This window comes from Chaetodon trifascialis, chromosome 1 (assembly GCF_039877785.1).
Source record: "Chaetodon trifascialis isolate fChaTrf1 chromosome 1, fChaTrf1.hap1, whole genome shotgun sequence".
Lineage (NCBI taxonomy): Eukaryota > Metazoa > Chordata > Actinopteri > Chaetodontiformes > Chaetodontidae > Chaetodon > Chaetodon trifascialis.
The window spans coordinates 7,178,072-7,405,968 of record NC_092056.1 but is presented as its reverse complement, the minus strand read 5'-3'; the positions used below and the strand labels follow the sequence as shown (position 1 = coordinate 7,405,968).

General features: G+C 41.5%; 5 protein-coding genes across 8 annotated transcripts; all 5 read left to right on the top strand.

Moving 5' to 3' along the window:
• The first annotated feature begins 7,392 nt into the window (after nt 1-7,392).
• Nucleotides 7,393-16,576, top strand: LOC139331463 (SKI family transcriptional corepressor 1 homolog-B-like). 3 transcript variants are annotated; one of them, XM_070962935.1, is made up of 9 exons: nt 7,393-7,550; nt 8,721-10,497; nt 11,136-11,199; nt 11,297-11,368; nt 11,546-11,608; nt 12,640-12,714; nt 12,920-12,994; nt 13,606-13,671; nt 15,349-16,576. In XM_070962935.1, exons 2-9 carry the CDS (start codon nt 8,731-8,733, stop codon nt 15,444-15,446), a joined length of 2,280 nt encoding a protein of 759 aa, XP_070819036.1. In that variant the 5' UTR covers nt 7,393-7,550; nt 8,721-8,730; the 3' UTR covers nt 15,447-16,576. The 3 variants fall into 3 exon arrangements, with proteins under 3 accessions (XP_070819036.1, XP_070819052.1, XP_070819044.1); XM_070962951.1 differs by lacking the exon at nt 13,606-13,671 and having other exon boundaries at nt 15,352-16,576; XM_070962943.1 differs by lacking the exon at nt 13,606-13,671.
• Nucleotides 16,577-23,042: 6,466 nt separating this feature from the next.
• Nucleotides 23,043-71,859, top strand: LOC139336560 (E3 SUMO-protein ligase PIAS1-like). Its single transcript, XM_070970735.1, has 13 exons — nt 23,043-23,080; nt 48,306-48,801; nt 63,218-63,302; nt 63,416-63,554; nt 63,635-63,769; nt 64,480-64,585; nt 65,446-65,519; nt 65,797-65,957; nt 67,081-67,217; nt 67,608-67,833; nt 68,790-68,929; nt 69,640-69,680; nt 71,407-71,859. The coding sequence occupies exons 1-13, from the start codon at nt 23,057-23,059 to the stop codon at nt 71,770-71,772; spliced, it is 2,130 nt and encodes a 709-aa protein (XP_070826836.1). The 5' UTR covers nt 23,043-23,056; the 3' UTR covers nt 71,773-71,859.
• A 5,200-nt stretch (nt 71,860-77,059) lies between these two features.
• rxfp3.3a1 (relaxin family peptide receptor 3.3a1) lies at nt 77,060-78,843 on the top strand. The gene has a single exon (XM_070965313.1). The coding sequence runs from the start codon at nt 77,191-77,193 to the stop codon at nt 78,175-78,177; it is 987 nt and encodes a 328-aa protein (XP_070821414.1). The 5' UTR covers nt 77,060-77,190; the 3' UTR covers nt 78,178-78,843.
• A 4,225-nt stretch (nt 78,844-83,068) lies between these two features.
• On the top strand, nt 83,069-90,653 carry LOC139334092 (mortality factor 4-like protein 1). The gene is made up of 12 exons (XM_070966847.1): nt 83,069-83,283; nt 83,749-83,795; nt 84,201-84,268; nt 84,434-84,520; nt 84,668-84,748; nt 84,849-84,874; nt 85,592-85,683; nt 86,451-86,552; nt 86,660-86,748; nt 87,324-87,496; nt 88,580-88,664; nt 90,091-90,653. The coding sequence occupies exons 1-12, from the start codon at nt 83,244-83,246 to the stop codon at nt 90,173-90,175; spliced, it is 975 nt and encodes a 324-aa protein (XP_070822948.1). The 5' UTR covers nt 83,069-83,243; the 3' UTR covers nt 90,176-90,653.
• Nucleotides 90,654-94,424: 3,771 nt separating this feature from the next.
• uacab (uveal autoantigen with coiled-coil domains and ankyrin repeats b) lies at nt 94,425-135,001 on the top strand. Of its 2 annotated transcripts, none has more exons than XM_070964469.1 (19): nt 94,425-94,649; nt 117,220-117,350; nt 121,212-121,300; nt 122,269-122,333; nt 123,879-123,936; nt 124,075-124,145; nt 124,578-124,684; nt 125,548-125,729; nt 126,421-126,458; nt 126,953-127,009; nt 127,215-127,322; nt 127,689-127,721; nt 128,599-128,691; nt 129,519-129,549; nt 129,662-129,711; nt 130,014-132,728; nt 133,112-133,264; nt 133,704-133,769; nt 134,783-135,001. In XM_070964469.1, the coding sequence occupies exons 1-19, from the start codon at nt 94,602-94,604 to the stop codon at nt 134,852-134,854; spliced, it is 4,167 nt and encodes a 1,388-aa protein (XP_070820570.1). In that variant the 5' UTR covers nt 94,425-94,601; the 3' UTR covers nt 134,855-135,001. The 2 variants fall into 2 exon arrangements, with proteins under 2 accessions (XP_070820570.1, XP_070820579.1); XM_070964478.1 differs by lacking the exon at nt 94,425-94,649 and adding an exon at nt 116,460-116,582.
• The last annotated feature ends 92,896 nt before the right edge of the window (nt 135,002-227,897 follow it).

Below are 227,897 nucleotides of genomic sequence, written 5' to 3'. Positions count from 1 at the left end.
CTGGTGGCGCCATCCGTCACTTTTTAAGTAAAAGTGAGCTGCTTAGAAGAAGACCCAGCAGGACTCCACTTTTTAAAAAACATAAAAAGGCCTGACTGAAATTTGTTAAAATGCATATTGACAGGCCGCAATCCTTCAGGGAGAATGTGTTTAGGGTAGAGAATGAAACTGGAGCTTTTTGGCAAGTCACATCAGCTCCGTGTTCACAGACAGAACCTGAGACAGCTGGAGCAGTTTGCTGAGGAAGAGGGGACCAAATTACCTGTTGACAGGTGCAGAAGTCTCACTGAGAGCTCCAGAAATCATCTGATTGCATTGAATAATGGGTTAAGGGTCCCTTCATTTTTGTCCAAATCATTTTTATTTATTATTTTCGTTGACTTTTGTTTGGCAAATTGCAGGACGGGTTCAGGTTAGACCCTGAAACTTGAGCGCTGAGAAGACTTTGCATTCACCAAAATCATTGAATTTAAATGTGCATTAATGCCGTCATGCTGCTAATAACAGATTTTTACTGTGATCATGGGGGTCCGTCAGCCATTGCTGGGTTTGTTAAACAGTAGTGGAATTGGTAGTGGTACTGCATTTTTCTCAAACAACCTCAAATTTCTTTTTTTGTCTTGCACATCAAATAGTCTCAAGAAAAGAAGCTAATGTCAGGATCCCAAAATAATTGTCTTGTCGCCATATAAACAAATCTCATATTTACCCATGTCCTCTCTGGGCTTCCGTACAGACTTGTGGCCTTGACAGCTTTGTTGTGTTACTTACTGTTTGCCATGCTTTGTTCTTCAGTCTGAGACCTTGTACAATGCTGTTTATAGGCCTTTCAGTCTGAATGCAGCTACGCATGTATTAACAGGCAGTCATGAAGACATTTCGGGACCCTGACACACACCTAAACAGCATGTATCAGTCAGTGCTGTGTTGTATTGTATGCATTTTCAACCATTCAAAAGGAGCCCCAGAAAGCAGAAGGACAAACGGTGTGATTTCCAAAGCTCGTTTATTGTTAATATATGAGCATGCAGAAATTCATTCCTGCCTTTGTTTGGTCTTTAAATGAAAGCCAGGTTAAGCAAAATGATTTTGTGACTGAGGTTACCTGCACTGATCCCCGTGCTGTGACAGATACAGAGATCTGACCCCTTTTACAGTGCAATGTGAGCACCAATTATTCTTCTGAGGGACACTGATGGTGGTAATACAACAAATACCCATGATGAGCCAGAATACTGCTCGTCCTTGTATTTCTTTCTTTTTTCTTTTTTTTTTAAATGACAAGAATCTCCAGTGGGAAAGATATATGCCTGGATTCCGTATGAACCTCGTGCCACCAACATCCCACAAAAGTTTTTCATGTTGGAGAAAGTTGATTTTGAGGTTGAAAAGTGCAGGGTCGACGCTATAGTGTGCACCACAGCATCCGTCCAAAGCCTTCGCTGAGACTCCAACCAACCAACCAACCAACTCCATTGTATTGTTCTGCTTTAGTCAAATGTACTGTTGCATCCTGTAAACGTTGTGCTAAAGTATGGACCTACAGGCTGCTGCATGCCACCGATGAAAGGCTCCTCAGACCTTTGAATAACACTGCAAAACTCCATAAGATGGTTCCTTCAAAGGGAACATCTGGACATTTTTGTACCTGCCTGCTTTCCACAGCTGGCCAGATGTACTTATTCTAAAATGTGCAGCATTGTTGTCGGTTAACTGTTCAACTTCTACCACCATGCATCACTTTAAAAAACCTCACTTTACGGTAAAAGCTGCTGTCTGAGTTTTCCCACAGTCCTGATTCTTTCTTGCACTTTGATACAAAAAATCACAACTCGTCTTTGCCTGCAAACAAGTGGCACACTTTTAAAAAGGGTACGATCAGTTAATTCGCAACAGAAACCTTTTAACTTGCTTTACTGCTTTACCAGGGAAGGAATGCTATTGATCCCAATGGAAACAGAATCCAATAAAATGCTAACAGGTATCTGTCTAATGGGTATAATGCTTACCATCATAATTTAGCGTGTTAGCATGTTAACATTTACTAAATAGCACTCAACACAAAGTACAACTGAGGTTGATGGGAATGTCATTATATGTATGTATAAAGGCATAATAGTGAAGCTAAAACATCTTCATCGCCCCCTGGTGGCAGGCTATATGTCATAAGCCCCGCCCCCTCCATGGAGATGGGACATGAGCCAAACTAAAAAAATCACATCAAATACATTTTTCCCAAAGATGGTTCCTGTCATTTTATGTAGTTCTTATCCTGTTGATGTGTGTTCAAGTGTTTGTTTTCTCAAACGTTTGGTTTTATTTAGTTATTTGATGGTATAAGGAGGAGGAGTGACATCATGATTGACAGCTCAGGTGTGCTCCTGATTGAGTGCACAGACTCTGGCTCCAAAGTCCCTATCAAGTGCCACTATAATCCATCCACTGGTGGTTGAGACATGTCAGTCAAAGCCTCAAATGTGAACCTCACGGTGGCGCTAGAGGAAAAGTCAGGGAAGGCATCAGGATTCATCCTCTGGGCAGCATGAATATCAATGCAAAAATGTGTGCAATCCGTCCAACAGCTGAGATATTTCAGAGGTGGACAGACAGGTCGACGCTGCCTTGGATCCTTGCAGCTAACATGGCTGAAAACGTACTTGTTGCTCAGCTGAAGTTTGTTTCAGTATCTGTCAGCAGATCATTTGAATCATTGTGATTAAGGAGTTACAGTGACCAAGACTCTCCATATACAGAGAGGCATTGTTTTAAGACAGGTTTGAAAAATGGGGCCCTACAGCCTTTAATAGGGGCCCACACCTCATGCCCGGTGTGCAGTTTGCAAAGGCTCATAACCAACATCTTTATACACATTGTCTTTTTAGGCCACAAAAACATGATTTTTTGCGTGTATTTTCTCTACTGTGAGGCCCTTTGGATCAAAACGTTGAGTTAACTCGCAGGATCCAGTATTTCTCTGCCACATTTGTGTGCATTACAGTGTGCAAAAGGCTGAATTAGACCACAAGTCAGAGAAAATAACTGAACACTGATTTAATAGTAAAACACATTTTTCCTGCAGGTGGAGGTTTGGGAGCCTCATTTGTGAAATCCATCCATGAGGCACTGATGGGATTCTCACGCAGCTCGTGCCGGTGAGTCGTTGTGTTCAGATAAAACTGCCGTGATGACCTGACTGTCATCACACCTGCCGGTCAGATCGGTGGATTTAACTAAACTGCAGCCTGCAGGATGATCACTCAGCGCTCTGACAGCTCTGCCTGCCACAACTGTTTTCTGTGGCGTGCAAACTGTGGCATCGGATGATCTATGGCGGTGCCTCGTGCGACCTATAGTGATAATATGTCTGGAATGAAAATCTGGATGCTGCATGATCTCATCTGGCGGGCCCCTCTCCGGGATATTGACCGCGCTTTGTTTGGAGATGCGTCTTCATTTGTGGCAGTCCGGGACCCTCATATTCCCAAATTCCCACCGAGCTGCGTCTCTGCTTTGTATCGGCCCATGACCTTTTTCCAGAGCAGTCCGACTTGATTAGCACATCAGGCGGGACAATGAGCGGTCGCCCTGTACACAGCCATTACCCAGATCCCTTTATCAATGTCCTGTAATTAAAATGTCACCGTTTAATTTTCGAGCCATCGCTTTCCTCTCGGCGGAATCTCTCCTCCAATAAAAAGTGCAATCGAAATGCTCTTTTCACTGGAAACAAAAAAAAGGATACGGAGAAAGCGTTTAGGTGAGCCGAGCAGAGAGGGGATCAATAGGCCCTTTAGTCCAAGAGGAGGATTGATTGGTCTCTAAAATGGGATTTATAGGGGTCATGGTTTTATAGGGTGCTGATACAACTGTTAATTATAAAACATTTGGCCTCGATTGCTGCTGTTATTAAACCTGTCCTGATTAAGGCGGCCTTGATTTATCTTTTTACATCATATGCAAGTGTTTTGGAGATGGAGAAATGCTGTGATCACGCTGCAGCTGCAGTCGTCAAATCTCTGACAGACACAGATCGGTGCATTAAAACACACATTCCTGCTGGCTGCTTCACGGTTAGAGGTGCTGTTTTGCGTCTTCAAGCCTTTTTTCCAGTTTTTAGACGCCTCGGTTGATGCAGCGCACAAAAGCTTGCAGGCACTTTTTTTTACAGGCTGCGTGTTTGTATTGGACAGCAACAGTCAGCGATGTGACAGGCGATCAGATAAGAGGTTTGAACTTGAGCTCAAGTTGCTGATCGGGCGATCGATCAATCGATAAATCAACATGCGAAGGAAAAGCAGGCAAGAATTCTCCCTTGAAGCAACTACATCACTGTCACGTTTGCTGGCGCAGTAATTTGCGGAAATGCAAAAAAAAAAAAGGTCGGAATATTTGTGCAACACCTTTAGAGGCAACTTAAAGGGCTGTAAGGCGAAGAGATCAAGAACAACAAGCAATGAAAAGGATCAATAAAGCTTGTTGAAATAAGAAAATAATATAAAACGTTTCAAGTATCATTAGAGCGTGAGGTGTTCTGTACACGTTTCTATCAAACTTCATAAATATGTTTTAAGTAAAAAGTCTCATAAATCGAACACTGAAATAAAAATAAATAAAAAATCAACTGTCGCCATCCAGTGCCGTGTTAAATAATCCATCAAGTCTGGGTTCACCCGGTGAGTTGGGACTCCTAATGACTTAAGACCCGGAGCGCATTAATGTTTCAGGTTAAAGGTTTGTTTAAACAATTGAGCGCATATCAATGAGGCCCGGGTAATTTGTATCCAACAGTAATAATAAAGAGCTCGCCTAAAATTACCGCTGAAATGTCTAATTAAAAACTCCTCGCTGCTGATCCAGCCACGTCAGCTCACGTTTCCCCCGGAATAAGCAGCGACAATGGCGGCATTCAAGTCGGCGGTCTAAATAATTAAAAAGAGAGGAATAATTACAGTATAAAATTGTAATTATTGGCGGGGGCTGCAGGGGAAGCCTCTTGATGGTGAAAGAGGAGAGGATGCGCTCCGGATCAGGTTCAGCATCAATATTGCAGGGAGGTGAAATTGGCGAGCTCAGGCTGCACGCGGGCTGATGATGCTTCATACACACTTCATACACTGGCTTGATTCACACTCATTTCAGCTCTTCATGCACACTTTATACACTCTCCTCACACACTCTCACGTCAGGTATGAAGGGTGTTCTGCTCGGTTTGTCTGCTGTGTGTCTCTTTATTGACGAGAAACTGTTCAGCACCGAGTTGACCAAATGTTTGGTTTCTCTCAGCCGCCCAAAAATATTGTTTTGTTTAGTAGAACTTACGATTAACAGCAAAAAGAAACTCCTTTGTTTTTCTACAGATTTTGTAAAATATGCACACCAACTCAGTGTCAGTATCAGGGCCGGTCAGAGACTTTCTGGGGTTCAGTGTGAAATTTTGCTCACTGCCCCCCCTAAACCCCCTGCCCCACTCAAAAACACTTCCTGTAACCACCCAGTTATTTTCTCTTTGTGAGGTTTCCATTCACGTTATTTGTAAATGTCAACAAATCCCATTAAAGACCAAAAACCAACAGTCATTCTGTCTCAGTATCCTGCTGCCTTACTCTGTCTGTGGCTCTCAGCTCCAAGCCCATTGGCTCCTAAATACTGGTTCATAATCACAAATATACAGTCTCATGTTTTAAAAAGGGTTAATATATCCAGAAACAGCTGGGCACTAGGGCACTGTTTTTAGCAAATGTTACCCAAACACGAGGAAACGGTGCATTTATTTGGGACTATTTTCAGCAGTGGATTAATACAGGAGCATTTCTGGGAGGAGTGAATGAACCACAGTGCTCATGTTCAGTAAAGGAGCATGTCACTTCTTTTCCGTCATCTGAGAGTTAAAGTCTGATAATGACATATGGGCTGATCTTTCAATATATCACCATTAACACACACACATACAATGTTGATGAGCATCCCTTAAAAAAAAAAAAAATGTGACCAACGTATGTATTTAATGGGCAGATTTATTGCTGAAAAATAAACTTTAATTTTTCATCAGTTGACACAAAGCTCATACTGGCCTGACCTGGCCAGTGGAGGAGGTTTATTTTAGGGTCTGTTTCATGACGAATCTTGTCTGATGTAGAACTTGCATTTACATTTATTATCATTTTCAACTTCAGCTGAAATACAAAACTCAGGGAGGGGCTGCAAGTAGAAACCCCCCCAGAAAGGGTGGAGGTCCTGGCATGGAGTTCATCAGAGTCTTTGCTAGAAGAAAAAAAAATCTCTCTCTACACACACATCATACATACATGAACATATGTATCTGTGTACAGATCATTGAACATTCTTCCTCTGTGTGTGTGTTTGTGTGTCTGAGAGAAAGAGAGAGAGAGTCTGGCCTGAGGCATCATCATCATCATCATCATCATCATCATCATCATCATCATCATCATCTCATCCCACATTCACTCCATTTTCATCACAAAGATCGTAAAAAGCCTCCAAAAGATTTGACGCACGAACAAAAATCCTCCAAATCCCATCCAGACCTCTCCTCTCTTCTTCGTCAGTTTCTTGTCCTTCATCTCCTCCTTTCTTATTTCTCTTTTATCGCGCAGGCCTCGGATTGATCTGCGCGGCCGGTGTGGAAGCCTAACAGATGGTGGTGTAACTTGATAAATGAGCCCGGGCCTTTTGTCATTCTTGCTGCCCTCCAAAGTGCCACTCGCGCTGCCTCTGTTTGTCAGCTCGCTCCGGCTGCGGTGGAAATAATACAGGATGTGAATGATTACAACTGAACTGATGCTTAAAACACACCGTGCAAGATCAGCTAGGACAACGCGGTTTCCAGTGTGGGGTCCGGGGGCCCCCTAGAGGGTCCTTGACGGGGTCCATGGGGGTCACAATTATCACTGTTATAATTATGCTCAATTTTGGAGTCTTTTTCCATATATTTCAAAGGCTATGTTATGTTTCTTTTTGATTATATGAAATAACAAATATATGCATAAACATGGGTCTTATAGGGCCAAAACGTTTCTCCATTTGGGGTCTAATTGCGCGTGATATTTTTCTGTTTCTGATCGTGTTTATGCGTCAGAGCTGCGAAACTGTGAATTATTAAAACGTGTGTGTGTGTGTGTGTGTGTGTGTGTGTGTGTGTGTGTGTGTGTGTGTGTGTGTGTGTGTGTGTGTGTGTGTGTGAGAGAGAGAGAGAGAGAGAGAGAGAGAGAGAGAGAGAGAGAGAGAGAGAGAGAGAGAGAGAGAGAGAGAGAGAGAGAGAGAGAGAGAGAGAGAGAGCCATGTGCTTCCTGTCTGCTCGCCATTCACCTCCCCGGGATCCGACGGGATGGAGGTTCTGTCTGCTGCTGCCTGCGCTGAAATAAACTGAAATAAAGACTCCAGCTCAGAGTCTTAGCTGTCAGACCGTCCTGTCTGTGGCATCGCCCCTCTCTGGACTCACCGGGCCTGCATTTCCATCTATTTATTCATATTAATTATCATCTTTCCACCCCAAACCCTGTTGGAGTGTGTCGTCTTTTAAGGGGAGGAAGGTATGTTTTCTTTAATTAACAATCGATCCAGACATGCTGATAATTTTGCAGTCGCTCTTTAAATGACTTTTGCCTTTTATTTAGCACGAACATCTGTGTTATAGGTCGTCAAATGCTGGTTAGTCAGTCACTCTAAAATAGTTTTATTTATGTCCGTGGTTTAAAACTCGCCGCGGGTTGTTGTTGTTGTTGTTTTCCGTGTATTTCAGGCCTGCGTAAAGACAATGACGAGATGCGAAAAGTAAGTATGCGCAGGTGAACGTGAGATAGGCCTGCTTCAACCTAATTTCGAGCAACTGGCTGAGGCTAATCTGCGCAGAAGCTTTAATTATATATAGGGCTAGTCTTTTATTAACAATGCGAAGACGCGCTCCTGGATCTGTGTAATTACCAGGAAAGCAGCTTATAGATGTTGTTTTCCTCTCTGTTAAGCGCATTGGCGCAGCTCAGGCTGCATTTTCCTTCTGTCCTTATCCGCGTATAAGAACCTTATGTGACTCGTAAGTAGTTGGCCCGTAAGTGCTGAGCCGATTTGAAGATAAGAGGAGCAGCGGATCCACCACCGCGCAGGAAGCCGGATAACCTGAGAGAGGAGGCCGAATACACGGAGGAATGAACCGATGCGAGAAATAATTAACAAGACGTCTGATTGATTTCACTTTTCAGTGTAACCTCCTGCAAACGCCTGGTGTTCGTCATAATTGGTCACTTTCTTTATTATTATTATTATTATTATTATTATTATTATTATTATTATTATTATTATTATTATTATTATTATTATTATTATTATTTCCCATAAATATCTGCATTAAAAGGTCTACAGCTACATCTGCTCAATAGGCACAAGACTACTAATACTAATAGTAATAAGCATAATGATGATGGTAAAAATAAGAATAATAATGATAATAATGATGATAATAGTTATCAATTCTAGTGGCCCGATTTCATGTGTGTGGAAATATGACACTTTCTTTAAATCGTGTCAATTGGAATTACATTATTTTTATTCTCATTTAACTTATTTCGGGTTTTTGTTTGTTTGTCTGTCTTTTAGCACCTTTTTTGTCACAAGCTAAATATCATGGACATATCTGGACATGCTGTGTTTTTGCATACTGTCAAGCAGCCCCCCCGAGTCACTCCAGGTTTCTCTTTGATTGACAGGCTTCCAGGGATGGAGTCGATGCCCGGACAGCTTCGAGACGCGGGACGAGACGCCAGCTCTTCCCCCAGTTCAAAGCAGGACGCACAGAGCTTCTCCAGCCCCAACTCCCTCAAACCAAACCAAGTGAGTGAGACCTCGCTGTATGGGGTTCCCATCGTGAGTCTGGTCATAGACGGCAGGGAGAGACTCTGCCTGGCGCAGATCTCTAACACCCTGCTGAAAAACTACAGCTACAACGAGATACATAACCGCCGGGTCGCTTTGGGCATCACTTGCGTGCAGTGCACCCCTGTCCAGCTGGAGCTCCTGCGGCGCGCCGGGGCCATGCCCATCTCCTCCAGGCGCTGTGGCATGATAACCAAAAGGGAGGCCGAGAGGCTCTGCAAGTCCTTCCTGGGAGCGCACAGCCCCCCAAAGCTGCCAGAAAATTTCGCATTTGATGTGTCTCATGAATGCGCCTGGGGCTGCAGGGGCAGCTTTATACCCGCCAGATACAACAGCTCCAGAGCAAAGTGCATCAAGTGCAGCTTCTGCAACATGTATTTCTCCCCAAATAAATTCATTTTCCACTCCCATCGCACCACAGACTCCAAGTATCTGCAGCCGGACGCGGCCAACTTCAATTCGTGGAGACGCCACCTGAAACTGACGGACACAAAATCTGAGGACATTAACCACGCGTGGGAGGATGTAAAGGCCATGTTCAACGGGGGGAGCAGAAAGAGGACCCTGCCCATGAACGGGTCGGGAATGTCCTCTTCGATGAAGTCGCCGGCCTCGTCCAGCCTGACCCAGACCAGTTCCCCTGAGATCCCTCACAAATCTTTGAGGTGCGACGAGGATCAAGGGAATAATAACCTGAGTTTGGCGAGCGGCGCTCGGACCTACCCAGTCATCCCAGTGCCTAGCAAGAGCTTTGGCATGCTTCAGAAAATCCCCCCACCTCTCTTCCCCCACCACCCCTATGGCTTCCCCAGCTATGGGCTGTGTCCGAAAAAGAGCGACGGTGTGCCAGATGCGAACAAAACCAGTGTCCCCGGTGTGTTTTGGCCTGGCGCAAAGGACAACCTCTACCCTGCTTTCCCTATGTTTTGGCCTACTGCTGGAGGCCTACCCATGCCCCCCTACCCGGGGTCTCCACCCAAACCTCCCCCAGAGCTGCCAGGCGTCCGGCAGGGCGAGCTTGACTTATCGGACCAAAGTGACCGGGGCGCAAACACACCCAAAGACAGCAACCACCATCCTCATCACCAGCAGGACGCCGGAGAGCGCTGCTCCAGCTCCCAGTCCTCCTCCACCAGGAACGACGAGGACAAGTCTGGGGACGAGACGTCTCAGAGGAAAATCAGCTACATTTCGGCCTTCAGACCTGTAGTTAAAGACGCGGAGACCATCGCCAAACTCTACGGCAACCGGGACGGCTACAGCGTGCGCGCTGGCTACCTGTCCCCGGATTTTATCAGCGAGAGCTCCAGTTACAGATCGATATCACCGGACAGGGACAGCGTGGTGGACGACGACGACGACGACCCAGACGTGGATGTGGAGTCCAACCGTGGGCAAGAAGAGGATGAGCCGATCCAGATCTCAATGGAAGGAGACCGCCACGACTCCCCCGTTCAGGACCGGGTCTCCTCTGGTGCTGAGGAGAGCCAGGAGCAGCCTGATGCCTCCAGCCCCGGAGCAGCAGCAGCAGCAGCTTCGCCGGATGACTCCGCGCACACTGGGTCATCAGATGAGGACAGACGGATGCGTAATGGCTCTCCTCTTCATGAAGTAAGATTAGATTAAATGAAACTTTAATGATCCCCGTGGGGGAAGTTGAATTGTCGCAGTAGTGGAGAATATGATAAGAGTTTATAGAGGAGAGAGAGGAGGCCGATAAAAATGTAATCAAGATCAATTTGCCTGAAATTAAAAAAAAAAAAAAAAAAAAATCCAGACGGAGATGTTTGCTTGTCGTATTTTCTAAATATTAGTAAGAATAAACGTTAATGGGGGGCTGGTGTTTGGAGAAAATGTCATTCAACTGCTCTGCCCTGGTGCCTTTGAGCAAGGCAACAACATTTAGTGAGAGAGAATCCGCCCTCAAAAAAGAACAATAAGGAGCCACCTTCATTTGTAGCTTCTATCTGCCGTTTTCAAACAGGATAATTAAAGTATAAAACCTTAATTTGTTCGAATTGTTTTTTTTTTATTTATTCCTATTTAAATTCTGTTCAGTTATGAAACAGTTTTACCACCAAATCAGCGCTTTTGAACGTAAAAAATGCTTTCTTTTAGCAATCAGCTCAGCATGTCCATGACAAATTGCAGGACTTTGAAGAAAAAGGCCTCAATTACGTGAAGAATTGCAGTAAATGACATGTAATTGGTCGGCGTTATTAAACACGAGTGTCTGCCTCATTTTATAGGTGTACGCCCATGAAAAGGACGAGCCCTCGACGTTTGGGTCGAAACAAACGAGCAGATCCAACGGTAATTATTTAACCAATTTATTATTTAGGCCATGGTTATTATATAATTGTGCCCTTTTTTAACTTAACATGTGTCTCGGTTTGTTGTTATTGTTCAGGTGTTCATCACGTTTCTGAAATACAGAACCAGCGCAGTGCAACATGCCAGCAGGAGCAGAAGGACAGACAAGGTTTTTAATTATTCTCCTTCTGCATTTTAGTATTTTTAAAATCAAAACCTGCCCATTCTGTCTGAATTAGCTGCTGCACCGTATTTCCTCAGAAGCCTTTTATAAAATCCCAGTTAGGCCTACACGGAGGACTTCGCTTGTTTGGGTTAAATAATGTGTTTTATTGTTTTTGTGCAGCCGATGGAGCTTTACGCATCGACATCAGCGTGCATGAAAGAAATCTGGAGAACATGGCCAAAGGTAAGAGGCTGCTTTCAGGATCAAACGGAAACAAAGGAGAGGAAAAAGTGTAGCAGGTGATATTAATTATCATCAGAGATTATTCCTGTTTTGATTGTAATTTGGGTCCATGTATCGTCAGCCAGCAAATGCATATTCATACTGCAGCTAGACGGCTGACAGGCCCTGGTCAGCACATCTAATGAATGTGGGTATTTATCTGCTATTTCTAAATGTAAGAAATTAAAATGAAGCAAATAGGGGCACTTATTTGCTAATTAGGTTGAACTTCTGCATTTATAAACTCGGATTTAACTCGAGCATTTGTCAAGTGTTTGATTATGAAAATAAAAAACGTGTATTCTATTAATATTAAACACTGAATTCCGCCTCATTTAAAATGCAGCTAAATGCCCACGGCCTGCTAAAGATGACGTGCCAAAATCCAAATGTGAATTTACATTTTTGTAGGCCTAAAGTGTTCCCATAGTAGTTGTTAACCACTTAATCACGAGATGTGGGAGTTATTATTGTAAGAGGAAATCGTTTAGAGGCTATTAATATTTTAACGAATAGAACCATAACCCCGAGGCACGACAGCTAATTATTTTACAACGCTTGGAAAAACCCTGGGACTCCATTATTATCGTCTCAACCTCCAGGCAATGCATGGCAATTACTGTGGCAGCAGCGAGAGGAAAGCGCTGAAAACGGTTGTTATGAAGGATGTGAACGCACCTGAATTCGGTTTACTGAGCTGACATAAATCTTCACGTGTAGAAATTCCAAACATATCACATTAAGTGGAATCGAATTGATGCGAGGTGGATGTGGATAGAGGGATTGTTTTGTTTTTTTCAGATTTTTGAAGATATTGGTGGTTATTTGCATTATGGCGCATGCCTTCTGCTTGCCCCACACGTTAATCAGAAGTACTGCAGACGTCAGATGGGGCATGTCTCAGTGTTTTAAGGTCAATAATGACACTTCCTTGCTGCAGATGAAAATAATTTGGTGGTGGGACTGACACATTTTGGCTGTTGGCTTTGCAGAAGAATTGCAGAAGCAGCTTGTGGAGCAAGTTGAGCTGAGGAAAAAACTGGAGAGAGAATTTCAGCATTTAAAAGGTAGGACGAAAGTGAGTCTGGCTGTGTTTTGTGGGTCAAAGCCACAGAGGGGGGGATGATTTTGCTTCTTTGTTTGGATCTTACACCCCCTGCTTGCAGCCTGGATGTCAGAACATTTTGTCCTTAAAGTCCAGGAATGTGTCTTTAAATTTATCTCCACAATGTCAGAGAGTTTCCATCTGATGTGGCCTTCGGTACTCTTCAGATAATTTTCAGGATCAAATGAAGCGTGAGCTGTCCTACAGAGAGGAAATGGTCCAGCAGCTGCAGATTGTTCGAGGTTGGTCTCCCTCTGTACTTTGTGCCTCCATAGATTATGACTGTAAAGCGGATGTAGATCAATGCTCTTTAAGTTTATGGGAAAAAAAATTTGAGCCACAAAAAACATTATAGTAACACAGGCCATATCAATCAATGTGAACCAACCAGCCTCCAAACCAAAGAAAGGAAAAGTGACACTTGCATATTGAAATATTGGCCGTTTGTGTCCAGCCTTTTTCCTGTAAACTGCGTATTATTACTCCTGCAGTTGAGTAAATTATAAGATATCAAAAGGTGAACCTGAAACCGCATTGTTTTGTTTGTAAAGGTTATTTTCTCCTAAATCATGCTCTGGAAAATTGAATAGACAGACCATTATGTAGTGCTGTATCGGTTACATGCAGTAGACAGCAACTAATGCCACCCGTTAAAGGATTGGTTTAATGTTACAGTAGTTTAAATACAGGGTTCAAGTACACAGAAGGATCACTCTAAATACCATAGGGGCAAATAGCATACATTACACTCCTCCACTTCAGATGCTACACAGCAACTCACATATTTTTTTTCCTTTTTAAATTCCTTTTTTGACCTTTTTTTTTTTTTTTTATTCATTTTATTTTTGGATAGACACTTTGTGCAGCGAGTTGGACCAAGAGAGAAAGGCTCGTTATGCAATACAGCAGAAGCTGAAAGGTAATTTTATCTGGTCCAAAAAAGGAACATGAATACATGCCATTTTTTGCCTATAAACATAAATATGCAAGTGCTACTTTTTTGTGAACCATCTCTTGTGATCACTGTGGTTGATATTGATAGTAAGACACCATTAAAGGATGTGTTTGCATTTTTTCAAGGCTGTCTTAAAACAACACATTTACGTGCCCATATGTACAGTTAAAGTACTGTTAAACACTTCAACTGCTGCTTCTGTGTAATTGATGAGAAAGTCCACACTCCTTATATTAAAAAAAAACAAAAAACAACAACTTATTTGGGGCTTCACAGTCAGAATTAGTCAAATGTCGTTCTTCCAAAGTTACAGTCTTTTTAGTACAAAATTTCCTCTTTTTGTTTCAAACCATACCACCACAGCTCAGCAATGGAAACACTTAGTGAATAAATCATGATTTGCATGAAGCATGTGACTCAAACATCCACAGAAGATGAGGGGGCTGTAACCTTCATCTGATTGACACATGAACCTAACATAAATGCCATGTTTCCATCATGTTTTCCTTGTGGTTCTCCATCGTTTGCCGCTCTTTTAATTACGTCATCTCATTGCGCCCTCCTCCTCTGCAGTGGTTTAATTGCATCTGACTGAAGAGTTAGCATCGCCAGCCATTTATGTCGATGAACCAAATCCTAACATTCAGCCATGGATGTAAACGCACATTGATTCTCATTGTCTTGCCACAATTTTCTGAAAATTCTGCCAAGATTTACACTGTTTTTGGATGGAAACCAGTCTACACCTTCACCAGAAAAACATCCCTATTGGTTACTTGTGCAAGTACATCACTACAATCCATATTCATGTTTAGTATTAAGTGGCGACCTCTAGTGGCTGCAGTAATTATGACGGGAGCAAAGGAGGAGGATGTAGCATTAAGAGCAAACAGAGGACTTTCATCATGTCCCTCGTGAAGTCATTGTTGACTTATTTTAACTTACATAACGTACTTCAGTTACGTCACGTAAATAGCAGTAACATACGTAGCACTAACATACATGGCAGTAGTGTACATAGTACTGATGTACATAGCACTGATGTAGGTAGCAGTACCGTATGTAGCAGTATTGTACTTATTTTAAAACAAATCATGATCTTTTTCTAAATCTAACCAAGCAGTTTTGTTGGTTAAATCTTACTAACTAGTTTTGGTTGCTAAACCTAAACAGATGTTAACCACATGACAACAAAGGACCGGTACAACAAAAGACCGGTATGCCCGTCACTGACACTCTCCAACAATCTGACAGACGATCTTTAGGTATGAGGACATGTTGGGAAACACAGATGGTATAAAAAAGACTTTGGAAGAGACCCTCTTGATAAGTGTGAGTTTGAAGTGTTTGCTTCGGCTGAACTTCAGAAATCCAGGACTGTGCTTTTTGTCCACCATCACCTGCATCGAAACCACGTTAAGAGCACGTCTCTTCATGGACGCTACGAACAATTAGGACAGAAAACTGTTTCGGTGTACGTATGGGCACAAAAGTATTGTTTCAAAATAGGCTTGAAAAAATGTGAACGTATCCTTTAACGACAAAATGACCCAGCCCACAGCTGCAGAGCGACCAGTCATTTGTGAGAGTGTGGTGTGTGTTTGTCTGCATGTTCTCACTGATGGACTCGTTCCTCCCCAGAAGCTCATGACGCCCTTCACCATTTCTCCTGCAAGATGCTCACCCCCCGTCAGTGTACCGGAGCCTGCACCTTCAAACCCCCGCTGCTGCCTCCCTAGTGACCGACACGACCCCGCACCTGACCCCAGCACAGCCAAAAAAATAAAACAAAAAAACCCCCCCACACACAGGTCCGCCTCAAGAGCTCTCATGTGTTCACCTCCCACCTGTAACCCAAGGATTACCAACCTGTTGTATAGATACACTCCTGATTTTAGCACTTGAGACTACATCCAGAGTTGGAGAAGGTTTTGGCAGCAAGCCCTCCACCCAAAACCTGAACTCTTGAGTAAAAGAGATCAGGATTAACTTAAATACAGAGTTCTTTTTATGTTGTGAATCAAAGGATTGTCGATCTGAAGCTGCAAAGCTCAAACCAAGGAGTCTCTCTGAATCAGTCGTCTGCTCTTTAGCTACTCTGAAAAGAAAAAAAACGACGCTATATAGGCCTACATATACATATATATCATGTGACGATGTGCAATGGCTTGTATAATTGTGATATTAAGTTCAAAATGTATCTCATTATTTAGCTTCTGTTGCTTGTTTGAATATCTTGCGTTTTTACATATATTTGTTATTTATCTGTCTTTGGTTTAATTTATTGTTTAGATTATTTGTATCACTGTATTTGTTGTTAAGCACTTTAAATGGGCAACATTTCTGAATTTGACCATGCCGTCCTATACCAAATTCCTTTATCATAAATATGAGGATCTTTATGTCGAAAATAGAGCACATTATTAAGAGCACTTACTTCAACAGCCGTTCAGGTTTGGCATCAAACAGCAAACCATTTTCTTTCACTGGGTTTGAAGTGAAAATTAAAAAACAGCCATTTATAGATGTACAGTTTAGACTATTTTAACACAAATCCAATCCCATAATTTTGTCTGTCAGGGTTTTTTCTATCATTACATGCGTCTGCAAGTCACAACAGACAAAACCAAAACTTTTTCACATCGTCTGATGGTCTGATTTTCTAAGAAGACACTGTATGAAGTATGTGTAATCTGACATTCATGCAGCTGCATTTCATTTTCTCTCATTGGTTGAATTTGGTTTGTAAAAAAAAAAAAAACACACACACACAAAGAGCAGAGAGAAATCCTGATTTCTGACACAATCTACCCATAAGTTTCCCGTTTATGTATGTACCCATGTCAATATTAATAAAATGTGAAAGCCACTCTCTGCTTTATGTCCTTACTTTGTGCATCTTTCACCGGTGTGAGCCTGACACCTACTGGCCTCTGCACAGAACAGCTCCTCTCGAGATGGATCATATTTCCTCTTATTGTATTTGAGTTCAATATGATCTCTTTCATTAGCCGGCTACATCGGTGCATGACATGTCCAGTGGACTTATAATGTTTGACGTCGAGCCGGGGGAGCAGGCTGATCTAATAGTGAAATCTAATTCTTCTGATGGGAGGACTAATAGATATTGATTACATGGCTCTCGGTCCCTGGATGCCTCATACTGAGACAGATACTCACATAATGTCACTGACACACAATGAATGTTAATTTTCTGTGAACGTAATTGCCCTCCATGGCAAAGCCGGTTCCCTTTGAATACTAACTAGGCCTGCGAAGCTGAGGAGAGCTGAACTACCGTGGGAATGATTGGCTGCTTTACTGTATTTTTATTTAGCTGTTGAACGTTGAGAAAACCCTGATTAAGGTTGATGTGTAGTGACGAGCGTGGATGGATTATGTGACAATGGGGCCCTGGGCACAGCTACAGAAAAGCCCCCCCTCTGCTCCTCATATGTAACAGGAAGACCCACAGAGTTAAATTCATTCATTCATTTTGTGCCTATTTTGTGCCTCTCTGTAGATGTTTTGTGTCTCTTTGTAGTCATTTTGTGTCTCTTTGTAATCATTTTGTGTCTCTTTGTAGTCATTTTGTGTCTCTTTGTGGTCATTTTGTTACTCTTTGTAATCATTTTGTGTCTCTTTGTGGTAATTTTGTGTCTCTTTGTAGTCATTTTGTGTCTCTTTGTGGTCATTTTCCTTCTTTTTGTGGTCGTTTTGACGCTTTTTGTGGCAGTTTGGCATTTCTTTGTGGTCGTTTTGTGCCTCTTTTTAGTCATTTGCATCTCTTTTGTGCTCCCTCAGGCCCCCGTGCCTGTACCCAGTAGGCCCGTTCAGTAATGAATCTGTGGAAGCAAGTGAGAAAATAACTCCTTAACAAGGTGATTTCAGATTTTTCACAAGCCCTCCAAAGTTAAACTGTAAGCTGAGTCTGTTATTTTAAAGAAGGCCTGAAAGCTTCTGACTACTGGCATGATAAATTATTAAATGATAATTTCATAATTATGCAGCATTCAAATTTAAAGCAGGACTTAAGGCACTCATTCAAAATGAGCCTTGACTTCCCACATTGCTCCGTGGTGCATGTATGAGACCAAGTAAAATGCACAATTTCAACTCAGTGATACAATGTTATATTACATACATATAAGAAATTTAAAAAAAGAGTAAAAAGTAAAAGTAATCTTTAAATTATTATTGATGCACTAACGTGTAAGCAGTATTTTTAATGTAATGGCTGGTCAAGGTGGAGTTATTTTTTTAACTATTTTATCATTTTTGTATAATCTATGACAGCACATCCTATTTTATAAACTGATCACATGTTTTTGATGTTGAACCATCATCTGAAAAGTAATTTTCACAGTAATAAAAGCAAAAAAGTGCATCATTTCTATGGAAATATAAGTAGCAGAAAAGGGAAATACACATGTAAAGTACTGTGAATCCGTTTCTCAGTTGATTTTACATCATGATATATGTATACTTCTATATATTGTAGACTGATAGATTACTGTCAAATATAAAATTACATACACGGTACTGTAACGGAGGATTTTATCAATATCACTCACTCCTAGTATTGTTTTACATGTTCTAAGCAGTTCAGTTACAGCTGTTCCTTTTCCTGCTGCTCTTTGGAAAAAAAAGCCACATTGTCCACACTGAGTGCATTTACACAAGCCAACATTAAATCCATACACTGTAATATCAAACATTTTAAAAGAAGAACTTAGTGTCTCACGGTATTTGCTGTCTGTACTTATGATCCTTTATTTGCTCGTATAAACGTGTGGTCAGCGAACACCTGTCCCATCACTGGCCATCAACAATACAACAGATGGCAGCGATACATAATGATATAATAAAACCTCTGTGATTCTCTCTGCATGAAACGAGCGGCACAACTAGTTTGTCAATAGATTCTTTGTCTGCATCTCGAGGGAACGAGCATTTTCTGATAATGGATTTGAGCCTGAGGCCTAATGTGTTTGGTTCAGTATGGAAGTATAAAACCATTATACTAAGCAAAGATGTCATTGCTTAGGAACAAATAGGCTTTACAGGCTGAGGAGGATCTAGACCTGAGAATTACCTTCATGGTATTTTAGATTCCTACTCATTTGAAATGATAGGGCGCCACCTACTGGCTTCATCAGCGCTAAATCCTTCACCTGGCTTTGAGCTTCTCCTGACCTGCTCAGCCCTCTTGTGTCTGTTTTAGACCCTTTTTCTGACCGTACTTTAAACTCACTGCATAGAAAAGACAAATAAATTAATGTAAACTGAATACACTATAAAGTGACCAGTGTCCTTTTTTAAGGGTTTTGTTGCCAAACTTTAAGAAATACTAGTCCACATTCCCCCAACACATCCCACCACTAATGCCTTCACATTTTCATAATGATTTCATGTATTCACTTAAAGGCTCATAAATATTTACTGTATATTTCACTTCCCAATTTGAATGTCTCAAATTATTCTCCATAATCCTGGAACAAGTATTCTGGTAAAGAAATACTGAATCCATTATTTTTTTGTTTGCCAAAAAGAAGTCAGATTTAAATAAATTGAAGGTAAAAGTGTTGGACTTATGCCCACCGTGCTAGTTTTCTAATTACAAAAGGTATTGCTCAAATTTCCAGAAACAATGTGCCAAGGACATGACCTCAGTATCCTCACTCTTCTCTCACTTCTGTTATTTTTCAGCTCAAAAAACGTTCTGCAACAAATAAAGAAATAAAAAGTATTAATGTGACAAAAAGGACACAATACCAAAGAACGTGGATAGCACTTAATTTTGTCATCCAAGTCATCCATCAGAGGCCGAGATATCCTGACTTTGAGTCCCTAATAATATGTGTCACGCTCCAGAAACGCTGAATCCTACACTTCCCACGATGCAACTTAGAAGCATCTTTATGTTCGACCCTCCTGGAAGCCTCTGGTTTGTAGCACATGCTTTCTGTCAAAACAAATGTAGTCTCCATTCTCAACCCGAGGGTTATTTTTTCAGACTTTAACAAGCTCCCTCCAGAGCCAGAGCTGTTTTCACAGCCTGAGTCGGCTGCTCCCTGTCATAAGCAAACTGACCTTGATGTTTAAAATATAAGTTACCATAGAAAAAGAAAGAAAAACCTCAGAAGAGCCAATCAAAACGTACTCAGTGCCCCTCAGAGTACAGGCCCATTGTGTGTATGCTGATGCGATGCTTTTGATCTTCTTGCTCATAAGTTTTCATAAGAAACACGTTAATTTTTGGCATCAGAATCCTTCTGAACTCACCGTGGACGTGCAGCTCGTAGACAACTTTTTTGTCAGGACCACAGGTGAGTGCAGCTCACCACAAACATTTCGGAAATCACAGCTTTTGATATAATTATTGTGATGGTGATACCACAACTAACATGTACAACTGTGTCTGCTTTACTGCCAATTTGTTTATGACATTAATGCAAAAAGAGCAAGTTTTGATCAAAGTTATGATCCACTTTGAAACATGAGAATCTGCTTTGCTTCCTCAGCTTTTGTGTTTGTAAGATTGCAAAGATTAAGCGAATAAAAGTGCTTGAAATTCAAGTTAAGAGCACAATAGGGTCAGCTGCTGTCCACTCACTGCAATAAAACATGCTGCATGTGTGACACTTCTGGGAAGTTGTCTTTGACCTCTCGGGGGTTGGGGGGGACAGTGGTTTTGAAGCCAGTGGTGAGTCTCATCTTTCTGGCACTGAGCAGATCTGACATTTCGTGACTCTTAAGCTTGAAGCTTTTTCTTTTCATAAATGTCAGGTTAATTACTTTGTACACCACCCGTCTGCTCAAGCCACAACATATTTTTCAGTTTAGATAACAGGCACTGCATTAATCATAACCTCCACACCCCTGACAAGAGCAGATGGAGGGTATGCATGAGTGATACCAGCAATTCTATACTATGAGTTTGTCAAAGAAATGTTCTCAAAATCAGAAGTTTTTGCCTCTAGATGCATTTATCCTTTGAAATATGGAGTTTTCATAAGTGTTTAAGATTTAAAGAGACACTCATTATGAATATCTGAGATTAAATGTGGTAATAGTATTTTGAAAACCATGAAAATGTTGATTCATTCTCACATTGCTCTTTATGCTGCTCAGAATCTGTGCACACTTATTTAGGTTTCAGACCACTTGAATACATGCAGAGAATTTAAAACTCTATTAACAGAGAGCAAACAGAAAGGGAGGCATTTAATCCTCCTCAAACACAACCCTGATTCCAAAAAAGTCGAGACGCTGTGTAAAACGAACATAAAAAGGATTACAATGGTTTTCAAACAAACTCTGTTTACCGACAACAGTTTTATGAAGTATTCCTGAGCTCATGTAGAAATATGCTTTATACAAGCATGTGTTCACATGTGTTCCATCCTCGCTTGTGAACGACTGAGCCTTTCCAGGATGCCCCTTTCATACCCAATCATGATCCTATCACCTGTTACCAATGAACCTGTTTACCTGTGGAATGATCCAAACAGGTGTTTTTGGAGCATCCCACATCTTTCCCAGTCTTTAGCTGCTCCTGTCCCAACTTGTTCGATACGTGTTGCTGCAAATTCAGAAAAAGCAGATATTCAATGAAACTGATAAGGAAAAACATTGAATATATTGTCTCTGTGCTGTTGAGTGTATATCAGAAAGGATTAGCAAGTTATCACATTCTGTTACATTTATGTTTTACTCAACTTTTTGGAATCAGGGTTGTAAATGATGCTGTAATACTCACCTGGATTCAGTACTCATTTTTGAGACTTGTCTCACTCAGCTATCACATTACCAATAACATAACCGGTTCTGGTCTTCTTTCGTGTTTTACATCATGAGAAATATAAGAGTCTCAGATAGCATCAAACTTGCTTAAATACATGTACATTACGTCTTTTACCTGTGTTTGAAAACTGTGGGAGCATGTTGGTTTCCGTGTTCTAGGATTTGCTCTCTGGTTACCAAGACCTGAGAAGGCCTTACTATGTAGCCTTACTATGTATGCTGCCTTGAAACAGGGCTGCATTCTTAATAGAAAAGAAACACATACAAGAATGTGGTACAACAGGTCTATTTAAGGTCACCTCACCTAAATTACAAGAAATGGGATGAAGCCATGCAGGCAGTTTTGAGATGTTGCACTGTGAGATTTCTGCCTCCACCCAGTACAGCAACTTCTCATTCCCTGAACATCCCTGTTTTAGGACACGCTGTTAATAATCCAAAGACAGGTAGTGTCAGAAGCCGTCATGCAGACTATTTCTTTCTATACTTTGAGCAACAGGAGCCAAAGTTCTGTACCAGTAATCCAGGTACAACGTAGGTTAAAGCTGCAGACTAGTGTTTAAATCTGATACAAGAAAAGTGTACAACAGAGTATACTTTTAATACAATCGCTAAACAAATGCATTATTTATGTGCCTTATCAATATAGGGCTTTGCATTGCAATGTGTCAGACCCTTTCTAATCATTCAGACAGTAATGATTTTAGATTAGCATCGCTTAGGTTACAAGATGGATGGATGAGCAGATATAAATTGTTGGTGAAGAATAATTTAACCCACACAGCAGACCAGATGCATCTTCAGCTTGGTACTGCTGGCCTTTCGTCAGCACTGGCATACCAAATATGAGCCAAACACGTTGAGGTGTGGCACTGATGGCACCGTTTTTCATATGGCAAACAAGAATTGTTTTCTGAAATTTGAGACAGGGAAGGGATTAGGCTGTTTGGTCCACATTGTTACAGCCAGAGATGACATGCATTTCTGATGAATAATGTTGAGGTTTTACATCAAAACCCCAGTGGAAGAAGATCTCTTCAAAGCAAATGAAAAAGTGTTAAAATAATTTCAGCAGCTAATGTTTGAAAAGCTGCAGCAAGAGCAAATTCACAGGTAATTACATATATGTCTAGTTAAACAGGTAAAAGGATAATGACATGGAGAATCTGTTTAAGACACTGAACTAAGCTGTGTGGAGTGTTTTTCCCCAGAGAAAACAAATGTTTAACAAATCTTAATGCAAAGTTCACTTATTTTCTGGAGCTTTCAGTTGCATCTCACAATCTTCATCAGTGGATCGAATCAGCTCAGCAGTAGTAGTATATTGACTGAAATCCGTAAAAAGTGAGTTAAGATTAAGATTTTGTTGTTTTTCTTTTCTATTCCTTAATTCTGTAACATTCTACAATATTCCATGGCTGTTTTTCCTCTCATCACAAGTGTTCCTGAACGCACCCCTGTCGCTGTGTGCGCGTTCGCGCAGCGCTCTGCGCGTCCCAGTCATGTGACAACACCTCACCACGCCTGCGCAAACAAATACAAGATGGCGGAGAGTGCGGAACTGAAGGTAAGGCGCAGCCTGAAATCATTTTAAATTTACTGGGTTACCGAGCGTTTGATTGACAAGTGACACAGTGCGTCAGTGATTTAAGCCTTTGGGGGCTGAGTTGTTGTCAGATTTGATGTTTATTGCTCAAACACAGCAGGAACTTTATTGAATCCGTGAGCGCCACAGCTTGCGCGAGCATGTTTATGTTGATATTGAGACGCGCTGGTTTGGCTGAACGGACCGTTTTCCTCAGTACACCAGCTCCTGGCAGGGCGGCATTGACTTTTTAACCATCCTCTGTGTGCTGTTTTAACACGAAGGCAGCCGTTCACGACACGATAACTGTCTCCGCGCGGTTTGTCGGAAGGTTTGAAAAATAACGTTAGCTCGCGAGCATTTGTGGCGCCGACAGCTTCCAGACTGTCAGACGGTTTGAATGTGACAGCGGCGGCATCACGCGTGTTTCAAAACTCGCCACACGGACGCATTATTCTGCCAATATGGATGATTATAAAGTTGACATCGATGCCTGACATCATGTCCGAGCGGAGACTGAGTCCGTCCGCAGCTTAAGTAACGTTACGTGGCCTGTTCATTAACACCTGTGACTCACTTTACCTGTTGATACACGCATAATATACACGCACCACCGGCGGCTGACTGCGTCCAGGTGGTCAGCTCTCAGACATTCCTCGCCGTACCTGTCCATCACCGCTTTCCTCGGCAGCTGCACTGAAACACTGCTTTCATTTAACTTTATGGAGCAGCGTTGGGGCATATGTAGCAGGTATTGATTGATGAGTCTTGGGCTATTTTTAGACTTTCCCCCAGTGTGCGTCCACTGCCTTCCTGGGGTCTGTGGATCCATACATGCTCCTCTGAGCCAGCTGCTGCTCACCACACTTTAATGAACAGGTTTTGAGCTGCACCCTCTGCTTCTTTTGAAAAGGCAGATGTGGTCTCGTTATATAGCCCACCAATGCCTGTATATTACAGGCTTTCCCTGGTTAATGTTGATTATAATAATGAACCGGTTACAGCTTCTCCAGCTTCAACCTTTACTCCCTTTTTTCTCATTTTCATAATGGAAGTTGAAGACTTGGGGGTCGAGCTCCAGCTGGTGATTATTTTCATCGTCCGTTAATCAGCAAATTACTTTCTGTATCTATAAAATATCATAAAATAACAAGTGTCTGCAAAGTGTTTCGATCAACAGTCAGAAACCTGAAGAGATATTTCATTTACAATCACATGAGATTAAGAAAAGCAGCAAATCCTTCCAGCTGAGGAGCTGGAACTCTTTCACTTGTGTTTTTGCTTGATTTAAGCAATAGATTGATTATCGAAATAGCTGCCAATTGATTTTCTGTCAGATGATTAATCAGTAGTTTCATCCCTACTTGTTTCTTTATGGACTGCAAATTGGATTAAATGAAAGTATTCTTTAGAGCTCCGGAAAGGTGTGACAAGCTTGTTTCTTTGGTTCGTTTTCTGTAGGTTAATTGAATGAGAAATAATCATCAGTAGCTTAATCAACAGCTGAGTGATGAAGATGTGTTTTTTGTGGGATGCTGCTCTCGTTAAAATGAAGGAACAGTGGGTTTTTCTTGTCGGCACAAACATAAAGGAAGTCATTAAGCTGGTCTGCTTTCAGGCTGCGTGCATCAGTGTTAACCTCCCTCCCTGCTGTTGACTCTACAGAAACAATGAACCACTGATGATACTTCACATGCTCCCACTTTGAGGAAGCTTTTACACACGCATAGTTTATTTGAAAATTATACTGAGAGCTTCATCCAAATGCTGCAGAAGATACTGGGACAGGATCTGACAAACTGGCCCAAGGACGTCGTTTAGAATCCAAATAAGTGAGGTTTGGTTTGCCGGTGATGGACTGGTGATTGATTTGGCTCCTGGGAACCTGAGTTGAATCGCTTATGAATTCCCGATTCTTATATAACTCTTTGGATGTCGGTTCGTGAAATGTGCTCTTGCTTTCTGTCCCAAACGAGCGTTTTTTGTTAACCTCTGCTGTGAGAGCTACATGAAGGAAGACAGCAGACCTTTTCTTCTCCACTTTTCTTCTCATAGGAATTTAATGAAGTCAGCAGCGATGTCTCTGAAACGACCTTATTCTAAGCTGTAGGTGGAAATATCTCCAGCCTGAGCTCAGCACATCTCCTCAGGACTTCAGGAGAGATATGCTTTGAAAACAAGCGGATCTGTGCACGTTAACAGTCGAATAAGTCAAGTCGCTGAAACTTGTCGTTAAAATACGACAAGCCAACCAAAAATATTCAACCAAAATGCAGAGATGGGACCCCTAAACAAGTCCTTCAACCTGAGCAATTACCATACTTAATAGTTTATCTCTAAAGAAACATAAGCCCGTGAACATGGATTGAAACAGTCTCGTTTGTTTTTCCCACCGTGTTTTTGATTAAATGACTCGGAAAATGATTCGGTCAGTCAGTTGTGACCAGACAAGAGGTGGCGGCCACTTCTGTGAGTGTCATTAGTTTGTTTATGCCACCACTGGGCTGGTAGTTTGTCTCATTATTATTTTTGATTTATATTTGCCATATATGCCACTTTTTGCTGAACACTGACTCTGGAGTGTTGGTATTTTCCTGCTGTCCAGAGCCTCAATCAAATAATGCAGCAGTATTATTCCTCAAACCACTCGAGTAACTCCTCAGTGTCCCTCCTGGCTATGAGCACATTTAACGATGTTTTAAGTATTAATGTTGTAGATCATCTCACACTGGCTGAGCATGGCGGCCGTACTGCTGATGAAACGGCGCACACACTGAAAGACATGAAACAGACGTGACAACGCAGTAAAAGATACTTTATTTTTCCCCTTTTAGGTGTAAAGCTGCAAAAACTTTGTATTCAAGGTCACGCTTTTAAAATAGTCTGAGTGAAATGTGGCAAAACTCAGTTGTTTTAAAAGAAAAAAGCTTTTTTTAAATGAAGATCTTTAAGTACGTGAAACTAAATTGAAGGGTAGTTAACGTCTAACTGGGAATTTTCTCAGTGAAAGTGCAAATGATCTGGACGTTAGCTTGAATTCAGGTTGCCACAAACCCTAATTTAAACCTTCACACAAGCTATTTTTAGATTTTTACAGTAGGGCAAGGACATTTTTTAAGACAATGAGCTTGTCACCTTTTTTCAGGCAGCACTTCAGACCTCTGACAGTGGACAGTGTTGATGGATCGTGTGTTTAAGTACTTTTTTCTTTTGTATTTAACGTATGCAAGCAAGAATGTTTGCAGCCTTAACTGATCAGGTTTAGTTAATTTTTCACCTCCACGACTCACACTGTCGGATTTTTGTACTGCAATCCATTGTGCCATGACTCACAGGAACAGCAGTAATACTGATGCAACAAGAGGAACTGCTGCTCATAAAACAGCCATGCTCATGTTGTAATGTTACGGTAATCTTAATGATCTATTCCCCGTCCTGTCTCCGCTGTCATGTGAATATGCTAATTAGGATGTGAAAATATTAAATAATTAAAGATGAGCCCCTCTAACTCTGGCACATCATGGCATTTTACAACTGTTTCGCACCTGAGTTGAAAAACGTGAGTTATTTTAATGACTGCAGCATGTGGTGTTTTTGTCAGCCGCCATCGGAGCAGAGGGATCTAAAGTGGCTGTGATGTTGTGCTCTGGCCTCATCGTATGTGTGGCAGGACTCATCAGACCTCCAGAAAGAGAAAGCTCAGAGGCTCTTTGCTCTCTAACATACGGGGATAGATTATTACGAATCTGCTGTTTATGCTCTATCTTAATAGATAAATCTGTTTTTCTAGAATTTGTCCAGATATGGTGTAACATGTCTCTGACATGTTTCCTTAGCTTGTAATGTGGGACCACAACATCACAAATGTACATGAAAAGCAAAGAAAAGCAGCGAGTTCTCACATATGGGAGTCAGAAGCCAGAAAAAGATTGGTACTTTTGTGTGAAATATTATTGAATAGTTGTAAATTAATTTTCTGTTAAGCAACTAATCAGTTCAGTTCTGGTGATATGATAGTTTTCCCAATCTGCTTTATTGTTTTGATTTCAGTAAAAAATGTTCAGAATGGCTGTTTTAGGGGAAAAATGATCTAATTTAACATTCACTCCAAAAGCATCTGTGACTTTGCTGTAGAGTTTCAGCTCTGCAGAGCTAATGATTATTTTTTCTTTGTAAAATTGTTAATTTCGCGATGATTATTTGGTCTATAAAATTTCAGGAAATAGTGAGAAATACCCATCACGGTTTGCCAAAGTCTTCAAAATGTCAATTCAAATTCAAAGATAGTCAGTTTACTAAAGAGAAGCAGCAGATCTTCACAATGAGAAGCTGGAATGTGGGAACATTTGGGAATTTTGCTTGAAGACTTAAAGCGATTCATTGATTATCAAAATAGCTGAACTGAGTGTTCAGCTAAATGGTTCAGCTTTGATTTATACTGCTTTGCACCGCTGCACGTTTTGTTCACGGTTGCCTTCAGGCTGTGTATTATTATATCTCACACAGTGAATTGGTGCATAAATCTGTGGTGCATCTTAGACAAAACCTGTGCTTGTGAAAGCCTCTGATGTTGCCAGGCCCCCAAATGTGTCCTGTTGCATCGCATTTTGTTTCACAGGAGTCCCGAGCTGCCTCAGCTTCTTTGAACTGTCTTCTCTCTTTTCTGGAGCTGCTGCAGCAGCAACCTGGCAATACAAATAACGGTCTGTGCGCTGGCGGCTTATAGGTGGAGACAGTCTATTTGTAGAGCCTGTGGCTAGGTTAATCCCTAATGATACAGGTCCTCTTCTCTGCTCCCCTACATCCTTTCAACACCTGCCTATTTCTCTTATTGTCAGTGTCATTATCGCTGCAGTTAATTATCAGTTTAAAGAGAATTAGACGTTCACATGGAAACCACCAGAGCGAATGATAACTGCTCTCATCTGTTGGTGTATTTAAAGCTTACATGTGCAGATGCTGGTGTGTACTTCAAGCTCACATCAGGTGATGAGTTAGATTTTGTGGCAGTTCATTTCAGCCCTTTTCATCTCAGACACAAAAGAAAACTGAAAATTGTGATTGGTGATCGGTGGATTTAAGCTGTACAGCAGTGAGCAGCAGAATGTGCATAAAGCTCAGCGGGTGAAACGCCAAACAGATGCTGCATGTCTCATCTGTAGCAGAAACGTCAGAGGTGTTTAGTGTTGAACCAGCTGGAACAAACTGTTGTGGAGAGTTTATTGCCTTTTTCCTTCTTCTCTGCATTAAGTCAAATCTATCAGATCGGCTGCCAGATAAAGATAACAAACACGCTTCCTTGCTTGAGACTGCGTGACACATGTTCTGTACGTTCAGCCCAGTCAAACCAGCATCTAAGCTCTGTCACTGGCCAAGACTCTGTCCCATGAGAGCAGCCATTGACTTCTGTTTGGCTTCGGCGAGATGGCGTCTTTCTTAACTCCTGTGGTGATTTTGTTACTCAGTCTTGTTGCCGTGGAAACATGTCACATTTGAGATGAGTTGGTAGCAGTTTGGAGCTAAATCATGAGTTTCCAACTGGAAGACAGGCGTCTCACTGGCCACCCCTCCTGGCAGACTTGTTTTCGTTTTTTAAGCACTTGGAATATCAGAGAGTTTTTGGTGTGATGCAAAAAGAGATAAATTGATAAAAGAAAAATGTCTTGAAAAGCCTGTCATCATGGAGTATTTCTTTATCCTTCTGGAGGCTTTAGCAGTCTGCTGTGTTTTGTCAGACCCTCGCCTGGTCGTTCATAAATCTCTCCACGAGCAGTTTTGTGCAACTTGCACACAGACTTTAGTTTTGCTGTTGCTTTTGTAATTTGTGACTCATAATTCACTTGTGATTTGCAGCAATGTGTCATAAGTTTTTTTTGCGCAACACATGCAGCACGATAAGCTGCCGTTCTCCAATAAATCTCCAGTTTCATGTCCCGCTAGCTTTGCTGCTAAGACACCACACAGGTTACCTAAACAGCAGCAACCTGAAAGAATTTAGGACGCCTTGCTTCATAAATTTACAAGTTCATGAGGAAGGAAAAGTTTTTGTTTAAACACCTGCTTTGACATGTTTTTAGTAGCTGTGTGAAGTATGGAGACATGACACATTTTCGAATTAACAGATGAAATAATTTAATTAACACCTGACTTTCCTGACTGCTAATGGTTAATAGTGTCACGGCTGATGTGACTGGACTTGGATTGCACTGTGTATCGTAAGTCAGTCCATATCAAGTTGGCATTTGTTCAACTAAAAAAACTCTTCTGTTTGCATTCCTTTGAAAGGCATTGTCACTGCTAATAATGATAATCATACTGTGAAAATCTCAAACTGTTGCAACCCTGGACTGGACATTAGTCTACTCAAGTGCAAAAAACGTTCATGTACCACCTGTAGATGTAGAGGTTTTATTTCCTGCATTTAAATGAAACTTAAATTTCCTATCAGGCTGAGAGAGACACTTACTCTCAGGTGTGTCCTCTGTTACAGCTGTTTAACATCGTATCATGACGCCTGCAGCCCCACTGCTTTTTGTCTCAAGTCATGAAATGCTTGTGAATCTTTGGGCGAATGAAGCCGACTGGTAAAGATGTTTCTTTTGAGTCCTGAATAGTCAGCTTGAAGGGTTAATGGCTAATAATAGAAGAGAGCACATGCTGTAGCCTCTCCAGTGACCTGTGACCTAAGGGACTGCTGCTTAAGACACTGATTCTGCAAACACTCTTCATTCTTCAGGAAGCTGCCCGTTGTGAGCACAAGATCCCTCTGCATTTCAAAGAAAACTGTTATGTTTACTTGGCTCGAAGGATAAAATTAATTGAAAATGATTATCCAGTTACCTGTGAAATAATGGCCTTGGTGGTTGATTATGCATTCAGTACATTTTGAGTGTTTATTATGCAATAAACACATTTCTGGGAAGTAATCAGCTCTGTGTGATACCAGCAGGTTTCTGAAGGCCACCAAAGTGAAGATGCTGTCATAATGAATGTGGTCATCTCTGAGAGCCAGTGCTTCTTTTTCCCACAGTGGTGCCTGACATTTTAATTAACTGAATTCCTAAGATTGTCATTTTATTTATTGATCTTTGGTTGATGTAGCTCAGCTTGTGCAGTGAAATTAGTGCAGTGCGATAGCTGTAATAGCCAGCTCTAAACTGACCAGCAGCATTACTAGTGATGCCATAATACACGATACCCTTTTCAGTGGATTCTACCATGCTTTTCAGTCGTCATTAGAGCTGTACCAAATGTCATTTTCTTTACATTTGAAGCATTTATTCCAGGTTTTTGAATGAAGCTGTCTTCATGATTTTATGACATCGTCGCTCAGGAAAAAACAAAATGCTCAATTTGATTAAATGAGTAAGTCTTTTTTTTCTTAAATGACTATAACTAGGGATGCACCAATCCGATACTGGTACCGGTCCCGATATTGAAGAAAATTCTAGATCGGGTATCGGTGACAATGGGCCCGATACATATGGGCTGATCTATTCAGTCTAACGCTATGCTGTAGGTGCTGTGAGGGGCGTCATGCGCAAGCGACACGCAGTGCTGAAGCACACATAATGTGAACCGCATTGTTTTCAAAATAGAGCGAGCAAAAGGATCGGCTATCTGGAACTTTTTCACACTACCTCAGCCTACAAACTCAACGGCTACCTGCTATACCTGTAGTAAATGTTCCGAGGGGCGGTGGTAAAACGTCAAGTTATAACACGACCGACTTAATCAAGCACCTACAAAGATTTCACGCCGGGGAGCACACTGAGTTCATTGAACTGAATAAACGAAAAGGAGGCGGTATGACGCAGCTAACTTTGAAGGAGATTGAAGAAAGAGGTGAAGAATTTAAACCTGTGTCACTTTTAAGTTTAACTGCACGCTGGCTGGATGAGAGTTACGTGCCACACAGTGCAATGCTCAATGCTGCAAACTTCCGTGGGTCACACATCAGCGACGCGATCGCAGCTACCCTGAAGGAAGTGTTTGACATACGTTGAGTAAAGTCCACGTGATTCTCAAAGACAATGGCAGCAAGATGCGAAAGGCGATGGACAGCATGAGAGTGCGTTTCGGCTGCGTTGCACATTTTGTATGTGCAACGCAGCTGGTTGTCAACGAGGGACTTCTATCACAGCACTCCCAGTCTTTTCCACACAATGAAACATACCATTTGTTAGGTAATTCAGCGCTGTTTTTCTGTATCGGTATCGAATCGGTATCAGCCAATTACTAAACCTCAGATATCGGTATCGGAGGTGAAAAAAGCGGATCAGTGCATCCCTAACTATAACGTGTTAGTTTCATCAACATAAACACAAATAAGTATACCTTTCTGTATGTATGTATTTACTCTCTGATACAGCCGCCTTGTTCAGTGTCTCTGTCCAATGCTGATTTAGAATTCAAACATCAATGCTAAGAATGAACTTTTGAACTTTTCAGTGCAGCCCTACACATTATCTTTAAAAACATGCATGACACACACGGCATCGCTTGTGGAGCTACTTACTGTGCAGTGCCTCTTTATGTAAGGGTGGGTTCAGATGGCCGCTTCTCAGGTGGTAAAATACTCAAATTCGTTAAGGTCAGCCGCCAAGGAGTCCCTTCTTTAATGTTTCAGTAATAATCTTTTGCTGCCTCATTTGCCTTTTACAACGTACAGACTGATGATGTACACAAACAAGTGATAAATCACATTCTTAACAAACACAGCGAACCGGCTTAAACATCACAAACATGGACACACTACACCAAAATCAACAAAACAAAATGCAGTATTTGTGGGAAGGTACTAATGGCAAAGTAATTTGCTGAAGTATTTATCCACCCACCCCCCCACCCATCAGGTTGAAGTAGGAACTTGTGCCATTTATGGGAACTGTTGCAACCAGTACATCGAGGATGCCTTGAGGTAACTTTAAGTGAATGCAAACCATCAGCGATTTATTTAGATGCTCTTCCCTGAATGATGAAGTAGAATTAATCTTGTTTTCACTGTGTTGTTTTTACTTAAACCAACGGATGAGGAACAATCACCGCTGTCCCTCACAGCAAGAGGAACAATGAGTCAGGACACGGTTAATGAGTGTCACAGAGATGTCACCCTTTCAGCACAGTAGAATCTCTGTAGGTATGGTGGTTAATTAGTTTCAGTGTCAGGCTTGTGTGGTTGATTGGTCCCTAAATGAACTACAATAACGGACTCTGTTACTGTTGAAGGAGCTAGATTCTTTACTATTAAATCTTTTGTCACAGTTAAGATTTGTTCTGTTTCTGCTCAGAGTGAAATTGAAGCAGTACATTTTTTTAACTAAAAGATTTCTCCATCCCCTCTGAACGAACCCAATAAGATTCAGTAAGGGATTCAAAAGCAGTCTGATTCGATAAAATGCCATCAAACCCCATCCCTTGGCCCTCTTTGCATTCTTCGCATTATCCAAAATGTACCATCGTGATGAAAGACTATTCCTGTCAGTCTGTGTTGCCTCAGAGGCGAAGCATTTCCAGAAATGACTTTTGCAGTTTTCAACAGAGCTGGAAAACCATAGCAGGCTCTATAGCAGCCTGTCATCTGCCACACAGTTTGTTACCAAGAAAATCAGTGTCATAAGGTAAAGATTTTACTTAGATATTGGATTTTTCCCAGGAACACTTTGTAAAACTGTTGTCAGTAAACACGGTTTGTTTGCAAATGACTGAATTCTGTTTTTAGTTTACACAGCATCACAACTGTTTTGCAGTCAAGGTTTCACATGCCTAAAAAACAAGTATCAATAAGTGGATTCAATTGAATAGAAATGAATAATCATTGAAAACATGTGGTTGTTAAGATGACAGTAATGAATACCCAATTTAACAAAATTGCTGTTTCAAGAATACAAGACCTACAAGTAAATGAAAATGGGTTTTGATAATTTGATATTTTCAAACGTGACTGAAATGATGAAACTTTAGGTCATCAGGCATTAAAATGTCTTAAATGTAGCTCAGATTTGGGCCTAACCAGGTATCACATTTGATGTGTTTTTACTGATCTTCAGCAAACTGACAATAGACATCATAAGAAAAAAAGTCAGGTTCTTTGCCAGAGGTTTCAGTTTTAATTTAATATCATGGGAAAAGCTGCTGAACAAAGTATCGTGCTGTTATGTATTATGAGCATCTTTTTCCCCGTTTTTTATATTCAAACTTAGAAAAAAATGAATAATATTGATCTCAGCAAAACAAAGTGCAGTACGTTTTTTCCCATCACGAAGGTGTAGTGAGACTTGAGGCAGAGCAGAAATTCAATTGAGAGAATTCATTGAGCGCAGACCAGCCTGGTATCCCCATCTCGGTTCCCTCCTTTCCCTGAATGAAGCACAGGACGAGACCCCAATAATGCAATTGCAATTCCCAGGAGGCCCGGAGCCCAACATCAGATAGGACACTAATGATAAAAAGGCATCTGTGCTCTCCTCTCTACCAGCAGCATGTTTGTTGCACAGCTTGCAGTCTCAGGCTTCTGTTTGTACGATTCCCCTTCATCTCCGTGTCTGCGGACCTCCACCAACTCTGCAGGATTAAAAGGGTGCAGAGGGCGAGTGCAACTCATTGGTCTTCCAACTCTTCCTCGCCAAACCAGTGCAATGGGATTTTGGTGTCTGCTGTTTTTGTTTATTAGCCTTTCAGCTTCCTTCTTTCTTTCTTTCTTTCTTTCTTTCTTTCTTTCTTTCTTTCTTTCTTTCTTTCTTTCTTTCTTTCTTTCTTTAACACAGGGATCATCAAACAGGTGTTTTGCCCCTGCTCACTTCGCCATCATGCTTTTCCATCCTAGTTTTTCCTTCCAGCCCTCTTTGTCCACATACACGGCAGCAAAACTGTGTTGTTGCTACCAGCAGCATGTACCTGTGCTGTTTTGGCACTGAATTTCAAACCCTCTTGTCATCACAGCCTTGTTTGGTTCAGCATTGAAGGGGACGGGTTTCAGATTCACTATCTGCCTTTGGCAAGCTGGGACTAGACCTCTATAGCCTCAGGTGTAGTGGCACAGCATTTAACGTACTAATGATTAAAAGAGAAATCAGTCTGCACTCAGTCCAGCTGGGCTGCATGAGCAGATTCTGCTTGGGGAAGGAATGGCGTCCCAAACTCCGTCTTCTGTTTGATCCACAATGTGCACTGTGATTTTGATACAGACGCAGGAGGGAGAGAAAACAACAGGCGGAGAGTTAAGCCTGAGTCAGAGTAGCTGGAAGGCTAAGAGGTGGGGGGATGGGAGGACAGAGAGGGGAGGAGGATCGGGAGGGAGCTGGCACTCAGTACAGAGACCTCTAGCCGAGAGTGGGAGCTTTATATAATGGCCAGGTAGTGTGCAAGCTCCCCCTCCATCCGCCTACACAACCTCCACACACCCACACACAAACACACACATCCTGCAGAACCTTTGCAGAAACTGCTTGGCACAACATTATTAGCCTCACCATCTCCCAGTCTCCCGGGACTCCGAAGAACTGCATTACTGTTCACCTCCTCAAAACCAAGTAAAGTGCACCAGATTTTTTTTTAGCTCTGCTAACAAACACGGGACTCAAAGGGAAACGATGTCGGGTTGCTTAAAGCCGATACTTTGGTCTGCTTAGGTGTAACAGCCATCACTGCCTCTAGGGGACACCAGCAGAGATTTTAGACTTTTACTGGACCCCATTCAGAGGTAAAACCCACTTTGACAGTTTATCTGAATGGGTCAGACCTTCTGCTCTTCTGTTGGGGATATAGTAATGCTGATGCTCAAATGTCATTTCACCTAATGCATACAGAGGAGAGATCAAGACAGAAACGGGACATATGGGAGCACCACAGCTTGCGCTTCATGGTTGACATTGTTTCTCACACACATCCATGGCAAAGTTATCTGTTTTTATTAGGGTTTTTCATGGGTTTGGTCCAGTCTCCTTCATGCCATGGTCGCACTGCATGACTTCCTGCCTTCTGTCATGTGGGGAATCGTGAAGTCATTTTGGTTTGCACAGCACGTGGCTGATCTGTGATGGGGTCACACATTACAAGATCTTTCACCTGGAGGAATATTTGATGAGTCTGTCATGTCTCTATGTTCAAGTGGATGTCTGCAAGAAAGGGTTTTTATATAAGCACATTTCGCATCCACAAATTAAGGTGCTACACACTGCTTTGGTATTGGTTCCTTAACTCAGGTATCACATCTGCAATAGTATCATACCATTTTACTTAATATCCATTCCCACCTATGAACCTACACCCTATAGATACTACATTATCTTGTGCATTGAAACATGCTTCATGATTCAACAACATACTGCTTTCTTGGATGATGCTGATTGTGCGTCCATTGAGTTCCACTTGCATTCTTACAGTAGGAACATGTGCTCACACTGTCAGCAGAAGTTGTGTTTTGTCATACAGTTGCATTAGCCGGTAGTTCTTAATCCCACAGATTATCTCATGGAGTTATTGCTGCTTCGTTTATAATAGGTGACAGATTGCAATTTGAGTCCTAAAAGGCATCAGCATCCTAAATCAGTGAGTACATGCAACACTGTGACAGAAATATGGAGTTTCTGTGCACCTTAAGATGACTGCCAATGTTTTCTGACTACTTGCAGGTTTTAAGCATAAAATCATGATATTGCTTAAGGTTGCAAGCGACAGTCAGAATCAAGGTGTGGTCTAGAGGCTCCTGTTTCACTGCATTACTTCTCAGTGTCGTCATGAGGGGAGATAATATTTATGTTGCACTGTGTTGCTTCAGGCGATGAGGGGGAAAAAAAAGCCTAAATGTGTCTTCCTATGCAGGCTAAGTTTGAACCAGGGCATTTCAATCATGCAACCAAAGATTATTCGCTGAGCAGGTGGAGTTCATTGTCATCGTCCAAAATCTTTTTGTTTTTTGTCTGTGTCAGTGCTGTGGAAGGGAAGTGTCATTGTGTGCGTCTCATATGGTGCTCATGTGACTGAGCGTGCATTTGAGGTTTTGCACGCACATCAGCCATTTGGCCGACACATATGATCACTGCGAGCCTAATGATCTCTGGTGTGGTGAGGGGTCCTGATGCTTTGTGTGTGCGTGTGTGTACATATTCCCCCTCGCATGCTAAGCCTGTGTGTGTGTCAGATCTGTGGCATGCATGCACAGTGTTTCTGACCGCACTGTACGTGTGAGTTCAGTTGAGCTGAAGCTCCTCGCATGATAACCGTGAAATATTTAGCGTGCTTGTGTGTGTGCACATTGTATTTGTGAATATTCTGCTTGCACTTGTTTGTGGTCATTTCCGCCTTTAAAGTTTGTTTGTGTGTTTGCTCATTGTGTGTTTTCAGATCAGAAAAATCTAAATTGAATTATAATAAACTATCCTGAGCTGATACTTGTTGTATGTCAATGGATCTAATCTCTAATGATGGTGCCTTTTCAATACATGTCTTCAGCATGTCTGCACTGTTGTTTTTATCGGTGGCAATGGTTAACCAATTAATCAATTTGATGAGCTTCTCAAATGTTAATATACGATCAAGATTTCTTAGAGTTGTGTGATAGTAAACTTAATATCTTTGAGTTCTGAACAATTTGTTGCACAAAATGAGACATTTGAATACATCATTTTTGGATGATGATGGACATTTTTCATTATTTTGTGACTTCTTTTTTTTTTAAATAATCGTCCGGTTACTTGATCATGAAATAACTGATTGTTGTAGCCCTAGTAGATGCATCTATGTTAAGCTAAAATTAGCACATTATACTTGCTGAGCCAGTGTATCGTTTGGTCTCCATCCAGTAATTAACAACAAGATGACGAGCAAAGACACACCTGCAGCAAAAAACAGAAAGTAGATAACAGCAGAAACATAGTGGAACATCGTGACTGTCCCTAAGATAGCAAGGGAAGTAAAAGATGAGTACTGATCAGAACTTTCTCAGAAACTAGAGCTCATAACCAGCCAGGCTGCCGTTTTGGGCTCCTGACAGATAAAACAGCCCATTCAGGGTGACTCGGCCACTGGCCAGCTCCAACCTGTCTTCATCAAACGGGCCTTTGCGCTGCCTGTTTCCCTTCATTAAATCTGACTTGAATCTCACAGCACGGCTGCTGTCGTTAACCTATATTTTTGTTCATTTTGTCAGACAATGTAGTGACGAAACAGTGATTGTATCTACAGCACAATAGCTTGGTAAGGTAGTATTTATGAGCGGTGATCAAATTTCACTTCTTCCGACAACAGAAACAGGAAAGTTGTGACTGTCTGCTTTAAGACACAGTACATGTGATCACAGAGAGAAGGGGGGCACTGAACAGAGATTTGAACGAGACCTTACCCCCCTTCCTCCTCCTCTTTGTCTCTTTAATGACGCGAAACACAACGAAAACTAGTTATATGTGTTCAGACAAATGCATAATAATGAAAATGGACATTGGTGCACAGAGCAAAGCTTTGGTGAGCGGGTGTTTGGAGGATGGAGATGCAGGCTTTTGTTAGATTGCACAGCACACTTGTTCACAGATGGAAAATGATTGGTTGCTTTAAATTTCGGAGCGGAGTCCCTTGTGCTGATTAACGGTCTCATCACTGCGCCTGACGTGCCACTCCAGCAGAAACATATATGCGCAGGAGTGAGCAGACTTTAGATTTCTTATTCTCTGTAACAGTTTAGCTCCTCAGCATCGGCAGGGATCAAAACAATCAGCAGTCTTTTCTCCAGACGTCACAGCTGACAGTTGATCTGATCGGCAGGCGGCACAAGCTGAATGTTGGAGTTGGTGTGCATGTTTCACTAAGCTGTGTGTATACGTGTGTTTTAATAACGTCTAAGCCTCTGGCAGATGCAACAGTGTCACCCTGAACTTCTCTCTATCTCCATCTCCCTGATATCACATGGAAAAAAGCTATCATCAGTTTAGTACGCTGTGTTTGACAATGTTAGTGTAATAGAGTTGAGAAGTAGGAGGCTTTATTTCAGACATCACCGCAGTATAAATCCATTTAATTTCTGTGAAGACAGTGTTAGATGACTGACTTTTGGTGCACTTCCAAGCCTTGGATGCGCATGAAACTCTCCCAGTTGGATCATCAGTACAAAAAAAGTAAAAGCTACAAGCCTGTGTTCATAGGAGCTGAAGGAGAGGAGTTAACTGCTGCTCCCAAAGTGCATTTTGGGTAGAAAAATGTAACTACCAAGCTTAAAAATGTTGCTGTGAGCACTGCTGACAGCAATTGGAAGCTAAAGGTTACACTTTGTAGAAAGTAGAACTGCAACACTTAGTCGATTAATTAAGATCAACAGAAAAATAAAAGCAGTGTCTGGTTCCAGATCCACCTCTGAGGATTTGCTGCTTTTTCTGTTTTGGATCATTTTAAACCAAAAATCTATGTGTTTTGATCTTACAAAACAACACATTTGAAAATCTCTCTCTTTTCCACTATTTTCCTAAATTTAAGTTCAGTCAGTTTCTGGTTCTGGATCAGTTTTGGATTATTTAGGCCAGCATTGTGTGCTGTTTTAGTTGCTGCAGCTTCGGTCTTTGCCCCTGACTGCTTCATGGCTATTTTATTTCCAATAATGCATTTCTTGATGGACTTAAAACAGATGCCCATAACTTAAACACATAAGGGATCTAAATAAACCAGGATGTCTCAGTTTAGATGAGCATTATATTAGATTATTAAGAGAAAACTGTAATGGGAATTTAAAGTGCTAAAAACAATTACTACCCCTCCCTCCTGTGTTTTCACTGTGAGCTGTGGAGAATTTCATTTGGTTTGGAGGCTCAGCTGCTCTCACTCTCTCTCTCCCATCCCCCTTCCCTTTATCCCTCCATCAGTCATTCTCACCAGCTCTGGACACAGCAAATTATTACCCCACACCCCACTCTCCAGTCTGACAAGAATCTGCCAAACATACTGAGCGAGATGAGACTGTAGTTACCATCATTTATGTCAAGCTCAGAGTGAGCACGAAGACAATGTCACTGTAAATCAGCTAATTTTTAAAAAAGCTGTTCAGTAGTGCCTCAACACAACAATTTTCATGTCATTTTTTGTCTTTGGCTTTGCTGAAATACAGCTAAATATCTCCACCCTCCTCCTCTGTTGGTCAGCAAACAGCCAAACTGTGCGTCTGATGAGGAGAGGGATGGACAGCCTGGTTAGTCTGCCGAGTCTCAGCTTATTAAAACCTCCATTCTCTCCCCTCCTACTCACTGGGATCACCTGTACAGCTTTTCAATACAGCTGAACCCAGTTTTGTTGATCTTATTTCGTGTTTTTGGTTCTGTAAGAGAATAAAACAGTGATTTGATCACAGTGCGTGTATTGACATTTAAAATCGAGAGGCTTTCCTGCTTTAGCGCCACACAGGCTTGACCCCATCCGAACAGGCTTACAGCAGATCGTGTTTTTAGGAAAGCACTGTTTCTTTGTTGACACTGAAACAAGTCTCATTTGGCTTTAATCATTCTGGAAAGGGATTTCAGGGTGTCAAAACGCAGGCTAAGTATGGGACAGACAGCAACAACCGTGAGGAGAAAAAGTGCATCTTAGGATGGGTGTAGTCTTGAAAAGATGGATATCAAATTTTCCAGAAACAATTAGATTGGACCAGTCAGAAAACTGATATCCTGGTGTTTCTTGCTCAATCCCGGAGGAGACACTAGCTGTTTCTTATAAAGCGTTATAGTTGTAATGAAGAACTTTCTTCGAAGGATCAACAAAGATGAAAATCTATCTGTTTTCTCCAAATTTTGGGCCAGAGTCAGCTACAGATGTTTTGGAAAAATGAGGCAGCGTGTCTCAGCAAGCACAAGAGAGAAACAGCATGAGACAGAAGCATCACTGCATCTGAAAAGCAGCTATATTAGAGCGGACATAGGAGTTTTATGAATGACTGCTCTGGCAGCTATAGGTCAACACAGGGTTGAGACAGAAAGGTACAAAGTTTATGTTCAGTCAGTTTCTTTTTAAAGTGTGTCTTTTGTCTTTGTGAGAGATGATGCTTGGCAAAGACCACCGCATGTTTTTCTGTTTACTGCTCTGCCAGTGGAGTTGAACGGGGGTTTACTTCCATCCCGTTCCATCTGTTCATCCCTCTGCCTGTTAACAGGATTTGCTCAGAACTTTTTGGAAAGGTTAGTTTGTGTTGACTTCTGGTGAAAATCCAACACTTGGAGCTGTCATACCTTCACAGCTGCATAACGTTGGTGGAGGCGCCTGTATCACTGAATGCCGTGTCATTTATTCTGCATGGTTGGTAAAATTAATAACACCTTTGTTGTTCGTACACACGGCAAGATAGTTTGAGAAATTCAGTGAAAGATAGAAAATGCAACATAGAAAAATGCCAGATTGATCATACGAAGAAACCACAAAGAGCTTTTATAGAGTACCAAAAGTTGTTGTTCATAAGGATGAAAAATGCAAGAAATTAACCAAAAAAAGACGGAAAAAATGACTTGTTACCCATCTGCTGAGTCAGAGAATGGTGGAAATGGTGTAATATTAGCTATTGTTTTAAATCTGTGGTGATGGATTTAAAGTAATAGCGACGAGCAACACAACTAACACTTATTAAATCGGCATTAATAGTTTCTCATAAGACAGCTAAATAACGTACTCTGTCTTGTTTCACAACGATCCACGTCTTTAGTGGCGTTTCAGCAGACCTTTGTGAGCGGTTAACCTAGCAAAACAACCGTAACGGAAATATCAGCATTGAGTACCGCAGCTCTGAACATTTGCTGCTAGGTTAATCCACAGGACAATAAAAGCTACGCACCGTAGCCAAAACAAAACGACAGTCATCCCAGATCACTTTGGTACCGAGGCCATGACAACCGCTATCAAGTTGTTTGCCTCCACACTTTTGTCTGCTTTCATTTGGTTTCTCGAGGAGAGTGACGTCCAAATGACCAGGTAGTTGGTTATATCTACTGCCTCAATAGCAGCAAAACTTTCAGTTCAGTTGAATAATCACACCTCTTTATAACGTAAGGGTCACATCCAACATATGTTCTGATATTCTAAATACTGCTATCATAGTTTCAGCTCTCCTAACCCAGTAAGAACTTTCCTCCCTCTCGTCCATTACAGATTTCACTTCCTGCCCTCCGTCTGAATTTGACTTCATGTGACTGCAAATATCCTATTATGGGGCGTCTTTGTGACTAACCATGAACCCCAACATCCTCTGTTTGAATCCAACCGGGGGACCTTTAATGCAGTCGTAATATTCATAATAGTGCTCGCTTGCAGTCTGTACAACTGCTGCGCAGAGCTTATAGCAGTCATGAGGCTTGTAATATACCTGTCAGCAACTGGTCAAGCACCTGGATGCTGCCTGAGCCAACAGAAAGTACAACCTCAGGAGGGACTTTTTCAGGGGACAGGTGATACCGTGCAGAAACCAAAGCTGAAACTTGGTTCCTGCGGTGCACAAGCAGATAAAATTCCTGAGTTCCTTAAAAGGTTACTGGAAAAGTTCCTGCATTGAAAGAGGCCAGCACTGAACGTTGAAGAGGTGACATGAGTTACAATAGTTTCTCTCTCTATGACAACAGTCTGTAACTCTGCAGTGAAATTGTATTTCTTTGCACTCTTCTGATAGTGTTTTTTTTTTTTTTTTCCTAAATGAATTTTGGTGCAGTTGTTTACTTGCCTGAGGAAATTTCATCATTCTGGGTTTTTGTGGGTTTTAGTTTGAGTGTAACGTGTTGGGCAGAGTGTTGTTTTAGGAGCCTCTCCGCTCTGATGAGAATCACTCTGGTGGACACAGTGAATCTCTTCTTTTGCACCAAAATTGTCACATTTAAATATAATGTTTATAGGCACAAAATGTGACCGGCTGGTAAATTTAAGTCCAAACGCTCCTCTTTAAAACAACCACACTGGTCTGCATGCTGTGCGTGTTTGTGTGTGACGACTCCCTTGTTACCACCGGCTATTCTCTTTGTGTTGTATCCTCTCAGCCTCTTTCACCCTCCTTCCTTTGTTGCAGCTTCCCTTTGCACCTATATGTCAAGTTGTTTCAGTAAAACAATACAGCAGAGCACATTCTCACACAAACGGGCCTCGTTCGAAACTCGCTTTGCACTGCAGTCCAATCAGTGATGGTGCGATGTCGATTTTGGTGTTTCAGGATGAAGCAAAAGGGAAACTTTTAAGTAATTAAATTAAAGTGATTTTCACTTTAATGTCCTCAGGAGATCAGTAAGCAGCATCTGCCTCATTGGCTATTAATATTGTGACACTATGATGTAAAAATGCCTCTTTGAAATAAAGTATGGAAATTAAAGCATCTCATTGTTTTTCGATGTCTTTGATCAGTGTCGCGACTAAATCAGCCATTGATTCAGGAACAGGTTAGCTGTTTCATCAGGCCACTGCCTCTGTCTGAAGTGCACAGGGATCAAGCAGCTCAACTACAGATTTTACCCAAATTTATAAGCAAATAGTGCCTTTTTTCAAGTCGTGATTAATCCTTTGAGTCATTTTCCAACAGAAGTGTCAAACATTTGCTGATCCCGTCTTTTTAAACGTGAGGATTTGCAGCTTTTCTTCGTCTTAAATGATAGTAAACTGAGCATCTGTCGGTTTTGAACTGTTAAGCTGCGAGCGTACTCGCATCAGAAACCTCCTCCCCTGTGTTGACTCGGAAGATGGAGGAGTTTAGGGACCACCTGTCCTGGGAAGGAGAATGATTGACTGATGGAGGGGAGGACAGGAAAGAAAGCAGAGGAGAGCTGCATCCATCTCTCCTCCAACACCACCCACTCCACTGTTTTCTCTCCTCTATTTGTTTTCCCTCTTTTTTGTTTTTGGAAGCCAGAGGAATGTTACACATCCGCAGTGTGGTGGAAGAGTGTGTGTGTGTGTGTGTGTGTGTGTGTGTGTGTGTGTGTGTGTGTGTGTGTGTGTGTGTGTGTGTGTGTGTTGTGTAGTGTGTGTTTTGTATGTGTTTTATGTGAGCCAGTGCGCTTGTGTGTATCTGTCTCTCTTTTGTGTGTGTTTGCTTTGTAGAAAGAGTGGGTGGGGGGGCCTTGGTGTGTGTGTGTGTGTGTGTGTGTTTGTGTTAAGGTGTGTGTGTGTGTGTGTGAGAGAGAGAGAGAGAGAGAGAGAGAGAGAGAGAGAGAGAGAGAAATGGTGGGCAGCCAGTGTCTTCATTTTTTCACACAGCCCTCCTCTCTACCACATGCATATTTCATAGAACTGGTCATTTATGTCGCCAGCAGGAGAGTTTCTTGGCCGAACCAATATGCTGTGTGTGTGTGTGTGTGTGTGTGTGTGTGTGTGTGTGTGTGTGTGTGTGTGTGTGTGTGTGTGTGTGTGTGTGTGTGTGTGTGTGCGTGTGTGTGTGTGTGCATCTCTGTCTCTGTGTGCTGTCCAAGTTTGGGGATTCTGAACAGAATATCACTGAATTATTAAAATTATTGTTCTGTCAAAAAATATCTCTAAATGTGGAAAATTCAGAGACGAGACAGCTGCTGCCTGCAATGCCGCACCTGCGATCGAGCTTCCTCATCCTGTAAGAGGCGTCTGCGTTTGTGTTTTTAGAACTGCAGTGTGGTTCACACCAAAGGCATCAGAATTACATTCACAAACTGCCACCTCGTTTTTTCTTTGCCTTTGCTGTATGTCTGTAGCGTCAAAGGACAAGGACTGGTCTATGTCCTGACTGGTAATTGTGTCTGGATGTTGTATACATCGGGCACTTGGCTTCTGTCTGTGTATGTGTGCCTGGCTCTGTATATGTGGCAGCAGTACACAAGATGCTGTGTTTGGTCTGTAAACAGCAGCCTGGTCTGTTACTAGGAGCAGTGTGGAGCTCTATTATGGCCCACGTTGTCTGAAGTGGTCCTCTCCATGCAGGAAATTAACACCCACATAACCTGAGTCTTCCTTGTGAGTAGAGCTGAAACTAGATGTTGACCAATTGGTTTGGCTGATTAATTGGTGCTCACGGGACATTCTACAAATCATTATGGGTAGAAGTTGGCTCAGACAGTGGCCGATGGCTGTGCAGTATATCTCCATTTTGCATGGACGCTCCATGAATTCAAGGTAATGTCACTGTGTACCTGTGGTAATTTGTTTTGAAATGAAAGTTGGCTTTATGTTAGACAGCTTTATTCATAAATTGTGAGCATGATAAGGTTTTTGGTTACAGTGCGGCATTATGAATGCATTAGACTGAAGATGCTCTGCTGAAAGCATACTGTCTCTGTTCTGCTAATGTTAACTTCATTTGATTGTTACAGTGACCACCTTTGTAAACTGGCAGGGGCACGACTCTTAGGAGTGCATCGGAAGTTCAGAATTGACATAAGCAATTTAACAGTCGCAGCGCTGGTGAGCTCGGCAAGTCCACTTTGAGGTCGTAGCATCCAGAGTTACACTTAAACAACTTTACCAACATGAAGCAGAAAAAAACTCTGTCCGCTGTTCCACATGTGGCATTGGATTAATGAAAAATAATCAACAATGCTTTTCCACTGTATTTCATGTGTTTTCTATAAAAAATGGCGGAAGCGGCACCATACTCATTATTTTAATGTGACGTTTAGTGAAGTAAGTGGTTGTGGAGCAGAACGAGAATCTGGTTTTCGTTACTGGTCGTAGTTGTCCTTGTTGTGATCTGATGTCACATCTGCGTAAACAATCTTGACACCACCAGCCTCTGAAAGTACCTGGAGCTTGCATTTAGCGTGACCTCCCGAGCTTAGTTACTGGAACTCGTCCCCAAAGTAGGTGGAGGACAGCGGACACAAAAGCGCAGTTTGCGACATTACATCTTGTTAAGGTCCTGCAGTGGAAAATGTTTTTTTCTGGGTTTTTCCACCTGAGCAGCATCTTCCTGCTTAAATAATGCTTTTGTTATTTTCGGAAGCTTGAGACATTTGTCTGATTAAATGTCAGTAATAGTTTCTCACTAGACATGATTTATTTTTATCTTATTATGTCTATTGTAAATTCATCCCTCCTGTCATTCAGAAACTATTTATAGACCTCTGATTCACGAAAAATACTAAATATTTCCAAATCATTCCACCAGAAAATGTTTTGGATGGCCTCAGATGTTCAAGTGTTTTTATTGAAAAAAGCAGTACTGACATGGAAAAGTGGAACAGGTTTTACAGTAAACTGCAGCACTTTAGGGGTTTCAGTTCCTTTCAAAACTACCAGTAATACATGAGTATTAATGACACAGTGCACTTTTGTGGTTGGACCGAGAGTGAGAGGTCTTCCTCACAGCTGGGGAGCTCATGGTGAAAATAAAAGCAGTTTTGGTACTGTGAGATGTTTTGGGTATTTGGTACATTTTATATTATAGTGAAGTAGGACGGCAGTAGAATAATCTTCAGTTCTGTCCTCTAAGTAAATAAGGAGTAGGCTGACGTGGCTGCATTCATGTAATAAAAGGACTATAAAAGAGTGTTTGGCGAAAGTCAAACAAAAGCTAATGAGTGCAGTAAGTCTTATTTCCTTTCAAACTGAGCTATGCTAAAGTTGATATGCATTTTCTTATTAACTTTATTGTTTAAATGCATTCCTACAGATCCACTATTATAAACAGTTGAGCTGCTCTTAAAAGAGACAGATTAGCCTGCGTGGGATCACTGTTGAACATCATATAGCAGTTTTCATTAAATCTGTTCCAGCAGTGAGAAAGCGTTACTGGTGCAGTTTAGTGTTTTTGTTTTTCAAGCCTAAAATGTCGCCGCTATGGTTAGGTCACAAAACACAGCCCACAGCAGTCATATATGTCATTTTAAATGTCAATTGAATGCAAAACCTCGGTGTTACCCAAGAGGAATGTGCCTCATTAGAAGAAACAGAAATAAATTCTTGAAGGCTTAAAGGTTTAATCCTGTGTACGGACACTGCAGCACAGACATCGTATACACACAACAATAATAACTCTGTGTATGTAATTGATTAGAAAGCTGGCACAATGGGACTAACAGCCCTGTGCGTTTTGTCATTTCAACCACAATTCTTTGTGTGCATGTGTGTTTTTTATTCCTGCTCTGTCCTGAAAGGAGATGAAGGGAGGAGGTTGTCCCAGTGCCTCTTTCACACATGCAGTTCCTGCATGGGCTCATGTGTGAATGGGACCAGGGATTGATATTCAGGGTAATCAGTACCACCGGTTTTCCACCTCAACACCTTCCTACATTTCATTGTGGCTGTGCTGTGGATGAAAGCAGAAATCATTGCAGGGACATGCACGTTACATCAGTCTGGCAAAGAAACACTTTCACGTGGAACGAGTGAACCAGTCACAAGACACCGCTGATGAGGTGTTTGTATCTGCGACTCTCCAGTGCTCTTTTAATCTTCCTTCTAATGTATCAGATGCGTGTTTCTGGTTCAGATTATGCTTTTTGTGTACTCTGCATTTAACTTTATTTTTTCATTATTATTCAGTAGGTTTTATTTTCCTTCTTATGTTATACATCATCTTTATTATGTTGTCATCCTCATTTTTACTATTATTGTTAACAACTGAGTTTTATTCTCCATCTTATCTCACATTAATTTTCTGTCCCTGTTTTCATGTTCATTCAAGGCCTTTTGTTATGTGAGGCACTTGGTGCATGTCATTTCTGTGTTGTAAAGCACTTTGAGCTGCGTTTCTTGTATGAAAGGTGTCATACAAATTAAGTTTATTGTTGTATTTTTATTATTTTTATTATTATGAGAACATTGGCACCGTAACATTGGCAAATTTTTTTTGCCGGGATGGTGAAGGCACGAACTGCTCTCCTCTGCCACTGATTGGCTTACCCTCATGCTCTTACCCTAACCAATCTCATTCATGTGTAAACCTTACCAACCCAACCAATGGAGGCAACCAGCGGCTGCAGCCTGTAGCACCTCACGCCGCTCCTTCCACACACTCTCTAATACTGAGGCTTTTATGGTATGCACTGTAGTGCTTTTCTGCCAGGAAGAAAAAACACACTGGAGAGTGTGTCCGTGTGTGTGTGTGCTGGTGTGTTTTTAAAAGCATCTGTGAGGCCAGATGTGCCAAACTAAGGTATCTCAATGTGGGAAGAGACTCAGCACATCCTTAAGTTTTGCTGAGAGGCAACATATCAGCATCAAGCCAAATAAAGGCACAGAATATTGATGCTTGTCATCCAGTTATGCATTTGAAACTCAGTTTATTTTCACATCTGGTGGCAGAAGGTTTGGCAGAGCTGACAAAAGCCTACTTCCAGATTAATGTGTTGCTTTAAGTGTTTACATGGACAGTTGGTTTCTGACGTAGCCGGCGTACTACGCACAAGGAAGTTGTTAATTTCCTGTCGCACACTTTTTTTCCCCAGTACAGAGTAGCTGTTTTTTTTTTTTTTTTAATTTGGTGGATGAGTCTTTTTTTACCGCAGTTTGCCAAACGTTGCAGTCCTGTATCTGCACTGGAAGCGATCCTCCAGCGAGCCTTTCACAGCTTTCACCTGTGGTGCCTCTGGGGCGCCCTCAAAAGCTCAGCGGGTGGCGCAATGCCGCAACGCCAGGTCCCATTCAAATCCCAGCTTCTGGGTCCGTATGTCCCGAGTGGTAAACCTGCCTTTGTGTCCTGGCTCTGCCCCGTGGTCTCTACACAATCCACCTCACCTGGAACAACACCTCCACAACCCATCTGTGCTAGTTCATCGACTGACCAAGACTTGATTCAGATATTCTCCTGAATTGCTGTGCTCTCCATTTTATCTCAGAGTTACATCTTTTTACAACTTTCATACAGTCTCACTCTTTTAGTAACTGTCCAAAGTGAAGTGAAGACTGACTGTTAAGCTGAAAACTCTATTTCACCACTGAAAGATTAGAGCACTGCATTGAAACATATAAAGGGCTGTGCTGAAGGATGTGTGTTGCTCAGGTATTGGTGAGACAGAGAAATTCAATCCACAAAGTCCAGTTTGAGTAACAGATTCAGGCGTTTGAAGGCTTTTCAGATGCCAAAACACAGTGGTTTGATATTATTAGGGATTTTTGACCCCGAAACACCAGAACTCCACTTTGGGCAGCTGCTTCCATCTCATTACATCATTACTGTCATAAATTAACTATGCTGTAACCAATTATTTGCTTCACTGACGCTCAGGTTGCCACTTCAGTACAGTCATGAGAATTTGGTATTGCAGCTGATTTCTCATCCTCTCTCTCATCCCCTCCCCCATCACAGCAAATGGTGATGAGCCTGCGGGTGTCAGAGCTGCAGGTGCTGCTGGGCTACGCTGGGCGCAACAAGCACGGACGCAAGCACGAGCTGCTGACCAAGGCGCTGCATCTGCTGAAGGTCGGCTGCAGCCCCGCTGTGCACATGAAGATCAAAGAGCTCTACCGACGACGCTTCCCTGCCAAAATGGTCTCCCACTCAGAGCTGGCCATGCCTGGACCACACCACCCAGCCACAGCGGGAATGGTCGGAGGAGGGGGCGCCGCACTGCCTGCTGGTCTGACACAGCTGGCGTATGAAGGTCACGCTGGACACGGTGGAGCCCCATCGCCCGCTGCCTTACTGCCCCTCTCACTGCTCGGCCCTGGGAAACACGAGTTGACCGGGCTGACGCACCACTTGTCCACCTCGACCACGCTGCACCCGGTCCACCCAGATGTCAAGCTCCAGAGGCTGCCCTTCTACGACATGCTGGACGAGCTCATCAAGCCAACCAGTCTAGGTGAGAGCAGGTGTGAGTGTGCTTTGTGTGAGAGTTGGATTTAAAAGTAATGATGCAAGATGGATACATGTAATCAAGCCTGGTTTCAGTTTTCAGCAGAATTGCACCATTTTTTTAAATTTAAGGTTATGTGGTTAAAAGAAAAGTATGTGCCTAAGATATGTTTGTTTTCTGTATCTTTACAAAACCAGAATTCACATGGCTGCTTTATATATAAAATTCAATTTCCAGAAATGTAAGAATACAAATAAAAGGAGGGTTATGGAGCATCCTGCAGGCCTAGTGGTTAAAACACGTACCAAGTACCACAGTAACTGCAACTGACCAGGGAACCAGTGCACACCATCACCCGTCTGTCTCTACATTTGTTTCCTGCTGTATCTCCACCGTCAAACCATCCTGTGAATGTAAAAATGCAGAAAAAATAATCTGCAAGGTTGTGGATATTTATATCAGCATATCATTCCTGTAATAATCATGGCAGCAGTCACAGAAAACATTGACATTTGTGTTTCTCTCTTTTGTGGAGAGGCTCCCTGCCAGTGCTGGTGTTGTGCTGCCTGCTAATGTTGACAGTGCACAGCAATGGTGCTGCAGAAATATCATTTTCAGATTTCCCACCAGAGTTCAGAGTAGACAGAGGCCACAGGTGATTCCCAAGAGGTGTAAGTGAAAATATTAATTGGGTGCCTCATCCATCATTCATCCAAAAAAATCTCAGATTCTTTTGTGCTCCTTCAAAGACCTTACCTAATGGTGGCAGTGCTTGCTCAGGTGTTTACTTCCATTAATGAGCAAGAGAGCCTGCATTTAGTTAACATTATAAAGATGAATCATATGAATAATCACCCTTTTTTTTGTTGGTCTGAAGGTAATTTTGAGACATTCAGCCACTGGATACATTTCCAAATGTATTATAGGTGAATAATGGCTCTTATTTGGATATTAATGTCGTTGCATATGGGCTGCCGTGCTGGAATTTGTTTTGGATGGGCCGAGCAACACTGCAACATGGTGAACTGTCATTATATTGTCATTGTACCAATGAATTTCTAGCTGTGACACCAATTTTACATGAGTGTGGCAGCACTGAAAATAAATAGGTCGCTGCATGTAGACCATCATAAACGTATGTATGTTGACGGAAGTGCATTTATCTACACAAAGTCATGTGTGTCCTTGGATACGACAGTAAGTTAACAATGAGAGCCAAGGCATTCACGAGCACCACAGTTGAGCCGTCACTCTGCAGCACTGCTGAGAGAACAGTTCTGCTCTGGCTCTGCGTAACTCCATCATGTCTTAACAACACGACACACACAGCAGCTGTAGTGAGTCCAAATGAGAGAAGATCCTTAATCTGTAAGTAAGCTTCAAATTGAGTTTTTATCTCTCTCATTTCACACATTATTACTAAAAAGTTAGTAATGGTGAATGGTGTCAGTTTTATACATAAAAGCTAAACTATGTTTATTTTGTACTGGCCATTTACCACAAACCGTGTTTTCTCTATGCCATTAAATATCCCTTGGTGTTACTTTTTCAGAGTTTCACAGTCAAAAACTCTGCTAATCTGCTCCATCAGCGTGGGTGTGGTTTGATCAGACTTAAAAAATGGTGGCACCATAATTGCACGCCCCGACAACTGTCATCAAATTTTCAATCAGATATCGCAAAATTTGGTGCACAAATGTACTTTCAGCTGTGCCCCACCTGCTGCAAACCAGGGAGTAAAACAAAACATACACAAATGCACAAATCTCCCCCAGGAAATAACTTCAAGAAGCTGACTGGGGAAATAGTTTTTCAGGGGCGTTTAATAAGTTCAAATATCCAGAATGTTCTCCTGTCCAATTTCACGAAGGTCCAGCATTTAAGCTCCATGTCTTTACACCCTTTAATTCCCAATTTAAGAGACTTTTAATCTTGCCTTTATCTTGGTCAAATTTGTCATTACATGAGGTGTGCATCCAAAAGCCAGCCTGCATTTAGCGTAATAACACTCTTGGGCTCTGGGATATATTGCAAATATATGGAAATGTCTAGATTTTCCTACATTAGCATTTTAATGGAGTAAGGGACCATCTCGTGATTAATTTGCCTGCAGATGCATGTACAAACACAGTGCCTGCAGCTCTGTCATCACACCATCTTTCTCCTCTTCCCTCTCCCTTTCTCACTCTATCCATTTCCTGCACATGTTCCATCCCTCCCTGCCTCCTCTGCCCCCCCCCCACCCCCCGTCCTCCATCCTCACTCTGTCTCCGTGGCCATCCTCGGCTAAAATTTGCATGCAAAGTGATGAAATCACACAGGCATACACCTGTGCCCGCAGAACACGCTCTCCCCTCATTTGAATCTGAATCGCACATTCACATCATTCTCAAACCCACACAGCGATGCATGGACACACACGCACACACATCTGCGCATGCAGTACTTTCAAAACACAAACGTACTTTCCAATAAATAATGCATGTTGATCGTATTGTTCTCAGAGAAGCAGAGAGAAGAATGAAAGGATGACTGAGAGGAGGAAAAGCCCAGAGGAAGATGGTGCGCATCGTCTCACAAAGCTGAAAATTCGAGTTAGCTTCAAAAATCAAACTCTGCTTCTGCTTGGATGTGATGACCCTCTTTATCGTAATAATAATAGAGGGCAGTAATGAAACCACTTGATTAATTTTAATTCCCCTCTCTTGGGCAGACTGGAAGATTTTTTTTTTCTTGTTTTAAAACAGCTGTAGTCTCCTCACTCCCTGATCTCACTCTTTCACATATTCTCTTTTCTCTTTTTGTTTACTTTCTCTGATCTTCTGACTACCCCTCAATCCCTCTCTCTCCCCATTGTTGTTGCCTCTTCTGCCTTGCCTCCCATTTCTCTCTCCCTCACTCTCATTTTTCCTGACTCCCTTCCCCCACTTGCTTGCTTGCTCTCCAGTTTTGCTCAATTTTTTTCTCTTTCTTTTTCTGGCTGGAGAATACTGATTTGTCGCCCATGTCTGTGCTTAACCAGGACTCTAACGGTGTTGAGCACATGTGCATGACAGACTTAAAACAGTGCAACGAAAGGAAAGATTATTACTTGTTTGGGGCATCCTTGCATCTAAGATTGGAATAAAAAAGTCTGAGTAAGTCTGTTTCCAAAGCTGAACTGCAGGTTATTTCTAAAATTCAGACATATGTGAAATTTGTCTTGGTCTATAATTATTTACCCAAATAATTCGGAATAAAAAAAGACAAATAAAGGAAGGAAATGTTGAAGCATACTGGCAGCTTAAAGATATTCTATAGATCGAAAAGGTGTGGGCTGAAGCTACAGCTTATTGCACCATTTTTAGAATACAAAACCTTGGGGCGCCCCAGTAGCTCACCTCCTTACCTTCTCTGCATGTCTCACTTCCCATTTCCTGTCTCTCTCCAGCTCCTGCTTTCCAAAAAAACATCATGAGTTTTTGTGTGTGTTCATTAAGTTATTTTTAAAGGTTGTTTCTACATTTTCAGTTCCTCACTAAGTTCACCCTGATAACTGAAGCACAGAGATGTTTCCTCATGCATAATCCTCTGTTGTTGGTTTCATTTTAATAATCTTTCGGTTGCTTTCAGAAAGTCATTTATTTTTGACTTTATATATGATCTTTGCTATATTAAGACGCAACAAATCCCTGAATTTTAGAGCATTTAATTAAATAAGCAGTGGGTTTGTTGGTTCTTGTTGGTTTTTAGTTATGTTTGCACTTCTCTTGGCTCTCTTTAAGTCATGTCTGGAAGTATGCTGTAAGAGAACAATGTAAGGTGTATAATGTAGCTTGATTTAAGAGAGCCCTGTATAGTATTGCACATATGCACAGTGAGAAGAAAACTGTGCTCTCTCACTCCAGAGCCAGTCCTCCCACTGCGACATCAGCCCAAATGCTAAGCACCCTTCAAGCCGCAGTAGCATATACAAATCACCATCATGCACTTAAAATATGACAGCTTTGGTTCACAAATATGGTAGAGGGGTTGAAAAGCAGTGTGGCTTTTTCTGGCCAGCTGCATTTAGCTGCAGTCCAGATGTACACGGGTGTTTCTTCAGATGGGGTTTTTCCTTCTTTATTCTTAAAAAAATATCCTGCACACACAAGCACGGTTTTAAAAAAAAATCTGTGTCCATATGAAAACGTAAAAACACATATGAAGCTCTGTCTAGAGCATGCCAAACCAACAGAGACCTAACCTTAAGAAGCCATGCTGGCCAATCAGAAGCCTGATAGAATCTATTTCCAGTAGAGCAGTAGAGGTCCTGGGGGGCGTCTGTGTTGGATTATTTAGCAGTGACCTCTGTTGCACCTCTCAATTTAAATAAAACTGTATATTTACGTGCACATCTACATTAATGTGTCAGCATGCAAAAAGCCCTGTTAGCAAGGTTAACACCAGCACCAGTTAACAACTAGCACCCTGTCTACACATCAACACTGCAAACAGAGCTTCTGAATATATTCACCCTGAAAGGAGTTTTCCAAAAGCTTCGTTTTCAGTGAGTGGAAACGGCGTTCGTGTGGACGAAAGGCCAAAATGCAGAGAAAATGCTACATTTTGACAAAAGCCCGCGTACGTAGGGAGTGCATTACGCTCAGGTTTTCAGTAACTAAGGAATTGCAATGCATGTAAACGTGTTTCAGGCTTCCTGTCTTAACCTGATTTCTCACCCTAACCTGGTTTCTTGTGTGCACGTAAACGTAGTTATTATCTCTCCCCCCTCCCCTCTCTCTGTCATTATCTCACCCTCCCTCCCTCCCATGCTGCCTCGTGCTCTCTGCTGAGCCTTATCAGTGTGTAGGATAAAGGTTAGTCAGCCCACTGTTTAGCCCTGCCAGTCCAGACTGGTCAACAGTCTGGGCTGCTCCAGCTACTCCATTATTACCATGGCGACCTGACTGGTTGAACTCCGGTCTCATCTCCATCATTATCCGTCCTCCACAGAGAACTATGCCTCTGTACTCATTATGGATATCATTGTGGTGCACATGCATTATACATGATTTAATCACCATATCTTCTGGAAAAGGATGCAAGCCCATTTCGCGTTTGATGAGTATTTCGTGCATAATGGCTTGTTACATGGAAAGATTGCTGTGATATTCATACAATGGAGGAGAATCATGTGGTAAAAAATGTCAGTCTAATCAAGCTTTTTGAAAGCTCGCTTCCTTCACAGATGAGTCAGTCCATTGTTTTATTTTTGTATACTGAATCTTGGGAACCTCTTTGAAAACTAGACGTCTGGGTTTGATTGTTATTAATTTTTGCTGCCTATTTAGGCCAGTAGGGCATGTTCATATTTTTAAAGGCCAAGGGAAAAAAAAATCTGTCTTCAGCTCTACAATACAGTTTGCTTTGGTGTCAGGACATGAATCATGTCAGCGCGTCTGCCTGTCAGTTGCACTGTGAACATCATCGCTTATTAAATAAAGACAAGCTCATACAAACTTTAGACTGCCTCTCCACAGTTGATGATTTGATTATATTAACAAGTATCTTCATTATCGATTTACCTGCAGATTATTTTCTTGATGAATTGATTGCTCGTTTTGCTTTCACTTTGCAAAATAATAGTTTAAAACAAAAAGATACTCAGTTTACTACCATATATGACAAAGAAAAGCATCAAATCCTCAAATGTTTAGAGGCTGAAATCTAGAATATTTAACATTTTTACTCCATTATTAAAATTACTGCAGATTTTCTGTCCATCCAGTAATCGATCAGTGGACATGTTGTTGAGTCCCTCATTCATGGAATTTTTATTTTACAAGTGAAAGTTTCTTCCAAAGATTGTGCAACTCAATTCTCAGATATATAGTTCACATTAATACCACCTATGTGTTATGCAAATGTAAAATACTGATTGTTTCCAGTAGAATATTTGTAATGATAGAAAATTATACAAAATTAATGGTATGATTTGCATAACTAGTGATGTTGCATATACCATGTTGATTATAGTTGGACATTAGGCACCTCAGGTGACTCTTCAGCAGCCACAAAATGATTGAAGGAAATGATTATGAATTAATTGGGTATTAAGTGTTTTTAGCAACTCCAAAAGCTGAAGTCATCCTTGTTGCTGTGTTCGTGACATGAAACACAAACAAAGATCATCAAGCTACTTTTTTAACGTACAGGCTGGACACTGTTAGCTATTTTTGTGAGTGTTTGGTTTGTGATCTGCACTAATTGTGAGTGAGAGAGATGTGTTTAAATCATATGAGCTTATAGTAACACTTAATATGAAAGTAGACATATTACGAGCCTGTATTAGTCATTATAAAGCACTTATTAATACCTTGCTCTGCCTGACTATATTCTGTAACTACGAGGCCATTAACTAAGTCTGTTCCCTCAATAACATTCGAATTATTACTTATTGGTAGTAAGTAAGGATATTGTACATGAATTACAGTCTTAATAACCTAACCTTTAATACCCCTAACCCCCAGAATAAAGTACTGATAAATGCTTTATAATGACTAATTAAGAGCCATATAGATATTCCTCTAATATGCATGCTAATAAGCAACTAGTTAATGGTGAATATATGTACGTCAGTGTTAAGTTTGACCAAGCATCTATTCACATAAATGAGATGTCACCACATTTTTCTAACCCCATTTGCAGTACCAAAGTTCACAAACATCTAGTTTGGAAATGAAATCAGATTTACCGCTGTATATGTTCTGGCAATCACACCAGCAACACACGGCACACAAAGTTCACAAAGCACCTGTTTCAGGACAAACAAGCAGCTTATGGTACAGTGGAAATGTATGTTGACTTTGACTGTTTCCAATACAGTTTAGCACGTGTCCTCCTCCGCCCTCCTAAATAACTGTCATGTGTAGTGTGGCACTCACCGCAAAAGCAAACTGTGTTGGCAGGTACCCTTAAAATCTCATTTTGTGGCTGGAGCTTTCTATGAACCTTTTCTAATATTTCTTAATGTCAGACATTGAATGCCTGGCTCTGTCTCTCGGTAGCAGTTGCTGGTCTGGACAAACACCAGACCAAAATGAAAATAATCATCTGTCCCTCACAACAAATGATATGTTGTATAAAGATACATTAGTATAATATTGTCAATAAACTGGACAAAATAAGGTGAAGAGACCATCGTCATTTAAGATGGGCCATCATTAGAGACAGGCCTTTGTTTCCAACTAAATAAATGTATCATATGTTATTTACAACCCTTTCTGTTTCCTGATCTTGATCATGCTCTGTCACATTTAAACACTTTCAGTGTCTCAAATATAATCAATCTAGAATCAGTGAATCACTGAGATTCAGCTGTTCTGTGAGATTTTAGTATACGTTCAAAAAGTAGATCTAATCAGCTGTGACATTCCTCCCACATTTAAGAGTTATTAGGCAGCAGTACTGATGAAGCAAAGTAACACCAGCAGGATGACAGAAATTGCACATCAGGGTGGGGTTTTTTTGTTTTGTGTCTTTTGATGCGTCACATCATTCAGAAGTCCCGGGTTCAAGTCCTCGTGGCGGCAGTCATCCACCCTGCTGGAATGTCCTTGAGCTAGCACATTTAATCAGTACAAACACAATGTTCTGTTCGCCTGATTTTGCCCTTGGATTGGCAAGCAGATACATGTCTCCTCAAGGAATCAGTAAATATAGTAAATCACATACATTATTTACTATATACAACAGGTCATGGTGGAAATGTTCCCAAGCATCCACAGCACAGAAACCTATAAAGCGCCTCTTCACTCAACATCAAAACAAGACCTGAGATTTACCCGCTCATACTCCCCTGCACGATCCCAAGCAAAATTCTTTATCTCGCTGTAAACAGCTCAGCCTTCTCACAACAAATGAACATCAACAAAGGAGCCCGGGCTGCTCTGAACTATAAACATGCTGCACGAAATGGCTCCTCTCTCCCAGAGCCTATAAAACCAGCATTATTTCTTTCAAAGCCTGACTTGGTGCATCATCATCCCCAAGAGTTGATTGAGTCTGATTAGACAGACTCGAACCCTGATTGTAATCCTAACAGGTCGTTCTTTTAGCTGACCTCAAACATAAGCAACGCTGTTCTTTCCACTGCTGCTCTTTGGTGTGTTTCATGCTATACTGGCTTAGACATGGCGTATATGAAGCCAAGCTTTAAAGACATTGTGAATTGCATGCAACAGCATATACATTGATGGGGAGAGCAGGGCCAGCTGCCAGACTGAGAAAATGTAATGCCAGCCTTAGCAGCCCTGTAAGCACACTGGAATGCCTTAATGAGCCCTGTCAATATATAACTGTGCAACACCCTTATGCAGATAATAAAAGATAATCACTGTTGTTAGGGGGAGAGGAGGCAACTCTTCTGGAAAGTTTTCAGTTGTCGGCGTGTGTGCATGTGTGAGTGTGGGTGTAACATCCAGATCTGACCTTTTCCTGCGGATCCTTCTGGCACTTTAGGTTTGAATTTGAGTGACGCTGAAAGGATTTTTGTCTTTGTTCTGCCTGTGAATGTTGCTGTACGTTGTGTTTGTGCATGTATGTGTGGCTGGCTTTGTGTGTGTGTGTGTGTGTGTGTGTGTGTGTGTGTGTGTGTGTGTGTGTGTGTGTGTGTGTGTGTGTGTGTGTGTGTGTGTGTGTGTGTGTGTGTGTGTGTGTGTGTGTGTGCGTGCGTGCGCGCGCGCGCGCGCGCGCGTGCGCGCGTCTGCAGTGTACCAAACATAGAAAAAGTAGCAAAGCCACTAACAAGTTAATAAACTCCAGCTGGGCTTTGTTGTGCTGAAGACAGGCTATAGAGTCGAGCACATTCTCTGAAGCTTAGCTCACACATATTCTGCTCAAACCAGAGAAACTAGACCAGAACCAGGACTTTTCAAGGTTTTTTTTCAGACTGTATGGTCAGAATCAGCATTGTAAGAATATTCTGACAGAGAATATTGATAGAGTCCCCCATATGTTCATTATGAACGACTATAATACAATTTGTACAGCTGAGTTTCAGTTTAGCTTGAGGACAAAATGTAGAAATATTATACTGGAAGGTAACAAGTGCCAGATGTGACCAAACTGGAACGTAAATCTGGTTCAAACGTAAATGTGCCAGGTACAAAGGCTCTGTTTAATATCACAGGGTTTTTACTCTGTAGAGAATTTTTTTAGACTTCAACAGTGTAAATGACGAGGAGTTAGTCACCTTCCTCCCATTCTGACCAGTAATGCTCATTTATTGCGTGACTGTCGTAGTTATTCCCGTGTTTTCCCTTGTGCCCACTGAGATTGGTTAAGTTACACAAAACAGTATGCTGCCAGTGTTCAGGCCTTGTCTAAAGTTTGGGAAATGTTCAAAGGTGCGCAGCCTCAGTTTCACTTTGTCAAATGCACACTCAGCTGCCAGTTTAGCTGAAACTAATGCGGTCTAATGCAATAACTCTCACCTTCACGAAGGTTGTAATGTCAAGTCTTTGTCAGAGTCATTTTAGATGCTATTAAATTGTGTTATACTGACAGTAGTTGTTATTATTTTGTCTACCCCATTTTTTTTTCAAAATACACATTAGAAATAGCTCTCAGTACAGTTTCATATACCATACATCATAAAATGGCAATTGGCTGTATGCTTCAAGTTCTTCTTGGTGTATTTCCTCTTCACTGTAAACAGCGACCCACTGGAGGTCATTTTCCCATCTGTCACTCCTCCACCATCTGTCTTTGCAACACATACATTTAACATTATAAAACAATGTCAAATGTGTCATGACAGCTGGTGCGGCAGGGGTCTCAAAACATGTTCAAGGGCCGGGAGTCTGCAGGTTTTCATGCCATACACTCACTGCACCCGGGCTCTCTCTCAGTATGCAAATTCCCGACAGTTAAAGCTCGGTTTCAAAACAGTTGGCTCGGGTTTAAAGCTTGTCATCATTCACGCGGTCCAACACAAACTGCAGAGAAGAAGAAACTCTGCTCTGCTGAAGACAACTTGGAAAGAAGTTTTTCCATTATCTCTGTGGTATCCTCGTTCCTCTGTCACAAAAAGTGACCTGAACTTTCCTCCTCTGCTCTGATGACTGCACCTTAAACCAGAGAGCCAGGTCTTATCAGCAGTGCTGTTTGTTCTGAACAAACTCTTGATGCTCCGTGACGCATGGTTGGAGATTTCCACTGATAGATGCTCTTATTTGTTTATTCTAATTACGCTAGAGTCTTAAAATGAATGTCCCATTGGTTTCTCAATGTTCATATTCTAATAAGCACCACTAAGCAGAAGTAAGATTACTTGCAGTGGCAGAAATGTGCTTAATAACAGTAATTACAGTTCTGCTCATAGCATCATTAATTTTCCGTCGTCTTTCAGTGAAGTTAAAGAGAGACTTCATTCGTTGAAATTACATTTGGTATGTGATGTAGTTATCTTCATTCTTCATAATAACTTAATTCCTCTAGTGAGGTTCTGTCTCAGTCGCATGTGATAAAATCAAGCATCCTGCATGTCAGTCTGGTGCTCTGTATGTCAAAAGATCCAACGTCATACATGCAGTTCACACATATAGTCGCCGACACCTGGTTTGTATTTTCACCAATATACATGTTTGATATTTGTTAAGCCGCACTTTCTGTCAAATCAAGGCTGTGATTTAGAAAATCATAAAAATTGCACTAATATGATGATGAAAACTGTGTAACCCCTGAAAACATATTGATCTGTACTCTGCTTTTCTTGATCTCTCAGCTCTGCGGAGCTCATCACTCAGATTAGACAGAGATGGTTTTTTCTGGTTTAAAATGTTTCACGACTGATATTGTTTTTTTCACCAATACCATAATTATACTGTTGAAGGTACTTTAGATGGAGGAATGCAAACATGTGTTTCTACAAGAAACCAAAATAATAGTTTGACATTTCGGGAGATATCTGTGTTGGCTTTCTTGCTACAAGTTAGATGATGATGTTGATGCTGTTCTTATGTCTCTGTGCTAAATACAAGCCTGAATCCAGCAGCTGGTTATCTTAGCTTAGCTTAGCATGAAGAAACAGCTCCCCAAGACATATTGTGACATAAGGACCCCTGTAAATTAGCAGCTTGATGTTTTCAAACTTCAGTTTTTATGTGGATCTAATGTATTAATTAGTGAGCTTTAGAGGAGCTGGTGTGCAGATTTTGTCACCCTTGGACGAAGGCCAGGCGGGCTGTTTCCACACGGTCCAGACTGTCCTGCACAAGATCAGTTTGATAAACAAAAAATTTGACTTTGTGTTGCTTCAAATTCAATTTTGAATATTTTCTTACTGAGTTGTTGAAAGTGTATTCATCCACCACATGATGAGACACTTCCTGATGATAAAGTGTGCTTAGGTCGCAAAAGACAGACTTTGGGAATAAATACGACAGAATGTGTCAGACAAATGAAAACATCGTAAAGTTGAGGTCCAACACTGGATGCATCGAAAACCATCAGAGCTACAGAAGCCTCTCTGGGAGCTGTGTGTGCGTTGGGGTAAAAGTAAGTCTGTGTGCATGTGTGCGTGTGTGTGTGTGTGTGTGTGTGTGTGTGTGTGTGTGTGTGTGTGTGTGTGTGTGTGTGTGTGTGTGTGTGTGTGTGTGTGTGTGTGTGTGTGTGTGTGTGTGTGTGTGTGTGTGTGTGTGAGAGAGAGAGAGGAAGACATCAATCAAAGCTCATTTCAACCCTTCTCATATCTCTCCTAACCACACACATTGAAACACCAGAAACAAATCCACTGCCAGAGAGAGAGTGAGTTATAGAGCGATGGAGAGATGGGGGGGGGGAGTGAGAGAGGACAGAGTGAGAGAGCACTTTCTATTTATAGCCCGTGTGCCCAGAGAGGAGGAAGACTGTTGTTCGAAAGCACACTTTGTCGGTATGATTTTGTTCTGCAGTGCACAGGCTGCCGCTCAAAAGATGCAAGAACGGAAACATGCGATAAATATGTGGCCATATACATTAAATACCATGTGGGCGACGAGATGGTTCATTAGCGGGAAAATTAATGGCTGTTTGAAAGGCTGGTGAGAGGAGGAACATGATTGGTCCAGTAATGATCGCAGGAGCTGTAGACTTCTTCCCCCTCAACGCCCTACATGGAAGGAAATTACCTTTTTCTGCTTCATCCCGCTGTGTGTGTTTGTGTGTGCGTGCGTGTGTGTGTGTACATGTGTGTTTAAGTGCACGGTCATTCACACACACGTGCATTGTGTCCATGTGTTTGGAGCTGTCACCGGCTGACAGTTCAATGTTATTTTAAGTAATTAAAGCAACAGTCAGGATTGGTGATAGGTGATTCTGTAACTGGTCTTCCCCCTCAGTTACACGGCCCTCAGGCCTGAAGATTCCCACTGAGAATCAGCAATTATGTTTCACAAAATACAGCCTGCACACGTGAAGAGAATACTCCAGGATTATAACAATGGTTGCACTGGTCTGTAACGCTCACTCACTGGTGTATGGAGCACTCTTGTGATGAAAATTTTCATCACACTTCTGAAACTGTTTCTTGTTCCAGAGACTGAGTTTAGTGAAAGCTAAGAATAGAAACAGCTGTATATTTGGTAATTAAGTGATGTGGCATGAATGAATATGGTGTGTGTGAGTGTGCTTTCAACATTTCTCTTTGTTATATGAAACAGTTTTTACATCTGGATCGTCTTTAGGTCTGCAGCAGATTCCAGACTGTCACCATGCTTTGCTTTCATCTGCTGTTTGGCTCATTGGTAGCAGGCTGGCACACACACAACTTATGGATGCTCAAATCTTTCTTTTTGTATTTTAAAACATTAAAATTGCAATATTCAACTTTATTTTCATTAGACTTCCATGTACAAAGTTAACACATGCTGTTATCTCCGGCAGGCTGGACTGCTGTAACGCTCGTCTGCCTGGTGTGTCGAACAAAGCTGTGGTCAGTCACAGCGTGCACAGAACGCAGCAGCACGAGTTGTGGCAAAAACCAGACAGCGAGCCCACATTACTCCAATCTTAAAATCTTTATGCTGGTTTTTATGTCACTGGATGGTTTTGCCTCGTCTTATCTGTCTGACATGATTAAGATACATGTGCCTGCTCAGATTCTTAGACTCAATCTTCTTTACTGTTCCTGAGGCCAGAGCTGAAAGAACTGAAGAACTGAAAAGCCCAGACAGGCAGCCTTTGTTAAAACGCCTCAAAACTCTGAACTGAAGTCTGCCTGAAGGTCTCAGGGTTTCTAAATCTGTAGACGCCTTTAAATGAAATCTTAAGACTTATCTTTTTAACATTGCTTTCTCCTGAAGTGTCTTTTTACCTAACAGCTGTGATTTGGATTCTTGTTTTTATCAGTCATGTTTTTATTTATGTGAAGCACTTTCTGTGGCATCTTATGCATGAATTGTGCTTTATAGATAAAGTTTAGAATTATTATTATTATTATGGGGGCGTAGTCTTTTCACTCCTCCTTAACTTATCCTGCTAAAATGTGGAAAAACTCAAAGGTCTCAGAACTCAACTAAAAAAGGTCAAAGGAGGGACAAATGCTGTAGTAAAGAGTACTGAATGAGCTGATAAAGACCTGATAAACAAAAAATAGTTCCAGCATGTAACTCACCCTAAAACAACAAACTGTCATTTTTCCCTTACTGTCTGTGTGACATGACATACAACATGTTGATAAGTGACTTATCGCTGTGCTGGTATGTGCATTTTCTTACCTTTGGACCCAGCCAGGCTAACTGTTTCCACGTAATATCAGTCTTAATGCTAAGCTAACCACCTCCCACCCCGAGCTTCACACTGAACACAAAGAGTGGCATCGATCTGTTCATGTAACCGCCAGAAAGAAAGTGAATAAGCATATTTCCCAAAATGTTGAGCTTTTCCTGAGTGTGAAACAAAACACAGTTCAGTCGGAGCCCTCGTGGCTCTTTCTTCCAGCCTCCTTCTAACACGTACACACCAACTTTTCTCTCCTTTGCAAACTGCTGTCTCTTTAATGAAGGCTGGGTTAGTGGCACCAGTTATTTCCAGCACCTCTCGATGGGCCTATAAATAGAGCACACACACACATTTTCTTCTTCTTCACCTCTGTGTGAGGTGATCTGGTTTTGACGTCCAGGTGTTCTTTAGCTTTAGCTAATTTCATGCCTACATGGTTACCCAATAATGCTCTTCATGCAGGAGACACCCACTGATACATTGCTGTGCATACACTTCATCAGCTCTCTCTCTATTTTACCTTCATCTGCAGATGAAAACAGAGGTTTACTGTCTTATTTGCACAAGTTTGGTCTTGCTTATCTCACACTTAATAATTGGCCAACACTCTTTTCACTGTTAAAAACTTGGTGCATGTTTCTACCTTCCGTGATTATTAAAAATGCCTCTCCCTCTCCCTCCTCTGTCCCTCTCTCTGCAGCATCAGACAACAGCCAGCGATTTCAGGAGACGTGTTTTGCCTTTGCATTAACGCCACAGCAAGTCCAGCAGATCAGCAGCTCAATGTAAGATGAGCACCGCTCTGTCAGTGCAGGACGCTCAGTCGTTAATGAATAATTCATACGTGTACATGCTTCCCTACACATGTGTGCTGATAAATTTATTTCTGTGCTCAAAGGGACATCTCGGGGACCAAATGTGACTTCTCAGTTCAAGTTCAGTTGCGGTTTTGCCTGTCGGAGACCAGCTGTCCTCAGGAAGACCATTTTCCACCCAATCTGTGTGTGAAAGTCAACGGGAAGCCATGCAACCTGCCGGTGAGGAGCTCTGCCTGAGCCGCATGAACAACCAGCCATTTTTCTCTTTGTCCTTCTAATATTCTTGCCTCATCATCCAGGGTTATCTTCCTCCAACCAAAAACGGTGTCGAGCCCAAGCGGCCCAGCCGGCCCATCAACATTACCTCACTGGTCAGATTGTCCACCACAGTCCCCAATACCATTGTGGTGTCGTGGACCGCAGAGATCGGAAGGGTAAGGACTGTCCCAGTTTGTAACATTCATGATATTCAGTTGTTTATCAAGTAAAATGACTAAACATTTGCTGATAAAAGCTTCTCAAATCTAAAGATTTTTTAGCTTTTTACTGTTTCACACTTCCATTATCTCCAGTAGTTTTAAATTCGACCTTGAGACATCTTGCCTGCCCTACTTGTGTGATTGAATAGAATTGAAAGAATTTCTGGCCACCGCAGTTCTTCCAGCCACAAATCTTAAATGGTGAAGCAGTAAGACCGGATAAACTTGAGGGAAAGCCCACCCGCCTGACCGTGTGTGCTCAAAATGCACAGAGAATGAAGGCTAATGGCTCAGTTATTGACAAAATCACCTTTAATGAAACTTTTTAGACCAAATTAATCTGTTTATTTGTTTATCTCATATGCTGATTTACATTGAGTGCGTTGGAGCTTGACATTCTGCAGACGGGTGATAAAGGACAGTAAAGGAACAACACTCACAACAGGACATACCTGCCCTCAAATGTCAGCATGCAGCAGTTCTTACCGGCTGAACTTTCATTTGTCTCAGAGCAGCAGGATCGACCTTGAGTTTAACCAGTCAAGGACATTTTCTGTAACTGGCCCAGAACTCTGATTCTGACTAGCAAAGATGTGTCTCTTTGAGGCCTTTAAAGTATCGCTTTGCACATCATTACATCATTTTATGCCTTCATGTGTCCACAGAGTTACTCCATGGCCGTGTACTTGGTGAAGCAGCAGTCATCCACAGTGCTGTTACAGAGACTACGGGCAAAGGGCATCAGAAACCCAGACCACTCCAGAGCACTCAGTAAGGGCTGTCAGGCTGTTCTTTGATCAGCTTATTAAGCTGATGATTGATCCACATTCAATACAATGTCATTACAAATTTCAGTGTTTCCACTTTGACTTCACTTGACTTTTGTTTTTAAGCACCACAAACAATCTCTGGCTTCATGTTATCCTGCAAAAAAATAATCCAGTCAATGTTTTTCACACACTGAGAGAGCACTCAAAGGGAATTAGTATCGGTAGACGCCCTGAGTTGAGGTATCTTTACAGCTCTGAAGATAACTTATCTGTATGTTTATGTCCTCATAAATCCAACTCCGATATGAGCTGTCCAAAATACAGTTTTATAAGGACAGTGTTGCACAATGTGCGTGTTGTTGAATGTGATTTGTTGGCTGCAAAATTAAAGAAGCTTGTGGTGAAAAGAGGTTAGAGGAGTTTTTTTCCTGCAAAGTTTCTTATCGTAGAAATAACTAAAACTTTCTGGTCATCTTGTGTGCAGCACAGACACTCTGTTATAAGCTCTGCAGCCCTGCTTTAGTTGCTCGACACACATCCATTGTTCTTTCTGGATACAAATTTTCACCCAGTCAGAGCGGCAAAATGTTCCCCATTCCAGATGAGGAGGCTGTTTTGTGAGTCACAAAACGTTATGTATCTGTCTGTATATATGTATTTGTACTGTACGGGAAGTGATATAAGAAGAGACACTCGATCGGCCCCACGCAGCTTGAGGAGCTCTTGAATACTTTTAGACAATGCTGCTTCATTTGTGACAATAACACCAGTTTTAGTCTGAAATGAGAAACTGATTTGCATGAAGTCCCTCTCAGTGGTCCTAACTCACTCGTCTGTTTGTGTTTCACTTGTCATCTGCAGTCAAAGAGAAGCTAACAGCAGACCCGGACAGTGAAATCGCCACGACCAGCCTTCGAGTGTCGCTGCTCTGCCCGGTAAACACACTCCCTACTCCTCGTGAAGTTTAGAGATTCAGTCATGCAAAGACGTGTCCTTTCTGTTCTTTCTGTCTTGTCTTTGTATGTGTCTCAACACGCCTCGATGCCTTTAACTTGGAGTTGTGTTCATAATCCACCTTTCAAATTGTCTTCTCAACCCTTATCTTGCACTTTTTCCATGTGGGTGTTGGCATATTTGTGATATTTATGCATCCCGTATACCCTCCGTCCCTGCTGTGTGTGTCCTCTTCATGCCCTGACTACGTCTGTGCAGCTGGGGAAGATGCGGCTGATGATCCCATGCCGGGCGCTGACATGCTCCCACCTGCAGTGCTTTGACGCCACACTCTACATCCAGATGAACGAGAAGAAGCCCACCTGGGTGTGTCCTGTCTGCGACAAGAAGGCCCCCTATGAACACCTCATCATCGACGGGTAAGTCATCCGTCCCCCGATCGCCCCGTCCTGTCAGGAAGTAGTGCAAAGGATGTTCAAACCAATCAGCACAACTTTTTGCCTGAGAACAACTTGTCATTTTTAGATTTTAACAAACATGAATAATGTGTAAATTAGCTTTGAAGCTGCTGGTGGGTGCATTTTGAGCAGAGCCAGGCAAGCTGTTTCCTCTCTTTATGCTAAGCTAAGCTAACCAGCTGCAGGCTGTGGCTTCATATTCACAGACATGACAGTGGTTTCAGTCTTATCATCGAATTCTTGGCAAGAAAGAAAATTAACTTATTTCCCAAAATATCAAACTGTTCCTTTAAACTTTGTTGAGCCGGGTTGTTCAACCAGAAAAGAAGGATTGAATCAGAGAAATTAACCGTTCAGTGCAATAGTTTAGTTTTGATCTTGAAAGTCACAGTTTGACAGAAGAATTCTCAACTCAAGGTCCACTCGCTATCTTTTTTCTGGAGCTTTCTGTTGCACTTTGCCATCTTCAAACACTCTTTCATCTGTGTGGTCTCAGTAAGTAGATCTCGACTTGAGTTTTTTTTGTTGTTTTTTGGTCAAACTCAGCTGTTAAACAGATGTCTGTCTTTCACTTTTAACGCTGATTAAGAAAATCTTTTAAAAGTGTTTTTCACATAATGGCACACCATTATGTGTCTCCACAGAGTTCAGATTGTCTTCTGAAAGGAAATACTGCACCTGTCTGTAACCGATACACTGTGACTCATCTGCACTCATCTGAAAATCAAGACCTTCACAGAAGCGCTGACACAACCTGTTTAAATCTCATCATGTGTAGCCTTTTGAAGGATTGAAAATCTATGTTGAAGGTGTTTCTGAAAAGTTCGCAGCCTGCTGAGGGAGGAAAGCAGAAACTGTGGGTCACTCAAAATGTGTCAGACCAGCCAGTATTCCTTTAAGTCTCCGAAGCGTTTCATGTAGAGAGACCTTTGCAGCCCAGTGTTGATGTTGGCCTGTTTAGACTTTAGATTTTTTGTGGAGGATCTTCTGCACGCAGCCTTCGTTTAGAAAATACCAATTTCTCTATGTGTTTGTGTACATTTTCTTGGACGGGTTTGTGTATGACGTGTATGTTTGTTCTCAGGCTTTTCGTGGAGATCCTCAACAGCTGCATGGACTGTGATGAGATCCAGTTCAAGGAGGATGGCAGCTGGGCCCCGATGAGGTCTAAGAAGGAAGTGCAAGAGGTCTCCTCTGCTTCCTATAACAACGGGCTGGATGGTGAGACATATCATGAGGGCTGAACGGGGGATGGGTGGGGTAAGAAACAGAAAGGTTGCTTCTACATGAAGGCAGTATGGGAAGACTGGAAGTAATTAAATTAGGATTAAAGAGACGTGGTAAGAAGAGCGAGTGCATGCATCCTCTCCCCTCTTTGTTTATGCATTGTCAGTTCTAATTTGGAAAGGCATCAATCACAGTGGCACTAAGTAAACTGCCTGTCTCCATAGTAACAAACATAGTGTATCTCACACGGGCAGAGGAAATGTGCATGTGTGCATTTCAGCATGCTCACAGCATTCTGCAGTGCTTGTTTTTTTTTTTTGCTTTGCAGCCTCAGAAAATGATAAACATGAGCGCACGGAATAATATGTCACTGCTGCTGTCCAGGTTCGTGTCGGACATCTGCGGGCACAGACCAGCGGAGCTCCTCGTCATCCAGCCACAGCGACAGCAGCAACAGCAAGAAGGTGGAGGTGATCGACTTGACACTGGACAGCTCCTCAGACGACGAAGGACAGGACTCGCCGCCTCCGCCGCCTCCCCCGCTGCCTCCTCCACCCAAAAGAGCGTGTCCCTCCATGTCCCCGACCTCGCCGCCCGTCATCAACAAAGGGTCAGACACACGCTCGACACTGTGAATTCATCTCCGCACGCAGTTTGTATTTCAATAAATGTGGGAATGAGGCTCGTTTCAGCTGCTCACATGGGTAGTTGATGTTGAATAATTCAGCAGTTTTTTCACATGAACTCACAAGTGTAGAAATCTCCACGGATCAGGACGGATTGTTTAACTTTCAGCTAACAAACACACCTTATAGAGGACAAGTAGATGTCCCATTCATTTGTCCTTTATTTTTCCAATGTTGCGGCTCATGCTCTTCTGTATGTTTGATCGGCACGAAACTGTCCAGGTTTCATCATCAGTCCAAAATATTAACAGCTACATTAGAAAATATCTAGTTCATAGATCTGAGAAAAGCAGAAAGTTCAGGCTGGTGCACATGAAAAGTTCAGTACGACTCCCAAAGTGCAGAAACATCCGATCACCTGTGACATGCACCGCTGTCGGCTGTCAGGAGCTAAAGATGCTGTGGAGACGCTGATGTTATAATCTGCATCTTAAATGAGTTTTCTTAAAATTTTCAGTCAGGGACCATGGTGCCACATTTTATTAACAACAGACGTGTTCTGTGTTTGTGCTTTAAACAGCACTGTGGATACTGTCCAAATAAAATCTGAAACGGGAACGCAGAGTGCAGAGAAACAGTTCTGGAACCGGCAGCCTCGCCCACTTGGAAGATTTACGCAAGATCTGAATCCAGGCGCTCTGAAACTTTAGCAGCTTCATTTTCTGTCAAATTAAAATTTGAAACTGCTGCTGCGTTATTTGACTGTAATGAATCCTGTGACTGTTATCGTTGAAAGGTTTGTGTTTCAAGGTCAGCGGAGGAGACGGCACACCCTGTGACTTACCCGATGAATATGACATGAAATCAGAGCCTAATTATAAATTAACTGGCCTCTTTTACTTCTCCGTCTCTCAACCTCCTCCTCTGTTTCTGCCTTCAGAGTGTTGAACCTGCACCACCAGGCCTCTCCTGTGAGTCGCACTCCTAGCATGCCAGCCGTGGACACCAGCTACATCCCTCCTGTCCCCCCACTCATCCAGGACTATAGACCCTACTACCACACCCCCAACGACTTGTCAGGTAATGACACACACACTAAACAACAAATGAGAAGTGACATGACATTCAAACTCGTAATATGTGTATTTAAGCATAGTTGCATTTACTCTAAATTCCATCTTTTATACTCTGTCCCAGTGTTATTCAAACTGTCCTATCTTTATTTTAAATCCTACTGAAGATATAAAATACTGTGTGTCAGGCAGAATTTCTTTCTTTAGAAAAGATATTTATAAAACAATGACATTTTTATTCATTGTAATTATGTAGCCATAAAAAAAAAACATTACAGTGGCGCCATAAAGCAGATAAATAAAATGTGATATGGTCCTACAGTGTGGAAAAGGCCTCCAGGGGAAGTTTAAAGATGCAGGAAGCGATTCTGGACAAAGACAGTTGATTTCTGAGTCTCATTCCAGGTCATTAAATACCGATGTTTGACCTGAACGGCGACCCGAAGCGTCGCTATGTGACAACCTGGAATACGACTTACTGCACCTTTAATGTGAAAACAGAAAGTTTAAGAGGTCTTACATTGGCAATTCATTTTTATTCTCATTTAGTTTTTTTTTTTTTTTCTTAAAGCTCTAATTCTGTTTTTTATTCTAAAATGCATCTGGTTGAGAATCCCATTAGGCTTTTCCAGCAGTATAACATACATATGTGTTTGTGTCTGGGATGCAGATTTTTGCTGATGTTCACCACTGACTCTGCCTGTACTTCATTTCCAGAGTTGAACTTCTTCTCTTTGTTTCAAGGCGACAATCATCAGGTATGTACGCAGCGCGTCGCGTTGTTTAGATGCTGAATTCATCAGCTCTAGCACTTTTCTTTTCAGAGCCGTGGTCCATTTTAAGACAGTATGAGGGCTCTGTCTACAAAACTGCTTGTGCTTCCCAAAAAACAAAGCAGAATCCCTGCACTGACTGTTCCTCCACAACAAGCGTCCCCTCTGCAGTAACCAGAACGGAGATGAAAGCTCCGTCAAACACTTTAAAAAACACATTTGAAACATGATAACTGGTGGAATTGCCTGTAAAATGTCACAAAGGCTGCTTGTACACGGTGTACCTGTTTCAGTGTCTGCTGGTGAGCACTAAAGGTCATCCTTCCTGTCTGTTTCTGTCTTAACGAGCTATTTAAAGGAGACGTGAGCGCGAGACATTTGTCATATGGCGGTTGTCACCCCACAGTTTTGTGGTGGTTTGAATTCTCTGAGGCAGTCAAACATGAATACAGACATGTCTTTACTTCTGATATCCTCATTTTCCGCTCTGCTCTGTTTGAGTTCTTTTATTTCAAGATAACATTTTAAATGTTTGGTTCTCCCAAATGACAATAGGAAAATTCGCACTGACCTTGAATGTTGCAGAACTGCATTTTCTAGCTGTTAGATACTTTTGGTTTGGAGATTTCTGCTGAGGCTGAGTGGAATTTCATGTGCGGTTCACACAGTATTGAAAAATTGCATTTAAAAAATTCAACAGCGACTGCATTTCCAGAATCAACACCCCCGGTGCTCATTAAGTCCACAGACCTCACCGTGGACGGTTTTCATTGGAACTGCTTTCTCCTGAAGAAGGAGCCTCTGTGAAGACTGAAGGCGGCGTGTTCTCGGCGTTGACTTCTGCAGAGATGCCGCTGTTGAATTTTTTAAATGTCATTTTCTAATGCCGTAAGCAGAGCACTGCAAGAGTGGAGGCAGAAATCAAAGCAAATGAAACAAAAACTGATTGCACAGCTGGAAACCACTGGAGATTAGTAAGTGTGTATTTCTGGGTTTGATCCCATTGATATGGAGTCAGTGTGGTCACAGTGATTGGTCAGCAGACCTGTCTGCGTCAGTGAGCGTAAAATACAATATTCATCAATACACATGAGCATGAAGAGCAAGTTCAGTTAGATTGTCTTGGTGTGACTTCTGGAGATATCTGCTGTAGAGATGTCTGCCTTCTCTCAAATATAATGCAGCTAGATGCTGCTCAGCTTGTGTCGCTCACTTTGCAAAAATAAATCAAATTCTACACATAGCCTCAGTTTTATCCAGTAACTCAGCCATGAGGGCAGATTTATTTATTCGTTCAGTCATAGCGCTTGGTTTGATGTGATGAATAATTCTGACACTTTTCATGTCTGGCCATCGTGTTTGGCGACAGTAGATTTTTAGTTTTCAGTAGTTTATTGGTGAGCTGAGGAGATTCTTATTAACTCTGCCACGATCAGAGTAAGCTTTTAAAACGTCATTAATGTTGTATTGTTTAGAAAACAGTGAGTGATGTCAGAGTCCCGCCTCTTCTCCCACACTCAGGAGCTACTGTCAATGCTTAAAGTCTCTGTGAGCTGCGCTTAGAACTCCTGATGTCAGGAGTTTCTCCCAACTCGCCCAGTCATGAGCGTCTTCTGCTGTGAGGATGTTTAGTGAAATCGACCACAGGTGACTTAAACAACCTCACACCTGCTAACGCTTCCTGTTGTCTTGTGCTTCTCCCACGGTTCAGCATTACAACATGGTAATGGCAGCAGCGGCCGCCGCCTCCGCCTCAGACGACCACGAGCTGCTCCTCAACCGCTTCCTGCCCTACAGCACCACCTCCTCCTCTTCGTCCCAGCTGTTCCTCGACCAATCGGGAGCCTCCTCGGCCAGTTCGCTGACCGTGCCAACCAACGGGGCGAGCAACTCGGGCAGCACCAGCAGCCTGGTCTCGTCCAGCAGCCTCCGTGACACTCACTCCACGCACTCGTCCTCGCACTCGGGCTCACACTCCTCTCTCACACACCCCGGGGTGGTGGCCAGCCGGAGCAGCACTGAAGCAGCGGTGGCAGCTATTTACGGCGGGATACCTGACGTTATATCGTTGGACTGACTCAAGAATAGTCGAGAGTACACTTTGGGTCCAGCTACGATCCAGTGATAAACTTTTTCGCCGCAGGGTTTAAGTTTTGATCCAGAAACTAGACGTTTGTTGAGTCATAAAAACAGGACTGCCTCGAGAAGAGCACTAATATTATGACGGTTCCCTTCACTAGACTGACCTGAGGACAGTACTGAGTCATCACTTAAAGGGGGTCAGCTGTGGACATTGTGTTGGTAGACTGACTTCAGATAAGAAACCTGTCCAGCATGTGAACCCACGTTACCTGCTAAACTGGTACCAACCGGCACAAACAGCAAAGACGCTACCTGAGCAAAAACACAAAGGAGGAAAGCTCTTTTTTACAAAAACGAGGAGTGGCACCGTGTACAGAGAACAAAATATATTTTCCTCTTTTACTTTTGTATGTTAAATCGGGACATTTTCAGTCTAGTGAGCTGCTTCAGTCGCTGTTTTTAATTGGAGGACTGGAGGTTCTTTAGGGGGTTTTTTTCTCACAAAAGCTTATACATATGCCTGTTGCTATGTGGTTATCTTTTTCTTCTCCTTTAGCTCTATCCTGCTTAAATTTTTCCATTTGCATTTCCTCAATATAAGCTACAATTCTCTCCCTTTTTATCTCTCTCTTGCTCGAGCCCATTTTTAAACTCACGGTGTATAATTTCTCTGTCCAATGACAAGAATGAACTTTTCAGACAGACACTGAATTTACAGTTTATTCATGTACTAATAATTTTATTATGCTTTTAAGTTATGTATGATATTTAAACAGTATATATATATATATATATACACACACACACACATATATATATGTGTGTGTGTGTGTGTGCATTCCCTTTGACCTTTGACCTTCAGGTTAATGCTGTGGGGAGTGTATGTAGGTGGAAATTAGCCATTTCTGGTTTTTCAGTTTCACTCCTTGATTTGTAACTCCTTACAAAGACTCTGCTGGCACACAGCATTTAAAAATTGAGACTTTCAGACTATTTATACTTGCCAATTTAGAGTTCTGAGCTGGAAGAGTTTCTTTTGTTTTTATTTTTGCACAATGCCAAAAATAACCTGGTACCTGGTATGAAAATTACCACAGTAATCAGAGTGCAGTTGAATCTGTGTGCCACAGTGTTTTCAGTCAAGTGTCCACTTATTCGGTTTCAGCTGGCGGTTAGTCAGACACTCAAACTCTGTCCTTTTGTCTCTTGTCTTCTCAGTTTCATTGTTTTGTGCTTGACCGTTTGAGAAGGAATTACAGTGAAAGTCAAGCTGTTGCAGCAGCGGCGATCCTTTAAAAGAGACAGGCATCCGTGACATGTGACCGAACTAGTGCCTGTTTGTGTGCATGCTTCACGGCGTGTTCGGGGTGGAGTTTCCAAACTCGAAAGAATGTCTTAAATGGTCACACATCAAGCTCTGTCCCATCTCTGTGGAAGACTTGACTTGTGACTGATGTCTGGTGGTCCAGGCTTGTCCTTGGAGTTATCTTTGGGAGACTGCTGGTGGAGAAGCACAGAAGAGTGAAAGCAGACAGTTTAGTGCCACAGTGAAAGACGGAGGTCTCAACATGCCAACTTAGACTGGGCACAAAGCCAGGTTTAAAAATACATGACCTGTCTGCAACTTAAAAAGACGTACAAGCTGGTCGGTGGACGATGTGGAAGCGTCACGAGGCCGAGGTTTCGGAATACCTCACTGTTGTCGCCATTCAGCTGAGGTTTGCTCATGAATGTATTGTACAAATTAGAATAGTGCACACACTCTCTTGGTCCTTGCTTGCATCTGGTCACATTACCAGTGGCAGACCCCTCCTGCCCAGTCAGCCCACCCCTCCCATAGCCTGAGTGTCCTTGAAACTTTCCCAGCGTCACCTCTTATCAGTCTCCCCTCAATGTTCCACTTCCAGACGTCCGCTCACTTCAAAGCCTCATTATCCCACCACCATGAGATAATCACTTCTGACAGCAAACCCCATCACCTGACATCCCCTGTCCTGTCCTTCAGCAACTAACTAGGAGGCGTAGACAACCTAAAATGACCCCCACCCCTCTTTCCCGCCCTTGCTCTCTCTCGGCTTCTTTAACTTTATTCCCTGTCCTTCTCATGGGAACCAACCCCGGCTCTCAAACTGACTGCCGGAACAAATCTTGTGTATTTCCTGTGTTGTGCAGTATTTTATTTATTTTGTATTCTTATTTCTATATATTATATTTTTACAAATTGTTTGATTTCCACGGGTGAGTGTCTGAGAGTCACTGTCACTCGGGAGCTGTTGTGATTTTATTTAATATGCATTTTATTATTCTTTCCATTCTATTATTTCTCGAAACGGTACCATTTAGTTATTCATCATGGAAATACCTGTGTGTATTTTCTGAGCTGACACACACTTTTAACAAGGGCACAAAGCACATGCTTAATTAATGCATGCATGACTCATGATGATTTAATGTACGAGCTGGTTCAGGATGTGTTATGAATTCGTGATGATGATGCTTGGTTAACGCTTAATGGATCATCAATTACTGATGAGCTCAGTTACTTTATACATGAGTTTGTGTGCCATCAATTAGCTGGAATCCAGTTGCAAAGAACAATGGCCGTGCTCATTCTTGTAGAAGTATGAAATTTAATTGAACTGGTGGTCGGATACAAATGTTGACCCAACAGAAATAACCTCAAGTAAAGTTGGCAGATCATCATATTCCTGGCTCAACATGCTCAGTTTTTAGCCACGTTAGCAGCATGGTCGGTCGGACAGATTACTGTGAAGTTTTGTACAAACATTCATGGTGTCCAGAGGATGAATGATGATGAGTTCACTTATAATTAGCTGATGTTGGCATGCTGACATGCTAAACTAAGATGAGGAGCATCATATCTGTTTAACACCTGTATGTTAGAACCCTGAAGTTAGCATTCAGCTCAAAGTCAAATTACAGCCTCACAAAGCCGTTAGCATGGCTGTAAATCCTTAGTTGAGTTTTTTCTCACTTCATTACAATGTAAACGGATGGCACATACATAAATATTCACCCCATTTTGCCGACTAGCACCTATGATTTTAGTTTTAGGGCACCATTCTCTCTCCTGCTACACTTGGCTCCTCTCAACAGCATCAAAAGTATGTAAACAAAATTAAAAAGACACCATCACTAGCTTGTAAATGCAACACGAGGACCACTGGGTCACACAGCAACATGCAGATGTTTGCATCTGTCTCCCTGTCCAAAGAAAAGCATGCATCCAAATTTGGCGATTTTAAATTTTCTGGATCCCTTTGTGAGTGCAGAAAAATGTCCCACTTCTTAAACTAAATAAAGCACTTAAAAAGCCATCGGATTAGCTAAAAATACTTGGTCGCAGGCGTGTTTTTCTTGGCTGGTGAAAAGCAGATGTTTTGGAGATGCATGATTTTTACAGAACGGCGATGACGCGCAGCTGGAGTCCAATTAATCTGGTGTGACGTGAATTAATGTACGCAGTAAGTGATGAACTGTAAATGTTAACTGATCACAAAAACCCACAGTTACATGATCGTGAGCAGAAAGCAGCAACTGGTGACACGCCATGCCTCGTGTATCAAACATTAGTTGTGTGTTTGTGCCTTTGATATAAAGTGTCACACTGACTGTCTGTACTGATGAAGATGATGATCCTTTAGTTTCCATCATGTTAGTCTGAATATTAATCACCAGTATTTGAATACTTGATTAGGTGGTCTCAGTTAATGAATGCGTTTGATCAGGATTTAATTTATTTGAACGACTTCTTCTGTCCTCACGCTTGTCATGAGACGGTGCAGCAGATTACGATCACGCATGTGAGGTGAGAGAGCAGACCGCGTTGAATGTGTTTCTGTTGAAGTGCTCTACACACTGAGGGGCCTGGATAGGATTCCCAAAAAGTCAGATTCCCCTCGCCTCCAGCTTGTTTCATAATGTTAAGTGTCCACAGCTCCACCCTGTGGTTCACAGCTGTAAGTTCCCTGAGAGAGAAGCAGTTATTGTTCAGCTGTTTTCTTCTTTCATTCTAACAACTTGGCTTTTCCTTTATTCTTTTTATGCTCTTTTGTTGGAAAATGTCCGATTGCATGCAGGGATGGAGAAGCACAGGACCGTTTTCATCTCAATCCCCCCTCCAGTTTCAGCCACACACTGGTGTGAACACGTGTAGTGTATTTACAGCATTTTTGCAGCAGTTTATGTGTCTGCTGGTTTGAACTCTGTGTGGAAGCGCGGCCAAAAACCAGCGTCTGCGCAGAATAAAGTGAACAAAATACGGCCACTATTATCAGTAGTTACTCTTAACTTCAAAATCTCCACAGGCAACCTTGACAAAGCAGCTCAGTTCTTTGGTTGTCATGATGTCTCAACCTCAGACAAAAGGGAAAAGTTAACAATATGTATATTATGTCTGTGTGGAAACCTGAAAGTTCATATCCAAATGTGGGTGTTTGATGTCTGTTTGTATGCTTTTTGTGTGTCAGTTCAGAGCGAGAGAATAAATTAATTTATATATTTTTTAGAAAATGAAAGCTGTACTATTGTTAAAAAAAGGACTGTGGCCAATAAAGAGTCTTACACAACTGAAATAATCTCAAAGTCAGACTTGAGTCGGCATCTGCACTCACTGCCTTAAAACATTCACAGGTTCTGTTTCACGGCTCCAATCCGAGAAAAATCATAAAAAGGCTTTTCAAGGAGGGCGAGGAGAAGACAGTGTACAGCAAACCCTTGTCAGTTTGTACAAATATACTAAGTGGGGGAAAAAATATTTATTACCTGCATTGGAAGAAATTGTTTACTTATTGAATGTTACCTGTTTATGTAGAAAAGTTTAGATGTAATAAAATGCATTCTGTTATCCCTGTGTGTTTTCACTTATTTTAGAGGGTCTCTTCTGGAGGGACATTATACCAGCCCGTTACACTTAGTCTGAACACTGGGCGGCAGCAGAGAGAGACGCTTGATCAACTCATCCATTGCTGTGATGGAACAAAATCAAATACGCACCCTTTGTTAATTCAAACCGCTGCCTTCCTGGCTGTTACCCAAGCTTTACTTAACACGTGTAACTGGAACTATTAATTCAGTGTTTACTTTCACTGTTAAATGTGATGAGGAAGCGTCACGGTCCGAGGAGCCTCCTTTACGCACAAGACTGATGGACGCGTCAAAGCCTCAGCCTCGCCATCCCTTTCATGCTGTCAGAGCAGTGGTGATGGGTGATCGTGCGTCTTGGACAAGAGAGGAGGGGAGATGACAGGAGGGTGGGGTGGATTCAGACGGAGGAGTTGGGGTTTATCATGTCCTTATCACCAGTGTGGCACTCCAGGAGCCAGCTGTTTGGACATGTTACCGATCTTAAATATAGACTCACTGAGGAGGTTATCTTGAAGCTGCTGAAATTATGAATGAAGAAAATGAAAGCGTTTGTTTGAACAGGTCACTGGCGGAGATGGACAGCTTCAGCAACCTGGAGGACATCGACGTGACAGCTGACGGGAGCCCGATTCTGAGATTCTTCATCTGCCTTATTTATTCTGTAGTCTGCGCTGCGGGTCTGATGGGCAACCTGTTGGTCCTCTTCTTCATCAGGGTCAAGCATGAAAGGAAGAAGTCCAGAGTGAACTTCTTCGTGCTCAACTTGGCTGTGACGGACCTTCAGTTCGTGCTCACTCTGCCCTTCTGGGCCGTGGACACCGCGCTGGACTTCAGCTGGCCGTTTGGAGACGCCATGTGCAAAATCATCCTCTCGGTCACCGTGATGAACATGTACGCCAGCGTGTTTTTCCTCACCGCCATGAGTGTGACCCGCTACTGGTCTGTGGCCTCGGCCCTGAAGAACAGGACCCCGCAGAAGTCCTGTTCCACCAAATGGATCTGCGCAATGATTTGGACACTGGCGACTCTGGCGACTGCGCCGACGTCGATTTTCTCAACTGTGAGCAACGTAACCGGAGAAAAACTGTGTTTGCTGAGGTTTCCCGGTGGACAGTACTGGTTGGCAGTTTATCACATACAGAAAATACTTGTAGGTTTCGTATTGCCCATGTCCATCGTGTCCATCAGCTACATCATGCTGCTGCGTTTCATCCGCAATCGCAGTATGAAAACAAGCAACCCCAAACGGAGATCCCAAGTCACAAAATCTATCACCATCGTCGTGTTGTCCTTCTTCCTGTGCTGGATGCCAAACCAGGCCATCACCTTGTGGAGTGTGCTGGTCAAACTCAACGCTGCTAACTGGGACAAAGCGTACTACATAGTGCACACATACGTGTTCCCACTGACCGTCTGTCTGGCGCACACCAACAGCTGCCTGAACCCGATTATCTACTGCCTCATGAGGAAGGAGTTCAGAAATAAACTAAGAGATCTGATACGCAGAGGATAGTGGTTTTGGAGCTTTGGGGACGATCAGCGGAGGGCGAAACGTGTGGACAAGCAGTCACCAAAACGCACCGGGTGCGCAAGGCAAAGCATGCACGCAGTGAGAGAGAAAAACACAATGAGGACATGCAACATATGTCAAGACTATTACTCGATTCTGCTTATAGAAAATGTGATTTTCAGTAGCGCGCCTTGTCTTTAAACGCTTGCGTAGTGTGGCTAATTTCTCTACAGAAACCGCTGTAACTAGGCCAGTATGCGCACAGGATTTGCTCATTTTGTGCAAAGGTATTACGCTTATGACCATTGTGGCTTTGTTCGTTAAATAACCATTAGAAGTGACGTTTCTCTAGCTTACAGTCTAAGTGACTGCGTGCGTAATTGCGCATGACAGTAAACCAACCATTAGTGTGCTCGTGTTACAAATGCACAGGTGAGCTGAGCGCCTCTGTGAATGTCTGAGCTAATAATGTAAACAGTGCGCGATAAGTGTGTTAAAAAGACAATCAACATGACCTCAGGTCCTGGTTTTAAGACATGAATAAGTTATTGACTACAACGTGCCGAAATCAAGAGTCTGGGCGCAAAATACAAGAACATTTATGAAATATGATTGATGTAAATACGAAAAAACTGTATCTATTAAGTGTGATAATAAAAATGTACTCAAGTTGTCGCATGAGTTCGTTTTCTTCAAAATTAATAACTGATTTGAGGTGGTGAAAACCTCTGATGAGCAGGTGATGGGAGGTTGAGTTATGAATGAGGCAGTGAATGTGTCACAGGTGTCAGTGACCTGCACGTGGACACCAACGAGCACAACCACCGTCTGCACGGATGAGCGGGCGGATGAAATAGCCTTGAAAGTGGTCTTATAGGATGGGCACTGGCCGCGGTTGTGAATTGAATTGAACTGAACTGAAGGTGACCAAGTTAATTTATTGAAACCTTTGCATGAATGCATGAATTTGCATGAAGGTGAATTCACCTGTAGTTGTTCTAAAGAAAAAAACGTGTTTACCTTCACTGGTGTCCCATAAGAAGGCAGGAGTAGGAAGTATAGTACTCACCCAAGTACAATTTTGAGGTGCCTGTACTTTATCTGAGTTACTTAACCTACTTGATTTATTTGAGTAATATTTTTCTGCAAATTTATACTTGTGCTACATTACATTTCAGAGGGAAATGCACATTTTACTCTTTTACACTTTCTTTGACGGCTATAGTTTCTACTCACTTTTCAGATTTTATGTTAAAAAAAAAACATGCAATAAACTGCTTTTAATTACTCCTGCCAGCAGTGGTGGAAAGTACTTATGTACCGTGCTTAAGTTGAATTTTGAGGTACTTCAGAATTTCCATGTTCTGCTACTTTATATTTCAACTGCACTATACAGCTCAGAGGGAAATGTTGTGCTTTTTACTCCATTATATTTATTTATCTAGCAGCTAATTGCTTTTCAGATTAAGATTTGACTTATTAAAAGTCCTCAAATACAAATACCAACTTTTAGCCTAAAAAGCAGATGGAGCTTTTGTCATGTTTCAGATGTCTTTGAGCTGCAGTTTGAGCAGTTCAGGTATTTTCCCCTTTTAAACCTTTCAGGTGTTATTTATTTATTTATTTATTTATTTATTTATTTATTTATTATAACAATTTGTGGTCCAACACAGTAGAATTATGGAATACTTCACTAATCAGAGATGAGAGAAAAGTCAACAAAGTTGCTATTGATGATAAATGTACATTTTCTATTGTTGAGCCAGAATCGGCTCTTCACCTGTTTTATGACTTCATCAGGTGAGGTTCGGACAGATATGGAGGATTTGCTGTGTGAGTACTTTTACTGATACTGGAGTATTTTGAGATTGTTGTCTTGGTACATTCGCTTAAGTAAAGGATCTGATGCACTGGTTGCAGGGCTGGACAATGCATGGATTCAGCTGTTGTCCACACCTTGACATAATAAAGGGCTGTAAATCGCACTCATCAGGCCTCCTCTCAGGACAGTGAATTTGTGCCTCTGCTCACCGTGAGCAGAGCAGAGCAATCAAAGTGAAATGAAAACAAGGATTGAGACCATTACTGTAACGGCTCCAATCAACCTCAGTCTGTGGACGGATAAATAGAACTGCTCTTGCATGGTACATTGTGAGCGTTTATTTCCATTATGCTCTCCAATTGAATTGCACTGTTATGGCTGTAATAAACCTGAACCATGAAAAAACAAATGGTACATGACCAAAGAAAAAACAAGAAGAACTCTTAGTCATGCCAACATTTCCTGTTTGTTCTTTCATTAATTTATGAAAACTTGTTCGCTGTCATTCATTTGTTATTGTTGAGATAAGACTGCACGGCCATTAGCTAAATTGGACAATAGTCAACAAAAAAATCAAAGCCTTTCAAACCCATGATTATGCTGTATATTGTGAAGCAATTACTGCATTACATGTTAAAGTCCTGCATTTAAAATAGCTTTCAATATAAACAGCGCTTTGCTTACAGGACCATGCTCAGGCATCTTTGCAATTTCTGAATGTGTTCCTTTTTGTTATTGTTGGCGTGTGTGTGATATTTCAGCCGGTTCTGTTAAGCAGGAATTATGTTTATTTTGGAGAGCTGTCTCCTCACTGAAACATGACACTTTCCATCTCTGTCAGCGTGAATGAGTCAGCCTTTGTGCATGTGGCTCATCAAGCTGCTGCCTGTCGCTGTGCACCTCTGCAACTTAACGATGAAGACGATGATCCTGTGACACTGAGCCCGTCATCCAGTGAGTTTTGCATAGATGTCAAAGAATTGAATTTCAATTAGACTTTGAATGTTGTTCAACTGAATCTGAATGTAACATTATCTCTGTCTCAATTTAAGTTAAATGTAATGTCTTAATAGAATTCAACTCACGCATCTGCGTATTGCTTATTTGATTGACACTTTACTATTATTGCTCAGTATTAGGTTAGATTTATTTTTATATCTATCTTTATCATTTCTCCTGTATTTCCTCTATATAAACTCATATGATGATTGTTTTCAAGCTGCTGTAAAATGTCGGTACAATGCAAAAATTCACTTAATCTAGAAACGATGTTATTTACTGTATTGTCAAAGTACAGTACAGTTTTGAAGAAGGCAGAAAAACTAATATAGATGCAGTAAAACACTTCTGCAGGTTTTTGGGGGTAAAATGTAAGTACGTCACTAGCAAAGGGTCACAGCTTTCTCAGATGCTTTATTTGACTGATGTACCAGTTCAATGCCTTGAAGATATTTCTTCTGCTTCCCTTAAGTCTTTTTGACATTGTTTAAAGATACTTTCTCATGCAGACCCTCATCAATAATCTGGATAATTCTGGATAATACAGGGTAATTCCCCAAAATGTGTATTTTCCATTTTAACTTAGACTCCCCAGGAACATTTAAGCATGATTTGAAGGTTTGAAAAGATGTTTTTCGTCTTGGAAGGCTAATTCATTAGGATGCTGTCTGTGGGGACGCTAGTGGACAGTTGCAGCCTGTAGGGACTTACTGGGTTTTTCAGTGTCTTGCACAAATAGAGCCCATCACTGGAGACTGAACCTATTAATGCAGCAGTCTTCGTTCTGACTACGCAACTTTGTTTTCCAAGTCATCCCTGCTTATCTTTACTTCAGTTGTCCAAAAATGGCCAAACATGGGGAAAAATAGAAATGACACAAGCGCTTGGATCTGGAGTTGTCATTCTATAGATTCTCAAGCACCGGCTTGAGACAACATGTGGTATCTACTGTGCTGACCTGCAGATGAACTAACGTGAGAAAAACAGATAAATGATCATTATGATTGACACAAAAGAAAGACATGATCAAATTCACATGATGTGAATGTGGCAACTCACTAAGTTCAGAGTTCATGAGAAATTTGAGTACTAAAAAAAACAAGGCTGAGAAACGCTGTAGTGATTCCACAAAAATGTCATCTTTTTCCAGTCTGTCGCCCAGTATTCTTAGCCAAGTTTACTAAAGTTGAAATGTTATTGTGAACTTTAGAAACCTTTGGAAGTAGGTGATCTTATGCTCACACTCCACTTCATTTTGAAACCACTTTTGTTTTTGCCAAGACATATTAAGGATCATGATTCATGCTTGGAAAGGTTTCTCAAACCAGTGGTGTTGCTAATTTGTTGCCATTACTAAGAGCTGAAGCGGATACAGCACAGCTGAGTGGGAGTAGAATCTAAGGCTGTTAAAAGTATGTTAGGTCAGGGCAGGAGAACGCTGTCACCTGTGTGAGGGCTCAGTGGATTAATCATGGTACAGCCTGATACTCCTGCAGGGTCTAATGAAAGCGCAAAGACTGGGCTACTTTGTAGCGCCCAGTCTGCCCTCAGTCCAAAGTGGCCAATTCTTATAACTGCACAATTAAACAAATTTAGAAAGTGATAGTATTACAATTCTGCACGTCTGTAAGCTTGTTATGGATGTCTAACGGCATACATACATACATACATACATACATACATACATACATACATACATACATACATACATACATACATACATACATACATACATACATACAGTAATAAGATATATAAATAGGTCAAGAATCTTTGTAAATGTAAAACAACATACAAGTGAACCATGGGGTGCAACGATACCAGCGTAAGCAAGCAAAAATAACATAAGATACAACTGAGTACATCTAAAATTAACATCAAATTATGGTTTATATTCAAAATTCAAATTGCATTCGGAATAAAAATTTTTTTCGAATATTCGTTTTTCCATTTAATTTTTCAAATCGTCCCTGAAAGCAGCAAAACAAACTGAGCAGGAGGTACCACTAGTTTCAATCTTTGGTATGACTCTTTCTTTGGTTTGACAATTTTCCTATTACGAGTTTCAGGGACAGCACCTGAACGCACCGCGGCTCTGAGTGGTGGTCATGTGACCCAGCAGCAGGCGGGCCATTCTCGGCTTCTCCTTCGTTTGGCTCCGATGTCGGAGGTGTTTGTGCCTGGAAGAGATGGACTCTGGCAATGCACGAATTTGATCACTCAGAGATCCGATCAGCTGAGTCTGTGAATGGCGCCAAAACAGGACCCTAAACCTAAATTTCAAGAAGGTCGGTACAGAAAAATAGCACCGATGAATCCGGTGTGGAAGGGGGCGGGTTTGTTGTTGTTGATGCTACTGCTCTAGCTCGACAATAGTGGTCTCCAGGGGGGAAAGACAGAGCCACAGAGCCTTCATTACTGTCCATAAATGTGGAGAATTAATTTGAAACATACCCCAAATTAACGTATATTAAAGCTCGTGATCCTAAACTTAAGCTAAAGGCGAAAAACAGACGTTAGCGTTATGCTAACAGTTAGCTAGCTAGTTATTTGTGCTATGCATGAACCAAACCTCCGATAGCCAGTGACAGACACACAAAAGAGCCACTGAAACAATGTCAGTCCAGGTTCTGTTAGTTCACAATTTGGCTGGGGACCTTCACGGTTGTCTTAATGAGTTATTACACTAAAATATACAGTATTCACGTCTGCTTTTTTCCTCTCAGTCCTCACGTTTGTTTTTGTCTTCGCAGGTGAAAGAGTCCTGTGCTTTCATGGGCCATTGCTCTATGAGGCAAAGGTTTGTATCAGTAGTAACGTTATATAGAGAGCTGCAACGATTACTCAATAGTTACCAACTGTTAAATTCATCTCCTTTTTCAGAAAAACAGTCAAAACTCTCTGATTCAGTTGCTTAAATGTGGATATTTTCTGGTTTCTTGTGACCTTACACTGGATATCTTTGCATTCAGCACAAAATGGGACATTAGAGGACGTCCTCTTGTGCTTTTGCAAACACTGATTTTCACCATTTTCTGACATTTTATAGACCAAACAGCTAATCAAGAAAACAATCCACACATTAACTGACCATGACCATATTTCATTGTTAGTTTCAGCCATGATTGTGTGTGTGTGTGTGTTATTCATCATTAACAGATGATCAAATGTCAGAACCACTGATCTGTGTTTTCTTGTTTTACAGTGTGTAAAGATCAACATAAAGGATAAACAGATTAAATACTTCATTCATTACAGCGGATGGAACAAAAAGTGAGCAGCTTGGTTCACATTAATTTCATTTCCTGTGTGTGTGTGTGTGTGTGTGTGTGTGTGTGTGTGTGTGTGTGTGTGTGTGTGTGTGTGTGTGTGTGTGTGTGTGCATGTTGTGAGGGCTTTGTATTTTCCTTGTTATGGACTTTGCTATGTCTTTTGCAGCTGGGATGAATGGGTTCCTGAAAGCAGAGTTCTCAAATATGTGGACAGCAACCTTGCGAAACAAAAAGAGCTTCAAAAGGCCAATCAGTAAGTTGTCAGTTACATTTTGGGCATAGATTTATTGTTAGTTGCTTCATGAGTTGAAACAGTGCTATTGACACAACACTGTATGGACAAATGTCGATAAAAACATTTGTTGATTTTTGTATTGATCCATCCTTTTTTCTGTCCCAGGGACCATTATGTTGAGGGAAAGATGAGGGGTTTAGCACCAAGCAAGAAGATTGCTGCTGTGCAGCAGAAAAATGTTGATCTGTAAGTTTCCCTCGTCTAATAGTATTGTAAACACATTATGTAAGTTGATAGTGTCATGTAATGCCATATTTTCACTTAAAATGTTTTTTTTTCCTCGTAGGAAAGTGAAAAAGGCAAAACAGAAGAGTAAGTAAAATGTTTCTACATGACATTTAACCCAAAATCAAAGGACAGTTTGTTTAACTGACCATGAGAGACAGTAACATTTAAATATTTGAAGAAAATATTCATGGGCCATTTAAGAGAGGTTCAAAATCTCAAGTGATTTGTGTCATCGGCATTCGGGCGTTTACGATGAGCCTTGTGAGTTTTGTCTCATTAGCGTTGTTTGTCTGTCGGTGCAGACCAGGAGCTTCTTTCTGATGACCTTATCGTTCATGTCGGAAAGACGTGGAAAGAACAGCCTTTTCTGTATATGGTGACAGCAGGTCATACATTTCTAAATTAATCCCTTTTAAACTATTACATTACCTGTATTCTCAGAAGAACCGCTTTTCATCTTTCGTCTTTTATCTAACATGTGCTCCATGGTGTCAAGCACCTTCATAGCATCCTGAATCTGTGAAAGTCACCAGGAAAAAGACATTAATAGTTCCTCGCAGAACTGAAGTGCTGCTTCATTAACATGTCCTCTCACTTCTGTTTGGCAGATAAAAAGACAGACTGTATAATGAGTTGTTGTCATCCATTAGGCCTAAAAGCACCGTCCCCTTTAGGTATCTCGTTATGGATCTGTTCAGTACAAGAAGAGGCTTTAACTTTGACAGCATGCCCGACATTTAATGAAAGCCCCTAACCTTCATTTCTATACAATTTGCACGCTTTAATGGTTGTCTTGTTCAGCCCCAGGAGGGCCGGGTGAAGGTACCAGCAGCGGAGAAACACCCCAGGGACCACGGAAGAAGAGGGCTCGGGTTGATCCCACTGTGGAGAGTGTACGTACCGTCCGTTACTGGTATCCACATGGACACACATGAAAACATACCTAGATGATTCCATAGCTTAAACCGTTCATAGCATGGCATTTTGTTCACATATAAAGCCGAAAAAGTGTGCTAACTTAGTTTAGAAGAGCCATTTTGATCACAAGGCTTCTGCACCTTTCAGAAAAGTGCAGACTGACGTTCTCTCCTGCAAAATATCGAAACGTCAGACTAAAAGGGCCCTTAAAGTGTAATTTAAAATGAAGGACTGTGGGGGAAAAGTTGCTTTTCTTTCTGATGTCATCCTGCTCACAGATTTGTTTGAAGAGTCAGTTATTTATGCATTAATGTGCTTGCTGTCCCCTGTGGGCCACATTAGGTGACTGCTGGGACTCTTTGATCACAGGGTTCTTTCTAGGGAGTTCACGAGTGAGAGAAGATGTTTAGTTTGCCTCAGAAAGCAAGAAACAGCAGAAAATGGTGGCACCATGAAGCCAGTAGCAGATGTGATTATGAGCTGCACACACGCCAACAAAAGATAACAGTACTTACGTCATTAAAAACCTGAGCGTTTGAGGGTGGAGGCCGGTGGCAGCAGCCACAGACCTGCTGCCAGTTTCCAGCAACAAGAAGGACGTGTTGGAATACTGCGATATCATGGCTGAAAATAAACATTATAGAGGTGAAGGAGAGGCAGAGCTGCTCCCAAACACTCATTAAAATAATCAACAAAAAGCCCTTTAAGAATGATAATTATCTACATTTGTGTCTTTGACCAGGAGGAGATGTTCACCAACCGCGTGGAGGTGAAAGTGAAGATCCCCGAGGAGCTGAAACCCTGGCTGGTGGACGACTGGGACCTGATCACCCGACAAAAACAGGTGAAAGACGAGACGCACGCAAAGCCTAACAGGTGTTTGTGTTTGCTGTAGGTTTACGTCAGCCATGACGGCTAAAACTCACGTGCTGCCTTTTGTGTTGCTTACAGTTGTTTCATCTGCCTGCAAAGAAGAATGTAGAGACCGTCTTGGAGGACTATGCAAACTACAAGAAATCAAAAGGAAACTCGGACAATAAGTAAGAATAAATGCCTGAATTGGAAATCAAATGTGTGTGTGCAGCTCGTCGTGCCTACTGTCACATTCATTCATTCATTCTTCCACATCTGTGTCTCCTGTGGAACGAATTACAGGCAGCTTCACCACATCCTGGCGCCATTCATGCACATTATGAACCACCTCCTCAGCCACAATTAGACATCCTGCAAAGTTATGAAGTATTGAATGACCATAACAAACATGTTTTCTGCTTTTTAGCCCCTTTATAGAAAAGCAAACGCTCTTCTAAACAGGCCACATTTGATTGTCTTAGTACATTTTGACAATCAACTTTCGCGTATTGGAAGTTTTAAAGGGCATCAGTGAAAAGTAGAAGCTGTTTTTCAAATTTCTTTCTTGTCAGGTGATCGCGCCCGACTGGCTGACTTTCATCTGTTTAAGCTGCACTACAGCACAGCGCAGCAGGCATCACGTTAGCTTTGATTTACTTTCTATCTCAGAGTTTTTTATGGCTCCTTAAAGCTGTGATCTCTGAAGTTCCCCTGTGGAAGCTCTCTCATGAGGGATGTGTGACTTTTCTCGCTTCCTCCTCAGGGAGTACGCGGTAAACGAGGTGGTGGCGGGCATTCGGGAGTACTTCAACGTCATGCTGGGCACTCAGCTGCTGTACAAGTTCGAAAGGCCGCAGTATGCCGAGATCCTGGCTGAACACCCAGACATGCCGATGTCTCAGGTGTACGGCGCTCCACACTTGCTGCGCCTCTTTGGTAGGGACTCGATTCTGTACACACACACAAAAACACAACAGTTCACTCTCCCACTTGCCTCACACAAAGCGAGGCACGCACCTGTATTAACAGGGCGGTCGAGCAGCTTTAAGCCTCGGGGCGCCATTTTTACCTCATCATTATTTTATTGGGTTAGCCTGCTGCCCAACAGGCATTTATGGTAACAAAACCGAGTTATGTTCACTAAAGAACGTTGATTTAATAAAGGAAGACGAGCCCATTGAAGCCGATGAATCACTTTATTCAAACTGAGGATTTTGTATTTATTTATTTTTCGGGGGTCGACATCATGAAATTTGATGACAGGCTTTTGAAGCTTGAATCGAAAAGCTCAACAGAAGCTTCAAATAGAATAAAAGTGCCGTTTGGTACAGCTGTAAAATTCCAGTCAGCGTGTCACTGATGTTTCCTGATGTTAATATTTAGAAGTTTTTGATACTTACAGTCACTTTTGTTTTTATTGAGGGGACATTGAGCATCCTGCTCTAAGATGGCTCAGCTGGGCTCTTAAGATAATTGATCTGATTTGATGACTGAAACACCTCTGACTTCACAGATACACAGGGCTCTAACTACACTCGAGTATGTTGGCCGTATATGATTAGATTTAACATTTTAAACCGGCATATACAGAGTTTAAGAATAGGCTCCAGCATAGCGATTGCTCCATAAGGCGGCTGTGTTGTTGCTGTGGCTGACAGCAGACTGGTTCTTTATGTCCAGCAGTGTTGGAGTGCTCTGTAGCCACATATACATGATTTGTGCATCATTGTGATGGAGTACCTTGATTTATCAGGTATGTAATTTACTGAACAAGCCAAGAAACAGACATTCCCCTTTTGTTATTGAAATAGTTCTTCAATTGAATTTTCCAGAAAATGTCGCTCCACTAATTCAGTGTAAAAATGCAGAATATTTTATGCATATTGTCCATCCTGAGCACTGTAATATATTATAGCTGTAAGGAAGCTTTTTAAAGCAAGAAACGCCTGTATGCATAAAACAGTCCGTCCTGTGTCCTCCTGCGTTGTCTGACATTCAGTGTGTCGTCCCCTCTGACAGTTCGTATTGGAGCCATGCTGGCCTACACTCCACTGGACGAGAAGAGTCTGGCTTTGCTGCTCAGTTACCTCCAAGATTTCCTGAAGTAAGGTTTAACTCCCACCACACCACCAGAGACCCCATGTCATGTCTGGCTGATTCTCAAATGTCATTTTACAGCCACATTTGTGTTAGTGCATTCAGGCTTGTTGCAAATCCTCAAAACATAAGCCATGAAATCGATTTTCTGCTCTGGAAAATATGTTTGCTGAGACTGAGTGTACACACAGCAGCGTTTCATGACAGGTGGAGCAGACGTTCGGGTAGAATGCATATTTTAAATGGTTCCACCGATGATTCATTTGTGCTGTTTGATACCTTTTGATAGATTATTTAAAATGTAAAGCAAACACACAGCCTCTATCAGTTTCTGAACAGCGCTGCAGATGTAGTTTGACTCTGAAGTAAATGTGATTCTCGTGTGGTTGATTCGTATTCAGATCCTAAACTTAAACGCACAGTACGTAACGTTCTTCAATAAATGTCTAAAAACAACTAGTGCTTACAACTCCCATGATGCCATGGTACTTCACAACATCAAATTACGTCTTTTGTCGTCTTCTGTTTCATTGAGAGACCCCCAGTGGCAGAAATTACATACTGTGCGTTTAAGCAGAAGTGCCAATACCACACTTTAAAAATACTCTGTCACAGGTAAAAGTCCTGCATTCACAATGTTACTTCAGTATTATTAACAAAATGTACTTCAAAAGTAAAAGTATTAATTCAGCAGAAAGTCGGATTCTGCACACAGCTGGCTGCCATATATGACATTATTAATGCGTAAATGATGCATTAATGAGCAAGCAGCACTTAGTGAGGTGGAGCAAGTTTGAACTACGCTTTGAAAATATGTGTAATCGGCGATTTCTTCTTTTTTTTTATTTACATTGTTCTGCTGAGTTGGACATGAACTAAGAACATCATCACCTGCAGAACTTAGAGTAAAACACTGATTCCAAAAAAGTTAATGAGAGTTGAAGTTTGGCCTTGAGATACAATGAAGTCGCCCTTCTTTCACGCAGCCACAGCAAAGCTATTTCCCTGATTTTCTCCAGGTTTGTTCATCCATCTAATTATATCTCACTGAATAAGCAACACTGAAGTATTTATCCACTGACATGATTCAGGCTTTAAGGTGGATCCTGCCTCTTGTTAACTTCAGGCATCAGTATCCAGAACCTTGCCGTACGTAAAAGCAGTCTGCTGTGTAACCGTCCTCAGTGGATTACTGTCTATGAGTCCTGCAAACTGGTTCTGAATTTCCTCTGAAGAGCGTCCTCTCACCTCGTCACATTTCATCGAGATCAAACTTGTTTAATGTCCAACTGGACAAGACTCCTACTGGGAATTTGACAGCATGGAGGGTCGACTGATAACTTTCCTTTCTTCCGTTCCGGCCTCCGCAGTCTTATCTCAGTATGACATCTGCTCCCTCTCCACCATTACAATCAATTCTACATTTTATTCAGGTACCTGGTAAAGAATTCATCCACCCTCTTCAGTGCCACTGACTACGAGGTCGCACCCCCCGAGTACCACCGCAAGGCAGTGTGAGAGCACTCAGCACACAGCTCCTATTGAGACGCATCATCCCCAGCTCCCAGACCACATGTAAAATAGCCATTACGACCCTTTTGAGTGCAGCCGCCTTGGATAAGATTTTTCACTTGAACTGATACACTTCCTCCACAGAGGTCTCAGGAGCTTGTCACGGTTAAGAGGTAAAAAAAAAAAAAATTAGGAAGCCTTTTTTAGCTGAATATCTCTCCCTTTGTTCTAAAGAAGCAAGAAAAGAAAAACTGCGTTGACAAGTTACTGACTCCACAAGCAGCTCTTTGGTGTTTTGTGCATTCCAGCTGATAGATATTTGTTGCTGTTGCATGTGTGTATTTATTAGTGCTTCTTCTGCCACGTGAGGTGCAATTTAATGCTGGAACACACGGTCAGCACTCAGCAGTTAACATTTTTGTATCTGTATCTTGTGTATTTGTATCAATTTGTAAAAAAAAAAAAAAGTTTCTACAGAATCTCTACATTGTTTACTGTGTTTTCTTGTAAATGTCTTGAATTATTCGGTGTCTTCGCTGGGCTTTTTCATTTTGCGTAGTGTCACTCTGACGAAATAAGCTGAAATATAAAGCAGTGGCATCAAGGCGCAACATCAAAGACTTGTCCTGGAGAATATGCTTCAGTATTCATCGGACAGGATGGCGAGCAAGGACATCCATCTTTCATGCATTTGTTCAGTTCTTGAAAAATATGAAATTGCGCAAGTGGCTCATGAAGGAGCAGCAGTTAATACAACTGTCAGTACTGATGTAGCAAACGCCCACAGCTACTGTATGCATTTTTATTAAAGGGGGGGGGGGGGGGTCATTGGGATCAAACTGATTTTAAGACTTTCACAGCCAAGAGAGGCACTAATGGCAGTGAGTTATGGATTAAACAACACACGACAGACTTCAAGGTACCAAGATCAATGTGAGTAAATGATTAAGAGTAGGTTATTAAATAAAGTTAGCAATAGGGATCCCATTTTTGCCATATATATAGTTTAAATTACCTCAGAAAGAGGAAGTAAGTAATTTGAAGTCATTCTGCAAAAGTTTTTTTTAGCAATAATATTATAAATAATAATATTAGTCCGGTAGCATCACATATAATAGTAAGACGCTGACAGGGAGCATTTTGCTGCACCAGTTGAAGAGTATTTTTGATTCTTTAAGCACATTTTGCTGATACTTTTACAAGAATTAGTGCAGTATTTTCACACCATGTTATTCATACTTTTACTTCAGTAAAGGACCTAAATACTTCTTCCAACACCAGTGAATGAAGATATGAAACAAAGGTGGTGTAAAAAGTACAATATGTGCCTCTGAAATATAGTCGGGTTGAAGTATAAAGTGGCAGAACATGGAAACAAAAATTAGCACTTCAGTAACTTACAGTGGCTGCTTGACTGAATATACTGGGAAAATACTGCGTATTAGTACTTTAACTTAAGTAAAAGGTCAGAATACTTTGGGTTTGGACCCCGACAGAAACATCCGGTGTACAGTGCCTGATGCAGACCTCCAGGTGTCCCCTACCGGAAGTCCACTTTGTCTCCAGGTCAGCGAGTCCTCGCCCCTCCAGCCGACACAGCGGCGGCAGCGCTGTCTCTATGGTAACGCTGTTACCGTGGAGACAGAGACATACTGAAGGACAGACAGCATGTAGTTTAATATGTCCCCATACTGACGAATGCCACTCAACAGAAGACGATAAAACAGCTGCTTTTATCGATAGGTCAGACTTTTGATAGTGATTGAAGCCTAATGTTAAATATCTGATAACAGTCATTTAAGACGCGGGTGATCTCAGCCCACCAGGGGGCGACACTTCCCCCTTTTCTGTTTGATTGACTGTCCAATCAACTCGATGTCCGCCTACCTGTTCATTTGTAGTTCACGTGTATGTCACTGTACGCAAGGTGACGGAGGAAGTACTCACATCCATTACTGAAGTCAGAGTACAAATACCATAATCCAAAAATACTGAAAATCTTACTAAAGTAAAAATATCTATGATTCTGAAATGGACCATTCTGCATAATGAGTACTTTAGTTTTGGTACTTTGGTGTCAGTATTCTTACTTGAGTAAAAAATTAAATGCATGACTTTAGGGAGTATTTCTACTTTTACTTTTAGGTATACAACCTGTGTACTTTCACCACTTCTAATGTCATACTGGAGAAATACTCATGAAAAAATAAAACTCCTGCATCAAAAATGTTACTGTACTTAAGTAAAAGTATGTAAGTATCATCAGAAAAATGTACATAAAGTATTAAAAGTACTCAATGTTAGTATTATATATGTTCTCATTGGATTATCTTTGCTCATGCATTAAAGTAAAAGCACTATTTTACTGTTGTAGTCTTGTAGTTGGAGTAATGATTATTTTTGAGATTCTCAAGTAATCAATTGATCAGCCGGTTGCAGTTTGGTAGTTTAATTTATACTAAAACATTTATATTTCAAAAGATCCTCATGTGTTTTGTATGCAAAAATCTTAATTTGTAAAGTAACTAAAGGTCTCGGTGAAGTAAAAGTACATTTCCTTCTGAACTTTAGTGGAGCAGAAGTAGAAAGTGGCATGAAAAGAAAAGACTTAAGTGAAGTACAAGTACGTCAAATTTGTACTGTACGTAGTCACATTCCACCACTGAGCAAAACAGAAGGATAAAACAAATATTGATCAAACGAAAACAAGTTACAATAGCTGAGTTTCCCATGGAGGTTCAGAAATGTCCAGTGGCTGAATATGTTTTCCACTCATTGCGTTTCAGCATTTACATTCTCAGTGTTTCCATGCTGAACAGAAAAATCAATAATACTGAATCAATCAGCCATTGTAAACTGTGGTTTGGTCGATTTGATTTGCTCCTCTGTTTGTCTCTGTTAAGTATTTCTAGATGGATTTTCTGACAAAAGGTTACTAAATATAATAGTCTTGAATATTTTCATCAATACAAAATTCAGTGTGGCCTCTTAAACAGTCTGTGGTGTAAATCAAGAGATGCTGGTGAACACATCATTGTCAGCGCTGTTATATGTATATTGTCATGTGTAATATCAGTTTCTAGCCTCTGCTTTATTCTGTGTTATTCTGTATTCATGTAAAGGCAGGATGAGATGTTTCAGGGGCCCATCACAGACAGTCAGAGAACTGAATGAGTGTACAGACCACGTGTCCTTGAGCACTCAGACACTGCCTGCTTAGGTTTTATATGGTTCAACTCAACGTGATGGTTTTGTTAATAGATGTAGGCTATTCAGTCAACAGCACAATAACAGTCTCACTCATTCAAACCTAAGCTTGAAGCAGTTATCTCACAGATGAATATTTTTTTGTCCAATATGTTTATTAAAGATAATATATTGCCATGTGTTTGTTTCAAGGAGTCGACAAGTTTAAGATATTTTAGTTCTTTATTTGAAATAGTAAAATACTGTTTGTATCGTTGAGTAAATAAGTTTAATCACTGCTGTTTATATTTGGATGTGAACAGATATGACTGTTTATACAGCACTGGGTAATGAACGCAGATAGAATGACAGTAAATTTATTGTTGGGTTTATTGGAGTTAAAAGGCAGATTCTGTTCTCCTTTTCTAATTAGCAATAAATAAATAACTCAGCTGCTTCACTGAGGTAAAAGCAGCAATAACAACTAAATGTCCCGAATTTAACATTTACAGTTCTAGTAAAAGTACAGAAATATTAAAGTGTTCCCAGTTCAAATGACTGAAACATTAACATATAGCAAAATATGCTCATGACTTGTGATTTTGATTCAACAGCGCTCTCATGTAAACTGATCAGTATAAATATCTAAGATTTATTTCAGATGAGCATGTTTGCAGTGTGATCTTAGTTCATCTAACAACTTTGAAGGTACTTTGTTGCCTCATAACAGACAGGTGAGAAGTTAACAGACAGTTTGGGTAGTTACTAAGATCATTTTCATTGCAGGTGTTCATTCAGTATGGCGGACATTCAGGTGAACAGTTTCTGTAAACTATAACAGCCAATGGGAGCTTTTAACCGGGTTGCTCACAGATTAGGAGGCGCTGTTTCCAGGTGTTTCGGTCTTCAGGTAAACTTGACGTCATGCCAGGCTTTTCCTGCTCTGTCCCAGGATGCCTCCAACTTCTCCCAACGACACTTTACAAGGAAGTCCCGCCTTTCGACGCTGCCAATTGGATCAAAAGCAAACCGGACCGCGCGTCCCTCAGTTTGATTGGCTCGAGTGGTTGTCAATCAAAGTGCGAGCAGAGTTTGCGGTTAGGCGTCAGGTGAAACTCGCTCTGTCAGAAAAAAGGGGATCGAGAGAAACTTACTTCGTCTGAACTTTCAAGAAAGTTTTGGTACTTTTTTTATGAATTCATTCATCAAAGGAAACTTTTAACAGCGGAAACCGACACGTTACAAGATGAAGAGCCTCAAGTATCGATTGAAAAAGCACGAAGTCACCATCACAGTAAGTTCAGTCCTGTTTCTGTATTGACTAAGTTTTGCTAATATCCCCCACTGATACCACTGAGCCAGCTTTGTGCTGGTCAACGGTGCTAATGCTAGGCGCTGTGTACAAGCACCGGGCTCTCTCTTGTCTGACCTCCTGTCCTCAACAACCACGTTCACCCCGGTCATGTTCCCACGGCGGCGGCGGTGTGGTTGAAAACTCACCGCCGGCACCTGCAGCCCCGCGCGCCCGGTGGATGTGGCCTGTCTCAGGTTTATTACACTGTTCGGCTTCACGTTTTTATGACCTGGCCTAAATCTACAGCAGCTGACTAAGTGTTATCACCCATGGTCTCCTACACTGCTGTGGTGGGTATTGATCGAGGTGTCTGTGGTGACTGGGAATAACCTCACGACCCCCGGACGCTGGATTTCATCATCAATACATGAGATGTGAGGATGAAGGCTCAGCCCAAAGACATCCAGTCAGCAGCTTATGAGTCCATCTACTTACAACTAATGCAGTCAAACACAAAAAGATAATCAGGGATGTTGGAAGCTGTAGTTTGTGGTGCTGCTGTTTGTTATTCTTCCTGATTGGTGTTTCAAATATTTTGTCACTCTTATTTCAGTGAGGGTGGATTAAATTATATAAACATCTCACCACCACAAACTGTATTATTGATTGTTTTATTCTGTCAGTTATTTCTGTTTTGCTAATAAATTGAGAAAATAGAGGAAAATAGAGGTTTCTCCTTTGTCAAGTTTACTCTGACGCACGACAGAAAAAAGCAGCAAATCCTCACATTTGAGAGGCTGAAACCAAAGAATGTTAGTAAATCAGACCCTTATAACTTCATGGAGGTCTGATGTATTGGCTGTTGTGTTGGACTGCTTTGGTTGTTGGTGTACCTAATAAACTGGCATCAATCCCTACTGAAAAGGAATGCAGCATTCCTCGAACAAAACACAAGCGCCTCACAGAAAAAGACGACACCAAAACCTCACATTTCCAGAGAATTTGTTGCAATTAGCCACTGAGGCTCCATGGCACCGTGGAGACACTGAAAGACCCTCCAGGAATGTTTCTGTGATTTTATTCTCAGGTTAAGTGAGCGTGCGTTACAGCCAACAGTACTGAATGAATATAATGACAAAGTCTAGAATATCCATTAGGTTTCTCGGCTATGTTGAGTAATCACATCATGGGCCATAACGTTGAATTAATTCAGCTGCAGCTTCTGAACGTCACTTAATAGACAGTCATTACAATTCTGCACAGTTCAACATGCAGTGGGTGTTTGGCACCGCACTCTGTTTTCAGCTCCCATCAATTACCATGAGAAAGGCACAAAGCCAGCAGAGCTGTGTGTGGTAAACTATCTGGGCCCTTTAAAGGGGCGGGGGGAAGCCTTTCAGGAGTGAAATGGTATTGTATCTGCATTAAAAGTTGTCTCACCCCTTCAGTCAGACGCCGAGACAACCATTTGAAATGCAAGCAAAAAGAGCATTGCAGCATATTTTTGCACCATTTTCTCAAAAACTCTGAGGAAAAGCTCGAGGTGAGCTGTGTTGTGGAAACAGACCTGACATTTACACAGGTCTGAGTGACATAACAGCCCCAGTGCATTCCTCCGTGCAGGCAGACACCAAAGGGGCAACTGACAGACGGCTGGACCTCTGCAGACATCGCTAAAGGTCATTTTAAATATATCGTCTTTAACGCACAATATGTAACATTTCCACGTTAAAAGGTCTAAAAACGAGTTGCTCATCCAAAATATTTCCAACAGTGCTCAAACCCGTTTGTAATCTTATTCAGAATAACGATGCATTTCATTTGGTCACCGTCTCGTCAGGTGGGTTTTCATCAGTAATGGTGGTTGTTTAACAAGAAGGGCAACAACTCCCATGATCCCTCGCTACTCCACGTCATCAACAAACTACATCTTTTGTCTTCATTGTTTTGATCGAGAGGCTCCTGGCGGCAGAAATCACATACTGGCCCTTTCTTCAAGATGTAATTTACCGTCACTCTAATTTGTGTGTTGCCCGAGGTAAAGGCCTAATTATCAGTCTTCCATCCTGAAATCTGTGACGTTGACAGCATCAAATGTTTTCGATGCATGCTTCCACTGTCGGTGCACAATGCCTGGAAGGTGAACTCACTCACTCTCTCGCTCTTTCCTGGTGGGCTGACTAATATTTAAGAAAATATATCGGCATTTTCCGAGTGGGAGAGGCGAAGGGGAATTCAAAGGAAACTTGCTTTTAATATGTTAACAAACAGTGACTGGCCAGAGAAAGTTGAGGAATCATATCCTCATCCACTCGTTGCACAGTGTACATTTATTATCTTTATCTTATCTCTTCTAGAAAGAATTTATGGATTGGTTTGAAAAGGCATTTTATGGCTTTCTTGTTTACGAAATTCAGGCGTGACATTGTCTTTAAGTGACACTTGGCCTCTTTTACTGTGTTCTGTCATTATTCTCCAGTCAGGTTTGCCTATCAAATATTGGTGGGAACTTATTTCAGTCAAGGAATGCTAGCTAGGCTGCCAAACCATTTAAGGTAGCTGGGAAATAAGGCTGATTTCTTAGTGACCAGGACACAAAATGCCAAGGCATTCCCTTGGTACTGACCGTAGATTAAAAGCAGGGCGAGGTCTGTTTCCACCAGTCAGGGCTCCAGTTTCTCTTAATCTCTTGTGTAGAAGAGTATTTTTTTGTTAAAAGGGATTAATCACAAGGCTTCTCGTGACGAGCATTGTCATGTATGATTGCCATATACTTGCAAAGGAGCTTAAAGTTAACAGAGAGAAATGTCTAGGGCTGCAGCTAATCATGGTTTTTATCATTCTCGAGTAATCAATTAATCATTTGAAATAGAAAAGGTGAAAAACAGATACTCCTGGCGTTAGAGGAACTGGCAAATTTTTCCTTCAAAATAACTTCTAACAGTTTACTTATTATCAAAATAGCTGCTGATAAATTGTTGATTAAATGCTGAAGCTCTAAGCAGTAGGCAGTTCCCTTTTCATTCCTCAGTTGACCACAAAATGCACACAAACAATGCTTTCAAGTTGAACCATTATTCATTTTTGCGAAGCAGTGCAATAGATTTTGGCAATAAATTCAAATATTACACAGTCGTCATTCTATCGTTGAAAGTTAAATTGCAGATCCTTATCAACAGAAATAACAATAGAAAAGAAAGCAAAGGAAAATATGATAGGAATGGCCTCAGGAAGATTAAGATCAAATGTCTGAATCTAGTTGGACTTACATTCTCCAAACACCCAGGATGGCAACAAAGCCAGATTTCCAAATATGTTGAAAATGTTTCAGCTTGAGCAAAAACTTTGGCAGCTTTTCAGAGTTTCTGTCTGCAGAGACAGGAGATCTCCGGGAGGAAATAAGAGAAACTGGATTTCCTGGTTAGTTTTGGGATTAGTCTGAGCTGTCACACACAGCCACAGCTTGTTGTCACAGCAAACATCTGCTCTGTCAGTTGGGGAACTCCACTGTGTTTTGTGTATATGGCTAAAATACACTGAAACCGCTCTATCGGACCAATGAGCTGGTACAGTCAGTCATCTATTCTACATGAAAGGAGGTCCGTCTGAGGCAGGTTCGTCCATGTCTGTGCCAGACCGCAGTGAGCGGCAGAGCTGAGGTGTGCGTTATATCATTTCAGAATATTTTCTCGTTCCCAAGATCAAACTCTCAAGAGCTTTCGTTGCATTCTGCTCGCTGGAACACGATCAGACGGCTCTGACATGAAATGTTCTGCACCGATTCCCTGTGCACTATTAATTCCCAGTCTTCATGTCCATTGTGAGGGTATGTTTGGAATGATGTCAAGTGTGATGTTATTTTTTGCGATGCACCACGCTGAGGCCATATGGTCAAATTTAAATAATTCATTTAAAATGTAATAACTAACATTTCGAGCAAACTTTTAAACACAAAAGCAAAAAGGAGAGTCACGACATGTCAGAATGGCACTTTACAACAACAGCTTGAGTTTCCTCACAGTTTGCGTAGCAGCGCACACACACACACACACACACACACACACACACACACACACACACTAGGGGTGGGTGGTTTCTTTACCGGATTTTGCAACACCGTCATTGACGTGATAAATGTTTTAGCATATTAAAAGTAAAAAAGTAAGGTGCTTTACTACACACATATTCGTAGAGCTAGAGTTACATCCAATGACTAGGTTTTCCCTCACTGTAACGACAACTCTGGTACACAAAGATGTGAGGGTAATGTTACGAGCAATGCACTCCAATTTCTCAGTTGTTGGCTGCAAGAAGCAATGCAAAAGTCTTCATCTACTCCCACCGTCCGAGGAAGTGAAGAGCCAGTGGATTAACTTGATGGAAATGTTCGCACATCAACAACAACTGGACAACTCTTAGGCTATATGTGCACAGTAAGCACTTTTCACTTCAAAACTGATGCTCAGTACTGACTTTAAGCTTGGAATCTCTAACCTTTGCCATTTTTATCTTGCTTTACTGTTTATTTGGCCTGTTGACTCGGCACGTTGTGCAGTTAGTGTGGCTAGTAACATCTATTGTACGCTCACACACTGGAGCAGTATTGGAGTCTTTAACATTGAGGGACAGTCAAGACAAAGAGTGTGAACATTAAGCCTCGTTCGAAGCTAGTTAAAAAATCCAGAGGGGCAGGCTGGATGTTGGAAACTGTTTTTGCATGGAACTTTTAGTGGCGCTAACATTATCGCCACACTTCATACTGCAGCACAAGCTCAGCTGGTTTTGTTGGTTCTCAGGCATTCTGCGTCGGTATGTATGTCTGTTGCTGCTATCTGTAAATGTGCTTGATAGATATGCCCCGTGGTACACATGAAGGCTGACATCTCATTTTTCCCGTCTTAAGACGTGTTCCCTTACATTTCTAATAGACTGAAAAGTGGCATAACCTTAGGTTTTGAGTGGAGCATCTATTTTATTTTTGTAATATCGTGATGTAATATGGTCACCTCAAAAATATGATGATGGCACGGTGGAACTGTGGCAACACTGTCGCCTCACAGCTCGAAGGCCCCATTGTAGATACTGACACATCAGATAGACTGGCTGTGATTGGCTCTGGCGTCCGTGGCACTCTACTGGAGTGTGTAAGCTGTGCCCATTGGATGATAATACACACAGAGCCATTGTCTGTTTAGCTGTGATACTCTCTTTTCTCATAAGCTATACTGTAAACAGCTGGAGAAACCACAGTGAATATGAAACAGTGTTTTCACGAGTGGGCTTTGTTTGTATTTTGCACACATGCACTCAAGCACATGCGATTAGCAGCTGGTGTTCGTATCTTGCAAAGGAGCATATGGTAGATATTTTCCAATTAAGTCTGCAAGCCAACTAACATGGATGTATTCAGCATACAATTTAAAATATTTAAAAAATGGACTTTGCAAATGTTGTAATGGAAAATAAATGCACTCAGCACAGTTGTTAGGCCTCAAGGGCACACACAATGCATTTTGGTGAGTAATGCTGAATGTAAATACTTCACACAGGAACACTTGTGAATAGCTTATGTGGTGGGGATTACGAGTGGCTGGAAATCAAAGTCATTCAGTGCCACACCTCATACGCACTGCTGGCTTTTGGGTTAATCATCAAAGACGTGTTGGAGTGTGTGCAGCACTGCCTGTGGCGCAAAGAAATCATTTATGAAAGCTGACAATAAAGCTCTCTGATCAAACACTAAATAATGTGACTGTGATCAGCAGTCAGAGAAAGGCATTTTTCAGATTACGATGATTTCATGAGTTTCTATTCCATTAATATATTCCTTTGTTTAGTGTGATTAATCCCTGAAAATACCTCTCCAGCTCACGTAACGGTGTCAGTTTCCCTTCCCATATTCAACCTCAAACCTGGTCTTCCTATCAGGATGGTGATGTGGCGGTCTTTGTGCAAAATGAGAAAAACTTTGCTCTAAGATGATCTTTTGTGGTAGTTTTAAGGTAGAAGAGAATGTTTCACACCAAAGAAGCTAGAAAGAGATCCCTCAGAGCACTGCATGAGGGACAGGAGGTTTGTTTGAAGCATCAAGTGGGTTTGTCCCAGCAGGACAATGTTAGGCTGAAGAGTCTCACCAGCAGCATGTCACTGGCTTGTTGCCATGCAAAATTTTCACTTAAATAAACCATCAACCTACAATAACTGATTTCTGTGGTGGCAATAGAAATTAATAATAATGATTAACTTTATATGCTGACTTTTTAACAAACATTTGCTTATTTCCACATCCAGCAGCAACATTTTGGTTCATTTGGAGTTGTGTTTGTGGCCATCTGATGAACATAAGTCTGATATATGCTCAGTTTTTGGTCTCTACCAACTCATCTATGGGGACACAGTGTGATGTTCAGGGTCGTCAGTATTCTTCTGCAAAACAGCTGTTATCCAGTTTGCACACAGTTTAAACAGCAGACCAAGGCTGGTCATCAAAACCAGTCATTTTCTTTGGAAAGCCTTCATCAGTGAAGGGTTGAGCACTCACCTAATGGAAACCTTCTCTCAGGCAAAGGCACAGCAAAGTGTAATGAAAGGGATAAATCAAGGATAAAACATTTTCGGCCTCTCTTATAGCCTCTTCTCCATAGACAGCCTGTGCTCGGATGGTAACATGGCAGCTTGGCTGTTAAAGTCAGCATCAGAAATGAATGATGGTATTGCTGCTCTGCTTAGCTCTGAAGGCTGTTTTAAAATCATGTAATTTGTAAGGAGAGTTTGCTGTATGCCTGCATATTTCCCTGCTTCTTTGTGCTCCTGATCACACCTTGTCTTTCTTCTGTCTCCTCCCTCCAGCAGGCATATACTTTCGGTTGAAACATCAGAGCCTCTGTTGTTCTTGAAGTGGTGTTATTTTACAAAAGAGAGAGCAGGGCTGGGATGATGATGATGATGGCAGAGTAGGATAGAGCGGCCAGATGGGGCTCTGTATTGTTAGGAAGTCTCAACAACTCTGATTTCAGTGTTGTTTTTAACAAAAGGAGAGTGGGGATAGGGCTGGGAGAAGGGAGAGGGGAGCTTTACGGCTCCAGGCCTTTGGCAGTGATTGCTATCTGCTGTTTTAGTTGTGTCTTTGTATTTACTGATAAGATTGTGAAATTGCTGAAATAGTCCAAATGTGGTCAACACAAATGTGTCCTTAGGGTCTCTTACTTGTAGAATAATGGCATTGATGTCATGTGGGATTTTGCTTGTACTGCCAAAAGTTTGTGCATCAAGAACTGACAAGTCATTAAAGTGTAGATTTTATTTATTGTTGCCATAACACACAGACACACACACACACACACACACACTGCTACCACCATTATTGTCCACAGACCTTCTATTAACCCCAGTGGCTGTATAAAGACAAGTTGGAAAGTCTGTTCTCTGTAGCTTCAAATGAATTGCTTACAATATTCATATTAACAGCAGCAGGCAAAATAGAATGGAGCGTTTTTGAAGTCTCTTTTCCTTTATCAGCCATTAGCTGCTATAAAACATTAATTTTAGCTGTGTTTTGTTCCAAGGATCCATCCATGACTCCAGGGGAACTCGAATTGACTCTAAATAGTATCCAACCCCAACTCCCACAGGTTTTTTTTTTTTTTTTTTGAGGTGTGTCAATACAACTGAAACCATTATTAAAACAAATGATCTTGTTCCATCTCCCACCTGCCTGCTGTCACATGCTAATGCTTTTGAAATGCGGGGGCCAATGCGGCTCTCTGGGGAGTTCTGTAATGGTCTGATTCTGCAGTTTCAACCACAGGAGTGTACACGGCCTGCTTCTAGTTTTCCTATAAATCCTGTTGGAAAAGTACATTAACGGACATACAATAAATTCTGTGAACGAGTAGTTGTGGTTATTGTGTCGAGCTGCACCAGCGCCTGTGATGCAGAGACAGAGATTCAGTCAGGGAAAGCCTGATCTTTTTAAGTTGAAAGTTGTACTTAATTTTAAACACTAGTTCAAAACATGTCTGGTCTGATCGGTCTGATTGATTAGCCTCTGGTATTGGTGCTTGCAGCATTCTGTAGAACTGCTTAACCACAGCTTCATACCTGACACTGCACTTCTTTGGGTCCTGATCAATACACCTGCCACGACATAGCTACGTCCCCTCGTGATGCTAGAGTATAAGCGTCATTTAAGTGCAAAAGCCCATACAAACATTTTATGGTCTCAAAGATTGATTTTATAATAATAAACATTACCCTAGCGTGGGAACTTGTATGCTTTGCATCCTCCTAAACCCCAGAGGAATCTTTCTCAAGCCGTTGAGCAGCCTCTAAGGCTCTGAGTACCTACTGAACGTTATCAAGTAGAAGCCTCCACCAGAACGGTTAGGCTCCAACGTGGACGCACCCAGCAGGCTTTCTTACTCCCCTGCTGGAGGAGCTGAGAAGGTTTGGGATTTAAGAAAATCCTCTTTTCCTACCTCCCCCAAGTGTGCGCATTGTTTGCCTTTTGAGTTTGAGTTGCTATAGACTGAATGTTTCATTTGAGTTAATCCTAGGTCAGACTACAGGCTGTTCAGATCTCCTCTGACAAGCGCCTGTCAGAATAAATGACTGGTCTGTTTGGTGCCCTGTCAGGAAGACGTTCATGGAATACAATGGAGCAAAGACTGCTGTCACAAATGAATACATGGGATGTCACAGCACCAAATGATGTCATTGAAAAACATTTTCCCATTTGTCCGCAACAATGATCTATCTGCACAAAATTGCTCTGTTCCCTTATTATGGCACAGAAGCTGAAGATTTCATCTCTCACAAAATAACTCATCCAGTCATATTGTGCCTTCATCCTATAACTTCTGTAGAAACAATTTGTATTTTCATTGCATTGAAATGGCAGCAGAGACTTTGATTAGATATGCAGGGAAATCAGATTTGCTTCTCAAATCAGTTCTTTAACACTGTTCCTTGCAGTTGATCAGATCAGACTTGTGTGTCCAGACAAGACCAACCTATCTGCATGGATTACTGTGGTAACAACGTAGGCACCAGTAACTATGCACACTGGTACCGCAGCGTTCCAACACAGAAGCATGTGAAATGGAGATAGATCATCTCCCAGCCTCCCCCAAAGTGCCAGCAGACAGTTTTCTTCAGCGTCTGTCCGCAGACTCTCTGTTGTCCCGCTCTGCTAGTAGCAGCATGGATTCTTCTCAGCCGCTCTGATGCACATCTGACACGACATTCGTTGCATTGCGAGTGATGCAGAGACACTTTGAAACATCCTGTAGAAAACACATTTCAAATCACCTTCAAATGTGGGTTTAATCTGATTTGCAAAAAAATGCATTTCATGTGGGTTTTTTGCTGTCCAGACTTTCTAAAATCAATCTGGATACATTCTGGTTATGTCAAAAAATGGATTTGGGTTGGCAGTCTAATTAAGGCCTCTGTATGAACCAAACATTTGAACCAAAGAAAAACTACTCGCCTGCAATTGGGCTGAGATAGTAAATGATATGTCTTGAGTATGACTACTAATTTAAAGCTCTGCCAGTGGCTCATAGAGGCTGCGATGTAAATTAAACCCCACAGTAATATAGAAAAGCCATGTTGTAAACATTAAAAGGGTTTATATCTCACACGGGTTTCTATCTTGTGTGCAAAGAACAAAAACATTTTGGCCAGAAGGTACAAAGAGAAGAAATCTTGTAAAGCATCCAAAATAAAAATGGTTCATCCTCCGGGAAGCGAGAATGTTCTCTGTGACGCTTCTTTTCTTGAACCAAGGGGTTAATGGGAGTCACAGCTACAGCCTGTTGCAGTGGATTTTGATTGTCTATTGGATGCATATGGAAGGTTTGGCCAGATGGTGGCTCTTTGGAAAACTGTGAAGGTCAGCAAAGTCATTAGGGGACCATGAATACCTCTATCAAATTTCATGACAGTCTGGCCGATAGTCGATATCTTGCTTTGACTAAAGGTCAAACTCTTGTCTGTCTCTGGATTTATTTGTCTTTGAAATAACTTCTTCCTGCGCTGCCTCACTGTACAGTATTTGTTCACATAGACATGTAATTTATATTCACTGTAGGAGGCAAACTCTCAGACAGGATCAGCAGAAGTTTGTTTTAGGCTGGATGTTGTGTTGGCTGCAGAGTAGGTGGTAGCGTGACGGTCTGTGTTTTTAGGATTAATGTCTGGCTCCATGGGGGCAGCCATGAGGTCATCTCAGCAGCGTTACCCGTCTGTGTTCCCATGCTGTGCCAGCAACGGCCTGCATGTGAGTGTGTGTGTTGTTTTAGTGTGCATGTGTGTCTTTTGTTTGTGTTTTGTTTATCATGTGTGAGATTGAGGGACCGTGCAGTTGACGGGCTCTATGTGTAATATGAACTCTGTGTGTGTTGGGTTAGGAATGGAGAGATTGCCAGTGTTGGGGGAGGTTACCTTGTGTGTGTGTGTGGGGGGGGCTTCTGAGCTTATTGACTGACTTTGGGTGGCCTGGAGCCGACATCAGCCCACACACACACACACACACACACACACACACACACACACACACACACACACACACACACACACACACACACACACACACGCGCGCGCACACACACGTGCTCACTAACAGTCAAGAGCACAAAGATTGTGCTGATGAGGGACAAACTGCTGTGAAATGGCTCAGACTAAGCCTCATCAAGCTGTGCTCAGACTTCATATGTTTCTGTCTCTGCAGTGTCTCTGTTTCATCAGAGGCTTCAAGTCAGTGGCACCTTTGGCACTTTTCAAACTTTTTTTTTTTTTTTCAAGGTACCGTGCCCTATGTTGAAAGAGATGTGAGGAATATTGCGGCGGAGCCAATTAGTGCCTTTGTTTTCAACACCTCCGCCGGCTTCAGTGTAGACTACAGGCTGAAAGCTATCACTGGACAAGCTGACGGATCTTATTTGTGGTTTCTCAGTCTTTTAACTCTTTAAACTATAAGCTGTGTCACATCACTCAGCAAGAGCTACAATGATGCCCCATTCTTGATACAGTGTGCACTCTTATCTAAGTTATTTGTTACTGTAAGTTTGTGTTTCAGTGTTTTTTGGCATCCATTTATAAATATAACATGTTGCATATGGCATAGACCTGACTCTTAATGCACGATGTCAAATAGAAAGATGAATACCAGCAACTAGATTATATTACATATTAGGCTGTCTTTGTTTTCATCTTTATGTTGAATTGCATTTAAATATGCCGACAGTAGACCTCTTTATCGTGGCTGTTTTGGCTTTTTTAGTGAATTTTGATGAGAAGTGCTGCAGGATTGACTGTGATATTCTTGCTGCTGATAAGAAAGAAGGCGATGTGACAGTCAGTTTTCTGCTTCTTCCAAAGGTCCATACATATTGAAGTGTTGAGATGTGGAAGAAAGACCTGCTCACTCAGAACGTGGTCATAGTTAATGAATAGGTGGAGCTTTTGACACGTCGAAGGGGCAAGTTACTACCTGCTCTGTATCTACCTGATCTTTATCTTACACCATGGGAGTCAAGAGGTGTCTCCAGGAACTGGACTGTTTTCCGAGATTGTTTACAGCCGCTCAAAAGTTATTTTCTATACTTTATTTTCCCATTGGTATTACATTCATATATTTCTTTCATATAGTTTTAATTTACCCATCAGAGGTCTTTATTAGACCACACTGGCAGATGTGATTTAGTGTGTGTTGTGAAACTGGTGGAAATTTTGTAACCTCTGACTCAAGTGATTTGTTACCACATAGTAAGTAGAAGTTATATTGCGGCATTGGGCAACTATTGATTAATCCATCCCATGGAAAATATGTTTTAGTTTATGAATGTTTTTACAGAGCCCCGTCCATTTGACCATCCCTCCAGTCACATTCCTCACCCTGCGTGTGCATCATCACCAGTATTTGTGCCCAAGTACCAGCATGCCCTAAGAGCTCCTCATTTCACCAAATACGGCCATGTAAGACAAAACACTCCTGCAGCGTTTTCCCTGATGTTGCCTCATTATTTTCTTGAGGTGAGATTAAAACAGCAGCCTTCATTCTTTACAATACTCCCTTCAGCCATATAGCATTAAAGCAGTCTGTCTGTCTGTGTCTCTTGTTTCTCATGGCACTAAAAATGCTAATTTTAACGGTGTGTTGTTTTTCAAAAAAAATATAGTGTCTCTTAAAGAAAATCACGACCTTGTTAATTTACTGCAGTGTTTCTGCATTAGTGACCTAAATAGTTCCTTACGAGCTGATTGGAAATCATTTCATGGCCCCACGGCTCTGTTTTTTTTCTTTTATCTCCATTTCATCAGACCAGCTGGAATAATATCAGCCATTCCAGCAGGCATCTACAGCCAAAGCCCATAACCCTGCTTGTTTTTAATTCCCCTGCTTTGGGACATTGTTATTTCAATGATGCTATTAAAATGTGTCAGTTAAGCTGCTGACATTTTGCAGGAAAGGGGTATTTTAACCTCCTACAATAGCTTCAGAGCTGGCGCTGTCATACTAATTCCAGGAATTTTAGCTCTAAAGTGTTTTGAAAAGATTTAAAAGCAGTCAGTTTCTCAACATCTTAGTTTAGCATGTTAGCTTCCTCCCATGAAATACATGGGCTTCTTAGAGTTTGAACCCCTTAAAATGTTGACCTGATGATGGTATCAGAGGAAAAAGTCTTGCTTCTTCCACACTGAGGATTGCTAATGTTCCATAATTTAAAGGTCATCTTCCTGTCACCTTTTCTTCAGCGAATTCTGATTTCGTGTCACCTCAGTGAATTCCATTTTAGAATTTCTATCTTAATGACTCTGACGTCAGACACAGATGGTGCACTTGCATACTAACCATCACAAAGTGTCACAAAGCCTTTTAAGATACAGAGCTGTTCTTTGTAGGAGCTCCACAGTTCTTCAATGAGCTCTAAAGGTCTGAAAAACACATTAGGAGTATAGTGTAATGCTTCAGATCCATTTGGGATGAAGGCAGTGAAGCTAAGAAATCATTACCTGAAAAGAGATTTCCTCCAGATTCAATAATAGACATCAATTTTGTCAGATATGAACAACTGATAGTGGACTAGTTTGAAATATCTCTTATGAATGACCCCATTGTCTTTCTGGAACTGTCTTTCAGAAGCTATATTATGACCTTCCTGTTTTTCATAATCCTCTAGCAACTGTCTTTACTAGGGAGTAGGGAGGGGCAAAGTTCACAGGGTTTGGGCAACTGGAGAGCCGATCTCCTGCCCTGGCAGAGGGTGTCGGAAGTAGAAGAAAATAGCAAGGAACAGCTTTGCCCTCTGGGTCAGAAGTCATCTAAAATGGCGTGACCCAGCAGCTGGATGGACTAGTGTCCAATTTTGGGCACCCGACATGAGGATATCTTAAGAGGGTCACCAGAAAGCTCACAGTAATCCACTGAACCATGTGGGTTTTATTGTGTTTTCAGCAGGCTCAGGCTTAACTCAAGTATTTGAAAACAGACCTACAGTATGTTAAATGTTTTCATCAGTGTTTGAGGGCAGTCTGGTCTGTGCAGCTTTAAATAAGTTTTTTCTATTTTCTTAGACACTGAGGGCTTTTTAATGCCTTAGAAAATGCACTGTATGCTTCTCTCAGTGCTGTTTTTCATACATGCTGATTGATAACACTAATCACATAATGGATTTGATGCTGTGTGTAATTTTTCATTTTGACTCATAATTTTGTAATGGTCCCAACGCTGAATGCCAGGCAAATAATGCAGTTTGACTCTCCTTACAGAGGGAAATTAATATTTAATAACTGTTTTAATGCTTCTGCGCTGGCAGCAGTCATGGCTGGCTTCATGTCGTCAGGTTGCTTGTCCGTCCATCACATTCTCATGAGTGAAATTTCTCAGGAACGCCTGGAGGGAATTTCTTCAAATTTAGTACAAACGTCCACTCGGACTCGAGGATGAACTGGTTAGAATTTAGAAGTCAAATGTCACTGCGACCTCCATCCCATTTTCGTGAACTCAATATCTCAGAACACCTGGGGGGAATTTAATTATGTCTGGCTCAATTGTCCACTTGGACTCAAAGATGAGCTGATTAGATTCTGATGGTCAAAGGTCGAAGGCCACTGTGACCACACTAAACACAATTTTGACCACAACTCAAAAATTCATCCACTAAGTATGACCAATTTCACACAAATGTCTCTCAGGATAAAATGACAAAGTGACATTCTATATCCAGAAGGTCAGAGGTCAGCTTCACTATGACATCATAATGTTCTGCAAAAACTCTTTTCTGGCCATTATTCAACACCACAACTCAGGAACAGAAGAGTAGATTGTGACCATTTTTCACGTTTGATCAGATACAGAATTGGTGACACTAGTCTTTGGTGTCCACCTTCAAACTGTGCTGAATGTATAGATCTTCTATGCTGCCGAGTTGAAGATGTGTGTGAAGCATGCATGTTTTAGAATCTCTAGCTTCTTTGCAGCAACATCCATATTTAAAGCATTGTAGTCCACCACAAGCTCGTTGGTTCTGCTGATATTGAGCTTCAGGTCTCTCAGTGAAGGCAGCAGAAATGATTGTATACTTAAGCAATACATCACGACAGGCCATGATATACGCTCATTATACCACAGCCAAGGGGTGTTTTTTGGCCCGACGCATAGCGGAAAACCCTCTTAGCGTTACGTTACCTCTGCATGTTGTCTATTCCTCGCCTTTTTTTCAGGAGAAAGTCACTGCTCAATCAACTCTACCATTGTTAACCCTATCTGGAGGTGAAAGTTAACCTTAAACAGGTGAATTCAACTAATTTAGTCTATTTGTTAACGTTGTCAAAACACCGCAGCAACTTTTTGCTACCTACTGTAACAGGTTGTTGTCATGGATACATTGTTGCTTCTCTGACAATCGGGCCCATAACATAAACGTGCGAGGCCCCCCGTAGTTAACTATGAGTGAGTGGTCCGGAAGAATCCCCCCAAAACCTCAATGAATTAATGTTTTTTTAAACAGTTTTAGCTTTGAGTGATCACTGACTTTATTAAGCCGACTATATGTGACATCGCGGCAGGCACCTGGAGACACAGCAGCGGCATCTGAATATCACTTCTCTCCTTCTCCAGTTGGTCAGCCTCTCCGGACGTCAGCTCTGCATGTCGTCTTTTGCTCTGCTTTTTTTTTTTTTTTCTTTTTTTTCAGAGACAGGCACTCTTCAATCCATTCATCCATCGTTAGCCCTCCCTGGAGATCAAAGTTGACCGTGAACATGTTTGAATGTTGATAACGCCTTGAAAAAATAAACATCTGCTATTCACTCACTTTTTGCAGCGTACTGTAACGGTTGTTGTCATGGAAACATTGTTGCTTCCCTGAAGCGGAGTGATATGCTGTGATAAGGCTTTTTAGAATAGTAGCTGTGTTATACGCTCATTATATCACAGTTAACAGCCAATCAGATTGCCGTATTTCACCTTTCCGTTTTCTAATGGAATATATACTGGAATCGTACACATCAATGTAGTGAAGACAGCCATTGGTCACCCTTTCGTCTGTGTCCCAGGACACAAATGGAGTTTAATGTTTCACGTTCACCACCAGAGGGCATGTCTGTCTGTCTGTCCTCCTGCGTCCAGCTCACACTCTGCCCAGCAAGAGTGGACCTGTGTTTAGCAGCTACCCAGATATGCAGCGAGTGTCTCATGTACATACCAAAAACAGAGTGCCTCTCTCCTCTGGACACCTGGCCTGAACCATCAGTGAGGTCTCAAGAGGGACTTTCACTCTGAAGCATCACCTTACCTGTCCCATACTGACAGACTGGCTGCAAACATGTTCTGTCTTGTCACTTTCTCACCTCCCCGCTTGTTCTTTTACACATTTGTTCACATTTTCTCTCTCTTCCTCTCCTCCTCCACCCTTTCTAGCTCTGCCCCTGAGGGGTTTTATTTACACTCGACATGCCCAGACAGTTGCATGTTCACCACTGCATGCACAGATCTGTGGTCACAGATTATAGGGGTGTGTATAATGGGGAGGGTGGGGGTGTAAAGCGGCTCCTGCAAACAGCAGTCTGCCTAATGATTGTGAGAAGGTGGCAGTGAGATGGAGGGAGTTGCATGTATTTACTAACAATGGAGAATATTTTCCTTAAAAAACTAAATTAATGGTAGCTGCCATCTATTACTCAGCATTTATTTTAAGAATGATTTTCTCAGAAAATAGTGATTTTTTTATAGCCAGTCAGGAGCAGGATATCCCCCTCTTTCCTTCGTGTTTACTTGTTTCTAAATGGATAACCACTCTGTCCATATTGTTTGTTCCTGCATTGTTTGTGATTTAATTGCCTGTCTCTGGTAACAGCTGTGACTCACATAATTTCCAGAGATTTCTGTGGCACAGTGTCTGGTATTTGATCTTCCTCTTCAGGTTCTCATCAGCGCTGATGCAGCGAGAGTTTTGGCTTTTCACTGACAGGGTATATTGCACCAATAAATCAACCTGTCACCGAGATATTCTCACAGCATGAAGCTATTTTAATGTCACAAACAGGTATCCCTGAGGATAAATGATAAAAATATAAACAGATGATTGGTGTCGTGTTTGGGCCTGTTCATAAACTAGAAGCAAAGAGTTACTGAAAAGTGATATAAGGTGTCAGAAGGTCTCATCTCCAAGGTCGTTTTATCATCTATAGTTTGTGTATTAACTGGCTTCAGTTAATTGTTTTGTGTGGTATTGATACTGTATGTTTGCTGCCACGCCAGTTATCAAATAAAATCAACTGTTGATTCGACAAAGCATGATCCCTGGCAAACACTGTACAGTCAGAATATAATGAAATCAAATTCCGCTGTAAAGGCAATCTGGACGTCACAATATTACCACTTTAGTACCTTAAATCAGCTGAAAAATGATTACATTCACTGTCATTTGTCATTATTTGATGTTTCTTGTAGTGACTCATGAGCCTCATCCTTCTTTGTGTTTTCTATTTAAGCAAATATATTCTTCGTTCCGACCCTGCCTCACCTATAATAGCACTGCACCAGTACTTCTACACCCGTGTTTGTGGCGTTGCTCTAAGGATGGCAATGTCTGTCTGTCAGTTGCTCCACTACTTTGGTCTAGACTGAAATATCTGGACAACTACTGGATGGATTACCATGACATTTTGACTTTACCTTTAGCACAATTATTGCATCAGTTGCCAGGGAATTTGCTGCAGGCATTCACGCCCCACTCAGAATAAACTAGGGCCATGATCAGGTCAAAACTTCAGTTTGTCTAAGACTGAGCTCTGTCACCAAATACCTGCAAAACTAATGACATTCCCATCAGCCTCGACTGTACTTTATGTTTAGTGCCATTATTAAATGTTAGCAAGCCAACAGGCTAAACGAAGGTGGCGGTCATAGTAAGCATTAGATCTGCTAAACATCAGAATATTAGCATGCAGAGTTTAGCATGTAGCTCAAAGCACTACGATACCTGAGTATGGTCTCTCAGAGCATGCCTGTAGACTCTAAGTTGTGTCTTGTTCAACAGGTAATTCAACAGGTTTTTGTTGCCTCTATCAATATCTCACACTGTCTCACACTGCACATATGCACAGTGAAAGAGCTGATGTCAATGTGATCATTCCTTTTTTCCATACTGGCCAATGAAGTTATCTCTTCCAAGAGCAACCCTGACACAAACTAGTTGTGTTCCTGAGCCCATGTACTAACATCCTTAATCCAATCATGTGTTCACAAAGTGGTGAACCTTGCTCCATCCTCACTTGTGAATGACTGAGCCTTTCCAGGATGCCCCTTTCATACCCAATCATGACACTATCACCTGTTACCAATCAACCTGTTTACCTGTGGAATGTTCCAAACAGGTGTTTTTGGAGCATTCCACATCTTTCCCAGTCTGTAGTTTCTCCTGTCCCAACATGTTTGAAATATGATGCTGCATCAAATTCAGAATAAGCAGATATTTACAAGAATCAATGCAGCTGATGAGATAAAACATTAAATATATTGTCTTTGTGCTGTTTTCAGTTGAGTGTATGTCAAAAAAGCTAATTGTCACATTCTGTTTTATTTATGATTTTATTCAGTGTTTTTTGGCATCAGGGTTGTATGGTTACAATGTAAGAGATGGGAAGACAAAATCCACAGTCCTGGTTCTGTACAAAAATGTATTCTCTTGAAGCTAATATTAGGTATCAAATGAGTGGTTATTTTCAAAGGTTACTGTCTTTTCAGCATGAAATTCCTCTTTGTTTTTCCACCGATAGTGTTGCCTTGCTGAGCTGCTGTGGAAGCAGCTTTGTACTACAGAGTTCAGCCACCAATAACAAAATCTGAATCTGTTCTTCAGGCAAATTGACTGCAAAAGTGTCCTTTTTGTCTTCGTTTTACGCTTTCGACATATTTTCATTCCTAGTTTCAACTAATTGAAAAAATTATTACTGCTGCAAAAGGCCCACACTTCCAATGACGTGCCTCCATTTCAGTCATAAAATGTCAAAGGTCTATGTATCATGACATAATGTCTCTTCTCAGATGTCTCCTACAATCACAATCATCCTCATAGTCATAATCTTATGAAACCACATCCGTGACTGGAGTTTGGCATTGAATACAAGTATCACTTAACATATTGGTATACAGTTTTATGCTTCAGTCGGTTATTAGATGACAGTTAGATATTTCCTGCCGGTGATTTCATCTGTGAGGACATCAGAGACCCATTAGTCTGGCCAGGGGCTGAGAGAGGCAGGAAACTGAGGTGTTGGAAAGGGTTGCAGCCTGTAGACAGTGATGGAAAACCTGAACTCAACATGATGGAAGTCTCAGAATACTCTGTGTGGACAGGTAGAGGCCTGACCTGGCTCACCCAGTGTCAGGTGATGTTTTGTCACTGTTAAAATAGAAACTTTAGGTGCTGTGTTTGTTTCAGATCATGCTGCCAGTCCAAGCCAGCTTCTGTTCTTTTGTCTCTTCATGCATTTGTGTAGAAATTTAGCAAATTACTTGGTACCCAGAGGATGAGTCCTGACCCCAGTGAGACTGACATGTTTCGTGTTTTTAGTGAAGTATCTGGACAGTTATTTAATAGATTGCCATCAAATTTGGTGCACACATTCATGTACCACTCAGGACGAAGTGTAATAACTTCTTAATCCCTTTTCATAAAGCACCACTCGCCAGCACCACCACCATCTTAGACACCATTCCCATCAACCCCAGCAGTTCTTTGTGTTCAGTGTTCATCAGTTTAGCATGCTAACACGCAAGAGTAACACGCAATGATGTTGATCATTGTAAACATCGTACTTTCCCTCGTATTGCCATTGTGATTTGTTGGTAGTATTTATCTCAGAGCACCGCTGACCCAAGTAAAGCTTGACAGAACTGCTATCACAGCTCTAGACTTTTAGTCTAGTTTCTGTCAGATGCACATCAAATGTCCAAATGCAATCATTAATTTGATGTGGCATGATTTTCTTACTGCACTATGGAATAAAAACATGCAAAAAATGTATCTAATGCATCTAATGTAAATATTTGCATCTAACTTTGAAACAAGTCAAAAGCAGACCAGTCAAAAAGAAAACTGCCAGTGAACAAAAATGCTATATTTGGTATTTAGAAGTAAAATATTTTGACTTTGATAAACATGACAGATCAGAAACTGATACCTTTTTTCTATTTAAGTAAAGCTACAAAAATGGAGAGCTATAAATAAGATGTAAATACTCAGTGAAATTTTAAACTTAAAAAAAATCAAATGTACAATATTTTGCTAAATTAAAGTATCAAATGTTTTTTTCCCCAACGTCTTTTAGCCTTACACACAGCTTGGATTAAATGTTGCTGAGCTCAGTAATTTAAAAGAAAAAAGGGTCCTGTTCCAGTCTATGAAAGTAAAGCAGGGAGACACACTGACATCATATTGACGTCATGATGTGAAATGAGATATCGTCATGTGTTATCATCATCATCCTTCCTGGTCTTAAAGGCTGCAGTGTTTGAAAGTGATTCAAGTTTAGATCGTTTGACTGCTCTAAATAAAAAGAAAATTGGCATCATATCCAGAAAACCTTTTATATCAGCCACACATAGTTCAGACCAAATATCTGAAGAAGGAACTTACTTAATATCACCTTATAACATCCAGTTAAAACTCATCATGATACCTCAGTGTGTCGATATCGACCAGCTGTCCTTTAAAGTAAGAGACTACTACAGTGGCGGCTCTTGCTTGCTAACAGCCCCATCATTAACTAGTACATTAACAGATTCCCAAGCAAATACACACACACCAGCACAGCCGTGTGAGATATTTACGTGACCCATGTACAGTATGCTTCGTGGCTAGGTGCCATTTTGGCGCCTTTGTCTCTATGCTAGGGTGAGCAGCTTTCGTAAGTTGACACCTACTTCTTCATATGACATGTCATGTGGAGGAGGTCTTTTTGCATGTTTGTGGATATCAGTGCCGCTCTGTTAACGCCAGTCTGGCAGCAGACAGTAACACGAGGCTGCAAGGAGCTGATCCAGTGTGTAAATTAAACAGGTCCTTTCCCTCCATTGCTGTCTCTATGCCTTTTTTGCTTAAATTGCCACTGTCATGTTTTACTGAATATAAGGGAAAGTGGTGCTTTTGCAGTGTTTACCACGTGGTTATTAGTGTAAGTGAAGAGGTGGCGTAGTTGTAGATTTTGGTGGGGCTGCAGTCTCAGACAGCTGGTTGTAAAAAGGCCGACATCTAACCTTGCTACCGTGCAGTGAGGATCAGGGGGATTTGGAGCCACACCACCCTCTTTAGATGGATGGGTTAACAGCAGCTCTCAACCCAGTAGTGTCCTGTGAGGGTCAGTGCCAAGACCACTTCAAATGTGCAAACCATAATCCCCCTCTGACATTAATATTTTCAGATGGAGGCAAGCGGGGAGCATGGTGGGGGGTGGCAATGTAAGCAAGGTCTTTTTGGCTGGCCTTGTTTCATGCTGGCAGTGGTGATAGACACTAAAGCCATTACTCATGGTGCAGGCATGTCCAGAATGTATTCTTAGCCCCTGTCTTCCTATCAGTCACTACAGAAAGGTTGGAGGGTCAAAAAATAAAGAGGTAACCAGTCTACAGGGCTGTCTGCACCACTGCTGTTTACCAGGGAGGGGGTGATATTTTAAACCTGGGAGAGCTCACATATTTACCCCGCTCAGCCCGACTGACTTGCCATTTGGTGGGGTGAAGACCACTCATAGAGGACCGAGAGGGAAGCTCTTTAGTTACTACTTGATAAGCAAGTAGCTTGTAGCTTTTCTAGATAGAAACGGTCCAGAGAAGAAGAGGAAGCGTGTCAAAACAGGAGAATACTGAGTTAAACAGAAGGTTTGGGGAAGGGGGAGACACTCTATTGAGGCGAGAGGAAGCCAGGCTGAGCTGACTTTTCCCTCAGAGGAGGAGTTGCAGTTGCCGGCCAGGGCAGGTCCCAGGGCTGGCAGGGCTGGCCCTACTGCTTCTCCACCTCCTTTCCTTCCTCCTCTTACTCCTCCTTCTCCTCCCTTTAACCATCAAGCAAACTGCTGTGCAGTGATGAACTTACAGGCAGAGGCCATGAGCAACACTGGAATGCTTAGAAAATCCTGCCAAATGAACTTCTCTGCCTCAAGTGAGGGAAACTCCAGAGGTTGAGCCATCCATAAGAGGACCTCCACTGCAGCACAGACTGTCGCCCCTTTGTCTTCTCGTCCATTTTTGTTGCACTCACTGGTTGAGTGCACTGAGAGGCTGAGGGGATTTTTTATACGCTTTGTTTTTCTCCATTTTTGCTTTTGTAAACCGGAACAGTGGCAACCTTTTCTGTAGCACGGTGCAAGGACCAGCTCCACTCACCCAAGATGAGCCGCTGGCTGAAATGCACCTCCATGCACTTTGTAGGTATTCACCACCGAAAGCTATTTTTATGGTTCATGTTTCTTCGGTTCTTATGCTTCCATCTTAACGAAGTGGTGACACATTGAAGGACAATTAAGCCAGTTAGCGTTGGTGGATCAGTTGGTTGACTCATTAATTGCTTAATACTTGTATGTATATGTACAAATTGATTGTGTTTCAATCTCAGTCAAGGTTACACCATGTGCTTGTGTTCTCTGTTCATTTTTGACCCCAGTGTAAAGCACCCCACTTAGATGTGCTTCCCAGAAGCCTTAAGAGTACTCTGTTCCCATGCTTTGTAGCCATCACTCATGGGGGGGATTTTGTGAAACTGCAGTACAGCACATTCTTGGCACATTCTGCATAAACTGATGTGTATTATTGTGCTACAAATGGAAAAAAATCACATTATGTGTATTGGTGTTGTGTCAGAAATGGACTTTGTGCATAAATGCATACGTCACTGTTGCATCTATTAGTCGGCTGATTTATTAGTCTAATCAAAACTAAATTATAGGTATCACTCTCTACGATTGACCTAAGTGTGTATTTAGTGAAAGGTTTGTTGAACTCTTTGGTTTGGGAGATGCTCTCAAACATACTGTGTGTCTGATGGTTCACTGTCATCGTCGTCAGAACACAGACTGGAACAAGTATGACGATCGGCTGATGAAGGCGGTGGAACGTGGCGAGGTGGACAAGGTGGCTGCCGTTCTCAGCAAGAAGGGCATCATCCCGACCAAGCTCGACGTGGAAGGACGCTCTGCGTGAGTAAACATGGACACACACATACTCAATCTATATACAGACACACACATATGTCCAGTGTGTTGACATTCATCGCCAAAGAGGTGTGAATTTCTACAACACATGATCAACACTTACATACTTACACTCACATACTCTTATTGTTTCATACAGATGAAGTTTCTTCTTGGTTTCTGCCATCCCTCTCTGAATATTTGTAAATCTAAAAATGCTGAGCATGACAAATTCCCAACATTGTGGTGGTCTCCTCACCACACATTCTTGTCTCTGTTCCCACATAAGGCATAGATGGGAATTCCTTCACAATTAGCTCGCTCTTACTCAAAAATAGGTTTTTAAAAAACATCAATGGTAATCCTCCCTGTGTGGAAAGAAAATCCTGCCCCACATGGTTAAGGTTGCACGTTTCAACCTTGTACCTCCATCCAGCTGGCCTGCGTACGAAAGGCATCGCAGTTGCATATTATTATGTATCCATTTTTCTATCCACAAATTCCTCTTTTAGTGTCCATCTGACTGGAGGTCAGTGTGGGAGTTGGTATAAAGAATGTTTGTGGCCACTGAAGGCTTGACCACATTGGCCAGAAGCTGTTTATGTAGTCCCTACAGGAAATGACTCCCTGCAAGTTCAGATCAGATCCACTGTGGTGTTTGCAACGCCAGCTAATACATGCAGCCCCAGCTGCAGGCTATTATCAGGCTGAGCTGACATCTTGAAGGACCATGTTTTATATGGTAGGATTTTTCAGTGGGAACTAGAGAAGCAGTGGATGAACAGAAAGCTAAGACAAGGAAGGTGCAGTAGGAAAGAAAATAGGTCAACCTCAGTGAAATATGTAGGACTTTTCTCCTGTTGCACCTTGACCATGTAAGACCAGAGCTATTTCAGGTATCTTATACATACCTTTATCTCAGTCCTATTCATGATCAGAATGGCCCAGCCTCAGAAAACAATGCATGGAGCTCTTTATAAAGCAGGTACTTTGTTTTCTTCCTAAATGTAACCAGATTCCAACAGCAGCATTTTGGGAGGCCCGGCGCCCTCAGTTTAATCCCAGATATATGAAGAAGTCACTGGTCTCTGGTCTGTGCCTCAGGTTTATTTTAACAAAGCTTTGTTTAAGTGTATAACTATGGAGCACCAGATCCCAGAAGCAAAAGTGTTGAGTATTTTCAGCAGTGTGTGAAATTCTCTTGTGGCTCCATTGCAAAGACCAGTGACTGAATACATGCACGCGTGTAAATAAACAGAATTATACACACAACCTGATAAATGCCTGCTCTCATAATAAGGTGCTAGAATTTGGCAGAACTAAATCTGGATCTGTGGCTGCCAATTTTGCAGTCACAGACTGTAGATCTTGGTTGTACACAAACACGCTCACGCTCATCATTTAGTGTTCCCCCGCAGGCTGGGCAGACCAGAGCAGGATAACTATAAAATCAACACATCACCTGAACTGAACATTTGTGGAAGGAGAGTCATGCTTATGCCAAGTCTACCCAAATCAAAAGTGAACCACAATCACAACTCAGCAAGTCTGCTTTTAGTTCAGTGGGCCACACACAGACCAACACGTGTCTGTGGCTCTCTGGCCAACAAAGGAATGTCGAATAGCGATCCCTTGTAATCATGGACCTCTGTGGGGAAACTAATTACAAACTGTTACCCCAGATATATAAGTTGGTGTGCCCTGGATTAGCCTCATTGTGTTCAGCTAATGAATTCACTTCTAACTGTTCTATTGCGGCTTCCAGCTGAGTAAACAGTTTACATCTCTGCCATGGCACTAGCTGGATCCCACTGAGGCTAGCCCACCCATCACACCTGCTCATTCTGTGCGGCTGTGATAGCTGGCTGGCGGGGGCGCCACAGCGAAATTAGCCCATGTGACAGCACACCAGTCGAGACGAGCACTCGCTTGGCACTGACTAAAGATACTGCTGCGTGCCCATTGTTTGTCAGGATCAGCAGTAATGAATTCTACGCTCAAGTGTCTTTTAAGAATAACAATAGCAAGCTGTGAGTTTCACAGTTGGATCTGCAGGATGTTGAGGCCGATTTTATGAGAGATCAAGAACAGACTGAGGTTAATCCGGTTTTTGAATTGAACAGACACTTTGGTTTGTAATTGTGTGGACTGCATGTGTAACACTGCGCACATACTTTCAATCTTTGTCGACTTACATTTCTTGAGCTGGTTTTTCCGAGCCACCAGGCAGCCCTTGCCATTCGTTTTGTTATCATCCCAAATCAACATGCAGAGACTTGAGTCTTGCTCGAGATTGGTAATCTACAGAACATGGAGGAATTTGGAGCTGGTGCAGCCACAGTTTTGGCTGTTTGTCTGCCTTTAGAGACACAGATCATCATATACGGCTCAGCCATCAGCATGTACTCTCTGGTTTACTCTTCCCTGTCCACTCTCTAAAAATAGCAACCATATCCTGCAGGCTGTCGACCTGAAAGCTGCCCAAGGAGCAGGTGTAAAGATGAAATGACATAGCCTAATGTCCTCTCTTAAAGCCGGATCCATTAGTGCCAGACTTCATTTCTACCCATTTCACTGAGATCTCCAGCTGGGTGAGCAGTTTATACTCCACGGTCCTGTGTGTGTGGTCAGTATCAGACATTTAGCTGTTTTGTCAGTTGCTGTCTTAGCTTAGCACACGAATGCATGATTTTAAACTAAAACATCTCAGAAGGTGTTCATGCCACTCACTGTCACGTGACTTGTCATTCCTTATTCATCGCAAAGTCATGAGGAAGTCCTCTACTCCAGTTGAAGTGTGCATTCTTTTATTCTTGACTTTGTTCAGAAGTATTCCTTCAGTACACTCTGGAAAATGCTTTGGCTCATGAACTTGGCGAGTCACATCACTTATATCCCCTCACTTGGATAGCTGTGGTCTGCTTGCTGTCTGCTGTTTGCCCCCAGAGGTCAGGACCCACCACTGCTCCCCAGAGAACCAGCATCTCCTGGCCATCAACACGGCTTTTAATACCCGCGCCAGCGTTGAGGTGACAGCCTAGCTGTCTCCTTGGCAGATACCTCGGGGTTAGTGTATAAACAGGTTCATGTGGCTTGATGGGTGACAGACTGAGATTGGTTTACACACAAGTGCTTCACAGACTTTCATGGCGAGTGGCGGCAGTGCTGCTGTGGGTTAAACCAGAGAAGGGGAACAGGAATGTTTCCAGTCAAAAGTGATGATTAATGACATGTTGGACGTGCAGCGGGAAACTGCTTAATTGTGTAGGCAAGCAATAAGGAAATAAGAACATTTTCTGATGGTTAAACATGAATAAAACTTTGACGTTACGGTTGTATTTAAAGGTTTGTTTGATAGCAGTTCAGGTGCTTGCCCGCTCGTCATTGATATGAAAATGTTCAAATTTAGGACTCAAACATTGCATGTCAGAGTTTTTCGATTTCTTTTTTTTTTTTTTTTTTGTAATTAAATTTTGGTATTGTTTAATTGTAAGATTGCTCTCAAACTGTAGTATTTTAGCATCCTTTTTCTTGTAATCATTTGATCGTGCTCATGCATTCAAGCTGATCAAGAAGGAAAACACTGTTGGTGTCGCTCTTGGTTAGCATGGAGGCATTACACACCCTGAGGTTTCTTGTAATTTGCTTCGAGAACGCAGATCGTGCTGATAGCGTGAAGCCAGGTGTCTATTTGCAGTCCCTGTCTTGTCTTTAAATTTCACCCTCACCTCCGTTCTCTTTACACCGGGTCACTTTTTCCGCTTGCCCTTTTCTACTGCATGGTGTCGACTCTTTGCCACCTCCCTCCGTCTAGTGCCCCGTGTGATGCCCTGACTTCATTTTTCTCCCTCACTCCTTGCTTCCCAGGTTTCATTTGGCTGCAACGCGAGGACACCTAGACTGTCTCAATCTCATCCTGGGGCACAATGTTGATGTCACAGCAACTGATGCCACAGGTGAGTTCAGGTTGGATGAAAGCAGGACCTGGAGCTCTATTTATATACTTTGATGTGTTTCTAATTTTTTGTCCACCCCATTATGTCAGTAAGGGTAGACTAAATACTAAAAACCGCTTATACCTTATAGTAGGTATGATGTCCTTTCCATGTTGCCACATTATCAATTAGAGCTGCAGCGATTAGTATACGAATCAATTATTTGATCAAATGAAAATTAATCGCTAACTGTTTTGAGAATCGGTTAATCGTTTCAGTCATTTTCAGATAAGACAGTGGAAATGTACTCCAGTATTAATTGGTTCCAGCTTGGTTGGATGCCAGGACAAACTCAATTAGACCTGTTTCTAAATGGGAATCTGGTGATGGTGTAAATCCTTGTCACTGGACTAGCAAATCCTACTGGTTGGCCACGCTGCAGTAACATGTACTGTGAGGGGAATTTGTTATGTAAAACTGAGAGAATAAACGTCCCGACTCTTCAAGACAAGCCAGCTACACTGTGCTACTTGTTTCTTGCCGATCAACTGTAACTGATGAGATCGCTTACTGTACAAGCAGCCTGTTAAGACAACACAACATAATTCATGTCAGGCTGTGACTCACTAATTGGCTCATTAGGATCAAACCTCATGCTTTACAAACCTGCTTTGCCAGCTGAGACGAACTCAAAGTGATGCACTGATTGATCTCATGGTGCCTGTTCTGCTGCATCTGCAATGGCACATGTGCAGTTATCTTTATTTATTTATTTGTTTGTTTGTTTGTTTTTAACATCAGCAGAATTATCTACAGAGTGACTTATACTGGCTGCTTGACACAGAATAGTATTGTTTCCTGGCACCCAGCATAGTGATGACTGCACATTGTGGCATTTGGCTGTAAAAAAACAAAACAAAACACAGCACTTGTAAACTCTAGATTGTGAATGTACTTCATTCTCTGACTGCTGCACTAATCACTTTCAGGTAAAAATGCTCTTCATCTGTCTTCAAGAAATGGACATTCTCTGTGTGTTCAGAAACTCCTGCAGGTAAAGTACAGCCGTCCTCTCTGTGTTCTTCTGGCACTCTTTGTACCCGTCTGATGTGGCTCTTTGGTTGGCTCGTGTCGGTGTGTTGTATATCTACACTGTCTGCTGTGTGCATGTTCCACAGAGCAGCTTCCCAGTCACTGGCCAGTCAGAGCAGTTTCCCTTTCAGCTCCTTTAAATAATTATTGCCGAACAGCTCTGGCAGCTGAGCCCGCTCCGTATCGGTCAACAGTAGGCCCTGTTGAGTCACCGTGACCCACTGGAGGATTTATGTGTTTACAATGAGGGGGCTATCTCTGCAATATTGTGTTCTCATAGTGTCGTAGCCCGTCCCCCTTCTCGCGCACGGCGGTGATCTAACGCAGGTCGCGGCTGTTGGCAGGGGGTTGTCAGTGGTGTTGACAAGCCGACCCTCCTGCAAACCTGCCGTCCATTCTTGGTGCCGTCATCACACCAGACATAGCAGCTGGACGCCAACACCCACCACCCCCACTATCTCCTTCCGTCAGCCCAAACCCTAAAGGTATAGGATATCCCCCCTCCATGCTCTACCGTCAGCACCCCCCAACCCAACCCCCCCACCCCACCCTTAGCTTTGTCATTTGAGCGTGCTGCTAATTTTTGGCCCTTGTTGCTAGAGAGAGTTGGGTTTTTATAGTGGGGGCCAGAGCTGGCAAGCTTACCCAGCAACATCACAGCCCCTGTTAGCATTGAGTCCTCAAGGCTTCATAGCAGGCCCTCATCACCACAGTGACCACAGTCACTGGTGTCCAACCAGCTGACTGACTGTAGAGGTGTCACAAGCACAGCGCCACTTAGCCTAATATGACCTGCCTGCGGGTGTCTCTCAGGCTCCACTGCCAGCTGGTGGAAATAAATGATTTTGAGACACAGATGACCAGAGTCTAATGTATAATTGCATATTTGTAAAATAAACCCAATGCTCACCATATAATAACTTGATTGAGTTAATTGAGAGATTTCAGATTCTTTTTAGTTCTTTTAGCACTGAATAACTGAACATCTGGCCCAAGCTCAAATACTCAACAGTCAAATCAAGCTGCATCATTCACAAGAGAAATATGTCATATTTGACCTAATGAGTTGGCTACGTAGCTATAATGCAGAGAGCCAACTGCGAGTGGGTATTAGTGACTCAAAGGCATCCAGGAGCATAATTATTTGTTTGGGTTGCAAAAATATTATTAGCCTTTTAGTGGTTTGAAGGATGGCACTGTGCCTCATACTCTCCCACAAGCCTGATTCCAAAAAATCTGAGACACTGTGTAAAACCAGAATATGATCAATCGTTTTTGACATATATTCAATTAAAAACAGTACAAAGACAGTATATTGAATGTTTTACCTCATCAGCTTCACTGATTCTTGTAAATATCTGCTTATTCTGAATTTGATGCAGCAATTTACTTTATTATTGTACAGATATGGTTTACGCTGTAGAGATCCAGGGATATTTCAGCACTAGTACAATAATTTGCTTCTCCTGATTCATTTGTGCCAAACTGTGTTTATGTTATCTTACAGCACAACTGTCCTGTTGGCAATGTGGACCTACAAGGAAGAACAGCTCTACATGATGCTGGTTAGACTGACTCAAGGCTTTTTTTTTCTTTTTTTTTTTACTTTATTTTTCATTGGGAGCTTCAGCTGACATACATGTGCTTTTTCAGACTTAATGGGATGAAATGATTGCAGCTGTTTCTTCTCTTTTTCTCCACAGTCATGGCAGGCTGCGCCTCCAGCGTGAAACTTCTCTGTGACAGCGGGGCTTCTGTGAATGCCACTGATTTTGTGAGGATTAATATTTCACTTCATTTCACACAGTATGTTGTCATGGTCTGAGGTTTTGTCTGTGAAGATTCTCATTCATCCAGGTCATGAGGTCTTCTCTGTGCTCATTTTCCCATATGTTGTCATCGTTGTAGAGAAGCATGTTGGTCTGCCTGCTCCAAAAAAGCTATTACCTTCTCATTGACAGTCAGTAAGGGCATGCACAGTCAGTTTGAACTTCACAAAAAGCTATTCACTAACTCTTGATTTAGTCCACTTGAGTGAGCACTCTATTCTTTATTACTCTTGGCCTTTTTCACTGAGATGAGATGATGATGAGACAAATTGATTCTTTGGCTTGGACTTTATAGACTGCATTGTGTTAGAGCTGTGTCATTTTATGGATGGATGAGCCTCTCTGTATTCATCTGTATGTGTTTGGTTTTCCTCCAGGATGGCAGGACACCTCTGGTGCTGGCAACCCAGATGTGTCACCCACGCATCTGTCAGCTGCTGCTGGAGCGAGGGGCTGATATCACCGTCCGGGACAAACAAAACAAGTGAGAGACATTAGCCCTCATGGACTTTGTCTTTGGAAGAGTTTGGCAGATTTTCATAATTGAGAGTCTGTGTTGCCCACAAAAGGCAGCTTTTGACAGATTTTGATGGCAGAACAAGTCACTCTGATTGCATTTCTTTTGATTTTCTTGAAGTCTGACATTTCTGACGTTAATCAAGTCACAGAAAGTAACGTTAATTTCTGTGTGAGCTCTGAACGTTTATCAGAAATTGGAACAAGAAGTACATCTGAAAGGCATTTTGCCCGAATTAGCCTACAAAGGGGAATATACAAACCATTTAATAAAAACAGGGTTTGACAGGTGGTAAAAAGTAAGAGTAGAAAATAAAAGGATAAATGCTACCATTTTTGAAAAGAGACACTCAAAATGACAACAATTACTAAAATGCCACAGTTCATCTGTAGTACTTTGTGGATGTTTTTTTCTGTATATATATATATATATATATTAGGGCTTAACACCATATATTGCAGTGCTGTCATGATTTCAGATTTTTCAAATAGAGTCAAAATAATGGAGTGAAAACATCTTACGTGTCTGTTTTCAGCTGAGTCATATCAGTGTAATACAAGTGTGGCCTGACTTATGTATGTGTCCTCTGAGCAGAATATGTAACACAAAGCAAAAACAACTAAAAAACAACTAGATGCAGTGATGAAAACAGGATGACTCAGCTCAGCTACCACAACACTGAATTATTCAGCAGTCATTGAACAAAACACAGAGAGAATTATTTATGCCATGTGTTGATCTGAGAGCCTCATATTCAGTGACACAGTGCTTTCATAGCTACTTTGTGACGACATGCTCTTGCTCATAAACTCTTTGTTGACCCCCCACAGGACTGCACTGATCCTGGGCTGCGAGTATGGCTGCAAGGATGCGGTGGAGGTGCTGCTGAAGAGCGGCATCGACGTGAAGGCAGTCGACGGCTTGGGTCACGATGCATTTCACTACGCTCGCCTCAGCAAGAGCCCGGAGCTTGTTGCGATGGTCAAAAGTTACCTCGACAAAGCCACCAGAGGTCAGATGGCAAAACACATAAAAGAATCCTGTAGCCATTTGTTTGAATAAGAGCATAATTAGCCAGATAATAGCAAGTATGACGGATCAGTAGTGAGTAGTGCTGTTCAATGCCTGGAAGGTAAAGTGCCTGTCTTACAGAAATCCACTTAAAGCTGAGAGTCTTGAACGTCATTTGTTTCAAAATTAGATCATCTGCATGCAGTTTTTCAAGGTGAAGCGTGATTTAGATGAAGAGCAACAAGTGTGTACATGTTTACTTAAACATAGTTTGATACAGTATTGGTATTTTAAGTATTATTTCAGTGAGTTACTGACACAGCAAAGTGTGGCACAGTTTGACTTCACTATTATGTCAAAACCATAATGCATGCAGGCAAAAATAACAATTTTTATTGTATTTTTAGATTTCCTGTAGAACATAAATATCGAATCCCCTCTCTGTTTGGATTTGTATTTTCTAATCTGTCTGTTTCAGCACTTCTCAGTTTTGCCATCTCATAATTCCTTAAGCTTGATTCTCAGTATTATTTTCTGATTCCATATTTCATTTGCCTTTGTCACTCTTGTTTGTGTTTCTTGAACATGTGTTTAAGGAAGAGCATTCTGTAAACTACCCGTTGTTGTCAAATGTTGATAAGCTCTGGCTGATAAACAAAATCTGAACTTGCTGTTTTCTCATTTTGTTACAGATAAAGAGGCTGCAAAGATAGAGCAGTGGAAGCGACAGGTAATCCGGCAGCATTCACATCGTCCATTAGACCTCACTGACACTGAGGAGCAGCCGTTATTCTCTGCTGTACTTTACATATTTCAGAGGACCTGGTTGGGCAAAGGGAATAGCGATGAACTGACATTTGTGTAGCCACCGTCCCTTTGTTAAAAGATGGCAAAGGTCAAGGCTGCTTGCATCCCAAAGCTCTTGCTGACATTAATAAGGCAGAGTCCTTCCTGCCCGCCTTTCAAATGCTAAGGCACTTTGAAGCCTGTGTTGTAAAAACACCCTCAAGAGTCTGCATTTTTCCCCACTTCTTCCCCCTGATTTTCTTTGACTTGTTGGTGTTTAGTTCAGCCTTTTCATATTTCTGCACCTGTAAAGTACTCAGACGTACATGACTGCCATCTAGTGATTGTCAGTGAGAGTCACTCCATGTGCTCACATAGCCTATGGTAATGTTATATCCTCAAAACATGGTTGTAAAAAAGATCCTGTGCTATCTGCAGCATTCGGTGGAGCGATCAGAGGCAGCTGAGGCCAACAGAAGGGATCAGATCATACATGTAAGTGCTGTAACTTCAGTTTCCACGTACACATGTTCATTTTGCTTCATTAACAAGCAGCTTTCATGACCAAGAGTGCTTGCTTGAATAAATCAATCATCAAGACATCCATATCCGGAAAGTGCAGATTATTTTTTTTATTACTGGATTATGATTATTTTATTTTTGTAAGATTTATGGTTTTATGTGTGAATGTGTGTTTCAGGACTTGGAGAGGCAAAACGAGACCCTGCAGGAAAGTCTCAGGAAGTACCACCAGGAGCAGAGAGGCCTGTTAGATAAGGTCAACACGCTGCAGCAACAGCTCACACAGGTAAACAATACAGCAACACAGCAAGAGCTGCTGAGCTAGATAAAACTGTACAGTACGGTAAAGTAGGCCCATATATATAATGAAAATGACCTGAGTCAGCTCTTATTATTGTATCCTTGTATCATAGTTCTGCTGAGATAATAAAGTTGATATGTGATATGTTTAGGGAATGTGTTATCATTTTCTCACCTCAGGTGTTCACGATGCCTGTCTTTGAAATGCTACATTCAGTTAGCAAAAGCAATTCCTGAAATCTATCTGCCAGAACAATGAACACTAAAAGCTGAATCAAATGAGTCTTAGTGGTATATTGTCAATTATGAATCCCTCAGTTAACTGTATATATGATCTTTTTTCATCCTGCAGGAAAAGATAACTGTGGAAGACACTCAGAAAGAGGTATGAAACCAAAACCACTGCTTAGACATGATGGATCTCATTTACATTGTTTTCTTCCTTCAGTTTGTTTGTAAGAATTATCAGCATGCCATTATCATGCAGCAGCAGCTGCAGACATGAGTGCAGTTTATAGACAGTCTTAAGTTACTGTCTGACCTCAGAAAACCTGAGAATAAGAGCAAATGAAAGCCTGGGAACGACCTGGGAGGATATTGCTGTTGCTGTATCAACACAGAACTGCGCATGTGAAAGTAAAGGAAGGGGAAAAGGAAGATATCACAGTCAGAAATGCCACTCAATTGTGACTTAATAGTGCTGGATAACATCCTACCAGCTCCACACACATTCAGGAGTCAAGGTCAAGGTCAAGTGCTGTGGCAGTTCAAACTTTTGTAACCTCCTGAAACTAATCAACAAAAGATGTCGGTTCCACTGTTTTATTCTTACTGTACAAGTGAGGAAAGAAAGACAGACAACAGCTTAACAGCTTCACTAAGCCCTTTTGATGCCGTTACAGCTTCTTGAAGCACCAACAATAGTGACAAAAGCACATACTTATAGTATGTAGAAGTCCTTCAGAAATGATGCGCGGAAGGCACTTCAGAGCATCTGTCAAAGATGTACAAATCTTTGACAGATGCTCAAAGATTTGAGCATCTTATACATCTTATTGTATAAGATTTAAATGCATTTTCAATAGAATCAGTTCAATTAAGCTGTTTCCATTCCTTTGAATGATATTAATAAACTGTTCTTTGAAGTGAACTCAGTCCCCCGCTGCATTCACATCATTCAATCAGTCGCTTATTCATCTCAAAGTGTCTGTTTCCTCTTGCTAGACGAACTCATGCCTGTGCTTTTCTTTCTATTGAATCAGAAGGAGCAACTGAAGGTGCTGCTCAGCGCCAAAGAAAGAGAGGAAGGGGCTCGAGGCCTCGAGACTGTCAAGGTCCAACTCCGGAGTACCTTGGTCAGTGACTTAATATATGTCTGATTTCTACTGTGAGACTTAAATCAAAATTATTTCACGTGATATATTTGATATTAAGTGTTTCTCAAGCTGTGTTATATTTTGTTGTATGATTTTGTAAGTCTGAAAGTCTTAAAATGAAATTCTTTATTAGTGTACATATACTCAGTTGCAAGTTAATCAGGTACACCTGCCTGGAACTAATGCAGTCTAATATAATGCAATAAGTCCTACTTTCATCAAGTTCATAACATTCAGTTTTTGGTTGGAATTCTCTTTTCGGGGTGTAGATTCACCTTGATGTATTGTTTTGTCCAGTGAGGGTAGGATAACTAACACCTCTCTGTATAAGGCAGCATAGTTCAACAGCACCACAAAGTACATGCTCCAAATGATCCTCAGAGTTTCAGCTGAAACTGAACATTATAACCTTCATGAAAGCACCAGAGGATTTATTGCAGCATTGTTGCATTAGGCTGCATTACTTTTAGCTCTGTGTACCTGGTAAAAGTGACAAAAAAAAATCAATCTGCTTTACGGATGTGGAAAGGCTCAGTCGTTCACAAGCCAGGACGGAGCGAGGTTCACCGCTTTGTGAACACATGATTGAATAAAGGATGTTACTGCATGGGCTGAGGGACTCTTTGTAAAACCATTGTCGATAACAACAGTTTGTTTGCAGTTATGTTTTACACAGCGTCCAAACTCTGTTGGAATCAGAGTGTTGTACTTTATTATTGTACAGATATATTTTATGTTAATTTATTTTTAAGTGAAATGTCAGTTCAAGCATTTCTAATGAGTGTCTGTATCTATATGGATCACAGGGCGACTACTCTGGGCAGTCTGTCATCAAAGGTCAGTTTCCTTCCATTTCTTGAATCATGAAGATATATTTGACACCATTACTGTATGTCAGACTTCGCCAGCAAGCAGCAGAGTAGGTTTGAAGGTTATATTTGTCTTGCAGGCAAAGAAAATACACTGGTCAAGCAAGCTCACAGCCTGGACTCTGATCAGGTAAGTTTTTGTTCTGTGGAGCAGTTTAATTTGACTTGCAAATGTATGAAATGCAGTGTTAGTGGTGTGCAAGCAGTCTGTGCCAGCAATGGTAGGCTTTCTTTCTTGGCTTCAGTAGAAGAAAATTCTAACTTCATCATCCTTGAGAATGAGTCAGTCTTTTGTGATTGTATTACAAAGCAGCCAAAGACTATTCTGTACTCTCACAAAAAAGTGGCTGGCTTTCCACTGATATTACTGGTAATTATTTTGTCACATTTGGTGTGCATTTGTATAAGCATTTTTGTCCTCTTTCTCTGCAGATGCTCCAGAATCCTGCCATGTCACGTTCACTGTCCAGACCTCCGGAGAAGATTCAGCCCACTGTGGGCTGGGACCTCTCCAGTGAACTGGATGCACTCCGACGTGAACATGACGCAGTCAAGAAAAGACAACAGGCGGCAGAGGAGGAGACGGCACGGCTTCAATCTGCTCTGAACCGTAAAAACCGAGAGTGTCAAGATCTGATTCAGAGCCGAGACACCATCCAGAAGCAGGCTGACCAGCAGGTTCAAGAACTGGAGGACGCCTTGGGGGACGTGCAGAAGAGGATGCTGGATTCTGAGTGCAAGGTCAAACAACTGCAAGCCCATGTAGTCGCTGTGAAGGAACACTTAGGAGGCCAGGCTGCAGAAGAACTGCGTGCCCAGGTCCAGGACATCAAGGCCAAGTATGAAGGTGCTTCAGCTGAAGTGGGTCGAGTTCGAAACCGCCTCAAACAGAGCGAGAAGGCCTTGGAGGAGTACAAGAGCAGTGAGAGCCAGCTAGCAGCCGAGGCAGAGCGGCTGAACCAAGACCTGGAAGCTCTGAGTGCAGAAAGGGATGAACTAGCAGAAACCCTCTTAGAAATGGAAGCCAAGCTGAAGGAGACCCAGATTAAACATGGCAACACAGTACCAGCTGAGAAGTTCGACAACATGAAAAACCTGCTGACCAATGCAGTTGACGAGAAAGAACGTCAGCTCGCTGAGCTGAGGGAAGACTACGATCGCGTGCTGGAGGAGGTTGCCGAGCTCCATCGAAAGCTGGACAGTCCGTCATCCCAGGGAGGATCAGGGGCAATGTCTGCCGAGGAGCAGCAGAGAATACAGACTGCCCTCGAAGACCAGAACGCTTCATTGAAAAGGAAGCTGATGGATTTGACTGCCAAAAGCAAGGATCTAATTCATGAGGTCGAGGAAAGCGAGGAGGAGAGAGATTTACTACGAGAGCAGCTGGATGAGCTCAACAGCCGGATCGAGGTTGACTTTATACCCATCAAGGACCACGAGGAAGCTCGGAGGAACATGGTAGCAGCTTTGGAGGAGCTGGAAGACAAACTGGTGGAAGCTAGTGAGTGTTGCGGAAAAGCAGAGGCGCAAGTTCATCAGCTTCAAACAGAGAGGACCATGCTGCAGGAGAATATCAGCAGTCTCCAAAGTTGCAGTGATGTACACCAGAGAGAAATGGATGCTCTGAGGTCTCAGAATGCTGATCTCATGAAGAAACTTGAGCTTTTGCAGAAGAGATGTGAAGATAGAGATAAAGAGTGTTTGCAGCTGACCACACAGAGCCAGACTCTGAAACAGAGCATGGAAGGAGAGTATGTTCCCAGACAGCAGCATGAGCAAGTGAAGATGGAGTTAAACTCCACCTTAGAGAGTGTCAAAGCTGAGATGATGAAGTTGCAGACCAAGGAAAAAGAAAGTAAGGAAGAACTGAAGAATGTGAAAGAAGGAAATGATAAGTTGAAAGAAGAGTTGGAAAAAGTCCTGTCAGAGAATAAAAAGGACTACATACACATGAGTGACCACAAAGCCGCCACAGACAAGTTGAATGCTGCTGTAGTTGAGGCGGAGAAAAGAGCGAACGAAGTGTCAGCGATGCATGTGTCGGCTCAGGAGGAAACGGCAAAGCTTACCCAAGAACTGGAGGCTCAGAGGAAAGAACTTGATACCATACAGGAGGCTATTCAGTCTAAGTTCATCCCACTGACAGCGGCTGAGGAAAAAGAGAGCTCTTACAGTGCCCAGGTGAAGGAATTGACAGTGAAGCTGTTGGAAATGGAAGAGAAGTATAACAATGAAAGGTCTGCCAGACAGAGCAACAAGCAGGAGAAAGAGAAACTAAAAGTAGAGATTGAATCTGTTCAACAGAGACTAGACTCTGCTCTTGTTAGCAGTGAAAAGCAAAAGGATGTGGAGGAAGAGTTCAAGAGTAAATTTGAGGAACTGACTCAGAAAATGGCCAACTTAGAGCAGCAGCACAAGGAGGTTACATGTCAGAAGGCTGATCTTCAAGACCAGAACGCCCTCTGCAACAGTCAGATCCAGAATCTCCAGGAGCGTCTGAAATCAGAGTTGACTCGGATAGCAACATACGACACAGAGCTTAAAGCCCTCCATGACGCCATGCAGCAAGCCCAGGTCGACGGCAAGAAAGCAAGAGAGGCTCAGCAGGAGGAGGCCCAGAGGGTTTGTGCCCTGCAGAAAGAACTGCAGGAATGCCGCAGAGATCAGGCTGCTCTGCTGCAACAACAGGCCAAGTCCAAGGAAGCCCTGGAGGCTGAAGTCACTAAGCTTCAAATGGCCCTCCGCGAAGAGGAGGAGAACAACGCCCAGAGGGCCGAAGATGTGTCTGCCCTGCAGTCCGAGCTCCTTCAAGCCACGCAGGCTCTCGAGGAGATTCGCTACAAGGAAGACCAAATGAACCAGCTGAAGAAGGAGAAGCAGCAGCTTGAGGAGGAGGCTGCCAACCTGAGCAACAAGCTGCTGAGCTTAGCGGAGGAGTGCGAAGAGGCCCATCAGGAGTCGACAAAAGCAAGGGAGGGTGAGAGCAGGGCCAGGACAGAGATGGAGGCTGTCCAGGAGAAGGGACGTGCCATTGAAAGAGAAATTAGGGAGCTGAAAGAGAGATATGATGAGTCTCTCAGCACCATCTGTGACCTTCAGAAGAGGATTCAGACATCAGCTCAACAGACTGAAGCCAAAGACAAGAAGGTAGTAAAACTTTGACATCACAGTTGCATTATGAATACAGTTTGCAGTGCTTAGTCACGGTTTTATGTAACCGTAGTATGTTTTCTACGGGCAGGATGTGTGTTTGACTTTAGCTACATGTACTGCTATAGGTTATAAATGTGATGATCAGCCATTGTTTTGTATCTAATACTTAGAAAGAAAGTTTTTCATTTGTTTCTATCTCTCGGGATGAAATTTTTCTTGATAATGTAATGAAAGATGAGTGAATATTAACGTTAATGTGTGTGTGTGTGTGTGTGTGTGTGTGTGTGTGTGTGTGTGTGTGTGTGTGTGTGTGTGTGTGTGTGTGTGTGTGTGTGTGTGTGTGTGTGTGTGTGTGTGTGTGTGTGTGTGTGTGTCAGATCACAGAGTTGTTGACAGATGTTGAGCGATTGAAGCAGGCTCTGAATGGTCTGTCCCAGCTGGCATATACAAGCAACGCGCCCAATAAGAGACAGACGCAGCACATCGACACACTCCAAGCCCAGATCAAGAGCCTACAGCAGCAGCTGGCTGTGAGTGGACATGCGTTACACACTGAAATATGTATTACAGGAAATTATGTTAACGTATGCATATTCTGCTTTATACTTCATTAGATTTACTGCACATTAACTGTCCTTCTGTTTGTGACCCACTGAAAAACAACTGTAAGAGCCGATAAGTTCTTTAGTTTTAGACATTTTACAGTTTTCTGACAAAGTTCACGTAGCAACATTTTGGCCTTACAGTCCTGAATCTCTTTACATGAATTCGATGACTGAGCCTTTCCAGGATGCCCCTTTCAGACTCAATCATGACACTGTCACCTGTCACCAATGAACCTGTTTATTTGGAACGAGAACTCAGTGAATGCACCACATTAGCATTTACAGTACTAGCCAGCTGTTGAAGGCATCAAAGTTAACCACTGCGTCATCTTCATGTCTTTCTCCCTTCCCTCTGCTCGATCAGGATGCTGAGAGGCAACACAGGCAGGTGGTTTCAATCTATCGAACTCATCTTCTCAGTGCAGCACAGGTAAGTTCATCTCTGCTGATGGTGAGAGTTGATTTTCTTCCTCAAACTCTGAACAGTGTCTACTTTGTCTCGTTCCCATCAGTGTTAAAATATTTTAGGTTCTGTTGTCCTGAGAGTGTTTTGATGACTCGCAGGAGTATTTTAAGAACAATGAGGGTGAACTCACAGATTCGGTGATTTGATAGACGCTGAGTCAAAAAATACATGTTGGTGAACCCAGCTGTGTTTGGTCTTCATCATTCAGCGGCTAGCAGCTAACATGCTCTGTCAATCCTGGCTCGTTCTCATCTTGTTTAACACTTTTTTTGATTTTGATACCTAAATCTCCCTTCAACAGTGTTACCGGCTGGTCATAAATTTCCACCATCCTCACAACGACAGAAAGCAATTGTGAGAAATACCATCCAGCTTGATGTAGAGGTGCAAACAGGAGCTCAAAACTGCTCCAACTCTCAGTGGGTCTGTCGCAACAGCTGCAGCGTGGCTCTGGTTAGCTTTCAGTCAACACTTTTGAGAGGCGAGACAGATCTCCGAAGGGTTGTTTGACACGCGGGCAGCGCACTGTAAACCAATAAATGATCACACCAGCGCAGGCATTGAGTGATACGTAGAGAACAAAGAAAAGATGTTTGTGAAATCAAACCTGTTTTATTGAATCTTTGTGGTGCTTTCGTCAAATCAACATCAGCCAAGTTTTAAAAACAACTTTCAGCACTTCGCCACCATCCAAAAGCATGAGGGAATTCATGTGTTTACACTGGGGTAAAATGTGTTGTGAAATGTTGACTGAAAGCCTGATTATGTGAGGCAGCCATTGCAGATGGATTGGGGAAATGTAATGCTAAATGTAATGGTTGGAGATCCTGCGGGAGCAGGCTGCAGATTCATTAATCAAACCTGAAAACAGCAAATAAAAACACCTGATCTGTTAATGTGAGTGATTAACAGCAGAGCTTACAATGAGGAATATGGTACAAAGGGATTAACAGAAGCTCCTCCTGTGTTTCTCCCAGGGCCACATGGATGAGGACGTCCAGGCCGCCTTACTCCAGATCATCCGCATGAGACAGGAGTTTGTGTGTTAAAGCTTCCTCCGACAAAACAAAACGCCGCCCGCTGACTCAAATTCTCCATTCTCACATCTCCCGCTGCAGAGTTCCCCTGCTGCGGCCCCTGTGGGTGCCCAGTGTGTGTGCGCGTGGCAGCTCTGAAATCCACATTCGTGTAGCACAGCTGCGCTATGGTTACCAAATATCTACATCTGTGCCTGAGTAACAGCGAGTAACTGCAGATTTTAGATGCAAACATGTTATTCAGCTTGAGAAATGCAGTGAATTAAAACTCAATTTTAAAACATGCCGTCGTATCAAACGGACCTGTGTTCTGCAGGAACACTTCTCAGTTGCTCTTGCAGTCTGGTATGTGAAAATGCGATTCCGCACTTTTCTGTCAAATCTGTCAGAAACGACAAAGCAAATCTGTGTATTTTCATGCAGCTCTGTCACAGTAGTTTCAGTCATGTGGGAGTCGTTTGTAATGGAGGTCGCTCTTTACTGACATGAACACAGACCACTTTTCACATTCCCACCTGGCAGTCAGCTCTCTTACGGTATGTTTCACATTTAACAGCAGTGTTTGATGGTTCACAGTTTTTCAAGTTTGTCTTTAAACAATAGTCAGGTACCAATATGAACACTGAAATAGGTTTTGCTTGCCTGATGCACCTTCAGTGTAAGTGATGGAGGGGTTAAATCCTTAGACTGTATTCCAGGCTTTTTACTATACAGTTGCCACTTAGTAACTTCCTAGAAAGTTCTTTGCTGTTGAGCTGCAGTGAAAGGGACAAAAAGAGTGAATTTAAGACTTTGGAATACGTGTTTTCACAGACTGATTGTGTTTTGTGATGATTACAGCGAGCAAAAGCTGTTTGAGTGTGCATATGAGCATGCGAGTAAGACAGACTTGGAAAATTGTGAACCTGTCCTTTAATATAAACCTCAAATCTGAGTTACTGTCCTCTTTAATCTGACTGGCATTGAACAGATCCCATCGTAACATGATTCCACTGTAAGAAGTGGGGATTCTGTGCATTTCACCAGAGCAAATATGAGGCTCGAGCAGTGTGAAACAGTCACATCAGACGAGTTTCTTTGAAGGTTACTGTGTGCGTTCAGACAGTGTTTCCCTGCTGAGCCGCAGGGACAGCACTAACAAAAAGAGTAAATTCTCACTAAATATCTGTAACTTTGAAAGTCATTCAAGTGATTTGACCCAGATCGTGTTTCCTTCAGCTGATTTTTTTCAATGCGCAGGAAGAGACTTGTGGATTTTGTCCCACATCTCTTACATTGGAATACATTGTTAGGATATCCTGTCGCGTCCAGTATGGACAGAAGGGATCAGCATCCAGTAGCTCTCTGAATGTACACATCTCTGGGCATCTGAGCATTGTTTAAAGACAGACTTGAACCTATCCTTGTTCATGTCAGTGGTGAACACTTCAGCTACTTTCTTGAGACTGCATTCATTTTGTGTAAGCTGTCATCTTCTGGAGGTCCAAACTAGCATGTTTTTTTTTTTCAGAATAACCCGAATACCAAAGACCTGATGGGGTAAAATCATCCAAAAACTACTTCTCCATTTTGGTATATGGCAGATAGTAATGTGACAGTTTTGACAGTCACTCATACAGTCTGGTTTGTGCTGGATTTGAGTCATGGGGGTGTGAAGTGGAGATCTCTTGCTGTGTCCCACAGTTTGCAGTGGCACGTCGTCCTTTTTGTTGAAACCAGAGTGTCCTCTAGTGGTGAGACTTGGCAGGCCAAGTTGATAGAAATTGTAATAATCAGTGTGGCCCAGGGGTAGGCAGTAGTTGTTTCTGGAAGCTGTGATGTCTGCATGCTTTGATTCAACACCAGGGAGGTTTATTAGGAATCTTACACACAGTTGAGAGAATATGAAATGTGGATGGAAAGCTGAATTGACAAACCTCAAGCTGCTGATATCTGTCGCTCTGCATCACTAAATACAAACCAAACCCCTTTTAATGACAGCAGATGTCCCAGCTGAAGCTTGACTGAATAAAACGTAATCTATGCAGCAGCGAACTTTGCAGCTCTCCTAGAACAAGGGTTGCGTACCCCTGAGCCAGCTCTTTGTGACTCTTGATGGTGTCGTGTAGTGGTGTTGTGATTGTTGAGCGAGTCTCTTATGCCTTTACACTGATATATTTTTCATAGCTTTGTACTACTTTAATTACTGTACTACAGTGTGACAATTCTGATATTCAGCAGGTCTGGAAGTAGAACGGCACAGAACACGTTCAGGTTAACATTTACCGTAGGATGCCATTTGATAAGAATAGAGCAGATTCTGTTATTTATGTGGATAGGCAAACCCCTTAACGATTAGTTATTTGAAGCACTCCTGTCTTTACCTTTCAGCAAACACCTTAACAAGTAAACTTTCTTGCTCTCTCTTTTTATATTTTGGCCAAAAAGTCTGTTCTTATGGTTTAGAAAAGAATACCTCCTGCATTTTGTTATGCATATGTTAGGGATTAACACTAACTTTTAGGAATATTTCTTTCTGCCTTCCCTCTACGGTTTACATAGACTATAAATTGCATCCAGTTAAATGTCCAAATAAATATACTGTATACCAATCTGTTTAAATTGGTTGTTTTCTTTGGCAGTAATATTTGTGTTTGTGAATCAGTAATACAAAATCAATAAAAGTGCCTAACATAGAAAACTAAATCTTTGCTCTGTGTGCTTTGTCATTAGTACAGTAGAAGAACTTTGTGCAGTTAATAGCGGTGACTGATGATCTCCTGACTTTTCCTCTAGCGCCATCAGCAGGTCAAAGTTTACACTGATGCTGTGAAATATTGAATATCTAATTGATGGACTGCCACAAAATTTTGTACGGACATTAATGTTCTCCAGCTGATGTATTTTAATGACTTTTGGGATGCACTGACGTTTCCTCTACTGCCACCATCTGGTTAAACCATCACTTTGTTCCATATTTTCATTCATGGCCAAATGCCTGCACAATATCAGCCTCAGATGTACTTTGCGTTTAATGATAGTGAGCGACTGTTAGCATGCTAAACTAAGATGGTTAAATATCAAAATATTAGTAGTGTCACTGAGAGCATGTTAGCATGCTGACATTAGCATTTAGCCCAACACACTGAGTCTTTTCAGATTAAAGGCCTATCTTCTCAATCAGCTTCTTAAGATGAGCAGTTTGGTTCCACAGTAACACACCTCTCAGCTGTTGTTCTTATACGTCAATGAAATCTGGTCAAACGATACACACACAGACACACACACACACAGACACACACACAGTCTGATGAGCTGAATTTGTCATCCTGAACTTCAATGTTCATTGTTGTCATGAATATTTAATGTTCCAGAGAAATAACAGTTATTAGGGCCTTTAAATCATACATTAAACGGTATGCGTGCTTTCAGCTGCACACACACTCCTACATCCCTTGTGGGAACAGCTCAGTTCATGTGGTTTCACTTTAAGTACAATCAACCCAGGAATGAGAGCGAGCAGCTCCTTGGCACACAGCGCTCACTTTTATCTTGAGCCCGTGCCTCTATTGATTTGTCTGTTGGTCTTATTCTACTCACAAGATTTATTTTTCATCACCGGGATGCTGCGAACAGAGGTCGTGGCTATTCCAGTTATCTCATCTCAGATAAATTCATGGCATGCACAGTTACTGAGCGCAGGGGAATTTTCCATTTAGAAAGTACGACATGGTCAAATTGGCATTTTCTATCGAAAATAATCAACATTACTAATGCTACTAAAAAAAAAAATCATTTATACAGGCTTCAAGCAGACCTCAAAGTTTATGAGTAAGAGCTAATTCATCCCGTATCCCATCCTGTGTTCACACACACACAAACACACAACATGCACACACCCTCTAATTGATACAAGATTTGTTCTGGGTTTGATTCCTTTGAGAAAAGCTTGCTGGTTTCAAGTGGCAGCCGTCCCTCCTCTCTACTCCTCCTTCTTCCTCAGTTTTATGATTCCCTTTTTTGCGGTCTGCACTGAATAAGCTGTTCTCAGCAATTATGGCAAATACAATTCAATCTGTTGGTAGATCTCTCTTTAATCTCATTTCCAGGGTCCTAATCAGTCCCATACATCTACTTGCGGCCATTTGGTTTACCATTGTAACCCCTTTCCCGGCCGCAAAGAATCCCATCTTTATAAAATTCGTCATCCCAAGAAGGATCAGAGACTTTATTTATGTTGGAATAAGCCCCGGCCGTCCACCGCATGCCTCATGAGTGGTAAACTGGCTGAGGAAGCAGGCGGGTGGTTATATACACATCAGATACACGCCCACATCTTTGCTTCCAGTCCTCTGAGCTGTCACGAACGTTTGTCATCTCTCACAGCAGTGTGCCACCTCTGCGCCGCTCTCTCACTGGACCAGTTGCTTCGCATTGTTAGCCACACAGAAACTCAGAGGCCTCTTGTTGTGTTTTACTGGAATTGGTGCAGCTTTTGGTTGTGGCCACCTGACACATGAAATACTTTTCTCAGCCTCTTTTCTCGTCTACCCTCACTTTTAGTATCTCTGTGGTTGTTTTCACCCTTCCTCTCCTACACGGCCAGATTAATCCGCTTGGAGGCCCCAGGCCAAACATTTACTGTTGTGCCCCCTGTTGCCTCCAAGTTTTCTTGTACTCCACTGATTTAACATTGCTCTCCTATAACACTGTTTACAGAAAAGGATCAAAATCGATGCAGCAGAACCAGAGATATTATCTTTCTTATTCCACACATTCTCCTTTCTTTGCAAAATCTGCCTTCATTACCCACAATGCAACCGGACCGCCAACAGTTCTGTCAGACATTTGGATTTGTTATGCTAGTTGCAGCTTATGTAACCTCTAACTACAAGCCTCGAGCAGCGAAGAGGATCGGCCTTCACAGGTCTCCACACGGACAGACTTTTTTCATTTTCAAACTTATAGTCCTCAGACTCGACCGACTCTGACTCAGATAACATCACTTGACTTTGTGCTGCTTTGTCTGGGCCCACAAAAGGCTTCGTACAGCTTATTTCACATTCACATATTATGCAAGTACTACAGTACTCTCTAAGACCTGTAAACAGCCTTTGATGTGTAAAGTGCAGTACACACAGCTTCCTGTAGATGGCAGTTTTATTACATTTTGCACCCAGAAACCCGCCTGTACTCTTGCCTATACTCCTATAATAACGCTACCTGGCCCAGAGTTTATGGGTGTCCATTAGTTTTTGGTTATTTACACAGCTTTATTTGGTAAAACGCACCATGTGAGTACAGTTGTTCATAATGCAGGTCACAGTTGACATTGTGCTTTTTGCAAATTTCCCACAAAATTTTTAAATAATCAGATTACCAGAGAGGACACCGGGGCGGTTGCTCGCTTCATCCAGCCAAGCTCTCCTGTCATATCATGTCTTCTTTTCCTCCTTCTCCTCACTGCTTCCTTCCTTCCTGCTGTTTTACCTTTCATCTGTCATCCTTCCTTCCTGGTTAATTCCACAGGTCAGGTCAGTCAAGAGGTCTGTGCCGTATTTGTCTCCCCGGTGTAATTGCTAACTATTTCTCTTTCTCTAATAAGCCATTACTCAGGCAGTGCCGGCCAGCCAGCCTGTGAGGCTACACTGGGGGCAGCGAACACGAGGCCAGGGGCCCCTCTTTTTTCATTAGTCCCCTGAGGAACTGGACTACTCTTGGCTCCAGGCCGAGACAGGCAAGGCCCCTTTAATGTTTTTGCAGAGCTCCAAAGCACTTTGTTGCCTCAATAAAGTTCATTTATGGGATAATAAGGCTCTGGAGGACACATGGTGCTGATTTGAGTTGAATGGTTTCAGCATGGCTCACATTCCCAAAACCAAGCTCTGTCTCTTCCATCTCTTTCTTTTATTTCATCTTGGTTTTTTTCCTTTCCCCACTTCTCACCTTTCTCCCACTCCTCACCTCACATCCCCCGTACTCTTTATCTGCCGTCATTTATTATTCTTCTATCTAACACTTTGGCGGTGCAACTGTCTGATCTTGGGTTGACCTGGGATTTGCACACCTGGGAATGAGTAGCAGCGAGGGGGCAGGAGGCCCTCTCATTTCCCAGGATTTATTCCAGAGCTTTAAGGGGGAAGGTTGCGGGGGTATATGAGGGAAGAGAGGCGATCAGAGGAATGAAAACCCTGAAGCCCAAAACCCTGGCAGGCGGATCAAGCTATACATGCCAAGTCTCCACCAGAGCCGGGTGCCCCGGACATTTGCTCTATCAAAGGTGTGGAAGTACATGTACTGGATACATGCGTTAAAACAGATGCCTATACACTGAGGATGGGTTAAGACACACATGCAGAGATAGATTAGAACCAGGCCCAACCTCCACTTCTTTCTCTTCCTTTGGTTTTATTACACATGAGGCTTACGTGAGTGTTGGCCATCTTACCCTGAAACCCAGTAAGGACATTGTACACCACTGTATGCTAAATGGTTTCATCTGAGTTCAATGTTTTTCTTTTTCCCTCATTAGTAGTTGGTTAACCACTAATGCTTAGTGTATCTGCTCAGCTTTTCTTCCTCCCTTCATTGACTTAGCAAGAAACAGATGGGCCCAAACCGCCACATTTCCCTCTCCCTTCTGTCATCCTTCCCACCACTTCTTTCACAATAATCTCTCGCTCTCAAACGGAAAATCGCCCCAGTTTTGCATGTCTGCTCGTGGCGCAGCACATGGGACGGTGTATGTGGTTTAATAGGATAAGGCTTTTGGGGTTGCTTGGTGCTTGGAAATATGGCTGAGACCACCTCTGGCTGCTTCAATCATCTTAAAGACATTGGGTTAGGCCTGAGGGTGTTAGCTCGAGCTTGTTAGTGTGGTTGGAAAAAGCTGTGTTTGATTCCATGATGAGGACTTGAGGACTGCATGAAAAAACTGAGTCTGGAGGACTGACTTTGATTTGATGTTGGCGTTTGGGAGCGGCTCCATTTTCAATTGTGATGTTTTAGGATGGCATGCTGGTCGGGTAGCCAGTTCAGCCGAAACAGACCGCTGACACGAAGGGTGCTTCGGTGTTACAGTGAAGACTTATTACATGTAAATGGGATAACTGTTGCATATTACTCAGGTTCAAGACACAGACAGAGAACTGGTGCGAGTGGTGCAAATATTCAGGATTTGCGTGTATCAATCAAATGAGATGAGATGGTTTTTTTTAAACTTCGGAATCAGCCAGGTTAGCGGTTTCCCCCTGCTTCCAGTCTGTATGCTAAGCTAAGCTAATCACCCCCTTGCCCCAGCTCTGCTGGCTGTAAAAAGAATACCAGAGTGGTATTGATCCTCTCATCTTATTCCTGCAAAGAAAGCAAATAAACGTATTTCGGAAAGTGTCAAATTATTACTTTAATATAAGCAAAATGAGCACAGTGGGTGGGCTATAATGAGTGACCTGTCACACTAAAAGGAATACTTCAGCATTTTAGGACATGCATTCATTTGCTTTCTTGCAGAATTAAATAAGGATTTTGAATTAGCTTAGGTGACCAGCACCTCTAAACCTCATAAAAAATACATTTCTAACCCCTTTAGATCACCTCCCCTATTTGTACTCCTACATCAAAATCCAATCATGTTTTCTTCCCATAAAACAAAGCATGACATGTGTTTACGTAAGCTTGAACCAACCAACCGTGACATCCAACCATCAATCAGTCTTCAGTCTTTCTACAAAATGCCGTAGTTTCAGGCCCGCTGCCTAGAATGATTCACTTTGTCACAGCAGGATTATGTGCGAGGTATTTTACAGTGGAGGGCTTCAGAAGCTTCGTTGAGCATACGACGACTTGTCTTTCTCTCCCTGGTGGATACTGTTACTCTGTCTGTATACACTGTCAGGATAGCAGCAAGCCTCCACCTCCTGCTGTGCGAGGGGTGCATCTGCTGCTCCTTTAATAGGGTGCGATAAAGGTGTTGAAGGAGGCGACTTGTCCTCTAAGAATGAATGGAGGCTAACATCCAACTCTGAATCACTGTTATTCTCTGTGTTTGTTGTCTCTTCCCTGTTTCACTCAGAAATGCATCTCAATACAGAAGCTAGATATTCTCAAAATGCCACTTCATCTGGACTTTAATTAACACAATATAACGGAGAGGTAAAAATGTAAAGTTGTGCTTTAACACGGGCCATTTCCTGGAAGCAGTGATGCTAAGCTAAGCTAACTGCCTCCTGGCTCAAGGTGTACACACAGGCATGAGAGGGGGATCGATTCCCTCGTCTAACTTTAGGGAAAAATTTGTGTTTTTTTAGTGTTAAGCTATTATTTTAATATCATAATAACACAGTCATGTATCAGTGGATAGTCGATGACTGATGACAGTTCTTGAACAGTCAATGATTGTTTTCCATTTAGCAGAGAGCAGACTGAAGCTAGCTTAGAGCGCCCCACTTGCTGCTTAATTTGCTTCCTCTTGCCCAACATGAATCAGCTTTTAGTTTTGCTTTGTAGTGGCTGATGATGATATAGTGGTTCAGGGGGTTCATTTCCTCAACAGAACTGGGATTTCAGTAGCGAGGAGGTCAGGAGGTCAAACACTCCAAGTCTCTCTCCTGTCTCAGCCATGGTTTCATTGGCTGAGTTATTGTCATGCTGGATCGTAGATATTACTCAGCCTGACTTCAAATCAGCTTTATAGAGTGGAGCTGCTGGTTAAGAGCTGAGTGAGAAATACAAGGCTGCATTATCACACCATCTAATTGGACACTTAAAAGGAAACTCTTTTCTTTGGGCAGCAGCTCACTTGATGTAAACAGGCTGTAAAACTGAGACATCTGTGTTCATTCTTTCCTTTCTTCCACATTTGATAATCTTTGGTCAACATGGCTCCGGATCAAGAAAATGTTTAGATCAGCCGCTTTACAAGTTGAAGTGAACAAGACATTTTTAGTCATGTTTTGACTGGACTTGATCAAGTTGTAAGCATGTGTGTCAAAATAATAAGTCTGCATTTGTGCTGGCTTTATCTGCTTTAGCACATGATATTCATGATATTCTATGATAATCTCAGTTACTTCAGCGTTACTTCATACTCATACTACATTTCAGAGAGAAATATTGTACTTTTTACTTCACTACATTTATTTGACAGCTATACTTACCTTGTATAGATTATGATTTTACTTACAAACCACATAATGATCTTATAAAACCTGATGCAATGTTAAAAGATCAACTGTCCAAGAGTATATTAAATCATTAACTGAGCCCAATTGGCTACAACATTACATTGTTGAGTACCATTTTCTGACAAGTGCCCTGATGACATGCTTTATAAGTGCAAGCTGATAGTTTCATAAATATTCATGAAATGGAATTATTCATTCATGATTTTCGCCATCATTGGTGACCCTTACAGTTTTCATTTTGTAAAAAAAAAAAAAATCTGGCTGGCTGGTGTTTATCCACTTATGCAAGGAGCCAAGCATTGCTGCTTTTAGTTTAGTAAATGATCTGTGTACTTCTTACCCCTTGTGTGTATCTGTCTTGAATACTGCTGGACCCATCAGCGTTACATTTCTTGTGCACATTTATGACTTTATGTTCAAAGATCTCTGATGTTGCAGTCATTAACGGTTAATGCTCACTCCTCTTAACGAGTTGATAAGTGATTAACAACTGCTTTAGTTTGGAACCTTGCCTCTGTTTGGGACAACATAGCAAAAGACATTTCCAGCAATCAGTGTGGCTAAAAAAAAGGCTCAACTCGTCTGTTGCTGGCAACATTTTGGCCTTTATCATGACACCCATAGAAAAGCTTGGTCCATCTTGAAATGAAGCACCTGCAAATTAATCCCATGCCCAGTATGTTAAGATCCACTGATGTTAGGCATGATATGAGATCATGAATAAATCCCTGTTTTTATTTCTCCATTCAGTCTGGATTTCGTCCACACCACAGCACTGAGACTGTACTTATGAAAGTTTTAAATGACATACATCTGAATAATGATGCTTCCAAAACCTCAGTCTTAGTATTATTAGATCTCAGTGCTGCCTTTGGTACAGTTGATCAGGACATACTTCTTGACAGACTGGAAAAGTGGGTGGGACTTACTGGCACTGTACTGCACTGGTTCAAATCCTTTTTACAAGATAGAGACTACTTTGTGTCAATTGGTGAGCATGTGTCTGAATGAAAAAAGATGATGTGTGGGGTGCCACAAGGGTCCATCCTCAGACCACTTCTTTTCAATATCTACACGTTGCCCCTAGTTCAGATTATGGAGCATCATAATATTTCTTATCATACTTACGCAGATGATACACAACTTTATATTTCTGTGTCGTCACATGATTACAGTCCCTTACTTTGACTGAGTGAGTGTATTCATCAAATCAATGAGTGGATGTGCCAGAATTTTCCTCACCTTAATGCAGATAAGACAGAAGTGATTGTATTTGGCCCCAAAAATGAAAGGTCAAAGATCAGTGCTCACCTTAATGTCACTGACAACAACAGATAAAGCCAGAAATCTTGGTGCAATTATTGATTCTGACCTGAATTTTAACAACCATTTAAAGCTCATTACCAAATCAGCCTACTACCACCTGAACATTCTAACCAATATAGACTAGACTAGAATAGACTTTAAAATCTTACTGTTGGTCTACAAAGCATTAAATGGTCTAGGACCAAAATATATTCTAGATTTATTAACTCCATATGAAGTATCCAGACCTCTCAGGTCATTTGTGTGTTCCCAGAATGAGAACCAAAGTGAAGCAGCTTTCAGTTATTATGCTCCTCACCTGTGGAACATTCTCCCTGCACACCTGAGGTCTGCACCAAGTGTCAGCTCATTTAAATCAGGGTTGAAAAAATTATTATTTACTACAGCTTTTACTTAAAGTAAATATATCTGCGCAATGATTTTAATCATTCTAAATGCTAAATTATTGTCTTTTACTGGCTTTTGTTTTTAATTTTCCTTGAAATGTATTTTATTTTATTTTTGTTTTGTTTATTCTCTTCTAATTTCTTTCTTTCTTTGAAATGTATTTTTCTATTTATGATTTTAATGTATTTTTATGCTTCTGTAAAACACTTTGAATTGCCTGGTGAATGAATTGTGATATACAAATAAATTTGACTCTGCCTTTGCCTTACTGTCGCCACCATCTTGACGACTGAGTTCACTCACTTGAGCTTAGAAGTTTCTACTTCTTTAAAATCCTGACACTGAAGACAAGGGTCACCTCACAGAATGTCATTATCATACTCAAATAGTTATTTCTGTACTCATCTGAAACTTTGATCACAGCCGCCCAGACATCAATACGATGCATACAAGGATGTGCTCCTCTTGGCTTGATTGAAAAAAAATCCACCATTCCAACATCAGCCTTTTTAATCTCTCTCTAAGTACCTGAAAAAACCTGCAAAAATAAAGAAATATTGAAATCCTAATTGGCTGTTGTGATGTTCGCACACAATGAATGCCATCCTCTTTTGATCACTGACTAACCTTTTGATATTCAGGCAGAAAGAGACGTGCCTCATCACTTCGCCCTCATAACGTCCACCCCTGCTGTGCAGTAACCTAATTTAATTTCCCTTTTCTTCCTCATTAAACGTAACTTGAGGGTTTAAATACAGTGCGTTGTCTTCGAATTGTCAGTGTGTCAAAGCGTTTGCCTTCCTGTGATCTCAGCCTTGTTGGACGATGACTGCCTCTTTGAGTTTTTGATGCAAATTCACAACAATCGGAGGTTTCCAGCATCTTGGTTTGTAGTCTGGTGGGAAGTGCTCCTGGTCACCTGCTCAGGGTTATTTGACTTTGATGAGCTGCGGATTTATAGTAGACTTTGTGTCTGTGTGTGAATACATCCATGCAAAGTGTGTGTTTGTGTGTATAAGCATCTCACAGACCTGACTTTCATGGCCTCACTTCAGAGAGAGCTTTCCCTCAGCGAGATATGCTGCCCTTGGCCAGACCAAAGGGAAATATTTATAAATCATCCGTACAACGAATACTGAACTCAACCTGAGAGGTCAAAGCCATTCGATGGACGCCCTCACCAGAAATGTGCAAATAGACCTGCAAGTCTGGCTGCTGACCCATCAGAGCGTCCCTGGAACCACATCTCCTCCTCACTTAGACTGACTTATACTTCGCACACACCATTCTGACCTATCAATACCAACATGCTCCCTCTGGGATAGTGAACTGCTGCTGAAGATCAAATGTAAACATCTGGTACTTCAGCGATGGAACGACTTCCAGCATCAAATCTCAGCAGCTTCACTCCAGCGCGCTGCATCTGCTTTCTATTGTTGCTGTCCGACCCATTTGATTTGATCATCACTATATGAAATAACTTTAACATGCCTGTTATGACTTTATATTCCCTGAAACCTTATGACAGGCCAGCCACAATGTTGTTTTTTTGTATTTCATCTTAAATTTATGGGAATCAGTATTTTTGTGAACGTGCAGGGTTGATTAACAATCATTCATTAAGAGTTGCTCTGGATTAGAGCTGCAAGTAATGATTATTTTCATTGTTGATCAATCTGTTTATTATTTTCTTGATTAATTTATTAGCTGTTTGGTCTATAAAATGTCAGCTTGTGTTTCCAAAGATCTTCAGTTTAGTGCCATAGAGGAGTAAAAAAAAAACTAGTCAATATCAACATTTAAGAACTTTTAACCTCTTAAAAAATTAAAATCAATTAATCGATTATTAGAATAGTTAAAGATTAATTTAATAGCTGACAACTAATTGATTAACCATTGTACTTCTGCTCTGTATTTCCATTTTTGTCCACTGGATTATATTTGCAGTGAAAGAACAGGACCTGGACATTTAGTTTGGGATCAATATGTTGAGGCCAGCAGCAGATTGGCTTTGACATGAGTTATCTATATACTTTAAGAGATGGAAGAGATTTGAGTGTAGTGTGTTTTGAAATACGACATTGAAAGACTACAAAAAATAGAAATTAAACCTTTTAGCTCATTGATGGGTTAAGATTTTACTTGCTGAAGAATATTCTGAGATGATGGTTGTTTTATTATGTGTATTCTCCTTTAAATCTGTGTGTCAACTGATTAGAAACCAAGACAATAATGTTTTATATGCTTCGTACTAATGGTGATCTATATGCCAGGTGATTGGTCAATAATATGTATACAGTACGAAACTGGAAACAACCTCAGACAGCAGCTGAAAACCAGTTCGGTGAGGAGAGTAAAGCATGATGTAGTGGAGAAGTGTTGAATGGCATGTTTGGATTTGAATAGTCCCAATATTATTACATCCCCAGCATTCACTGTGTTGTTTTCTCACCACATTACTCCTCTCAGACAATCATAAGTGCTTAACATACAGGATGCTGCTGATTTATAGGAACAGCAACTCTAATATCTTACAAACTGGTGCATTTGTAGCTCGACATAGCCGTTGGACACGCATGTGGGAGGAATTGTTATGTACTTGTGGGTGCGTGGCTGGCTGTCTGTGTGGTAATTTTATGCATTCCATGCAACAATATTGAAATAGAGGAGAAAATCTTTTCTCATTGCACTCATGAATACAATATACGGGTCAACAGAGAGAGTACAGTTCAACAGTAGGAGTTCAGAAAACACGACGATCAGCCCACATGGTGTGAAATATGGCAACTACAGTCTCTGCAATGTGTCTTCTCAACACATTCAGAAGTGGCTTGAGGACTATTGTCAACTCTGGCTCGACATAAAACTTTAAAGACTCATAAATGTGTCACAGAGTTTTGTTGGGTGATTTTAAAAAGCCTTATGTGTTTAAAAAACCCCTGTTTTTTATGAAGTCTGTTTTAAATTCAGCTCCTGATCACAAAGTTTTGAAAGATACATCATGTGTCAGTTTTAAAATGACGAAGAAAACTGTAGAAATGTAAAAACGCAATAATTCAGCAGCCATAGAAAACAACATAACGAAGGATGGACCAGGCAGATATAACGCACAGTTTGTGACACAATGCATTGTTTTTTTCTAATTCTGAATCTGAAACATGAAAAGGAAAAAACGACTTTCAAGAGGAACATGAACCATGATTTTTGAGGTTTGATGCTCAGTATTTCAAGGCAGCAAGTCTAAACTGGTGCAATCTATATGTAAAATGTATATGGCATGTCTAATAACATCAGTAATATTTATGGCTGAGGGCCGTCGGAGGAGAGTATTTATTTGTCAGAACTGAAGCTTATATTGGTGGAAACTCTTCAGTTGTGAATTGAATAAGAATTTCAGCTTTTATCTAAGGGTGTCCACATCTACATTATTAATGATAATGATAATAATAATAACAATAAACTTTACTTGTATAGTTGTGTGTAGACAGAATGGACATAAAAACAGATTTAAAAAATGTATTTAAAATAAGACGGAGAGTAAAGATGATAGATAGAAAAGATGAAGATAAAGACAATGCATAAAACCACAGAATAAAATAATAAAATATAGGTAGAAATAGGTTACATAGAATGCATAAAATCATGTAAGAACCATGCAGAAAAAGTAGACTTTTAATTGTAGAGACGAAAAGAGCAACAAGTTCTACACCCAAAGAATCCCCCTAAAAGTTAGGACATTCAAAGCTGCTTACTTGACTTGTGCGTTTTAGTGTTCTGTTTGGGTGAGTTTTCAACACATTGTATTATAGCTGCAGTATCCTTCCTGGCCAGCAGAGGTCAGCATATCCCCATCTGTTCAGTGCTTGATGCGGCTGAGATCCTTTTTTTTACAGCAACAAAACAAGAGGACTGACTTTAGCAACAATGCCACTCCCCACAAAGACGACTGTGTTTTGACTGAGTGAGTGAGTGAGTCGAGATCAGGGAACCACCATCCGTCAGTGCTGCTGTAGGCGCTGAACCCCTTTATTTATTTATTACATTTTTCATAGATTTCATCATTTTTGTGCAACGGGTCTGACTTCTTCTTCTTGCATGAATGCTGTTTCAAAATCTGTGGCCGTTTGGTCCATTTTCAAAAGTCTCTCAGATAAGGGTTTGCTTTTGACCTGTATTCGCTTCAGAAAAAGATCAGCGTCAGGAAGAGCTCGACATGCATGGAGGGTGCACACAACAAGGCCACCAGTGAGACGAATTCACAGAAAAATATGATTTATGGATAGGGAGGAAAGGAGAGGGGTTGTAGGTAGAAGAAAAAAGGCAGCGGCAGTACAGAGAAAACGAAGAGAGTTCTCATTTCAAGCGCTCTTGTTATTGCAGGCTGTTCTGGCTGTCAGAGGATCTGACTGAACCCTGACCTCTCTGCCAGCAGCATGAGGAAGTGGTTAGACAGACTCATAACAAGACGTGGTGCAGCTGAGTACTGAGAAACAGAGGCTGAGGGAAGGGAAGTGACTGTTCCCTTTGAGTTTGTCTTTGTTTTTGGCACGGCACCTCAGGCCACCGCCGCGGTTCCTGTGCCTCGCAAACTCTCTCAGGTTGTCTCTCGGCGATTAGGCCACATGTTTGTGTGACAACCCAAACCGCCTCTCCTCTTTCTCAGAGAGCGAGTGGCCTCATTCTGTGTCTGAGCACCGTGCTCTCATGAGAAAAACGGCCCCCAATCCAATTAATTCAACCACTCTCCACTGACCATGTGGGTGAAGTGCGGATGGATAAACCAGGCTGCTGCTCCATTGCACTCGGGCAGTTTCACGCTCATAAACGCAGTCAGGGCTCAGTAAAAGCACACTCATCGTTGAACTCCCACCCTTCCAATCCCTTTATGTTGTTGTACCGAATTCCCTCTCTAGCGCACTCACTCTCACTCACTCACACACACACACACACACACACGCAGAGCAGTCTGGAGGGGGGCATGCCAGATGTCAGTTCCTCGTCTTGGAGCAATTAAACCACTTGTTATGATGAAAGAATTTATTTGCCATTTGTTTCTCCTGTTCAAGTCTAATTGAGTGATTGAGATCTTAATTAGATTGGCTCTCATTTTTCACATCCATTGTTTCTCAGCCCCTTTAATCCCTCATTTGTGTTTTAACTGTTGAAGTTACACCTTCATGTCTGAGCGGAGCCGGAAAGAAGCTAATTACTGTAAAACCACTGCAGTTGTTGGACCAAGCTTTTAGAGAAGTGATGCTTTTTCTGGTGTTTTTTTTTTTAATGTAAATGGTAACTGGACTGTATTTATATACTGCTTTTCTAGACTTACTGACTCAAAGCGCATGAACAAAATGAGCCAGCATTCACCTGTTCACCCAAATGTCTGGATTTTACTTCTAATGAGGTACTTTTGAACCATTTAAACAATCTGCACATTACACATTTTACATTTTCGGTTCTCATTAAAGCAGCTATAATGTTTCTTTTCCATATAATCAATGGATCATATGTGAAAAGTGGGTAGGTACAAACCCACAGAGAATTATCTCTCATGTCACTTTAGCACTATGGATCAGCGTCTTTCACCTCATTGTTTTGGTTTTCTGGTCGCAGCTGCAGTGTTTAGGTTCAGTTTCACATCTCTAAACCCTTTTCAACTGCAAGAAAGCTCTGATTACCACACTATGTGATACCTGCCCAGCACCAAACGGAAATGTCAGCAATAAGCTGGAGAACATAGTGTTTAAATGTCTGCCTCAGGAGCTGGTGGACACCAAAACAGAACAAAAAGGAGAAATAAATAAATACTGGACTTACATTAATCAGGTGGACAGAAACATGACTTCAAATTAATATTCATGTTGCTCTTAGCTGATGGATGTGAAAACAGGCAACTGTTTGCTAACAATTTACCATCTCTCCTTAAAAACCAATATACTGTATATATCAGTGTTGGGTTTACTGGATGTTTTTTTGAAGTGGCAAAATTCAGTTATTGCAGGTTTGAGTCTAGTAAGAACTATGTGAGTTATTTATGTATAAAGTTTGTTTTATATGAAGTACCAGTAAGTATAAAAGTTATGCTTTATTTATTTAGACACTTGAAGTAAAGAAGTCTGTGATAATGGTATATTGTGGGCAAAATGCATTAAATCCTGAAGAATTTGCTCTCTAGAAATTGATGTCAGCCTCTTCTGCTTTAGTTAATTAATGCTAACAGTTAATTCAAGTAACAAACAGTTAATTAAATGACCTTGGAATCAGTAGTTTGACTGTCTGAAAGGTTGGGACCTTGGAAGAGACTGAATAAACACTGTTAACAGGTCACAGGATGGGGTTAAAGGTCATCAACCACGAGTCAGTCTAAGACAAGAGACCAGAGACACCAAAAACCAGCTTTGAACAGAGACATAAAGTATACCACCACCTGTAACCACAAGACTAAAGTTTTTCTTCTTTTGTTAAACATCTAAGTGTTGTTTCTAGAAAAAATAATCAGCACTCTTTCTCTTCAACTGCTTTTGGTGTGGTTTGTAATTTCTGGGAATTTCCTCTCACCTGGCTTACTGCAGACACACCTCACTTCCATGTGGTTGTTTAAAACATCAAATATTTGCAGAATTTAGTGTCACATGCTAATCATTGTTTAGGGTTTTAGGTGACTGATGATTCACTGGTGCAGCATTGCATCAGTCTTGGCGAAGGAGGGTGTCATTTCACGAAATCAGTCCACAATGCCTCAGCTTCCTGTCCCACAACATCTGCTCAAATGATTGTGAAAAATACTCAGCTCAGTGCCTTGTGGATTACAGCATCCATATGTCGACCAAGATGGAAGTAAACACTGTGTTTGAGATGCTGTTGTCCTTGGAAGTTCCTGAGACAGCCGTCAGGAAGTCCTTCCAGCACAAGATTTTAAAAAAATGTGTTAATGATGCAGTCTTTGCCTCACTGCGGCAGACTGTTAGATGCTTAAAATTGCCTCTGTTCTCCTGCAAATTTGTTTTCTTGCTCTTGTAGTCTGTAAACAGCTCTCTGTTCCAGAGCCTTGCAGAGACCAGCCAAGCTGTTTTACATTCTTGTTATTGGTGAGGCAGCAGTTGGGTAAAAGCTATAAATTATTTATCCATTGGTTGTTAGCAGAGACACAGTGGATGCTAATAAACTCCTGCGATGTTTGATCTCAACGGTACCTTCGTGCTGAAAATAGTTGATTGTGACAGAGCCGTATTTCAAAGGAGTTCCTTCATTTTTCATCTAATTATTGATGTGATGATGGGCAACTGGTGCATGTTTGTCTTGTTGGAAAGTTAATAAAACCTTCAGATAAATGCAATGAACAAGTAAAGCTTTGTGATATTATATGTATATAGGTTTGATGATGATGTATGTGTGTGAATCCTGATTTTCAGTTATTAAAGTTTGCAAAAATAAAGAGACAGAGGGAAGGAGGTGATGTTATCTATTGAAATCTGTTCTGAACTGCATGTCATGTTACACGTTTGTATATTTTTAAAGAGGGAAATGAGGCTTAAAACTGTTATAGACTTCACTACTATTATGGAAGCATTTTCTTAATGCTGCATGAGTATTTGTTGTGTATTAAATTACTGACCATACCACGAATGCATTAGATCCTCCTACTTGCTCTGTCAGGCCAATCAGCATAGAAACTAAAAAGCTGGTCAGTGCAACTCCAGTCATATCTAAATAATATAATCACATACTTACAACTTTGCCAGTGACAACAGAACAAAAGTGTATGATTGTTTAATCCCTACCACTACTCTTTTATTGCAGCTATTACTTTAGCTCAGTCCAGATACATGCATGTTTTCCTGGATATGATGTTTGTAGCTATGATCCTTCACGTATGCTTATTTTTTAACTTACAGAAAAATCCCAAATTGAATGAATAATCATCAAATTCAATTGTTCTCGCTCTACATATTGGTCACATCATATATGAGTTCAGCTGCAATGAAGCCAGGCTTCCCCTATGAATCTCTTTTTTGTCATTTTAATAAAGCCTTCACGATTTTCTTTGCCACATTAAAGTTTTCTTCGTTTTCATCGTCACAGGCACGTCTTTCCCATTTTCGTCAAACAGCGCCCCCTGGATCGAAAAGGTAGCTGCCTGGCAGTTTGTGTGGCGAAAAGGAGTATTGCACTACTAACGGTTGAGAATATTACGGTCAAATATACCGAAGGGACGGCAACTCACTTAGTTTACACCCTTTTATCTAAGGAAAGCACTCTTAATCAACCAGTCAGATATGTTCACTCAATGCCACAGTGAAACAGTTTATATTAAAGTCTCTGGAAGAAAACCGTTGAGAGGACAACCGCAGCTTCACAGAAAGCAACGCCAAGTAAGCACGAAAGTTAGCTAAGCTAGCTAACATTAGCTAAAGTTAGCTAGTTTTCCCAGCGTTAGCTAGCAGTGATTCAGAGTGAATAAGGAGTATGGTTGAAAGACAGCTGCACAAAATCACCGTTAACTGTATATGTGATCTGACAGGACGTGATAATGCTGAAACTGGACCTATGACAGTTTCGTGGAAGCTGAAGCAGCTCAGGTGAACAGACCTGACTTGGCAGCCTTGCCAAGATATCACGGGGGTCCTCATCAGTGGAAGACACGGAGTCCAGCGCGGACTCCTCATCTTCAGTACCAGCAGGTGAATACAGACCCTGTCTCTCTGCTTGCTTTGTTGTTTTATTTATATTTAGTTTATATTTACATTTAAAATTTCCACAATAGTGCATAATCTTTTCCAGTTAAGTCACAGATTTAGCTTGTGTATGATTTATAATTAAGTAGTGTTTTTTTCCCCATTATTGCTGATCTGCTGTTGGTGATATGAAAAATAGAACATAGGCAAGGTGACTTAATTTCCCAGTCATGGGATTTACTTCATTGCAACTCAAAGGTAAATATTGTACCTTTTACTCGAGTATGGTTGTCTTGTGTTACTGTTCTCTTGCACACAGCCCATTCACAGATTTTTCATCTGGAATATTTGGCTTCATGCGGAGCTCAGTGTGGCTTTTCTTCACAAATTGTCTGTAGGTAAATTCACGTTTTCACCACATACTGCACAATCCTCCTTGGGTTTGTGTCAGATTGCTGTTACTTTTCTTTGCAATAGCTAGATTTAACTGATGAGCTCTTGATCCATGGTTTACATTGTGCACGCTTAGCCTTGAACTTGCATGCATGTTCTGATGGTCATGTGACAATCCTGCTCCATAACATTTTTGCAAGTTTGAGATTTTTAATATGCGTAAGTACATGAATGTTAGAGCTGCAATGATTAGTTGATTAATAAGCTGTTTTGACAAATGCAAAAATGCCAAAGATGTGACGATTCTCAAATGTGCTAGCTGCTTTTCCTTGTGTGTGTGTGTGTGTGTGTGTGTGTGGGGGGGGGGGGGGGGGGTGTAATATAATCTTCACTCCATAATCTTTGCTCTGCTGAGTGTTGAGGCCAGAGCCTAGACTCCCAACATCAGCCCTACATATTCTGCATTTGCGTTATAATCTTTTCCACGTGAGCTGGCTGGCTGAAGTACGCTGTTTTTGTTTCATTGAGGATATTTTTCTAAGTCTGAGATAACATTACAACGCTCACTCTTGAAATTCATTTCTTCTGCACTTGTCACTGCTGTCACTCAGAACTTGGGGAACACTCAATCAAGCCTTTCACATTTTGGCGCTAGTGTTACGAGGTTAATGTCACTCTGGGCCAGAATTCAAAAATAGCAGGTTGCTGTAGGCTGTGGATGGATTTGTCAGTGGAAACCACATGCTTAGTGAAGCAGGACTTTATAATTGCCCACTGACACTGACACACTGCCTGTCGATGAACTCTTTGCGCTTACCGCAAGATTTTAAATGGGAAATGTGGAAAAAAAATGGAAATGAATACAGTTTAGCTCAGTCGTTCAACACTCAATCACGTATTAAGTACAAAAAAACAGCATCATATTGGGAGGGAATTTTAAGTTTTGTCAGCATCTGGTTGATTGTTATTGTAATCATGTCAACACATTAACACCCTCCTGCACACACACACACACACACACACACACACACACACACACACACACACACACACACACACACATACACACACTCCCACCACCTGCATCCCCCACCCTCTTCTCATAATCTAACAAACATTCACTTCCAAGTCAGATTGGCTTACTACATCCACCAACTCCGGGGGGAAATTACTTGCAAGTTATTTTTCTTCAGCTGGCTATTGGCAGACCTCCATGAATAGTGTTTTCCCCTTAAAGACGTATTACTTATGAATCAGAGGGAAAAAGGGGGGAATACTCTTATTAGAAAGAGCAAAAGTTATTAGAAAACATACAAGTGAAACATTACCGCTGTGAAGGGGTGCTAAGAGACTTATAAAAACTATTCGGCTTTTTCACTAAGGGCAGAGGTTTTAACAGCAGAACTTGGACAGTAGCACGGGCTGTGCCACCTCCACTACACTCCATGTTAACACCTCTACAAACACATGACAGAACACAATGAAATTTCTGTGTAGGTTCTGTCTTGTGTCAGAGTTTCATGAGGTGTGGCAAGGTTTCTGCTTCCTGTTCTGAAAATTATCCAAAGGTACTGAAGGCATCTGAGGCCCCCGAGAACATGATTACAACTTGTGGGTCTGAAAGTGGTAGTGCAGATAGAGTGAGGTTGAAGATTATCATCACCCCATCTTTTTCACTTATTTTTCTATAAACCCCGTGTTCCATCCAAAAACATGAATTAAGATGTAATAGGGCTCTACTGAATCTCATTTTTTTTTCTTTTGAGAAATTCCTCTGAGAAATTTATGCTTGAAATAAACTTAGGCTTAAAGCAACATTACAGTATGCTACAACAGACTATTCGGTCCAGCCTTAAGATGTAATAGTTAAAGCTATAAAGTAAACCTCCATGTAGTTGGGTTAAGCATAGAGGGGCAATATATATCTTAAGACCACAACAAAATTAGAACAAGAAAATACAGATAGAGGGCAACGTCTCTGCATAAAATATACAACCACACCCTTCCAGTGGGTGAAAAGCGATGATTTAGAGGGATTACTTTTGAACGAGCCTATACAATGTTTTTTAAGTAACTCCTGCACAGTATACCTTTAATTTAGGTTGGGATTTTCATCGTCCACTCATTGCACCTGTTGGCCCTTTTATACATATCACTAATGGTCACTGTGTATCACCTATTTGTGAACTCTTAACCCAGACAGTCGAGCAAGACAGAAAGGAAAAAGAACAGAAAGATACCTTAAAAAAGATATGCTATCTAACATCAGTCCTCATGTGTCTGCAACTGTCTATATGACCTGTAGTATTTTCTGTAAATACTTCATCTCCTTCTCTGTTTTTCTATTTGTAGTGAATTTTAATGCCAAATGCAGCCTGGGGATGGCCCTGAATAAACTAGACCTGACCCCTGTTGTGACCCACAAGTAAAATGCAGATGCAAAACTATTTTTGGCATACGTAACAGGAAACAACAGAATAAATATGAGACATGGAATAATTGGTTTCTCTGAACACATCCTCTCAATTATGAGGGAAACTACTGTAGTAAAATAGAAGTGATTTATTTCCTTGGAAAGTACAACAATGCTCAATAACTGCAGTTTCTAATCAACTCAATGCAAGGGTGCTTGGGACTATAGAGGGTAATATAGTACATTGGCATTAGGGATGCAAACGTGACTATTGTCTTGCACAGTGCCCATTCACGTAATTGTTTACCTGTAATTTTGCCTTGGTGGGGAACTTTCTGTTAAGCATTTTCCCAACTAAAACAGAACTCTAAACAATATCCAGATGTGACCAAAGGAAATAGATTTTTCATGCATTCTCGTTCCTTGCATGACATTTTTAAGTCAGAAGTCAGAAATTCCCAATGTGCAAAATGTTTAGTTTCTCAGGGAAAAAAGTTACCAGAGACATGTGAACATCAACAACAAGAGGCTGATGATTTGCAGGGTTAGTTCTTTCATCACAGTTGGTGTTGCAGCAACAATTACAAAGTTAGCATTAAGTACTGGCAACAGTATGTGCAACTTTACATTTCACCATTCAGCCCTCTCTCATACGTGTTAAGCCTTAAGGTCATGCATGCTCAGAGGCTTGAACTGAATGTTTACACTTCAGGTTTCTGTAGATACTGGCAAGTTCTCTATCTCAATAATTTGACTGAAATGGCTTTTTTTTGGCACTGAACCATGTCAGAAGCTGGAATAAGATCTGGTGATGATAAGATAATACAGCCCGAGGTGATTTTTACTACCTGTCAACTACTTCTTTGATTAAAAGACTTAAGTTTGATTAAAGTTAGGAAACCTGAGCTGCATGAGCCTTGGGAGTCTGAGCCGCAGGCAGCTGGAGAGGCTGGTTTATGCTCGTGTTATGGATTTGTATAAACTCTGATATGTTACTCCTCTTTTACCGCAGGGGGCCATTTTGTTTATGACCCAAGCCAAGCAGACCACCTTGTCTGTGTTCGCAAGCTCTTTTCTCCATGAGAGTTGTAACAGGCCAGAGAAGTTTTCTGTCGTGTGTTGAGCTCCAGACAGAAAACAGCGCTCTGGGGAACCACAGGCATCCATAAATATTCAAGCCCAGAGAAGTTTATAGAGTTTGTCGTTAAGGATTTATGGTGGCCTGCAGAAGTGGTCATGGAGGAGGGGGGGGCTTTATGAACCCTACTCAAGGGAGGGGTCATGCTCTAGACTCCTCAGAGGACCAGTGCCGGTGTTCAAAAACGGAAATAAGTGTTAAGATTCACTGGTGCAAACATCACACCCCGCCAGTGTGAAAGTAATTACGTTTGGTGTCGTTTGGAGGGTTTAAATTCCTGTTGAGTTCTTGCGTCATGGTGTTGGCTGATTTCACCATGCTACATTGCTTTCTCTCTTGTGAGGAAAACAATTTTGTGGATTGCCATCTGTTTAGTGGTTTAAAGGGGTTGCAGGAAAACCCCAAGACAGTGAGTTGTCATGTCTATCCAGTCAACATTATATTGATGCATTTGGGCTTTGTGATTTAGCATGTGCTTACTTAAAACTATGCTTCTTGGCCGCGTTAAATTTAAGAGGAATACTTAGGGGTGGGCGGTATACCAGCATTGTTGGCTGCAAGAACCAACACAAAAGTCTTCATCTACCATCCACCATTTGAGGAAGCAAAGGCCCAGTGAATTAACTTGGAAATGACTCCACAACAACAACAGAGAGCTCTCAGACTATGTGTGTGTGTTTGCTAATCACCTTACTTCAGACTGCTTTGAAGACCAATACAAAGCAGGATTCCCCTCAAAACCGAAGTAAAAGATGGATTGATACAGACTTCAAACGTAGAACCTTTAAGTTTTGCCATTTTTATGTTGCTTTAATGTTTATTTTGCAGGTTGGCCTGTTGAATTTGGCTTCAGCATGTTCCGCTAGTAGCACCTATTGTAGACTCACACTCTGCAGCAATATTGGAGTATTTAATATTGAGGGACGGTGAGAGAAACTGTGCGAATGTTAAGCCTCATTTGAAGCCAATTAAATAACCAGAATATTAGGTTGGATGTGGGAAGGTGTTTTTATGTTACACATTGTGTCGTTTCACATAGCCAGAGCTTACCTTATCTCCACACTTCATACAGCAACACCAGCTCAGCTGGTTTTGTTGGTACAGGAAAGCCCTCTGTGCTGTGTGTGGTGTCAGTATGCGGGTCTGTTGCTGCTGTATGTGAATGTACTTGACAGACATGCCCTGTGGTCCACTGACTGTTGTTCTTATACAACATACTTTGTGTTTTCTGCCTAGTAAATGCTCTTGAGATGCCTAATCCTACCCCTTGTTTAACTCAGAATTAATCACATTACATTTGCTCATTAGCCTACATTATGGGGCATGTTTCTCCTTTCAAACCACATGCAGGCCGAAACCTCATTTTCATTCCTATTTGGAGCCAATAGGCACATCTGTTTGCTAATGGAGTGAAAAGACGTCAAATTATGTTTTGGGTGGAATATGTCTTTTATTTTTGTAATATCGTGATTTAATACTGTCACTGTAAAAATCTCTGTAATGTAAATTCTAAGTCATATTGCCCACCCCTAGAAATACACTAAGAGACCAAAAAGAATTCAATGCAGGCACAGACAGCAGTACATACACATTTTTGTTTTTTTAAAAAAAAGAGGAACATGACATGCTCCAGTTAGTCAGCTTGAATATTCATCTCTTGCTTTTGTGTGTTTTTTTTCGTGTGTGTGTGAACATGAAACCACTCTTAGCTTTTGCGGAACATCATGGGTTTGGGTCAGCATATTTGTCTTTCACAACCTGCTTTCCATTCGGCTGGACGGATGCCTGTCTGTGCCACCACAACCGCACGATGCTTTAACCAATACCCAACATAATGACTACTTCATGTTACATTTTACACCTACTTTTTTCCGCTCAACTCTTTACTTCCCCATTCTCATGCCTCTTTTTGCCCCCTCATCAGCCTCCCTTAGTTCATCTCCCTCTTTACTTACTTCATTATTCCTCTTTGTTTCACGCTGAACTTTCAGTTATTTCCAGAGGTCTCTGTGCAACCTCAGCTTCCGTCTTTTTCTTTTCTGTTCCCTTGCCTGCTACTGTGTTGCTCTAGTACAACTCTAGGCCACATAAGCTTTGTTCTGACACCACCACTTCCCTTCAAAAAACCTTGTTTTAATAGAATCTTCACATGATATTGAGATAATAGCAATTTTAGTTATGGCGACGTCATACTCTGCAAAAACATTTTCTCTATTCTCATAGTTCTGAAGGCTTTCAGGAGATGTTGCACAAGCTCAATGTAGAGTGCTATTCTAGCAATTCTGGTGTTACAGTGTGCAATGTACGTGCTGTTACCATCTCAGTGAATGGTGGACAAATAAAAAAGATTAACTTTCTTCAAGACATTGAAGATAGCTTGTCAAAAAAGATCAGTCTGATCTGAGCAGCTTACCTGCGGCTGAAGTCACTGCAACTGTGGACCATATTCTGTTTTTGTGTGTATTCATTGTCAGTAATTGTGTGTGTACAGTCAATTAATCCATTACTGGTTTCTGTACAAAAAAGAAAAAATAATACATCACAGTTTCCCACAAGCCACAGATATTCCCTCAAGTCAGTCCCAAGTAAACTGATTAGCACACATATAGCCTCTGAGTTTTCTAGTTGTTGTTGTTGTTTGAACATTTCCATCAAGTTAATCCACTGGGTCTACACTTCCTCAAAGGGTGGAAGGAGATGAAGTTTTTTTTGTGTGTGTGTTCTTGCGGCCATCAACTGAGAAATTAGTGTGAGTTGCTCGTAATGTTACCTTCACATCTCTGTGTTGCTGGAGTCAGTGTTATAGCGAGGAAAATAGTAGTTAGTGGGTGGAACTCCAGTTCTATGAGTAGGTGCGTAGCCCTCTACCCTCATATTATCACAACCACAGTAAAGCGTATTATTTTTAATATGCTGAAACTTTTAGCATGGTAATGACGGTATTGCAAAAATCCATGTTGTGGCATGACATCACACCGGTGATGGTGACTAAACTGGTATACCGCCAAACCCTACTACTACTACTGTTTAATTACAGTTTGGGGGGAAAAAAAGATTTAGAGCACAATTATCTGTTTGAAAATTCCCAGTTTATAAGCACATCAAGCTTTGCTTTATACTCCAGCTGGGGGCGTTACTAAAACACACTCTCTGTCCAACCCTTTGCCTATTGTGTTGTTCTGTAAGTAGGATACTGTTCTCAATAATGAAAAGTGGAGAAATCTAGCATGCAGTGCTTAACAGATAAAAAATGATACCAAACCCTTCTAATGTGTGCAAGTGTTTTGGATCTGACACCACTGACAGAAAAACTGTGGCTAAAAGTAAGTCTGTTTGCCGACTTTGTTGTCATGTCATGTAGCTGAGGCGGAGAATGGGAATGAACAAAAAAAAGACTGTTAATTCTACAAAGCATTTTAGGATAGGATACGCAGGTTGCTTTCCAATTAACGTCAGAATTAATTAACTGATTTGTTCTGACTTCATTCAGAAAACATGTATGTCTGAGGCCACATATCCTTGGCAGTGTCACATGGCCCCACCAGCATCCCAATAAAAAGCAGGAAGCTTCATTTCCTATCCTGCCAACAAATCGCCCCCCCCATCTTCATAGGCACTAAGATTTAGATAAAAGAAGACACTGAAACAAGCATGATGTCACAAGAGAGTGAACGAGGCTGCCATGTGAAGAATCCAGCTGCATTTTTGCAATATATTGAAGGGGAATTGTTGATGTCTATCTCTGAGTGACAGATGAGGTTACAATAAAAGCAGGGCCAAAGTAGATGGGGTGATTTGATATCAGCAAGATATAAAGAAATAAGTAAACTATTTGAGAATGCGACAGGCACGAGCTGTTCCAGACATTGCTTGTTGAGAGAGAATACACTGCATCCCAAGTGAAGATGCCTCGACATATATTTTGGTAGAGGCCTCTTAAGATGGAGATGCTGCTGTCGTTGTTGTTAGACCATAAACATAATATCCTCTACCAATTATTTATACATCCTTTCCTGCTGGAGCTAGTAAGAGGAGTCATGTCTGTCTCATGCCTTGGCTAGTAGTGTTGGTCTGGCACTCATTAGTTTTTTTTACGTGTGCATGTGTTGGAGCATGTTTGTTAGTGTTTGTGCTCGTGCATGCATGCATTCATGGACTGACTCAATTAATCCAGTTGAATATTTTGCTTGATTTGTTTGCAAACTGGCAATCTGGTAAAAGGAAGCATCGGTTTTAAATAATCCATTATTACACAAGAGAGGGAACCAGTACTGATTAAGGCAAACTGTAGACTTTAATGACTCAGCATTATGCACAGCAAAATGGCCCTTAGTGCCCTGAGCTGAAGGGATTTTAGACTGCTGTGTGAAAGGTCTCAAAGTTCATTATTAGTAAAGCTAATGGGACTAACTAGAGGGCTGTTTTCTCATCTGTGTCATTAGTTCCTCTTACACAAGCGCTTGGTGTCTATATTCAGGAGTACTGAAAGTAGGCCCTCTCTGCTTTTTCTTTTTTTTTTTCTCGTCTGGCAGCCCACGAGTGAATATAAGATATTTGATGTTGTTTTGCTGTCTGTCTTTCCTGCACCCACTCCTCCATCACTTTTTTTCACTCTGCGGTATCTCAATCATGCACGTATGCGAATGTGCACCCACACACTCAAACACGTGCACAGACACACACACACACAACCATAGAAGGGAAAATCAGGCAAACCGGCCTCATGAATTCTTATTAAAGTGAGATTATTGAAATGGCAGTCCTTGGTTTTCGATGTCAATCATTGCACATTATGCCAGTGGTGATAAAAGCATTTATTTTCCATCTGGCTTCAGGTCCAATTACTCCTGCAGTTTACTGCACACATGGTGGTGAATTCAGGGTCTCAGACCAATCTGGTCAACAACATGTTGGGCTGTCTATCAGGATTTAATTTGAGATGTCAATTAAGACTCGCAGGAGTTTGACAGGTATATCACACTGATAAGGCTACTACATTCAGATACCCTCTGCTCATGACAGGATATGTTTTTCTCAAAAGGTGCTCTCACTTTCTCCCTGTCTACCTAATCTACCTACCTGTCTATCCTAATTAACAATTCAGAACCAAATAATAACAACAATAATAATAATAATAATAATAATAATAATAATAATAATAATAATAATAATAATAATAAGACATATGTTTGGGTTTCATAAACAAATTTGCTGATTATTTTCAAGTTTGCAATTTTGCTTAGAAATTTATTTGCATGTAAAAATGTTAAAAACTGAAGAGCAGCACTGAAAATGATCAAAAGGCTGCTAATGTAGGCTGATATTGGTGCCACAGCTCCGGTTATAGTTCTGCCGACTGTACAGTAAATAGAAGAAAAAGAAGAAGATATACTTTATTAATGCACTCACTGCACAGCAATGCTTAGTGAAATTATTTTTCTCCGCATTTGACCCATCCTGGAAAGTCCTTCCTCCGCAGCAGACCAGGAGCGGTGGGCTGCCAGCTGACAGCGGCGCCCGAGGACCCAGTTCCTTTCGTCACCATTGGCCAGGTGGTGAGTTTTTTTTTTTTATGGAGGATACCCCAGGTGAGCATGGGGAGAACATGCAAATGCCACACGGAAGGGCCCCTTTCCTCGAGCAGGCACCGAAGGCATGGTGGAGGACACGCTCCCGGCGCCCACAGCGGGAATCGACCCGGGACCTTCTAGCTGTGAGGTGACAGTGTCACCACTGTCCCACCGTGCCACCGCAAATAGGCTAAAATTATAAAAATGGACTCAATATTTATTTACAAAGACTCATACTGTATATCTTTAGGGTTTAATACACGTAAATGAGTCCATATGTAAAATATCAGTCCTTACTTATCATTGGAGGAAAGTTCGTAAAACAGCCATTCAGTTTCCAACAAACTATTAAAAAATAGGTTTGGAGATTTGCTAGTCAACAGCTATTCTGCAAATGATCCCACAATATTTACTTTGAATCTCGTGGAACTGCTCTGGGGTATAAGAGAACTTTGTTTAGCTTGTGAAGGGTATGGAAAGGGAGGTTAACACGAGGCAGGGTTATGAAACCCGTGTCTGTTGGCTTCTTCAATGCTCTCAGCTTCAGTCCTGACTGACAGTCGGCTAAGCTACTTTTGAACCAGTCCCTGGGACAACCTCCTCTACTGCTGTCCAGTATGACTGTTTGGATAACAACAGCTGTTACCGAGCACTGGAGAGACGCTCGATGATGCAGTGAGATTTTATAACTGAACTTTCTCTGACTATGTGGAGATCTAATGTTTTCACGTCACATATGAACAAATGCATTAAAAGACGAATATTGGCTCAGAATAGGACTTTAGTGTGTAAACTGTGTAGACAAATGAATAATGTATTTCTCACACACAGAAATGACATGACAAAATTGATTGACGACCACCCACACACCCCCCTAGTCCCATGCATGGCACATGACCCCCGATTGAGAGAGTATTTCGCTCTGTCGACCTCCATCTGTCTGCATGTCCATCAATAAGTCAACATTACATGTGAGTTAGTCGGTCTCTGCTGATATATTTATAGGGACTTCCTGAGGCTTTCTTTGTGCATGTTAGATGTTTCCTTACAATGGCGAGTGTTGTCAGGTGCTGCCTAAGTGTCACTGGATGGCATCTGGCTGAGCCTAATGTTATATCTGAGTTATCTGTTGTGACTGTGGATTGTCTGATGACATTTGTCAGTATTTACTGTTGTAGGTGAACAAAGACCTCTCTTCTCTACCCGACTGTGACTCAGTGTTGACAAGGTTGCAGAAAGTTCATCCTCTGTTTGTTGGGAGCATGACCAGGGCCCAGCCAGACATGTATAGACTGTGGCAGGTTGTCTTTGTTTGGGCTGGGCTGATACAGACATTTCCCTGTGGATGTCAAAAGACGACTTTCCCGACATGTTCAGATGAAAGAATCTTCTTTTTATGTTCTCCCTCTCTGTCTTTGTCATTTCCTTCTCTGTTTCCCTTTTTTTGCCTTTGTGCACAATCTAATATTTAGTAACATCTTAGTGGATATGACTTGAGGAAGTTTCATAAAGATAAGAATCAGGCAACTCTGAAACGCTTTCTTATCTATCTCTTAACTGTTGAAGTGCAAGTTCGGGGATGATTTAGCAAGTTATAAGTCGGTCTAAGATCTTACATTAAGCTTAAGATATGAAGTTTCTGTAATGTAGCTTGCATCACAGGTCAGCCGTAGCTTGTGGTGTCAACACATCAAAGACTGAGTAATGGCCGACCTTTATTTCAGGGAATTTATTGGCAGAAATGTAACATAATATTCCAAGTTATGTTTTTATTAATCACCTAAGAATGCGATTCATTACCTTAGATTGAGCTTTTTATATTTACAGAGGGAGCAGGTCCTCTTCGCTCTGCCATGTTACTACGGTAGCTCAGAATTGACAAACTAAACAGTGGCTCTATCAAGGGCCTTTTGCATTTTTCACAGCTACTGTAGATGACGGTGAGGAAACCTATGACCTCACCGCTAGATGCCACTAAATCCTGCATGGTGGACCTTTAAAAAGATGACTTCAAATAGTTTTAATGATTTGAAGCCTGCATTCATTTATTTTAATTGAGTGGATGTTTTGTGCCTTTCCTCTATCTGATTCCTTCCTGGTTCGATCTGCTTTGAGGTGGCATCTGATGAAAATAGACTGGAAGTGTATTTGCAGCGGGGCAGAGCAGAGACTTGCTTCTGGGCCTGCTCTGAAATGTACTGTGGCACTTCTGGTGGAATTGCAAATACGGTCTGGAAATTTGCTTTTTTCTTCCACCAACCAAAGTGGATGGTGTGATCACACTTTTATGTGAAACTGACTATTATGTAACGTTTGCCTTGAAAAAAAAGGAACTTTAATACGCATAATATCCATTTTTCCCATAAAAAGTGTTAATTTAATGTTTATTAACTCAGATTTATCTATTTTTAATCCTCTGTTCCTCTAGTACACACACACACACACACACACACACACACACACACACACACACACACACACAAATTTGTATCACCATCCTGTTATTCTAATGGTAACCCTAAAACCAAGTCTTTACGCTGAAAAAGCAGTCTGGACCTGTGGGGACCTCAGTTTGGTACCAAGGGTGACACAAGGTCCCACAGGGCATGCTGTGCAGTCGGTTTAAAATCTTGTCTTGACAACAATAATAGAATCCATTCATGCATAACAATCAGTGAAACATTCTGACAGTTTGCTGTAGCATGTCAACCTTTTTTAATCTCCTGCCCCATATCACTGGACTCAATGGGCTCTTCTCTCTCTGTTTTCTGCTGCCTTCAAGCTCACTACGCTCAGATGATTGACTGGTCATGGTGGTAATGGTGATTAGTTGTGAACCCGGCCCAAGGAGCGACTGGCCCACCAGGGATTCTCCCACTGCTCCCGAAGGTCAGTCCCGCTATGAGCCTGATGATTGAGTTGACTTTCACTGAATGATTAAATCGTTTACAAACACTGTCGAGAAAGGCTGTGCGACATACTACATACATACTACACATTTCAGCCATTTAATCCATTTTTGATTCAAAGCAGCCAAGCAGCCAATTCTGGAACTTTCTAGTGAACAAGAAGCGCTTTAAAAACTTCCAGTGTGGCACAAAATCTCAACAAGAACAAGTGGAATAAATGTGATATCATTACTGACTAGGTTTAATGAATCCAGTAATTTGATGGCACCTTCATAGTAAAACTAGTAAGACCTCACACACACCTGCTAGCCATCGTTAACACTCCAAGTGCTCCTATGTAAGTGGCCAGAGTAGCCTAATTGAATTGTGCGGTATTAAGTCCTGTACAGGTTATTAATTTCCAAACATAAATGTTTGAAAAAAAATGTTAAAGCTGATACCTGATGGGATTCATAGCACACAGGAATTAAAACCCCTTCAGATATCCTTTTTGTGACAGCATTACATCATAGTCCCTGGTCTGTCAGCAATCTCCGACCCTGCATTCACTCACATTGTCATGGTCATGCAGCTGTCTGGCAATAAAAGCAGAAAAGTCTCTCAGCATCAACAGTAATAATTTCTCATTTGAAATCAACTCAGTTTCTGACGTTCTACTTGTTGGCAGAGGTCACTTGCTACGCCTCCCTGACTCCACCAGGTTCCTTGCAAAGTCTCATTATCCTTTTTTCTCAACATTTATCTGACAAGAGAGCGGGTTGGGAGCATCCAGGCGATCTTTAAAGATTAATAAAAGGCAGTAAAAAAGAGAAAAGAAAGACCCCCAAAAAGAAGAGAGCCTTAAACTAGCAATTCTGTTTAATGTCTGCATGTGATAGGGTTGACAGAATTATTAATCAAGAACTAAAGAAAATTCAGACCTTTGCTCTCAGCTGCCTCACTTAGAGTCTTTAGTTACCACCATTACATAGCAACTGAAGGTCGGGAGGTCTGCCACTAATTGGTTCTACAGGGTTTTGAATAACAATGAGCAGAGCCCAATTATAAAATCAGTATGAGACACCACAGAGGAGTAAGAGAGGGAGAGAGAGAATGAGAAACAGAGAAAGGGAGGGAGCATGAAAGAGTGAGAGAGAGAGTGACAAGGGACCTGCTGGACCAGCGATGGGAAAGAGGGACCGTGGAGAAGAAAGACAGAAGTGAAGCTGTTTCATCACTTTTGCTTCCCTCTCCTCAGCACCGAGCTATTAATAAAATTTATAAATCAGCTGTGGCATAAATTTTAATAGGGGGCTGTGGAAAAACAGTCAAGGTCTCTGAAGATAGCTCCACCTCATTTGAAATTCCATTTGCATAAAAGATTCACGTTACACAGGCAGATTTGAAGGGAATCTTTTCTTTTTTATCGTATGTTCATTTATTAGTAATAGAGCCCTTTTTACATGGCGGGATCTGACACGAGCACTTTGGAATATAAATCAGTGTCTTTTTAGAATGAGCGTCTCTTCATTTTTGCTTTTTTTCCCCCATGTGTGGTGTGCATAGGTTTTTTTGTCTGTGCATGCATGTACAACAAGGTAACTGTGACGGTGAAAGCACTGAGTGCAGGTGTGTGTGTTTGTGCAGATGCTCTAATGAATGCGTGCTGTGTTTTGTGCTATGAGACATCAGCAGAAAGGTTCAGCAGCCACCTGGTGGCTCTCTTCCTCTAAGCAACAAAGGAACAACCGCTCCCCAAATTAGCATTTTGTAAGGTGGGCGTAGAAGGCGCGTCAGGTGGAACAACATCCCCTCCCTTTGACTGGCTTTCACACACACCACTGGGTTTGAACTGACATTCTACCAGTTTATCAGACGGGAAGCTCTTCCTCAGCTGCTTTAGTGTATGCAGTGTGAGATTTAAGCAAACGTGTCGTCATTTCAGTGGCTGCTTTGAACAGGAGGAGGCTTCAGCAGCTTGTGGCTGATCAACAGTTTACAGCACACTTCCACTGAAAAACATGGGAGTTCCCGGGACCACTCTCTTTGATCATTATTTGATTGATCACCGTGGGCACCTGATACCATAAAAGTAGGGTTGATTATCTTGTGTTTGTCCACTGAATTTGACTGAGTCTCTCTGAGACTTTAATCAACCTGGATGCCACATCCTGCTCCCTCCCCTCATACCTCTATCTGTCATTGTATCAGTAGTATTGACCTGAATTATCAAACAAAAAGTCTATGCATACACCCAGGCCATTTCATTGTTTGCTGGACCTCTAAGCAGCAAGTCTGATTGAATCAATGGATTTAGTTTACTCCAAGGATCCAGTTTTGCAGAGGATTCTTCTCTAATTTGACCAGAGTGATCAATACATATCAAAAGATTCTTGTCTTTTTCATGGCCTCTGAATAACCGCGTTTATTAATTGAGAAAAAATGTTTAATTTTGTTCCAAATAGGAATGAAAATGAGGTTTAGGCCTGCATGTGGTTTGAAAGGAAAAACATGCCCCATAATGTAGGTTGATTATTAAATGTAATGTGATTTATTCTCAGAGTTAGACAAGGGGTAGGATTGCATCTCAACAGCATTTACTAGGCAGAAAACCCAAAGTATATTATGTTAGAACAACAGTCAGTGGACCACAGGGCATGTCTGTCAAGTACATTCACATATGGCAGCAACAGATTCTGATTCTGATTCTGATTCTGAACAGACACGCATTCTGACACCACACACAGCACAGGGGGCTTTCCTGTACCCACAAAACCAGCTGAGCTGGTGTTGCAGTAAGAAGTGTGGAGATAAGGTAAGCTCTGGCTATGTGAAACGACACAATGTGTAACATGTAAAAACAGCTTCCCACATCCAACCTAATATTCTGGTTATTTAATTGGCTTTAAATGACGCTTAACATTTACACAGTTTCTCTTGACTGTCTCTTATTCCAACATTGCTCCAGCGTGGGGGTCTACAATAGATGCCAATAGAAAAGCAACATAAAAATGACAAAACTTACAGGTTCTAAGATTGAAGTCTATATCGATCCATCCTTGAGCTTCAGTTTGAAATGAATCCTGCTTTGTATTAGCCCACAAAGCAGTCTGAAGTAAAGTGAGTAGTGCCCACGTAGCATAAAGAGTTTTCCAGTTGTTGTTGTTGTGTGGACAACTCAGGAGTTAGAGCGGTCGTCCATTTATCAGAAGGTTGGTGGTTCAATCCCTGGCCTCGACAGTCTACATGTCGAAGTGTCCTTGGGCAAAATACTAAACCGAAAGGCCCCCAGTGCTGTGCAATCGGTGTGTGAATGGTTGAAAAGCTGGTTTGAATATGTGTGTGAGAGGGGGAATGCAGACTAGTTGTAGTTGTAGTTGTAAACAGTGCTTTGAGTGGTCGTCAGACTAGACAAGTGCTATATAAATACAGTCCATTTACCATACAGTCCATATTTATTACGAAATCCATGTCATGGCAGAACGTGAGACTGGTGGCGGTGATGAAAGCGGCCTACTGCCTACCCCTTGTTTCGTGTATAACTGCCAATATAAAGTGACTGTTTCCTCTTTGTCAACTTCCATTTGTTTTTTTTCTCCTAATTAAGCAATTAATGTCTGCCACTTTGATTGTTTGCTTTTTGCCTTAGTGCCACACTAATAGTGCTCGATTTGTGTGTTTGCAAGAGGAAAGCACTGTGCTGAATAATGCATGGCGTGTCACTGCGACAGACAGCATTGCCATTTGAATTATGAACACATAGGGGTGAGACGCTAACTCGCTCTGACTAGCTTGAGGTGAAAAGAGAGAAAAAGGCAGAAAAATAAGTCTCATCCCGAGCTTCTGCAGCTTCACCTTTATTGGATGTGATGGATGAGAGGAAGAGTGGACATCTTGGATACTTTGATGTGTCTTGTTAAATCCCTCTGAAACCTGAAGGGTGGTCGTGCAGCCTGAGGATCGTGGTCTGTCAGCATGCCTCATTTAGCACATAAATGTGTCTGATTTGCAGATGAATTGGACTTTTGCTCTTATGATTGTCCTGGAAACGTGTACTTCTACATTCATGCAAGTGGAAATGATGGACATCAGGGAATTCCTTTCCTCTGTGGCTCTTCTATCACAATTACTGTTATTGTAAGATGATTTATTTATTTTGGTCTCTGTTAATGTCAAACTTCTTTTTTTGCTTTGTCAGCATTAATTATAAACCCCTACTCCAAGAAAAACCTCACAACTAGCTGCATTCAAAGTTAATGACTCATGTTATTCAGCAGATGTTTTTATCGTTCAAACAGTCCATTGATTAGTCATGTCATGAATGAATCACCCAGGATACTAAATATACAAAACACTACAATCATCTTTTAAAAATATTTTTTACAATACAACATTAGCTTTTTATGTAGTAAATAAATTTACAAGTCACATGTAAATGGTTGTGAATAGTCAACTTTTACTGCAACTAATCATTATTTCCTTAGGTTCTTGATTAATTGATTAATTGCTTGTTCTACAAAATGGTGAAAAAAGTCCTCAAACATCTTGTTTTGTCCACAAACCAAAGATATTCATTTTAGTGTCATAGAGGAGTGTAGAAACCCGAAAATATTCACATTTAAGAAACTGGAAACTTTTCTCAAACCGATTATCAAAATAGATTGTGGTTTTGAGGGAAATGTTTCCATTCCTACTGGATGGATTTGCATTGAGGGGAACAGAGATCTCCAAAGTTACAACAAGTCTTCCGTTCCCTTAACATCCAGTGCCTTAATCAGGTCAATTTTTGTTATTTATTTCTTTGGTTTATGACAAAATAGTTGACAAACTAATGACATTCCCATAAACATCAGTTGTATTTTGGGTTTAGTGATAATGAGCAATTGTTAGCATGCTTACACACCAAACTGAGATGATGATCAGCATGTTAGCATTGTCATTGTGCGCATGTCAGCATGCCCATGTTAGCATTTAGCTCAAAGCACTACAGCCTCACAGAGCTGCTAATGTGGCTGTAGAGGTGACGACAGTAAAGACAATATATTTATCTCTAAATGCACGCATTAGCCCAACTCATTTTGAAGTCGACCTGAACACATCCTCCCATTTAACTGAAGTTCACATTTTCACCCAAGTAATCTCGTCATGTCTGACAAATACAAATAGAGTACACAGGTGCATGTGCGTATTTACATGATAATTTATACGGTGCCCTGTGGCAGCTCGTCAGGTTCTTACTCTTGTACCTGTTCCCAGCTATCCTTTGATAAAGTTTGTAGGGATAAGATGGTGTTTGATCTGTGGGGAGCGTGTGTGCTTTGTGTTGAAGAGAGTGTGAGAAAGACATTGAGGCGTGCTATAAGGGAGAATTGGGCATACAACAGTCTGTCACCTTGAAGAGAGGCAGGATGTGCAGTTCAAATCTGCAGGGAACAGATCTGTCACGAGAGAAGTCTGGGCATCTGTCCCCTGGGAGACAGAGGGGGAGACGAGAGGGGCTGTGGCTGAGAGACAGGTGAGAATGGCACTGAGAGAGAGGAGCAGTGAAAAGGCAGTGCTGATAAAGGAGTAATGAGAATGTGTTGTGCCTGTGCCAAAATCCAGAGAACTGCCTCTGACAACTTATTAGCACATTAAAGTGAAAAAAGGAGTAACAAAACCAGAACAAAAACATACTGAAGCTGCTGCAGCTTTTAAGGACATTTTGGCCCTTTTTCTGCAGCGATGCACATCCTAAGCTATGCAAATCAGCCTCAGTATTTGCCTAGCTTGAAAAAGCAACTCTATTATTATTAACAGCAAAAGAAAAAGTCTGGCTGGGGGTTATTTTACCTCTCCCAGCGGGAAGTCTGCAAATTAACAAAAAGAAAATGGAATGCAACATTCGCCGCGTCTATTATTTCTCTATTTTCCATCTCTTTCCTCACCCGAGAATGCTACATCCGCTAAATTAATTAGCTCTGAATGTGTCTTAATGATATTTATACTTTTTAGTGTAATTTTCTAATTGTGCTTTTCTAAAGAAACATATACAGTATATTTTAGAAGACAAGTTGTTTGCAAGGCAGAGAATTTCTCAGCTTATTAGGGATTTTTTTTGATGTTCAGCACATCATTAAGTCTGCTCCCATTGTGATTGTGCCTAACCAGCCTCCTCTCCCCGTCTCGCTGCTGTCTCTCTGGGGATAGATTCTGCACCAGGCTGTTGGTCAATTAGTCAGTGTGTGTAATTCAAAGGCTGAGAAACGACCAGAGGGAAATGGAAAGTATGTATTTTCTGCTCTGTGTATGTGTTTGTGTGAGTGGGGATGGTTGTGGTGGTCAAGGGGCAGCAAATAAAAGAAAAGAGATTGTGCTTAATGTGTACTTCTCCGTCAGGTGACACATCCGGCCGCCTGAAAAATATTGGTGTCCAATTGACAGAATCATTGAGTAAAGCTCTCTGTGTACATTGGTGACATGGCAAGAACAAATTAACAAAGTAGATTATGTAAACATGCAGCCAGCTTTTAAGTGATGAATTGATAGCCATTTTTAGCATCACATTGATTTTGACTTTTGCCTAGTAGTTTTGAAACTGTGACTGGTCCCAGGGAATTTAATGTTTAACTGTTTCCATGTAAGCACAGAGCTCACATGTTCCCCACAGTTGTTACTGAACGCAGTGGGCCATAGACTGGGTGCAGTGCAGTGCTCTCTTTGATGCAGTAGATTTATTATTTATAGCACATAGACATATAATTTTTACCCCTTATTCACTGACTACAGATCAAATCAACACTGCTTTACATTTGCTTAATGGGAGGGGTCGAATACCGAATCAGTGCTTACCTCTGGCTCAATACTGTTGTCATTTACTTTACACAGGAATGGTAAACCTTTACATTTAACTGCCCTCAGCTGTAGGAGATGTAAATCTAGGATCTATCTACATTTGGAAATACACCTGGGTAGAGAAGAAACCTCACATAGCTTTACCTGAACTTCACTTGTTTTGATTTCTTCCATACTTCCTGTATAGATGTGAGAAAAATTCCTGAATGTGAAAGCATGAATGTGAGGATCTGCGAATATGATTATACATATACAATTACCTTTATCACACAGCACACACATGGACTGATTCATGCACTTACACTGTTGAGAACATGCAAGCAAATGGATGAGAGGGAGTGTAGGCACGCGCACGCACTCATGCACGCACGCACACACGCACGCACACACACACAATAACTTTCCATCCAGTCACATTTATTGATGCAAAAACAAAAAGTCTGTCCAGTAAAGCATCAGTGAGTTTTTCCTCCTGGCTGTGATGGAACTGTTTGCTTTGAACTTTTCCAACTTGTAAAAACTGCCTAAGTTTTCTTTTTTTCCTGCCATGATGTCATCCTGCTGTCAATAACTTCTGCAAAGCTTATGTACCATGTACTCGATAAATCATTGTCACCTGAGTTGTATTAGAACATTTGTCACTCATTGAGTCTCATTACTGTCTCATTACTAGATCACGGTTTAACAAATCACCAATTCATTACATTTGTGCCATTCCAGTAATTTCTTCTGTCTGCTTTATATTATATTTCATTAAAGTGTAATCATTTCTTCTGATGTTAGCAGAGTTGCTCTTTTAGTGAATTAGCTCCTCTCTAATATCCTGTGGAGCTGCTGCGTTCTGTGTATTTCTACCCTTATAGAGGGAAAGTGGGAAGAACTTTGCTGGTTGAATTTCAGAATCAGAATCAGAATTTCTTTATTGATCCCCGAGGGGAAATTGTTTTTGTTGCAGGTGCTCCTTACAAGAGTAGAATTAGAATAAAATCAGAAAAGAAAAGAAAAGAAAAGAGAAAAGAAAAGAAAAGAAAAGAAAAGAAAAGAAAAAATATATATAAAAAACAAAATATAAAAAACAAAATATATATACTGAGAAAAAATAAACCGAGTATATACAGAAGGAAGTCCAAGGGCCATTCAGAGGGAGGAGATGTACACTTTGATGGCCACAGGCAGGAATGATTTCCTGTGGTGTTCAGTCTTGAATTTTGGTGGGATGAGTCTCTCACTGAAAGTACTCTTGTGCTTGACCAGCACGCCATGAAGAGGGTGTGAGACGTTGTCCAAGATAGTCCGTAGCTTAGTCAGCATCCTCCTCTCTGACGTCACTGTCCGAGAGTCACACTCCATCCTCACAACGTCACTGGCCTTGCGGATCAGTTTGTTGAGTCTGTTGGCATCCGCCATCCTCAGCCTGCTGCCCCAGCAGGCAACAGCGTAGGGAATAGCACTAGCCACCACAGACTCACAGAAAATCCTGAGCATAGTCCGGCAGATGTTGAAGGACCTCAGTCCTCAGAAAATAGACGACTCTGGCCCTTCCTGTAGAGAGCGGCAGTGTTCTTTGCCCAGTCCAGTTTATTGTCAATATGTACCCCCAGATACTTGTAATCCTCCACAATGTCCACACCTACCCCCTGGATGGAAACAGGGGCCACCGGTGCCTTGGTTCTCCTCAGGTCCACTACCAGTTGCTTAGTCTTTGCCACATTTAGTTGCAGATGGTTCTGCTCACACCATGTGACAAAGTTGTCCACAGCAGCCCTGTACTCATCCTCATCACCCTTGCTGATACAGCCAACTATCCCAGAGTCATCAGAAAACTTCTGGAGGTGGCAGTTGTCTGTGCAATAGTTGAAGTCCGTTGTGTAGAGGGTGAAGAAGAAGGGAGAGAGGACAGTCCCCTGTGGGGCCCCAATGTTGCTGACCACTCAGTTGACACACAGTGTTTAGAGAGCAGCATAAGTTTCATTATCTCCCCAAAGGAAATTCAGCTTAAGCAATGCTTGAATTTCTATCAATATTAAATTGACCAACCCAGTGAAGTTGTTTTGTAATACTGGGAATATTGCCTTAATATGTTTATAATTTAATTGTTAGAAATGGATGTAAACAATGAATAACCTCAAATGATATAAGGCTGTTTAATATTGAGTCTCTCCAGCATGTGGAGAGAGTGAAGAGCTGAAGACCCTTGTGTGGTCTGATCCTGGATGTTATGAGCTCTGCCTGTGGCCTACTCTTGAGGGATTTTTGTGAAGCAGGCAGATGCAAGTCAAGGGAAGTTTGGTATTGGTTCAAAAATGGCGGCTCTTTCAAAGATGTGCCCTGCATTCACTCTCAACTAAAGGAAATCCTGCCTTCACTTGCAGCGTTCACCTGTCTTTTATCTCTGCAGCATAGATTAATATTTCAAAGCCTATAGCTGCTGCCCTCATCCTCTCTTCTCTTTCTCCTGTTATCTCTGCATCCCATCTCTCCCAAACACACTTCTTCACCTCCCTCACAAGTCTCTCTTCCCCTCCTCTCAGATTTGTGGATATTGCTTTTCTTCTCTCCATCACTCGTGTTTTCTCCACTGCTCCATCTCAATCAAGAATGCAGCAAGTTTTATGAATTCATCAGAATGATCATGGACAGTCCAGGGAGGCATGCAAGGAGGCAACAAGGCGAGACGATGGCTGTTGGAACAGACGGAGGAAAGAGAGAGGGAGGGGAAAGAAGAGCAAAGCGAGGGGGGTGTTGCTGTACTGCTGAATTTTAATGAGTACCAGGGGGAATTTCTTTTTCACATTTTTTTCCTTGCTCCCTTTCCATTTTTTTCCTGGGATGCACCCATCAGCTACATGGCTCTAAATCACTGCCACACAAATGAGCTTTAACACAGTCTGGGTTTGGCCTCGACAGCAGCATGTCACAGAATGGAGCTATCGGCTACGCACCAAGAAAACAGCGACCCAAAAGTCCTAATTGAACTGCCAATTTGTCATGTTTATCTTTACTGTCTTCCACCAGCCACCAAACCACACATGCGGCACCCGCCACATCCTCTTCCCGGAAACCAGTGCAGATGTAAGCAGAGTTTCTTTCCATGACAGATCTGCTGCTCATTATGTGAATTATTCATTCTTTTCATTAGAGTCTTCCAGATAGCATCACAAGCGTCCACACTCTGTTCCTACTCTTTCTGTTATGCTGTTGCTGTCTTTCTTGCTCATCAACTTTCTGTCCTATCTTCTCCCAGTAAGCCCTATGGCCTATGGCTTTTCTACACTATCTATGCCTCGTCTTTTTCTCCTTCTCTCTCTCCCTCCCTCTGTCTCGTTCTCTCTTGGGAAGACTTTATTATGCTTTGCTCTGACAGCAAAGTACACAGATAAAAGATAATTGCCTGGCTTGACTCCTCCATTGATATGAAAATAGGATTTAAATTATTCACAGTGGTTTAAAGGTTAGTTGAAGGTTATTACTGACAGATAGGAGTAGAAAGGCACAGAGTAAGAAGAAAAAAAGAAGACCTTGTGTGTTGCAAGCTGTGGCCGGAAGGTGAGGTGCCTTTCTGAAAGGCTAATTTGCAGTGCAGGCGGCAGAGACATCTTGCGAACAAACCACAAAAGCCTCTCAGGGGGATTTGAACATGGTGGTGGAAGTCAGTTATTAAGCAGCAAATTAAGGCTGGCTTCTCCACAGAAAACATTGTCAGTTGTAAATAAGGCTGTATCCGATCCGTGCCCATGCTATAATCCTTTACCTTCGTCTCCTGTTTAGCCTTGCATAGTATTTCCTCCTTCATAAAGAGCCGTTAATACATGTTAGGTAATAAATAATGCCTTTCTTCAGAGGATAGAAAAGGTTGAAGTGTTGAGTTTAAATCAGGGTCAGTTCTATTGGGACTCTGCCTTGTTTTGCACTGTGGACATGATGGACTCGGGGGAGGGGGGAGGGAGAATTACCTGCTCTGTTGTTGGCGGTGTCCCTGAGGACACGTTCACTGATCACAGCAGGGGTTTGTGGGATGAATGCAAGAGGGGAGAGGTTATGAGGAGTCCTTTTCTCGCTCCCATCGTATTATCGTGGCACTGGCTTGTGTGACTGAAGGACTTTGTTATGCCAGCAGACAGGATTCAGACATTTCTTACATGGGCAGCTTGCGGTAGGTGGTGTGTAACAATCCTGCCATCATCCACAGGTTTGGCAGCCACAACTGTCTGCTTTCCATCTCACAGTTATTAGACTGTCTGCTTACTAGACTTTCAGCTTGATGAATGCGGGAAATATATCAAATAATGGAACAGTTGTTTTGAGGTTTCTAATTTTCGAGAGCATAACCACTATAATTAGCTTTTTTTGGTGAACTGCACAGCCTGTTGGAGATGCCTGTCAGTTTTACAAAGTGAATCTTAAAAAAACAGAGTGGGTTTTTTGGCCACTTCGGGGCAGTGGGACAATTGAAAACACTGACATTTTATCCCCTTATAGAGTTGATATAGCAGACAGTTTCCTATTGACATGTCCAGCAGATATGGGGCAAACATTATCATTCATTGTGTTTCTGGCCACTTGATGAGTTTAAGTCCAGTATTTGCTATTCTTTTAGCTCTGTTTTTGGTCTCCGCCAGCTGCTGAGGAAAATCTCTCCTAAGATGCTAAATGCTCCATTATGTTCACCAGCTAGTCGATACATTTGTCTGTCTCCTGCATGACTGTGACTATGAAGAACACTTACCAGCATTGTTTCTGGAAATATGGCTCTCATCATTATCCTTCTAATCATTATCGATTTTTTTTTTTTTCTTCATTTCACCCCCCAAAAATTGAACAGAAATTCACTTCCTTCACTGTGAAGAAAATTAAGTTTTATTCAGAATTCAAAGTGAGGGTCCAATCCCTCATCCTCCCCCACCCAGGGAGCCTATTGATTACCTGAAGCCAATCATTGACAGCAGCATATCCTTAGAGAGCAGCCAAGCACCATTTTTCCTCTTATTCTTTAATTAGCAGTACAACCCGTGGGCACTAATCCATGCGTCACCTCTCTGATATTCCTCAGATGTGCACTGCTTTGATTTCTCTGACCCAACAAGGAGTATTGGGATTGGTATGCGCCACAGGAATGCTAATATGTTCCTGGAAAGGGAGATGCTGTCAGCGTGTTGGCAGACAAGAGGAGATCAAGCAAGATTTTATTCTCTCCATATTCACACCTGTATACATCAACCCTTTCAAATAAATTCTGATTTATTGCTGTCTCTGAAAAATGCAAAATGTAATACCCAAATCTGGCAGGTAAAGAGACTGAAAAGAGGCAGTCATACAGAAGCAGATCAAAATTCATGTCCTTCAAAGTCTTCCTGAAATATCTTAAAGGAGCAACAAAGTAAGAATTGTTGTTTTAAACATTAAAAAAATAACTAAACTAAAATTCTCAACAGAGTGTGAGGAAATAACAGTTTTGACATTGTGTGAAAGACATGTTGCAGAGATGTCTGCTGAAGTTAGCGTGCTAACCACCTTATCCCAGCTTGCCCTGTCTCGTAACACCACTGTGTTCATCAAGAGCCGATGATGAGTCACTATAGAATCGAGTCTACACTCCGTTCAGAGGATGAAGAAGTAGTGCTAACCTCAAGTCAAGCCTGTTGAAGGTATCCGGGGCCAGTACCTTCAACAGGCATGGCTTGAGGTCAAAAATCACCATTCAAGGACAGATAGTCAATGAATCGAACAGTAAACGTAATGATGGCTGAAGCTCTTGGCAAGCGACAGTTATTACCACTGCCACCACCCACTCCTGACAAGAAACAACATTCAGCATCAAAAGTAGAGTTAACACTGCTGTGGTTTTCCGTGGCTGGAGACTTGGCGAGTAAAGGGATGGAGTTTGACGCTGAACTTTCCTTCTAGACTAGTAGGTAAACAGCTGTTGATGTGAACATCGGCTATTAAGTGATAGCTTGTTTGTTGATAGGCACTTCAGAATAGTTAGAATAGCTATAATATGGGAGGGACAGTGTATTTCCTTGTTTCTATGGTAGGAGTTGACAACCCAACTTTCTGGTGACTGGCTGCCCTCAGTTTATCCCCCAGTTAGTACATATAGCACCTATATGAATGTGTGTGTGTGTGTGTGTGTGTGTGTGTGTGTGTGTGTGTGTGTGTGTGTGTATATATGAGAAATACCCCACAAGCTGCCTGAAATGTGGCGCATTTAATTCCTGCATTATATTCTGCGGTTTGCTGGAATGTATGCCAACAAAATAAATAGCAATACTAATTCATATAGTGCTTTATCATGATACTTAGAATGCTTTAGTGAAGGGGGGGGAATTATGACTGATGCACATTATTACTGACTGTTTGATCATTTCAGTTCTGCTTCATATTGGTGCAATACACAACTCAGTATAACCTGTTTCTGTCAGTGTGATCAGAGGGTATGTGCTCTGCTTAACGATACTTTGGCAGATGCTAAGGGAGGGAAGGGTGATTCTCATTCACCTCACTCATGCAGATTTTCTCAACTGTGAATCTGAACCAGCAGCCCCCTGCTTCACTCTTTGCTGACTAATTGAGAAACCTCAAAAAATGAACTGTAGAATCAATCCCGCATGAATCAATCACTGTTGAACAACTAAAGTGAAGGTTAGGCTGCCTGGGCATCCCTTTCATGAGGCCAGATTTGTGTATCAGTCATAAGCCAGTGCCACTACCTTCACACAGGCACACTTCAAACAGGCTTAGTGCTAAGCCAATTAGCATGACTTTGCATGGTGTTGATCTGCCTGTGACATGGAGCAGACTGGGCTTAATTGCGTATTGCTGCACTGGCTAATGCTAATTTAGTAGCCTCCAGGAAAGCTGAGCCCTGAGGTAAACAAAGCAACAGGGCTAATATGCTGTTAGTGCTGTCTCCATGCACCGGCAGAGCTACTGCTAATCTGCTTATAGTGAGCAGCACGTAGTCATGCACCTTCAGGCTAGGCACTGATTTATTTTTTTTCAAGAAATGTACATCTGTCACTGTTACTGTACAGCTACAGTATCTGGTTAAATATTAATTACTCAGTGATGCTTGAAGTGCATGCAATGAAGAAAAGTGGAAAATGACTCTCAAGAATGCTGTCTTACTCAACAGGGATGAAGTTAGTCATTAGGAAGCTGTGGGGCCACAGGCTGCTAGCACTTCCTGTAAGGAAATCCTTCCTTTAAAGGGGAGAAGGGTACAAACAGTATTGTGTTAGTGGTTACTTTTTAAAGAAAAGTTTCCACTGATGGAAATCCATGTTTTTCTTGTGCTTCTTGTTTGTATGTATTTGTTTATTGTTTGTCTACTCTCTGGTCGTCCTCCCTCTCCTCTGACACATGCTATTTGTCTTTGCCCTGGTACATACATACCATTTTTAAGTCTCTTAAAAGACACAGTTTTAGTGACTCCTGTGGCTCAGGAGGTAGAGCGGCTTGTTCACTAATCAGAAGGTCGGCGATTCAAAGTCTGTTGAAGGGTCCTTGAGTAAGATACTGAACCCCAAATTGCTGTGTGTGTGGGTAAAATGTGGCATTTGTTGTAAAGTGCTTTGAGTGGTTGGCAGACTACAAAAACACTATATAAACGCACCTACTATTTATACAATTACAATTTATATACTCATCAATTGTTAAGGTTAATATCTGTGCCATGAGTTTGGACATTTTGTTGGATTTTTAACCTTTCCATGAAAATTATACACTACTTTAGGTAACTTACATGAATTTAATGTGCTTCATAAAAAGATATGGCTGTGCCTAGCAGTTTTTATTCTCAACCTGTCAATTATGTCTTGATTAATGATTTCATATATAAAATGAAGAGTGAAAAATCCCCTCACAGTTTCCTACAGTTTTGTCCTTTCCCCCCCAATGTTTTATGGATTATTAGTCATTCCAGCTCTAAATCACAGGGTCTTCAGTTTTGTATTCAGTCGTCTACTTCAAATATGAAGGCTGAACCTCATCTTGATTCTAAACAGGCACAAACATCAATAAACTGTGGGCATAGTGTATATTGATGTGTTACTGAAGAAACAACAGGTGATGGCCACTGTTTCCATGTCTTTGATGTAAATGTTGCAGCTCAAAGGTGAAACAATCATCTTTATATGTAATTATAGCCCTATGTTTGCTTTAACACTGCAGCCACTAAAAGCATTAGTCTATTGGTTGCTTGATGGTAGCAAATGGCAGAGTCAGTATCCAGAACATTAACAATTGTGAGAAGATGCGCACTGGCAATAATTCGATTTACAGACACACAATTGGAGAAATTTTTAAATGTTAATCCAGAAGTCACCCGGGGTTTAATGTATCTCCAAGCAAAGACACACATACAGTACATGATGCACATTAATGACCCTTTTCCTGATCTGCTCTTACAAGTCAGCAGAGGAAATAAGGGATTGAAAGTGTGTTTGCACTGATATATATGTATATGTGTGTGTGAAAGTATGATGTGCATGGTGGGTGCAGTGAGGGCAGCCTAGTCTCAGATCTGAGGGGGCCTGCAGGAATGTTCCCTGCCTTTGAAGACTCTGCTGTCTGCGCTCAACAAATATCAGGTCCAGAATGAAGGGAATGTGGCTTCACAAGGCCCTATCCAGCTCTGTTTTATTGAAGGATCCTGTTCGCTCTCTCATCCTGCTGCCTCTGTTGTTGGGGCATGAGGAGGGTACATACATACTGATGAGGTGAGCTGGACTCAAGGCTGGTGCTCCAAGAGACGCTCGCTTTCAGTCAAAACATACAGACCAGGCTGAGTGAGCCCAATGAAACAGGCTTGTGGATAGAATTCTAGTTTTTTTTACTGCTGAAATTTACTCTGAAGTTTTCTTAAGCAGAATGTCTGTATATCTAAAAGAAATGGGAGAGAGTCAGATGTAAACATACCTGAGGAATACTGAAACAACATATTGATAAAAAAGGAAGACTGAAACTTGCAACTGACGGCTAGAATTCTGTTGGAGCATAGAGAGTTCTCTTCAACAACAACAACATAAGATCGTAAACAACCTATGTTTACCTTTTTCTGACGACCAGCCTTTTGTGGTCATGCTTGTAATAATTGCCCTCTCTCAGTTGCAAATGAGGAACAAGTGTGTATGACAGCAGTACCTCTTAGGGACAAGGTCCTCATCCAGTTTCTGTCCAGTTTTTGAAAAATTGTCTTCACGCCTTACATAGACTTTGATGTAACTCTACACCTTTGCCTTCCTGTAGTATGTGCAGATCTCAGTGGTCCCTGTCTTTGTCTCCACCCAACTCACCACCACCCAGCTGCAGTTTTGACTCATCAAACACACAAACCTCATCAGCCAACCAACTATTTTGAGCAATGTTTACTGTAACTTTCTTCATCAACACTCCCAAGCTATATAAAATGTCCTGGGGTCTTTAACCTAACTATAGCTAAGTGGTTTTAGTTGCGTAGTTGAAGCTGTTTTAATCAATATTGTTATATTGTCAATAAGACAAATGACTATGTTTGATGTGAAAGACTCTTATGAGACTCTGTAGTTCCCCTCAGCTCTATAGAGCACTCTGGTAAACCAACTGCACACAACCTACACAGCACCAAACAGCAGACAGACAAAGTTAGGGACTAGCCTCTGAACATGATTAAGCATTTAGTAAGTAAAGTTTGACATATTTCCCTTTGGAGTTTGTGGAGACCACACCTGCCCCCAAAAAGGAGAGTAAATATTGGACTTAGATTTGCCAGGTGGCCAGAAACACATAATAATAAGAAAAAGAATATTTTTCTCTCTTTATCATATGTGTGAATATATAATAATTTGTTCTGTGTAATATGTCAGTGCTTTGTAAACTTTACAGCTTATTGTGCTGCCCCAAAGTGGCCGAAAAATTGATTAATGCAGGAGATGACAACATATTTTGTCATTCAAACATGAATACTTCTTTAATGCTGTTTAGATTGTTTGTGACTCCAAAAATTAAATTCACACAGAGAAGCTCTTACAGACTTACTGCTAGAGACAGGTGGAAAAAAAAAATTAATCATATTTTCTCTGCTTTCTTAGGATTTTTTTTTACACTGAGAAGGGATTTCTGTAGAGATGAGTAGAGGCTAATTGCTCCTGTCTCACATTGTACCTCCAAAATCTCAGACAACCTTAAGGCACAGGATAAGTACTTCTTTAAAATCCAAAAAAAAAAGAAACCTCCTCACACAGGAGTGCCTGCAGGCACGCCCGTCAAGACACTGGATTGCAGTTGTTAACAGAATAAACTGTATGGAGTGTCTGACTTATTTGTAGACTATAACATGAGCAATATGGAAGATATTAGAAAAAATGACCTGCCTGTGTTACATGTAATGCTCTATCCCTGTCAAGACTATTCTAAATCTCTAAATTGAGATTGAGATAAAAAATAATTCAGAAGCTGATTCATTTTCTAATAGAAAGTGGATGGGATGAATGAAGTCTGTAATGGCTGTAACCCAAAAGTTTACTGACCTTCAGGATGGATGGAGCTTGCTCATTGCCTCTCTGCCTTTATCCCTTCATCCCTCCTCTCCTCCCTCCCTCCCTCCCTCCCTCCCTCCCTCCAGCACTGCATTACTTACTCCTGACTCCTGACTCAGCGTCTCACCAGCCCAGACACCAATATTGAGTGCTTTTTATCGTAGCCGCACTTTTTCCTCGTTTGAAACAATATAGCCTGACTGTTGCTATTGATTTTAGTGGATTGTGCTCTGGTAAGCACTCCTTCAAGCCTCTGCTGCTATATTAAGCAATCGTTTCCCACAATGGATGACACTCTTTCCCTGCCTCCCGCAGCAATTTGGTTGGCTCTAATGGGCCTGGCATTACTCAAACTCCACATTGATTGCACGGTAGAGGATTTTAAAAGGAGAGGTCGAAGTTTCCGTCAATGTGGCTGTCACAAATGAGCCTGTTTTTAGATACATGGGGAATTTTTCTTGCAGACTGGCTCAGCCTGACAGTTCAAGGTACTTGTGCCATTAAATAATGTTCAAACTCGCTGTGATGTAGGAACAAGGGTTGTACAAAATGAAACTCAATCGCCCACTATGAAGCATCTTGGACTCGAAATAAAACCTTGAAACAGTGATGTGCCTGGATTGATTCCACTGGCCCAGCATTTATTTGCATGTCTTTGGTTCTAATGTGATGTGACTACATTTCCCTGCCAGGCACCAAGGCCCTCTGAAGTGTGTCTCTTTAAATCACTGGGGCCTTGGGAGCGCAACTGCAAATGATTTCAGACGCTGGGCTGCTTTTCACATCAGTTGTGGTGCATTGGATTCCCGCTACGCTATCTGCTATCTCCTCCCCATGTCACTGAGCGTCAATAAATCAGTACGCTCCACAGGCAGACCAGGGAACATGTGGGGAGAATAACATGCCCTGTAGTCACGCATGTTTAAATATACAAGGGCTCTGTGCTCTGTTGCTGCTGATTGGGCCACACATCACTGCCCGGCGCACCCAAGACAGTGGAAAAAATGGCTGCCGTTTGGGAACACTTAAGTGGTGAAGCCATTTAGCATGTGACTCACCGACGTAATCTAATTGGCTGCACACCACAGACAGGAGAGAGGTTTGTGTGAGAGTATGTGTGTGTTTCTTTCACAGAGCAGTGTGTGTGAAATTTAGGAATGAAAGCATTTCACACTGAGTGCATACAGTATCTGAATGTGTGTGTGTGTGTGTGTGTGTGTGTGTGTGTGTGTGTGTGTGTGTGTGTGTGTGTGTGTGTGTGTGTGTGTGTGTGTGTGTGTGTGCTTTTACTTGCTACACAGTGAGAACCAGAACAAGCTTTTAACCAACAGAGTGAGGACAATTTTAGAAAGTGAGGACATTTTGGCTGATCCTCACAACTTCAAAGGGCTGTTTGAGGGCTCAGACTTGGTTTTTAGGGTTAGTTTAAAATGAGGTTTAGGTTAAAGTTCAGCTAAGGGTTGGGGTTAGGCAAGGTAAGAGTAAGGGGCTAGGAAATGCATTATCAGTGAATGTCTTCACAAGGATAGAAGTACAAGTATATGTGTGTGTGTCTGTCTGCAAAGTGTAGCTAATCAACAGCCAGTGTGTGTGCGAAGAATATGTGTATAAAATACAGCCATTTCATTACAGAATGGCCTTTATTCATATGTAGGACTGCAACCAAAGATTACTGTCATTAGAAATGAATTTGTAAATGTTCTTGATAAATTGTTTGGTCTATAAAATGCGTCAAAATCCTATAAAAAAATGCCTGAGTGGATTAGGACTGCAACAACCAATCATTTTCATTACCGATTAATCTGTTGATTATTTTGGCCTCCTTATGGGCTTCTGGCAAAAGTCCTGAGGATGAGTGTGGCGAAAAGTATACAGTTAAGGTCCATAGTTAATACAAAGTCAGATTCAGTCAGTCAGAACAGCCTGATTTCTGTCGGTAATATTACCGTTTACGGTGTAGAACCCAAAATACTTCCACATAGTGCTGCTCAGAGGCTTCATTGTCGTCAATATCTGATTGTCAGGACTTTGCTTGGTCTTGTATCTGCCTCCTTTTTTATTTATTGGCTTTGTTTACTGATCAATTTGGAATGTATTAGGTCCCGCTGATGAATGAATTTTAAGAATGCCCTCTGCTGGCCCACAAGGCAGACTACTTCAAACACTCTGTGTTTGTCCCTGTGTAAGAAAGGCATTTAACCACTTTAGAACACAATAACCCCATGCACAAGTATCCTGTGTATTTTTACTAATCTGTGTAGCACAGGAAGCTAATACATATGTGAAAGTTTTGCTCATCAGTTTGTCTTTTGTCTTAGAAGCACAGTCAACAGTCTCCTGATGTGTTCATGTTCAACTGGAAGACGACTGACACTCAGGGTGGGGGATGGGGTTGTGAATATTATAGTCATGGCTACATGGTGTGCATCCATCCAAAAGGCTATGGCTGCCCACCCAGCTGTCTGTCAACATCTCTGAGGGGACAACTGCCAGATTAAGAGCCCTAGCTTAATGTCAATAGATCACAATCTGCCTCCTGGCCTCAATTATATTGCCTCTCGTCCTCCAACCTCCCCCCGGTGTGGAGAGGAGTATTAGCTGTGAGCCTCATCATGTATTCAGAGCTGTAATGGCTTCTCCGCGCCTGCACTGCATAGATTAGCACCAAGGGCCGAAGGGAAGCTACATGTTGGCACGGTCTTTATGAACATTGCCATGATGGATGTCGGGCCCGAGTGTCATTAGTGCTGTTGTGCTGTGAATTCAGCAGTAGATTGCCAGAAAATCCTCTCAGCATGGCTTGATATCCTGTTAGTGCAGCCATGGCATGGGACATGTGCACATGTGCAGTGAAGGCTAATTTGCTAATGGAAAATAGGGCGTTTTTCTGTGACTTACCACGGTTAGATATTATTTAGCTGTTTTTGTCATTTTCCCAGCAACTATCTTGGGTGTAATATATGCTGGTGTTGTGAGTATGTGGAGTGGACTCATTCAGTGTGTATTAGGACTAGAAACACACACAGCATCTTTTTTTTTTTTTCTCCATATATTGCTTTTACTCCCACACTCTTTCACACATGGCCAGCCCCTCTGGGCCCACCTCTGCTAGCCAAGGTTTATTATCTATTTGACAGAAGGGCTGGCGGAAGGCATTTGAACACCCCATAAATTGTCATGCAGGCTGCAGTGTGATGCCTACCAGTTTCATTCCCCCGGCAGCCTGGCATATAACCTCAGTGCCAGCCCATCACACTGCCATTTGCTGATCCAAGTTGAAACAGTGCAGAGCAATTAACGGCATAGATCATTTACATAGTGGCAGAGCTCATTTTCATAATGTTTCCTTTATTATCAGAGGAAGAAATTAACCCAGGAATATATTTACATACCAGCCGCCAATGGTAACAGCTTGCTAATTGCCTGTTAGATGATTAATAAGCTTACAGCAGATGCTAATGAATCGAGCACTCATTGTTTCAAAGGTGCTCATGTGGCAGGGCTTGTGTTTTTTTTTTTTTTGCAGTTTAATTACAGCCATAATTATGTACTTGTTGCATCTGCTTTGAAGCAAATACAATCAAATAATGGAAACGATATATATCTGAGTGAATGGATGGCTAATTGCGGTGGAGTGTTGTCACTTGATGGAGTAATAAACCAAAGACGCATTCCCTGACATCCCTTTAATTGAGGATGCTTTGTGAAGACCTGGAATATTGATGCAGATTGACACAGTATTGTTTACTTTATACAACATTGCGAGAACTCGACCTCACTTATTATTGTCACCAATAATTTGTGAAATGTGAGTGAAATGTCTCAACAACTATTGGATGGCTTGGCATGAACTTCAGTACAGATGTTCATGTTCATCCCTACATGAATTGTTATCACTTTGGTGATTCCACCACATTTCATTTTCAGGTCAAAACAACAACAAATTGGTCCAATGCTCAGCAGTTAATGAACACATAAAGAACCAATGATATTCCCATTGTCCTCTGCCTTAGTTTGTTTAGTGGTGCTCAGCAAATGTTAGCATGCTAACTACACTAAACAAAGACTGTTCACATGGTGCACACTGCTGTTTCACATTAGCATTATAGCATTGTCAGCATGTTAGCATGCTGATGGTAGCATTTAGCTCAAAGCACTGGCAATCCTTTCAACATTTTACAAAATGGTATTCCATCACATTACACTACGTGGTTTCTTGCCAGATGAGTGCGTTGGTACCTAATGGCTGGTGGTCTCTTTCACCCATTTAATATGTTTTTATGTAGTAGCACTGTGCACATACAATGCTCCGTTCCAGTCAGGTCATCTGGCCTCAATTGTACCACAAATGATAAGATGCATCGTATTTTATCACGCTTGCTCCTCCTTTGCTGCATGCGATATATGTGCGCCTGCAGAGAAGCATGCAGACATAACACACCCACATAAATGTGCGTGTGAATTCACGCTCTCTCCAATCCTGTCTATTCTTTGGTATAGTATTATCATAACCGTCCTAACAGACAGATAAGCTTTGGTTTATGGAATAAAGGCTGACTCACCAGTTGTGATGCAGAACCGAATAAATCCCTTTTCAAATCCGCTGTTTTGCATCAGTTATTATTTCAAATATCCCTTGTGCTGTTTTAAAGTCTTGGGCTTGAGAAGTGCCTCTATCACACACACACGGACACACACACACCTACACAATCTCTTCACCATGTTACAGTGATGCATGCTCAGTGCCCATGTTACACATTTAGAAAGAAAAATATTTCCCTAATCCCCCTCTCTTTTTTCCCAGGCTTTAGTTTACAGTTTAATAAATGGCTGTGATTTAATTGTACCACAGCACACTGGTCTCAGTGCAGCGAGTGATTAGCACGACAATGTCTCCTAAAACCCTGTGCTGCTGTTTATTTAATTGTCCCTATGATGCCGCGGCTACGCTCTATTTATTTTGCTGCTTAACTAAAACAAAAGGCAGGGTTCAACTTTAGTGGAGGCTCATGCAATATTGAGCAGAGTGGAAGACTGCACCGCACTCTAGAGATGTGTCTCCCAAACACAGTGCGCAAAGCCAAGCAAGTGTGTACTGTATGCGCGTGTGTGAGCGTTGAGTCGTGTTCGTTCAGTGTTTGTGCCAAACCTGCGAATAACACAACTTTCAGTCTATGAATAATTTCCTGTGTTTATGCTTTCTTTGCCCCCCGAGTTCCTGTTTTTCCCTCCTGGCTTTCTTCTATTTCTAATGCAGATTTCTCTCTTCCATCTCCCACATTTGTCTCCATTTTACCTCGATGATCATTCCTAATCATTACTGAAACATTTGAAGATATTTTTTCCAAAATACGCTTTGGTTTTCGCCATAGCATAGCTTAGAGTTGGTCATATAATATAAAAACAGAGAAACTGTTTTAAGTGTTGCTGGTGAGAAAAGAAACAGTTCAGAAACATTTGATTACATGTAGCTGGCAATCTGATCTGGATCAGGGTCTACAGGAGCCAGTGAGAGGTGTAAATTCATGTAGTTCAAGCTGCAGACAGAAATTGATCCGATCTGCCAGATGACCTCCAGTCTGGCTCTAGTGTCAGCAGTATGTAACATAATATAAAGTGTACATGTAATATGCAGTCCATACACTGTTTGTATTTTTGAGATGGTGCCTGCCCTCAGGGTAGAAATGTCATTGTGGTAATTCAGATCACTCCGCCTCCCACTTCAGAGCTCACCCCTTGTGCAGTGAAGGAAAAGTACATGGTGTACAGTGACCTTTGAGCTTTGTAACTTTAGAACATCACTTCATAATGTCACCTGATTTGTTGATAAAAAAAGAGACTTGCAGCTTATCTACTCTTCCTTTGAAGAACAAAACCCAATCCTGATGTTAAAAGACTGCAGACTACAAGAATGTTTGTACATATCAGGTATAACTGCTGGGACGTGATGGAATTGTATATTACATTCATATCAAATCACATTTTATCCTCCAATCCACCACACACAGACACGATCCGATATTAACACCAGCCAAGTGCTAAGTAGTGGTAGATTTTCCATTTGGTGGGAAAACTCTTGTTACTTAAAGTGCAATAACAGCTTAGCGAGTTAAAAGCGTAATTTATCAAAACATTGAGAGTTTTAGAACTGATGAATATGCACTTTATGGATTGCCAGCCAGAGAGTTAAGGGTGGGTTTATTCTAATTATTATAATAGCTCCTTGTGTGTGATTTACTAAGGGAATCGCACTATTTACAACCCAGTGAAAGCATGCTTTAATTTGGGTGCAAACATAAGAATAATTTTTATCTTAATTTACCTGGTTTGTCTTGCCTTTGTAAAACAGGGGGTGAGTTTTTAATTGTATCGCAAAACTGAGGATCAAAACTTACTCACAGAGCAAACTTTGGCTTTTTTTCCGGGTTTCTCACCATTCAGTACTTTCCGTGTTGCTTTAAAAGGCTAACTAAGTTCTACTCTCACCACAATCATATTAGATTTATGGACAAATCAAATCAGGAAAAAAAACAAAACTGGATTCTCAAGAAACAATCACTGAATGTAATCTAGCCTACGATAGTGGAGTTTCTTGTTTTTTATCAGCAGTACGTCTTCTCTGGATGACGCATGTTTCTTCTGAGCTTGTCAGGAAATTGGTAATTGCCTCATGATGTTGGTAATTTTAGAAGTAACTCTGAATGGCTTTATTGTTACCAGAGGTGCCCTGAGTTGATCTTACCACATGTCTGACAACAGTTACGAGCGCTGACAGGCACACCTTCACCTTTTGATTCTTAGAGATTATTGATCAAAGAAACCTGAAATAGCTGTGCAGATGGTAAATAACTTGGAACAATGGGTTGCCTCATACTGTGTGGCTGCAGAAAATCTTTGGAGAAAAAAAAATAACGCCTTAAATTCTAAATTGCTATTGATCACTGCCAAGTGGTGAAAACCATGGCCTGGATGGTGCTAAATTAAATCACCATAGAGCCTGAATATAGCAGTAAAGATAGAAGACGCTTGTCTGTTTTGGCTTTGATGTTATATCAGCGATGGGGAAAATCCTGGCATACTCACTTTTGACAAAATTAACCTTCCAAAGTCATATTAATGTTTTAGTGGATACACCTCTGATGAGGAAAAATGCTAAAACAAGACAAGATCTTTCTCTTCATCTGTTTTAATGTTTAATGATTTGAGTGATTAAACTGGTTTCTAGTCTCTAGTCTCCGTGCAGCTGCCTATTTCCCACTTCAAACCAATGAAGCTTGTCTTTTCCACCACAGGAGTTTTGAGAGAGGACAGGCTGTGCATACATAATATTAATCCTCTATTTCTGTCACCAGGGGAGCATGAACTTGCCTTTCATTGAGCTATGTAAAACTATCTGAGTTTAAATCTTTTCCTCCCTGTGCGAAGTGTAGTTAAAAGTACATCTGAGTGAGTTTATTCAAGGACTGCTTGGAAATAGACACACATGCATACTGAGGAGATGCTCAGGTCATACTAGTGATATATACCGCAGTCCATTAGCTGTGAATACTGGCAAGGGATCTTGAGGAACCTCATCTGAGCTAATTTATTTCCAAAAGTTGGCCAGAGTCTGCAAAATCTTGCTCATAAAATATTAATATCAACAAATCTTCAAGGGATCTGTAAAAAAAATATCGTAGGGGGACCAATTAGGCACAGTGCCTGAACATTTTTGCAGTTTATTCCAAGGTTTACGTTCTCTTACATGTTTAGCACTTACAGAGGAAATTGTGGTCTGTGGATCAACACATTGTACTGAAGATGTGCTCTCTATCTGAAATGTACATTTCTTTAAAATTAATATCAATAGCTATGCACATGATATTAACATGCTCATATGGACACATACACACTGAGCTGATCTTAAGGTGTGTTTGTTCGCTTGTGTGAGCACATACTGTATTTGTCTCAGTGCGCCTTTTAACTCGTGCATTATTCATTTATTTATTCAAGAAGCTACTTATTCATCTGCGCTCTTTTTTCCATTAAGGGGAATTGTGTGGTTATTTGAAAAAAACAAAAAACCAACCTCCAGTATGACTACTGTTTCGGATAGATCAGCTGGGGGACTGGGTTTACCTAATCTAGTTGGCTACTATTGGTCAGCCAACATGCATAAAATAATACTCTGGTGCACGTCCCCTCAAAGCAGTGCCAGAGTGAATCGGCCTCCTGCTCCTCGTAACTACAAGTTTTACCTCCAATCCAGTTGTTATTGGAACACTAAAAATTTGGACACAATTAAGACGCCACTTCGGATAGCTCACTCTGCCTCTAGCACCCTCGATTTGCAATAAACACTTGTTTGCTCCAGCAAAGATCCACCCACGATTCTCTGCCTTGAGAAACAAGGGACTACGTAGTCTGGATGACTTGTACATTAATGATATATTCACAATTTTTGGCCAATTAATTTCTACCTTTAATCTTCATAAATCCGATTTTTTTCTGGTATTTCCAGCTGCGACATTTTGCAAAAACACACACAACATCATTCCCACAGATACCGACTCCCAGCGGGATGGATCTGGGCATAAATCTGATTCCAACTCCACATATTGGTATTTTTGGCAAGCCTCCAGACGACCTTCGCACCACAAATGTCCAGAACAACGTTATAGCCTTCACCTCTCTTATTGCTCGTAAGAGACTTCTATTGCTATGGAAATCTCTGCAGCCACCATCAATTAAAGTCTGGTTACATGACGTTTTAGGTCTCCTGAAGTTGGAGAAGATTAAATTCTCCCTTAGAGGTTTGTCCGACAGGTTGGAATCAACTCATTGGAGACCATTATTTAAATATCTAGAGGAGCTACCAGCTCGGGAAGTTTCTTTGTAAAAACTCACTGCATGTCCATACATGAACTGCCCATCTGTGCCAGTGGCAAATAGCTACCCCCCAAGAGCTATCCTTCCTAAGACACTCCAGCGCAACAATTCTGTTTTGATGACTGAGGAGCAAGCAGCCATTGATTTCTACCTTGTAATGATCAGCACTAGCACTTTATTTTTATATTTTAATTTAATCATTACTGTGTAGGTATATGTGTATTTTGGTAAATGTTTATAGATGGGTTTTTTTTGTTTGTTTTTTTCCCCACTGAGTGTGTGTGATATTCTTTAATCATATTAAACTTCTATGGGTTTTGGGAGGGGGAAGGGTGGATGGGGAGGGAGGGTGGGAGTGGGTGTTCATTTAAGTTCACTGAATGTTTAAAAAGAAAAGGAATTACTTTCATTGTATGTATTTTATGACTGTGTCTGGCGTTTTACAAATAAAGTTAATCAAAAAAAAGCAGGACTACTGTTTCACTGAGCATATCTAACTGTAATGTAGGAAGTTTGTAGTTCTACTCTGTGAAGGATGTTCCAGAGGAAGCAATACTTGATTACAGTGCGTATTGTGCACAGCATAGTTGGTATCCAGCCCTATGAATAGCTCATGCTAGGGATATATTTGGTCCTTTAGTCTTAGACGAGGTCAAGTAAACAGCAGGAAAGAAAACTGCCAGAGATGTGCTCGGACAGGCAGCTAAATCCCTTTTCGATAGACATCCCAAACAAACCTCCAACACGGTTTGTTGTGAAAAGACAATACAAGGATCTACCTGCTTGTAGAGAAAGATACCCAGTGTTTTTATTTGTGCTGTTTGTCAGTCTCTGTGATGATAGTGCAGCACTTTATTTGGTTTTGGTTGTGGTACTTTCACTATTTGCAGTGATTTTGCTGCTTTAATCACAGTCCATGTACAACACATCAAAGTAGTTCAGTTCTTGGCACACTGGTTTGGAGCTCAGTCAATGGCATACACCTGTCCTAAAAGGCCCTGCACTCCGACACAGGTGTTACACCTCTGCTCAGGTTGAAGTTAGGCGGAGGTGTGCTGGTACCAAACTCCATGTACTAAGAAACCTTATTTACAGCAGATATTTTGACTTGTAATACCAGTCAAAGAATGAGGCTAATTAATATAATAATTAACTAACATTAATGGTAGTTTTTCTCCATTTTATTTGCCACAGTAAACCGTGCCAGTGAGTCAGCATGCTCATAACCAGAGCCCTGGAACAAGGACACCTAAAAGGACAACAACAGTAAGTTATGTTTTTTATGTACACCTAGCACCATTGTCACTTAAATGTAACTTGAATTTACAGGCAACATTAAGTTCAAATAAGACATCCTAGACGGCTGTAATAGTTCATTGTTTTTGGTGTGAGAAAAGGGAAAAGTTAGGGTACTTCAGAGGCAAAGACATGACAAAGTGACCAAAAGGACAGTTTATTGAAAGCAAATTGTAGAGAGCAGCTCTTTTTAACGTCCATTTTCTACACCTAATTTCCAGGCTCATGACTGCTGATGTTTGCATAATACAGCATTCCACATAAATTTGCCTCCTAATCGCGAACATCTGCCATTGGAGTATGCTAAGTGATACTAAATGTCTAAATCTGTAAAACAAACAAAAGTGTTTGACAAAACTGTTTTGTCAGCGCAGTAAAACACGCTCCGCTAGGAAGCCATAACATCGTCAGCTGTGCGTTTGGCCCCGTGTTCAGTCAAACCTCTGACACAGTGATTTGTCTGTCTCAATCTTAATTGCTTGCCAGAAGGAGCCCAGCTCAGGGTTCATTCTCCACTGGCACCTTGTCCTAATTATAGATATTGCTTTGGCAACATTGCTAATTTCATTCAGCTTTTTCGTTCTCTTATCTGATGAGTGCTTGTTCCGTAGGAAGCTAATGGGAGAATTGTGTGCTTCAGGTATTAAGCCAGAGGTACAAAGGCTGAACATACAACAAAAGTATCTGCAGCAAAGGAATATTCGCCATGAAAGTCATATAAATAATGTCCTAATACATGAAGGATTTGTGTGTTTTAAGTTTATCTTTATTGTAGCCATGGTTGCAGTCTGTGTCTCGGTCGGGACAGTCCACTGCTTTGGTGAAGACTTTGATATCTCCACACCTTCTGGCTGGATTGCCGTGAAGCTTTGTACAGATATGTATGTTGCCCAGAGATTGAATGCTGATGACTTTTGCGATCCCCTTGTGATTTCCTCTGGCTCCTCAGGCATCATTTTTACTAATTCAGTAAAATATCTCAGCATGTTTGAGATGCATTGGCATATCCTTTTTTGTTGTCTCAGCAAGTATTGGACGGATTGCATTGAAGTTTGGTGCAGATATTCATGTCTCCCATGAACATGAAATGTAATGAATTTGGTGAGTCTTTTTTTTTTTTTTTTTACTTTTCATGCTGTACCACCATCGGGCCAAAATTTAATGTATCAAATTCTTTGCTTTATGACCAAAGGCCTGTAAAACTAAAGACATTCCCATCAGCTTCAGTTGAACTTTGTTTAATGCTATTTACCCAATGTTAGCATGCTAACATGCTAAATTAAGATTGTGAACGTGGTAAACATACCTGCTAAATATCAGAATGTTAGCATGTTAGCTCAAAGCGCTACTTGTATTTGGGCTGTATGGTGGAAAGTGGATGATTTCCTGTTGTGCTGAAGAGTAGAACTACCATAAGAAGGTTTCTAAATTCAAGTTGAACTCAAAACATCAACATTTAGCTGCAGGAAATCAGAGGATTTCGGGTGTTATTGGGCAGTAAGCAAAATCAGGATTTTTTTTTAAATATTTTTATTGGTTGATTGCCAGGATTATTAAATGCTTCATTATCCTGATATTTGCCCTTCCATGGTGCAATCTGTAATTGTTATTCTTGGGAATTTTGATAAGTGTGAAAGTGTAGGTTTTATCCACTGGGAATGAACTGACATCACCAAGGTAAGACTGACAAGTGGAAAACAAACCCTCTCTGCAGACTCTCATTTTGACCCTGGCTCTCCTGACCTCCACATCTGTGACAGCCAAGAAAATGTGTGTGTGGAACCTATTTTTCTAGCAGTTCAAGAGAGCAGCTTCAGTCATACAGAATTGAAGCCATGTTTTTATTAACTTTTTGCTACTGGCAGCCATGATGGAGACACTTGATGAGATCCCTCGTGCCGTCACATTTCACTTGGAACATTTTGGTTTAAACAAACACACGTCATCCTTTTCTGTCCCTCCTTGCATCTTGTTAAATCTTGGCCCGTCGTGTTATTTCACTTTCAACATGTCTGTAATCGATTATACCAATTTATAAAGTCCACATCTTTTTACACCATGTACTGCCTTGCTGATTTCTGCCTAACTTGTAACCCTGTTTCAGACATTCAAGCCCTTTGCCTTGCCTCATAAATTCAGACATATTTTGCATGTTACTGGACACAGTGCAATCATCTGTAAACTACTGTTCAATTGACTACAAATGTGGAAACTTCCAACACTCTTGAGCCCCGTGGTGTCGTAAACACTGTCATGTCACTTAGGGAATTGGTGCACTTATAGGGATGTCAGATGTGCACAGTGTCTCCATTAAGCAGCAGAGGGAGGTGGGTGCAATTATGTCAGCCATCCAGCAGAGGACACAGACTGCAGCTGTACACCCATTACTTTGATTTGTTCATGTCTTTGGGGAGAGGGTGTGAGTAGGAGAGACGAGGTAAAGGAGCAGAGGGAGGTTTCATTAGACGCCTATCAGAGAGTCAAAATGGCAGGTGCCAACTTCTGGCTCTCCTGCAAATGTGAGCGTGTGTGTTCGTAGACGCAGCTGGCATTTCTCCAGGCCTTTCTGCCCTTGGCTGATGACAAACCAGGGAGGTGGGTAGGTAATAGCTTTCCAGCACCTGCTTATTCATCCAAAATCCTTCACTTAAAGGACGAAGGAGATTAAGTCCCGCTCAGGTGTCCCACTTCCCCCAAACCTGCTGACCTTTGCTGATTGACTCGTCAATACTGAGCCAACTTGCTGCTTTTGGAGTCAAGCTACCCTGCACAGCAGAACAGAGTGGCTCACCTTTGACAAATGAAGACAAATGTGTCTTGGAAGGCAGCCATTTTTTAGGAAATGTTTTTTCCCTTCACCTCCTGTTAATCACTCTGAACAACAAGGATTCCACTGTCTCTATGTGAATGTTGAGTGCTAAGTGGGAGCAAATGTGCTGTGACAACAGCTTTTTGGAAAGGGAAAGGGGATAGAAAATCTCTGATGTGGGGGGTTCTGTTAAATGTGTGAAAGTCGCTTTTTGGCTCATTGGGGATTCTGGTTGTTGGCTTGCGTAAAACTTATTGCCACAGCTCATTGCTGCCAACATTTTGGGATGATAGACTGACTGCCTGTCCAGCAGGATGCCTTTGTTGCATTGGGGTAAACAAAGGCACAGCAAAGGACAACGTAAGGAGATGCAAAGCAAAATTTATCACCAAATGAAACAAAAATTGCTGTATTTTTTGGAAACCACATGGGTGTTTTCCTTTATTTGTATTCATTTTTCATATATTTTTCTGTCAAATCTTTGCTGCTTCAGTAGAAAATATTTTACATATTTTCATTGAAAAAGCATAATAGAAAACATAAAGTTGCAAAGTTGTGCACACACACACATACATGTATGCACGCACGCGCAAACACACATCTGCCTGAGTGTGATAATATCATCTTGTCCTTGGGAGCCCCTGACTACAGCGAACAATGTTAGACCCACGCTCTTCAGCATGCTCTGCAGTCCCCTGACAGCAGCCGAACCAAACAAGGCGTCTGTAAGGCAGTGAAAGAAAGAAACATCCTCATTGCAAAGTCTGGGCACAAGCAAACAAGGAAATAGCTTGGCTGTGGTCGAACCTGAAAATAATGGAAAAAGCGTGCTTTCAATTTAGCCATTCCTGAGGTTTTTTTCCCCTTTTTGGGGGAGTTGGGGAGGGAGAGCTATATATGGCCAGAGGCAAAGCAAGGTAGATAGCTTGGAAGTCGACTGACAAAATACCACTGAAAAATGGAAGCAAGCTATAAATAAACAAGCAGCAATATCCTGTGTTATGAATATATAATTTCTGTCTTTAATAACTATTGAGGCCTGAGGGATAGTCTACAAACGGCTCAGCGAGCACTGATATTGTGATTGCGAATAGAACTCCTATTGAATTATTAAGGCACCTGCACACTGGTATCTCTCAAGACAGGTGATCAGCTCACTGACACCTGTTTTGGATTGGATTTAAATCCCATAATGTTTTTCTTCTGTTCAGTAGTGGACATGGGGTGAAAAAGCAACTGTTTTGACAATCTATTATTTACGACGTCCTTCAAGTCACATTTGAGGAGTTTCTTATTTAAATTATAGATCTTTTTGTTTAACAAAAAAACTAATTAAGTAATTTGAAGGTGTCCCCCTGAATTCTAGGAAACAGACCTTTTAGAATAATAAAGAAAGTGACTATTGGTGAAAATAATCATTAGCTGTAGGCCTAACTAAATGTACCACAGTAGTGGTGTCCAACTAGGAGCTGTCCAATAAAGCGTAAAATGCCAAAAACATCATTCATTCATTTATTTTATATATTTTTTTAAGTTCTTCATTGTTGGTCCTGTGAGGCCATTGCAAACGACACTGCAAATCAGTGAGTAAGTACTAGCTTAGTGAACACGTGTTCATGGCTGTGTACTGTATGTTTGAATGGCTTGAACACATGTGACACATGAAACAGCTGTTAAAATCAGTGACTAGCTGCTGAATAAGTTGTAACATCTAGCAGTGAAAAATGCAGGAATTTTTCTCAGGAGCTGATGGAGACCAAAACAGCTAAAAAGAATAGTGAAAATTAGACTTTGCTTCCTCAGGGTGCCAGAAATATGACCTCAGTGGGCTGATAATGTTGTTCTGTGGCTACTGGATGTGTAAGTGGTTGACAAATTAAACATAGAAATCTCACATAGTGATAATGTCTTAGGGTTGTCAGCTTTTTTTTGAGTTTGGGTACAAGAATTGGTCATAGTAGTTTTAAATAATTCTTTAACTGCAGCTTGTACAGTGTCAAACAAGACCAGATGAGCAGTAATTCAAATTAAGGCTGGATCATATTTTCTGCAGTGTTGTATCTTTAGCATATTTATTATCAGGATTGATCATTACCCAGCAATGTGAGCACATATGTACATTTTTACCACGTAACATTTTGTTTTTGAGAGAAGGACTTGAAATGAAAAAAATCTGTCTTTTCCTCTGGTGCTTCCTGTGCTTCTCACAGGAAAAGACTGACGCAGTGCGTGTGTCTGTTGTGGCTCTCTGTGAGTCATCTGCATTAAAAATCTGTGGAGAATTTCAGTATTTTGTGGCCAGCAATGTCAAATTAACGATCAGCTCAAAAATACAGACTTCTCTATGAGCTGAATGAAAAGATTTACAGTCTGTGTGTGCAATATGACGATGATTGTTCTCAAATAGACGCTTGAGTGCCTGCTCATCTTTTCACAGGAAATGCCGCTGTGCTGCTATCAGTGGAAAACATTGCTGGCTGCTTGTTTTATAGTGAAGTCAAGTCAGTTTATTTATATAGCACATTTAAAAACAATAGGAGATGTCGTTAAGTGCTTTACAGTCAAGGCAGATAGGTTGGAATCTGCCTCAATACAGGTATGTATGACTAAAGAAATAAAAGGTACATAAAGGTACACAAAAGTGGAAGGCAAGACTAAAAAGGATGATAAGATCAAAATCAAACCGATAAAAGAGGAAGTTAGCAGAAATAGAATAACAGTCTTTACCGACTATGACGAACTGTCTGAATCATTGAATGAGTCTGCAAAAGGTCACCAATAACAAATGGTACTGAATGACTTAAATGTGAAATGTTGAGGAAATTAGTTATAATGACAGTAACAACTAAACTTCATGGCATTTTTCATAGTTTGACAACATCAAAATGCAAACAGTGTACTTGTTTCAGCATTTCTGGAGTCACACACCATGACATTATCCTATTATATAAACCAGTGACAGGCCAGTAGAAAAACATGAAATCAAGCTGCATGTTCAGGCTGGTCGATTTCCATTACATCAGGGATAACCTTTTCTTGAACTGACATATAAAACAGTGTAATGAAACAGAACCACATTCACAGCTGGCACATTCAAATTCATTAGCAACCCAACATTAACACATCACTTTCTGTGGCAGCGTAGAAATGCATGTTTTATGATGAGAGTTAATGGTGGACTAACAAAGCTATAAAGGAGCCTGTTGGGAGGCAGCAGCCATAGAGACCCACTATGGAGCAGCCCATTGATTCTCTCTGGTGCTCTATTGATCCAGTGTGTTTTCCTTCTACTGCAGCCTGCTAATCGCTGGCCTATTAGGGAGATGGGTTCAAGCACCACTGTAAATCTCCGGCCGCTGCCAAGATATCAGTATGTGCTTAGGCTGTGATGATTGATCGTTACCTATTTCGGAAGATTTTATTGGTTACTCCTAACTCTCTTGTTTCTGTGTTGAGCATTCAGCATGAGAGAGTTAGCATATAAGGAAAGGCACCACAAAACAGAGCCAATAAGAAGTGGAAAGTCAGTCACACTAAAAGTTGTGTTCTAGGCTGCCACTCTAACACATATTTGTACTGTAACATTATTTAGAGCAGAAGTACCAGCGGGAATAAAGTCCAACTTGCTTCAGTCTCTTATTGAGCATTTTTTTTGTCATTTAAAAGGAAAGCGTGTTCATTGTTTGGTTTTGCTTTTTTCTACACACAATAACGCACAACATATGAAAAAAAAAATTCATCTCCCATTTAAGGTTACACTCTCTCCTCTTAATGCTGCATTGCAGCAATGTCAGCAGAATGGGAAGAACAGGAAAACCTCCCGTTCACTCCTCTCTGTTTACTCTCTTCACCTCTCTCTGTCCTGATGATAACAGTAATTATGGTCATGTCTGAGCTAGCCGAAGCCACGTGACTCGCTGATGGACTGTCTTTTCTGTTGAGGTGCTGATGCTTAACCTGCCATGGGTTTGGGCTTATGGGAAAGAAACAAAAATATTACGTAATCTGCAATTTGACGTAATTGTTTGGAAAAAAAAAAAAAAAAAAATGCCATCACTCGCTTTTTTTTTCTTTTTGCATTTTGCATCTATGAGCAGTCATTATACATAGTGACAATGGCTATGTTTACATGCACACAAATATTCCGAATTAGGTCTTATTCCCAATGGAACATTTTCCGAATATGACATGTGCGATATGCTGAGGTAATTCAGGTTTTTGGAGCATTCTTTGAACATTTATACGCCGTATTGTATAAACGTTGTTACATTAAGAAGTATGTATGGCTGCATCTAGGAATGTTGGTGGAATATTCATTTTTACCAGCTGTGTAAACGGATTAGTAGGAATATTGTTGTTTCTGGTATAAGGTCAAAAGTGTAGTACAGACAGGGAGCGAGAGGCGGAGACAGGTGTGTGGCAGGAATTGCTTTTGGGACTTGTGTGTAGTATATAGTACATGTTTTAATCACTGGGTCACCAAGACACCACGTCAGTGTGATTTTGAATGAATCTGGATCAAAACTTTGAAGTCCCAGTTTCACTTGGGCTCACTATTGTTAGTCTGCACTGCCATACATGAGTATGAGCAGTGCAGAAAATAGAGCTCCAGCATAAAGTCAATTTCTCAGCGAACTTTGAATCGAGCAGTTAAAAATGTGACAGCGTTCACTTGACTTCTAAAGCTGATCTTCAGCTTGCCATATTTGAGAACATATCACCATCAAAAAATGTGTTCTTAGTAAACAAAATATGGAAATTAGCAAACATTTCACAGGAAAATGCATCCATTTACAAGAGAACACTTCACCAGAGGGACATTAATATACTGCTGCATTCCATGCCTTGTTTCAATTCACAGTGGGTCATTTCCTGTAATGAATTGCCAAATTATCAGGAGTGTTTTCTTGTCAAATAGGAAACGGTAATGATGATGACAAAAGAACAACAACAGCATAAAACAAGTTGTATCTTGCCCTGCAGCCAACAGCAGTGCAGTTTTTTTCTCCCTCATACACACAGACACACTTCTCAAGCTGATAATCAGGCATTTATTCCATAAACAATGCTGGAACTGACTTGGGATTTGCCTAACAATGTCTCATTACTAGTGTATGAGCTTCTTTTTTTTCCTTGAGATAATGCAATTCGTCAAGGAGAGCAGATGAGGGAGGGAGTGAGAGTGCGAGAGAACGAGGGGCGGGGGTAGAGCGAGGGGAGGAGGACAAAAACACTTATTAATTTGCACGAAATGGAATTAGCAGCGGGGAGTTAGAAGCGGCAGAGTTTCTAATTTTACCCTTGCCCTCGTGCGCCGATGGTAAATGGAGATTTGTCACACTCCACTTGGCTTGCTCCCCAGCTTGATGAGCTGTCTCTCTTGCAGGAGCCCTACTCAATCTCTAGCATTAGCCACAATGCCAGCGCTCACATCACTGCCACAGCCTCACAGAGTCGTCAGAGAGTGGGTGGAAGTGTCATCAGATGCCACATTTCACTTGTGACACTGAATGAAAAGGATGATGAAAGAGGCAAGGGATACAACTTGTGAGCTCTTCATCCTCTTGTGTTTTCTATGACTGCAGGGTGAATAAGTGGGTGCATAGATAGATGCATAGATAGACACATAGATGTGTGGATACATAGATTGATAAATCGATTGATATAAGCGATAGAAACATTTTCTCTGACATACTGTCAATACATTACATTGCTTGACAACGTACGAACAATCAGTCACGTCACAGTAACAAAGCAGTTTCTTAGTAATTACATGGTAGTTCTTTAGCAAGAGAAAAATTGGACTCAGCAGGGTTTGGCTGAGTTAGCTGAACACACTACATTTTATTGTTTTGCTATCAAAAGCTGAACAGTTAGACTGGAGAGATGAGCGCTCCTTCTAAAGAAACCTTTTCATGATGGCACTGAAAGCGACAGCTCAACAGTCACAACAATCCTAAACGTACAGAGCTTTTGTGGATAAACGAGGGAGCGAGACATTGGTGGTGGGGCAGTGCTTTTAAAGTTGTAAGGATTAGTCAATTAATCCATTAGTTGATGACCAGAAAAGTAATCAATTCATCACCCAATGCCAGGTTGAGACTGTGTGATATTAGCCTGATTATAGCCCGATCTGGCAGGCACAGGGCATCTGGTTGGGTCGGGAGGTCCAGCACAAGACAGGTTAGTGATTATATATTGTTAACTCTGCAAAAACCTGTGCCAGCAATAACACAAACCCCATTTAACATTTAATAAAGCATGCAGAGTGCAAACACTGACAGTCTCCATTAGACCCATCCCCTGGATCAAGCAGCGAAGTGCGTCGAGAAACACCTCACTGACAAACTGTAACCCTACTTCTGTACTGTTTTTCCCCTGTTAATACACTCATAATAGCAAAAGACTTGGCATGGATACGAAAAAAAGAGAAATTTTAAGATAACTGTCCCAAGAAATTACCTTATGCAATTCTCAGTCCTTTTCTACGTTCTTAATCTACTAAAAAGGGGGGAGTCTTTAGGCTCAACAGACATAGTTCATAATGTGATAAAGATGATTATCAAATAAGAATTTTTTTGCTGTATTGCCCAGCCCTAATAGATAGATGGACGGACAGACAGATATTCATAGGCACATTGGCCAAATTTCAAAAATACAATCTGTTGGCGGCCACCGAGCAGCAAGCATGATAAACAACATGCCGTTAACTAGGAGCGCCGATCAATAACAAACACATACACACATACACAGTCCCCTGGTGAGAGCATCCAGGAGAAAATAACCTGCTAACCTCTCGCCCACCCTGCAGCCCTTCCATGTGGGACTACTTTTCACAGAGTGCAAAGGGCACAGCCAGCGATGCAGCTGATGAACACAACTGGAGCGTCCGCGGTTGTACTCCCTGTTCAGCTTTCTCCGTACACCAGATAACAAGAGCTGAATTACCCCAGCTCTGCTCAGATGAAGTGCTGCCTCCCCTCCTGCCCCGGTGCCTTTGATACATCAATCAATAAATCTATGATGATGTGATCAACTGTTGGCAATCCGAGGTCCAGTTATGGAGCTGTGATTGCCTTCCAAATCCCTCCTTCCATCTCTAGCAAATCTGCGTGTAAAATGTTTATTGATCATGGTGTGCTTGCAGATATTCAGCTCTTTGTTACTGCACTCCTTCGCATCTGCACCCGCCCTTACAAAGACAGAAAAGAGAGTGAGAAAGAGAGGAGGAGGTGGGGTTGGGGGGAGGATAACATTGTCATACAGCGCTTTAATTGGAAGCATCAAAAGCACAAAGAGGGAGGGAGAGTGTTTATCTTCTGGATGTATTCCTCATTTTGCATAGAGATGGTTTGTTTATCCATTTGCCAAAGTTCCTCAAAGCCTGGGTCAGGTCAGACTGGCTGCAAGGCCACAGACATCCCTCACTGATTAAAAGGAAGCAACTGAGACACACACACACACACACACACACACACACACACACACACACACACACACACGCACGCACACAGAGTGCCTGCAGCTCTTGCCTGGCGATAAGGATCCCAATGTGTCTGACAGCGAGGATGACTGCAGAGTGTGAGGGAATTAGAGGGATTAGGGGGTTATAGAGTAGCGTGATAGCCTCTGGGATGACGGAGGGATTAGCCCGATTATCTCACTCTCTCTCTCCCAGCCAGGCAGACCTAGTCTGGAGTCTGAAAGCTGCCAGATGTGGCACCTACAGATAGAGGAGGAAACAACCTGAGGGAAGGTGGAAGGAGGGGGGGGAATGGGGGAAAATAAAAATCGGGGGAGCAGGGGAGGTACAGTGAGGGGAAAGAAGGAAGGAGAGGAAAACGGAGTAGGAAAGGTTCTAAAGATAGCCAGTAAAAATGGGGGAAAAAAAGAATATCAGGGAGAGAAATTATGTGGGGAGTGACAGACAAGGTAATGATAGTGGAGAAAAAGAGGAAAGGGGACGAGATAGGAGGCAGAACTCCTGTTGGCTTGGCTTCACTCTCATTCCCTCCAGTGCACATTGACTCCCTGCTCGGCTTAATATGGGATTTCATCAAGGTGGTGCTTAGACCAGCTTTACATTTTAATTTGCGGATTTTGCTGGCAGTTTTAGCCCATACCGGGGGCTGTATACAACTGTATAGTATGGCATCTACTGTTTGTGCATTTCCAATCAGTAGGAATATGATTCTGGGCCTCACGTTGTACTCCTGTCAATTGTCTACTGCTCTGCAAATAGTAATTGTTTGGCGACATTCATGTGCAAAGTAATGTAATCTCCTATGACTGCATCCTGTACACATTCAGAACAGGATTTGACTTGAGTAGCAATACAGTGTGAAATAGCCAGAATATTCAGAAGAAGTTGTTGTGTACCAAAAGAATCATGAGACAGGTTTTATGTCCACATTGATTACACGTCATGTTAGGTCAATGTCTCAACTCAGGAACTAATGGTATTTACAATAAACGTTGATCTAAAGCGTGAAACCCTAATGTGGCTCAGATCTTTTTAATGTCCACCCGCTGGGGAGGATGTTTCTCTGAAACCACGACAGAACACTACGAGGAGCTGTTTTCATCATCTGAGTTAGTCGTCATACACGTCTTATAGTGCCGTGTATCTGTCTTGTGCTGTGTTCTGTGGTGTAATTTTCTGAGTTGGCCAATTTGCAGTGGGTTTGAGTGTAAAAGCATCACATTGTTAAAGATATGTGGTACGACAGTCACAAGAGCTGAGCTGAACTTAGCAGAACTAATGACTGATGCCCCAAATTTGGTACCAGTCAGAGGGAGAGTTGTTGTAATGTGTTGCATGTTGTAAGTTCATGTGAAACCACTTGTTGCACAGACACAGAATAAGAAGTGGATGGAGCATGAGGGTCTGAAAAGTGAAGCTTTTTGGTCTCAAGCCTTCCTCAATAAATTTTGAACCTAATTTTGTAAATTATGGTCCCATTTAGAATAAAATAGACAGTGAAGCAGGGTATGCTTAAGGGCTTGTCCTTATGTTCTTAGATTCAGGATAGAGATGCAGCAATGCGTATTCTCGCCAGCTCCACCCTCTTGTCCAAAATTGGTCACCTCTGGAACCAAAAAAACCAAGATGGCGACAGCCATATTGCCAAACTTCCTCCAAACCGTAGCCCACACACCAGTGCGTGACGTCACGGTGGGCCTGTATTTATTATACAGTCTATGATTGCATGTTGTACAAAGACATTGTAGTCTATGTAATTTACATACAGCTGGATCATCCAATAGAAAATGTTATTTGTACTTTCTGCGCTTAGTGCTTGGCTGGCCAAAGGCCAGTCTACCTAATCATACATTTATCTTACGGCTAACCCTTTAAGCACAGGTTCTGCTTTTGTTCTCTTCACCTACTGTGGGTGCGAGTTCCTGGAACTAAACTTCAACACTGCTCAGGAGGTGCGAAATACGAAATGCAAATTCAAGGTACTTTCAAGGGTTACGAGCAGCGCCGTCGATATTGTAATTACCATAAGGTATATATTGTAATTACCATAAGTTATATAACATTTGTGCAATATTTTTTATTCTTGTTATTTTTTTTTATTTTTTTGTCGTCCGACTTGTTGCTGCTGTACCACATGAATTTCCCCCATTGTGGGATAAAGTCTATCTTATCTTAAGTTCAAATGTAGCCCAGTTCGAACATAATTTCAAACTAAGAGTGTACGTACTACTAACATTTTAAGGGTTGGACCAGCTGAAATAGGTCTAATGTAACCAGTAAGTTACAAATTCAATTTTACACCCAACCCTTAGTGTTGTTTCTGTGACAATATTTTGGATGGTTTAGACTCAAGATTAACCTTATGTCTCTGTGGTGCAAATAGACAGCTTCAGCACTAAATTAAAGCTTCAACAAATTGTTTTGTATGGCTTTTGTAGCCCGAATTAAGAGAAAACATGCATATAACTGGTGCAACAAGCCACAATTTATTATATAATCTCAAGAACTCCAACAGAGTGATGCATCCTCTCTGTAGCTGATGTCTTTATGACGGTTGTGGGAGTTGGACAGACATGTGGTATTTTGATCAAATGGCTCTTGAAAAAGACTACACCTTATTTCAATGTGTTAGGTGCATATTTATTTTATATGTATGTATGTATGTGTATATGTGTGTGTGTGTGTGTGTGTGTGTGTGTGTGTGTGTGTGTGTGTGTGTGTGTGTATATATAATTGAAAGACTAAATGTAATGAATATCAAAGGACTTGAGGGATTGGTACAAAAAAACCTTGATGTAGCCATCCCTAATTTAAAGAGGATGATCAGCATACTCATAAAAAGGATAAATAAATAAACTATGTAGCATTGGTTTCAAGACAATAAAATGTTAATTCTAAACTTTATTAAGAGCCAGAGTAAAGATGTTAAAAAGTTGTCTTATTTAATAAAAAGTTTAGCATTTTTCAGCACCCTTCCTTTAAGTTTTAAACTAATTTGAGTTGGCTGAAGGCATGCCTTGTTTTCTTAAAGAAGTGCTGAATATCCTGACTAACATGCGATAATGCCTTGCTTCATGTTTTTCTAAAGGTTGTTATGATACCGATACCAGAACTGGAAATGCCTCTGATACAGATAAAAATGCCGCATCATTTATCATGAGCATGTGAGTCTATGTATCAGATAGATACATAGATATCAGTAACAGATTGTTGTGCTGCACATGTACTCCTAAACAGTAGCCTACACGGCAAGTTGTGCTGGCTGTCTTACAGTGACAAAGAAGAGCTGATTTCTCGTACTGTAATGTTCACAGAGCTAGCAGAGTCAGAAATGTAGCAGTATTTTACATTGGAAAATCCCACCAGTATAACAGTGACATTTACAGTATGCAAGGCTTTATTTGTACAATTTTTTAATTCAGTGTAATTTTTTTGTTCAGGTATCTCAGTCGATATTGGGAAGGAACAAAATGCTATCGGAACATCTCTGTTTTTTCCTGACCTCATACTCTGAGTATGCCGTTCATTTCACGTCAGGTTCAAATCTTATCTTATTCATGGGAATGCAATCACATGCATAGCTAGATGCCATTGTGACTATTTTTAAGGCCTGTCTTTTTGTTCTCAACATGTCTGTTGTCTCACAGCCCCAGTAGTGGCTTACGCTGACTAAATATGCTGACAGGGAAACTGAACCGTTATATCTTATACAAAAGCCCGCAAACCCAAAAGCCACAAGTAGCAGGCTCTCTAAACCCAGAGCTCTCCGCCTCCTGCTGCACTAAGACCATTTACGCTTCAAACACAGACCTACCAGAATAATTTTAAGTAGCAGTCCATACTTTGCACCCTCTTCTCAAAAGCTTAAAACAGCTTTTAAGCGAATGTTAAACGAAGCCCGTCTATCCTTTTCTGAGTTTCTCATTGTGTTAAAGATCTTGTTTCAATACGGATATCTGACGTAGAAACTGTAACACCACATGCAGTTGTGGGTTACTGTAGTGTCTGATGGCTCACATCTACACAGGATGTGCCGACAGAGCTGCTTTAAGCTCAGTTTTTTTTGTAGTGAAGTGGATAGATTGTTTCCGTGCAGTTTGTTTGTGCGTGCGTGTGTGTGTGAGCGAATCTTCGCGCTGTAAACAAGATTTGCCTCTGCCCTCAAACCATGGCCGACAGAGTGCTCCTCTGTGTGTGACGGCTACACACAAATTTTTTCCACGGGTTATTGGGTATGGTGGGTTGTCATGGCAACTGGTGACACGTTGTTCGCTATGATTCCTTTCCTCTTTCTTCTCAATAAAGAAAGAAGCAGGATGCAAATTGACTCCCCCCACCAGCCAAACTAAATCAGATGAACGTAACTGGGACTAGCTACAAATGGGGAAGAAACAGAGTCTTGTTTATTCCTCCGAACAGACGTCTCCCTCACAAACATAATGAGCAAACCTGCACAGGAAATATCAGCTATTTTTCTGTTAATTTGTGTGCTGTTGTTGTATTGGAGTTTCTTGACACCTGAGTACAAAAACATTCTGAACAACCACAAATTACCCCACAGTAAGCCAATACATTTCCATTTATATCTGGATGCATCTTTGCCTTATGAATATTTAATTTTCCAATACAAACTTTCTTCCCTCAGATTGTGTGAATTCATCAGTGATGACCGGACAGAGCAGGAAGAACAACACACAGCATTTGTCTTTTCTTCATGAACACATGCTCCTCAAACATGTGTCATCTGCATGCTTGCCCTCCTTTGACTTCAGCTGAACTTACTTATGTCATCTGTACATGTGCAAAGCTGTCAGACTTGTAATGTAAGTCAGAGTGGAAGCAGATGAGTTTTGTCTTATCTTCCCACTGCTAACTGCTGCCGTTTGTCTCCGTGCAAAGTGTCAGATCGCTCTCACACATAGACACACACGCCGAGAGAAACATACAAATTGGTTCGCACTTGGCTTACTTTCCTATCTGATATGTCTTTGTGTGTGAATGTGTGTGTGGTCACTGATGCATGCAGACAGCAGACGTGCTCTTCTTGTCTGGCTGACGTGGTTGGAAACCATTCTCGACCACATGCAAAACTGCAAGTAAAAGCTATGAAACAGTATGCTGAATTGACAAAAACATTCACACATGAATCAAATTATAATGAACAATCAACAGTTCTGAAACCGGTTTATCTTCTGCCATTTACTGACCATTTAATGACAAGTCAAATGTCCACTAATAATGCCAATCAGTCAAGAGACAGTTATCTTCATTATCTGTTACTTTCTCAGTTACACTGCTAGAAAATAGTAAAAAGAAAGTCACAATTTCCAAAAGACCAAGCTGACTCGTCTGACTATTGGCCCAAAATCCAAAGAGATTTTATTTTATATTGTAAGACTTAGAAATCTAGCAAATATTTCCATTTGTCATTTTTGCTTTAAAAACCGATCAAAACGATTCATCAATTGTCAAAATAGCTAATGGATTTTCTGTCAATGGACTAATTGTTGCTGCTCTATGGTCAATTCTGAGGGAGGTTTTTTTCACAAATGTTTTAACAGAGAAGGACAAAGACACGCCGAGAGAAAGAAAGAAAAGTGAGAAAGAGGTGTGGAGAAAATAGGCTACCCCTACACAATTGCATAACTGTGACCTATAATACACCACAACCAAGACGAAGAACAAAAGTGGGATGGAAACTGTTTGAGTGTGTGTATGTGTGAGTGTGTTGGACTGTGCGCACACACACACACACACACACACACACACACACACACACACACACACACACACACACATGTCTGTGGGTGTGTAAATGTGCATCGATGTGCAAGATGACACACTGTATTTCAAATGTGTAAAATCGAGCGGTGGAGGTGTGTGTGAATATGAGTGTGTGCACACTTAGAGCACACACCTGCAAGATTTAGATGTATTGGTTTCCGTGTTTTTGCAAACGGTGCCTCATAGAATGCATTGATAGCACGTTGTTTTTGCTGCACTGCTCGCCCACAAACCCGCAATGACAATCTCATGGCTAAGTTGTCAACATCAATACATTAGAGGGAGTGTTCATCGTTTTGTTTTCTGATCAAGATGGATTGCTCTTCATCAGGAGCTCACAGAGGTTTAGATTTGGAGATATGGAATCACGCCGATGCATTTGATGGAATAGTGAGGCTGAGAGATTTTAGATTGAGATCTCCGTGCCTTATTGAATTTCTCAGGGGTGGATCAAATTACTTTTTTGTCAATGCACTGAAAGAGCTGTAGGCTCTTGCCTTGCCTCATTTCTTTGTGTTATTTGTTTTGTAAAAACAGAATAACATTCTCACAGCTTTTAGGCAACATTTATGTCTGTACAGGGGCCTAATGCACAAGCTTGTGCTCATCTGTTCTGTATTCCTGGGGGGGAAAAAAAAAAAAAAATCTTTACACTTGGACTTCCCCTTTCTGCCTGTGGATTCCTTTCACTTACCCTTCACTTCTGAGCACATTTAGTTGCTGCATCACGGGGAAAGGAGAGCAAATTGAGCCTTAAATCTAAACATGTGACATCAGAAGACAAAATGGCAGTGCTGACAGGCCCTGGACCACCCACAAGCATTGTGGCTTCCCTCTAACTGAATGTGGACTGAATTAGATGCTGCCTCAAACCGTTACCCCAGAGCTTTTATTAACCACACTCGAACCAAATGCATCTGCGGCCTATTTTGACTTCTCCTTTTGACTCTATCAAGCGTGTGTTTCCAATATTGAGGAAACTGAGAGTTCAAACTTAAGGTTTTTAGAGAGATCTTGAAAATGGAGGCTGAGTAACACGTGTGTGTTTAGATGCAGAGTGTAAGTCTGAGTGTGTAAGTGAAACATGAGGTTCACATTTTTGTCTGTTTAGGGTGGAGTCATGTGACACATACAGTATTACCACATGGAGACAGTTCTGCACTCACACAACATACTATTACAGTGTGTGTGCATGTGTGATAGCAGTGTCAGAATGAATGTGTCTAAGCTGTGTGTGTGTGTGTGTGTGTGTGTGTGTGTGTGTGTGTTAGTCACAATGTGGGTACATAAATCTGTTTACACAGTCGCGTTGTGGGACTCACCAGCCTTATCGGGACAAATCTCAAATCTCTAACGTAAATCATTAAATTTTAGGGTGAAGACTTGGGTTAAGGTGAGGGTAAGTTTAGGTTAAGGTTAAGAAGGGTTAGGATTGGACAAGTGGTGGTTATGGTTAAAATGAGTCTCCAGCTGATTTAATGTGAGTCTATGAAAAGTCCAGAAGTGATGGAATCATGCCTGTGTGTGTGTGTGTGTGTGTGTGTGTGTGTGTGTGTGTGTGTGTGTGTGTGTGTGTGTGTGTGTGTGTGTGTTAATGGAAAATAAATACACAACAATTTTGAAGGTGAAGGAGATAAACTGTCTGTGTCAAGCATTCACACACACTCAGGCACACACGAGGACAGAAGTAAGCCCATCCACACACACACACACACACACACACACACACACACACACACACACACACACATTCATTCAAATCTGCTTCTGTAATCACATTTATATGTAATTATGTGCAGTACAAATGTTTATTTGCAAACATGCGCAACACGTGGACAAATATTAATAAGATATACATACTCATGGGTATGTGCAAGAGCTCACGAGCACACACGCAAACACACATCCCACACAAACACACTTTCTAGCCGTAGTGGAAAATTACCGGGCTCCCATGCATGCCTGTATGGTTATGGGAGCCACGGAGAGAGGGAATGGGCTATTTGTGGTGTCCTGCTGACTGGACCAAAGGAGAGCAGACCAAAGCTGTGGTGAGGCTTGAAAGAGGAAAGGAGCGGGGTGTCATTAGGCTCGAGGCCAGAGACCTCCATTTACTGTGTTCTGTCTCTCTCTGGTCTGCTGTAGAGCCGCACTGCAGGTGGTATCTGTGCAGGACACACACTTAACTCAGGAGCTGTTCTTCATCTGAGATCAGAAGTGTTAAAAAAAACATTAAAGAGTAGTGGGGTTCGGAGGTCTGCAGGTTAATTAGTTTCGTTCATTTGTGGTTAAGAGCTTTGTTATAATGGTAACATCAATGTCTCTTGACGGAGCAGCATGGCAGTCTCCTGGATAATTCAGTGACATAAGTATTTGGAGTCCAACTGAAATCACATGAAGTCATCCCATTGTGCAGTCAAAAATAATGTCAGCAAGCTTTTTAAGATGTATTGTTAATAGTTTTTTTTACAAAAAGGAAGCAGAAAGGTCTTTGGGGAAATTTTAAAAATGTATTTTCCTCTTGTTCCTACAGTTCAGTGTTTCAGCATCACTGTGCAGAATGATGTGCAGAGTTTGACACTAGAAGGATGTTGTCACATCCATCTACTGAAACTGGAAAATTTCATTGAAAATCCATTTTTAAAGAGGTTGGTCTAGACGCAGAAGGTTTGTGACATCACAACTAGTTTGGAAGCCAATCGTGGTCCAATATTCAACTTGCACAAGTGTGATGTGGAAACTTGAAAACTTGAAGCCTCATGTGCACATACACTGAGAAGTGACTATTCAATGAATCGTGTGCCCAACATTTAATCTTTGGAAATGAAAAGTAATTACTTATTGATAGATTCTGGAATGTTTTTAATGAGGGAGATGCTTAGATGTCATTTTAACAATTTTATGAAGAAAATGTTTTGTGGAAAAAACAAATCAGACACAAATTAATATTCAGTACAGAGTATTTTATATAAGTGAAAACCTTCAGGGCTGAAAAATGGAGCCAATCCTGAAGTGCCAAAAACTGCAGCTCTTTGAATGGCCGCTTGAGGCTGGCTCCAGTAGGGAGTCAATCCCCATAGACCCCCATATTAAAATTCTGAACTTTACGACAGAAATAAACATGTTTACAGCCTTCTACAAAAAAATATTTTGGTCTCTATAACTTATTCCTCTATCCTTGACAGCTGCACAGAGGTAAATTTTTATATCACTGATTTAAATTATATTGATGCTTAAAGTTATGCATAATTATGGGCATGGCCACTTTAATTGACAGCTGCTAGGTTTCAGCAACCAAGCTTCATTCAACCCACCTGAGCTCCACTTCTTTGTCCATTTTTGGATTAGCCAGGACTTTGTTGGAGTCACTGCCAAGATGGTGATGGCTGCAACCACTGTCAGTGAGCTTCACAGTGACTCTTCAGAAACCTGTGGGTGACGTCATAGAGACTACATCCATGTTTTATGCAGTCTATGCTTAAAACATGTCTGCAGGTGATCTTTAAGAAATTATCCTTTTCCTCTCAGCCGGCTGAAGGGGCGTGTTGGTGTCTGTTTTATAGACAACAGCTGGCAGGCTGAGCTCCCGCAGGGGAACTAGAAACAAAGCAAACAAACTTGTGCTGTAGTTTCCATGTGATGGGCAGACAGTGCGTTGTTTGCAGCGACATTTGAAAGTAAGGACCACAACAGCATCTAAAGAGACCAAAGTGACATTTGCAGGTACGTTTGCATTCTTTGCTGAGCAGCTAATGAGCTATCTGACCTGCACACTGACATTAGCAGTACACATTTCCCTGGTGAGTGTTTGTTTGGTGACTCGTTCAACAAGCCGTGGTCCAGGACAAGACTTGTTCATGTTTCTAAGTTAAAATAGGACATATTAGCAGGAAAACTAATGTGGGTTGTTGTTCAAAGTGTTTGGCTCTTAGTGTAACTGCCTACGGTAGAATGGTGACATTTCTGCTTTACGCAAAGATTTGATTGGCTGTAATGAAACAAGTTCTCCATCTACATACATGGAGAACTGAATGTAGAAAAGAAGTTGTTGACTGAGCAGATATGTACAATATGCTCTAGCAAACCCCGCCAAAAAAAGCAATTTAATTTCAGTTGAAACTTTAAACTTTGTTTGTGAGAAGTCATGTTTTTTCTGTCAGGTTGGTATGGCAAATGGCTCTAAATACTTTTGAACCCATGAGCTGCAGCAACCATTGCTATACAGCCAGAAGCATAAATCACTGCATTAGTAACTTGCCTCAAAAACAAATTTTTCGGTTATGACGGACTACTGATCAGTGCTGATAGTGAGCCTGCTATGATCTACTCAGCTATTGAGGATCCTCCCTGTCCCGATTGCACTTAATATCAGTTGGACTGGGCTTCTCTGTAGAAAATATATGTGTTTCGATTATTTAAGAAACACTTGTGAAGTTATTCCACATCAACAATAGTCATGCCAAACTTTTCTCTGTATATAGTAGATAACATATTGTCACAATTGGACATCCTGCTCTTTGTCCTAAAGGCCTCCCTCTCCTCAGACAACAAATGAGCAGCAACAACAGCGTTTGCGACAGCAGTATTGATTTTAATAGCTGTGGTCGCTGCAACTGCTGTGCTGCTTGGCCTGCTTTTATGAGCAGCCATAAAATAACAGTGAGGAGATGGCCTGGATGCTTTCCTTGTATTACAATCAGAATTTATAAATTGCCCCATTACCCACCTTTCCACTGGTTACTCTTGGAACATTAGCAATTATTTCCACATGGGTCACACTCATAAAACCAATAATCTAGTGATTTAAAGCCTTGGCTGAGGGACTGGGCCGCAGGATTTCCTGAAGAGGCCTTTGCCTTTAAGACATCGATTTCAGGCTGCTATTAGATTGGCTTGCAGGGACAAATTGCTTCTGGGTTTGTGTAAGGACAGAGATGGAGGGAGATAGAGGGAATGACATCGAGGAAGAGAAGAAGGATATCATCCCGGTACAAGTGTGGGTGTCTGGTTATATCAAGAAGGTTAAAGTTATAAAAACATTGATACGAGGTCAATGCTTGGAGAGTTGTGCACATGTAAGTCTATTTGTGTTATGTTAGCTGTCTGCTTTGAATCATCTAATACCATCCTACCATTATATCATCTTAAATCTCAAATCTGTCTCCTCACTGTATGCTGTCTGCCTTGATACTTTCCGTTTTGATTATGTAAGGTGTGAACATTTGTATGTGCGTTCAGTGTAAGCATGTGCATGTAGGTCTGAAACACTGAGGCGGGCTGTGGCTTCCCAGTCAGTGTGTGCTTATGGAGATGGATGGCTGCAGGAGGTGGTGGGAGGTGAGAGAGGCCTCTGCTGCATGGCATGACTCCTGATGACCACCCACCCACCCATCATCCCATTGCTACTCCTCTGGGAGAGAAAGAGAGACAGAGCAAGGGAAGGCAGAGGGATGAGAGAAAGAAAAGATTAAGTGATTCAGGTCTGAGGATGAAAGTGATGGAGAGAACTCAATACAGGGATGGGGTGTGAGAAAAGTAAAAAGGAGGGGGGGTTGGTTGCTAGAGAAGGAAGATAGGAAAGAAGGCATGAATACCACAGAGATGGAGATATTAAGGAGAAGATGGAATCTACACATGGAAATGGAGTACAGATGCAGATGGAGTATGAGTGAAAAGATGGAGGGAGGCAGTGGTGGAAGAAGTACTCAGACCCTTTACTGAAGTAAAAGTAGCAATAAATGTATGAATGCTCCCTTACAACTTGTGCAAATGCCTTAGAATTCTTACTGTACTGCCCTAAATGTAACTGTACTTAGTTACTTTCCACCCCTGGAGGGAGGGAAGACACACAGGACAAGAGAAAAGAGAAAAAGATACAGTTTGTGTGGAGGCTTGGACAGGCCTCTGTGACTTCCTTGGCCCACCAGAGCCCTTCAGCGAACTCATTTACACTGAGTGACAGCACTGTGTGACATCCAGTGTACTTGGGAGGCTCTACACACACACTCACCCCACATTTGGAGGTCATTCTTGACAAGTTAGTCGCACACACGCACACACACGCCTGCTCACCCCGTATTTGGAGGTCATTCTTGACCTGTTAGTTGCCACTGCCTGCTATTTTGCATGCATTTGACGTGTATGTATGTACATGTATTTGTATGCATTTTACATGTGAATAATGTAGCATTTCATCATTATATTCATACAGACTTTCAGTTACATCAGGTCTTGACTTGGTGTCATGTAAGTCAACGTTTGGCCCAAGGGGTTTGCTGCTTGACCTCGGAAATCTTCTGTATGTGCTGTTGTTTTTATTTAGAGAAGGGAGCAGTTGGGTGATGTATCATGAACGTTCCTTGAACTACAGCATAACCGAAAACTGCCACTCACTCAAGCCTGCAGACAGTTTAGTCTTTTTCCTGGTCCAGGAAAGACACAGGACAATCTCCTGCTGGTGGTTATTTAAAGATAATTCTTCTATTTTTGAAACCTGGGGTCTGTCTGAACAAGGGTAAAGTCTCTTAGTTGTGGGGACTTTCTTTTTTTTTTACATTTCCCTTTAAGTGTGGGGAGTGTGCACAAACCATATACAGAGACACACATGTTCACATTAATGTGAAGGCACAGATGCATGTGCATGAGAGAGAAATTGAGACAACACACCAGTAAACACTTACACACATAAACAAACAGTTATATGTACGCAAAAATACATATACATACATAAACACACACATTCACATGCACGCAGTGTGGTCCAGCCCTTGGCTCCCAAGTCTGTAATGAAGCCTTAGTGAAGGTCTACCAAGGAGGCTGGAGGAGTCAGCCAAGTCGGCCTGCGGTCTCATTCAGACAACCACCTCGCCTTCGCCAGCTACCCAGGCCTCAGTGTTCAGTCACTGGGTGGGATGGCCAGGAGATCTAATCTGGCAAAGCAGAGGGTGGAGGTTTGAGGAGGACTCCTAGATGTGGTTAGTGTGGGACACCAAGAAGGGCCGTCACTTATTTGGTGCCACAAAAGGGCAAAGGCGGCCTTTCCTGTTCTTTACCCTGGTCTCTTGGCTTGCTGATGAGTGGAGCTCACCACAGACAAGACACTGTGAAAACCAAAGTCTGTGAAGGAAACTTTACAAATCCTGTGTTTACCCGTCACTTCTAGAACAGCAAACACTCAGGGAATGTTTCAAAGTGGAGCTCAGACTATTAACAGATGTGGATTCCTCTCACTTTCCACTGGAAAGCCACACATCTTTGCAAATATACAAACACACATACAGAGACTCACTGTACCACTGTGGCTTCCTCCACACACACAATACACCCACCACAATGACCTGGCGAGGCCTACACCATGCTGGAGCATATATTTACTCCACAGCAATTTACCCTTGGGCTTTGACAACTCATCGTTTATGCCACTGTGGCGTTGCAGGGGCACCACTCCCTGTCTGTCTGTCCATCTGTCTGTCCATCTGTCTGTCCTCCCTGTCACACAACGGCATGCATGGTGACAAAGTGACTGAGAGCTGATCCTGGATCACAGCCAGAAACAGAGTCAAAGGTGGTTAGAGGTCACAGTGACAGTTGATATGTTGATGTTTTTGTATGAATTTGTTTATTAGGGCTCATCGTAGAGGTTCTTCATGAAGCAAGAAGTGTTGAATTTTTTTTTGTCAAAACTCTTAAGCAGCACAGCTGGCTTTAGTGGTCCATTTAAGGTAATTATAGATATGCTGTACTCACGTTAATGGACTTTGTAGCCACATTAACAGCGTGACTTCATGGATTGCAGTGGGTTGCTTGGTTGGTCCACCACTTTGGTCCAGACTGAATCATCTCAGCGATTGCCATGAACTTTTGTACAGACAGTTATATTCCTCAGAGGATAAAGTCAACTGGCGGCGGTGATTCTCCGACTTTTCCTTTACTGCCACCAGCAGGTTACAGTTTTTGTTTTTAGTGAAATAGCTCAATGTTTATGTTTGGTGAAACCATCCATGTTTCTGTCAGGATGAATTTATTGTCACTTTTCATGTAGCGCCATTATCAGGTAGAACTTTAAATTCTTCTGCATGTTAGCACGCTGATGCTAGCATTTAGCTCAAAGCATTGCTGTGCTGAAATGCGGCTTCTCACTGCTGCTAGCATGGCTATAGACGACTCTTGTTTTCCATTCACTTTACATATACTAACATGCAGTTGGCAGTCTTTCGTAATAAAGATGGAGCCTCTTTGACGTTTACATTTGTCTGTTTGTTGTTCTTACTGGCCATGTGCCAACATTTCACTGGCAAGATTTTTGTAGTAGATAAAAATTTACATTGAGCCACCATTTAATATTTACATTGAAAAATTAAAAAATGTAATCTTTTGTGCTCCTCTGGTACACCGAAAGAAGCCTGACCCTAAAAGTGAGATGCATACCAAATTGTGGATTTCATGTACTATTACAGCGTATCTTGTCGTTAAGGCTCCATTTCTGTTCAAAATCAGGATGATTTGATGTTACTCAGTGGTACTTAGCTGTCAACAAGTTATGTCTGAGAAACATTTACTTCTCTTTTCCAGGATTCTTCTGTGAACCGCAGTTTTAAATTCATCATCTACACCGCTAGATTGTAGGTTGATGTAACAACAGCAGTGAACATGTCTGGGTGTCTTATTGAAGTAATTAGCCAGTCTTAACCTTTAATCTCACTAAATTCCTCTGCCTCACCAGATGAGACTCCTCTGGCCTGGCTCAAAATTGTCAATTACGCCTGTCACATGGAAAATGGTAACCAAGCCAATTTCCTCTCTCCCTCTCTTTCTTCTTTTGAATCGCTTTGTCTTTCCTCTTCCCTGTGACTATAATTGCACATTTCATAATGACACTAAGCAGACATAGACACAGATAAAGAGAGAAGTATTAGAGGGAGACCTGGAGAAGGGGAGAGATTGTGTCCCCAGAGTACCCCATGTTCTCTGCTTAATTGATGACAACCACAAGTGAAGTTTGGAACCTCTGAGCTCTGTCCTGTCAACATTTCAAGGAAGTGAGACAGCATGGGTTCACTTGTACTGGGATGATATATAAGTGTAAGCTACTTTTTGTCCACATCCCTGCAGCGGTAGTGCAGGAGTGTTTTATGCACGTAGCAATCTGCAGGAGGCTAATTTAAAGACGCTTGTTTCCCATAGTAAACAAAGCATTTACAGCTTGTGTGGTAGCATTCAACAAGTTTGTAGTGTAGTTGATCTCAGTGCCAGTGATAATGCAAAAAATTTAAAGGGAGTGTATGGGGACGTTATAATCAAGCAACAGGTACCCAGTCTTTTATATGGTCGGGAGAATAGGGTAAAGTCAAAAGCAATAGCAAGTGCTCCCAGCTATGAATTAAAAAGGGAGGGGAAAAAAACGTGTCTCCTTTGACTGCATGTTTCTTAATTCTCTCTCTGGGCTCTGGCAAGCCAAGCCCGATGTTAAGTGGCTTCTTGAGTTTATCCAGCGAGGTCAGAGGGAAAATAAAAACATCACGCGAGAGCTACAATTACAGCCCTCGAACATGACAAGCGTCTGTTTTTGTGCTTTTGACTGAGGGCCCACTTTTAATGGTCGGTTCTGGCTGCAAGATAAACAAACAGTCATAGGGTTAGCATAACCCCCGTCTACAAGTGCTAGCCAGCCCCAGCCAGCGAGACAGCCAGAGAAGCTAAACTCTGCCACAGCGCAAGGCAGCAACAGCAGAAGCAGCAGTGGTTTTGGCGGCAGGGTAAATTACAGCATGGAGCAAAGCTGTGGTTTGTATACAGCATACTCACACACTCACTCGCTTTTCCTTTCACTCTCTCTCACACACACTCAGGCTCTCTCTACTCTGTACTTCTTTCTGAGTATTTCACAGCAGTGTTCAGGTTAGACACATAAATGCACATACATACACACAGATACAGTCACTTGGGTGGGCCCGTCCCTTTCCCACAGGTGTCTGCAAAGCAAGGCCAGCAATCAACATTGCCTCTAGCAAGACTTCCAACCTACAGATCTACTGACCTCATCATGAGACCAGTAATCTCTTAAATTATTGGTTCCAAACCATGTGGGAGAGTCTAAGCTAATGGGATCTCATTATATGGAGCATAAGAAGAATCACATCAGGTGACATTTACATGTTACATCATTATGTATTCCCAGTGAGTCGGGCTCGAGGGCCTAATCAGAGATCGGCTCAGCTAGATTTGCTCTTAGACTGACACCCTGTGTGGAACAATGAGATAAACCATGATGGATGCTAATTGTAGGGTTACAGTAGTTGTGTCATAATGGCACATGGTCTGTATGATCACATTGTGAATAATAGACTGATGCACCTGGTGGTTATGGCCTCCTGCACTTTTTAATGTGGATAATGTGCACATTATGCTAATTGTGATAACATACATCGACATGAGATCATCACGTTGTACCTTCTGCTGGGCCTTTTTGGCTGTTCAGCTAAAAGTTACTTTAGGCAACGTTAGATAACGTAATTTCACAGACTGACAGGCTGTTGCTGAGCTCTAAGTGCTCTGGAAATCTAGATTAAGTTCATTAAAATATTGGTATGTGCTTAAAAGTGTGCCGAAGAAATTGCAACTGTTGCTTGTTATAAGCTAGCATACAGGGCTTAAAAATGACACAAAATCGTTTGTCTTTTTCAGCAGTGAAACGATGTAGAGGGGGTATTTCACAAACCATCTCTGGCAGAGCATGCAGACATCAGAGTGCGAGTGATGTTTTTCAGCTACTGACAGATTAATTTTGCAGTGTGGTGAAAGTTAACTCACACCAATAACATTAATTGACTTACAGCTGAAGAGATCTTAAAATGAGATGCCTGTCCCAGCATTGATCCTGCTCTTGATTCTGTGGAGGACAGCTGGGCTCAGGGATTTTGTAGTTGATATTTATTGTTCATTGTTGCAATGCTGCATTTCAATTCAAACCCTGTTCTCTATGCTTCATATTCTGTATCTATCCATGTACATTTTATTTGATGTTGTGAGAAAATTACATTTTAGGTAGCAGTGCTACGCCAAACTTGGAGCACTGACATGCCATTTACTTAGAATTCTGGTTTATTTGTGTGAAGGTAGTGAAAACAGCAAAGCCAGGATGTACTGAGGAAACACTGCAGTTTGAGCTTTTCTTCCTCTGTGCCTCATTGACTTTGAATGTGTAAACAAACTTGTCTTTGAACATGTTTTCTCGGTCTTTGTACTGTGTTCACACCTGCTGCTGAGTTCCTGTAACAGATGCATCCCTACTTTAGGGTCACCGAGCACACCCCTGCACAGTGTTAGCATACAGCTACACATTCACAGACATACTGTGTAGAAACACAAAGGAACCACTCACAATTAACAATGTATTCACACATCATTATGTACATGTACACAAAGGAAAAACACAGACATACACAAATACACACTGGCAGAAACGCACCCATACGCCCACACACCTGCTGCTCGTCCTCCTCCACAGCCCCTTGTGTTAATGGATGGGAGTCTAATTACTACTCTCATGCTGGGACTACTTTCTCCACACTTGTCTCCCAGGACATGTGTGCATGTTGGTGTGTGTGTGCGCATGTGTGAGTGTGTCTGGGAGTGGTGGGGTTAGCTACTGTCAGCACAGAGCTCACACACTGCTCATTAGTAGACTTTCTCTTTTCCCTTCCTTTCACTGACTGCTCGACATAGAAACACATTCGGCTTAATACAAAACGCTGTTAAACACCGCACAGTGTTCAGCAGAACATCAAGGTAGTGGCAGCTTAGCATCGCGTATACATTTTATTTTAAGATATAGTTTGTTTCCTCTCTCTGTCTGCCTTCTCTCTCACAGAGATAGCTGGAGAAAGACAGAAAGAGATGATTGGTGCGCCTGAAGCAAGACACAAAACCAGACAGACACACTTCCCCATTCAACCACCACAGTTCTGGTTAAAAATAACGACAAGGAACTGTGAGCTACTGCCTCCTTCTCTCACGGTACTAATGCACAAATCTGCATACACAATTACACTGACACACACACACAAATTCCCAAACACAGCGCTGGTGGTGGCTGAGGTATTCTGAGTCTGTGTTTTGACACGGTCTCGTCTGTGACGCAGTGTGTTGTACCATAAACTGCCTCTGTACTAGAGTGACCTCCCCCACCACTTCCTTTGTGTCTGTGTGTGTTTCATCTCCCCTGTGGTTGTCAGACTCGAGGTCTAAGTGGAGCACAGAAGAGCAGACAGGTCTTCAGAGGAAAGATTGCTGTTGAGAGTATCTGCAGCTCACAAACAAAGGCCACCTGGCTCCGAGCAGCGGGACGGAAATGTGCTCTCCTCGGTGCTACAGTGACAAGTGTGCGCTAATAACAGGGTCCTCACTCTTGAGGCCTAATTAGCCCTTCAGCTAATGTGTTGCTAATCATTCACAAATGCTGAAAAACTTTGATGTTTGTATTTTTGGTAAATGAGCCTGTTCTGATCTGTCTGATGCATGTTTTTTGATCTGGTGTAGAACATGGTTTCTGACCTTGATAACCAGGAAAAAAGCTGCAGCACTTTACGCTGCTCGCTATTATCTGAATGACATGTTCGCTTTCAAAATCTCACCTTTTGCAGCTCACTGATTGCACACTCAACACACACAATCAGTGCCTGGTTTTAGAGAGCTGATCATCTTCAGTTCATGGGCTCTGGCATCTTTTGAAGTTAACTTCAAATGGACAGTTTATTTAATCTTAAGCTGTCATTAACTTTTCAAACTGAACCTTTTTATGTTGAAAGCTAAATCAGTAAGTTTCTGACCCTAAAAAATAACAGCCATATTAATGTACTTAATTGAAGAATATGCAAACAGAAGGAAAATGAAAATTTTGTGTGTTTCTCCACTGATTGAGTTTCAAAACATAATTCTGTTTTCCTGCTGCGTTTGAAAAACATCACTAACGCAAATACAGCTTCACCAGTATTAGGAAAAGGATTGCAGTGGTACACCGCAGTATGAAAATTGATGGTTATCATACCATGTTCATTTGCTTCTCTACTGTATCGATTTCTGCCTTATTAGTGTTATTAAAAAGTTTATATCAAGTTTCATGACTGTCAGGACACAGTATTTTATGAAATGAGTGTTTGTTCAACCCAAAAAAAAACCTTATGTTTTCATTCCTCAAGTCATTGTAACTGATTATAATAATAAGAAGAAGAAGAAGAAGAAGAAGAATTGTGTAATACTGTAAAACCATCTTCTGAGACAGTTGTCATACCATGAAAAATTCATACCGTTGCAACCCTAATCAGGAACATTAAATACTTAGATTTAGTGGTTGTCTGGTGTGAAGCTGTCGATATCTATGACGTGGATATCTATGGTTTTGCTACTGCACTGCCATTGCTGTGTTCAGTCCTTACAGTCACTGCAGCTGATTCTCCATTTTATATCCCTGTTGTTGCCACAGCCCTGATGTGTAGCTACATTTTTAAGGAAGTGCACATCAGCTACAACTTAACTTCGACAGACATGTGTGTCCTTAGCAATGCTGAATAACAACAACAACCTTAAATCCAGCTTAAAGCCTTGTACTGAAAAATGGATTTAATGATAACAGCAGATTACACTTACAGTAAGTGGATAGAACTTTGATCGTGGGGCGACACTTCTGTTTACACTTGGATTGCAGACTGTGCCTTTAAATCCTTCTCAATAATGACTTCTTTGTATTACTCTGTTTTCTATTCATTGTGCTGTATTGTGATAGAGCTGCAGTGTCCTCAGAAACCACCACATCATCTCTAAAGTATTTGTCAAGTGAGCGTCATCTTTCAAAGTCCCAACTTCTGGATAAGATTGTCATACAAAGCAACGGCATTTGGTCCACAGAAACAGAATGAAACACAGGAATTGAGTCTTACAGGCGGCTGTGCCAGCAGAATAGGGATTCATCTCTGTCTGGCTGACCTCATCGACTACTCGCTGTTGACTGGCGATGCAGAAGGAGGGGCAGACGGAGGATGGGCAGAGACCAGCACCCGAGTGGACCCCCGGGCCGCTCGATTGCTCAGCCAAGTCGAAAATGTGTTCTCAGATCTTTGCCTGACATGCTGTCCTGTGGGGTTAGGCTTCTGCGTGTGCGTGTTTGGTCGTGTGTGTCTGTACGTCAGGGAGGAGAGGAAACACTGTTTGGCAGAAATTCACACTGATCATCCTTGACTGGCGTGTGTGTGTATGTGTGTGTTTGTTTGGGGGGAGGTTTAAAGGGCATGGAAGTGTGTTTGTATGAAGAAAGGCAATCTGATGTTTTACACAAACCTGCAACAAATAGGAAATATCACATGATCACAGCGTCATGTGAGAGCGTCATATGTGATCTGTTTGAATGATATCTGTGTTCATGTTGTCGGAACAGTAGCGGTAACACATATTTGAAGCGTTTAACGTGCACTTGATCTCCACTTCAGATGGCAGAAGGCCACTGAACGTTGTGTTTGAATGTTCGAGAGGAAAATGTTTCAGGTGTGTGTGTGTGTGTATGTTTGTTTCATAATACAGTGCAGGCAGTGAAGCCATGATGCCTCCCTGGGCCTGATTCCAACTGGAACACTTTGTCAGATTGAGCGACCTTCGGCTGACAGGCCCAGAAGTTCACTGGACCGTGTGTGTGTGTGTGTGTGTGTGTGTGTGTGTGTGTGTGTGTGTGTGTCTGTGTCTGTGTGTCTGTGTGTGCGTGTGTGCGCGTGCATGCAGCACAATCTGTGATTGTATGGTCATGCATGTGTGCAATTGTGTGTATTAATATGGGTGAATGCACGCATGTGTGACTGTATCTGTATGTTTGTGTGCCACACATCCACTGGGGGTGTGTGTGTGTTTGCAAATCTCCCTGGGTAGCAATCCATCTTGACAGTCTGTATAGCCCCATCACATCACTGTCACGCCACTCTCTCACTCGGACGAGTGATGGAAGGAGTCCAGAGGGAGAGAGGAAGAGAGAGAGAGAGAGAGTGAATGACAGAGAGAATGACAGATCACATTGGACTCATCAGGAAAAAGTGCTGTGACACACACTCTTCTGCACGGAGAGAGGAGGGCTGAGCGTGCCAGTCAAGGCAAAACAAAACAGACCGAGTCAACTTCCCTCTGATCCATGGATACTGGTTTAATTGGAAGTCTCTGCTCATTTGATTTCCTCAGAGGTAAACAGCTTGCAGCTTCTATTTCCATGCTTTTCGGTGCTGACACAAGACGAACTTGTGTATGGAGGTGAAGGGAGCCTTCGTTTTTCTGCACGTTATAGCTCTGACAGTAAAACGTTAATGCAGTATTGCAGTTGTGATTTTTACTGTCAGTTCAGCTGACTGAGGAGTTAGCTTCAGGCTAAGGGTACATAATTCATCCAGACTGCAATATGGATTTGTCTGTATTGTTTTCCAACACTCCTACATACAGTTGGTGTAGAAGAAGTGGTTGCCTTGTCATTAAGTCCACGGGCCCTGATGCTCTATGGCTTTGGCCTTGCTCGAGCTTGTCGCCTATAAGGCCATTTTTCAGAGATCTGTTCACATGCAAAGTGAATGTAGAGTCTGCATTGTATGCACCCATTTAAATCATGAAACAAACAATTATTTTATGATACTGCAAATGCAACATCTGGAACTGGGAAAACTGGACATTCTGTAAGTACAGTTTACCAAGGTCAAGGTATTTGGCGTGTTTGTAACCATTAGCACTAAGGGGAAAAAAATCCCCTGTGAATTCCAGTATTAGCAGGTTCTGACATGCTCTAGATGTGTTGATATTAAAAATAAAATGTATTCTGCCAAATATAATTCAATAATTTTGACATCATTAGGTGACTTTGACAGCATTGGTAACTTGAATTTTGTCACAGTTTTCATTTTGTTCATTCATGCTTTGCATTTAAATATGGTCCAAATGAATTCATATCAGTCATACTTATTTCTATGATATTTGAGTAAAAGGTGAAAGCCAGAGACTGCAAAATGACAGACTGTGAGAGCTCTTATTAAAGTAAATATCAACAACTGACCTTGAAATTCAACAATAGACATATGCCCATGTGCCAGAGGAATATAAAACTAGTTGGCTCTTAAAAAATTCATTCATGTAAAACACACTTAGAAAGAGCAGACTGGCATTGAATAGTCAATTTGTGGCAGCGATGAAGCTTATGATTCTCTAATTTAAGCCTTTTGCTGCCATATCCGGCTACATTTTCATTTGGTGGAGATAGGCTTTAGCTATTTCTAAGGAGTGAATAGGTTGTCCTTTAAAATGGCATGAAATTGGTCTTAGAACATCATTCTTGAAGACTATTCAAGAGTAATAGATGATTTTCTTTTGTAAGAGGGCTGAATAAATATAGAAGTCTAATTTCCCAGTGTAGAATGATAGTTCACAAAATATTCTATAGTGATAGTGATTCAAAAACATGTCATGTTTTCTGTAAAGTTGTGCTTTCTATGGTATTTTATAGGTTACAGTGTAAAGTGAAAAGAGACAGTGAGCATGAAATCATCTGGTGTTTTTCTGCCTTTATATTTGAAGGCTTTTTAGCACAATAATGCCAGTTGGATGGCAATGTTGGTTGATTGACCACTACTTTGGTTGAAACTGAAATATCTCCACCGTGCAAGCGTTCTTGGTCTCCAGAGGGTGTTGCTTACTGATCTGCTTAATGAGTGTGGTCAGTTTGAACTGGGAACACGCTAACTAAAATGGCAAACATGGTAAGCATTATACCTGCTAAACATCAGCATGTTAGCATGCTGGCATTAGCATTTAGCACTGCACCTTGATAGACCTTTACAGAGCTGCTAGCATGGCTGTAGACTTTTAGGCCGTGTTAATACTTAGAGGTAGTCTCTGTTGGTTCTGACCTATCATGGGTCATGTAGAGAATGTGAAATAGAGTACAAAGTGGAGGTAAGCCTTAGCTGTTTCTTGAATTCAAGCAGGGTTCAGTCTGTTGTTTGGTGAAATATTTGTGCTGATATTATTTTCCACTTCTGTGCACTGTGCCTTTTTATGTAGGAGCCTCCAGACAGCTGTGAAACTACGGTGACACCTGTGTAGATCTCATTAAGGTGTCCAGCGGGGAAGCTGTTCACTCAGCCTTGGCAACAGGGCTGAGTACTATCGCTCTCAAAGGAAACCAAATTATAGTATTGGTGAGGACAACTGAGGGAAAGTTATCAACCTGCACTGCTTCGGCTCTCAGGAGCTTCAAGCATTTCTGCCATGCTGAGATTGTTTTCTCATCATTGCTTGAGACTCTCTGTCTCATAAATTGTCCATAAGCTGCACAATCATTTGACGAAATCCAGCCGCACTCGCTAATATGAGTTCCTTGTATTGTAGATTTAAGTTTATATTTCCCAAATGTGATGTTTGGCCTGGTCCTCTCAGCGCCGTGCCAGCAAATGTGATCTTAGTCCCATTTCAGAGTAATGATTTACAAAATTGCACAGGGT

What these genes read in the sequence shown, in the direction of transcription:
- LOC139336560 (XM_070970735.1), top strand. Translation starts at nt 23,057, where the DNA reads ATGGCGGAGAGTGCGGAACTGAAG. An exon ending in CATCAAGCCAACCAGTCTAG is followed by an intron (nt 48,802 to 63,217) that starts GTGAGAGCAGGT and finishes CTCTCTCTGCAG; the next exon opens with CATCAGACAACAGCCAGCGA. An exon ending in GAGTGTCGCTGCTCTGCCCG is followed by an intron (nt 65,520 to 65,796) that starts GTAAACACACTC and finishes ACGTCTGTGCAG; the next exon opens with CTGGGGAAGATGCGGCTGAT.
- LOC139331463 (XM_070962935.1), top strand. Translation starts at nt 8,731, where the DNA reads ATGGAGTCGATGCCCGGACAGCTTCGAGACGCGGGACGAGACGCCAGC. An exon ending in ATGGCTCTCCTCTTCATGAA is followed by an intron (nt 10,498 to 11,135) that starts GTAAGATTAGAT and finishes CTCATTTTATAG; the next exon opens with GTGTACGCCCATGAAAAGGA. An exon ending in GCAGCTGCAGATTGTTCGAG is followed by an intron (nt 12,995 to 13,605) that starts GTTGGTCTCCCT and finishes ATTTTTGGATAG; the next exon opens with ACACTTTGTGCAGCGAGTTG.
- rxfp3.3a1 (XM_070965313.1), top strand. Translation starts at nt 77,191, where the DNA reads ATGAATGAAGAAAATGAAAGCGTTTGTTTGAACAGGTCACTGGCGGAG.
- LOC139334092 (XM_070966847.1), top strand. Translation starts at nt 83,244, where the DNA reads ATGGCGCCAAAACAGGACCCTAAACCTAAATTTCAAGAAG. An exon ending in TAAACCTAAATTTCAAGAAG is followed by an intron (nt 83,284 to 83,748) that starts GTCGGTACAGAA and finishes TTGTCTTCGCAG; the next exon opens with GTGAAAGAGTCCTGTGCTTT. An exon ending in TGATCACCCGACAAAAACAG is followed by an intron (nt 86,553 to 86,659) that starts GTGAAAGACGAG and finishes TGTTGCTTACAG; the next exon opens with TTGTTTCATCTGCCTGCAAA.
- uacab (XM_070964469.1), top strand. Translation starts at nt 94,602, where the DNA reads ATGAAGAGCCTCAAGTATCGATTGAAAAAGCACGAAGTCACCATCACA. An exon ending in TGCAGCAACAGCTCACACAG is followed by an intron (nt 127,323 to 127,688) that starts GTAAACAATACA and finishes TTCATCCTGCAG; the next exon opens with GAAAAGATAACTGTGGAAGA. An exon ending in ATCTTCTCAGTGCAGCACAG is followed by an intron (nt 133,770 to 134,782) that starts GTAAGTTCATCT and finishes TGTTTCTCCCAG; the next exon opens with GGCCACATGGATGAGGACGT.